This window comes from Lethenteron reissneri, chromosome 47 (assembly GCF_015708825.2).
Source record: "Lethenteron reissneri isolate LAM-NWPU_2019-01 chromosome 47, ASM1570882v1, whole genome shotgun sequence".
Lineage (NCBI taxonomy): Eukaryota > Metazoa > Chordata > Hyperoartia > Petromyzontiformes > Petromyzontidae > Lethenteron > Lethenteron reissneri.
The window spans coordinates 7050594-7338951 of record NC_083825.1 but is presented as its reverse complement, the minus strand read 5'-3'; the positions used below and the strand labels follow the sequence as shown (position 1 = coordinate 7338951).

The 288358-nt window shown below is 47.0% G+C and overlaps 3 protein-coding genes across 3 annotated transcripts; 1 reads left to right on the top strand and 2 right to left on the bottom strand.

Annotated features, from left to right (window-relative positions):
• Positions 1-88453: 88453 nt before the first annotated feature.
• On the top strand, positions 88454-197095 carry LOC133354331 (ankyrin-2-like). The gene is given in 50 exon segments (XM_061571080.1): positions 88454-88854; positions 99697-99798; positions 102733-102831; positions 102992-103090; positions 114803-114901; positions 118021-118206; positions 119541-119564; positions 121646-121744; positions 123227-123325; positions 124877-124975; positions 126362-126559; positions 129413-129511; positions 131509-131607; positions 132535-132633; positions 134307-134504; positions 135757-135855; positions 136811-136909; positions 137416-137613; positions 138766-138864; positions 140081-140179; positions 142046-142144; positions 143990-144088; positions 144757-144829; positions 145079-145141; positions 147958-148108; positions 149760-149865; positions 150072-150190; positions 151151-151375; positions 152802-152900; positions 153775-153929; positions 154653-154864; positions 156113-156314; positions 157349-157445; positions 157916-158144; positions 159589-159714; positions 159933-160055; positions 161580-161612; positions 164120-164210; positions 168505-169637; positions 169639-174643; positions 176485-176544; positions 178306-178437; positions 179386-179538; positions 185470-187889; positions 188778-189947; positions 190628-190774; positions 191772-191855; positions 193111-193185; positions 193799-193949; positions 194434-197095. Coding segments are annotated over 50 exon segments (15204 nt in total). The 5' UTR covers positions 88454-88683; the 3' UTR covers positions 194442-197095.
• Positions 197096-209230: 12135 nt separating this feature from the next.
• UGT8 (UDP glycosyltransferase 8) lies at positions 209231-254481 on the bottom strand. The gene is made up of 7 exons (XM_061571081.1): positions 254327-254481; positions 227678-228021; positions 222201-222800; positions 221225-221367; positions 219588-219664; positions 216568-216787; positions 209231-215415 (listed from the first exon to the last, which is right to left on the bottom strand). Exons 2-7 carry the CDS (start codon positions 228005-228007, stop codon positions 215010-215012), a joined length of 1776 nt encoding a protein of 591 aa, XP_061427065.1. The 5' UTR covers positions 228008-228021; positions 254327-254481; the 3' UTR covers positions 209231-215009.
• A 5758-nt stretch (positions 254482-260239) lies between these two features.
• On the bottom strand, positions 260240-283151 carry LOC133354328 (annexin A4-like). The gene is made up of 13 exons (XM_061571071.1): positions 282993-283151; positions 282256-282293; positions 275297-275378; positions 272357-272451; positions 270712-270825; positions 267473-267563; positions 266516-266595; positions 265275-265331; positions 264617-264710; positions 263185-263280; positions 262232-262290; positions 261483-261605; positions 260240-260976 (listed from the first exon to the last, which is right to left on the bottom strand). The coding sequence occupies exons 2-13, from the start codon at positions 282259-282261 to the stop codon at positions 260917-260919; spliced, it is 957 nt and encodes a 318-aa protein (XP_061427055.1). The 5' UTR covers positions 282262-282293; positions 282993-283151; the 3' UTR covers positions 260240-260916.
• Positions 283152-288358: the final 5207 nt, after the last annotated feature.

The following is a 288358-nucleotide window of genomic DNA, read 5'->3' as shown; positions in this document are numbered from 1 at the left end:
ATGTAGTGGTTAAAGCACTGCACTACAAACTGGGCGACTCGAGTTCAATTTTCGCTTCCAGCCAACACCGGTAACAATTATCTGAACCGGTCCTGGGCCTCCTCTAGGTCGACTCAACCTCGAAATGAGTACCTGGTGTGGTGTGTAAACATCGCCACTGGGGAGACAAAGGCGGCCAGGCGTGGTGCTGGCCACCCACCCCTCGTGTGCCAAGTCGGCCTCCATCAGTGCTCGCTAACAGCAATTGTCTCAAAAGTCTCAACAGTCTCTTGAGGTTTTAGGAGGATCTTTGTATTTAATAATGTAGTGTCGTGGTTTCGCGTTTTGCAACGAACCTGGCGGCCCGGGTTCAATTCACACTCACAGTCAACACCAGCTACGATTTTCGGAACCGGTCCTGGGTCTCCCCTAGGTCGACTCGGTCTCAAATGAGCAAATGATGCGGTGTTTCAACATCACCACTGGGGAGACAGTAGGCTGGGCAAGTGGTGCTGGACCACCCACCCACTCCGTGTGCCGTGCCTGCCTGCAGAGGTGCTCGCTAACAGCACTTTCCCCAAAAGTCTGTTAAAGGCTACATGGGCGAGATTGCATTAATACAGTCCTTCTAACGGACAGCAGATTGTCCTTTTTTCTAATAACAACACACACCACGGAGGGCAGTTACTTGGCTCATGATGATAGCATATAGTTGGCAGTACTTAGCACAGTCAGACTTAACATTATGTAGAACATTAAAGTGACCCTGCCCCATGAGTTAATTCAGCCAACCTCTACGCTACAATATTTGGGGTCCAAATTAACCAATATTGTTTATGGGATGTTTCTCGTTACCGCACATGCACGCGGTTAGCCTTCGAATTATTGCAATAAAGCGTGCGATTCGATTCAAGAATTTGTTATTTTCATGAAAACAACAGATTGGCTGCAGGGTCCACATGAACCCAAAACATACAATGTATACGAATGGAAAACAACGATTCTTACAAATGTGAATCGATGCATGTGTGGTGAGCTTATAGTAGATATGAATCGGTGAATCAATACATCATTACGCTTCTTATATCTCCACTCTTTGCACTCCTTCTGATTAAACATTGATTTGTGTACCCTGAATAGCTATTAAGTAACACGTACAATATAAGTGTATACACGTGCATGGTAAGACAACATATCTCCCACGCCGTTTTAAACTCAAGGGGCAATTGTTGTTTGCGAGTACCTATTTATACGAGCGCGACACATCAGGGAATGGGTCCAGCCAGTACGACACACACCTGGCCACCTTCATCTCTACACTACTGATTCATCTTCGCCTACCAGACAGGGACGCATTACTCTTTGTTTTTTTCGGTAAAGTCACGTAGGTGAAAATAAAATAAAAATGAAAACAACTAAATTAAATCACGACGTTTCGGAAGCAACACAAGCCTCCGTCATCAGGTGGGAACTGCTACAGCAAAATTACCATAGTGAATAAAGAGAGAAAAAAAGTATAACCCGTAAAAGCAAAGTTTTTCACTATAAATCCTTTATATGCGTGGCGGCTAGAGTCCTCTCGTCCTCTGGCTTTAGATGGCTGCCACCTATGGGTCAGATGATTGCATGGCAGCATTAAGCAATTGGTAATTAAATATAATATTTTTGTCCTAAAAAGTGTAACATTTTGGAAAAAAAAATTTCACGAACATTCATTGTCACGCACAACGAGTCTGTGTGGAAAATGTCAGCTCGATTGGATCACGGGAAGTGGGTTAAAAAACGACCGAAAGATTTGCACGGTCCTAAGCAAGCAAGCAAGTGAACTTAATATAAAGGATTTAAAAACTAAAAGTATGGATCCTTGCAGTCACGAAAACTTCAAATCTAGGGATGCATTAACATGTGGGCTGTAGGGGCTGCCACTTGGGGCCTTGGACTTTAGGAATCCACCCGGTCCCATCAAAAAAACATATCCTACTTTCTCATGGTTGAAATGCAATACTATACTGTACTGTTGAAGCACTATGATAAAGTCTATGGTGTCATTTGCTAATTAAAGTCACTGTATCACTATGTATACTACTATCAGTTGTGCGCCAAAATGAAAAGTTTTGTTCCTGATAACTTTGATTTAGCTTTGCAGTTCGTATATGGCGTTAAAAAAACATGAGAACCACAATGTGTTTGGCATCGTCAGGCATGGGTGGTGGTAAAACAGTCAAGGGGACCAAATGAATGAACAGAGAGGGCTCCCAGCTCCGGGTTTCCCCATCAAACCGACACCTCCGATTAGCACGGTTGGCTACGTACGGTGCGAAAGAAGTTCTACATACATACAGCTACAAAGACTAAAGTCCCCCGTATAGTGTTAACATCAAGGCCGTATAGACTGAGGCTACTGAACAGACCATGCTTTCCCACCTGATGACGGACGCTTGTGTTGCGCACGAAACGTCGTGATTTATTTTATTTTATACCTACGTGACTTTACCGAAAGAACCAAAGAGTATGGATTGTGGTTATGGTTGTACTTTATTAATCCCGAATCTCTGCCATTACATACAATGAAACAAGAAAAGGTAAAAAAGAAAAACAGAGCAATGTAATACAATCCACTATTAACATTATTGTAAAAAAATAAAATAAAAAGTCCATCCCATGTGTTAGTGAATTTTTTAATATTTTAGGCAGGAAATGGCAGAAATAGAGTTTCTTCTAGATTTGAAGCTTTCGTGACTGCAAGGATTCATATTCTTAGTTTTTTTTTTCGGTAAAGTCACGTAGGTAAAAAATTTAAATTAATAAAAGTAAAATTAAATAAAATTAAAATCACGACGTTTCGGAGGCAACACAAGCTTCCGTCTTCAGGTGGAACCGTCACAGCACGATTGCTGTATCAAGTAAGAGTTTTCAAATTTAGATTTTTTTTTTCTGGGGGAGGACCCCAGACCGCCTGGAAGATTTGTTCCCCCCAATGTTGACTCCATGGCTACGGCCTTGGTTAGCATGATGTTGGGGCAAGTGCTGTTAGCCTGGCGAGCTGTAGAATCGTCTCCACACCACTCTGTGCTCTATACGATGTGCGTCACTCCGCAGCTATGAAGACAGGTACGGCACACGAGGAGATAGTGGGTGGCCAGCGCCACGCCCGGCCGCCTTTGTCTCCCGAGTGGATATACACGTCGCACCAAGAGCTATTTTTAGGCTGAGTCGACCTATATAGGAGGGGGAGGTCCAGGGCAGGTTCAGATATACCAATTTCGGACGATGTTGTGCATGGCCACTGGCTGGAATGAAGGCCAGTATTGTGGGATCGGAGTGCAGTGCAAAGCTCGGTCACATGGCGCTTAGAAAAATGAATATGTATGCTCACGTGCGGTGAAGCTAAGCCCCAGCAAAGAGCTGGCGTCCCCTGGGGAGAAGTGATCCATCGGGTATTATCGAAACGTGACAGAGCACGTAAATGACAAATGCGACACTTAAAACAAGAATGCATCGGACGTGCATGTACACACGGACAACCCTCACTGACCAGCGTGGTGAAGTATGGTCAAACAACCCCCATGACCGACGCGGCGTCCAGACGCATTCGTCCAGCAGTGATGCGGACGGCAGGCTGTGGATAATTATTGATTTTAAACAGAGCCACGGTAGCGCGCGCGTGTGTGTGTGTAGTGAGTGGAGCGGGGAGCGATATGCGTCGTGGTTAGCGCACTGCGCTATGAACTCAGCGACCAAAGTTGAATTCCCGCTCACGACCATTATTAGTGGCGGCTATCCGAACCGGTCCTGGACTTCTCCCTAGGTCGACTCGGCCTCAAATGAGTACTTGATGCACTGTGGAAACATCACGACTCGGGAGACAAAGGCGGTCAGGCGTGGTGCCGGCCACCCCACCCCTCGTGTGCCGTTCCGGCCTTCATAGGTGCTCGCTAACAGCACTTGCCCCAACAGTCTGTTTAAGGCTAAACGTGGATCTCTGCAAATACACGAATGAAGCGAGGCATCCCGCATGCTGACTCGGACATCGACGATAGCGACAACACATTCTAATGAATCTCTGTGCCCCCTCTCATGTGGTTAAGTAAACGGCAACTGCTGATTGATGGGCATGTGTGTCCACATCACCCGCCCTCGTTCCTCCAATTATCCACTCGGCGAACAGATCCACGGTTATTGATCCTTCCTCCTTTATTTGCGGGGTTGCATTTGAGTTAGGGGGTGGGGGGGGGCATGCACATGGGGGTGATTGTTTATCGGATCGAACGCAGAACCTCCCAGCCTGGCCCGCGACCACCCCAAATGGTCCTGCACTGCAGGCAAGAGCAGCAGCTGTGAGCATGGCGTGATGTGTGTCAGTAGGTGACAAGGACACAGACACTCCCTAAACCCGCCACCACCCAATGACACGTTTATATTTACGCGATCTAACCCAAAACAAATCTATGTTATGGATGTATGTGTTTAGTTTTGTTGTTCTTCCCCGCAACTCCGACTAGTACGGTTGGCTACGTACGGTGCGAAAGAAGTGCAACACACGTACACACACAGAGTGTCTGTGTCCCTGCCACCTACTGACGCAGCCTTCAGATCACAGCAGCTGTGACAACGGTGACGATTTTGCAGCAATAAGTTCCAATAGGAGTCAGCAAATTGGCCGATAACCTCATTTATGCCGTGCCTGCGGTGGGGCTTTTTTGACCATACTTCTCCACGCTGGGAAGGTGCAGGTTGATGAAGACGGGGAACATAGACGTGGTGGTTTCGGTAAAGTCACGTAGGTAAAAAATTAAAATTAATAAAAGTTAAATGAAAAGTATATACGGAGTGGTATCTCTTGTAATCTCTCATTTACTTGATACAGCTGTCGTGGCTGTGACGGTTCCACCTGAAGACGGAAGCTTGTGTTGCCTCCGAAACGTCGTGATTTTTAGTTGACTTTTATTAATTTTAATTTTTTACCTACGTGACTTTACCGAAAAAACCTAAGAATATGAATCCTTGCAGTCACGATAGCTTCAAATCTAGAACAAGGATAGTACCACACTGATTGTTGCTGTACTCCCTACTATCGGAGTCCAGCGACATTGTATCATCATGGTGTGCATGGTGGACACCCATCCACGGACTATCCAGTATCAGTTTTGTTTTGCCCGTGTGATCTGATGAGATCGGGCACATTCCGGCTGATTTAGCATTAGCGTGTATGTGTGACTACATGTGTGTGTGACCTATGTATGGGGAGTGGTAGTGTAGCGATTAGCAAGCTGCGTTACGAACCTGGCGACCAACATTTGATTCCCGCTCACAGCCAACACCAGTGACGATTATCTGAACCGGTCCTGGGCCTCCCCTAGGTCGACTCAGCCTCAGGTGAGCACCTGGTGTGGTGTACAAACATCGCCACGAGGGAGACAAAGGCGGCCGGGCGTGGTATGTACCACCCACACCCTCGTGTGTCGTGCTGGCCTTGATAGGGGCTCGCCAAACAACACTTGCTCTAACGGCCTATTGAAGGCTATGCGGGGGATCTTTGTCTTTGTATGTGTATGCAATACTCTGTATGTGGATGCGTCATGTTCAGGTGTCACGTTGACTTTGTTGAACCAGGTGAGAACTAGAGAGACCAGGATAGGAGTCTCATTTGAAACATTGGCCCGGATCACCAAAATGATAAATCCAAGACAAATAATGTTCGGCAATGGAGTGAACGGAAATCAGCACAAAAACAACCACACGAGAAATCTAAAATATCGCACAAACGTAAATCAGTGTTAAATCATAACACTCTCTATATAGCGTAAGTCAGCTCGGGCAAGTTATTTTTTTCTATATTGACAGATTATTATTATATTGACCGGAGTACAATAAAAACAATTAAGTCGCGGAAACATTCATCAAGATTTACGGTGACGCATTGACGAATATGCAAACAAACATGCAAAAGCATCTGTATGTATGTATGCAGTACTGTGTGCATCATGTCTGTGACTATACATGTCATTAATGTGTGTGTATATATACGACACAGATTACATGTATGTGTATACCTGTAGGCATGTAATAATGTGTGTGTGTATATAGTATATAGTGGGGAGCGGTAGTGTAGCTGTTAGCGCTACGCTGCGCTATGAACCCGGCGACACGGATTCGATTCCCGCTCACGTCCAACACCCAGTGACGATTATCTGAACCGGTCCCGGGCCTCCCTTAGGTCGACTCAGCCTCAAATGAGTACCTGGTGCGGTGTGTAAACATCGCCACTAGGGAGACAAAGGCGGCCGGGCGTGGTGTTGGCTACCCACCCCCTCGTGTGCCGTCCCGGCCTTCATAGGTGCTAGCTAACAGCACTTGCCCCTACAGTTATGTTAAGGCTATACGGGGGATCTTTATCTTTGTGTGTATACCATGCATGTGCCTTCTGAGCGGTTGACTTCCTACGCATCCCAGACCAATCACTGGAGGGCTGATGGCCGTTGCTAGGACAACGGGGCAGGAATCCTCCCTGATTCCAGCAACCCTGGGTAGGAGAGAGAGGAGGAGGAGGAGGGTGGCGGTGGGGGGGGATGGAGAGAGGGGGGGGGGGGATGGAGAGGGGGTGGGGGCAGTCAGAGATTGCACAGCGAAGCTTCGCAGCGCTGTGGCTTGTGCACCGGTGCGTGCACGCCGAGGTCAACAATTCCATTGCTGCTACTGCTGCTAATGCTACTGCTGCTGCTGTTGCGTCCGTAGCTGTAGCTCCTGAATAAAAGGTGCCGTGACAACCCTTTTTTTTTAAAAGAGAAAAGGGCTGGGATGAGCGAAGAGAGGCAACCCAACGGGCAGAAGCCGGGCAACGGCGCAAAGAAGAAGCGCATTAGAAAGGTACAAAGTGAGAGGCGTGCGATCTTGTGTGGTGCGTGGTGACGGTGGTGGTGGTGGTGGTGGCGGTGGAGGGGAGTGGTGGCGCAGTGGTTGACGCGCTGTGCTACTGTACCCGGAGACCCGAGTTCGATTCCCGCTCATGGTCAATAGCAGTGACAATTATCTGAATCGGTTCTGGGTCCTGCCATCATCAAATGAGTACCTGGTGCAGTGTGTTAACGTCGCCACTGGGGAGACAAAGGCGGCCAGGCGTTGTGCTGGCCACTCACCCCCTCGTGTGCCGTGCCAGCCTTCATAGGTGCGTGATAACAACAATTGCCCCCACAGTTTGTTGTGGCTATACGGGTGATTGTTGTCTTCATGTACGAGAAGTAGTGGCGCAGTGATGTGATCACTGTGCTACGAACAAAGCATCAGATGTTCAATTCCTAGCCATGGTGGTGTTGATGTGGGGATGGTGGTGGGATTGGTGGTCGTGATGATCGTGGTTGTGGTGTGGTGCTGTTCAAGGAGGTGGTGGTGACGGCGGTGGAGGAGATGGTGGTCGTGGTGGTGGTGGTGGTGTTCAGCATGATTGTGGCAAAGCGTTTATTTTCAACGAGTGCCCGAATACAATTACCGTGCATATGTGTGTAGTTTGTCGTAAATATTTTGACTAATAATTTTATCAAAGGGTCGTATGTAGATTTAGCGATTGTTAATATGTTGTTACCGATATCAGGCGTTTTCGCCTTTTCTGTCGGAATTGGCATCTCACTCACCTCCATTGGAGGCGCGTTACTTGGTTCACTGATGATAGACACGGTGATGTACACGGTGATAGACACGGTGATAGACACGGTGATAGACACGGTGATCGACACGGTGGTGGACACGGTGGTGGACATGGTGATGGACGCGGTGATGGACACAGTGATGGACACGGTGTCCCCCTGTGAGTGCTCGGCACGACACGTAAAACTTCATATTGAGGGTGCCCTGTGAGTGAAACTGTTCAACTTTCAAACCGTGATTTTGCGTGGTCCAAAATGTTGTGTATAATAATGTATGCTGTACGCATGTTGAACTTTTTTCGCAACGTATGTAGCCAAACGTGCTAACGGGGGGTGCGGGGGGAGGATACCAAAACATAGTAATTGAAAAAGCAGTGGTCTGAAAAAATAATGTGTTAACTGACTGTTGTGTTTTTTGTGAAAATGTGTGTGTGTGTGAATGCGCTCATTTGGTGCAGTGACGGTAATATACGTGTCCACCTATTGTGTGTAAATTACATTATCGTACTATTTTTGCACAGGTATAAATGTAATTACATTAAAGGTTGTTATGTCTACATCAGCACCAAAACGTCTAACATCATATGTTTCGGATATAAACATCGGTCCTGCTAAATCACCCCTTGTGTTTGTATGAGTGTCTTTTATTTGGTCGTGCATAAGACCATGTAAATTATGTACTTTTAAATTCTTATGTGCGATACACTTTGGTCTTGTTTGCCCATCCATCGTACACGGTAATGAAGATGAACGTTTGGTGCCACGGACGAGGGCAGAGTTGCGTCGTCCTCCGATGCTGTTGCAGTATTGTGGCTAAAGCAGCAGCAGCAGCAGAGGCTGCAACAAACATCCGCACAATGTGTACACTCTCACTTTAACCATCACCATGGTTAGCGAGACACGGATCGTGCGAGAACTGCTGGTTCTAGGGGCACTCTTGCTGCCGCTCTGCGGGTTCGGCTCTCGCGAACGCAAGGGGCAATTTTAATGTTGCCGCCCGTGCCTACGTTTCTGTCTGGGTCAAGGGATCGAACTCAGAATGCAAATAATAATAATGCAATGATAATTGGTTTTTTACCCTTTTATCTGGCAACAAAACTGACACCTTTTTTTACAAGGAGTCATGTTTGCATAGACCACAATACCTGCAGTCATAATGCAAAAAAAAAACATAACTCTGATAATGTATGCACTGTCCTTGAAGTTGATTGGTCCACACCCGAGACAGCTTTCCTTAGAGCCTAGTCTCACATGGTGTTGGACCAGATGACGCCAAAAGGCGCACTGAGGTTCCAATGGAATAATAATGCAATTCTTGATTTGAAGCTTTCGTGACTGCAGGAATCCATACTCTTTGGTTCTTTCGGTAAAGTCACGTAGGTAGAAAATAAAATACCTACGTGACTTTACCGAAAGAACCAAAGAGTAATAATGCAATTTGATAACGTGCACAATATTTCACGGATATAAATGACCGTGACTCGAAGGTGCCGCTCAAAGCTCACTGTCGCTCAAATGCCAGGTGAGAATGGTGGTGGAGCCTTTAAGTGGCTCTTAAAAAGTCGCTGCAAACTGAATGCTGTTGCTGATAATATGAAGCGGGAGTGGCATTTCAGACAGCAGGGGTTGCCACGGAGAAACGACGCCCAGCAGTGGCCATGGTACTGGTCCTTGGTGTGGAGAGAAGGGGGAGTTTGTGAGTCGCACTGCTGCTGATGCTGCGGCGGAGGAGGAGAGATCCACCGTGAGCTGTAGTGCAGGAAGGCAGGAGAGGGGACAGAAGAGGAGACAGGAGAGCCGAGGGTGCTACGGTTGGCGACTAAACGAAGAGGCTGCGTTGGCACCGGCAGACGATCTTGTAGCTGACCCTGCTGGTGATGGGAAGCCAGTGGAGGGGGGTGAAGCATCTAGCCGAGTGCTTGTGCTGGGGCCGTGGCTGTCCAGTGGCACTCGGGTCGCTGGTGCTTGTGCAAGGGATAGTACTGGTAGGAACCACCTGATTCCACCAGCCCACAGGGGATTATTGTGTCCGTCCGTCCGTTGTGCATCCAAAAATGGGAGGGGTGGGGCTGGGTGGAGAGGGGAGGGTGGGGAGGGAAAGGCTGGGTGGGGAGGGTGGGGAGGGGCTGGGTGGGGAGGGAGGGGCTGGTGGGGAGGGTGGGGCCGGTCACCCCGTGGTGTCCTGATAAAACTCAACGTTTAACCTACTCACGCCGGCTTGTGCCCGCCCTCACAGTCGGGCATATTTGCGGAATACACCACGCCGCCGTTGACCCTGGCCATTGACCGAGCAACCCAACGTTCCTACCAGCTCCCTCCGCAGGAATGTGTTAATGATGTTGCTGTTGTAAATGGCCAGTGCTCGGGTTTGGTTGCTGGTACAGAGGTTGCTATTGCTATGGTTGCAGGTACAGCTTGTGCAAAGGTTGCTGCTAGGGTTGCCGGTGCAAGAGCTGGTGCTAGGGTTGCTGGTGCTGAAGTTGCTGCTACAGTTGCTGCTCTTGGTTGTGAAATGTTTGCTAAGGTTGCTGGTGCTGGTAATTGGTGCCAGGTAGCGGGCTGGCGCTGTCGATTCTGCTCTTGATACTGGAGTTGGGGCCGATACTTTGGCTGCGTTTGACGCTGGTGCTCAAGTCGGTGCTGGAGTTAAGTGCAATGCTTGCGGCTCTTCCTGATGGTGGCTATGGCTCCGGAGTAATTTACGGCGCTGGTTCTGCGTTGGGGTTGACTCTCGATGATGCTGGGACCGGTGCTTGCGTTGCTGCTGGTGGCAGTGTAAGGGCAACGTGACGAGACCATGACCATCGTATTTAGTTTCAGTGTCGTCTGTGTGTCAGTGAGTGTGCCCACTTTGAAATGCAAACAAATAATTTTCAGCATTCTCAGTGTTACTACTTTTGCTTTCAATAAAATAAAATATTGCTTTCCAAAATAATGTTATCTTTTGTTCAATTGTTTGAATTTACGGATGCATATTTGTATTCAAAAGTGTCGTGTGTGTATATAATTCCGTTTTCAAATATCACCCTAAAAGTCCAACTACATTGTGCACATTTGTATTCTTATTTGCATTATTTTATTTATGTATGTGTGTGTGTAAAATCACATATCAAAGGATTCTTTGGGCGATTGTATAAATTATTGGACACATTGCTTGCTTAATAAACGTGACTTTGAAGCCAGTTTTGATGCAGCTCATTCAATGTTAAATTTCGATTTAAAGCTTTCGTGACTGCAGGGATTCATCTTCTTGGTTCTTTCGGTAAAGTCACGTAGAAGGGAAGTAATAAAATAATAAAAATAAAACATAATAAAACAATTCTCACGACGTTTCGGCCACAACGCAAGCAGCCGTCCTCAGGTGAAAACCAGGTCCGTCGAGGCGACAGAGTCTGAATGAAACAGCACACGGGCTTAGAGCATATATATAAGCTGGGCGCATTGACAAAGGAATTTGCATATCAACAGGAATTTAGCATATTTATGGGAAATGCAGGAATGTAATTAGTAATATAATGTAATTAATTAATGCATATGCAGTACTAATTACATTCCTGCATTTCCCATAAATATGCTAAATTCCTGTTGATATGCAAATTCCTTTGTCAATGCGCCCAGCTTATATATATGCTCTAAGCCCGTGTGCTGTTTCATTCAGACTCTGTCGCCTCGACGGACCTGGTTTTCACCTGAGGACGGCTGCTTGCGTTGTGGCCGAAACGTCGTGAGAATTGTTTTATTATGTTTTATTTTTATTATTTTATTACTTCCCTTCTACGTGACTTTACCGAAAGAACCAAGAAGACTCATTCAATGTGTCTATCCTTAGAAACTGGATTGGTTATTTGAACCCCAGCATCTCTGCTCAAAATAAAATGAAAACATCCGAGAATATCTGGTTTAACTTCAAATCTAGAATAGACGGTACAACGTCTAACGACGCAATGCCCGATCCACAAATACGATGGAGACATCACAGCAATGATACAGTTTAACACGTAGCAGGCTTTCGCGACCAATATTATTCATAAACAACGTGTTTGGGTTAGATCGCGTTACTTATAAATGTGTCGTAACCCTCCACCACCCGACACGGCCAAACGTTGACAAAAGACAAATTAGTTCACTGCTTTAGCCCACCGGTGTGTTGAAGCGCGCATTTTTAGACCGGGAGCAAGAGCAGAGCCGCGCCATTCTGGCGAATTGCCCGATGATGCTGGATGCAATTATCAGCGAAACGTCGTACTCAATTTTTTTTGTAAATGTTGTGGTTTCACGCTTCAACACACCGGTGGGCTAAAGCAGTGAACTATTTGTCTTTTGTCAACGTGACACCTTTTTACTGATTGGCCGTGTCGGGTGGTGGAGGGTTACGACACATTTATAAATAACGCGATCTAACCCAAAAACGTTGATTATGAATATCTGGTTGTTTACAAGAAAGTCTGATACAAGACCAATACTTATTAGATCAAATTCTTGTCTGCAGTCTGTCAAGCAGCCAGTAAACTGGTGAGTCGGCAAGTCAGAGGCTCGGCTAGTGACTGAGTTAGTTTCCACTTCGCTCAGTTGAGACATCATCGCTGAGACATCGTTTTGTGAGATGAACGTAATGCGCCTTGAAAGCAAGCAATAAAAACTTTTAGGCAACATGGAAAAAAAAGCGTTTATATTCTTGTGGCAAGGGAGGGGGGAAAGGGTGGGGGGAGAGAGGGGGGGTGGGGGGAGAGTTATCAATCTAAATTTGTATGTCTCCAAATTGAATGTGAAAATGAATAATTATATTGTAAATAATATATGAAAACAATGACAGAAATTTAAATTTTTGAAATGAATTACCATTTTAAATTGTTGAATAAAATAATAAAAATGAGCAATTCATTTGCTTATCCACTGCTGCGTCATTCGTGCAGGCATGTTGTTGTGTAAACACGCCGGCAAGTGCTGGTTGTTGTTGTTGTTGTTGTGTTAACACGCCGGCCAGTGCGGGTTGTTGTTGTTGTTGTGTTAACACGCCGGCCATTCGTGCGAGTTGTTGTTGTTGTTGAGTAAACAACCTGGCCGTTGTTGTTGTTGTGTAAACACACCGGCCAGTGCTGGTTGTTGTTGTTGTGTAAACAAGCTGGCCATTCGTGCGGGTTGTTGTTGTTGTGTAAACAAGCTGGCCGTTGTTGTTGTTGTGTAAACAAGCTGGCCGTTGTTGTTGTTGTTGTTGTGTAAACACGCCGGCCAGTGCGGGTTGTTGTTGTTGTTGTGTAAACATGCCGGCCAGTGCGGATTGTTGTTGTTGTGTAAACACGCGTGCCATTCGTACGAGTTGTTGTTGTTGTTGTGTAAACAAGCCGGCCAGTGCGGGTTGTTGTTGTGTAAACACGCCGGCCAGTGCTGGGTGTTGTTGTTGTGTAAACAAGCTGGCCGTTGTTGTTGTTGTTGTGTAAACAAGCTGGCCAGTGCGGTTTGGTGAATGGGGAGGGCCCCAGGATCGGTTCAGATGTCAATCTCCAGCGATGTGAGCTGTGGCCAGGAATCAAACTCGGCTTGCTGGGTTCGGAGCGCAGTGAATGGACCATTCTGCCACCAATTTTGTTTGTGGGTCCAATTCAGCGTATCCCTTGATTTGCTCCAGACCGTCAACTCGAGGGTGAATGACGCGTGTAATGTAAGGCCACGTTTCTTTCAAAACTAAAGCAGGGACTATGTTGGCGGTGTTGACACGGGGTTATGATGCTAATGGCTCGGATGACCTCTTGGGTCATCGATGAACATGTTGTTGATTAGCAGGGCCAGATGGGGACATTTGCGATCTCCTAACACACACATTGCTGTCTGTTTGTGCCTCTGGCCGTACGTCCATCCATTCGTCTATCTGACCGTATGTCTTTAAATCTCTTCGTCCATCTGTCCACGTGACTTTCGTCTGTTTTCATATGTCTGTGTCTGTTCTGTATAGCGTAAATGTAACCAGAGTTGTGGAGTCACAGCTTGTGTATATGTGACTGGCATTGTGGCAAGCTTTATGAAATCGCTCAGAGCTCAGGTTGGTGGATGGCTCAGGAAAGCGAGATCTTAATTGCGTAAGGACCATGACGATGAATGTCACGTGTCATTGGCACCCATCTTGTGTGGGCAGTGTTGTTGGTAAATGTAGCGGGCAGTATAGCAAGTGGGTACATTGGCGTTAAAACGTTCTAATCTTAAATGCACGATGTTTCCCCGTAAGCCCCAAACCCTAACCACACAACACACTTAAACAAATATAACTCGTATAGAAACTGGCCAAACAGGCCAAGCGAGCACCCTCCTGCAAAATGTGTCTTGAGGCTCAGTGAGTTCTCCCTGACGAAATATTTAAAATGATTTGCATGTGCACACAGGCACACGCATGCACGCACGTTCGCGCGTGTGTCTGCGCGCACACAAACACAAAGCCACATTTGTTGCTTCGAGCTATGCTAATAATGTCGCTGGCATTTATTAATCCCATTTGCATTAACATTCAAAATTCGCGCGAATTTATTTATTTATATTCCCTCTTCGGCTATTGACAACAGAAGAGAGGCCTCAACACGATGCATGAAGACGAGCAACACTTATCTAGCATGTGACGATCAGATTCCAGCCCCCCTCTGCCCCCCCCCCCCATTGTTAATCAGCCCTTTCACTCACGCCGTCATTTACCAGCAGCCCACTTCTTAATTGACTTCATACAAATTAAATCTTGGCACGGGACACTGGTCTGTCATATTAAATAAATAACACGACTGCAATAATACAACAGAAAGGGCTACATGTCAAAAATAACCCAACTAGAACTGTCGAAATAACTTAGAATCAAAAGACCCCTTTTCACAACAAGAACCCGTTTGTTGTGAGCCATTGGTGGAAGTTCCATATTACTATGGCACGGGCCACGGTTAAATAAACAAATCGAGATTCGAGGGTAAATAAGAAACCGTATGGGAGTGCCTTTGGACAACTGGATTTGGTCATGAAATGGGGCATAACACCAATGTGTCTGGGAAAGGAAATGTTTTCAATCGATGCATAAATTGTCACGTAGATGATCAGAAACACGGAGGGTAAAAAACATGGGACAAAAAGCTAAAAACTGTGAAAAAGAATATTGGAGAGATGCATGACTTACCCTGACAGACAGGAGGAGGAGGAGGAGTGCATGGATCAGGAAACAATAGCAAATCGGAAACATCGTATTGGCTGTTGAGAAAAATAAGTGGGGCTTGGCACGTCACGAGAAGGGAGAGATGGACAATACTGGTGAAAGAATTGTAGCAGTGATATGGATTGTGGTTTTTCGTGAGACCGTGAGGGTTAGCGAATGTGCAGAGGCCTTCATCCAGCAGTGGCTAAAACATGACCGATTATGATCGTAATGGCGAATGCCTCGTCTGTTTATAGGTCAACTGCGGTTTGATTTTTAGGCCGAGTAATTGCAGCTTCACCCGGTGTTGCTCATTTTAATTATCCCCGAGTGATGGTGACGATGACCCATGATTATCTGCATGTCTGTTTCTAACGGTTCAATAGGAAATACATGCTTTGTGATGTGCCAGCAAGTTTACCTACGGCAACTTTAACTTAGTGCAAACACATGCAAGAGTTTAATTAAATATTGAATGAAGGGAAGACATTTTTTTGCTTGCCTAAGAGCCTTTAAAACACCGCTCGCTCGCCGATGTGAATTTTACACCGAGTTTTCACTCCCTTTTTGGTGCCAATCCAAGGCATCCGAAGAGGGCATGGGGGTAAAGATTTGGAGGAAAGTTTGGGTGGTGGTGGACGGGAGGGTGTGGTTTGGGGGAAGGGGGGAGCCGTGGTGGGCGGTGTATGTACTGTACGTTGAACTTCTTTCGCTACCGTACGTAGCCAACCGTGCTAATCGGAGCTGCGGATGCTTTAAAGGCGGGCGGGCGGAGAGGGAGGAGGGAAGGAAGGGCATAAGCAGAAAAATAAGGAAATGTCTCGGGGCTTCAAGAGGCTCAAAGGACATCGAATTCATGAAAAGACAATTGTGGAATGAACTACATATCAACTCGCATTCAATTCGAATGAATAGAAAATGCGACTTAACATTAAGAGGGAATTAACTTCTAATGCATATCTTGTCTGTGTCTCAGTTCTCTGATCTCAATCCATTTACATCGCTTTCGTTTCGCTTCATCTCAGGTTTCTTCGGTATGTCGCTTCTCTCATCTCATTACAGCCGGATCTTTCGTCTCCATTTTTCTCATCTACACGCCATCTTTGTCTCTCGTGGCATCGCTCATTTCGCCAACATATCCCGCATCATCTCTAACTCTCTTTAGTTGCCTCGCCACACCTCTTATCTCTTGTCTACATCTCTTCTTCTTCTTGGTTCTTTCGGTAAAGTCACGTAGAAGGGAAGTAATAAAATAATAAAAATTAAACATAATAAAATAATTCTCACGACGTTTCGGCCACAACGCAAGCAGCCGTCCTCAGGTGAAGACCAGGTCTGTCGGGGAGACAGCGTCTGAATGACTTTACCGAAAGAACCAAGAAGATGAATCCCTGCAGTCACGAATGCTTTAAATCGAAATTTTACATATCTTCTGTCAACCCCGCTAGGATGTTCACAAATCGAAAGTGGGGGGGGGGGGCCTTCCCCCTAAAATAATTTCTGCTTCGCTGCCGCCACCAGAAAGGCTGTAACATATTCAGCAGAGAGCGTTGGTTTTCGTATCGACTGAACTGCCACGCTGAATGAGGACGCCTTATCTCGCGAGCGACGAGGGCGCTTAGGAGCGCGATCAGACACGGGAGGAGACAGAGAGCGACCACCATCCACAACCGTGAAGAATCTGCGGTCCGTGCAAATGCAGCGATGCCATCAGTTTGGCACCGGGTTTCCCGTGCTGCGCGTTTGCCTGAGCGCATTATTAGACCAGGAGCAAGAGCAGAGCCTCGCCATTCTGGCGAATTGCCCGATGATGCTGGATGCAATTACCAGCGAAACGTCGTACTCAAAAAAAAAATGTTGTGGTTTCACGCTTCAACAGACCGGTGGGCTAAAGCAGTGAACTATTTGTCTTTTGTCAACGTGACACTTTTTTTGCTGATTGGCCGTGTCGGGTGGTGGAGGGTTACGACATATTTATAAATAACGCGATCTAAACCCAAAAACGTTGATTATTAATAATATTGGTCGCGAAAGCCAAACGTGTTAAACAGAACAACATTTATTTTCCCAGGAAATATTCGCTGGGTATCAAGCCGGGTCCTGTAACGTTTTTTTCAGGAGGCGGCGATTGCTATATTTATTTTGCAGTTGAGTAATTTGCGACTAATTTTAAAACATTTGGATCGAGACGCCAACGCATGTGGGCCTATGTCGTGACGAGATCTTGAGCGTCTGCTGTGAAGCAGGCGGTGTGTGTGCTGCATTGATGGTGAATGTCCATGAAGCAAGCGGAAAATGCACTACAGTCTTAATTTTTGGAGCTTTCGTGACTGCAGGAATTATTCTTTGTTTTTTTTGGTAAAGTCACGTATAAAGATAAAAGAATAAATTAAATAATAGCATACTGCTATTATGCTATTATTTATTCTTTTATTCTTTTATCTTTATACGTGACTTTACCGAAAAAACCAAAGAATGCACTACAGCTTGGCAATGCCTAATGATGAAGATGAAACTTGGTGGTGTTCATTCAGACGCTGTCTTTCCGACAGCCCTGTTCTTCACCTGAGGACGGCTGCTTGCTTTGTGGCCGAAACGTCGTGAGAATTGTATTTTATTATGTTTTATTTTTATTATTTTATTATTTCCCTTCTACGTGACTTTACCGAAAGAACCAAGAAGATGAATCCCTGCAGTCACGAAAGCTTTAAATCGAAAAATGATTCTAATTATTCTCCCCTCTACCGACAATTTGAAAACATCTATACACACACGATTCAGCATCATGTACCGTTTCAATCGCATTGCCTGTCCTGTCTCTCATTCACTCACGCGCGCCATGCATTACCCTGAATGCAAAACATTCGGCCGTCAATTGAATTTATACACACTCCACGATGCTGATGCTGCTGCTGATGCTGCTGATGCTGCTGCTGATGCTGCTGATGATGACGACGACGATGGCGGATTTATTGTCGCATAACAGCACGGGACAAATGTTGACCGTCGCGACTGCGGCGATGGCTGCGAGTTTGTTCCGCTGCTCGTTGCGCGGACGCCCCGACAAGAATCGGCCGTGACCTTTAACGCGACGACATCAGAAGCTCGGTGGCCACACGCAGCGTCGGTGCCCTTCACTCGCGCCGCATGGGGAACGAAGTCATCCAGCGGTCGTCGTCGTCGTCAACATCGTCATTATCGTCAACAGCATCATTTTCTAGTAGTAGGTTTTTACCCTTTAAACTGGTACAAAACCGACACCTTTATGCAAGGCATCATGTTTGCAATAACCGCAACACAAGCAGTCAAAATGCAAACAAAAAGAAAAAATAAACAACTTTGATAATGGTAATGATATGCACTGTCCTTGAAGTTGATTGGTCCACACCCGAGACAGCTTTCCTTAGAGCCTAGTCTCCATTGGTGTTGGACCAGATGACGCCAAAAGGCGTACAACTCAAAAACAGCGCACTATCAGAGTATTGAGAGCTCGGGGTAAGCCTTTAGACTATGAGACCTCCTTTATCAGTGGCAAAATATAGTAGTAGGTTTTTACCCTTTAAACTGGTACAAAACTGACACCTTGTGTAAATGCTTACCCCGAGCTCTCAATACTCTGATAGTGCACTGTTTTTGAGTTGTACGCCTTTTGGCGTCATCTGGTCCAACACCAGTGGAGATTAGGCTCTAAGGAAAGCTGTCTCGGGTGTGGACCAATCAACTTCAAGGACCGTGCATACCATTACCATTATCAGAGTTGTTTATTTTTGTTTGCATTTTGACTGCTTGTGTTGTGGTTATTGCAAACATGATGCCTTGCATAAAGGTGTCAGTTTTGTACCAGTTTAAAGGGTAAAAACCTACTACTATATTTTGCCACTGGTAAAGGAGGTCTCATAGCATCATTTTCATTGTGATTGTCATGATCATCATTACCATCGTCATCATCGTTACCATCATCAGCATCATCATCATCATCGTCTTCATCGCTGTCGTCATTGATACAATGAATGTGCGCTAGCTAGTTTGGCCTCCTTATTGCAGATGATGTCCATATAACGCAAGGGAATGATGACGGTTATGGAAATGTTTTCATAAATCAGTGGACTCGTATATGATGATGATAATCAAGAAGATAGTGATGTCATCTTTGTTAAGTAGTGGATGGAAAGTAGATAGTGATGGTGGTGATTTTGATGGTGTTGACAGCAATTAAGATGTCGGGTGACAGAAGGAGGAGGAGGAGGTAGGAGCACGTTTGTAAATTCGCTGAGGCTGCGTCGCGTTGCGGTGTCCATTTTCCCCGGGCTTGCGCGATTGATTTTTGAGGAAATAAAAAATTAATGACCCCCTCCTATTCCTCCTTCTTAAGCCTCAAACTCAGCTCCCTCTTCCCCTCTCCCCATGCACCCCCTCTCCCATGAGACATGAGCCCTCGTACTTTGTAGGTGATTTTATTTCTATTGCACGTTCACAAATGTTTTTGCGAGGAAGAATGTCTTAAATGTTGAATTCTGATGCCAACACATTGGTGTGCCCTTCAACCTACTCGTGCTGATTGTGGCTAATCTTGTCAGATCTTTGACACTAAGCAAGGTTGAACTTGGTTCTTACTGGTATGGGAAGACTGCCTGGGATAGAATACCTGGGGACAGAGGCTTAAGCTGCGAGGTGACGAGAAGACAGCAGAAAAATAGCTTGATAGCTAATCGGATTCCTCCAGTATATATACATATTTTGATTCTAATTAAATCTGTCTGGGTGGATTTTTTAGCACGACCCCCTCGTGTCTGTAACCGTGGGATTTCTCCAGGCACTCTGGTTTAATCCCACACGAAGCCATGACTCTCATAAAAGGAATTGGTCAAACGTTCCCAGGCATGTCAATCAGAGTTTTGAGAATCGATGCGAATTTTCAGGGCAAATGAAGGGTACACAATCAGAATATACGCATCTACTGTACAACAAATGGCACATTTGGTTGACAATATTGATAACGCACCACTCAAATCACTAATCCTTGTTATCAGATTTAGTGGATCGCATCCCGGACCAATCGGGCATCGTGCCGAGCCTCGGTTACCCATTTCAGCGCTGGGGCCCGAAGGGAGTTTTTCCCGCCCAGTCAATTGGCTTTTCCCCCTCGCCAACCATTCTGATCGTCACCACCGTCGTAGTTATTACCGGTATTGAAAATTTTAATTCCATGATGCATCTTCCATCCACTTAGTAGCAGGTCTGCCCGGTGCCAGTTTTCATGCAGCGTCTCGTCGCCTCCGAAGTTGGAATCATAAATCAGGACACACACATAACGACTTTGCGGCAGGATACACGATGTGAAGAGAATGTATCGCAAAACGAAGACCCGATCGTAGCTACGATAGACCTGCGTAATGGTCCATCGGTTCATTGACTTAATATCGATTCTTTAGCGTACAATACTTTTGGCAAATCGCCAGCGTAAGAATTTATATTTTTACGCAAACATATTATTCACATATATGTGTTTATATGCAGGGCTTCGTTTCAGCCGGGTGGGTCTGCCTGGGTGGACAGGCAAAGCACGGCACACAACATCCAGGATACCTGCCTCTGGCTACGAAGTCACGTGTCTATTCCGGTCTCCCAGTTGAAATTTTCAATGGAGACATTAACAGGGCTTCATCTTCTTGGTTCTTTCGGTAAAGTCACGTAGAAAAGAAATCATAAAATAATAAAAATTAAACATAATAAAATACAATTCTCACGACGTTTCGGCCACAACGCAAGCAGCCGTCCTCAGGTGAAGAACAGGGCTGTCGGAAAGACAGCCGTCACCTGAGGACGGCTGCTTGCATTGTGGCCGAAACGACGTGAAAATTGTATTTTATTATGTTTTATTATTTTATTATTTCCCTTCTACGTGACTTTACCGAAAGAACCAAGAAGATGAATCCCTGCAGTCACGAAAGCTTTAAATCGAAATTTAACCAGGGCTTACTTTCTCCAGTGAGAAATTAAGCCCTGGTTATAAATAATGGGTTCACGTGACCCCAGCAGCCACTCGAGGTGTTGCCATTCAAGAATCGATTTTTTTTATCGAATCGCAAAGCCGGTACGTGTCCTATTCAAATTACTCGCGCACGATAGAGATCGAACCGGCGGCTGTGCAAGCATCGAACAAAGACGGTCACCACATCGCGCGCTTTAAGATGCGCTTCTGCGGCCGTCTAGAACGTTCTTCCTTCTGATATTAAGAAGTCAATTTAAAGCTTTCGTGACTGCAGGGATTCATATTCTTGCTTCTTTCGGTAAAGTCACGTGACTTTACCGAAAGAACCAAGAAGAGTAAGAAGTCACTGGAGCTATACACTTTATTTTAGTTTACATACATGCCGGCCGCTCGACTATTCAGCCGCTGCAGCTACTGCTGTGCATTTCCCTTTAGTTTTAAATATTTTTTTATTGAAGACAAACTGAGTTATTGGCTAGTCCTTTGCGTGTTGACTAATCTTCCTTTCCATCCAAATGCGTTTGGCAAAACGGCGCCAGCGATGACAACGATGACGGGGTTGGGGGGGGGGCAAATCGCCAACGTGCCGTACGTTTGACACTTTGTCTGGCCCCCTAGTCTGTGAATTTGGCCCGATAGACTAAGACCCACGCCTCGTGGCCCAATATATTAGACGCAACAGTGAATGCGGGAGCGTAAGAGAGAGACGAGACAGAGAGGCAAGGCTGTCGTGCGATGTACAGTCTCTTCAGAATGCCTACAATTCCCATTGTGCGTTCACGCGGTGACGCAAATGTTCCATAACGCCAGGGATCAGTCGAAATTGGCCATTTAAAAGCCGGTTACCTAATTGGTGCATTCTCATTAAGACTCACGTTTTTGTGACGCTTTCAGAGCCGTAAAGAACAATAAATGGATGCGTTAATGATAAGAGAAATACACGCGCCAGATGTCACCGTCAATTACCCCCAGGTTCGCCGAGAATGAAAACAAATATAACCCTGGCAGCATCCTCTTAGTTCGTCTGGCAGGAATTGTTAGCGAGCACCTATTAAGGACAAGTCCCACGTGCCGTCCACATGTGCATTATAGTGCGAATAATTAATTAATTGGCACAATACTGAGCCTAACTGAAACACGACTGAGGTTGGAGCATAGCGCGGTACATTACAACAACGGATCTGTCTGCATTGCCCTCTGCTGACAAAGTGGTTCAGCAGCAGCCTATAACACCTGTGTCGTGCACGGTGGTTGCCCATCCAATCACTATACGGGCTCAAGGCTTGCTTAGCTTTCGAGGTCTGATGAAATTGGGTGCATTTAGCGTGATCTCGTCGTAGGCGTTCATCTCTCAGCACTGTCAATTGCTGCTATTCACACGTGCAGAAGGTGCTACATTTAAAGGCAGTGTTGAGCTCGGGGATGCCTGCTCGAGGTGTGATTGTGGTGCACGTGTGCATGAGGTGCTGCTTTGTGTGCGACTCGATGTGTTTGTGTGTGTCTACGTGTGTGTGTGCGTCTAGGGGAGCGGTAGTGTAGCGGTTAGCGCGCTTGCGCTATGAACCTGGCGACCCGGGTTCGATTCCCACTCATAGCCAACACCAGTGACGATTATCTGAACCGGTCCTGGGCCTCCCCTAGGTCGACTCAGCCTCAAATGAGTACCTGGTGCGATGTGTAAACATCGTCACTAGGGAGACAAAGGCGGCCAGGCGTGGTGTTGGCACACCCACCCCCCTCGTGTGCCGTGCCGGCCTTCATAGGTGCTCGCTAACAGCACTTGCCCCTACAGTCTGTTAAGGCTAAATGGGAAATTTTGTCTTTTTGTGCGTGTCTGCACGCCTGGTCAGCAGAATTCAGAATGCATTCCCAGCCATAGCTAATATCAGTGGTGAGTGATATACGAACTGGTCCTCACCTAGGTCGACTCAGCCTTAAATTGGTACTTGGTACAGTGTATACACATCAGCACTTGAAAGACCAAGGCTGCAGGGCGAGATGTTCGCTGCATGAAACTCATGAATAGTGTGCTGACCGAAATCGGTGCTCTTTAATAGCACTTTCCCTAATTCGTCTTTGTGTGTCTCTGTGTGTATGTCTTATGTTTATATATGTGTCCTAAGTGTGCGGAGCAGTGGTGTAGCGGTGAGCGCGCTGTGCTACGAACCCAGCGACCCGAGTTCAATTCCTGCTCACGGTCAACACCAGCGACGATTATTTGAACTGGTCCTGGGCCTCCCCTAGGTCGACTCAGCCTCAAATGAGTACTGGGTGTAATATGTAAACATTGGCACAAAGGAGACAAAGGCGGCCGGGCGCATTGCTTTCCACCCACCTCCGAGTGTGTCATGCAAGCCTTCATAGGTGCTCGCGAACAGCACTTGCCCCAAAAGCCTGTCCAAACTATTCGGGGATCTTTGTCTTTACGTGTCCCATGCATGCCGACACAAAATTATCAACACTCAGCGTTTGTAGCCGAGATTGCTTGGGGAGCGTAGGGCCTGTCCAATTGATAGTTGGACGGCAAAAGACAGCGACCATAACTCGTTTAGAAGGGGGATGTGCATTGCTCTTCGATGGAGTCGTCACCCCCCACGAGGGAACATTCGGAATGGGATGACCTCTCCCCCCCCGGCCGATGAGAGACAATCCTCGGATGAACTTCGTTTTACTTAATTAACAGGGTCACCTTAGCTAATGAGTAGTTAATCAAAGTCTAATTGCTTCATTTGCGTGAGTGCCAACAATATTTAGCGGTGCGTTCGTGGGTGCGTAAACGATAAGCGTCTATGACGACGCTTCCATTCATCAGTGAGAATAGCTTCTGACACTCGCCGTGCGTGTATCGGGTCATGGTTTATGAAAACGAGGTACTTGCAATGTATGCAAATGCTATGCTAATTTCTTTATTAGACTAATGGAGCGACTATAACTGTACAAATAAGGTGAGTAAAAAAATAATACAAATGAGATTATAAAAATTGCCTAGTAAACAGCGGTGGTTCTATGAAACTAATTTAAATGTTTTACTTTTATTTGACCAGGTAAGAGCCCCACTGAGCTATATAGCTCTTTTTTTAAGGCGACCTGGCCACAAATGATAACTCAACCAAGTGGCTTATCACGTGGAAATTTCTAGCAACCAAATACTCTCAACGCGTGTTTCTTAATGTGGAAGAACAAACCGGAGGGCTTGGAGAAAAATCCACGTGACCACGGGAAGAACATGCAAACTCCAAATTTACAGGCGTCAAGGTTGGAACTAAACCCACGACGTCCTTCATACCAGGCGAGGTAGCTAACGGCTCGCCACCGTGGCGCCCCTATGGACTTATTCATGGTAATGCAATTTTTGCGAGGTTCCCAAATTAAGAAATACAACGAGCGGCCGATGTAGCGAGAGGATGGGCACAGAGTAGAAGCATCCTGAGATAAATAAATTAACCCGTAAAAACAAAGTTTTTCACTATAAATCCTTTATATGCGTGGCGGCTAGAGTCCTCTCGTCCTCTGGCTTGAGATGGCTGTCATCTATGGGTCAGATGAATGCCTGCCACCATTAAGCAATTGGTAATTAAATATAAAAAATAAAATTCTAAAAAGTGTAAAATTTTGGAATTATTTTTTTCACGAAAATACATTGTCACGCACAACGAGCCTGTGTGCAAAATGTCAGCTCGATTGAATCACGGGAAGTGGGTTAAAAAACGACCGAAATATTTGCACGGTCGTAAGCAAGCAAGCAAGTGAACTTAATATAAAGGATTTTAAAAAATACGAGCAGCCGCCCTCCTCGCAAGAGTAGGTAGGACTCCTGGCGTGGAAGAAGACACTTAAAGAATATATGTTTTGTCACGGATAAACTGGTCACTTATGCTTATTCATTTTTTTTATTAAGGTACAGCCTTATGGGATGCAATTCGAATGAATGACGCTTTATAAAATGAACGTATTATTATTGTACAACATTTTACATCGAATTCCAGATATCGTTACGCACACACAAAAAACTGGGCTGTGACAATTTGCCCCTCCCAAACGCCGCCCCCCCACCAACCCCCCCCCCCCACCAGCCTCCCCCCACCAACCCCCCACCAACCCCCCCCCCCACCAAATCCCGCTGGGCATAAACGCCCACACAGTCACGGACGTACGCCCTTGGCAAGGATCACACGATGCGGGCTCTCGCAAAATGGGCGGATTGTTGGTGTTTTATTTATTCATTATTTGCTCTTCCGGCTGATGCAGCAGGGTCATCAGTCCTGACAACGCCTGTGTCTTGGAGGGAGGGGAGGGGGGTGGTGGAGGGAGGGGAGTGGTGATGGGGGGAGAACCAAGCAAAAGCTTACGGCCCCATAGAGCTCAAGGGCCGGATTAATGTAGAATGCGGGTGCATCACGTACCAACTCAAATTCTTATAAACACAGCGAGCGTATTCATATTAACAAAGCCAATTAATCTCGCTTTTTTATCTTGTCTGCATCTCTATTTTTGTCTCCGTTCCTCTCATCTCACTCCATCTCTATCTCTTGTCTTTATTCTGTCGTGTATATTAAAGGGGGCAGCTCCTCCCCTCGGCGGGTAAGGATGTAGGAGGGTACGGGTGAGCAGACAGGGGCAGATGATTCAGTGCAGGTGAGGCCTCCTGCCGTCATCCTCGACCGCACCAACGACCGCTTAGACGCGGCGTGGCCTCTCGTGTGGAACTGCCGAGCCCCCCCCCGCCCCCCCAAAAAAGTTAACTCTGTTAAGAACAAAATCCTCGCCATTAAAACGACGTGGTTATTGAACCAAGCCCCCCCCCCCTCATTGATAACACTGGTCAACACATTTTTTTTTCTGGCCTGGACTTTTGCAGCTGTTTTAGACTAATTTCAGGGTGCTGATTCCAAATCTGATCTCAGATTTGCTCTATCACATCTCGTTGTTATGCTATCGGCATACCCCATTTTCATAGATTTTACCCGAAATTAACTCTGTCACTTATGATTGCAAGTTGTTGCGAGTCAGTGACTGCTTTAGTGTTAAAATATGGTGCTGTATTTTTAGGATAGTGTGTTTATAATATAATTTTATGTAGATATCCACATTTATTTATAATTTTTCTTGTGCAGTTTTTATTGAAAATGCAATATTTGATATCTAAAAACCCTGATGTGATAGACAAAAACCGATGCCAGATTTGGAATCAGCACCCCAAAAGTACATTAAAACCGTTGGAATACCTTATGCCAGAAAAAGTGTGTTTACCAGTGTTATCCATCTTGCGGTGACATTACATCGCGCACCGTCACCATCATCGCCATCTCAGTATTTTCCTTTCGCCCTCCTTATCGCCCCATCTCTCCAGCCCCTGCAGGGTGACGCATCGCTGCAAACAGACAATAAAAGCCAAAGCCACCAAGAGGCACGGCGCATTTTACGAATTGTTATGCCACCACCGACGGTTTTTCGCGCTTGTGCTGCGTGGCTCTCCGTTGGACTTTGTCTTTGCCGCCGCGCGTTGGGTCGGCAGGACCGCTGACGTTTCGCTCCTGAAAAGGCTCCCAGTGCAATGCGGCGAAACGTCGGACGTTGCGGACCAAGACTCAGCAAACACCAGAAATAAATGGCCCAGCGAGCGAGACCGTAATGCGTTTTTTTTTAATCACAGAGTCATCGTGGCTCGCCGGCTTTGCTCAGAACGCTCGGCTCCACGCTTGGTTTGCAGATCACGTGTCACACTGCTTGTCATTAACGTAGACGGCTTTAAGGGGTGATGATGGCACACGACCGTGATGCAATACGGTCAATTCATTTCGTTAAGGCACGATAAGAACCTGTTGAGAGCGGAAGTCTATTCTTCAAGGGAGATATGGGTAAAGCATTATTGCGTTATATAATCGCTTAAATGGTCGAGTGCAATAAATGAGAATGCATGATTACACACCATGAATAACACATCGTGTCAACAATGACTTGAGAACATGTGAAGGTTTGTCTACGATGGTGAATCGTTCTACGCTTGCTTCTACAATTTATATATTTTACTCCAAGGTCGTAATTATAATGTTTTTGGGGGGACGCATCCCCCCCCCCAATATTCAAATATGCTCAAAATGCCCCCCCCCCCCCAATATATTTATATAAAATAGATTTCTATTTATATGATTGTGGTTATGGTTGTACTTAATAAATCCCTAATCTCTGCCATTACACACAATGAAACAAGAAAAGGTCAAGAAGAAAAAAACAGAGCAATGTAATACAATACACTATTAGACATTATTGTTAAAAATAAATAAAAAGTCAATCCCATGTGTTAGTGATTTTTTTTTATTTTAGGCAGGAAATTCTTTTCAAATTTATATTTTTTCTGGGGGGCGACCCCAAGACCCCGTGGAAGATTTGGTCCCCCCCAATGTTGACTCCATGGCTACGGCCTTGTTTTACTCATAGAATTGTTTGCGTTCTGCGTTCAACCCGTACACTCTTTCACGGCGTTTTCCTTGTAACCAACCGAGGTTGCCCTCGCAAAAGACCACTCGGTGACCTACTGGGTGGGCTTCCGCCTGCTTGTGTAGGGGCAGTGCAGTACAATGTTGCATATCCAACTCGCGGATATGTGAACACCTATAGAAAATGACAGTTACAGGATGTTTAACACGTAAGGCTTTCGCGACCAATATTATTCATAACAAAGGTTTTTGGGTTAGATCGCGTTATTTATAAATGTTGTCGTAACCCTCCACCACCCGACACAGCCAAACAGTAAAAATGTGTCACGTTTACAAAGGACAAAATCATTCACTTCTTTAGCCCACCGGTGTGTTGAAGAGCGAATCAACATCATTTAAAACTTGAGTACGACGTTTATTATAAATTATGAAGTTACAGGATGCACTGATAATGATGCACACTGTGCGTGCTTAATTGGTCAGGGCGATTATGTGACAGTCGGACATGCGATGCTGCACTGTACTCCGGTACTATATCACAGTGCACATACAGGGTGTCTATAAAGTCCCTATATATACACTCACCATTGGTTCAATAAAATATATGGGTGACTTTATGGACACCCTATATATTATATATATTATTTTTATTTTATTTTACTTTTATTGATTTTAATTTTAATGTTTTACCTACGTGACTTTACCGAAAAAACCTAAGAATATGAATCCTTGCAGTCACGAAAGCTTCAAATCTAGAATTGAACCCTATATATTTTTTCTGCTAAGGTGCTGATTGAACTGAGCATAAGATGTCCAATGTTGGAGGATACCTGGCGGAAGAAGAGCACCTCTGTTAATTATTTTCAAGGTCTCCGTGTGTCCTTGTCGTGCTTACAAGGCCGACTCCAGAAAGCATTGATCATGTCTTGCAAACTACAGCTCCATTGGGTCTCGTTTTAAAGAATGACCCTTGCCTGGTTGTAGATATTTCCACCAAGCAAACATAAAAACGGAGGAATTAAAAAATATAGACACATAGCAGAGCGATGGCGCAGTGTGGCTAGCGCAATGCGGTGCATCTGCTGACTTGGATTCACTTGATTCTGGACCACGGCAAACGTCAGCGGCGAGTAATATCAGAAACGGTTCTGGGGCTCCCCTAGGTTGACCTAACCTTAAATGAGTATCCAGAGTGATGTGCACATAGCTGGACCGATATGTACATTACAAAGAGGGCCTGAATAAACAAGTAGACAAAACAAACATAACTTAAAGGGGAATCCCATGCCTGTAAAAATCTCCCCGCTGCATCTATGATTCTATGAACTCAGCTCCATGAGTTAGGTACCTGGCCACGGCTGACATCGGCGGTGAGCGATATCCCAACCGCTTTTGGGTCACCAACCAACTCTGACCAGCGTAGTGAAGTATGGTGAAACAACCCCCAATAACGGACAAGATAAGGCGTGGGGAGGCTTTCACCCAGCAGTGGATTGGCAAGGGGTTGAGATTCATACTCTTAGTTCTTTCGGTAAAGTCACGTAGGTAAAAAATGAAATTAAAATTAATAAAAATAAAACAATAAAAATTCTTAATTTTAATTTCATTTTTTACCTACGTGACTTTACCGAAAGAACTAAGAGTATGAATCCTTGCAGTCACGAAAGCTTCAAATCTAGAATTAAGGGGTTGAGAATTGTTCTTTTTATTGTTCATTTTTTCCACATTCTGCCAGGGATAGTACACACTGACCTTAAAGCACACCTATAGCAGCTACATCCGTGAGTCAGCAACACTATATCGTGCTGTCTGAAGGACGGCGCCCTCTGTTTACATAATTCTTGTTTTCTCAGCAGCAAAACAGGAATACTGGTGACATAACTCAGAAAAAAAGGTCAGAATATTTGATGTGAAAAAAAGAAGACAAAGCCATTTATTCACGCCGAGCTTTTTTTCCATTAGTGACAACACAGCCATTGCCTGTTTGGGCCAACAATCCAGCTCTTCTGAAATCCAGACAAAAATAAATGAAACATTTAAATGACTCGTTTAAATGGGAAACTATGCGCTGTGAAATTAAATCACCACTCAGATATTTAAACAAAAATCTCATCTATTTTGTCTATTTCTGGGTGCTTGGTGGAAGATGTTGACAACAAATTGCACTTGCATCCTTCAGCGTGTTCGGTGAAGCAGACTAAGCAAGGAGCGGCATCTTAAAATAAAAATAAATTTAAAATCCATATTCATCCGTTCCTCGTGCGGCCGTGTTTCATGAGCCGCTGTAAACTGACACATCAACATATTTTTTATTTGGGATCCGCAGATTTCTATTTTGGTATTTACCAAGCGATGGGTGTTCTCCTGATCCAATTTGACAAGAATGTTGTGCTCATGACCAGTGGCACCCCCCTTGCTAGATTCTGCATTCCTATGAAGAGAAATGGCTGTTAGCGAGCACCTATTAAGGCTGCCACACTGCACGAGGACGTGGCGTGGTCAACACCACTCCCTTCGATTTTCCCGAGTGTTAATGATTCTACACATCGCCCCAGGCATTAATTTAAGGCTGAGTCGACCTAGAAGTGATTTATGACCGGATCGTATATAATTCTGCAAGCATGCACCCCCCCATGATTGTCCAGCTTCAGCCCCATTTTATTTATCAATGTCCGATTTGCATATAATTTGCATACATTAGAAATAATTGATTCTTACACAGATTGGATGCGTGTATAATGAACATGAGAATGGATTTTGCTCAACGAATCAATTAGTCGTCACGTGTTTAAAACACACGCTACTCTAAATATTTACACACGTTTTGCACATGCTTATCATGTATGTATTTGACATATATTTGACATGGATTCGTACTATACTTTTGTGCTTTGCATCTTGCATTATTGACTGTCTATATCCATTCAATGTGGGTCGCGGTAGAAAGTGGCGCATTGGTTATAGTGCAAATGCACTTTGAACCTGGCGACCTGAGTTCCATTCCTGGCCATGAAACACATTCCTGCGGAGGGAGCTGGTAGGAACGTTGGGTTGCTCGGTCAATGGCCAGGGTCAACGGCGGCGTGGTGTATTCCGCAAATATGCCCGACTGTGAGGGCGGGCACAAGCCGGCGTGAGTAGGTTAAACGTTGAGTTTTATAAGGGCACCACGGGGTGACCAGCCCCTCCCCACTCAGCCCCACCCCCCCACCCCCCACCCAGCTCCACCCTCCCCACCCAGCCCCTCCCCACCCAGCCCCTCCCCACACTCCCCTCCCCACCCAGCCCCTCCCTCCCCACCTAGCTCCTCCCTGCACGACGGACACAATAATCCCCTGTGGGCTGGTGTAACCAGGAGGTTCCTACCAGCAAAGAGTATTACCATTTATTGACTGTACATAAACACTCCGGCGTAAAATATAAAGCGAAACACGATTTCTCTCTTGGCTAAATAAGGTGTGCCGTTAAATTAGTATACGTATATAGAGCTTCTATTTCCTCTCCTGGCCCAGATGATGAGCGTGAAGGTATTTCATTGGCTCCAAACGATTCTCATTGTTACATAATGAGACGCGATTATGCAAATTTGAAAATGGCAACGCATTTCATTTGCTGCGAATTGACACAATTAGCTTATTGGACTCACACACGCAGCATTATTATACTATATAGAGTACTAGCTGTACTACCCGGCTTCGCCCGGGACTTGTATCTACCACGGCCGGCCGCCTTTGTCTCCCCAGTGGCGATGTTAATACGCTACAGCAGTTACTCGTTTGAGGCAGAGTCGACCTAGGGGAGGTTCAAATAATCGTCACCGGTGGTGGCCGTGAGCGGGAATCGAACTGGGATCGCCGGGTTGGTAGCGCAGCGTAGCGTTAAGCACTACACCCACCGCTCCTCACACACCACACACGCACAGACACACACACAGACACACACACAGACACACGCAGACACACACAGACAGAGACACACACACACAGACAGCACGCTAACCACTACACTACCGCTCCCCACACACCACACACGCACACACACAGACACACACACAGACACACACACAGACACACACACACAGACACACACACACAGACACACACACACAGACACAGGCAGCACGCTAAGCACTACACTACCGTTCCCCCTACACAACACACGCGCGCGCGTCCATAGGTACACATACACGCGCTTGCTGCAGACACACACGACTTTCAGGGTGCGTACGGCAGTAAACGACTGAAATAATAAAGCGGCAATGCTGTGTAAGGAACGCCTTAGACCCGCATTACACATTTGTGTAATGCGAGCGTAAACACACAAACACACACAAACACATACACAATATACACACACACATACATGCAGACACACAGACAGACACATAACACACATACATACACACACATACAAACACAGAAAGACATACACACACATACATAGACACACACATACATACACACAAACACATCCACAGACGTACATACACACATACATACAGGCACGCAGACATACACATAAACACATAAAAAAAAACCCACATACATACACACACACATACATACACACAAACACATGCACACACATACATACACACATGCATACAGACACACAGACATACACATAAACACATACACACATACACATGACCCGGCTTCGCCCGGGACTTGGATCCACCACGCCCGGCCGCCGTTGTCTCCCCAGTGCCGATGTTAATACGCAACACCAGTTACTCGTTTGAGGCTGAGTCGACCTAGGGGAGGTTCAAATAATCGTCACCAGTGGTGGCCGTGAGCGGGAATGGAACTCGGTTCGCCGGGTTGGTAGCGCAGCGTAGCGTTAAGCACTACACCCACCGCTCCTCACACACCACACACGCACAGACACACACACAGACACACACACAGACACACGCAGACACACACAGACAGACACAGACAGACACACACACAGACACACAGACAGCACGCTAAGCACTACACTATCGCTCCCCACACACCACACACGCACACACACAGACACACACACAGACACACACACAGACACAGACAGCACGCTAAGCACTACACTACCGTTCCCCCTACACAACACACGCGCGCGCGTCCATAGGAACACATACACGCGCTTGCTGCAGACACACACGACTTTCAGGGTGCGCACGGCAGTAAACGACTGCAATAATAAAGCGGCAATGCTGTGCGAGGAACGCCTTAGACCAGCAACACATTTGTGTAATGCGAGCGTAAACACACAAACACATACAAACACATACATACACACACATACACACACATACACACACGTACATACACACATACATACACATACACACAAACACACACATACATACACACAAACACATACACAATACACACACACATACATGCAGACACACAGAGACACACATAACACACATACATACACACACATACATACACAGAAACACATACACACATACATACACACACACATACATACACACAAACACATACACACACGTACATACACACATACAGACACACAGACATAGACATAAACACATAAAAAAAACCCACATACATACACACACAGACATACACACAAACACATACACACACATACATACACACATGCATACAGACACACAGACATACACATAAACACATACACATGACCCGGTTTCGCCCGGGACTTGGATCCACCACGGCCGGCCGCCTTTGTCTCCCCAGTGGCGATGTTAATACGCTACAGCAGTTACTCGTTTGAGGCAGAGTCGACCTAGGGGAGGTTCAAATAATCGTCACCGGTGGTGGCCGTGAGCGGGAATCGAACTGGGATCGCCGGGTTGGTAGCGCAGCGTAGCGTTAAGCACTACACCCACCGCTCCTCACACACCACACACGCACAGACACACACACAGACACACGCAGACACACACAGACAGACAGACACACACACACACATAGACACACAGACAGCACGCTAAGCACTACACTACCGCTCCCCACACACCACACACGCACACACACAGACACACACACAGACACACACACAGACACAGACAGCACGCTAAGCACTACACTACCGTTCCCCCTACACAACACACGCGCGCGCGTCCATAGGTACACATACACGCGCTTGCTGCAGACACACACGACTTTCAGGGTGCGTAAGGCAGTAAACGACTGAAATAATATAGCGGCAATGCTGTGCGAGGAACGCCTTAGACCAGCAACACATTTGTGTAATGCGAGCGTAAACACACAAACACATACAAACACATACACACACATACATACACATACACACAAACACATACACACAGACATACACATACACACAAACACACACATACATGCACACAAACACATACACAATACACACACACATACATGCAGACACAGACAGACACATAACACACATACATACACACACATACACACACATACATAGACACACACATACATACACACACACATACATACACACAAACACATGCACACACGTACATACACACATACATAGAGACACGCAGACATACACATAAAGACATAAAAAAACCCACATACATACACACACATACACACAAACACATACATACACATACATACACACATACATAGAGACACACAGACATACACATAAACACAAACACACATACACATGACCCGGCTTCGCCCGGGACTTGGATCCACGATGCCCCGCCGCCTTTGTCTCCCCAGTGACGATGTTCACACACGACAGCAGTTACGCTTTTGAGGCTGAGTGGACCTAGGGGAGGGCCACGTCCGTTTCAAATAATCGTCAGCGGTGGTGGGCGTGAGTTGGAATCGAACTGGGGTCGCTCAAGCAGCTTAATGACTGTTTGTACAAAGAACATATAAAGAATCGATTATAATAACCAGGCAAGAGTCCACATTATAGACTGCCAGTACACGCACTCAGCTTCATAAGCAGGCTAGAGTGTACATGATAGAGTGGCAGTACGCTCACCGAGCTTAATAAGCAGGCTACAGTGTACATGATAGACTGGCAGTACGCTCACCCAGCTTAATGAGTATTTGTACAGTGAACATTAAAGTAATCGATTGTTGGCGCGTTGGGTTTAAAATTAATATTAATAGCACACATTGTGGTGGGGGTGTAGTGAAGAGTAGGAAAAACTTTGATGAATTTACCTCAGAGTGGCGTGGTGGGTGTCGAGGCCTAGTAGCGTGCAAAGCCTGCGGCCTCGCCTAAAATTGTCGGCTTGGAAGAGGCAGGGTACGGGTGGCGTTCCTCCCCCCCTAGCGCTCCAACAATACTGTGTAATGGCTATTATTTAATTAAATACGGAGCTTATGAAAGTGGCGAAGGCGTGGCTAGCCGTTGGCAGGGGCAACCGCCGTCCAATGAAACTGCAGCCCTTGGCGAAGGCGTGGCTAGCCGTTGCCAGGTCCAATGAAAGCGGCGAAGGCGTGGCTAGCCGTTGCCAGGGGCAACCGCCGTCCAATGAAAGTGCGTATGGGCCAAAGTCCACACACACACACACAGACAGACAGACATGAACGATTTTATATATATAGATAATCATACACACTGTGCCCTTATGAGTAACAAGATGTGGGGCTGTGGCGGAGTGGATTGCGCACTGCGCTATGAACCCGCCCACCTGATTTCGATTCTCAGCCAAGACTAACGTTAGTCTGTGCGTGATATCAGAACCTGTCCTGGGCCTCCCCTAAGTGGACTCAGCCTTAATTCACCGCCTGGCATACAGTTTAAATGTTGGGGAGACATACAGCTGGCAGGGTCTGGTCCTGGCCATATGTCCTTCATGCGCAAGACTTGCCTTCAATAGATGTTCGTTTACAGCAAGTACGGGGCCATCCATTTAGTACGTACGCATGGAGAGGGGAGGGGGGGTTAACCCAAATGCGTACGCTTGCGTATGGGGGGGTCTACTGACAATGTAAGTACGCATAGGAAACGGGGGGGGGGGGGTGATGAAGCCTCGATAATAATTTGTCTACATGTCAGACAAGTACTATCGGGAGAGGTGTCACTCGTGTGCCACCGTGCCCCTGACTGCAGCTGTCACGCAACTCAGCAACATAAGTGACCAAGGTACGCAACGTAATTCTTTAATGCAGCCGGCGGTGGACTATCTGTTTGCTTAAGCAAGTTAATCTTAATAATCCTTCATCGTTATTGCGTGGATTAAATATCGACCGTTCTATAGGATTTTGGGGGGGGGGGGGGGGGTGCGTCAGGCGTACGTACGCAGGTGTGGTTGGGTAAAAAGTCCGCGTGCTTACAGGGAAGGGGGGATCAAGTTTTGACAGATTTTTACCTTCGTACTAAACGGATGGCCCCCACCCTAACATCTCACGTGGGCCCTTTGTCGTCGTGTATTTGTCTGTTGCGTGTGTGATTACAGACATCTGAACTGGTCCCGAATTCGAATCTCCGTGCGCCGCTCACATAATTGGAGATTTATGTTTTTTAACCAGTCCTAGCTCGATCCCCCAAGCGTGGTGGAAGTATAGTCAAAGGATCATCATCATCCTTCACCCCAGCAGTGGATTGTCAAAGGGCTGTATCATTACCGATATTATTGTAGGATTCTCAGTGAGTTGCGGTGGGGGTTAGGAGCAGAATTTGCCAGAAATCTGCACGTGTCGTTCAGACAAATGGTATTTTTCAAACGCACGAGAACAGGAACGCTGGATTCACGTAATCAACCACAGGCTCGAGACAAACGCGCAGCAAATACATTTACGCGTAATTGCGTTCGTACAGGGTGGACAGCTGTATCCCAATGAAGTGTGCAGTCAAATAAAGACACGGGTACGTCCCATAGCCGTTGAGCGAGCACATTCGAAGGCCCGCACGGCACACGAGTGGGTGGGTGGGTGGCCAACACCACGCCAACACCACGCATACGCATTCATGCATTCTTGCGGAGATAAGTATATGTACTGTATATGCCCTCCCGTATAGCCCACATAAAGCTGTTGGGGCAAGTGCGTGCTGTTCGCGACTACCTATTAAGGGTTCGCAGGTCACACGAGGGAGTGGTCTGGACAGCATCACGCCCGGCCGTGTTTGTCTCCCACATGCTGAATTTTTGTTACACACCACACGAGGTGTTCGTGCAAAGACAAAGCTCCTCCGTATATCCATGAGTTGCCTGACTGAGATGATTGATAGATGCACCACCTGTACTCCCCACCTTGCCAACTCAGTGTATTGTATCTGCCCCGCACTCCGCTCATTGGTGGGAGCATCGCTCCTATGCCCTCTGTTGTTGGAGGCCCGTTACAAAGACACACACACACAAAGACAAAGATCCCCCCGTGTAACCTTAACAGACGATTGGCGCAAGTGCTATGAGCGAGCACTTATGAAGGTCGGCACAGAACACGAGGGGGTAGGTGGCCAGCACCACGCGCGCCCGTCTTTGTCTCCCCCAGTGGTCTCACACACAGAGACACATTGTTGCAGACACACACACACAAGGTCTCAACACACACACACACAGACACGCATTGACAGACACTCACATGCACGTAGTGTAATTTTGACCTCTCCAGGACACCGCGCAGGAAATGTGAGTTGTGCGAGATTCTCTCACTGAGAGCCCGCGGCGTGATACCAACGAAGACATTACGCCGATAAAACAATCGCCACATCCTTTTAATGCAGGAGGTCCACTTGACGTCGACAAACTGCATCGGGCCGCGTGTTCCTCCACTGGCGGTTCGCTAATAGTCCGCGCGTTATTGCCGCACAATTCGCTCTCCTTGGCAATAAACGGGATTTGATGGTTGAGTGTGATTACTAAGTGCGTCTGCGGTTGAGTTTCATGATCTGTTCCTGGTCTCTGTGTGTGTGTCATATATATGCCTACATGTGTGTACGTTCGTTTGTGTGGTGCATACACTTTATGTACGATGATGATCTGGTAACTGCAGCTCATATTCTTAGGTTTTTTCGGTAAAGTCACGTAGGTAAAACATTAAAATTAATACAAGTAAAATAAAATAAAAATCACGTGACTTTACCGAAAAAACCTAAGAATATGAATCCTTGCAGTCACTAAAGCTTCAAATCTAGAACTGCAGCTCAATCTCAGAAGGAGCTCCAGACTCTGCTGTGACACCTGGAACATGCCACTTAAAGAGGTGGGGCCTTACCATGTGGCACAGCAAAACAAAGCACCTGTCTGGGCATGTTATGCCATCAAACACTCCACCCCCTCAACTCCCCATGATGAATGGGGCAGTTGTGGGGAGAGTAGGGGAGTTCCCATACCTGGCCAGTGTGCTTATGACTAGTTCCGGTTTGGCAGCAGAGGTCTCACTGCGAATTAGTCGAGAGGGATTATTTTCATGAGCTGCGTAACGCTGTGTGAAGGCTACCTCGCATGTCGCTCCATACGAAACTCCAGGTCTTCTTTGCCACAGTTATACCATCCCTTCTCTTTGCTTGAGAAAGTGGAACCCTTCTGAAGGAACAATTTCGCTGGATTTAAACATTCAGGTTGGCCTGAATGAGTCTTTATCGACACAGTAGTCAGTAATTAAATAATTATTTATATTAATCGACTTACATCTTAAGTCAATATTAACGACCATTTACAGCGTGGTCCAGATCTCTTGTGACCCGTCATTTAATTATTAAAACTTTATATTTTAATGTAAGGTTTATTTAAAACAGGCATAAATTTGCAAAGGTAAAACACCCTTCGTGGTCAATTAATCTGGGGTCACAACTGGACCATCACGCTGTATATCCGCTTGTACCCAATTGTTGCAGCATTCGCTTCACATGATGTAACTCGCTGACCTGCCCCTACAGGGCATCTGTGCAAAAGAGCTTGATAGTTCATCGTATTCCTCCAATATAAAATATGAATAAAGATTCTGAATTCTGACATCTCCAGCTGCTCTAACTCCAGTTCCCAGTTTTTCTGAGTTCACTAAACAGCGTCTTGTCCCTTTCGTGGTCTCCACCCAACACTAACACTTATACTTTTAAGGCATAACATTCCTGCTTTCACCCCTTCTGTCCATCCTTCCCATGTGATTCATTCATTCTTAATTAAGAAACCGCTCTCAGGTTTTTTAATCAATTTAAATTGATTACTGCCTCATTGCTGGTCCGTCCAGTTTATCAGACATCGTAGGAGACTTTAACCACCCTTTGGCTCCCTACCTGCCTTTACTATTCTGATTAATCGAGTTTGTATTCAACTCTGTGTGTTACACAATGTGTGTTTATATCTTTGATTAAAAAAAAAACATCCATACAATTGAATAATCCAATTAAAATCGGTTCCCTACAATTTCATCCCAGGTGTCCCTCGCCAAAGAGACTTGTCTCAAAAGACCTTCTGCCAGGAATTACATGAGCGGTGTGTAATTGAATGATTTGACTGATTACATCTTGCGAGATGAATATTAAATGTACAAATGGATGGCCTCGTGTCTTTTGCTCCGTTTTTTAACGACAGGGCCATGTCACCCTCTGACATCAATGCACTTATTGTATTATGCGATTTGCGCGTAAATATCACTGCTGGTATACAGTTCAGTTGGGAGTGCAAAAGGGACTCTCTGTCATAAGTGATGGTATCCATTCGAACATAAGTGGGATTGTTATGGAATTCAGCCACACATTGCTCTGAGAGATGAATCACCACAACGGATCTTTATCCCACTCTGAGCTGATGACGGAGACGATGGAATGCATTTAAAACAGGGGACTAAGACGGCATGGTTATGATTCCTTCGTGACAAGCAATACAAACGCAATATAAGAGCAAGATAGGAAGGTAAACAAGCCCCTAAAAAGAAATAAATATACGTAAATTTTCGACGTATAAATTGCACAGGTACATACATTCCTGGTGATCGTTTTAGAAGTTGTGCTGTAGAGTGAGATGGGTACATTTGAGATGTGGGGTTAGACATTACCTGGGTAGAGCTCGTGAAAAGGCAGTCGTTGTACAGATGTTGCGCTATTGGGTAGTGTGAAACAACTGGGGATAGAGATTATGTGTAGAGGCAGTGGTTGTAAATGTGGAGCTGGAGAGTATAGTCTTTGAACACTTGGATACTTTTTTTATTGGGTGCAATTGTGAACAACAGCCATATCAGACACGAGTACATCGAATCGGTATAATCATTGGTTCACTCCAGCTCAAAAACTCAGTCCTACAAGGTGTGTGGTGAAGTTAAGAGATGTCCATGTTGTTGGATACACGTGAATGGAGGCTGAGACGGCAGCCATGGCAAGAGTTTTAATATGATCACAAAGTGGTGCAACGTCATCCATTCGTCAAACGCAGTTGGAATTTATACGGTGCAGTGTCGGTTGACACTTGAAACGTTGCAAAATAAGCGAAGACAAATCCATCAGTTCTCTCGTGCGCATCGCGTATCGCTACTGCGAGTTAAACTAAATAAGAGCAAATTAAATTTGCCACTGAGTGCATATATCCCGAACTACTGATATTAAATAACTGTTGACAGTCGCTGCTTCGATTCAGGCCCATCACAGTAAAACGTAAGCGGCAGAGGTGCAAGATCTGACAAACATCATCATCATGGTTTAAAACACACGCACGTGCTTTTACATTCAAGGTCCCCACAATGGTGTGTGGCGTGCTTGGCACAGGGCACGGTGCAATTCAATAAATGGACCCCAGCACCCCCCACCCCCCAATTTACAATATTAACTATTTTTTATTTTACTAGGTAAGGCCCATATAGATCTTTTTTTGAAGCGACCTGGCAACATATGATAGCTCAACGAAGTGGCTTATACTTTTAGTTTTTTTCGGTAAAGTCACGTAGGTAAAAATAATAATAAAATAAATAAACATGAAATCAACTAAATCACGACGTTTCCGAAAAAAAAATATGGATCCTTGCAGTCACGAAAACTTCAAATCTAGAAGTGGCTTATCATGTGGAAATTCACAGAAGCAAAATACTCTACACGCGTGTTTCTGTATGTGGAGGGTAAAACGGAATATTTGGAGAAAAATCCACGCGACCACGGGGAGAACACGGGATCGGACCCACGACCTCCTGCATACAAGGCGAGGGAGTTAACATCTCGCCACCGTGGTGCCGAGTCAAATTAACCCCGCCTCTTCAGAGCGCTGCGCCTGGCAGGACGCGTCTCGCCCAGGAGCCCCGGTGCAGTTGCACCGCCTGCACACTAGACAGTTACATCCCTGGGCAGAATAAGCTGCTTCTATTTTGGCATTTGGCTAACCATCGAACACAGACAGTCACCACGTCACGCACCTTCAAGGTTCGTTTCTGTGGCCGTTTGGACCGCTCTTGCATCCGATATTAGGAAGCCACTGAAGCTATGCACTTTTTAATAAATCTAGATTGAAATCTAATTTCTGTAGAACTGTTGTCTTTAGTTTGGTGTCCTCCCCCCGCACCTCGACTTAGCACGGTTGGCTACGTACGGTGTGAAATAAATTCCACATACATGCACCCATCCCCACTGTCGAGTGAAACTCAAATGTCAACCGAGAGAGTTATAATTTAATAGTTTTTTTTTAAACCTGCAACAGACGATTATGTGGAGCCTTTCATTGAGAGTGGACGCGGGTAGCGTGACTGCCTCCTGCCAGGTGCTGATGGGGTGTGGTAGAATAGGGCTGTGTGTTCGTCTTTTGTGTGGTCGTGTCTCGTGTCTGAATGTTCGCTTGGTGTTTGTGGTTTGCCATAGGGAGTGGTGGCACAGTGGTTGACGCAGAGCAATATCTGAACCGGTAGTGAGACTCGCATAGATCGACTACGTCTTACACATTCCTGCGGAGGGAGCTGGTAGGAACGTTGGATTGCTCGGTCAATGGCCAGGGTCAACGGCGGCGTGGTGTATTCCGCAAATATGCCCGACTGTGAGGGCGGGCACAAGCCGGCGTGAGTAGGTTAAACGTTGAGTTTTATAAGGGCACCACGGGGTGACCAGCCCCTCCCCACCCAGCCCCACCCCCCACCCAGCCCTTCCCTTCCCACCCCCTCCCTGCACGACGGACACAATCATCCCTTGTGGGCTGGTGTAACCAGGAGGTTCCTACCAGTATGAGTACCTGATGTGGTGTTTAAACAATAGCATGAGGGAGACAATGATTTCCGGGCACGGTGTTGATCACAACACCCTGTCATGTACTTCGCCGGCCTTAATCATAGGTGCTCACTAGCAGCGCTTGTCCCTATAGTCTATTCAAGCTAGACGGGGGATCTTTGTCTTTGTGTACATGTGTAAGGGTATATCTGCTCCATAGAGATGACAAGCCCTTGCCACATTTGCACCGGCTTGCAATGGTGCTCTGCTGATGTAAATGTAATGGCTCGGAGGTAGAGTTGCATGGTGGGGTATGTTTGTATTGTGAGATGCGTATTCTTAGGTGTTTTCGGTAAAGTCACGTAGGTAAAACATCAAAATTAATAAAAATAATAAAATAAAGATCACGACGTTTCGGAGGCATTTGTGAGATGCGGTATAATCTTTTTTTCTGTGGCATGCCGCGGTTTTTTTGAAACTCAGTGGCGGTAACGCGTGGGCACACTTTGGCCAACAAAACCCAACCTCCCGATGTAACATGCTGCGGTGGGCCCAATTATAATGATGGGTGGACAAAGGCGATGTGGTGCGGGTGGTGTATTTAAGCCGAGAGACTTGCTGAACCGGTAATCGATTTATGAAACTGACTATCGGAGTGGTACCTGCCTTGTCGTGTTTAACAACCCGATTCTGTGCGTTGCACTTCTTTCGTACCGTACGTAGCCAACCGTGCTAATAGAATGTGCGGGGATCATAACTCCTCCAGCGGGAGTTATCTCGCCATAACAACGCGGCAGGCAGCCTCCTCAACGCCCATTTGTCGTCGATCGAGAGGCGAAGGAAATTACCTCGCGAAAAAACCCTCTAGGAGGGCGTTCAGAGCCTCGGGCTTCATCCCATAACGTGTGATGGCACATCTGCACCATCAGTTTGATGGAGAGGAGAAAGGGTGGGGGAGAGAAAAAAGAGTCCATTGAACACAAATAGATGAGCCAACGGAGCATTCCTCTGATGTAAAGCCACGCCGTGATGTAACAACTGAACGATTTATACCTAGTTTTTGTAACAACAACAACATGTATTTGTCACAGCTCCTTATTGTGTTACACTAGACGCAAAGACACTGCTGTTGAGACGCGCATGTAATCATTAGTGGGGATGGTTTATGCTGCAGAAACAACTATAATCTATAGATTTATTATTTTATTTCTATTATTATTATTTCTATTATCATTTATTATTTATTTTTTACCTACGTGACTTTACCGAAAAAAACCTAAGAGTATGAATCCTTGCAGTCACGAAAGCTTCAAATCTAGAAATAATCTATAGCCCTTTCTCAATCCACTACTGATAGTTAAAAGCGTCCTCCATGCCGTGCCGGTCATGGGACCCGTTTGACCATACTTCACACCACGCTTGTCGGTGTGGGTTGGTAAAGTGTGTGGGGGCTGGGGGTGGGGAAGCAGTGCAGGTTCACTCACCATTGATGTTAGCTGTGGCCAGGAATCAAACTCAGGGTGCCGAGTTCGTAGGGTCATATTCTATAGGGAAGTGAGAAATTTACGTAAGTTTTACAAGGCATATGATCCCCCACTAATTTGTCTGATTTCCTGTAGTGTATGCATGATGTACATTGATTCCCGTCTGTGTAATGCCTTCACTATAGGCAGCTGGGAGTGGGCTTCGTTGGTTTGCTATCGGCTTTAGGTTTTATATTCTTTAAAAAAAAAGGATCAAAAAATAGGGTGAGTCAGAAAAGTGTCACATTTGATTTTGCAGCATTGAAACCCTACAGCTGCCAGATCGTGTGTGCCCCCTTCCCCCATCGGTTATGGGGGTGCAAAATCATAAAATGACTCTCAGATCTTAAAATCCGACGTCAAAACTTGATTTAACGTCATTAAAAATCTACAAATGCATACCTTTTATCGGGCTAGATTGGAAACCGTAATTATTTAACACATCCCCACACCCTTTCAAATCTTGAAAAGGCACAACATTGCATGTTTAACTTATTCATTTTAAAATGTAATATTTGGATTTGACACTCTTAAAATTGTCCAATTACAAATGATTCTAAATTGAAAACTAATTTCTTTAGAACTGCTTTTTGTGTTTAGTTCGTTAACCCAGGCTGATGATGTATATCATCAGCCTGGGTTAAAAAATTATATGAATGTCAAAAGTTCTGCCCCCAAATTTTGTGGGGCTACAATATTTTAAATAAAGCTTTTTTTTCTTTACTTTTCTAGCTATACGCATGGACTCAACTCCACCCGGGCCAAATTCCAACTTTGTAGTTCGTCTGGAATATTATTAGCACCATTACTGGAGTCACGCCCGGCCGGTTACATATATATTTCATATCTACTAATGTGTTTATGTTTCTGTGAGCATAGAGATCCGTTAATATTTTATGCTCCTTATAGTAGTCTGGATATCTGGTCATCCATCTTATCGTTCCCCTGTGCATTGAATAGTCATTTGTCTGTGCCCCGTCTACTACAGGTTTTTTAAAAATACAGTATTGTATATATAAACAGCCTACTGATTCATTGGAAAATGACATTTTACTTACGAAAAACGTTCGATTATCGGAAAATGTCTGTACAAAATTTGTTTCTACAACACGCATGTCATGCATCAGAAATATTAGTGAATTGCATTTTTTTGTTTTCGTTGCATTCAAATAGATTGATAATACTGTACCTCTTTGACGGTTATTCTTCTCGTTGACATGCACTTAAATAATAAATGCTCATCATGAAATGGAACCATAGTCTGTGGTTGGACACAATCAAGAGAGATCCTTTTAGCACAATTTGTGTTTCTCAAAAGACCATTTACATTCACAAGAACACACAACTATAATGGAATTGGCCGAACATCTACATTTGCATCACAACGAATCCAAAAGAGCCTTAAGACTCAATGTAGCAGTCTTGAGTAAATGCAAGGCAAAGGTGTCAATATAAACAAGTATAACCCGTAAAAACAAAGTTTTTCACTATAAATCCTTTATATGCGTGGCGGCTAGAGTCCTCTCGTCCTCTGGCTTGAGATGGCTGCCACCTATGGGTCAGATGATTGCATTGCACCATTAAGCAATTGGTAATTAAATATAATATTTTTGTCCTAAAAAGTGTAAAATTTTGAAAAAAACATTTCACGAACATTAATTGTCACGCACAACGAGTCTGTGTGGAAAATGTCAGCTCGATTGGATCACGGGAAGTGGGTTAAAAAACGACCGAAAGATTTGCACGGTCCTAAGCAAGCAAGCAAGTGAACTTAATATAAAGGATTTAAAAAAGTGTCATCATCATTAGCCATGGGAAATTCAGTGCTGGATGAACTCCTGCACGTAAGTTGATATATTATTGCTCCATCTCCACAAATGTATTCCATCCTCGAATGGATAACAATCACCGGCCATTATCAAAACGATCAATAATGACTGCCACAGCGGAGGTGATCAGGGGAAGATTGGCCAAATATCTTTGACGTGTTGGTATGTCTCATTGATGTTCGTTGTTTGGTGATGGGAAAAAAAAACTGAATTTCTGGATAGCGATGCTGAGGTCGAAAGAAAAAAATGTGCATTGCCCGTGGCTCGCTGAACTGCTCACCCAGGCTGTGGCTCAAACTGGGTTTTCCTGTATATACAGTAGCACCCCAGGTCGTGCATCTACCATTAAGTGGCCAACGAGCACACATGTTTCCGAACAAAAAAATACACAACCTACGTATCTATCTGGTTGTGTGTGTGCTTGCGTGTGTGCGTGTGCATCGTTCCGTGGGTGGTTGGGGACGAGAGGATGTATCAATTGCACAATTTGGGCAATGCGTTTTTGGAGACTTAACCTAAGGGGATGGATTGTAGACCGAAGGAGAGTAGCGTCACCGTGTGGTGAAAGAGATTAAACACGCTCACACAAGTATGCTCAGGCGAAAGGGGTGAATCTTTGACGCACGCACGCACGTACACGCGCACAGACATTCCCATTCAAACAATGACATCTGCGCGCGTGTATGTATTGGAAGGGTCGTTTTTACCCATTTCTACAAACTCACAAAACGTGGTTTCTTGAGCACGTTGTGTGAGGAGCCGTATGCCGAGTTACATAATGAACATCTCTCACTGCTGGATGAAGGCCTCCCTAAGCCGTATCCGTCATGGAAGTTGCTTAGCCTATTTCACCGGGTTGGTCAATGAGGTTTTCACTCACCACTGTTGGCTACGTACAGTGCAAAAGAAGTTCAACATACCTACATGTTAGCCATGGCCAGGAATCGAACTCAAGAACCGGGTTTGTAGAAGAATAAGCCAACGCACGGCTGCTTTGCTCTGTGCGATGAGCCCAGTGACCCAGGGTTGATTCCTAACCATGACGGGTCTCACAACGCATCGATTAATTGAATCTTGAATGTAAGTATAGGTGTTATTTAAAATCATATTTGCTGTATGTTTTGGTTACTTGTGACCCTTCCAGCTACTAGAGGCCGCTACATTTAGCACAGTTATATACAAACATAATCCACTCCTGAATTGTGACAATTCATTTTCCATCCTGTATTTGAAGCTGGCCTGGGCCTTCCCTAGGTTAACTTGGCCTTAAATAAAGGTGACCAAATATGCCCGTCACCTTTATCAAGCAGGCACGGCGCATCAAGGAGTGGACAAACCACTTCTTGATGTACTCTTAGTTTTTTTCGGTAAAGTCACATAGGTAAAATAAGTAATAATAATCTTCTTGTTTCTTTCTTTTTATTACTTCCCTTCTACGTGACTTTACCGAAAGAAACAAGAAGATGAATCCCTGCAGTCACGAAAGCTTTAAATCGAAAAGTAATAATAAATAAATAATAATAAATAATAATTGAAATAAAATAATAAATAACGACGTTTCGGAGGCAACACAAGTCTCCGTCATCAGGTGGGACCGTCACAGCTAAAATTTACTGATGACGGAGACTTGTGTTGCCTCCGAAACGTCGTGATTTATTATTTTATTTCTATTATTGCTATTACTTTTACTATGTATTATTATTTATTTTTACCTACGTGACTTTACCGAAAAAACCTAAGAGTATGAATCCTTGCAGTCACGAAAGCTTCAAATCTAGAATCACTCCTTGATGTGCCCTGCCAACGCAGTGCCTGTGTGCTGTGCAGGACTTAATAGGTGCTCGCTAACAGCAAATGCATCTAGCGTCTGTGTGATGAAGTGGAAAATCTGTTTCTCAGTGTGTTTCCATGGACATGTATGAAATCGGCACTGCAAATTATTACGGGTCATAATTACCGCAATAACTTAGTTTTGCTAATTGAACACAATGCATACGTTTGTGTACACAAATAAATAGACCAAGGGGGTATGTTATAGGAAGCACACATCTTACCGTTTTACTTCCTTCAACAGACGCATTCTCTCTGGTGTTTCGTGGTTAGAATTGGTTTGAACATGACAATATTTGACCAGTTTAGCTTTTATTCAAGTCTTAGCAGCAAGGTTCGGAATCGTAATGTATGTATTTTATAAAAAAAAAAACACTTGCATACATTTTTGTTGCTGGCCATATCGATAACAACAATAAATAACCACACCACGCCATTAGGGCCGGCAACAGCCATGCTCTTAACATTGCATCCAGCCAATTTAGATTCACACCAATTAGTTTTTTGTACAAATGGGAGTGGGTTGGTGAGGGTCCATGTGTATATGTGTGTGTGTGCTTGTGCGTGTGTGTGTGTGCTTGTGTGTGTGTGTGTGCTTGTGTGTGTGTGTGCTTGTGTGTGTGCGTGTTTGTGTGTGCGTGTGCTTATGTGTGTGTGTGCTTGTGCGTGTGTGCTTGTGCGTGTGTGCTTGTGCGTGTGTGTGTGCTTGTGTGTGTTATGGGGATCGGTCGTGCAGCGGTTAGCGCGCTGCGCTATGAACCCGGCAACCCGAGTTCGATTCCCGCTCACGGCCAACACCAGTGACGATTATCTGAACCGGTCCCGGGCCTCCCCTAGGTCGACTCAGTCTCAAATGAGTACCTGGTGCGGTGTGCAAACATCGCTACTGGGGAGACAAAGGCGGTCGGGCGTGGTGCTGGCCACCCACCCCCTCGTGTACCGTGCCGACCTTCATAGGTGCTCGCTTACAGCACTTGCCCCTACAGTCTGTTAGGTCACCCCTTTACATTGACCTTAAATGAGAACCCGTTGCAATTCGTGAACATCAGCACTGGACGAAGGTGACCGGGTGTGGTACTGACCACAACACTCCTTGATGCTCTGTGCCCGCTTGTTTAATAGGGGGCTCGCTAACAGCATGGCTATACAGGGGTGGGAGTAGGTGGGGGGGGGGGGGTCTTTGTGTGTGTGTGTTTGGGAGTGTGTGAGTGGTAGAGATATGTTGATGTCAGGGTGGTTGAGTGATGGTGAGGTGCGGAGACCAGTGTCTTCATAGGTGCTCACTAACAGCACGATACTTGCCTCAATCTCTCTATAGCAGCGGTCGGGAACCTATGGCTCGCGAGCCATATATGGCTCTTCCAGTGACGGCATATGGCTCCCAGACAATTTTGAGTTGAAAAAAAAAATTAAGAAAAAATCAGTTTGGAACTGATTTTAAAATACTTGTGATATTGCTTAATAATACCGTGTCATTTTAAAGTAAACAGAAATTAGTTTTGAAGATAAAATTTCTCGGGTCACGGATCCCGTGACCAGAAGTCGCATTAAAAGTAAGACATATTTAATTTATTATACGTTAAAAATACTATATGGCTCTCAATTAAATATATTAAGAAACATTTGGCTTTTATGGCTCTCCCAGTCAAAAAGGTTCCCGACCCCTGCTCTATAGACTATATGGTGGTGGCGGAGGGTGTGAGCTTTGTCTTTGTATGTGTGTGATGTGTGGGTGTGTGATGTGTGGGTGTGTGATGTGTGGGTGTGTGATGTGTGGGTGTGTGATGTGTGGGTGTGTGATTGTGAGAAGCAAAAAAAAGGGGGCGGTTCCTTCCCCCCCACCTCCGGATTTGATTGACATGCTCACCAGCCAATCCGATGGCGCGGGTGGTACGAAGTGGGCGGAGCTTTGCTAGCGACAGCCCCCCTCCCCATGAGTGTGCCCTGCCCGCCCTGCGTGCTCCGGGTAAAGTGCAAGATCGATCTGTCGAGAGGGAGACGCTCTTTCTCTCTCGCCTCTCTCTCTCTCTCTGCTAAGCTCTATCGCTTTGCTCTCTCTCTCTCTCGTCCACACACACACACGCTCGAACTCACTTGCCGGCGTGTGCTCCGTGCATTCGCCCAAGGGTACAGCAAGATTTGGTGTCTTGGTCCGGCCAGCAATGCCCTGCACTTGACAGACAGCATGGTGAGTGTTGTGTGTGTGAGTACATGCGAGAGGGCTTTAGAGAAGGCGAGGAGGGTACAATGAGGGAGAGGCTTGGTGGCGTGTGAGCGTGACTCCCTCCTCCCAGGCTGTTTACTTCCACACAACAGAGGTGGGGGGTTTGTTTGACAGGTGGCATGCGACGCGAGTTGTTGGTTCACCTGTAAGTGCTGAATTGTTGACTATTGTTGTGATGGTGGATGGCGTTGTTGTTGTGGACTGATTTGTTCAATGTTCGTTGATATCTTCATCACTTTTCCGTTAATAATCAGAGTTATTTAATACGTGGTTGTTTTCCTTATTCTGCAATCTGCACTGCGTTGCCCCATGTGGGGTTTTGGTGCTGGGTGAGGCGGCTGAGTCGTCTGGGAATAAACAGTAAGCTCGTTAGCTAATTAGGTTGATGGCTATGTGGCTGGCTGACAAGGTGGCCATTGAGTTAGTGGCTCGCTGGCTTGAGTTGGACAAAGCTGTCACGGCTATCTTCCTAAATGCTTCCATCAGCTATCGCTCCCTACTCTGAATTCCTCCTTCACTCTACCCCCCCCCCCCCGTTCCCTCCCGCCTCTCATTTTTCTGGTACCTCTGTTGGCTCAAAGTGGCCTGGCTGTCGGGTGTGTAGGCGGTGCAACTGCGCTGGCTTAAATGAGCCAGAGAAATGGGGGGGAAGAATTGGATAGGGCCCCCCATATAATTTCTTGCAACAGAGCCCATGCCAAACATTCTACACCACTGCTCCCCCCTTGCCCCTTGCCCCCCACACATTCTCTCTTTCTCTATACAATCCTTCTTACGTAACCTTAAATACAGAGGCCCTTCCTTAAAATAGCTGAGCCAATGGCCAGTGTCTGTAGCAGCGTTCACAGGTTGCGGTAGAATTGGTTTAAAGTAGCATCCGCACATCTGCTCGTGGCCCGTGGCTTTCCCATGGTTGGCAGTGTCCACTGATTGCGTTTGGTCCATCGCGAACCGTGATGTATATTTCAGTGAGAAAATGTTGGTTAACACGGAACGATGGCGCAGTGGGGAGAGATAGTAGACGCTTCAGAGTGAAGCTCTAGTCGCGGGCTTAATTTATCACGGATTATTCTCTGGGTCGAAAACGTGACGAGTTGCAGACGCAGTCAGTCATAGCGAGAGGTTTACAAGATGTGGTGTGCCGGGTGCGCCAATATATACAGGTTGCCAACCAGAGAATCTCGGCTGAAAATGCACCCCGAATTCAGTAAATCTGCGCGTCCGCGTGTGTAAAATCTATACATACTGTACTGTAATCAAACTGTTGCTGCTTTAGTAGCAGTAACACACAGGTATTGATATAGAATATATAAATTGTGTCCACAGCATGGCATTGTCTTTATTCGGAATAATGTAGCCCGCAATATATTTTAGCTCAAAGGGTTTTGCTATACTAGCTCGGAGCACACACACACATAATAGTGAATGTTTTAAAATATATATTTTTTTATTACCACATAGGATCAGTGGCCTGGTTTTAAATGGCACCTATTGTTATCGGCAGTGAGAATAACAGCCCAGGCCCCAGCCTCTGTCCAATTTCATCCGATCTTCTCCCCATCACGTCACCTCAATTTACTCTCTCTGGCCCCTAAAATTCCGCCCATCATTCCCTGTTGTAACAAAAAAAAACTTGTTCAAACTCTCTCTCTACACCTGCCAATTCCCACGATTTGAACAGAAGCATGACATTCAGTCGCAGCGTTGTACATTTAAATTTTGTTGTGTTTCGTATTTACTCACCGTTCTCTCCTTTTGTTGCTCCTGCAAATGAGACGGAGCCCAAGGCTTCTGCGTGACCCTCCTCCATTCTGCCGCTGCTCGGCCGACACCCCCAGAGACAGCGGAGGTCATTAGTGTCAGAGCTGACATTATCAATCTCCACTGCGCTCATGCCACCCACATCCGGGCTCCACGGTGTACGGTTTCATTACTAATGGAGGCGTTCGACGAAGCCGTCAATTAGTCGATGAACTTCGATTCCTACGCTCGCGTTACACGCATTGGATCACACGCACGAGGGCCAATTGCGTTCGCACGACATCCGCAAATCGCGTGACGATGTCGCGCATCGGATAATGGAGAAAAGAGAATGGCGAATGAGACAGAACAACCAATAAACAATGCTACCAATCGGTGTTTGATGCATGAAATAGGTTCACGTGACCGCTTGCAACCACGAGTACAGAGGTTCTTGACCCGGCGCTCGCACCTCTGTAGCCCTTTCAGCGAGGTGCGGGAGGCATAAGGCTGCGACATGGATACCGTGCAGGAGAAGTATTGAATGTGCACAGGGAATGTCGGCGAAACACTGTGCCAACAAAACATGCTCATATGTAGCAAATGGACACTACAATAAGCAAATGCCGTATTAGCACCCTGCTGGACATGCGTTTCCCATGCGTATTGTGGCCTTTGTGTAACATGGTTTAGTAAATTTTGATTTAAAGCTTTCGTGACTGCCGGGATTCATATTCTTGGTTCTTTCGGTAAAGTCACGTAGAAGGGAAATAATAATAAAGCAATATTTTTAATATTTTATTATTATTTTAATATTTCCCTTCTACGTGACTTTACTGAAAGAACCAAGAATAGGGTTTAGTAAGTTTGGTGGGATGGGTCCCGGGTCCGAGAGGTCTTAATTGGGGGACACCACTGCATGAGTGGCTACAATATTTTCCGCAGAAATCCGGATATCAAATTGAGACCTTGATGCTCAGCAATTCATCAAACCACCTCGGAGGAGAAGTGTTGTGAATAGTTATACCTCTAAAGAGATCATGTGCAAACGTGCATCGGAAATCATAAATAAAGGCAGTAATGTTATCAAATTTAAGACAAAATCGAAAATAGTTAATGCTTGGAGGGAGAGATGGACTATAAACCCCCATACATACGACTTGAAGTTAGGTTTAAGTCAGATCTCCAATGTAAATGAACCCGCCCCGACACTGATAACTTTAAAGTTATATCTACGTGGCTTTACCCACGTTTTATTAACCTTGGTGTCACACTCCAAGAAAGGAGAATGACTTGGTTCACTAATGATGGGTACTGTACATGGTTAAGTTTTTTGTGTGACAATTAAAGCATCGAAGAACTTTAAGTTGAAGCCTGCCCTATGATTAAAACCAAACTCTGGACCATGATATCTGGAAACCCATATTCAACTATGATTTTTTTCCAAATTTCTTAAGTATGAGCTTAGACTAGACATATTTCACTTCTGTAGTCCCTCTCGAACATCTCCAGAATTTACATCACTCACTCGGTTAATTCAATGTCAAAATGTATTATATGTTACAGTAACTTAGTGAAAAGGTTAATCGGCGTTACTGAACGTTGATGCACTTTGTTTCTTAAATGCAATGTCAATAGCCGTATCAGTTGTGCAGGACAGAGCCCTGGGAATGACGTAAGCCAACTCGGCGACATCAAGTCCCCTTGAAGCAGGATTTTTGTTTTCAAGAGCCCCCTTCCCTATGCTGCCCTTTGCATGGCCCTTGAGCTCATTGGCAAGGCACCCTCCGACTTTTCTCCAACTTCAAACCCAGCGATGCTCAGGGTGAGATCTTGCCCCTTGCGTTTCCCATCCTCCATCCTGACGTCCCTGTGACTTGTTTTCCAGCCCGTTCCTATTCCTGCCCAAGACACACCACTTCATATCCGCATCCTGCCCTGGGTGGCTGAGTGGTTGGTGCTCTTGTGACACTTGAGTCGGTTTGATTGGGGTCAATGGGCTCAGTTGCTTTGGTCACCAAGCAATGTTTTCACTTGGAAAATTAGCACTGCAGGTGTGCTAAATACTGAACATGAAATACCGGGCATGGGTTGATTTACCTATCCATTGCGGACAAGATGCTTGAGGCAAGGCTTCGGTGGTACGGCCATGTGATGCGAAGTGAAGAGTCATCAGTGGCCAAGACTGCCATGCGTATTGAGCCAGAGGGCCGCCGTCCACGCGGACGTCCGAAGAAGCGATGGATGGATCGAATAAAGGAAGACATGAAGACGGTCAACGCATCCCCCGAAGATGCCCTGGACCGAGCCAAATGGAGAAGACAATGCCGAAAAGCGGACCCTGTGCCACAGCGGGAACAACGCTAGGAAGAAGAAGGGTTGATTTACCTACCGTGCAATGCAATCAGTTGTTAGAATTCAGCCATTAATTGATTCAAGAATTGATGGGGTTTTTGTCTCGCTGGTACCTTCACGTTTGTATTCTCTCTTTCACGTTCCATCTTCTTGTTCCGTCATATTCATTAAATGTAAGTAATGGTAAAATTCGCATTTTAACGTCACATCTAGGCTAATAGTGGAAACAAAAAAACTGCACAAACGATGCAGAGAAGACAAGAAACAATACAAATGAGTTTGTAAAAACTAGACAAGCAATTGATTCTAAAATCAAATCCGGGATGCCAATTTGTGACAGACGAATTGCTGGCGTGGGGTAGGGGTGTGTATGATTCGTTGCATGGCTAATGCACTATGAGTGTTTCCAGGCTGCAGTGGCTGCTTTGCGAAAGGGATAAACACTTTCATTGGACTGTAATTTTGTTAAGTAAAGGACATTGCACAGTTTAGTAAGAGTACACATATCTCGTGTATAATAGACAGGAGTCGGGGGTGGGGGCAGTTCCAGTAATTTAAACCGAATCGTATTTCATTGAAAATATGACACAGTTATTTCCTTGGTGTACAACACACTCTGATCTTATAAAAGCATCAAAATACGAACTGGAACTGCAGTTTACAAACACGGATGTTTTTTTTACTGTTGCGTAAAGATAGGTTATCCGGTAAGCTGATGCTATGCCTCATCAAGCCAGATTAGTGTCAACTCTGCGCTGTTATCAGTGTTGGCATTCCTACTGCCATGGCGTTTGCAATGTTCTAATGTTTGCTGTTGTCATAAACATTCTCCAGCAATTAGTGAATATGAAGCACTTATCCTCCAGATTGACTGGGAGGGCGTTTACCCTTGAGCTGAAACATGTCCCCCTCTGTTCAGTTCAGCCACCATAGCATACGCATGCCAACGAAAGAAAAACATCGCAATCCATATGACGTTTTACAACGTTTACGAGCAAATTGTAAATCCCTGCTATACGGATATATTCATTTTTTAAGTGCAGTAAATTCCGGAGGGATTGTTTTTTTTATTGCAGTCGTAATGGTCATGATTTGTAGGTCTTACTGCAAGCGTGCCCCTTATCTCGAACAGTATCCACCCCTACTTGTTCAGGCTGCTGTGTTGTTCACATAAATCAATCCATTACTTAGAACGTCCTTTATTTATCAAGGTGAGTGCCCATTGAGATTCGTTATCTCTCTCATGCGGAATGACAGTGATGCCACTAGAATGATTATGTCATGACGATTATAATAAGCTGATGGCAATTATTCATTCTGATATCGTCACTGTTGTGATCATTTACGTGCTGATTGATGTTCCGTTTTAGTTGTAATAGTGGTTTATTCTCGTGTATCACGTCAAAGCGTATTTAATGATGCTATAATAATTATCCCCTCTTAATAGTTTTAGTTTTGTTTTACATTTGAGTTTGTTGTAGCGCCTCTAGTGGCTGCAGGGGTCACATGAACATTTGACGACGTCCATAGAAACAACACATTTGTTAATAACAATGCCTTCAGAGATAGAATACAATAGCGACGTTTCGGGCAATGGCTCTTCTTTACCGCGCATAGAGAAGCCAGAGAGGGAGATTCTAAAACTTTGTCAAGGCGCTCTCCTCCTCTAACCCAGCTTAAATATACGCTGCCAAGCTTGGTGGTGTTCATTCGGACGCTGTCTTTCCGATAGCCCTGTTCTTCACCTGAGGACGGCTGCTTGCGTTGTGGCCGAAACGTCGTGAAAATTTAATTTATTATGTTGAATATTTTATTCCTTTATTATTTCCCTTCTACGTGACTTTACCGAAAGAATCAAGAAAATGTATGAGTTTTTTTGTGTGCTTGTGCATCTTCTGCCAACGTCAGTATCACCAAAAATGTAATTACATAGAACATAAATTAATAATAATGTATCATCAATCCACTGCCAGACGAGGCTTCCCCAGTGGGTTGTTTGGACCATACTTCACTGTACTCGCCACTGTGGGTTGGTCAGGTCCCAGGACCCGTTCAGTTATCACCCACCACCGATGTTAGCCATTGGAGGGGCATCGAACTAAGTCCATCCTTCCCATATATATGTCATTTTCGAAATATATTACAAAATAATTGCGTAAAAAATTACTTAATTTGAAAAATATTTTTTTTAATGCAATATTACAATAATGATTTCTATTATTTGAGTTTGGCATTTCAATGTAACTAAGAACCCAATTTGAAATAAATCCACTCCCTACTGCTACTCGTGATAAATAAGCAAATGAACAAATCAAGGTTGAAATTGTAATGTACGGTAATCGAGCGACTCAGAAAGGCTTTGGGCATGACGAGACATGTGCTGGGAGGTTTATTACTGGCACCTACCTAGTAAACACGGAACGTTGGGCCAACGTTGAGCCAACGGTTCCAGCTACATGCGAACGTTGGGCCAACGGTTCCAGCTACATGTGAACGTTGGGCCAACGGTTCCAGCTACATGCGAACGTTGGGCCAACGGTTCCAGCTACATGCGAACGTTGGGCCAACGGTTCCAGCTACATGCGAACGTTGGGCCAACGGTTCCAGCTACATGTGAACGTTGGGCCAACATTGGGCCAACGGTTCCTGCTACATGTGAACGTCGGGCCAACGGTTCCAGCTACATGTGAACGTTGGGCCAACATTGGGCCAACGGTTCCTGCTACATGTGAACGTCGGGCCAACGGTTCCAGCTACATGCGAACGTTGGGCCAACGTTGAGCCAACGGTTCCAGCTACATGCGAACGTTGGGCCAACGGTTCCAGCTACATGCGAACGTTGGGCCAACGGTTCCAGCTACATGTGAACGTCGGGCCAACATTGGGCCAACGGTTCCTGCTACATGTGAACGTCGGGCCAACATTGGGCCAACGGTTCCAGCTACATGCGAACGTTGGGCCAACATTGGGCCAACGGTTCCTGCTACATGTGAACGTTGAGCCAACGGTTCCAGCTACATGTGAACGTTGGGCCAACGGTTCCAGCTACATGTGAACGTTGGGCCAACATTGGGCCAACGGTTCCTGCTACATGTGAACGTTGGGCCAACGGTTCCAGCTACATGTGAACGTCGGGCCAACGGTTCCAGCTACATGTGAACGTTGGGCCAACGGTTCCAGCTACATGTGAACGTCGGGCCAACGGTTCCAGCTACATGTGAACGTTGGGCCAACGGTTCCAGCTACATGTGAACGTCGGGCCAACGGTTCCAGCTACATGTGAACGTTGGGCCAACGGTTCCAGCTACATGTGAACGTTGGGCCAACATTGGGCCAACGGTTCCAGCTACATGTGAACGTTGGGCCAACGGTTTCAGCTACATGCGAACGTTGGGCCAACGGTTTCAGCTACATGTGAACGTTGGGCCAACGGTTCCAGCTACATGTGAACGTTGGGCCAACGGTTCCAGCTACATGCGAACGTTGAGCCAACGGTTCCAGCTACATGTGAACGCTGGGCCAACGGTTCCAGCTACATGCGAACGTCGGGCCAACGGTTCCAGCTACATGCGAACGTCGGGCCAACGGTTCCAGCTACATGCGAAAGGTGGACTAACGTTGCATATTTAGTGGTTAAGAGGCCACCTCCTCTTGTGCTGAGGACGCAAGGCATTTTCATAATCTGTGCTGCACTGTCAAGTTAAACTCATTATTTGGTGATGCTGTTTTACGAAGAAGGGCCATTGCCATGAAACGTCGCCAATTATATCGTTTTCTTTGAAGGCCACAGTGTTATTGACGGATGTGTTGAGTGATTTTGTACTGAAGGATAGCACCGTACTTCTATTTGCGTACTGGGTGGGAATGTGATTGTGATTAGCGACACGGCGTTGGAATTGGGTGCCAGAATTTTTAGAGAAAGCTCGTGCGTGCGGCTGCATTGGGGCGAATAATACTATTGTAGCGTCATTATCACTGTATTTGTATGAATATTGTATGGCTCGACTGTGCAGACCAGTTGGCATGACGACCAATCATGTGTCACTGCGATGGAGAGGTTGTTGGAGGGAACGCCGCACTGGGGACCCCATCTGTTTGCCACTGGGAATAGAGGATTTAAATAAAAATAAATAAGGAAATAATAACTAAATTCTTATTATTACTGGATGCAACGAAAACAAAAGGAAGGTACAACTAACTGACTTTGGGCACATTGTAAACGCGTCCTCAAATTGTCACATTCGCCATCGTTTAGAGAGGCTGGGCGTGGCAGCCGTGCACACAAAAACGCAGCTCCCTAAATGTTGAATCCGTTCGAAAATTGTCATTTTTGTTGTTTTAGTTCATTGTTCGCGTGACGGACATTGTGGGCGAGTGCGTGACAGTGTAAGTGGTTAGCGTACAGCGCTATGGGCCCCGATTCCCGCACACGACCAATAATAACAGTGGAGAATATAACACGTAAGGCTTTCGCGAACAATATTATTCATAATAAACGTTTTTGGGTTTAGATCGCGTTGTTTATAAATGTGTCGTAACTCTCCACCACCCGACACGGCCAATCAGTACAAAAGTGTCACGTTGACAAGAGACAAATCGTTCACTACTTTATCAAATTGCCCGATGATGCTGGATGTAATTACCAGCGAAACGTCGTACTCAAAAATTAAAATGTTGTGGATTCACTCTTCAACACACCGGTGGGCTAAAGTAGTGAACTATTTGTCTTTTGTCGACGTGACACTTTTTTACTGATTGGCCGTGTCGGGTGGTGGAGGGTTACGACACATTTATAAATAACGCGATCTAACCCAAAAACCTTTTATTATGAGTAGGTCGCCTCAGCTCTAAGAGAGTATACAGTAATAACTGGTGCAGTGTGTAAAACATAAGCACTGTGGAGACAAAGGCGGCCGGGCGTGGTGTTGGCCACCCACCCCCTCGTGTGCCGTGCCAGCCTTCGTAGGTGGCTGCTCACTGATAGCACTTGCCGCAACAGACTGCTAAAGGCTATACCGGGAATCTTTATCTTTGGTTTTGTCGCAAACACCACAGGCGGGAGAGACAAGTGCGGCCGCGTGCGAGTGTTGTCTGGCCACACCACCATCGCCTCAACAACAACAACAACCGCCATTCGCCACTAAGTGGCATTGACGTCACCACGACGCTTATGCCAGGCTATGTGCACCTTGAGGCCACGTGAAGCAGAGGTCGCAACCGGGTACCCGATACCCGTACCCTACCCGATACCCGGCTACCCGTACCTGGCCGGGTACGGGTACGGGTACCCGTTTGCGACCCTGGTGCGGCCGGGTACGGGTAGACCGTGAGACACTGGTGAGTAACCGTTTGTCACTCATTTCCCAACGTCTTGTCTCTTCTCACAATTCAAGTTCCTAGAATCAACCCACCCGCGCCTGCAACATGGCTTCATCCCAGAGGTCGCAATCAGGTACTCGATACCCGTACCCTACCCGTACCCGGCTGGGTACGGGTAAGGGTACCCGTTTGCGACCCTGGTGCGGCCGGGTACGGGTAAGGAATCAAAACCCATTTGCGACCTCTGACGTGAAGTGTCGAACGCCCACTGGCAGGAGGTCACGGGGCAAACTCAGGTGCCACGGGTCAATTGACCATCGCCTCACATTCCATGCCAGCCTCAATGTTGTAATTAATATGTAAAGCCCTTTGCCAATCCACGGATCGTTTGGGGGGTGGGGAGGTTATCTGGTAAGGGGCTATCATCCATTTAGTAGGTACGCAAAAATCTGGCAAAACTTGACCCCTACTCCCCTCCTTGTAGGCACGCGGACTTTTTACACCCCACCCCGACCGAATCCTATAGAACGGCCGATATTTAATCCACGCAGAAACGATCAAGGATGAATAATATTCACGTGTTTAAGCAAACAGTCCACCGCCGGACTATCTAACTAATTTGAAGGCAAATGTAGACAAATTATTATGGATGATGCTTCACCCCCCCCCCCCGTTTCCTATACGTACATTGTCAGTAGACCCCCCCATACTCAAGCGAACACATTTGGGTTACCCCCCCTCCTCCTCCCTCCATGCGTACGTGCTAAATGGATGGGCCCCTAAGTGTGGATTGGTTAAAGGTAGCAGGGCCCAGGCACTGACTCCGAAATTCTGCTCCGCTGATGGTGCGCAACATCTGAATGGTCTGGAATTGAACTCAGGTCACTGGGTTCAGAGGTCAGTGCGCTGCCACTCTGCCTGCTGAGCAGAGATAGGTGTTTGCTAAGAGGACTTTATTGACAGACCAGACTGAACGGGGATTCCGGGCTTTGCGAATGTGATTTTGTATGTATGTGTGTGTGTATGTGTTGGACTTATTTCGCACCGTACGTGCTAATCGGAAGAGCGGACTTTCAATGATGACCCGAATCTTTTTCGGTGTCATACTCGGACCACTGTGTAGACCACTGACATGAATATTGCACGTGATATGAATTCTATCAATACAAATTTCGACAAGTGCTTTGAGATTACCATCAGATTACGAACCGTTCTTTAGAACGAGTTTTTTTTTCTTCAAACATATACATTCAATATTTTGGTTAACAACATTTTTACAATTATGAACATTTTTTTTTATTTAAAGCTTTCGTGACTGCAGGGATTAATATTCTTTGTTCTTTCGGTAAAGTCACGTAGCAGGGAAATAATAAAATAATAAAAATATTTTTTATATTTATATTTTTTATTTATTATTATTATTATTTTATTCTTTCCCTTCTACGTGACTTTACCGAAAGAACCAAGAATATGAACATTTTGTCAGATATGTTGCTTAAACGATATTTAGTCGGCCAACGCCCAAATCCCCCCCCCCTGCTCCACCCGCCGCCTCCACCACTCCCATTGGTGCTCACAAGGGACTCAAGGCTGCTAACATTTCAACTGTTGCTAGGCAACGCTGCGGTTGCCATGGCGAGGCCAGGATTACGGCCAATCCGCATTAGACATCTGGGAGCCGCTCCTTATCGGTTGCTGAGTGCAGCCCCCCACCCATCCCTCCACCCTCCCCCCATCCCTCCACCCCCCCATCCCTCCCATCCCTCCCCCATCCCTCTCCCTCCCCCCATCCCTCCCCCCTCCCCCCATCCCTCTCCCTCCCCCCATCCCTCCCCCATCCCTCCACCCTCCCCCCCATCCCCCCCATCCCTCCCCCATCCCTCTCCCTCCCCCCATCCCTCCCCCATCCCTCCACCCTCCCCCCCATCCCCCCCCATCCCTCTACCCCCCCCCCCATCCCTCTACCCCCCCTCCCACCATTCTACATCCTCTACCCCCCAATGTTCTCCCCCTCCTGTGTGCATCCCCCCTACCCACTCCTGCCTCCCACCGTGACCTCCCCTACCTCCACTTTCCCCGACGCATTTCGTATGTGCGCACACACACACACGTGCACACACGTGAGGACGCACACACGCACACGTGCACACCCCCACACACACATGTGCGCACACACGCACACACACACACACGTGCGCACACACACACGCACACACGTGCGCACACACGCACACGTGCACATACACACACGCGCACACACACACGTGCGCACACCCACACACACACCCACGCACACATACGCACACGCGCACACACACGCACACACGTGCGCACACACACCCCCACGCTCACACACGCGTGCGCACCGACACACGCACGCACACACACGTGCGGACACACACACGCGCACACCCACGCACAGCATAACACGAACACACACACACGGGGGGGACCCTTTGTGTTCCATTGTGAGAGCTGATAACGGTAATGGCAGGTGCACTCGGAATGAAAGAACGCGTGCGAACAGTGGGCGTCGTGAAAACAAAAGACAAAGATGCCCCGTTTAGCCTTAACAGACTGTTGAGGCAAGTGCTGTTAGCGAGCACCTATAAAGGTCCGGCACGGCACACGAGGGGGTGGGTGGCCAGCACCACGCCCGGCCGCCTTTGTCTCCCAAGTGGCGATGTTTACACATCGCACTAGGTACTCATTTGAGTCTGAGTCGACCTAGGGGAGGCCCAGGATCAGTTCAGGTAATCCGTCACCGGTGTTGGCCGTGAGCGGAAATCGAACTCTGTTCACCGGGTTTGTAGCGCAGCGCGTTAACCGCTACGCTACCGCTCCCCACAATAACAAAGAGGCCACCAACCCTCTTAACTCCCCCGACAAACCATTTAGCCTTCGAGAAACGGGAGTCGATGCTGTTGAATGGCGTTAGCGAGCACCTATTAAGGCCACGTGGCACAAGAGGGTGTGGGGTGGAAATGGCGTAGTGCGTGTTCAGCAGCGGTCGTGTTATTCTCACAACACGGGATTATTATACTGGTAGGAACCCACTGGTTCCACCAGCCCACAGGGGATTTTTTGTGTCCGTCCGTCCGTCGTGCAGGGAGGCGCTGGGTGGGGAGGGGTGGGTGGGGATGGAGGGGCTGGGTGGGGAGGGTGGGGCTGGGTGGGGAGGGTGGGGCTGGGTGGGGGATGGGAAGGGTGGTGCTGGGTGGGGAGGTTTCTGGTCACCCCGTGGTGCCCTTATAAAACTCAACGTTTAACCTACTCACGCCGGCTTGTGCCCACCCTAACAGTCGGGCATATTTGCGGAATACACCACGCCGCCGTTGACCCTGGCCATTGACCGTGCAAGCCAACGTTCCTACCAGCTCCCTCCGCAGGAATGTGTTAACATCACTAGCCTTTTGCCCGTCCAAGGACTGGGTGTATTTCAGTGAATCTGAAACTTGCAAGCGAAAAGCAAACCGCCACGTGACATTCATTGCATCAATTCGTGTGCAATTTGTAAGGCCGTGGTGACACAGACTTATTTCGTTTAAAGGTTATAATCCCTTGTTCATCATGATGTCCTTTTTACTTCTATATCTCAACTAGCGTGTTTGCCCGTCCTAGGACGGAAGCTGTAATATTTACGAAAAAATTGAGCAGAGTATCATTGTAGCTTATGTAAATTTAATGGCAGTGAATCTTGCACGAAAGTATGTCATCAAACACTTCACTATATAGGGCTGTATTAATGGCAGTGAATCTGGCACAAAACGAAGTCATAAAACACCTGACTTGATGTAACTGTAGCACTGTATATAACTGACCTTCAATTTGTTAAAATTCACTGCTCTGATACTTTATTCTCTTCTGCTTTCAGTCGCTGGGGTTGAAATAAATTGGAATTCGATACAATATCTGGAAAATCACAAATGTCTTTAACCATAATTTAGAAGCATACATTAGACTTACCTCTTGTCTGAAGTGCTGAAGAAATCAATAAAGACACCAAATCCACTTTGTTGCTGTGTAGAATTATTTATTAGATTCACTTTCAATAAAGAAACGTCAAACTTAAAGCGAATTTGCGAAAAAAATTATTTCCGCTCGACCTTCTTCTGCGTGAGTGTAAAAATCAACCCGCTCATGAATATTAATGACGGGGGGGGGGGGGGGTGCGGCATGTGGAGTGACGTCACGCGCGTTACACACAAACATTCTTGGCTCATTATCGTCGTAATAATACCGGGTCCTCGCTTTAGGCTGAGTTGCCCGAGGAGGAGGAGGTCCAAACTGGTTCCAATTGCGGGTGACCTGCATGTTTGTTCTCGGAATTGAACACGTATTGGTATAATTTCAGCACTGCAAGTATAACAATACAAAGCTCCCCCCCCACTCCAGTATAACCCTACAGACTGCTGGGGCAAGTGTTGTCAAAGACTATCTATTAATACTCACACGGCGCACGAGGATGTGTTGTGAGCAAGCAACACATCCAGCCGCCTTTGTGTTCCCAGTGCTGATATTTACACACGATACCAGGAACTCATTTAAGGCTGAGTTGACACAGGGGATGTCCAGAACCGGTTGAGATATCACTCGTCACTGCTTTCGGCCATGGGCAGGAATTTAACTCAAGTTATTGGGATCGTGGTGCAATGCAATACTAACTGCTATGCTATCACTCCCCACACAGTAAACACTTAAATATGTGCACAAAGACAAATATCCCCCATGTAGCTTTTACAGACTTTTGCGGCAAGTACTGGAAACTAGCACCTATAGAGGCCAGCAAAGCGCACACGAGGGGGTGGGTGGCCAGCACTACACCCGGCCGCCTTTGTCTTCCAAGTGGTGATGTTTACACATCGCACCAGGTACTCATTTTAGGCTGAGTTGACCTCGGGGAAGCCCAGGACCGGTTCGGATAATCTTCACTGGTGTTGGCCGTGAGCATGAATCGAACTCGGGTCGCCAGACTTGTGGCACAGCGCGCTAACCGCTACACATGTGCGTGCACACAATATGACAACAACCATCATTTTCTACTATCAGGATCAAAATTTGCAAAATTACAAAGTTAAAGTGCCGTACACCGCAAATTATAGCAATGATCGCCCTCTACTGGCAGACTAATGCCCGTTTCGAGGCCAAGTGCTGATTTACACTGCCCACAGGGAGAGCTGCTACTGGGGGTGCCCTTTTAAAATGCTCTCAGGTTAATTGTAATGTAAAGTGCTCTGAAATGCCCCGGTGTGCAAGGGCGCTAGGTGAAAAAAAAAACAATCAATAGGTGTCCAGTACATTCATGCCATGTTATAGTGGCAAAGCCGTACTGGCTGTAGATCATGGTACAGCACCAGATGCAGTGGCTTAAATTTTCTGTCCACACATACATACGCACGCACCACGCACCCACGCACACAACACCGAAAGAACGAGAGAGTAACACGCATATACACGAGGGCAAATTGACACAGAGGTGTTGCCTTCTCACCCTAGCAAGCTCAGACAGCGCTGTACGTGCTTACCGTTTGCAGATTATAATAAAATAAAAGTCTCATTATATGCACGGGTAAGTTACCGGGCACGCGTGCACATGATCCCAATTAAAAGAGATAAAGCGAACAGGACATGACAAACAAAGCGAAACGCAAACAGAGCCTTGACTGGTCTCGGAGCGACGTCTTTTCGGGCTTCCGCACTATGTGCGACGGTTTAAACAAAAATGTCTTTAATTGGCATCCAAGAACCCAGAATACAAAGTATATTTCAAAAAGAGGGAGGGAAAAAAAACCCCACCAGGTAACGTGGAATAAACTTGGGGCAATGCACCCTCAAGATTCGGGTTTCGATAAGAGGCGTCCGGGCTCGCAGCTCAGCCGCGGTCGGGGTGACGCTCGGGAGCAGTCGATTTAAAGGGGAGGGGAAATGTCCGACGTTTTTTTCCGAATGCACTTCAGGAACTTAAATCGCTTCCTGAAGAAGCTCCCAGCACGTGGAGCGAAACGTCGGATATCGTACTACCAGAAAACAAGCTGTCTGGAGGACCGTACACTATAACCTCACAAACCTTTGGAACAAACAAAACTAGATGTTCCATGTATTTCCGAGCATCTCGCTTGTATTTATTCCTAGAATGCAATTGCTAGCTTTAGGACATTAATAAGCATTGTGGCTATTTATGCGTGCACGGTTGAAGTCACAAATTATGATTTTTACGATGCGTTGCAAACTACGGACACAAAATTTGTGGTCAAGGCCACGGAACGACTTCACGCGTCCTATTTGACCTTTAATCGCGTTTCGTATGTGCAGTCTCTAAGCTAGTGGTGGCAGTGATGTTCTCATAACTCAGGGTCAGAAGAATACCAAGAATAAATATCCTAATTAAAGATTCATGGAAATCCTTTTACAAAAAAAGAAGAAGAGAAGATTGCACATTGTATGTGCATCGGGGATGGGTGCTCTGGGCTTCCCAGCTGTGGGTAATACGGCACTCGAACATTCATTATCTAGCTTACATAAATGGTTTGAATTTATATATTGTTTTGTTTGCATGTGCGATATTTTAAAGTCGAGCGTATTGTAAAAATGGCCATTAAAAAGCAGACTGTAGTGTTTGTATATGATTGAATAAACTGGTATGACTATCCCACTCAATGAGCATGTGACAACATTCATCCCAATGTTTTCGCAGTCCCGAATCCGTGATGGAAATTCCACTTTCCTATGGTGTGACCAAGTATTTCAATACAGTAACAACCACTATTGACTTCCCCACAAAAGTGGTACAGTAGTCGATATGTTTACTGACCCCAAAGATGGAGGGGATTGACTCTATCCTCAACTGGGATTTGAACCCGTGACCGTTCCGATTTGCAAACCACTGTGCCATCCAGCCCGTATATTGACACGCGCAGTAATCATACTGTTTGACGTGAATTGTATTCACAGCTACCTGTCAGGCATGTTCATCCCTTCCCATCACGTCTAATCTCTAGGAATGCATGCTAATGCTCATCTTCTGATGTCTGTGCACTCTTATGTTGTAGGGGCGCTACGGTGACGAGGTATTAACTACCTCGCCTGGTATACACGAGGTCGTGGGTTCGATCTCGACCCTGACAACTGCTGTATATTTGGAGTTTGCGTGTCTCTCTCCCCGTGGTTGTGTGGCTGTTTCTTCGGGTCCTCCGGTTTTTCCCTCCACATTTAGCTATCATTTGTGGTCAGGTCGCTTCTGAAAAAGAGCTGTATAGCTGGGTGGGCCTTAGCTGGTAAAATAAAACAAGTTGAATGGTTTTAGCTTTAATCTCCAGGAATGCATGCTAGTGCTTGTCTTCTGATGCTCGTGTCCTCTTGCGATGTAAATCTTGTGTTAACCACACGCCCTTCCCTTCGTACCTTGTCCATTTCTTTCTCTGTTGCATTTCATTAGACTATGGTTAAACACATTTGAAAGTTAGATGCTTACAGAGGACAGCCTCATTGTATCTTTAGATATATATATTTTTAAATATCCTAAATGGTTGTAAGACCAAATTTTGTTTTAAGAAATAAAAGATATATAAATGCTATAATAATGTAGATAAATAATGAGATCATGTGCAGGAGCTGGGTGGATGAGTACATTGCATGATTGTGGGAGGGGGCTGCAGCTTGCGGAGGCCTTCATCCAGCAGTGGATTAACCCTGGCTGATGATGTCGATGATGATTTAATGTTGTAAATGAACACAAAATGTTGCACATTTCCATGATACGAGAAAAAACCAACAGGCATCTAATTCACTTGTTGCATTAAACAAGTGAAATATATATTTGACTGCACTGCAGGGTTTAAATTGTATTTGATTAAATCGAGTTTGATAAGTTAATGAATTTTAACAGAAGAGCAATACAGTCTTGTTTTTGTAACTAGGAACCAATCAATACGAGCGGCCGACATGCACGCTTCAATATTCCTAAATAATTAATCACGCGGATGACCTTTGCAATCTAATGTATTCGTAGTGCGGCATGGAGATGGGGAGCGGATGTCAGAAGCGCATCTTCGTTTGAGCGATGATAAATGGACCTGTAATCTGGTTTTCCGTCGCACGGTCGATTAAAATGCAATGCTCGGAACGGTAGCAAGGATCTTTGGAAGCGGGGAGTGGCAGGGGTGGTGTGCGGGGTTCGTGTATGGGGCTAGCAGGCGGTGCGTGTGGGTGGTGTGCAGGGCAAGTAGGTGGTGTGTGTGGGTGGTGTGCAGGGCAAGTAGGTGGTGTGTGTGGGTGGTGTGGTGGTTTAGACCTCCTGCCAGCGGGCGTTCGACACTTCACGTGGCCTCAAGGTGCACATGGCCTGGCACAAGAGTCGTGGTGACGTCACCGCCGCTTAGTGGCGAATGCCGGTTGTTGTTGTTGTTGTTGGTTTAGTAGGTGGTGTGTATGGTTTAGTCGGTGGGGTGTGTGGGTTAGTCGACGGTGTGTGTGGGTGGAGATTTGGGTTAGTAGGCGGTATGTGTGGGTGGTCTGCAGGGCTAGTCGGTGCTGTGTGTGAGTGGTGTGCTGGGTTCGTAGTTGGTGTGTGTGGGTGGAGGTGTGGGTTTTTAGGTGGTGTGTGTGTGGGTGATGTTGGTGTGTTAGTAGGCGGTGTGTGTGGATGGTGTGCAGAGTTAGTGTGCGGTGTGTGTGGCTGCTATGTGGGGTCAATGTGAGACAAGCGAGGTTAGTGTATGTGTTTAGCGTGTGGGGTGAGTGTGGTTGCAGTGGAGGGTGAGTGTGTGGTATGCGTGGGTGGTGCGCGAGTTTAGTGTGTAGTGAGCTGGAATATTGTACAGGGTTAGCATGCGGTACACTCGGTTGTGGATGTGGTTCGTGTATGGGAATAGTATTTGATGTGCATGGAACGAGTGTAAGGTGTGTGGGGTTGGTGTGTCGGGTTAGTTGATGTTAGTGTCAGATATGCATAGGAAGTTGTGCCAGTTTAGTGTGGGTTGTGTTTGGGTCACATCAGATGGAGATGCAGTGGATTGGGTGTCTGGCTTTCGAGTCTGCCCTGAAATGCCCCTTGTGATTAGAGGTAATCTCAGGTTTCCTTGGGACTTGGACACAACATACCTACAGTAAATACAAACTCAGAACTCCACTCTCTAACCGTGTACACTGGAAGGACATATTCAGAAGTAATGATTTATTCCCGTTGAATTTCCACGATTTAGGGCAACTATTCAGTGCTAAAATTATATTATTTTTGTTTCTTTATTACCACCTCCTTTGTATTTTAAAACGTTTTTTCTGTCTTGATTGTACAGTTATGTTCTCTTCAATATGCCTACCTATTTAATTATGTAGGAATCAAACTAGTTCTGTCAGGATTGTAGGCCAGTGTGCGAACCGATGCACATACAGAGTATATACAGTCGTGTGTTAAAATAGAAGCATTGTCTTGTCCACTTGCTTGGTAAGACATTAGCGTATGGCGTGACATCTGATTCACTGTTGAATCCCGCTGCCCTGCTTGGTAAAGTATGGTCATGATCGATGTCGCATGGGGAAGAGCTGTGTATTGTTATTTTTTTCGTGTCCTCATTGAGTGGGTAAATTAGGAGCGAAATTAACCAGAAATCGAAATTATTATTATTTAATTGGTACGATAAATATTAACTAGTTTCAATAATCGATAGGCAAGTCGAAGGTTTAAAGAGCCAAGCCATGGTGTAATTTACTTGTAAGAATTCATATTTACAGCTTACTGTTTTGTTATTTTAACTTTGACACAGGCCAGAGTTTTAAGGGGCGGGGTGGGAGGAGGGGGTGGGAGGGGTGTGGATGGGGGGTGAGAGGGGGGGGATGGAGAGGGAGGGGGTGGGGGCGGGGGAGGGGGCGGGGGTTCTATCAGCGGTCTGAGTGCAAGGGACATGGGTCACTGAGTCTGAAACACCAAGAGTCCTTTTACAACCGCACATCCTGAACACTCGAAGCGCTTCCCGCCCACCCTCTCAATTGCAGTGTCTCCATGAGTGAGAGGACGCTCTACAGATATTACCTCTAACATCTGAATTTCGGGAGGTAGCTTCGATGGCAAAGAGCGGAGCTAGCACTGCCGGGATTCTGCGTTCAAATCCAGGCAATTTAGCTGCTGTCCGTGATAGAAACAAGTTCTTAATTGAGTGTGATGAGTTAATGATCTCAGCCCAATCACCAACGACTGCGCCACCAAATCCATTTGCTTCTGCTTCTAGTTTGGTATTCCAGTTCTGTGGATAAAAAAAACATTTGGCTGACTGTGACCCATGAACAGGGGTCGGCATCCCCAAAATAACAAGAAGAGCAACTTTCTTTTCGAATTATGTAAATCAAAAACTCAGTATTTCAAGAGACACAATGCATGGCGAATACGGGATGATCCTTAATAAATGTCGTCACGAAGCAGTCCTTGAAGAGCCGCATGCGGCTCCGTTGTCGGAGGTTGCCGACCCCTGCCCGTGAACAAAACTCTCAGTGGCTAAGTGGATGGGAAAGTGCTGCCCTCTGCTGCATAGACCAGAGGTCATTTGAAGGATTCACCACGGAATCCACTTTCGTGGGCCGTTCCCTGCCGCAGAGGGTCGCTCTGCAAGAGCTCCAGTTGGGTATTTTGTTTCATGACAGGTCGCCAGGAACACAATTGAGATAAACCTGGAGGGAAATATACATATATGTCAGATAAAAAAAATCTGTATATCAAGATGCGGCTGCTAGAATTATTGTATTTCCTGTTTACAGTCAGGATTGTTGTATTCGATGACAGATCTGGAGAAAGGAGAAACCCATTTGTAAATTGCATTGGGTGTCAGAGCAGGCATCTCAGAGTGCCTGCTATGTATCAAATAGTTAAAACGTTCATGACTAATACCTCACAGCCATATCTGCTGTATGGTTTTCAGAGATTTTACTGGTAGGAACCTCCTGGTTACACCAACCCACAGGGGATTATTGTGTCTATCGTGCAGGGAAGGGCTGGGAGGGGAGGGTGGAGAGGGGCTGGGTGGGGAGGGTGGAGAGGGGCTGGGTGGGGAGGGTGGGGCTGGGTGCGGAGGGTGGGAAGGGGCTGGGTGGGGAGGGGCTGGGTGGGGAGGGTAGGGAGGGGCTGGGTGGGGAGGGTGGGGCTAGGTGGGGGGTGGGAGGGGTGGGGCTGGTCACCCCGTGGTGCCCTTATAAAACTCAACGTTTAACCTACTCACGCCGGCTTGTGCCCGCCCTCACAGTCGGGCATATTTGCGGAATACACCACGCCGCCGTTGACCCTGGCCATTGACCGAGCAACCCAACGTTCCTACCAGCTCCCTCCGCAGGAATGTGTTTCTAATTTCAGGGCCGTCTAAATAAAACTTTTCAGAACAACAACAGCTCTGCCTGCAGTCTCGTAGGCAAATCACTCGTCTTGAAGTGGCCATAAGATGGTAGTATGAAAATGTATTCTTGAATCTGTGCGGAGCTTTAAGTGTACCTCCTCATGTGTGTGTGACGTCTCTGCGCATTCCAGTTTCCTCCCACATTAAACCACAGACTCAGCCAAATGTTTGGTCAAACATCCCAATGCAGGACCCTCCTGAAAAGGAATATTGAGACTCTTGTGAGGCCTTCCTGGATAAAGGGAGTAACTATATATATATTGATTTGTTTATTACTTCACTGAGGCTGCGGAGCGGAAACTCTCGAATGAAAACATTTACCTTCGTACAGATTAAAAAGAAGTGTTTTCAATTCTTCCCTCAACATTTCCCAGGCAGGACGTGAAAAAACGCATTCTTGTTATATCTACAGCATGAAATCATCTAGGAAGATAAGTAAAAGGGAGGGTGGAATAAGAGCTGAGAGCTCCGATTGCAAGGGATGATCTAAAGAACAGATATGGATATTAGCAAGACTGCCTACTGCTCCATGACATCGCAAGAAGTCCAGTGTGTAAGCCTCTAAAAACGAAGCTGTGTGAAGCATCTGGAGTCATGAGTGTCCTGGAGAAAGGGGCAACCCATTTGTAAATTGCTTTGGGTGTCAGAGCCCGCATCTCACAGTGGCTGCTGTGTATTAAAGAGAGTTGTGCCCTACTCGGAACAATGTCTCACAGAGGGGGGGTCTTCATAAACATCTAGCATCTTCTTGGTTCTTTCGCTAAAGTCACGTAGAATGGAAATAATAAAATAAAACATAATAAAATAATTCTCACGACGTTTCGGCCACAACGCAATCAGCCGTCCGCAGGTGAAGACCAGGTCTGTCAGGGAGACAGCGTCTGAATGACGCTGTCTCCCTTGCGTTGTGGCCGAAACGTCGTGAGAATAATTTTATAATGTTTTATTTTATTATTTTATTATTTCCATTCTACGTGATTTTACCGAAAGAACCAAGAAGATGGATCCCTGCAGTCACGAAAGCTTTAAATCGAAACATCTAGCAGTTCGACAGTGTTGGTTGCAGCAAGCCTGGCTCTGCTGACGAGACACTGATTGTGGATACCAGCCCAGAGTTTGCTCGAATTAAACCAATGCTTCGAAAAACGAATATTTCCTAGGTCATGTGGCTGATAGGATGTGTAAAAAAATAAGTGGAGACAGGTATGGGATGGAGGCGTGTAGTATTGCCTGCTTATATGGGATGGAGGCCTATAGTATTGTCTGCTTATTGATATTTGATGAAGGCCTATAGTATTGTCTGTTTATTTATATGGGATGAAGGCGTGTAGTATTGTCTGCTTATATGGGATGGAGGCCTATAGTATTGTCTGCTTATTGATATTTGATGAAGGCGTGTAGTATTGACTGCTTATTTATATGGGATGAAGGCGTGTAGTATTGTCTGCTTATTTGTATGGGATTGAGGCCTATAGTATTGTCTGCTTATTTATATGGGATGGAGGCGTGTAGTATTGTCTGCTTATTTATATTTGATGAAGGCGTGTTGTATTGCCTGTTCATGTATGTGGGGTGGAGGCGTGGAGTATTTATTGCTTGCGTGGCTGAAAGAGAAATTCATACGGCAGGTGGCGCTCTAACACCATTGAAATCGTGGTGCTGAACTGAGCCGAGACAGGGGGGGGAGGGGGGGACCCCCCTCACTCGTGGGTCTCGGCTGCTGCAAACGTGCAGAGCATCGCATCCGAGCCAGCTCTGCCTCTATCGGACAGATATCTCGAGCGTTTTACACCACGGAGGAACATTCATCTTCAGAATATTTATACTGGAGGAATTCGATGAAGCACAGGTGTCCATTAACCAGCCCGATGTCACGGTTCCATACCATAGCTTCTTGTTCGACCCATTCGCCTTGAATGAGATCTGATCTCATTCATATCCATATTCAGCACCTTCACTCAAGGCGGTCGATGACACAGCTTACACAACGGTGACACAATGATTTCGATGGCAGGGGTGTACTACACGGATTGAGTGACAGCGATAGAGGGGTGCTTAGGGATCACGAGAGGGTAGGGGGGGGTGCGAGGGGAGGGAAGAGGCAGTGGAGAATAGGGTGTGGCGTTAAGGGAGGAGCAGAAGGGGGTTAAGGTGCTGGACTGCTTACTCTACAAATGATTTAGCTATTTTGAAATACCACAAAAGCATCGAGCGACTTTGGCCAGGCAAAAAAAATCACTTCACATCAATAACACTCCCCAGAAAGAAAAACAAATAAATACAATCACAGGTTACATTTCAGGCAATTTCATTTCTTCGTGAGAGGACTCTGCTGTGATGTAAGGCCATGTCCATAAACGTGTCCGATGATATTTTGTTCCTTTTAGCACAGCGCTACGGATGATCGTGTCTTGCGTGTGCTCTGTGCACCGCTGCCAATGCGGTTTCACAATTTGTGTTGCGGATTTATTCTTTTTCGATTTAAATCTTTCGTGACTGCAGGGATTCATCTTCTTGGTTCTTTCGGTAAAGTCACGTAGAAGGGAAATAATAAAATAAAATAATAAAAATAAAACATAATAAAATAATTTTCACGACGTTTCGGCCACAACGCAAGCAGCCGTCCTCAGGTGAAGACCAGGTCTGTCGGGGAGACAGCGTCTGTGTTTCATTCAGACGCTGTCTCCCCGACAGACCTGGTCTTCACCTGAGGACGGCTGCTTGCGTTGTGGCCGAAACGTCGTGAGAAAAAATGTATTTTATTATTTATTATTTCCCTTCTACGTGACTTTACTGAAAGAAGCAAGAAGATGGATTTATTCTTGATAAGTCAACGCATTTGAGCACACATGTTGTGGGGCAGAACGGATGCATGCAATGTGCGATGAGACCTCTCTAATGGTATATTCATATATAAATTAACGTTGCTATTAATAATGCATAGTGCAATTCTAACAGGCTTGTGAGCCGTACAAAATTATTGCTGAATTTAAATTTTCTTCCCCTTGAACGATAATTGTTTTTCAGTGAGCACTCTGAACAATCTATATCAATGCTACCTACCTTGTACACATGCAGTCTTACACACCGATTAAGCAAGGTTGGCTATGTACGGAAGAAAAAAAGTTAAATAGACATGCATACTGATCAACTTCAAGGACAGTGCATACATTATCAGAGTTATGTTTTTTGTTTGCATTACGACTGCAGGTATTGTGGTCTATGCAAACATGACTCCTTGTAAAAAAGGTGTCAGTTTTGTTTCCAGATGAAAGGGTAAAAAAACAATTATCATATTTTTCTACTGGAAAATGAGGTTCCAATGGTACATACATACTGCCTACCTGCCTACCTTCCTTCCTATAATCTAGATTTGAAGCTTTTTTCCCTTACACAAACAAACTTGGCTACCTACACACCCATTTACCTACCTACATTGCAACTTACCTGCATCCTTTTCTACACACATATCGATCAGCTTACCCACACCCTCTACCTACATATTCTTGGTTCTTTCGGTAAAGTCACGTAGAAGGGAAACAATAAATTAATAAAAATATAAAACAATACAATTCTCACGACGTTTCGACTGCAACACAAGCAATCATCATCAGGTGTGAAAAACACAAAGTCGAAACGTCGTGAGAATTTTATTATTTTATATTTTTATTATTTTATTGTTTCCTTTCTACGTGACTTTACCGAAAGAATCAAGAATATGAATCCCTGCAGTCACAAAAGCTTTAAATCAAAATCTACCTACATCCTTACATACCTATTTACCTGCTTACCTTCCTACACACATACCAGGCGACCTGCCTACCGACCTACATATCTACCTGCTTACCGTTCTACTCACCTACATACCTGGCTATCTTCCTACACTTATATCTACCTATGCTGACAAAGAAAACAGAAGCGCTGGATGGTGTGCAAAAAAGCACGCAGTGTTGTATGCTTGAAATCCCACTGAGACAGAAAATGGAACACATGGGATCAAGCAGGAAACACAAATCAAGAGACATTTATATTGACTGTTCAGAAAATTCAGTGGGATTCGACGCATCACTTGAAAGGCTGATAGACAAGATTGGTAATGGTGATGGCAGCGAGAGGTGAAAATGCACTCAAGGATAGACCTCCACGGAGATGGAGCATTGAAATTGGTTCAGGAGCGAGATGGATTATGCAGGAGTGATGTGGGATGTTGGCAGTGTGGGACTGTGAGGGATGGTAACGGCATGGGGCTGGCGGCTTTCATTCAGCAGTGGATGGACAAAATATGATGATGACAATTATGATTATGGTTCTTTCGGTAAAGTCACGTGACTTTACCGAAATAACCAATAATATGAATCCCTGCAGTCACGAAAGCTTTAAATCGAAATTAGGATTATGGTTCATTATTTAATTTCATCAAAACAAATCAAAGACTCAAAAGGGAAGCCATCGGATGCGCTTGGTGGATTGTATCGCGTGTTGTTTGGCAAGATGTCCAAAGCTTCGGTCGAGTGCTATTCAACTCACGAGAAAAGCTCCTGGCACGTGGCACGAAACGTCAGACGTCGTGCCGGACAGTGCGCGGTACAAACCGACAAGTTCATTGGAGAGCCGTATGGCACAACCGCGAACACCTACACAGTGCTAAATCAATAGGACCTTCCAGTTGAATTCGGGGCAGCCCATTCCATCATGTAGCGTAAGGGGTGGAATCTACGAAACTGCATCTCGATTATTCTCAACATGACAAGGGGGCAGTCGTGGCGGGCAGGTGGGACAGTGCCTCTGCGAATTGGAGAGCAGTAGCATAGCGGTGACCCGAGTTCGATTCCTGCTCACGGCCACCAACGCCAGTGACGATTATCTGAATCTGTACTGGGCCTCCGCTAGGTCGACTCAGCCTCAAGTGAGTAGTACCTGGTGCGGTGTGCAATCGTAGCCACTGGGGAAACGAAGGCAGCCGGACATGGTACTGGCCACCCACCCCCTCGTGTGCCGTTTCGGCCTTCATACGTGTTACTCGCTAACAGCACTTGCCCCAACATTCTGTTAAGGCTGCACGGGGGATCTTTGTCTTCTGTGCTAATTGGAGCGTGGCGTGAGTCGTTGCGCGTGCATTGCTCCCTCGCTGATTCACCTCGCCAGCTCCCACCCCACCAACCGCGCACCTCCCACCCCCTCACACCTTCCCACCCTGCCACTGTGAGAGCCCCCCCCCCCCCGTTTTGAAATAGTTAGCACTGTATTAATTGCTCCTTGAGAAATGTGCTCATGCCGCAGGTGAAAATACAGCTGGTGCGAGGCCTTTTTAGCTATGACGATGAATGTAGTAGAGTGATAACTAGCCATGTTACAATCCCACTCACCTGTCTGCTGATTTGATGGATTGTCACGATTTGTCGGTCTTGCGACCCTTGAGTCCGACCCTCGGTCGGGTTTCCCCAACGAGCTGAACAAAAAAAAAGAAACTAGGACACATCATGGGATGAAGAATTCCTCGCAATTCCAGAAGGGTTGGTGAGCTGCACGTAAAAGCGTCGTATTAAGTGGCGTATTATTGTATTAGCAAATCGCAAAAAATCGGGACTTACATGCTTACTCATACTCTTAGTTCTTTCGGTAAAGTCACGTAGGTAAAAAATGAAATTAAAATTAATAAAATAATAAAAAACACGTTTCGGAGGCAACACAAGTCTCCATCATCAGGTGGGACCGTCACAGCCAGATTTGCTGCATCAAGTGTGTTGCCTCCGAAACGTCGTGATTTTTATTATTTTATAAATTTTAATTTCATTTTTTACCTACGTGACTTTACCGAAAGAACTAAGAGTATGAATCCTTGCAGTCACGAAAGCTTCAAATCTAGGACTTACATGCTTCCCAGGATAGCTGCCTCAAAATGAGATCGATTCTGGGAAAATCGGGACAGCTGGAAAACCTGCTCGGCGCAAGGAAAGTGCCGTGATTTAACACGTCGGCTTTTGTGACCAATATTATCCACAATAAAGGATTTTTGGGCGAGGCTAGTCGCCAATTCTGGCGAATCGCTTGATGAAGCTGGTTGTAATTACCAGCGAAACGTCATACTCGAATTGTAAATATTGTGGGATTACTCTCCCAACACACCGATGTGCTGAAATAAGAAATAATTAGCACGTTTTGTTTAAGTAACAAACCTTATTGGCCGTGTTGGGTGGTGGCGGTTTTAACGACACATTTCAATTTACCCGATGATCTAACCCAAAAAAAGACCTTTATTATAAATTGCCTCAGCTCTGGTTGTTGGGCTTGGCCACGGGAGTGCGGCCTCACTCCGAGGACTTGGCTCAGAGGCAACGACCTCAGCCCAAAAACTCTGACCTCGGCCTACAGCCTTCCTGGCCTTGGCTTCAGTTTGGCCGTGCGGTTTACCGTCTGGCTCGGCTTGCCACCTGTCCCCGTTTTCCCCAGGACATCCTGTTGTTGAGGTATCTGTCCTGGTTCTGTATGCTCACGCATCAAATTGTGCGTGTAAGATTTGATTACCGTTTGATTATTGTGTTGTAAGTAATGGCACCGCGTGACCCCTGCAGCCACTCGAGGCACTACATTTACCACAACATTTACCACAATATAAAACAAAAAAACCCATGGAACATAATCGTTGACAATTCTCTCGTGCTGAGCACAGCCACAAAGGCCGAAAGCGCCAAGGGGCCAGTAACAAACAGCACTACTGAAGGTGTCATACATTTGGGACGGGGTGAATCGTGAATTGCTTTGTGTAGACGCAGCTGCGAGTTAAGAGGCTGTACGATCAGGGAAATGGATGCCGGATTTAAAGATGGCCGTTGAAGGGAATGGTTGGCGTTTGTTTCGCAATGGCGTGAGGTAAAGTGCGGCATTACGTCCAGCGCGTGGTCAATGTGCAATACGCTACTTCACATTGAGGAAACACCAAGCACATTGGGGAATATTATGGGTGGAAAGAAAAGAACGGACGTTTATAAAAATACCTTTTCAAGGTCAATTAATGTCTATGCTTGGTAAAGCTGCATGGTAAAGCTGTTCAAGATGTCTCCTCATGGTGGACTCTCACGTGAGGTTTAATAAGGGACAGCTACTTCAAAACAGCAATGATTCCGCCCTGCTCAGATCCTGCCTTCGAATCATGGGTCTCAACCACCCGTGGTAAATATGGGTCTTGCTTTCTCTGGTTCCTAATTGTGGCCCAAAATATGAAAGTAATCTTTTTCCACGAAATTTGGTGAATTTTTTTTTTTAAGGATTCATTGCCATGCACTGAACTCTTTTAGAGGGGGCACATACAATGTGCGGTCCGAGTGGAGGTAGACCTTTTGAGGTGCCGTCGGAAGTTATTCTCTGAGCCCATCATCTTCCGGGGCCCCGTTCTACGATACAGGGAGGTGCACTGTTATCTGCAAGAGTTTTGAATGGAAATTTCGACTTGAGACGCGACGTGGATTTCGCAATGGCAATATGACCAAAATAAACTAAAACACATTAACTTAAATGAGGTTCCCATAGTGTAGATGCTGGCCCCGAGCTCTCATACTCTGATGGTGCATTGTCTTTGAGTTGTGCGCCTTTTGGCGTCATCTGGTCCAACCCATGTGAGACTAGGCTCTAAGGAAAGCTGTCTCGGGTGTGGACCAATCAACTTCAAGGACAGTGCACATTATCAAGTTATGTCTTTTATTTGTATTATGACTGCAGGTATTGCGGTCTATGCAAACATGACTCCTTGTAAAAAGGTGTCAGTTTTGTTGCCAGATAGAAGGGTAAAAAACCAATTATTAAATATATCTGTCCTGCATCAGTCTCGTAGTGTCTTGTAATTTGTTGTCGTTGGAAAGGGGCAGTTGCCATTTCAACCGATGGAATGTAGCGAATTGTATACAGACAGCACGCACGTTTGATGCGTAGACACCGCGTCTGTATTTCTCGCCCCCCCCCCCCCCCCCCCCGTGATGGATGAGCCTCCGGGTCCTTGGCGACCCTGTAACCTTGTGCACATTTCGGGCTTGGGCGTCCGACGAGGTCTCTCTGTGTGTCTGCCTGTTCCACCGCTCACTTACCCGTGTACAATTGTGAGTTCAAGAAAGCCACAAACGTGAACCGTGGCCTGACCCTTGCAGAAAAACGTTAAATGCCTGAGCGAATGCCTCCATATTTTACTAACGGCACATGAGAGAATACCATGCTGGTCAATATATGGATTGGAAAAAATGGAGCCAGATGCCTGCTTGAATGTAACAATTCGCTGTGTGTGTGTGTGTGTATTTATAAAACGGCATCATTTTAATTCCTTCACATTTTTTTGCTCGTTGATTGTTGGGAAAAATCTGGCGTACAAGGAAGCAACTCAATTTTAGAGGAGGTGTTTTTTTTTTTTACGAATTGTAGCACACGCGGATTTTTCGGACGGTTGCAAAACCAGGCGCATGCACCCTACGCACGCACCCTACGCACGCACTCACAGATGCACTCACGCGGCTTTAATGGGTCCTCATTTTGACTGCTAATCAGAAAAGTATTCCTGACCGTTCTCAATATTTCATGAGCGACCGTGATTGGATGAGTGCTTGCCAAGGAGAGAGCCCGACCGCTCGGTCAGACGGCGGTTGGCAGCGAGGGCTACCGCACGTATTCCTAGGATGTCTGAAACAGGGCATTTTGTGGAAAATCATAAGCTAAAATAACTATTGCATTTATTTTTATTGGTTTGAAATCTAAAAGCCACTTTCCAATTTTTTTGTTTGTAAATAGAGTCCCGGGGGAGTTTTTAAAAAATAAGGTTTTATTTTTATTTTCCATCAACCACTTAACTGCCATCTTTAAATCTATTATATATATCCTCGCTCTGTTGCTTGCCACAGCAATCACGACTGAGCCACTTATTGGCAAGATAACGTGCAATGAATGCTGCAAAAGGATATAACCGTTGGGCAATTGTACAAGAGCATGGCGGAAAGACTTCCCCGAGTCGTTTTACAGATGTCTCTAAAAGCAATTGCAGCTGTATCTGCCAAATTGGGTGGGGTGGTGGGGGGGGCACCGCTGATGCGTCTGCATGTCTCGTGTACACGTGCAAGTGCGCGGCACTTTCGTCAATCCACTGCTGTGAAAGAGAACTCCTCCCCAAGCTGGGCAGGTCACAGGGGTTATTTGGCCACACTTTACGATGCTGGTCAGTGCGGATTTGGTTGAGGCTGTTTGCCTTGAGTGATCATCGTGCAAAGCAGATGAACCAGGGAGCAATCACCTAACATGGCAGCAGTTCACCTGCACATGCCTGCGTCATTCACAGGACCAGACAGGCCTGCAAGTGAACATCTGTGTGTGTGTGTGCATAGGTGCTCGCTAACAGCACTTTCCCCAACAGCCTGTTAAAGATTTTGATTTAAAGCTTTCGTGACTGCAGGGATTCATATTCTTGGTTATTTCGGTAAAGTCACGTAGAAGGAAAATAATAAAATAATATTAATATAAAACAATAAAAATTCTCACGACGTTTCGACTGCAACACAAGCAATCATCATCAGGTGTGAAATCCACAGCAAGAAATTTTTCTTGCTGTGGATTTCACCGAAAGAACCAAGAATATGAAAGCCTGTTAAAGCTATATGGGGGATCTTTGTCTTTTTTGTTATAGGGCTTTCAGGGTTGACTATATGGAGTAGTAGATCGTAGCACAGAACGTTGTATCGTACTTCTATGCTTTCACATCTACACTCCCTGCCTTCATCAAGCCACACTAACAAGAGTGGTGAAGTATGCTGTGCATTGACAAAGAGGCTGCGCATGCAGATGCACAACCTGGATATAATAAAATTGGCGATTTAAAATGTAAGGTGGTTTAAAAACAGCTGCTCATATATTCCAAATAGGTTGCGGTGAAGGCGTCGGCGTCGTTGTTGAGTGCGCAGGCGGTGCACAGGCAACGTAGGTCAGAGGGGCTCAGATGCCGGACAAGAAAGGAGGAACATTATGACAACGAGGGGCCCCCCTTTTCATTCCTTGCACCAGGGCCCTTACCCATCCCGCTGCGCCAATTAATGCAGGTTTTTCTTTCACACGATGGAGACAAGAGTGCCACTAAAAATCATAATAGGTTTTTTTTTTTGGGTCGGATTGCATGAAGGGAAATGTGTGTCGTGCATAAAGCTGTCACGTGGAACACACGTGGCCAATGTATTACCGCTTCAGTGCACCGGCACATTGGAGAGGAATCCACAGAACGTGACGATTGGCTACGACGTTTCGCAGGTGGTTACAGCAAGCAGCATCGCCAGGCGGTTGCTCTCGTTGTGCTCCGTGGCAGCTCTGATGTGCAGGCGGATTGTACCGGCAAGAGGCTGGGGAATTTGTTTCAGGGTCAGACCAGGAGAGGGGGGTTGGGGGGATGCAGGGAGACCTGGGCTCGGGGCATCGCGACCATCGGGGACTAAAACCCAGACGGCGGAGTGTTGCCACCTTTCAAATCGCTCTGCATTATTAAAGCAACTCCACTCACAGCTGGGACCCCCACTCACGATAATTCCAGCTCCCTGCACGCCGACCCCCACCAGCCGCCCCACGCCGACCCCACAGTCGTTTTTGCAGTGCGTAATTAAACGAGCGTCGTACAACGCAGACAAACCACGGGGAAATCACCTGGCAATCACCTGGCGTGGCAGCGGTCTACCTGCACATTCCTGCCTCACTCATCCACAGGACAAACGTTCCTGCTGTGCATGTGTCTCTTTGTGTCTGCACTCGTGTGCCGTGCTGACATTCACGGGTGATCTGTCAGCACTTGCCCCAAAAGTCTGTTAAGGCTGTACGGGTGGTGTTGGTTTTGTGTCTGTGCTATGATCCCGGCGAGCTGAGTTCGATAATTATCTGAATCGGTCCTGGGCCTCTCCTAGATTGATTCAGCCTCCAATGAGCACCTGGTGTGGTATGTAAACATTGCGACTAGCGAGACAAAGGCGGCCGGCGGCTGGCCACCCACCCACTCGTGTGCTATGCCGGCCTTCGTAGGTGCTCGCTAACAGCATTCATCCCAAAAGTCTATTAAAGGCTATACGGGCGATCTTTGTCTTTGCCTGGGAGAGAGATTGCTCATTCATTCATTTAGTCATTTGTTCGGTCATTTGCTCGATCGTTTGTTCGATGTTTTGTGCAAGCAAAGGCGCGTGCATCTATCTTGACAATCTAAATGCTCACTAATTCAATTACTATTTGTTTTCTTGCCCTCACACGTATTTATTTATATTAGTTGTTTGTGGATGTGTGTGTTGCCTATGTGGGTGCGGCGAGTGGTTCGCTCACTGTGCTACGAACCCGGTAGACTGTGTTCAATTCTCTGTGGTCATGCCAAACATCTGAACCAGTTCTGGGGGCATGCTCTAGGTCGGCTCAGCCTTAAATTAATTAGTACTGAGGAGACAAAGTCAGCCAGGCATGGCCTCAGCCACACCACCCGCTCGTGTGCTGTCAAGTCCTTAATAGGTGCTCGCTAACAGCACTTGCCCCAACGGTATAATACCATATGTGGAATTTTATTTTTGCCCTATGTTTATCTCGTGAGAAGTGGTGGTGCAGTGGCTAGCGCAATGCGCTACAAACCTTGTGACCTGAGTTCTGATTCCTGGCCATGGCTAAAATCATAAGCAAGTGGTAGCTGAACGTGGACTCAGCCTCTGTGCTGTGTGAATACCAGGGCTGGGAAACAGAGGCGACTGATTGTACATAGTGCTAACCACACAACTCTCTCAGCCTTTATCGATGCTCAATAACAGGACTTGTCTTCCGCTCTGTATGGTTACACAGGTCATCTTTATCTTTGTGTGTGTGTGTGCACATTTCGCCCATTTGAAACCATAAAAAATCCACTTATGAAATGTACGACTTTACCTTAATTATTCATGATAATTTTTTACGTTTTAATTATCCACAAGAATATGGATTTATATTATTCATTGATATTGTTCAAGGTAGAATCCAATGTCATTTTAAAGAGGCAACATTGAGTGCTCTCAGGTTGTACAGTGCTTTGGGGTTGTACTGCGGGTTGTCTGCCGTCATGTCCGATGTTTTACTCCAAGTGCCAGGAGCTACTTCAGGAACCGAATTCAGTTTATTAACATCCTTCCCTTTATTAATGCTACCCCTATCCCCTCCCTTTGATGCTGCTAATCCTGCATAATGCACGGGCATAATATGACTTTGAAACCCCCCGCCCACCTCCTATGCATTTCACAAGTAGTGACTAATCCCATATCTGCATTTCCCATAAATATGCTAAATTCCTCTTGATATGCAAATTATTTTGTCAAGGCGCTCTTCTCCCTCCAACCCAGCTTAAATAGACGCTCCAAGCCTGGGGTGTTTCATTCAGACTCTGTCTTCCCGACAGACCTGGTCTTCACCTGAGGACGGCTGCTTGCGTTGTGGCCGAAACGTCGTGAGAATTATTTTATAATGTTTTAGTTTTATTATTTTATTATTTCCATTCTACGTGACTTTACCGAAAGAACCAAGAAGATGAATCCCTGCAGTCACGAAAGCTTTAAATCAAAATCAGTTTGGAGAGTTATACGGCGCACTCGTGTGTCCGTCCATCGGTCTGTCACTTACAATAGCAACTTGTTATTTCACGTGAGTATTTTTTTCTCTAAACAGCGATAAGTAAAGGCTATTTCTACCTGTCGAAGCCGCCACCCGTGTTTATAATTACAGGAAACCAGGGACCTACGCTATTGAAGATGAGCTAATCTGACAGGCTTTTAGACGTATAAAAGCTCTCTTCTCATTCATATATATATTTTAGTTGAGAGTTGAATATTTTTTTTGGAAAAATCTGGCTAACATGTGGAGTCTCTTGGGAAGGACGGGGGCGAGGGGAGGACTTAAAACTGTGAAATATTCTTTCGATGGCCCACTCACCCTGCATGTACCCAATCTTGTCAGATCTCAGAAGCTAAGCAGGCTTTGAGCCTGGTTCGCATGTGGATGTGTGATAACAAGTGCATGTGTGGTACGGCTGCGAAGGATGCGGGGTGGCAGTAGATGGCAGTACGGCAATTGGTGCAGTCCAGCGACAGATTTGGTCCACTAACTGTGGATCCTTCGTATGCGTGGGTTTTCAGTGGTTACTCAAGTTTCCCACACACACGAAGCCAAGCCCTCGTTCAATAGAATTGGTGAAACATCCCAATGCAGTCGGGCCCTCCTGAAAAAGGGTCTTGATAATCATAATACTAATAATAGGTTGTTTACCCTTTTATCTGGCACAAAACGGACCCCTTTTTACAAGGGATCATGTTTGCATTAACCACAATATCTGTGGTCAAAATGCAAAAAAAAACAGCACTCTGATAATGTATGCATTGTCCTTGAAATTGATTGGTCCACACCAGAGACAGCTTTTTTTTTTAGAGCCCAGTCTCATATGGTGTTCGATCAGATGACGCCAAAAGGCGAGGCTTCGCTGGATAAAGGCTTTGCTGGCTAAAGGACATTATCCTCATCACCAGCCATAAGCTAGACACTGCAGTTCCACTAATTGACGTCGCTCCTTGCGTAGGTGAGAGATGCTACAGAGCTACACAACAATGCGAGCGAATGCGTCGACATGCATAGGGTGTCCATCCACCAGTGGAACGTGTGCAGATGCTTGGGTAGATTATACTGGTAGGAACCTCCTGGTTACACCAGCCCACAGGGGATTATTGTGTCCGTCGTGCAGGGAGGGGCTGGGTGTGGAGGGGAGGGTGGGGAGGGGCTGGGTGGGGAGGGTGGGGCTAGGTGGGGAGGGGCTGGTCACCCTGTTTAACCTACTCACGCCGGCTTGTGCCCGCCCTCACAGTCGGGCATATTTGCGGAATACACCACGCCGCCGTTGACCCTGGCCATTGACCGAGCAACCCAACGTTCCTACCAGCTCCCTCCGCGGCAGGAATGTGTTTACATCGCAGGAGCATGAGATATTGCGGCGGCTTTGGGAGGCCTTCATCCACCAGTGGACTGATCATGGGTGATGACGATGAAGATGATGCAGGAGTGGATAGAGTATGACTGATGCCCACTGGCTTTATATTGATTGGTAGCGGCCTTGCTGCGGTGCTGCTGTTGTAATCGGATTCCCTGTGATTTAAGCGACGGCTGCCGCTGCTGCCACTTGTGATGTCCAAGCACTCACGTGCCGAGTCTCCATCGCTCTCTCTCTCATGTAGGATGCATGAACGTCGCATGAACGTCGCATGAACGTCGCATGCGCCGCCAGTGACGAGGAAGGGTGGCTCTTGCACCGCCGTCCATAAATGACATCATGCACCTGGGGGGGGGGGGGGGGGTGAGAAATGTGACGTCACATAAAAATGCGCAACTTTAAATAAATATAGAATTGTTATAACACTAATTGTTATAACACTCCTACAACATCAGAGTGCAGCGCCACATTAAATACACACTACAATGGCAATATAGTTTAAAGCATGTGTTATGTTCAAAATGAAAATATGGTTTGGGGGGGGGGGCAGAGCTTTGTGACGTCATATTTGAGGGGGGGTCTGACTTTTTGTAACGCCGTGTGACGAGGGGGGGGGGGGTCAAAAATCGTCCAAAATCGCGTGACGTCATTTATGGACGGCCCCTAACGCAGCGTTAGACCATGGTGGTGCCAGACCGAGGAAGATCCAGGCTGTTAAGACAAATATCCCCCGTGTAGCCTTAACAGACTGTTGGGGCAAGTGCTGTTAGCGAGCACCTATGAAGGCCGGCACGGCACACGAGGGGGTGGGTGGCCAGCACCACGCCCAGCCACCTTTGCCTCCCATGTGTCGATGTTTACACACCGCACCAGATACTGATTTGAGGCTTAGTCGATCTAGGGGAGGCCCAGCGCCGGTTCAGATAATCGTCACTGGTGGTGGCCGTGAGCGGGAATCGAACCCGGGCTCTTAGCATACTACGCCCACCGCTCCCCATGAACCACGCTGCACCACGCGTCATACAAACATCCTGCAACTCACACGTGGAACATTGCACATCTGCTGTCATTGCATGGCAATAGCAAGCAGGCGTGGCCAACACACTCGGACCACCGCCATCACATCAAGCACTCTCTCGCGCGCTCTCCTCACTCTCTCTCTCTTTCCATTTATTTTTAAGCCATTAGCGGCTAGCCCTGGGTTTTGAAAAAAAAAGAATCTGTTTCATTCGCCTCCCCACCCTCCCCCACCATTGACCACCCTCCTTCCCCGACAAGACAAGATCCCCCGTATAGCCTAAACAGACTTGCGGGGCAAGTGCTGTTAGCGATTAGCACCTATGAAGGCCGGCACGGCACACGGAGGGGGTGGGTGGCCAGCACCACGCCCGGCCGCATTTGTCTATCCCAGTGGCGATGTTTACACACCGCACCAGCTACTCATTTGAGGCTGAGTCGACCTAGTTGAGGCCCAGGATCGGTTCATACCATCGTCACTGGCGTCGGTGGCCGTGAGCGGGTTTCGAACCCGGGGCGGCCAGAATTGTAGCGCAGCGCGCTAACCGCTACAACTACCGCCCCCCCACACACAGACACACGTACACACACGCATGCACGCAGATGCAGACTTATAGCCTTTCACAGATTGCTGCGACAATTGCTGTTTGCGAGCACCTATTGTGGCAGGAACGACACACCTATGATGTGGTGGGTGGTCAGCACCACACCCGGCCCCCTTTGTCTACACGGGAGTTGGTGTCAAAGTTTTAAGTTTGTTTTTTCTCTCTCTCTCTGGATTTTTGTTGTCTCTCTCTGCTTGTGTATCGGTCTTCGTGTCTGTGTCTTACAAATTTCACACTTAACTTCTAATTTAGCAATCTTTGGAAGAACGTAATCAACCAGGCTATATGCGTTAATTGTATGTTGACCGACCCTCTGTGTTGCATTGCATTACATTTCGAAATTTTGCTAGATTTATTTGATTTAGTGTACTTTCTCTGTCTCCACTCGTTTTGTCGTTCTTATATTCTGCTCTCGCTGTGTGTCTCGGCTGTTGTCCCTCTCCCTCTCTGCTTTTGTCTGTTCTTCGTGTTTGCGTCTTGTCTCTCTTTAAAATTTCACACTTAACTTCTAACTTAGCAATCTTTGAAAAACGTAATCAACCAGTCTATGCGTTAATTGTGTGTTGACCGACTCTCTGTGTTGCATTACATTACATTTCGAAAATTTGCTAGGTTAATTAATTCAGTGTGTCTCTCTTCTTTTTCCCTTCATTTTTCCAAGCTTCTGCAGCGTGCCACTCATTGACATGCTAATTTCTCTACCCCCTCCCTCTCTCTCCCACCCCCTCTCTCTTTTAAGGCCTCGACACAGAGGCGTGGTTTCTCTGTGTGCCTATGTACGTCTCTCTCTATGTATCTCTGTGATATCTGTCTCTACTTATATGTCTGTCTATATGTCTCTGGTTCTGTGTTTTGTCTCTCTCTCAAATTTAGCATTCTCAGGAAGAACGTAATCAACCAGGTAGGGTGTTGACTGTTATGTAATCCGACTCTCTTGTTGTATTACATTACATTTCTAAGTGTACTAGATTTGTGTTTCTATTTCATTTATACCTGATGATGATTGCTTGTATTGCAATCGAAACGTCGTATGCTAGTATTTAATTTATTACTTTCTCTTTACACGTGACTTTACCGAAACAACCAAAGAGTAGGGTGTGTTGGTGTGTTCGGCACCGCAACGGGGGTGTTCATTTCAGGCTGAGTCAGCCTAGGCGGAAGCCCAGGACCTGGTGAGAAAGAAAACAAATCGTCACTCCTGATTGTTCGTGAGCGGGGAATCCAACTGGTTCGTGATCACCGGGTTCGTAGCGCAGTGGTGCTGAACGATGCCCCCATTCGCACACAGACGCACGCAGCCCGCTTGGCGCAGTACGCAAGTCCAATGCAGACGCGCAATGCCCATTACTCACTTGCACACTGCGCTCCAAAGAAAAAAAACAGCCTCACACACTCCTCCTCCCTTGTATATTGACTCCACCAAGCACATAGCCATGCACTCATACGTACAAAGACCACCACGCCCCCTCCCCCCGCCCGCAGCTCCTAAAAGCCGAAGAGACTTGGGGGGGCATGTGTGTGTGCGTTAGCGAGCACGTTTTTGAGGCATGGAACGCACACGAGGGGGTGGGGTGGCCAGCACCACGCCCAGCCGCCTGCCTTAGACGATGTTTTCAGCAAAAATGTACTCATTTGAGGCTGGGTCGACCTAGGGAAGACCCAGGACCAGGTTTGGTGTTGGTTCGTGAGCGGGAATCGAACTCGCGTCGCCGGGTTCGTAGCGAGGTGCGCTCACCGCTGCAGCTGCCGCTCCCCACTCGTATCTACACACGCGCGCACTCACAAACACATTATATATGCACGCGTTCCTCGATGATGATGATGATTATCAGCCATGAGCAAACGACGCATCCACTACGAGATGAAGAATTTCCCCCAAATTCCCACGTTGCAACAATGCACCTGCGCACGAGATCAATTCACGCACTCCATCTCCCCCTGTGGTGGTCCCCCATAGGCACGTTCAGTAATTTCTTTGTCTCCTATGCACACGTGCTTATTATATACAGCGTGCTGCATTACACGTTGTCATTACTCTCTTTGCACGCAGATACACACACCATAGATGGATGTCTGTACAAATAACACGTATGATACATTGCATCGCCTATGCATTCTCACATAGCATATAGAGTATAGGATGTGTTTTGCAGAAACTGTACCCCGTTCAGTATATTTGCAAGAGCATATGTACTGTAGCAATACGCATAAATACATCAATACAATCACTCAGCATGTACTGTATAGTGCAATAGGAATGCATACTGTAGCAGATATACTGTTATGAAGTATATATGTACACAGCATAAGTACACGACTGCGAAACGTAGCATATATGCATATCACATATAAAAGCATGCACGTACACATGGCATTGTACCTAGCAAATGTACAATATAAGCTGTAATTCATAGCATATATGTACCGGCACAATTGGTATACACACGTACAGTATAGGGACATATGCACATCATATACACGCGTGCAGTATTTCAAATGGTGTATTTGCATAATTGATGCATTTTGAAAGTGTTGTTTTAATTATCAGATGTCATTTGTTATAAGCAATGGTTTGTGCGTGCAATGAATTGTCATCGTTATCAGCAGCAAATCGTCAGCAGCAACTCAGCTGAGTGTATGGTCGTCATTGTCATCATCAGCAGGAGTTTTCATCGATATGGCATGATTATTGATGAACGTCATAATCCTCAGGATATAATAAATAGCATTAATATTATCGTATGCGTCATAACAGCAATATCACATGTTTCGTCATTGCCGTTAACATGAACATCATCATTATCAGCGCACCATCAGCAATACATGTTCATGAACCTTATCATCATCAATGAATATAGGAATCATTATTAATTTAATAATATATCTTGATGATGAACGTAATTCTGAGTCGACGTTTTATTCATAGTTAAATCCATAATCATCATCATTAAATAATGCATTATCATGGACATCATTACGACGATCATTACAATCATTAAAAAACTTTGTCACGGTTAATATTACGAACATTATCATATATACTGTGTATATGGTCAATGCTGTCATATAAGTATTATTATCAATACAATACAGTGATTATGATCATAATAATCTGAATTACAGTAGCATTAGGATGCTATGATATAAATATCATCAGCAGCAGCGGCGGCGGCGGTGAGCTGCATAATTTTCTGCGTGATGTCATGCATCTCATCTTTTCAAAATGAAAAAAAAATACACATTAGGCGGAGCAACTCAACGAGCGAGAAAGGAAGAGGAGAGAGGGGTGGGGAGGGAGTGAGTGAGGATGGGAGGGAAGGGGATGTGGGGAGACTGGTAGAGAGGGGAGGACCAGGAGGGAGGGAGGAGAGGACCAGGGGAGAGAGGAGGCATCCGTGGACTCTGCAAACGGGGCAGGGCTACCAAGGCAGAGGCCACACGTCCACTGCAAAGCAATTAAACACCATCCCTGCACGGGGATTTGTTTCTGTGCATGCTCGGACGAAGCCTGCTTTTGCAAAAAAAAAGGATCGTAGGAATATCACAACAACAGCGACGGCGTAACGCAAAGAGTAGTGATACGAATTAATAGTTACGGTGGAGGAGGAGGAGGCGGTCCAGGAATGGCGCACGCCGCCTCGAAGCTGAAGAAGGCTCGTGACCAGATCCAGGAGGTGTCGGTGCCGACACCGAAGGACAAAGAGAAGGAGCAGGCGGACAGGGAGAGGGAGGAGAAGGAGCAGAGGAGGGAGCAGAGGAGGCTGTCGCGAGAGAAGACTGAGCGGAGGCGTAAGGTCAGGGCTGCTGGCCACACTCGCCACCAATTAATTAGAACGGACCGCGACAATTACAGCACGTGCGTGTACACGTGTGTGCGTGCGTGCGTGTGCACGCGCGTGTGTGTGTGCGTTAATGGATGGTGATGTGGGGTGGAGCGGTAGCGTCGTGGTTTGCGCAATGCGCGCTGTGAATCTGTTAACCCTGGGTTTGATTCCCAGACACGGCTAACATCAGTGGCGGGTGAAATCTGAACCGGTCTCAGTCCTCCGGCCTCGTGTGCAGTGTGTAAACATCAGCATTGGGGAGACAAAGACGGCTGGGCGTGGTTCCGACCACACCACCTCGTCCTCTTGCCGTGCACTGCCTTGATAGGTTTTTGCTCACGGCGCGAGGCTACGAGAGGGATCGACAACGTTGTGTTCGTGGAGCGGAGTAAATATCAGTCCTGGGGATGAAAAAAAAGAGTCCGAGGGTGTTGGTGGTGCTGGTGGTGGCTACCTTTTGATGTGCGCCGTGATGGCAATAACAGGTGCTCGCGAACAGCGATTGCACCAGATGAGTCGTTTGATCCAAATGTTTGTCTTCTATCGAATTACCGAATACATTGTGTGTTTAGAATGATTGCACTGTGTTCTACGTATAAATAAATGCAGCATATTAATATTTTAATCTATTGTGAAAACAGGTCATGCAGTGTATTTTTACAGGCAGGAGTGGTCTGGGAGTTCTCGAAGCAATATATTATTTAAAAATGTATATTTAATTCCCGGATTTTTTTCGTTGTAATGCTTACATTTTTACAATATTCAGCGCGGGACAAAATTACAGATTAATTGTGTTGATGGACATGCGTGAGATCGCAAAAACATAAATTGTTGGTTTCAGTTATTACAGAATACAGATTTACGATATAAATAATACCGTTGTAGAATTTACCGCAACGATGCAGCAAATGTATATAGGGGCATAAATGTTTAAAATTGCCCTTTTTCAACTCAGCCGTTGGGTGACTTAAGTCCGACTTCGTGGAACAGATCACTGTTTACGTAAACGCCGCAGTGAATTTCACGTGAAAACTTTGTAAACACAGCAAGTTGATGTTCCTGAGCAATAATTGTTAGGGTTCACATTTCTGCCACAGGTGTAGACTTGGTGCTTGAGAGATTGAACAATATAATATTATAAATATAGTCTGTGGTTTTAACAGGGATAACAATTATGGAGATAATACAATGAAAACATCAAAAAAAATTTGATTTAAATGTGTGTATTGTCACAAGCTGAGAATATGGCGATGACTTGGAGAGGCCTTCATCCAGCAGTGCATCGATTATGGCTGAGGACGATGATGATGGCATAAAAAAATAATCAGCCTGACAAAATGTAGATTTGAGAAAATATTCACACGCTGAGGACGATGATGATGGACATAAAAAATAATCAGCCTGACAAAATGTAGATTTGAGAAAATATTCACACGTTTACGGCAAGCCACATAATTCGCTCATTAAAAAAAAAGCTCTCTTTGAAATATATTTATTAAAATCATGTCTTGATTCAATATTCGAGAACATGTGCATGTGTAGGCGTATTTCTGCGTTGGCGTCTCCATGTGCCTCGCACACTGACTGCGCTAGAAGCCAGCCATCTGGGTTCGATTCCCGATGGTGGCCAATGTCGGTGCCGAGTCGTATTTAAACCTGGTCTGGGCATCTTCTAGGTCGACTCAGCATTAAACTAATGCAATCTTTTGTACGGTGTGGTGCAAAGAGATCAGCAGAGAACTCAAAGGCAGCCCCGGACATGTCACTGGCCACACGATACCCCTGGTGTGCTGTGCTGGGCCCAATAGGTGCTTGCTAACAGCACTTGCTCTACACGTATATTCAGGCTATACAGGGGATTTTTGCCCCATACACCATCTATCTTTTCGTCTGTGTGCGTCACTGTGGCGTTGATAATGATATCACCGCTCTACCATCCTAGTATCGTAAACGTAAGTTCGATACCCAGTGCAATGATACTATTTCACACTTGTGTTGATGCAGACCGATAGCACCTTGTTCTATTTACTCCCAGACGAGGTGTGGAGAAACATCGGTCGTCGGAAGGGTGTAGGTGTGTGGTCTCCCCTAGGTTGACTCAGCCTCAAATGAGTACCTGGTGCGATGTGTAAACATCACCACTAGTGGGACAAAGGCGGCCGGGTGTGGTTCTAGTCATCCACATCCTCGTGTGCCCTACCAGCCTTAATAGGTTCTCGCTAACAGCACTTACCTCAATAGTCTCTTAAGGCAATTGTGGGGGGGGGTCTTTTTGTACAGAATATCCGTGCCTTTAAAACTGAGCAAAGTCTGTTCATACATAAATAATATGCTATGGTAAAGTGCATATGTTGTTGTACTCAATATATGGGATAGTATGTACGACTTTGATCAAGAGCGCTTAAGACACTTAATTGTAGCCAACTTTCGTGTGAATCGCATCAAGGCGGGCCGCCATTGAACCAAATGAGAGCCCATTGAAACCGATTGCCTCATTGCCAAGATGTGCACCTGGGCAGCATATGCAATTAAAATCATATGCAATTAAAATCATATGTAATTCTAATCAAATGTAATTCTAATCATATGTAATTATGATCATATGTCATTGTAATCATGTAATTATAATGGAATCTAAGTATAATCATGTAATTATAATCTAATGTCATTATAATCACGTCATTATAATTAAATGTCATTATAATCATGTAAGTATAATAATGTAATTATAATCTAAGGTAATTATAATCAAAGCTATTAATGAGAAGCCCCCATCATAAAACGGAACGACAGTGCAGCCTGGAACACCCTGAGTTTCAAATAAGACGTGGACATGTTTAATGTAATTCTAGATTTGAAGCTTTCGTGATTGCAAGGATTCATATTCTTAGGTTTTTTCGGTAAAGTCACGTAGGTAAAAAATTAAAATTAATAAAAGTAAAATAAAATAAAAATCACGACGTTTCGGAGGCAACACAAGCTTCCGTCTTCAGGTGGAACCGTCACAGCACGATTGCTGTATCAAGTATAATGTATACTCTCTCTGTGCATATGCAACAACCATTAGCATTTCCTGAAGTGCATTGTGCTCCTCTTGTCTTTGGCCATCATCAAAATGAAGTTGAGCAAATGTGAGCAAGTGACAGCAGCAGTGACGATGTAATAGACAACTGTGGGTCGGTTTTGTGTTCATTCAGGCCTCGTCAGCACAGTCCAGTCACCAATACTCACTGCTGACAGTTCTGCCTCAGCCTGAACCATTATAGAAGATTGTATCGATGGGGTTGTTTTTTGCCATCATTTGCAGATTTGATTATTGTTGGCATTAGCCAAGCAAATGACCCCAATAGTGTGGAAGTGGAGACTCCACATCTATGGCTCCCAGAGGCATTAAGAGGACCACAATGCAGTTCAACAGGATATGGTTGTTGCATAATGCACAAAGTCTGCTGTGCTTTTTACATGTTGTTTGTGTTGTTTAAAACACATGGTTATGTAAGAGAACTTAATAAGCAAATACATAGCTCTTGTTTATACTGTGTAGTGTTATACATACTGCAGTGACCAATTTTGAGTGATATTGTTGAATCTCAGGACTAGGGCTTGAGTAAAGGTTAGGTAAATGTTACATCCTATAGTGCGGAGTTTGATTGATTCCCATTCACGATCTAACATCAGCGGTGAGTGAAATATAAACTGGTCCCAAGTCTCACCTTCAGCAACATGCACTGACCAGCGTGGTGAATTATGGTTTAAACAACCCGCCCCTTTGACCGAAACGGAGTGGGGGAGGCATCCAGCAGTGAACTGACATTGGATGTATATTATATTAATAGTGTGTGTTTCCATACGTTTGTACGAGCAAATGGGAAATAAATGTTTGGTCAAATGTGCATTGTTTTGTAATTAACACAATGCCCTTGACTCGTCAGGGTAATTATACCTTCAGTTTAACTTATACGCTCAAAGCTATTGCTGTTCACACGTTTCACATATATACAGTATATACATCAAATATCAAATGTAATTAGATTCCAGATGTTATTCACCTTTAAACATAGCTGCACTTTGGGCTATACCCGGCTGCCTATGTTCTGGAGATATTCGCCTGTACTGTGTTCCCACTTCTCTGCTCTCCACTGTTGATGTATTACCAAGTGGTAGTTGGACTGACATTGACGTCCTGATGGTGCTAATGATGATAGCGATGACGGTGATGGACTCTGGTTAGGCAGGTAAAAGACATTTGCACATAATCTGTGCCTCCCCTCGTTCGCCTTAAATTCCTAGGGACACTATTTGGCGCAGTGTTTAGTCCACTGGGCTTCGACCCTGATCACCTTGGGTTAAATTGCAATTGATATCTGAAACTGTACTGGGCCTTCCCTTAGATTGACTCAGTCATAAATGAGCACTTGCTACATTTTTTAGCAGGTACGGGATACAAACAGGAATAAAAAGGCTGTAGGGCCGTGATGGTCAGTGACCTAATCGTGCGTTGCGCAGGCCTTAAATAGGTTCTCGCAAACAGCCCTTGGCCGAGGGGATGATGATGGAGATGGAAGGATGGTTGAGTGAGCTTCCTTCCGTTCCACCCCATCGCTCTGGTTTGTGTTCGCTCGCACGCTCTCGCTAGCACACACGCACAAACATGCACACGCACAAAGACACAACGATCCCCTCTATAGCCTTCACAGACTGTTGAGGCAAGAGCACCTATGAAGGTCGGCACTGTGGCACACGAGGGGGTGGGTGGCCAGCACCACGCCCGACCGCCTTTGTCCCCCCAGTGGCGATGTTTGCACCCCGCACCAGGTACCTCATCTTAACTCTACCCCATCTTAACTCTAGCCCAAACCCATAATATTAATTATATCAATATTCCTAACTAAAACATTACCCCTTGTACCCACACATTTTAATATTAACGTTTAACTACATCGCTAAGCTTAACAATATTATTATACGATTAACTCGATGATGACCATTAACCATAGCATAACCTTTTACATCCCAAGTGATATCCCTAACATTAACCCTATCACTACCCAAAAACCCTATATCCATTCTTTACCACTATAACCCTGGTAGTACCTCTAACAAGGCCGTAATTATAATATAAATTGGGGGGGGGGGGGGGGACACATCCTCTAAAAATCTTGGCCACAATAACTGGACTTGCCTTCATATAACAACGCATAGATTTCTGTTTATATGATTGTGGTTATGGTTGTACTTTATTAATCCCTAAGCTCTGCCATTACATACAATGAAACAAGAAAAGGTAAAAAAGTAAAAACAGAGCAGTGTAATTCAATACACTCTTAGACATTGTAAAAAATAAATAAAAAGTCCATCCCATGTGCTAGTCAATAAAAAAAATATTTTAGGCAGGAAATGGCAGGAAATTAGTTTTAAAATTTTGATATTTTTCTGGGTTGGGACCCCCAGACACCCTGGAAGATTTGCCCCCCCCCCCCCCCCCCAATGTTGACTCCATGGCTACGGCCTTGACCTCTAAAACTAACCACAGCACAATCCCTCACACTAACTCTCGGTGTCTACACCATATAACATTAACCAGGCTAACCCTGAACTTAAATGCATAGCTTACGCTGCAGAAAGAAATCCCATAATAATCCAACCTCTGGGTCTGCCTGTTATCCCGGGTTCTGGGAAAACACAACCGCGTGTTTCCCACCAGCAGCAGCAGCAGCAGCTATTGCGCGGTTCTTCTCAGTTGTCGGAAGGACAAGTGGGGGGCCGCTCCTCCTGTGTTCGTGCAATTACTGGGCTCTCACACGGACGGCCAGGACGATCGATATCGCACCCAGCCTTCGGGAACACAGGGCCCGCCAGGCACACACCATGTCTTCGTATCGTCCGCGCGGCTGGGCGCGTGTTTACATCGGACGCAGGCCCAGCTTGTGATCTCAAACAGCCAATTGTTTGACTTCTGCTGCGTCCGTAGAGTTAGCCAACGTTTTTGTGTGGGGAATCAAGCCAAGCGTGCCATTGTCTGCGACGTGGATGTTTAAAGGCCCTGTGATGTTGTTCGGCAAAAGTACCTAGGTCCTGATAATTGGTTTTTTACCCTTCTATCTGGCAACAAAACTGACACCTTTTGGCGTCATCTGGTCCAACCCATGTGAGACTAGGCTCTAAGGAAAGCTGTCTCGGGTGTGGACCAATCAACTTCAAGGACAGTGCACATTATCAGAGTTATGTTTTTTGTTTGCATTACGACTGCAGGTATTGTGGTCTATGCAAACATGACTCCTTGTAAAAAGGTGTCAGTTTTGTTGCCAGATAGAAGGGTAATAAACCAATTATCATATTTTTACTGGCAAATGAGGTTCCAATGGTGTAAATACCTAGGTCCTCTTTATGTTGACATCAGTGGGAGGCATCACCTGGTTGGCACGGGCCCTGGTTTGAGGAATAAAATGGGAACCCCTCCTCATCCGTGACCAGATTCCCTCTCTTCAGAGCCCGGCTCATCGGCCGCCCTTTGAGCCATAGGCCGCTGGTGCAGTTACACCACCTGCACACTCGGTGGCTACGCCACCGGTTGAAATCATAATGCGTAGTGCAAATGGTGTCATTATTTTTTCAGTGATTGTATTCTCATGCATTCACTCGCTGGTTTGACCAGCTTCTTGCAGAGCCTTTGGAAGCATCAAGCGACCGTGCCTGTGTGGCCAGGCAGACTGCTACAACTACTACAATACATGGGCTTGCATATATCTTTTGGTTCTCAAGTTAGAAGCTAAATGATTGACAAACATCTTTCAGTACGTTCTAGATTTGAAGTTTTCCATACTCTTTGGTTCTTTCGGTAAAGTCACGTAGGTGAAAAAATAAAAATAAAAATAAGAATAAAAATTGTAAAAATAAAACAGTAATTTGTAGTTGTTTGCTGTGGTTGTCCCACCTGATGACGGAAGCTTGTGTTGCTTCCGAAACGTCGTGATATCATTTGATTATTTCTATTTTTATTCTTATTTTTTTTCACCTATGTGACTTTACCGAAAGAACCAAAGAGTATATTTCAGTACGACATGGGTTAAGCTGTCTACTGGGTTTTCGGGTTGTACCGTGTGTTGTTGGGCATGATGTCCGCACAGGACGGCATGATGTCTGTTCAACACCTCATCATGTCCGTACAGCACCTCATCATGTCTGCACAGCACGCGATGTAACCCAGAAACACGTTGAAGAGATGTACAACACAACACTTACACGAACACCTACTCATTATGTGGGAGAGTCCTTGTGATGGGTGATTGGGACATTAAGAGAATTCAGTCAACTGCAGTGGGTGTCTCTAACTCGTAATCGGAAACAATCACTCCATGAAATATTTTTGTCTGCTCAGGACACATTTTTATTCTCTCATGCTTTCGGTTCCCTGCATTAGCTTCTATTGATCTTCATTTTCCCTGCAGCAATTGGGCAAGAATTTATTTATTTATTAGGTGATGCCCTATGAAGAAAAAAACTTGCATTTTTCGGAAGATTTACATTTGTTATCGTTGCTTGTCCTTGTAGTTTGTTAATTTCTTAAGTTATAAGCAGAATGACATCTTAGAGTAAATCAATAGTCGTGTGATAAAGGCCTTTTAAGTGCTAAAGCCGTGTCGACGTGCAGTGTGTGCACAAAATTACTATACTCTCGTCAGCTATAACCATGAGAATCATCCTGAGATACTTGCTATTGGCTTGAAGACTGTGGGCTCAGATAGCAGTCGTGTTTAAAGGCGTGGTGGTATGTGTGTAGTACACACATAATTCTTTCATGCAGGATTATGAACTAAAATATATAAGCTAGTTATTATTTGTATTTGAAGCTTTCGTGACTGCAGGAATCCATACTCTTTGGTTCTTTCGGTAAAGTCACGTAGGTAGAAAATAAAATAGATCACGACGTTTCGGGCACAACACAAGCGTCCATCATAAGGTGGGAAAGCATGGCCTGCTGCTTTCCTCCTACCTGATGACGGACGCTTCTGTTGTTGCGCCCGAAACGTCGTGATTTGTTGTATCTTATACCTACGTGACTTTACCGAAAGAACCAAAGAGTATGGCTATTATTTACAGCTCTTTATCAATCCACTGCTGGATGAAGGCCTCCCAATGCCGTGCAGGTCATGGGGAGTTTATCGACCGCACATCACCGCGCTGGCCAGTGTGCGTCGTTGAATTCGGGGGCTCAGGACCTGTTCAAATATCCATGGCCACCGAGGTTGGCCATTCCTGGGAAGCAAATTCAGGTCACCGCTGTTCGTAACCGGTGCTCGAACCAGCGTCACGCAAACTTCTGTTATATGTGTCTTTTATTTGACTTATGCCTTCCGGACGCTGACCACTGGCCCCCGTGTTAAAGCTCTTGAAGCTCTAATCATTTAGAAACCGCTTCAAAAGAATGATAAGAATTCCCAAGTGTAGGTCCGACACACGCGGACGATAAGAGTGGTTAAAAATAGAGCCCCAATGCTCTTGACACACAGGCTGGACTGCATTGCAGTATGAAGTGGACACACGTGGATATACAGTTCTCAGGATCCTGTGAATGTTTGCTGTAGAGAAACTGTAGAATGTCCTCATATCAGGTTCTCATTGAGTGAGTTTTTATTGAAACAAGCTCCTCTTTGATGTAGGTCTCTGGTGACGACCGTTTTCCCCTCATGCAAAGTAACTCACGAATTGAATTTGCCAAACATCCCAGAACTCGGTTTAATCACCAGTGGCCGCCCAGATTAAAACCCCGGTTTTTATCATTGTTGGTGCCAACTGGAGTCTTGAATGATTCACATTCGCGAGTTTACGGCAGACACGGGCACCCATGGACACGGGCAACAACTGCGAAGACTTTGGAAGATGCGTGACTCAGCCACTCCACCTTCCTCTTAGAAGAGCTCATCTCCCACAAAGCACTTCTCCACACGATACTGCCACCTAAAACCCCCATATGAAAATTGTATATTTCTATTAATTTCATGTTTTTTCTTACGGGTACTTCTTACACGTGAGCAGTGCTGGCGCATTGCCTCCTATCCACTTTAAATAAAGTCAATTATTCCTTGCTTGCTAAAGTATATTCCACTTTCAAGGTCCGTGTCAAGACATTATGGCCAGTGCCGATGATTTCGCCACATCTCAGCATGACTTCCTTCTGCAAGGTCAAATAGTCATTGCAGATTGACACATTCTTCAAGGGCCACTCTTAAGAATCTCATCACCATCATCTGCCTTTAGATCTTTCCCTTGGTTGCCCATCTCTGGGTGCCACTCCAAAGCCTGTCTCATTGATCTGCCCTCCTCCATCCTGCACACGTGTCCCACCTATCACAACCTCCTCATCCTGATTGAATCTGCGACGCTTCATTGCCAAGTTCCATTCCGAACTTCCAAAGGCCAGAACTTAACAGAGCAACATCGGTATCATGAAAGAGTTGTAACCTTTCTGTTGTGAAAGTCATTGCGCGCGGCTCGTATTGTGCCTGTCCTATGAGCACACTGTAACAACAGCCGTGAATCACAAGCAGACAGTGATATCATCCACAGCACTTGTACCAAGCTAGTTATTCTGGTCACCTTCGCAGCTCAGTCATACAATAAAGGAGGTCATGGGACAGAGCCAGATATAAATGAAGGGTTAATAGACCAAGGTGAATGGCAGATGCACCACCTGCGCTCCCTGCCATGCCAGCTTGCTTTTAGCCAGCCAGCACTCTGCTCATTGATAGTGTCGCCCCGGTAGCTGGTGTTGATGCTGCAGGGCGACTTTCCTTACTTTGTTATGTATTGTGGAGACTGGCAAAATAACCCACCACCTCTTCGCTGGGTTGGATTGTGGCATCACTACCTCCACACAATGTTGGGTAGCGGTTGTTTTTGTCGTGCGGAACATTGGCGCAGTCGTTCGCACTCTGTGCTACGAACCCAACGAACTGCACGGCTGGTTACGTACGGTGCGAAAGAAGTTCAACATACATACGACCGAGTTTAATTCCAAGCCGTGGCTAACAGTGGTGGATAGTGTCTTAACTGGTTCTGGGCCTATCCTAAGTAAACTCGGTCTTGAATGAGGACTGTGTCGTTGTGCTTGCTTAAACAAATGCTGCTGGATAATATTGGTCTTGGAAAACAAAGAAGCTGGTAGACTAAAACAATGTGTTACTTGTATGTGGAGATACAGAACAATGTTCTGCTTATGCATGCTGTTCAATGAGTACCTGGTGGGGCTTGTTAACATCAGCCCTGGGTAGACTAATTAAGCAGACCACGTCTCCACATACAGTACTAGTACTCATTTCGATATTGAATACAAAAAATGCGTCCTCCACAACCCACCAGACAAACTCTGGACAAGTTTCAACATAACATTGCTTGACCCAACATTCTGGCGAAAGGGGAGATCTTTGCCTCAGTGTGTGTATAGTTGAGCGTGGGTACTCACAGTCGGTGTAATGACGTCCTTGTATCCATCGCTTGAATGTGTGTGAGCATGATAGCCGGCGCTCGTATAATGTCCAAATGCCATGTGTGTGCGCGTGTGTGCGTGATGACTATCTGAACCGATCCTGAGCCTTCCCAAGGTCGACTCATCCTCAAATGAGTACCTGGTGTGGTGTGTAAACATTGCCACTCGGTGGATAAAGGCCGCCGGGTGTGGTGGTGGCCACCCACTCCTTCGTGTGCCGTTCCGGCCTTTCTAAGTGGTCGCTAACAGAAATTGCTCAAACAGTCTGTTGAAAGCTTAACGGGGGGTCTTTGTCTCTGTGTGTGTGTGCGTGCCAATCGCTGCAGGCGGACAGCAGCGCGAGCTTCCTTCGCGCCGCGAGGGCTGGGAATCTGGACAAGGTCCTCGACTGTCTGAACAATGGCATCGACATCAACACCAGCAACCAGGTGATGCTGAGACCTCACTTCGTCTACTCTTAGCCTGGTTAAGATGTCATGCTGGCTGAGCAAGAGGTCAAACCGGTGAGATGTCAACCAGGTGAAGTGTAGAATTAGTCAGATGTCAACCAGATGAGGTGTAGAATTAGTCAGATGTCAACCAGATGAGGTGTAGAATTAGTCAGATGTCAACCAGATGACGTGTAGAATTAGTCAGATGTCAACCAGATGAGGTGTAGCATTAGTCAGATGTCAACCAGATGAGGTGTAGAATTAGTCAGATGTCAACCAGATGAGGTGTAGCATTAGTCAGATGTCAACCAGATGAGGTGTAGAATTAGTCAGATGTCAACCAGATGAAGTATAGAATTAGTCAGATGTCAACCAGATGAGGTGTAGAATTAGTCAGATGTCAACCAGATGAAGTGTAGAGTTAGTCAGATGTCAACCAGATGAGTATGTTGACCACCTGAGACCTCATTGAGTGACGCACTGAGCCAGGTAAAGAATTGATCAGGTGGGATATGAAGTGGATGATATGTCGACCGGATGAGATGTCTACCAAGTCAGATGTTCAACAGGTAAAATCAGATAAGACATTGACCAGGGGAAACATTGCATACCACTAAATAACCCTGCATATACCCGATCTCACCAGGGATCAAAAGCTCAGAAGGTTTAGATAATACTTACATTAGAGCCTTCCTGGGATATGCGGGCAGTTTAGGATTTAGCTGTGAGATGGCCAGTTGATTTCAGTACAGCAATTAATCATTTAATGTCTGCGGAGTTTTGAGTGTCCCCTTCCCCCTATTGTAGTTGTGGGTTTTCCCTCGAGTGCCCTGGTTCCCGCGCACATGCTAAGCAATCCTTGATGGAATAGCGAACATCATAAATGCAACATTGTCCTTCAAAAGAGCCTTGAGACTCCACGAGGCTTCCCTGGGTAAACGCAGGTAATTGTTACTCGTAGTATAAAATGTGGACTGAGAGGAATTGACCAGGTGAGATGCCAACGAGGTGAGACGTTGATGAAGCAGAAGTTGACCTCGACGACAGCAAAAGAACCTCCTTCCTTAAACCATACGTCCATGACACCTCCTTTGCCCCACTGTCAATTCTGAGCCGGACGAGCCATCAGTTCGATGGACAATCAAAAACGATTCGCTCCTGCGGGAACGACTTTGCCGTCCTCGCACCAGGCAACGATTAGACATTGACGGAATCGCTCTGCTCAACGGGAAATGATTGCCGACAGCAAAGAGAGCGGACACGAGCAGCAAGCAGCAGCAGCAGGAGCAGGAGCACCTCCGATTGGCACAGTTGGCTCCATACAGTGTGAAAGAAGTGCATACATACAGTAACGCAGTGGCGAGATGTTAACTCCCTCGCCTGGTATGGAGGAAGTCGTGGCTCCGATCCCCATGGTTGCGTGGATTTTTCTCCGGGTCCTCCGGTTTTTCCCTCCACACTTAGAAACATGCATTTAGATAATTTCGCTGCTATAAATGTCCACGTCATAAGCCATTTCGTTGAGCTATCATTTGTGGCCAGGTCGATTAAAAAAAAAATAGCTATATAGCTCAGTGGGCTACACTTGGTAAAATAAAAAAAGAATATAATTGTTCGCGACCACTAGGGCACTCATCAGGCACCGCGCCCATAATGCCAGAGGCACTCCTTTCCAATGGTCAGCGGATGGAGCGAGCAGCCAATGCTGCGGCCAAATCAGCCAAGAAATGCCCGGCCGTCTGCTTCACAGTGGACATTAAATATCCCGTCAGCTTTCGCGACCGATATTATCTATTAGACGTTTTGTGGGTTAGATGGCATAAATATATTGTGGGTTTACTCTCCAACACATCAGTGTGCTGAACTAGTCACTAATTGGCACGTTTTGTTTAAGTGACAAACCTTACTAATTGGCTGCCGGGTGGATGCAGGTTTAACGACACATTTATATTCTAGATTTTCCTCAATTAATACAGTAAATTCAGCTGTGACGGTCCCACCTGATGATGGAGACTTGTGTTGCCTCCGAAACGTCTTGATTTATTATTTTATTTCTATTATTATTTCTATTATTTTTACTATTTTTTTTTACCTACGTGAATTTGCTGAAAAAAACCTAAGAGTATAGACACATTTATATTTACGCCATCTTACCCAAAAACCTATTTTATGGATTAAAGATCCCGTGAGAGTATATTGAAAGATGGCAACAGGGCTCCCTGCAGGCGAACTATAACTGTCTGTGAAACACAGCACCCTCATGATAGCCCTGTTGTACAAATGATGCGAATACCACATGTACTGGATTATTATAATTGTTATGAATTTAAAATTTGGCCCCGGGAATGCCTTGCGGCCAGGGCAGTGTAGGTGAGGTCACCTTGTGCTCATTACGACCGTGGTTGACGGAGTGTGTTGTGATTAATTGGGTCCAACATGTTGATTCTAAACAAAAATTATAACTACATTTATATTGTACTCTCTGTTTTTGTCTGTCTATTTATCTGGTCATCTGTCTACCTACTGGTCTCGCTATCTGTATTCCCGTTTACATGCCCGCCTGCCCGCCCCCACCTACTTACCTTCCTACGTATTGTTCTGCCTGCTTGCTTTCCTGCCTGTCATGTCTGTCTTCCTGCCCCCTCTCTGTCCTTCTGTCTGTGCATCCACTTTTCCACCCACCATATCTGCTTACCTGTCTGTTTACCTTGCTACCTCTTTGTCCATCCATCCATTATTTTGTTCATCCATCTATCCATCCATTCGCCTTCCATGCCTCTCTGCCTGTTCATCCATCTGTCTGTTTCTCTGCGTGTGTGTCCATTCATCCTTCCATCCACCTATCCATCCATCCATTCATCTGCCTGTATGCGTGTCCATTAATCTCCATCCATCTATCTGTTTCTGTGTCCATCCATCGTTCCACTGCAGAACGGTCTCAATGCGCTGCACCTGGCATCTAAGGAAGGCCACGTGGGCGTGGTCAAGGAGCTGCTGTCCCGAGGGGCTAGCGTCGACGCAGCTACCAAGGTCCAAAACCCGGCACAACTAAATTACATTCCTTAAATTAAAAATGTCATCGTGATTCTCTCGTCTTAAGTCGGTTATGCTTTGCGGTTTGTCGGTGTAATGAGGGTCGGCGTCCGCTCGGCGTGAACTCCGCATTTGTTGTGACCCCTCGGCGGTGCAGAAGGGCAACACGGCGCTGCATATCGCGTCGCTCGCGGGGCAGGCCAGCACCGTGGCTATCCTCGTGCTGCACAGCGCCGACGTGAATGCGCAGTCGCAGGTGAGCTCGCACTTGCGCGCGCACGTACGCACACACGCGCACATGTACACACGCGCACGTACACGCGCGCACGTACACACGCACACACGTACACACACACATGTACACACGCGCGCACGTACATACACACACACACACGTACACACGCGCGCACGTACACACGCACGTACGCACACACACGCACATTTACACACGCGCGCACGTACACACGCGTGCACGTACACACGCGTGTGCACGTACGCACACACGCGCGCATGTACACACGCGTGCACGTACACGCGCGCACGTACACACGCGCGCACGCTCACTACGAACGCACGTGAGTACGTGCAGTACAACAACAGCAACCGGCCACCGTTCGTCACTTAGTGGTGACAGTGACGTAGCCACAGAGTTCGTACCAGGCTAGGTGCACTTTGGGGTAGTGGGAAAGCATCCAATGAGGCTCCGCTGGCAGGAGCTCACAGACACAGGTGTTATGGGCTCGATGGCTGGCAGATGTGCGCAACCCGTGCTGCCCACTACGCCACCTTGCTGCGTTGTAGCGCTCTGTTCATTGTTGTGAGCGCCCTCCGTTTTTGCCAGAGCGTGATGGTCTGAAGTTGTCCACTCGCATCCTTCATGAGCTTCCTCCACACACACACACACATGAACACTTACTGTACTGTGTGTGTATGCTTGCACTCATGCAGATGTCCTGCACCACATGCGTACACACACACACACATACAAATTCGCTACACACTGGACATGTGCAAATGCATCAATTGATCAATTAAAATTGATTATTAAGCTCGTGATATATGCATCAAATCACAGGTTTAGAAACCGTTATCTACAACTTGTGCAAATTACATGCGCTTGCCTGTAATCCCCCATTACTGTGGAGGTGGTGCGGGTTGGTGAATCACGTGAATGTTGTGAAATTCCCTTCCTGGGGCGTCGAGGTGCCGTAACCTTGCCCACCAGAAGGCATTACGACAAATGTGGACTGCCAATTTTATAAACGTTTACTTAATTGGCCTTTTGGCGTCCTCTGGTCTAACACCGTTTGAGACGAGGCTCAATAAAGGATTTAAAAACAAAGTTTTTAAATCCTTTATATGCGTGGCGGCGAACTTAATATAAAGGATTTAAAAATATATTCGCCTGTGGAGGACGCGGGGATCGATCCCGCGACCTTTGGCATGGGAAGCGAGGGCGCTACCAACTGCGCTACTCCGCCACGGCCTGTGGAGGGGTTACGCTCTGGGCTCTTATACTGTGATGTTCAGCCAAAGCCAAGAATGAGTTCTATTTGAATATATGTAAAATAATTTTTTTTTGCCTAAAAAGTGTAAAATTTTGGGAATTTTTTTTCACGAACAATAATTGTCTGGCACAACGAGTCTGTGTGGAAAATGTCAGCTCGATTGGATCACGGGAAGTGGGTTAAAAAACGACCGAAAAATTTGCACGATCCTAAGCAAGCAAGCACGCAAGCAAGTGAACTTAATATAAAGGATTTAAAAAGAAAGCTGCCTCTGGTGTGGACCAATCAGTTTCAAGGACAATGCATGTGTTACCAGAGTTTGTTTTTTGTTTGCATTCTGACCACAAGCATTGTGGTTAATGCAGACATAATTCCTTGTAAAAGGTTTCAGTTTGGTGTTTTAACAACTTAACACCTGTTTCGTTGCCAGAAAAAAGGGGAAAACCCTATTCTCATATTTTGCTACTGGCAAAGGAGGTCCCATGATGCAGATCACAGATTTGTTTAATTCGGTGGTGGTGAAGATCATGGCATATCCCAGGGACAGCAATAAGAACCAAGCGATTGGTGGAAAGGTTAGACTGCGGACCATGACAGAAAGACGAAAACTAAAGCATTTGGAATGTCATCATTAGACCTCCTTTACAGTACCAAAATATAATAATAGGGGTTTTTCCCCTTCTTTTTCTGGCAACAAAACTGAAACCTTTTTACAAGGATTCATGTCTGCATTAATCACAATACTTGCAGTCAAAATGCAAACAAAACACTGATAATATATGCATTGTCCTTGAAACTGATTGGTCCACACCAAGGGACGACTTTCTTTTGAGCACCAATTGGGTCGAGGCTTCAGTTTTGTTGCCAGAAAAAAGGGGTAAAAACCCTATTATTACATTTGGAACGTGTTGCCATAGGCGTGACGAGGTACATCTGTACACACTGCTGATGTTTGATGAAGTGGCGTGAATGTAAAAAAAAGGAAAAGCGGTAGATGGAGACCATTAGAGACGTATAGTATTGTAAATGTCATCAGGAGGATAGCGTACCCAATGTTATAGCAAAGCCCCAAATTGCAGAGGGGTTTGATTATCGGGGCGACACAATTTTAGTAACGAGTAGGGCAGAGAGAAACATGTTCACACACACACCCAGTCACCGCAACAGATTGCATGACAAATATGGGCGATATACCATCAAGCATACGGTACAGTATGCAGAAACTAACATGTTTGGGGGGACACAAAGACAAATATCCCCCGTATAGGCATAACAGGCTCTAGGAGCAAGTGCTGTTAGCAAGCACCGATGAAGGCCAGCACGGCACTGGAGGGGATGGGTGGCCAGTGCCACACTTGGCTGCCTTTGCCTCCCTATTGGTGATGTTAACACACCACACCAAGTACATGTTTGAGGCTGAGTCGACCTAGGGGAGGCCCAGGACCGGTTCAGATAATCCTCACAGCTAGAGGTGCGACAGGAAAAATATGGACAAACTGGGGGGGGTGATTTGGTAAAGTTGATTGATGCAAATAGGAGCAGAGGTAGTCAGAGACTAAGACGGACAGATAATATCGTAAATCTAACCAGAAGGCTGGTATACCAAGGTCATGAATGCTCCGCAATAAGTGGTAATGGCTAACAGAGAGAAGAGCGAGTGAGCGAATGGATGGGTTAGTAGTGAGATAATGAGCGAGTGTGAGTGAGCGAACGAATGGATGAAGATGCGGCGAGCGTGTGTGGACGTGTGCGCGTGTACCAGGCAACGCCTCTAGTAGCCGTTGGAGTTTGTGGAGGCGCAAGGTGGCAAAAGGTCTGAAGTTTTCGTGATTGCAATGAACAGTGCTCTCTGGTTTTTTCGGTAAAGTCACGTAGGTATAAAATAAAATACAAAAATAATAAAATAATAAAATTTATTTTTTTAGGTATATAATAAAATACTAAAAATACTACAAATAATAAAGTTATTTTCTGGTATAAAATAAAATACTACAAATAATTAAAGTTATTTTTTGGTATAAAATAAAATACAAAAATACTACAAATAATAAAAGTTATTTTTTTAGGTATAAAATAAAATGCAAAATAATAAAAATAATACAATTAATTTTTTAGGTATAAAAGAATACGTTTTTATTTTATTTTTTGTATTTTATTTTATACCTACGTGACTTTACCGAAATAACCATAGAGTGTGGGAAAAGGTATTGAAGATTTTACCCAGGAGGGCAGTATACACTATCAATGTTTAGTATCAGTGGCGTCTGCTGGGTTATGGGAGCTTGCAGAGGTGGAGGAAGTAGCTGGGACGGGGCGGGAATGTCGATTATTGATGAACGTGTTGAGTTCGTGTTGTTTTCGTGCTTGTACACCATTGCCAATGCTGCAGCATCAGCAGCAAACATCACAGAATAATTTGATGAGCGGAAAAAAATGATTTCGGGTTTTCTTTTTATCATGAGTCGGGCCCCACCACCCTCGCCCCAGCAGACCTACCGACACTTTCCTCGCCCCATCGGCCCCACCAGTCGTGACGGCCAAACCAGCCACGGGACATTATAGAGAAGCCCCGAATCGTGGAGTCTATTGTATTCGTTATCGAGGTCACAAATCTTCGGCAGCGAGTCAAACGGCGCGCGCGCAGAGAGATGAGTGCGCGTACGTGTCTTGCACGCACAAGACTAAGACCCCCCGTATAGCCTCAACAGACTGTAGGGGCAAGTGCTGTTAGCGAGCACCTATGAAGGCCGGCACGGCACACGAGCGGGTGGGTAGCCAACACCACGCCCGGCCGCCTTTGTCTCCCTAGCGGCGGCAATGTTTACACATCGCACTAGGTACTCATTTTAGGCTGAGTCGATCTAGGGGAGGCCCGGGACCGGTTCAGATAATCGTCACTGGTGTTGGCTGTGAGCGGGAATCGAACTCGGGTCGCCGGGTTCATAGCGCAGCGCGCTAACCGCTACACCACCGCTCCCCACGCACGCACATGCACGGACACGCACGCACATGTGCACGCACATGCACGTGCGTGCATTGTACAAGGCTCGCTCCCTCGAGCAAGACCCCACCACGTACGCAGCAGCAGCAGCAGCCACTCGCTCCGCATGCCGCAGAGCCCACGCCCCAGTGTAGATCTGCTCCACAATCCCCCTCCCCTCCCCCACCCCTCTCTCATTCCCCACCCCGGCCTTGAAAGTGGCCGAGCGCTCGCTGCTCCCATCTGTCGAGCATTTTCCACCAACCCCGCTGCGCGGATGTGGCTTTGCGGCTTTTATTGTGGAGCGCGCACGTCAGGGTCGTGGGTGGTGGGCGCAAAGGGGGAGCGGTGGTGCAGCGGTTAGCGCACTGCGCTACGAACCCAGCGGACCGAGTTCGATTCCCGCTCACGGTCAATACCAATGACGATTATTTGAACCCGTCCTGGGCATCCCCTAGGTCGACTCAGCCTCAAATGAGTACCTGGTGCGGTGTGTAAACATCGCCACTGGGGGAGACAAAGGCGGTCGGGTGTGGTGCTGGCTACACCACCCCCTCGTGTACCTCGCAAACAGCACTTGCCCCAACAGTCTGTTAAAGGCTATACGGGGGATCTTTGTCTTTGCTTTGTTGGTGGGCGGAAATGTTTTTCTGCGGCGGCGTATCCTTTTGGACCTCTGGCTCGGCGTGCCGAGCTCATATTGGAATGAAACGACGACTCACTCGGTCGATCAGTCAGTCCATTAGTCGTGTCAGTGATGTTTGTTCAGAAGCAGGGGGAAGCATCGAAAGTCACTTTCGAGGGTTGGGCTGGCCTACTCTTCCATGCTGAACAGATGTCTTGAATGGGTGGAAAACCCCACACTTTGCCCCAAGACCAAGATCTCCCGTTTAGCCTTAACAGACTGTTGGGGCAAGTGCTGTTAGCGAGCATCTATGAAGGCCGGCACGGCACACGAAGGGTTTAGTAGCCAGCACCACGCCCGGCCGCCTTTGTCTCCCCAGTAGCGATGTTTACACACCGCACCAGGTACTCATTTGAGGCTGAGTCGACCTAGGGGAGGCCCAGTACCGGTTCAGATAATCGTCACTGGTGTTGGCCAGTGACGATTACACAATCGCTCCCCACACTTTACCCCACCAACACCGCGACCTACATACCGATCGGCTAACTGAATCGATGGCTCAATTTATCAGTTATTAAATCAACGAGTCATTCATTCAGTGATGTATATATCATAGGCAGGTGAGAGCCCCTTGAGGTTAAAGTATTTTGTTTGCAAGGGAAACCTGCAGTGATGTTTTACAGAGGAAAACGAACAAAATCAATTTACGGAAATCAATTGCAGAGAACTTGACAAACGTAAACAAACTAATTGATGAGCAGAAACGATCGGCAGTAATCAGACAGTGCGACGCGGCCAAATAAACATAATAACGTACCAAGACAAGAAATCAAAGTCATTAAACATCGATGCAGTTAACTCGTAACTATTGTATTCAGTCATACAACAAATGGAAAGACATGGAAATTGTACTCGAGGACTGTTGGACAAAATGTTCCTTTAGTTTTAGGTAATGAAACAATCCCTCGTGTCTATGCCATCGACTATACTCCTGCAACAGCACTTTTCTTTCACTGTTACATGATCGTTACTTATTGTGATATTGCTTTGGCAGTGGTGCAAAAGCACACATTGCAAGTGAAAAATCAGCACATCAATAACACTTTCCTTGAAAGGAAAATAATGCTTTGTAGATGAGGGTTATTTGAGTGTTTGTACCGGTTGAATGTCGCACGTTGCTTGCACACAGATCCAAATAGAGCACTACTGAGACCATGTTGAGCCTGGTTAGTACTCCAAATCAGTACTTCTGTTGTGTGACTGCTGAGGAATACCATGTGTTGTAGGCTTGGGCTGTGAGAGCAATGCATAACTGTAACCAACAGTGTGGGCCCTCTCCAGTGACTCGGACTTTCTCCCCCATGAAGCCAAAACCCTCGTTCATGAATCGACTCAACGTCCTGACGTAGCAGCAGCAGCAGGACCCTCTTGACAGGAAGCCTTCGGACTCATCGAGTCTTTGCCGAGCAAATGGAGGCCGTACTTAATTTGGAGCTTTCGTGACTGCAGGAATTACTCTTTGGTTCTTTCTGTGAAGTCACGTATAAAGAGAAAATAATCAATTAAATACTAGCATACGACGTTTCGATTGCAACACAAGCAATCGTCATCAGGTATAAATGAAATAGAAACACAAATCTAGTATACTTAGAAATGTAATGTAATACAACAGAGAATCGGATAACATAACAGTCAACACCCTACCCGGTTGATTACGTTCTTCCTGAGAATGCTAAATTTGAGAGAGAGATAAAACACAGAACCAGAGACATTTAGACAGACATATAAGTAGAGACAGATCACAGAGATACATAGAGAGAGAGACGTACATAGGCACATAGAGAAACCACGCCTCTGTGCCGAGGCCTTAAAGAGAGAGAGGAAGGGGTTAGAGAAATTAGCATGTCAATGAGTGACTATGCAATCGAAAACGTCGTATGCTCGTATTTAATTTATTACTTCCTCTTTATACGTGACTTTACCGAAAGAACCAATGAGTAAATGGAGGCCGTTTTTACTATCACAGGGGATGCTACCGCCGGGCAATGCTTAGCACGCTCTGGACTTGCAATATAAAAAAAATCATTTTACCGCAGTTAGTCAATCAGCAGGTCGCAACGTGTTGCGGAAGAGTGTGTTGACTGCCCATGTCTTCTCGTGCTGCCCCTTTGCAAGTACCTTTAATTATTTTTGTAGCTTGTTATCCGTAATGGCGTAAGGGACGACACGATATCTGAGCTTCTGGGCGGGCGCCAGGTTTTGCACGAGCAAGTCGTCCGAAATACCTTAGCGTCATCTCCTATCCATTCCACGAGATTAACATTCTCCTTTGTGTCAGTGGGGATAAGGTGGGAGGTGAGTGGTGGAGGTGGGAGAGGGATGGGAGAGGGATGTGCCGGGGCTGGCCTCCTGCCGAATCCGGGACAGAAAATTGATTTAACCCTTGAACGCCACACCGCCATCCTCCGAAATTTAAACTTAAGTGCGACTCGTCGGTGGAGTCACAGGCCGTCGTATCTCACCACATTTCAATATTTATGATCGGCTGACACAGTATGACTTGTAGTTGGTTGTGAGGTTTTTTTTTTAGATTTTTCCCACCCAGTCTAAATTCCAATTGGCTTGCCAAGGTAGGGCTGGCTCATGAGAAAATGACGCAGTAAATTTGTCAAGAGGAAGGCCCCACTCTCCCCCTCCCCCGTCTGGCGTTCCCCTGGAAGGAATCGGCTCCTTCGTGTGAGGATTGGATTTACGGTCGTGTGCGCCAGAGAGCGTGTGTGTATCTGTGCGACACCGCTGTCACCTAACGGAGTGCGCGCCCAGATCCTATTAGATCTTGGTAGCCTAAAGCAGGGATTGAGCCTGGATAGTGCTTGGATGGGTGACTATCACGAACTATTGTTGGGAGGGGAGTAGAGCGGAACATATTGTACTGTACGTTTGTTATACCGAGTCTATGGACCCCCCGCTTACACAAACCCGGTCTGGACCAGTATCCGCATCTATATTGGGAACAAATTTCTTTAGAACAGTTTTTGTGTGTGTAGCTTGTTGTCCTTCCCCCGCACCTCCGATTCGCACGGTTGGCTACGTAGGATGCAAACTCAGTTCTACATGCATGCGTTTTTATCCAGCAGTGGATTGACAAAACGACTTGTACGTACATGGCAAGAGTGCACGCTGGCCGCGTTCAAGCCCTGAGAGCCAGCATCGCTGAGTTCTGGGGTTTTAATTCTTCTCGCCGCCGGTTATTAAGCCATTAAACCAATGAGTTGGTGGTAGCAGTCTGGTCGATAATTCATGGGCAAAAAAAACATCCGTTGTGTAATGAATGCGATTACTTTAATTTAAGGAAAGTCGTTACTGAGGCCTAACCTTTTAAAATAATGAAAATTATTTATATGCAGCAAGGTACCTCCGATTTGCACGGTTGGCTACGTACGGTGCGAAAGAAGTTCAACAAACACACATGTATACTGTGTACAGACACATTGTGTTGTTATTTACAGCTGGGACGATCATTGGAAGAGTCGATCAATTGTCTCAACTGTATAATCAACTATTTTTGCTCGTTGCTCATGAGCTATAAATGCCAACATTCATATTCCCCCAAAAAAACTGTTCATCGGAAAACATTTAAAACAATATAATTCATATGGCCCCATGGTATAAAGTTCAGTATCCAACTATAATTATCCACTCTCAACAGGCCTCAATGTGCCATGAATAAGGGCCCATTGCCCAACACATTGCCTATAATATCTATTTTTCGTTTAAGGCCACAGCATTATTGACCAATGTGTTGATCCTTACCCTTGGAGTTTGCCTGTTATCTCCTCGTGGTCGTGTGGATTTTTATCCGGGTCCTCCGGTTTTTCCCTCCACATTTAGAATCAACATCACGCGTTTAGAGTGTTTGGCTGCTACACATTTGCACGTGACAAGCCACTTCGTTGAGCTGTCATTTTGATGTGGCCAGGTCGCTTCTGAAAGAGAGCTATACAGCTCAGTGGGCCTTACCTGGTAAAATAAAAATAGTTTAGTTTGTATAGTTTCAGTTGACGTTTTTCTGTTGTTGCTATTTTTGTGGTTGATTACTCGGCCTCTTTAAAAAAAAAATCGACGATGCCCTCACAATGCCCAGCGTGACGCGTGTGGATGACGCCACTAACATCACCGAGCCATTTGTTCCCAGCGAGCGGCACGCGTGGGGACGCGACACTTTATCCCTCCAAACGATTTTAGTGCTATTCCTATTGGCTGATAACCAGTGTGTTAATCGATTACGTAAAGAATTGGAGAGCCCAGCTTCTAACCGTAGGCTCGTCTATGATTTGATTGGCCGATTGAAGTGACTTCGAACACATTTCACTGACACGGGAAAATGGTCTGCATTCATAAAAGCACATTTCATACTTTCATACTCCAAAAGGTATGCTATAGGCTGAGATGATCGTTGAGAGAATTAGCCCAAGTGCACATATATATACAGACAAAGATCCCCCTATAGCCTTAACAGACTGTGAGGGCAAGTGCTGTTAGCGAGTACCTTTGAAGGCCAGCACGGCACACGAGGGTATGAGTGGCCAACATATAGGCAGAGATCGCATACGCATACACAAAGGTAAAGATTCTCCATATAGCAAAACAGACTGTTGGGGAAAGTGCTGTTAGTGAAGACCTATTAAGGCCAGGGTGGTGTAATAAAGGGTGGTATGGCCAGTAATATGCCCAGCTGCATTTGTCTCCCGAGTGCTGATGTTTAAAAACCACACCAGGTACTCGTTTAAGGCTGAATTGACCTAGGGAATGCCCAGAACCAGTTCAGATATTTTCCACCGATGTTTGCCACAGCCAGGGCTCAAACTTTGGAAGTGAAGTTTGAAGCATTGCGCGTTAACTACTATTACACCATTTCCCATAACACCCATGTATTCATGCACAGCCCACATTTCAAAATGAAAGACATATCCTCCCATATGACCTTAAACTGTTGTTGGTCAGAATCTATTAAGGCACACATTTACACACAAGCGTATTCACATGCACCAAGGCAAACGGACAAGGGCGCAAACGTGCACACACACCCCTGTATATTTGACAGCACATTAGACGATAATAAACTATGGCAGTGGTGACGGTGGTGTGGAAACACAATAACGAACATAATCATGATGTAGGCGACGTTACCGGCCGGCCCCACGGTGCTGTTTTTAGATAATCGCCTTCCAAACCCCCGGCCCCCATCCATCGATTTCCCCACTTGCCGTTGTCTCACAGTCCCCGTGTCCCGCATGATGTGAGCGCGAGGCCTGGTAATGAGGACGCTGGGGGTCGAGGGGGGCAATGTTTTAAAATAGCTCGTGGCTCATGCCCCATATCAGAAGCGCGATTTACGGCCCATTTCGATTCGTAAAGACGGACCGACGATGGCAACGACCGCCGTGAGCGGTGCTCATCATCGTCATCAGGTGTTGCCGCAAGCCGGTGGGGTCGTGGTTTTGTGATTTTTTTTGGGGTTTTATCTTCTAGGTATGTAAGAATAGCTTTCGCATCGACCTCCCCTGTAAATCGCTTTTATTGACGTCATTTCAATATTCGTCGCAGCTTTCAGGAACGCATCCCCGACGTACACTGAGGTATTGCTGTATATATTTACGTGATGCAGTACCCTTGGCTGAGTTGCTTGACTCTGCCTCCGTGTTTGATCCTCGCTGGTGAGGCCGGCCAACTCCGCTACGAACCCGGCGCCCTGACTTGGATTCTCGGCTCTCTGGCTAATATCGCTTCCGAGTGATAACCGGTCTTGGTCACCCGCCTCTCCTCTCCCCCCCCCCCCCTTTCACCAACCCGCACCAACAAAATGTGGTGAAGTATGGTCAAGCAACCCTCGTGACTGACACGGGGTGGGGTGGCGTTAATCCAGTGGATTTATAAAGGGCAGTGTAACTTCGCCAGTAATCTTCACGAAGAGTTAATTTGAAGTTTGCCATCAGCTTCGGAGTCGTTAAAAATTGTGTGACATCGAAATGGCCAGGTGGCTCAGGGAGATAATGCTCTGTGTAGGCACTGAGCTAACAACACTGACATCCTGCACTCGGCAAGCCCATCTTCATTAAATTGGGTTTTCGAGGGTTGATGGTCTCGGCCGAACTATCAATAATTTCATTTTAAAAAGTTTCACTCAACTAGCAGCCCTCCCTCCAGCTATCCAGCCAGTCAGCAAAACTTTTTTTAATATAATACAGCATGATTATTTTGAAATTTCCAGTTTTGAAAAAAAGCACCACATAGTGTGGGTAGGAGGCAATCGAAGGGGCAGCTGGGATGCCATCTTATGTGACATGAGGGGGTGCACTGCACGGTGTGAACAGAAATGGGATAATAAAAATAATAAAGATCCGACAACACGATGAGTAAGAGTGTGTCGATGTGTATCGCTATCGAGGTGTGTGTGTGTATGTGCCAGCTAAAAATATAAGATTGACTATCTGTAGGCCGTAGTTATATCTGTGGAATGGTATTTACCACGTGAGAGTCCATTGGGAGAGCATGACTATTACCTCCGACATGGAGCGACGGACGACATGAGCTCTTGTGCAGCAGCTCGGGGGATGAGTGCATCGCAGAACCGCGAGGGCTGGCGGCAGTTTATGGAGGCCTTCATCCCACAGTGAATGGATCATGCTGTGATAAAAAATGATCATGTAGGGCTGCAAATAGAAATGAGAACTAACCAAACGCCTGTTTAAACCTGGAGACAGTTTGACTTGTGTCATGCTTAATGTGTCCACACGTGCGTGTTTGTGTGCGGTGCGTGTGTGTGTGTGTACGCGATGTTGCGTGCGCTTACAGAATGGTTTCACTCCGCTGTACATGGCGGCGCAAGAGAATCACTTGGACGTCGTCAAATATCTGCTGGAGAACACAGCCAACCAGGGCATCGCCACCGAGGTGAGACGCGATAGATTAGGCCTACTGGGGGCTGGATGTATGTAGAACTTCATAAGCACCGTACATAGCCAACCATGCTCACCGGAGGTGGTGGATGATGGTGATAGAGGATGGCTGTGTAATGTGAGGATATATCCGGGTCGCTGACGGATTACAACTCGTCACGATGATTGGCTCTGCCGGTCCTGGTCCATAGCCAATGGGGGGAAGCCTAGGGGCGTGGCCCTGACGTAATGGAAAGGTGACAGCTGTAAGTAGAGGATTGGTTCTGCTGGCTTTAGCCGCAGCCAATGGGGAGACGAGTCAGGGGCGTGGTCCCGGGAGCCTACGATGGAGTCTGGAAGATTCCATAGAGGCTTACCAGGATTGGTGGAAACGTACCACGTGACCCGGGTATTAAATAGGGGTTGAGACGAACAACACGTGGTCAGAACTTGAACGAACGGAGGGAGAGGCCACGCGAGAGCGGGGGTCCAGGCTGCCACGTGGTCCATGCTGCCACGTGGTCCAGGCTGCCACGTGGCTGCGCGCGTCTTTTTCTATCCCTCTCACGCTGTCTGTCAGCAGCGTGAAGGAGTGTTGTAATGAAAGACGAATAAAGACCGGATTCCAGAAGTCGCTTCAACGACCTTTATTACAGCTGCATGGATGATGGTGATTCACACGTAGGGCCAATTCACCCTGATCGTGGCCATTGTCAACCAGGTGAGATGTCAACCGGGTGAAGATCTGAGCAGATAATATGTTCACCAGGGGAGAGAGACCTCATCAATTCAGGCGCAGACCAGGTGAAGAATCACCCAAAGTGAGTCATTGACCACATGTGACATTGATTGGGTAAGGCGTTGATCAGACCGTGAATGAGGTGAAATATTGAGCACAAGGCGAGATGTCAACCGAGGAGGTAACACCACGTACCAAGTGGACTTGCACTTAATTTGCTTGCACAGGTACACGTACAGCTCTGTTGTCAACACTGCTGGGTGAGGGCTTCCCACCATCTACGGGTCATGGAGGTATATTTGACCTTACATCACCAATGCTGGGGAAGGCAGGGAGCATAGCCCCGGGAGCATAGAAATATAGTACAACTGTAAAGGAGAGCCGACACAAGGTTGCAGGGGGTTCGTCTTTTAATCCTTTTCTCACATCCACACCTGTCCCCAGCCGTCTCAATCTCGTTCCCGACAAAAGCCCCTTCTTCCCGCCCGTTCTCCCCTTATATCTCCTCGATTTCCCCTCCCCCTTCTCCTGTCACCGTCCCACGAACCCTCCTATTGGTGGGTTCCCTTCCCCTGACACCCCTACACAACCATTGATTTTGCTCCACTACCCTCAGCTCGCACACCTTGGTAGCTCACGCAGTCCTGTGACAGCTATTTTTGCGCCTAGTATTCACCCACTTATTTTCTTCCTTGTCTCTCTTTTCCTGCTACTGGCCCAGTCGTTGCAACCCAGTAACATCTGAACCTTCGTCAAGGTCTCATACTGGATTAACTCGCTCACCCACAGAGTCAATTTCGATTTAAAGGTTTCGTGACTGTAGGGATTCATCTTCTTGGTTCTTTCGGTAAAGTCACGTAGAAGGGAAATAATAAAATAATGAAATGTATTCTATTATTTTATAATGTTTTATTTTTGTTATTTTATTATTTCTCTTCTACGTGACTTCACCCACAGAGTGTTCAGCTGCATAGAACTCAACGATTATATTCCTCCCTTCCTCACTCTGCTCAGCTTTGCAACTCTCATTTTATCGTGTCTCTTCCCCAAGCTCCGATAAATAACCTTGTTCATTTCAAGAAACCAGGGCCAGATTTAGGTATCTTTGCCCCTGGGAAGCCAGAGCGGAATTGACCCCCTCACCCTACCCCGACCCCTGCTCCCACCCCGGTTCCTCTCCCCCTCCCCACCGCCCACTCGGTTTATCACCACTCGGGAGGATTAATCTCCGTCAAGTGGGGGAAAAAACGTGAGGGCGAAATGAAAACAACCCAATGAAAACAACAAGATTAAGGGTAGCATCTTTTATTTGTTCATATTTAAATAAACTTAACACGTGAATAAATATTTCGAACGTTTCTAGATGAAACAAACTGTAATGTATTTTTCATGAGGCCACTCCAGAGATTTTTAGACCATGAACACAATTCCCAATGCCCCCCCCCCCCCAATTCCCCCTTCCCCCCCAATTCCTTTCCCCCCCTCATCCCCAACTGAACCTGCAATTAACATTGCGTTGCTATCTGCTGAACTGTGGTTGCTACTCACAGCTGCTGGCTACTTTGCATTAAGAGGCCTGCGGAGGTCTGTGTTCAAACACTGTGATTATAATGAATGGTACATTATAGACAAACCAAAGTAATTGTGGCCATGCAACGGAAACCGTGGACCACATACTAAACGCATTGAGACACAGACTTGTATAATCATCGAGAGCCATAGAGATTCATAGAGATGAATACAGAGACACATGGAGGATACAGCAAACACAAGCCACAGGAGTGGGACTATGTCCATGACTGTGTCCATGCAACTCCACACTGTGGACCGTATCGCAAACCCCCGTGGTCTGCGATCCTTCAACGGACGAGGAGGGGAGCAGAACAACGACACGAACTCTCTCTCTCTCTCTTTCCTGAAGCCCTCTCGTCTTGGCCAGGAGACCGCGACAGTGGCATTTAGCTCCATCATGTGCAAGCATAGAAAGAATTTAAAAAAGCACGAACTTGCGTTGACTTTGGTGACGTTGCCGGACCGAATGATGTCGCGACTGCTGCTGCTGCCGGAGCCGGTCGTGCTGGCACTGATTGAGGCTGTGGGTTCGTGGCTAGTGAAATTGCCGCAGCTCGAATACAGCAGCGTGTTTCGTATTGATAGCGTGCTCCCCCCCCCCCCCCCACACACCACAGTCAATTTACATGCAAATCAGAATTTTCTTTAAATTCTTTGCAAGGCAAATTTCACAGAAAATGTTTACGTGTTATCTTTAATTGCGGTGCGAATTAAGTCTTGCCTCGGCGAATAAACAACGGCTGGGAAGTGTGTCGTGCACTTGAGAGAGTTGACGTCTCCAGAAGGATGACGATGATGATGATGGTGGGATTGGCGCGGTGCAGGATGGCTTCACGCCGCTGGCCGTGGCGCTGCAGCAAGGCCACGACCAGGTGGTGGCCGTGCTGCTTGAGAATGACACCAAGGGCAAGGTGCGGCTGCCGGCGCTGCACATTGCCGCGCGCAAGGATGACACCAAGGCGGCCGCGCTGCTGCTGCACAACGACCACAACGCAGACGTGCAGTCCAAGGTGCCGCCCGCACTGCCTGCATGTGTGCGTGTACGCGTGTGTGTACGCGTGTGTGTGTGCGCATGGGTGGGGAGCGGTAGTGTAGCGGTTAGCGCGCTGCGCTATGAACCCGGCGACCCGAGTTCGATTCCCGCTCACGGCCAACACCAGTGAGGATTATCTGAACCGGTCCTGGGCCTCCCCTAGGTCGACTCAGACTCAAATGAGTACCTGGTGCGATGTGTAAACATCGCCACTAGGGAGACAAAGGCGGTCGGGCGTGGTGCTGACCACACACCCCCTCGTGTACCGTTGCGGCCTTCATAGGTGCTCGCTAACAGCACTTGCCCCTACAGTCTGTTAAGGCTATACGGGAGATCTTTGTCTTTGTGTGCGCATGTGGGGAGCGGTAGGTCGACTTGGACTCAAATAAGTACCTGATGTGGTGTGTAGTAAACATCGTCACTGGGGAGAAAAAGGCATCTGGGTGCCGTGCCAGCCTTCATAGGTGCTCGCTAACGGCACTTTCTCCTACAATCTGTAAGGGCTATACGGGGGATCTTTGGGGAGCGTTTGGTCGACTCAACCTAAAATGAGTACCTGATGTGGTGTGTAGTTAACATTTCCCTTACTATATGTTAACGCTATATGGGGGATCTTTGTCTTGTGTGTCTGTATTGACCATGTTTTATCGGGAGCGGTAGTGAAAGGGTTTAGCGGACTCCGCTACTAACCTGCGACCCGAGTTTGACAGGTCCGCTCGCGACGAATAACAGTGGCAAATATTTTAACCTGTCTTGGGCCTCTCCTTAAATGAGTACCCAGCTGGTGCAGTGTGTAAACATCAGGCAGGGGTGAGACAAAGGCGGCCAGACGTGGTGTTGGCCACCCCACCACCCATCCTGTGCCGTGCTGACCTTCCTTCTGTCCATGCAACCTTGTCGCTGATGTAAACGTGCGACGCATCTAACCGCTTGAGGCAGGAACAATTGCAGCGTTCAAAATATTCGAGATTATTTCTACGTTATTTGAAACAGGCCGCGACCTGACAGCCACGTCACATTGCCTTAATGAGTGTACGCACGCTCGCACGCACGCTGTGCCTGCTTGGGATTTCATGGATTATGGAGGATCTAGTGCCTGGTGATGCACTTTATGGAGATTGTAAATAATGGATTGCACTGTTGTGCAGGAACCTATTTTTGATGCCCGCAACAGCTATTGCGTGTTTGACCCGATATATACAATCATGATATATAAATGTGCAAAATGCATCGCAATGATTTTGTCTTTGAAAAAGGATAAAGACTGTTGTGTTTTCTGTCCTGAATTTTTTTGGCAACGCAAACCCCCAGATGATGGTGAACAGAACTACGGAGGTAACGTTTCGCGCTTTGGCGTTTCTCGTGAAACGTAGCTGGCTTTCCAGTTTGTATCGTGACGCCCGCCCGCACGCTCTGCACCGCCAGTGCACCGCGTGACTGCAGAGTTTCGTTAGATCTTTGTGCACACGTACGAGAACACTTTGTTTAATCCTACATGCGTCTTATTCCATTGCGACAGGGACATTTTTATTTTGCTGACTGTGAATATCAGCTGTTTGGCAGTGATGCGCCAACTGCATTAAGCAAAATTAATATTGCTTTTGCTGATGAACCATTGTTGTGCGATCTTAAGAATGATTGTTGAAGCGTGTATTATTTCCCTTCTACGTGACTTTACCGAAAGAACCAAGAATATAAGATTATGTTTATTTTATTTCAGTTTTGCAGTGGTGTATTTTTTATTTCCCCCCTCTTTTCATTTGCCAACTACCTACATACCCACCCACCCTTCTACCTACTCGAACACCCACCTACCTACCTCTACATACCTACATACCCACGAACCTACTCACCCACCTATCTACTCATGTACCTACCTACTAACCCATTTACCTACCTACATACCTACTCACCCACAACCAAAGCACCCATCTTCCTACTCATCCACATACATAACTACCCATCCAACTACCTAACCACCCCCATACCTACCTACCCATCCACATTACTACTCACCCACATACCTATCTACTCACCCACATACCCAACTACCCACATACCTACTCACCAAACGAATTACTTACCTATTCACCTATCGACATACCTACTAACCAAATCACCTACTTACCCACTGACCCACCCACATGCCTGTTCACCATATCAACTACCTGCCGACTCACCCATCCACATGCCTACTCAACAAATTGCCTACCTACCTTTTCACTTACCACCCCACCAACTCACCACACACCATCAATGTTTAACATTGTACGAATGAATGTGACTTAGCAGATCGAATGACCCGTTTAGAGGCTATGGCTAATGAAGACATGCACACACGTTAGTCTGGCACATGAGTGAGCTCGCGCATGATTATTTACGGCTTTGAGCTCCATAAAAAATTAAATGCCTTGCTTGATTAGTTCGGCAATTAATGTTTTTCAGCATTTTGTGATTTCTAGGGCTGTGATTTGGTGTAATGGATTATTGCTGCGAACTGTACTTATTACAAAACGATAGCATGTAAATAAAACGCATATACAATCAACCTCACGCATCAATATACCTAGAATGTTTATGTTTGTTAAATCAAATATACTTCAAACAACATTCAAATTGTATACAAACCAATGTTTTTATTCAAATATAGGCTGAATTATATATATTTTAATGAAAAACCTAGTTACTGAGAGAGAGGAACAGAGAAATGTATAAATACTCTTTGGTTTTTTCGGTAAAGTCACGTAGGTAAAACATTTAAATAAATTAAATCACGACGTTTCGGGCGCAACACAAGCATCCTCCTTCAGGTGGGGAAAACTTAGCGAAAGCACAACCGCTTAAGTGTGTTTTATTTTTATTATTTTATTATTTCTCTTCTACGTGACTTTACCGAAAGAACCAAGACGATTTGTGATGTGCTTTTGCTAAGTTGTCCCCACCTGAGGAAGGACGCTTGTGTTGCGCCCGAAACGTCGTGATTTAATTTAGTTTAATTTTTTACCGACGTGACTTTACTGAAAAACCAAAGAGTATGAATCCTTGCAGTCACGAAAACTTCAAATCTAGAAATGTCCACACACGTGGGCCCAATCCACACATACAGAAAAAAAAGAGACAGAGAGGCAAATACGTACAGACGGACTCGAAAACCAGACACCACCACTAACACCATCACTAACACCATCACTAACACCATCACTAACACCATCACTAACACCACCACTAACACCACCACCACCACCACCTTCACCAAGGTTGCTGACATGTTTTCTTCGTCAAAGGGAGCAATGTTTACCTATGCGAGAAAGTCCCTGGCACCGGCGCAGCTGCCCGAGGAGTGTAGCAGTGCGGCGCTCCTCGCGCCCAGAGGCTGACGGACGATGCGCGCGCGTGCGCCCGCGTTTGTGTTCCAGAGCGGATTCACGCCCCTTCACATCGCCGCGCACTACGGGAACATCAACGTGGCCACGCTGCTGCTGAATCGCGGAGCCGCCGTCAACTTCGCTGCCAACGTGAGGAGCTGCTCGGTCTCGTGGGGGGGGTGGGGGGGGGGGGCCTTTCGTCAACAGGATCCTGCATTGGGATGTTTGGCCGACTGCATTCGAAATTCGTTCTCAGTGCTGCTGTTGATGATGATGATGATGATTTTGTTCCTGTTATCAGCTTCAAGAGTCATTGATGTTTCACTTGCTGGATAAAGGGCCTTGTCATGGTTGTATGTTTAACACGTAGGCTTTCGCGACCAATATTAATAATGATAAAGGTTTTTTGGGTTGGATCGCGTCAATATAAATGTATTGTTAACCCGCCACCACCCGACATAGCCAATTAGTAAGGTTCGTCATGTAAACAAAACGTGCCAGTTACTACTTCAGCACACCGGTGTGTTGGAGATTTACCCACATTATTTACAAGACGTTTCGCTTGTAATTACAACCAGCTTCATCATGCAATAGCCAGAATTGTGAAGAAGTCTCCCTGTTTTGGTCTAAAATAGAGTAAAGGTGATGTCGTCACTGTGAGTCTATCAGGTTGTATGTGTGTCAAACTTTTTTCGCACCGCACGTAGCCAACCTTGGCAATTCCTTCACCATGAAGGAATCATCAGCAGAGATGACAATGACAGTAATTCCTTTATTGATTGAGGATGATGAATTTTAACTAAGCAGTTTATGGAGACAGGAGGAGGATGATGGTGGCGGTGGTGGTGGTGGTGATGATGGCGGTGGTGATGATGATTGATGACGATGTCTATTATCTTTATACCTTGGCTCGGTGTAAGTTTCGCACGGATGCCATCGCATTGGAAGAGGTGGAGCAGTGAGATAGCGGTTGCCTTTGGAAGGCGCTCACGTCGCTCGTGCGTGCGTGACCATGCGTGCGTGACCGTGCGTGCGTGACCGTGTGTGTGTGACCGTGTGTGTGTGACTGTGTGTGTGTGACCGTGTGTGTGTGACCGTGCGTGCGTGACTGTGTGTGCGTGACCGTGCGTGCATGACCGTGTGTGTGTGACCGTGCGTGACTGTGTGTGACCATGTGTGACCGTGTGTGACCGTGTGTGACCGTGCGTGACCGTATGTGCGTGACCGTGCGTGCATGACCGTGCGTGCGTGACCGTGCGTGACCGTGTGTGACCGTGTGTGACCGTGTGTGACCGTGTGTGACCGTGCGTGACCGTGCGTGCATGACCGTGCGTGCGTGACCGTGTGTGACCGTGTGTGACCGTGTGTGACCGTGCGTGACCGTATGTGCGTGACCGTGCGTGCATGACCGTGCGTGCGTGACCGTGCGTGACCGTGTGTGACCGTGTGTGACCGTGTGTGACCGTGCGTGACTGTGTGTGCGTGACTGTGAGTGCTTGACTGTGTGTGCGTGACTGTGTGTGCATGACTGCGTGCGTGACTGTGTGTGCGTGACTCTGTGTGCGTGACCGTGCGTGACTGTGTGTGACCGTGCGTGACCGTGCGTGCGTGACTGTGTTCGTGACCGTGCAGAACGGAATCACCCCTCTGCACGTGTCGTCCAAGAGAGGCAACGGGAACGTGGTTCGCCTGCTTCTCGAGCATGGAGCGAACATCGACGGCAAGACCCGGGTGAGAGTCACACTGCCCCCCCCCCCCCACCAACACAACCACTCATTACACCCAAAGTGCTTTCCACAATTGAACCACAGTACTTCGCCGATCTCGTGTCAATGAGCACAAACCATCACGTGAACTCCGGTCATCCTCGCGGCAGCGGCTTTTGGCCAACTGTCGGACAAAGACAGTCACCGCAGCGCGCACTTTCAGATGCACCTCTGCGGCCCTTTGGAACGCTCTTACTGCTCTTACTGCAGATATTCGGAAGCCACTGGACTTTTAAATCTAAACTGAAAACTGATTTCTTTCAAACTACTTTTTGTCTTTAGTTTGTTGTCCTTCTCCCGCACCTCTGATTAGCACGGTTGGCTACGTACGGTGCGACAGAAGTTCAACATGCATACAACATAAGCCTCTGGCATGGGCCATGACTAAGGCTGTAAGCTGGATGTGGTCGAGGTGCAGGAAATCAACTGTAATTCAGATAATTATCATCAGAAATGTCACAGAGTTGGGTGGGGTAGCCCCAACATGGATCATAACCCCACTGCCGCCAACCCCCCCAGTGTACCGCATTTTTGAAAGGATCCAAAGGGAGAGCCCCATCTCGTTTGTCTCTCCAACCACGTCCAAGATTTCACTTTGGACTTCATTCCAATTCGTAATGGCCATGACCAGTGATGACCTCCCTGACAAAATCGCAGCCTTCGCCGATGAACAATGATAGCCTTCGCCTATGGCTCAACTTATTCTCACGGATATAAAGTACGTGAACATGTCGGGTACATTTCGCAACATGAAAGTAATTTCATTCTTTTTCCTGTACATTTTTGCGCCAAAGCCAACGCAGTCCCCCAATGTTTCTTGGAATCTCCTATATATATAAATGATGGTACCGGTTTTCAGGGAAGCATTGATGAGTGAACAAGGCAAAAATAATCCGAATATTTATGCACCTTTGCTTGGCCACCAGGTGGCTGAGTGGTAGAGTGAAGCGGCTCACAATTTGAAGTTTGGAAGTTCAAATCCTGCTTGAGGGTTGACTCAGCCCATCATCCCACTTGGGTGGATTGAAACAACTATGACGTTTTGGGTGAAGTCAACAGTGGTTGTCCTACATAAAGACTCACTTCTGCCATAGGAATGTGGAATTTCCTCCACCGGCTCAGAGCTGGAGAGCGCCATGGTAACGAGATGTTATCTCCCTTGCCTGGTGTGCAGGAGGTCATGGGTTCGGTCCCGAGCCTGAGGCCTGTATATTTGGCGTTTGCGTATCTCTCTCCCCGTGGTCACGTGGATTTTTCTCCGGGTCCTCCGGTTTTTCCCTTCCGCATTCATAAACATGCGTTTAGATGATTTGACTGCTGTAAATTTCCACAAAACGATAATCCACATTTGTGGCCAGGTCGCTTCTGAAAAAGAGCCATATAGCTCAGTGGGCTTCATCTGCTAAGATAAAAAAAAATAGTTCAGTTTCATTTCAGCAGCAAATCACTTGGGACTTCACCCTTGGGGACTCATGTTCTATACACTCCACCCCCCCACATCTCCGCACACCGCCAGGACGGACTGACCCCGCTGCATTGCGCGGCCCGGAGCGGCCACGAGCAGGTGGTGGAGATTCTGCTGGAGCAGGGCGCCCCGATACTCGCCAAGACCAAGGTAAGAGAGTTTACGACCTCTCGCGGAGGTCACGCCGCTTGGATTCAAAACCCCCTGTCCAACCAGCGGTTAGGAGATCGGTCGGTCACGTGTGGTGGGTTAAAATGTGTGGTTCAACCACCTCTTCTAAGATGGTCGGGCCAGTGTAGAAGAGTAGGCCAAATACTCTCACTCTCGATTTAAAGCTTTCGTGACTGCAGGGATTAATCTTCTTGGTTCTTTCGGTAAAGTCACGTAGAATGGAAACAGACTCTGTCTTCTCGACAGACCTGTTCTTCACTTGAGGACGGCTGCTTGCGTTGTGGCCAAAACGTCGTGAGAATTATTTTATTATGTTTTATTTTTATTATTTTATTATTATTTCCATTCTACGTGACTTTACCGAAAGAACCAAGAAGATACTCTCACTCTCTCGAGGGGTGCCTTTCCACCGGCAGTGCCATGAGCAAGAAAATGCAGACCTGCACCTTCAGCTTTTCCCAGCAGCAAAGCCACTGAACACTTGGCTACATTTGAATCCCGACATTTGTTCCTGTGCTGCACACTCAATTTTGGCTTTCACGTTCTACTGTCAGCCTTGTGGTGTGTAACGATTCACCTCCCCCAATGATTTGATGGATTGTCACAATAAGGGGGTTCAGATTTGATAAACATTTAAAAAAAATATTTTTCAGTTCCGTTCATATTGTTTCACATACAGTTTTGTTCACCACATGAGCCCTAAGCGTAAACTGAGCTAATCCTTTGCATGTAATTTTCATACACCATAAATAATTAATTATTGCTGTACACGCATCGTTTGATGCATGTCATGGGAACGCAATAATAGATTATAGTCACCCAATTGATGTACCATTACATGCCTCTGCTGTAAGCTGTTTGTTCAGCGAACAAAGCATATTGATTCCAGACTTTATTTTTTTAAATGATTGATGATTTGTGGTGCTCTCGCTAACAGCCCTTGCCACCAACAATATTCATGGCTACCTGGAGGATCTTTGTGTGTGTACGCGTACGTGCGCGTCCTAAAGAAGCAGTAGTGCAGCGGTTAGCGCACTGCAGTATAAACCCGGTAACCCGAGTTCGATTTCTGTTTTGCTGTTATAGAGTGCGGTTGTGTCGCTATAGTATTCTGCGGTGAGTACAATTTCTTGAAAAACAATGGCGCTACTACGCCTTTCTAAATAAAATAAACCCACAGCCGCTTGTGTCTTCCAAGCTTCAGAGGCGAACGGGACACCCACCATGCAACTTGCAGATGTCTCGGAACGGGAAAGGGTGAATAGTGCGCTCGCACACAGCTCTCGCTACCAACGGTGTGCACGGCTACACGGGTAACCCCTGCCTCCGTGTGTGCGCGCCCGCCGCCTCCCCACCCCCCCACAGAACGGGCTCTCCCCGCTGCACATGGCGACGCAGGGCGACCACGTGGAGTGCGTGCAGGTGCTCATGCAGTACCGCGCCCCCGTCGACGACATCACCCTGGACTACCTGACGGCGCTGCACGTGGCGGCGCACTGCGGCCACTACCGCACCGCCAAGGTGCTCCTGGACAAGGGCGCCAACCCCAACGTCCGAGCGCTGGTGCGTCAGCTTCTCGTGTCGCACGCACACACGCACACACGCACACACACACACACACGCGTGCACGCACTGGTGGCGCAAGGAATGAAACGCGGGAGGCCTCCACTCTGTCCGATTCTCCCTCCTCTCCGCCCCTCCCCCCCCCCTTCTTTGTAGCCTGGCACCCGGGCCCCTCAAGGCCATGGGGTTCCGGTGCAGTTACACCACCTGCACACTCGATTGCTCTTTACCCGCACGCACGTGCATGCGCGCGCGCATACGCGTGTGTGTGTGTGTCTCACCTTACCTCTCGTGTGCACGAGTCGTGTTTGAACTATCGTGCTCCTGTCCGTGTTCCCCACATTGCAGGAAGATGCAACCAATAGGAAATGAATTGCTCTTATTCTGTAGACCGCCGTCGACTAACTCAACCTAAATGCAGCACCCGTCTTGTCAGATCTCAGAAGCTAAGCAAGCTTCGAGCGTGGTTAGTTCTTCCGCGGATGTCGGCCTGGGACCCACCAGGCGACGCAGGCTTGGGTTGCGGAATGGCCAGGAAACGGTAGTACAGAAAAGCATTCTTGTATCCATCTATATGGAGCTTTTGAGTATTACCTCCTTGTATGTGCGAGTTGTTTCCAATTACTCGTGTTTTCTCCTGACATCTATACATCTCGATGCAAGACCCTCTTTAACAAAAAAGTCTTGAAACTCAGTGTGGCACAACTTAGATAAATAGAGGACGATATGATGAAGGGCATTATTTAAGTTTAGAAATTATTGCACTTCAGCGGTGTGACTACAATGGAACTTAGAACTCATGCACTTGGGCTGTGCCGTGCTAATAAACACAATGGGCACCCCAGTGCCTCCGTTTGTCACAGTTTTGGAGCACAAGTCGAAAGCTCTTCCCACAAAACACCTCCAGATGCGACAGTCTTATGTACGCGCGTACCCTACTTTCTGCTTTATATAAACCGTGAAAACATCACGACAGAGCTACAATGGAGTGGGTGACCTGAACTTTCAACGTTTTTTTGCACGAATAAACCTTTACGCTAAAGTCAGACAGCCTGGAAAACAATCCTGGGTACGGTTCGCAAAATAAGAGCCGATCATTTTTGTTCGCGTTGCGTCTTCATATCAGCCACAGTTTCTCAAACTCCAGAACTCGCGACTACCCCCAGTGACAACGCCTTCCCGTAATTTTTTTCCTACAAATTCTCGCCGCTGTGTGTATGCGGGTCACGCCATCGCCATGCGTACGTGGGCCATGCCACCACCGTGCTTATGTGGGTCACTCCACCGCCGTGTGTACCGGACTGGCGGAGAGTGCGGTCACAACGACTGGAGTTTGAGAAGCGCGCCGCTTTTACACCACCGTGTCGGTCCATCCCATCCTCATACTTAATTTGAAGCTTTCGTGACTGCAGGAATTACTCTTTGGTTCTTTCGGTAAAGTCACGTATGAAGAGAAAGTAATAAATTAAATACTAGCATACGACGTTTCGATTGTAACACAAGCAATCATCATCAGGTATAAATGAAATAGAAACACAAATCTAGTATACTTAGAAATGTAATGTAATACAACAGAGAGTCGGATAACATAACAGTCAACACCCTACCTGGTTGATTACGTTCTTCCTGAGAATGCTACTTATATGTCTGTCTATATGTCTCTGGTTTTGTGTTTTATCTCTATCTCAAATTTAGCATTCTCAGGAAGAACGTAATCAACCAGGTAGGGTGTTGACTGTTATGTTATCCGACTTTCTGTTGTATTACATTACATTTCTAAGTATACTAGATTTGTGTTTCTATTTCATTTATACCTGATGATGATTGCTTGTGTTACAATCGAAACGTCGTATGCTAGTATTTAATTTATTACTTTCTCTTTATACGTGACTTTACCGAAAGAACCAAAGAGTCATCCCATCTTCCACACAGCATTGCTTCACAACGGGTGTGCCACAACACGCCGAGCGGTTGTGCTGTGGCGGTATTTTCGGAAGAATAGGAAAAGGAAAGAACCTCGTTGGCAAGCTGGGACAGACGAACTCTCCTACTCCTCCTGTTTAGCCGTTTAGTGGCCAATCCAGCACCCCCCCCCCTCCCCCGCCTCCTCCCGCCCTCCCCTCTCCACTGGTCGCGACGCAGTATGGTAGCAGCAAGGCGGCCGTCGGCCCCCCACCCCCTCGGCCCTCCTCAACTCCCTCGGTCGGGCACGCGCAGTTGGGCAAACCGTGTTTCGCGAAGATCGAGCGAGCTTCGGGAGTGTGAGAGAACGGTTGAGAAGCACTGCTCTACGATGTGTTGCGTGCTGGGCTTTGTTTACCGTTTGTTCTCGATGGACTTGATGTTCCAAGTGTGCGTACAGTCTCTTCCGGGTTGGGCCACGTGTTGTCGAGTGTTTTTTCTCACGAGCTTTCTCGACGCACGGCTGCGGCGGCATCTTCAGCTCCCGAGCTCCTGGAGGTGCCCGCAGTAGTGCGTGGTGAAAGCTTGATAGGGGAAATGCTCAACGCACAGCCTGACGGGGAAGACCATGCCTGGATTACGAGCGGCTGCGTGAGCCTCCGTGCCGAATCGCCTTGACGTTTCCGTTTTCCATCCAGCTTGATATTATTTGCGTACAAGCCTTCTTCACTGTTGCGTCTTCCCAATTACGTTTCACCCGTGTGTTTATTAAACTGCGCATCTCATCTGTCGGATGTCACGCTCTCCCTGTCGTCTTTTCCGTCTTCCCCAGCCGTGCAATCATGTCTGACATTGCCTCTCTCATTGAATCTCCTTCTGTGTCTCTTCCCCGTGTGTCTCCTCTCCCCTCTGCCCCGTGGTTTTGTCATCCGGCTCGCACACCCGGGACAGAACGGCTTCACGCCGCTGCACATCGCCTGCAAGAAGAACCGGATTCGCGTCATGGAGCTTCTGCTCAAATACGGGGCGTCCATCGAGGCCGTGACCGAGGTTCGCCGCTCTCCAACATCCCCCCCTACCCCCCCCCTCCCCCAAATACGACCCCTGCCCCCTGAGTCCTTATCCGTGACCTCTGAACTCATTTACTGTGACCCTGCCATCACCGTAACCGCACCTCCCACCCATGCCTCTGTGTGCTGATTCGAGCTTCATCCGTGTTGTGTTTGCGTTCGTTGAATCCCGCGTGCAGAGCGAGAGGGAAGGTGCTACCCCTCACTGTGTGGGCTAGAGGTCACTCACTGTGTGAACCAGAGATCACTTGAAGGATTGTCAGAGATATCCACTCCATGTGCGAAGGGTTTGCATTGCTCTGCGACAACAAAATCGGGATAGAATTCCAGTGGAAATTATCAATATTGAAATAAAAAAACGAACGTTCCTTGTTGTGAGCGTCGTTAAATTGCCGACAGCGAACGATTGCGTTCATGTTTGCTATTTGGTGCAAATTGACGAATGTTGAGAGCTCAGCTTAAGCAGCCTAATTAGAAAATCCGTGCAGAGTTTGCGGCAAGACGGTACGTTGAGCGACGCTCAGTGAAAGCCTACAAAGTCACGTTTAGCACGTTGTGTGCAGCTCTGGTGTCTGCAGGGAGTTTCAGAAAGCGACTTCGGCCCTCACTTAGCTGCATGCTAATAGCACGATTGGGAAATAAATGGTGAAAAACACATTAAAGAATGTTGTTTTTTTCTTCTCTCCAGATTAGCATGTCTGTGTTCATGCTAATACGAGTGTGTCTACGCATATGCTTGTGTAAGAGAGGATGTATTCCACCAAATAATGCACGTAATTCCCATGGGCCAATTATAGCAGCTGATGCAGCGATAATTAATACAATTGATTTTCACGAAACTAGAAAGGATCTCACGACACGGGGGTGCGGGAACACACGGCCCCCCCTGTGGGAACGCCACACTTTGAAGCGAGCTGGCGGTCGCATCGCGCGCCCATCGGGGTACACAGTTCGCACGGAGGCTGACATGTCGGCGTGTGTGAATACACGCGCGTGTGTGCAGGTGTACATGTGTTGAGGTGCAACAGACGATGCAGTTCTTTAGTAGGGCCGGAATGCCAGGATTTATTAAGGGATAATGCCGGGAACTCATAAGGGCTTACGCCTAACAGTTGGCAACGTGCATTGTCTTTGAGTTGTGCGCCTTTTGGCGTCATCTGGTCCAACACCATGTGAGACTAGGCTCTAAAGAAAGCTGTCTCGGGTGTGAACCAATCAATTTCAAGGACAGTGCATATCATTATCAGAGTTATGTTTTTTGTTTGCATTCCGACCGCAGGTATTGTGGTCAATGCAAACATGACTCCTTGTAAAAAAGGTGTCAGTTTTGTTGCCAGATAAAAGGGTTAAAAACCAATTATCATATTTTGCTACTGGCAAATGAGGTTCCAATGGTATAACGTAAAATCTCCCCAGGGGAAATGGTACTGGGAGGTCCCTAGCGCTTCCCAGGCTATTCGTGCTCTTCCCTCAGCACCGACCGAGGGGTCATCCATCTCGGTCGGTCGGGTGAAGTAGCCCCCCTAGCTTGGTACTAATTATTCCTTCCCCGGGTCCCGACTCTCTCAACTCCCTTCGATCCTAGCCCCTCTCGACGACCCCCCTTACGTCACGGGTACCCCCTTATATCCCCGCGTAACATGACGTCATCCACTCTCTCTCCCAGAGTGACATCCCGTCATCCACTACTCGTCTTAACATGTATACATGTGTGTGTGTGTGCATGTGTACATGTATACGTGTGTGTGTGCGCGGAAGTGAAGTGGTTAGCGCGCTGGGCTATGAACCCGGAGACCCCACATTCAATTCCTGCTCATGGCCAACATCGGTGACATATCTGAAACAATCCTGGGCCTCCCCTAGGTCGTGTAAACGTCGCCATTGGGGAGACAAAGGCGGTCGGGCGTGGTGGTGGCCACCCACCCCCTTGTCCCAACAGTCTTTCAAGGATATTTGTTTTTGTGTGTGTGCACGCAGTCCGGGTTGACGCCCATGCACGTGTCTGCCTTCATGGGAAACCTCAACATCGTGCTGATTCTTCTGCAAGGGGGGGCCTCTCCCAACGCCACCAACGTGGTGAGTCCAGCCTTCCCTCTCGACACCTCCGCTCTCATCCTGCCACGGTGGCGAGTTCATAACTACCTCGCCTGGTATGAACGAGGTCATAGGTTCGATCACGACCCTGACGCCAGTATATTTGGAGTTTACATGTTCTCTCTCCCCATGATCGCGTAGATTTTTCTCCGGGTACTCTGGTTTTTCCTCCAAATTTAGAAACAACATCATGCATTTAGAGTAGTATTTGGCTGCTATAAATGTCCACGTGATGATAAGCCACTTCGTTAAGCTATCATTTGTGGCCAGGTGACTTCTGAAAAACAGCTGGTACAGCTCAGTGGGCCTTACCTGGAAAAAGATAAATAGTTTAGTTTGCTACGTCCGGCTCGACGGGGTATGGATAATCTCGGGGAGTGGTTGCTGCTTGCTCTGTGTTGGAGCTGACCAGCCTGGAACAGGAGGCCAACATATCCTCTATCGCAGCGATGGGCAAACTCGGCGAGTTGGCGGGCCTTACGAGCGGTCCTCCTTCACGCGTGGGCACTAATTTTGGCCCCCATGCATCACCCCTAGACACACTGACACTAGGCCACCACTAGGGGCCTTGTGGGAGCCTCTATACCGATAAAGTGGCTTTATTTATTTATTTTTCGATTCCGTTTCGGTGCCGAACTGAATCAGAAGGAAAACTGATGACGTACAGCAAACGTCATCGGAACGGGAAAGGGTTCAAATTGCTCGTAGTGCATTCCCCCCCGCCGCCAACCGCTCGTACTTTCGCGACCAATGCAAGATGGCGTGTGCCGAGCGTCGGCACGCGCATGGGAAAATGTCCCCTGGGAAGTGTGCGAGTTTGCAACGTGGCGGCGTCCCCCGTGAACGGCAACGGCGAGCGGTGACGAGCGTCTGCTCCGTGTCGCCGTGCGTGCGTGCGTGCGTGCACAGCGCGGGGAGACTGCTCTGCACATGGCCGCGCGCGCCGGGCAGACGGAGGTTGTGCGCAGCCTCCTTCGGAACGGCGCTCAAGTGGACGCCAAGGCCAGGGTAAGGGCATGCCGTGACACATTCAGTCGTCAATCAGAAACATAGGTGTGTATGTTGAACTTCTTTCGCACCGTACTTAGCCAACCGTGCAAATCAGAGGTGCGGGGGAAGGACGACAAACTAAACACAAAAAGCAGTGCTCAAGAAATGAGTTACAATCTAGATTTAAAAGTGCATTGCTCCATTGGCTTCCTCATATTGGAAGGAAGAACGTTCCAGATGGCCGCAGAAGCGCATGTGAAAGCGCGCGATGTGGTTACCGTCTTTGTTCAATGGCTCGCCGAAAGCCACTGCTGACCGGAGTTTACGTGAAGGTACCGCTGAGATCCTGGATTCAAAAATGGATCATCGGTTGATGATCCTGCTTTGCGATGTTTGGGCCAATTCTTATTCGTGAAATGTGTGTTGCGTTTGACCACGGACAGTGAATTCACTCGGTTGTAGTGAGGCCTCAATGGATATTTTCCGGGTCGCTGGTAGACAGGCTTTTTGTGCTTCGTTTGTTGTCCTTCCCCCGCACCTCCGTTTAGCGCGGTTGGCTACGTACGGTGCAAAAGAAGTTTCAACATAGACATGCACGTTAAGGGTGACAACAGCCATAGTGAGACGCAAACTGGATGTGGTGTGCTGGGTGCGAAAATTATTTCCGGGTTGTCGACCCCGGACAGAGCCGGCAACAAACGGAGCCCTGCATTGGACCGTCTGGTTGCTTGCGCTACCGTGGCTGACAGTTGCTTGGAAGGCTTCCTCCTCCTGCCACAATCAATAACCTGGCAGAGTGAAGAGGAAATTGGGTTATATTTAAAATTGAATTTATATGAATACACACACACACACACGCAAACACAGCCTTGCTCAATTCCCCTGCTTTGATTAGAGATGCAGGCAGCCCACGTGGTGGTCCGTGTTTGCTTATTATTTTGTGATTTAAAATTGGTTTACATTGACATTGATTGCTCCGCTGTGCCGCGTTGCCACTGATTTACATAAAATCCCCATCCACCCTTCACCCCCCCTGCCCCCCCACGTCCACCACAACTCCAACCGAATCCCTTCTACGATATTTAACCTCTGCCTTTTTTACACTTATAGGGGTTACTTACAATCAGATCAGCTCATTTACTGTCTTCCAAACGCAGGTGCCTATGAAGCCCTGTCAGAGCAAGTGAGCACAGTATGAAGACGCGACAATATAGCTTCGCAGTACGAAGATGTGACCGAGCGTGGTTGCTAGAAACTATCAACGCAGCAGTCGTAGTTTGCCAGCTCTAAAATATTCCCCTCTAGTACCCGATTAGTGCGGCTGAGATGCTTGAAGCGGTGGATAAATATTTTTGACGTGCTGTTTGGAAGCGGCAGGCGTCGAGGTGGCCGTGGGCCGTATGATATGAGGAGCCGTGCGAAATGAAGTTCACTTAGCCTAAAATAATTAACTGCCACGGCACGGTCAACAACGGCCGGCTTAAGCCCCTCCCCGCGTGCCGTGGCTGCATAGACAGGAATTCCTCGTAGCGTGTGACCCGAGAGAGAATTCATTCTTGCGAGGCTTCTCGCGTGGCCACGGGGCGAAGTGAAGTCTCGCGGGGGCCCGACATCGTCCAGCGATTTACTCTCAGCCACTTTTTAACGATCGCAAAACACCCGTGCGACGCGCGTTGTTGCGCGACGCTCAGGAGGAGCAGACGCCGCTGCACATCGCGGCACGGCTGGGGAAACTGGAGATCGTGCAGCTGCTGCTGCAGCACATGGCCTCGCCCGACGCGGCCACCTCCAACGGGTACACGCCACTGCACGTGGCGGCACGCGAGGGCCACGAGGACGTCACCGCCATCCTGCTGGAGCACGGCGCCTCGCTCGCCGTCACCACCAAGGTCAGGCCTTCGCTCGAGGATCGCGCCGCACCGTGCATGCCACTGCCGCCACCAACACCACCACCACGTTGGGGCTTTCTGCGGGTGTCGCTGTATTTGCTGTTCATCGTTGGCAGGGTTCAGAGTCGCTCTTTCGTAGTCGCCAGCAAAGTTAGTTTGTGTTTTGGTTGTCACCACCGCCAGGGTCATCGCCGCAAGGTCAAATCCTTTGTTAATCACTGTTATTGTCAACTAAAACTAAACTATAAACTATTTTTTTTATTTACCAGGTAAGGCCCGTTGAGGTATAGAACTCTTTTTCAGAAGCGACTGGGCCACAAATGATAGCTCGACGAAGTGGCTTACCACGTAGAAATTTGTAGCAGCCAAATACTCTGAATACGTGATGTTGATTCTAAATGTGGATGGGAAACTGGGGAACACTGGAGAAAAATCCACGTGACCACGGGGAGAGAGACATGCAAACTCCAAATATACAGGCATCAGGGTCGGGTTTTAAACCCACAACCTCTTGCGTACCAGACGAGGTAGTTAACATATCGCTACCGTATGGTAAGGTCTGCTCTGGTCACCACCAGGGTTGTGACCATCGCCACCAAGGTCATGTCTGCTCTGGTTACCACCTATGTCAGGTTATTGCTGGTAGTTGCCACTACCTATGTCAGATCCTTTGCTAGTCACCAACAAAGTTGGAATTTCTCTAGTAGTCATCACCAAGGTGAGATCCTGTCTTGGTAGTCGCCACAGGGGTTACGTCTTCTCCAGTACTCATTGCCAAGATCAGGGACTCTCTGGTTATTTCAAGTCTTTTTTGCCTCTTCAACCAAGGTCAGATACCTTGACCCATGTTTCCTTGCTACCTCTACCAAAAGGTCAGACCATCCCCGCCCAAAACCTCCGAATCCACCACCCTCATTTTTCGATTTAAAGCTTTCGTGACTGCAGGGATTCATCTTCTTGGTTCTTTCGGTAAAGTCACGTAGAAGGAAGTAAAAAAAACAAAAACAAAAAACATAATAAAATTATTCTCACGACGTTTCGGCCACAACGCAAGCAGCCGTCCTCAGGTGAAAACCAAGTCTGTCGAGGCGACAGACTTGTTTTTTTTATTACTTCCCTTCTACGTGACTTTACCGAAAGAACCAAGAAGATCCACCACCCTCGTTGACTTCTCCGACCTCATGCAGTCACCGTGACCCCCCAGTTCCTTGAACGCGCTGCTGCCGTCTCTCTCTCTCTCTCCCCACCACAGAAGGGATTCACACCGCTCCATGTCGCATCCAAGTACGGCAAGATGGAGGTGGCCAGCCTCCTGCTGCAGCGTTTCGCTTCCCCGGACGCTGCCGGAAAGGTAGCGCGCCCTGCCCATCCTTCGGTGTCTCGCGCAGGGAAGATAAACTTCCTGTTGTCCGTTACGACCTTGTTTGCCTCCCTTTGCATCGTAAATCTTCCTCGAAAAAAGAATCCCGAAGCAGAACATTGGTGCCAGATACAAGCAGCCACGTTCGCAAACTTGATTTGTAACTTTGACAACAAAATGTAACTGCGACCGATATATTTCATAACTGTACCTAACTTCAAGTTGCCCAATTAACACCAGACTGCTCTTAGGATTATTATTATGATTTAGTGTAAATACAAAACGAAAATAACTTATCGAGGATATCTAAGGGAGGTGGGAGACACATCCCAAGCCGATGTGCGTGGCTGTGCTGTTTACAATCCCGTGTCTCTAAGGGCTTCTGCCTGGGTGTGAAGGCACAGATGTTGGTGTCACGATGCTCCGAGACATTTGAGATCTCCAGTGGGATCATACCTGATTCTACGTGCGGAAATTCACTCGTTAACCCTTAAGTGTTTGCTGTGTGCAATCATCAAAAAAGCAGTTATTCATTTATCCATGGGAGCCTCCCATTAGCCTCCCTGTGGTTGTAAATATTTGGTTCTCCCGCGTACAATTCCATGCATACGTTATGAGCGTAAGAATGGATTGTAATCAGTGAATCAGTGCGTACTTCCGTATCTGATCAATTGTTGGCACCTCAAAGCACCTTGAATTGTGCTCCAAAATCAGCGGCGTAGCGAGTCGCTGTCGAGTGTGCGGGCGGTGAAACTGAACCGGAGCTCGCGGGCAGGAGGGGGGAGGGCCCAGGGTACCAGACTATGAAAAGGGGGGGAAATTAGACACAGGGGGGGTGCCCCTTTAACCAGTTGCACCGTAGTCCATGCCAGCCACACTGTGCCTCTACCCTTATTTCACTGCATCCACTTTAAAAGTCCTTCGTTGTCTTTCCCACCCAACACAGAATGGGCTGACACCACTGCACGTGGCTTCACACTATGACAATCAGAAAGTGGCTCTTCTACTGCTGGACCAGGGGGCTTCTCCCCACGCAACAGCCAAGGTAAGTACCCGATTACTCGCACAATTCTGGGCCATGCACATATCTAAACTAAAACGAAACTATTTAAATTTTTTATCTTACCAGGTAAGGCTCACTGAGTTATGTAGCTTTTTTTTAGAAGCGACCTGGCCACAAATTATAGCTCAACGAAGTGGCTTATATCATGTGGACATTTATAGCAGCCAAATAATCCAAACGCTTGTTGATTCGAAATCTGGAGGGAAAAACCGGAGGACTCGTAGAAAAATCCCTGCCACCATGCAAACTACAAATATGCAGGCATCGTCAGGATCGGGATTGAACCCACGATCTTCTGTGTACCAGGCGAGGTAGTTACCATATAGCCACCATGGCATCCCTATCTACTCACCCCTTCCCCCTGCTGTTGGGGCAGGGAACCAACATCTTAGGTGGGTGCGCCACTTGTATAACCGGGTGGTAAAAACTGCACAAGTCCCATTCGCCGTGTCCACCCGTCTGTCTGCACGTCACACTTGCGTGATCAGAACGGCTACACGCCGCTGCACATCGCCGCCAAGAAGGACCAGCTGGAGATCGCGACGACGCTGCTGGAGTACGGTGCCGAGACCAACGCCATCACGCGGCAGGGAGTGGCGCCGCTGCACCTGGGGGCCCAGGAGGGCCACGCCGATATCGCGTCGCTGCTGCTGGCGCGGTACGCCGACGTCAACCATGCCACCAAGGTGAGCATGCGCTCGCTCGCACCGAATCGCCAAGGTGAGCATGCGCTCGCTTGCACCGAATCGCCAAGGTGAGCATGCGTTCGCTCGCACCGAATCGCCAAGGTGAGCATGCGCTCGCTCGCACCAAATCGCCAAGGCGAGCATGCGCTCGCTCGCACCGAATCGCCAAAGTGAGCATGCGCTCGCTCACACCGAATCGCCAAGGTGAGCATGCGCTCGCTCGCACCGAATCGCCAAGGTGAGCATGCGCTAGCTTGCACCGAATCGCCAAGGCGAGCATGCGTTCGCTCGCACCGAATCGCCAAGGCGAGCATGCGCTCGCTCACACCGAATCGCCAAGGTGAGCATGCGCTCGCTCGCACCGAATCGCCAAGGTGAGCATGCGCTCGCTCGCACCGAATCGCCAAGGTGAGCATGCGCTCGCTCGCACCGAATCGCCAAGGCGAGCATGTGCTCGCTCACACCGAATCGCCAAGGCGAGCATGTGCTCGCTCACACCGAATCGCCAAGGTGAGCATGAGCTCGCTCGCACCGAATCGCCAAGGCGAGCATGCGCTCGCTTGCACCGAATCGCCAAGGCGAGCGCGCGCTCGCACCACATCACCAGGGTGAGTTCGGTCAACCTATGGCACTTGGGTCTGTCCCTTGACCCTTGTCAGCGAGCTTTCAAGACTTCACGTGGCCTCAATGCGCACTTAGCCTGGCACAATGTCTGTGGTGACGCCACTTAGTAATGAATGGCAGTCGTTGTTAATGTTGCTGCTACAACTGGGCAGATGGGGAGACAACCTGCCTCCAGCAAGAATAAAAAAGGGTGGATGACCGATGCTCACAACGATGAGTCGAGCATCGGGCGGCTAAAACACAGCAAGTTGGCACACTGGTAAGTGCAGGTGGTGTATCTGACGCCAGTCATCTCGTGCATCATTTCCGTTGTACCACTGTGCCGCGCTGGGGTCGTACTGAGCCAACCTGGATCGGACCCACTGAAGTGTCGCACGCAACGAGCGGATACGCATTTACGCTGCGTCCTCACGGCGCGCTGATTAACGTCGCGTGCAACAAGTGCGTCGTTCGCGCTGGCCCCAGGAGATCTCTACGTGAGCATGGTGCTTGACATGGGTGCTCCTGCGGTTCTGTGTGCGTGTGCAGAGTGGCCTCTCTCCCCTGCACCTCGCAGCTCAGGAGGACAAAGTGAATGTGGCTGAGATCCTGGTGAAACACGGGGCCCACGTCAACGCCACCACCAAGGTGAGGCATCGCGTCCCAACGGCACCCAAGCTCTACGGAAAAGCAACCCCTTCGATTTGTGAATAAATATCTATATATTTTTAACCAAATAGTTTAAATTTACATTGGACGTTGTATATCAGAATTTTATTTGTGTTTTGTTATGGTGCCACAGTAGCAAGATAGTACTACCTCGCCTGGTAAGTAGGAGATCGTGGGTTTGATCCTGACCCTGATGCCTGTATAATTGCAGTTTGCATGTTCTCCCCGTGGTCCACGTAGATTTTTCTCTGGGTCCCCCAGTTTTTCGCTCCACATTTAGAAACATGCGTTTAGAGTATTTGGCTGCTACAAATTTACACATGATAATCCACTTTGTCGACCTGTCATTTGTGGCCAGGTAGTTCTGAAAAAGCCCTATATAGCTAGTGGGTCTTACCTGGTAAAATAAAAATATGAATTCTGCAGCAGCAACTTCCCTGCTAGTCCATGAGCCCAGATACATGGTGAATTACAGAAAAATGTGTGCTAACCATGTGGATTGAGTGGGGTTATTGAGTAATTCACTCGTATTAAACCACGTAATTCGGTGAAACTAAAAACGTGCTACTTTAAGTGGGTACCAGCATCGGTTCTGGCCCTTGGACTCTTCCCTTTTAACTTGAGATGTGAGGCTTGCGTATGACGAAATGGCTCCTTTCCATCAAAGCTGTTCAATCGATGGAGCCTTTAAAGTTGAGTGTCTTCACTCATGCTGAGAGTTCACATACCATTTAACGCGATGAAATAAACCGATATATGGTGTCCCGATTGTGAAGCGAAAATAAGAAAAAATTGCTCTTCAGCCACAAATTAAATAAAAAACGTCAACATGTATTTGATATGCATGTCAATTTAATACCGTACTCCCAAGATCGCTTTTGTTTAATAATCATCATCATTGAAGTAAATCTGCCCTTCACAGTGTGGAAAGGCGAGAATCCCTGGCCCAGCTGGTATAACCATGGACATCGCTAAAGTAAAGAGGAGCCAACAGATGGGGAAAGATTATCAGAGTCGTTCGCAAACTGTTTACATAGAAATGGAATGTAGAATAGGGATGCCTCAATTATTCTCACATCGAAAACAATCTGATAAAACTGACGTGAAGAACTACGGACCCCCATTAGCTTCTGATCACGGTGGTGTATATATTTGTATTCTCCCCCCCCCCAATCCCCATTCTCTCTCTTGGCAGTTGTGCTACACGCCCCTGATCGTGGCCTGCCACTATGGAAACATCAAAATGGTGAATTTCCTGCTTCAGCACGGCGCAGATGTGAACAGCAAGACCAAGGTGATGGACGTGTTCATCGCAGGATTTGTACAGTCCTGTGACTGTGGTCACGTGGATTTTTTTTCCCGTGTCCTCCATAATTTTCAAAATGATAAGCCACTTCGTTGAGCTGTCATTTGTGGCGAGCTGTTACCGTGTGGTACCAAGCTACTTTTGCACACGGCCCGCAAACGGGCCGTTAGTGTGCCAGTCGGGGGCGATGATTTACCACGATGTTAAAAATTCACCAATGCTTGATTGGTTACCCTGAACTGTGACTACTGATTCAATCGCGAGGGACAAAGTTTCTTACTCTTAGTTCTTTCGGTAAAGTCACGTAGGTAAAAAAATGAAATTCAAATTAATAAAAATAAAACAATAAAAATCACGACGTTTCGGAGGCAACACAAGCTTCCGTCTTCAGGTGAAACTGTCACCTGAAGACGGAAGCTTGTGTTGCCTCCGAAACGTCGTGATTTTTATTGTTTTATTTTTATTAATTTTAATTTCATTTTTTACCTACGTGACTTTACCGAAAGAACTAAGAGTATGAATCCTTGCAGTCACGAAAGCTTCAAATCTAAAGTTTCTTACATTACCCGGTATTTACAAGACGGAAGCTCTTTATACTTTGGGTTGCACCTTTAAGCGCTGCCGCGATAAAGCTCACAATGGCGTGCGCGATGGTTTTCACCGAGTGTCCTGCAACAATTAGCGCCATTGCGCTTAGCGACTACCTGCTTTCAAGGTCGTGCACACACACCTGTGCACGGTCAACTGTATAGCACGAAATTCTTGTCATGTTCCACCTAATTTATTTTTTAAATGCCCACGATTTGTGGAAGGTGGTTGTGTATCTTTTGTGAAGCCAGGCCAATGTCACACCACAGTGCCAGCAGTTTCGAAGCCCTATGTTCGAGTCCCAGATGGGACGCGCTTAAAGCTGGCTCAGTATTAAGTGGGTCAAAGCTGCTTTAATGAGAGCGTGGGCTGTGCGGTATGCTGGACGCTACGCGGGAGCCAGGCTGTGTTGTCGCGGGAGTGGCTCTGACGCATAAACCCAGGAATGGTTTTGTGGGTTTTTATCAAACGCGTCATGAGTAACGGTGGAACAGCGCATCAATCCATCGGTTATTATTGTTATTGATGCATCGAACCGTGCATGTTTTCGTCAAAGCTTTTGGATTTACGCCGTGGTGAAATGGTGAGCACCTTCGGACTTGCAATACAGAGGTCGCAATTAAATTTTAATAATGGGGTAAGCTTCTTAAATCCCTCCCGCTTTTGTACTCCAAGCAGTCTAAATGGGGACGCCACAGTTAATGAGGCAGGTCACGTACAGTGGGTTAAATTGTGGGGACTTCCACCTCTTCCAAGATGTCTCGTCAGCGTGGAAGAGTAGGCCAAATACCCTCTACTAGACGGTCTCTCTAAAGCTCCTGCCCCTAGTGGAGGCCCTTCTGCCAGCGGTGGCGTGAGCAAGCAATCGCAGGGCTGCACCTTGACCTTTTTTTAAAGATTCCTCTAGTCTTTATGTACATACATGAATGCCAGAGGGCATCACTTAATGGTAGAAAACTAACCTCTGGACAGTGAGCGATGCTGTACGTAATGGGTTCTCCTAACCCCTCCGAATACTGGAGACACCACCGTTCACCACAACGCAAAACAGAATTGATTAATGAATCAAATCGGTTCCTGAAATGAGGATAATTAATTGAATTGCTGATGGGTCAATCATTGCTCACCCAGTCGCGAATAAGAAAAATAAAAATAATCCTCGCAGCAAATGATTGAATGAACTAAGCGGTCAACAAGGGAATGTGTAATGAGGTTGTAGATCCATGTATTTAATTTCCGTTCTCTCCCCCTCTGGCGACGCTGCAGAATGGATACACCCCACTGCACCAAGCTGCACAGCAGGGACACACGCACATCGTAAATCTGCTGCTCAAGTGTGGTGCGCGCCCCAATGACGTCACCGTGGTGCGTGACGCGGCGATGCTCCCACCCACCCACCCACGCACACAGACAAAGATCCCCCATGCAGCCTTCACATTGATTGTTATTTAGAACCTATTAAGCGCAGACAGGTTGCACAGGAAGGCGGAATAGCCAAGGACCATGCCCGGTTGCCTCTTGTTGATGTGAAAAAGACAGCAACCAGGTACTCATTTAGGGCCGAGTGTACGTGTAGGGAGACCACTGATGTTAGCTGTGGCTGACATCACATGCATGCTACCAGATTGGGTAAGTCCAGTGTGATTTGTTTTGGCTGAAGGCACAAGCATGAGCAGCACAGCATAGGAAGACCTTCATCCAACAATGGCTTGACAATGGGCTGTAATTTTTTATTGTTACATTGCGATGCTAATTGTGAATGTGGAAAGTATTGTTTTGGCCTGTTCTTTATTCACCAATGGCACCGTCAGCAAACATCAAAGAAACGGATATGTCAAAATTGTTGTTTGTGCCGGAGTAAATTGTATCACCCAATTTTCAAATTAATCTGCATAGTGGGCTAAATGTGCATTATAATAGCATTACAGTGACCTAAGAACCTTGGGCATGTATAGTCTGTGCTTATTACCGCTTTAGAGGCATGGGTTATCAATCATGCCCTCATTTAAGCTCGACGGATCGCCCATGACTCATGAGCAACGTCGTGATTGAACGTGTGTTTACATCGCTTCCTGGCCACTCTGTCGCGTTGGTCAGTCGGGTTTGGCTCAAAGGTCAGCCGGCAAGCATGACGCAAAGCCCATTAGCACGGGGTCGAAGGTCCCAAGCCCGCGACATGTGCCAAACTATTTCTTGAAAGGAATTGCTGGAAGTGCTCCATCTGCTGCAAGGTACGTGTGCAGGGCTATGAAATGTAATTGAAATCAGTAAACCTCCGTGCAACAATGTCATAGTTCAAAGCTGAACGGCATGAACTCTCTCCTGAATCCCTTGCGTGGCGAGCAGACCTCGTGGACATATTGCTGAACGTAGTTCAACATCTCATGTGTTAAATACTATCTGCAAACAATATTTGCTTGAGTTGTAAAACTGATGGTGAATCTCAAAAATCCCTCCCTTAAGCCTTCCCCCCATACATCATCGTGCACTGCAACACTGCATTTTAAATCTACCCCCAAGAATATGTTAACCTACAAATAGCAGGGACTATTTTTGCTGTGATTGTTACCTTAATCTGGCAGCCGATCTTAATGCGCTGTCATCTATTTAAATAAATAACATACGTCGATATTTGGAGTTGACGCACAATAATTGTGCATTCATCTCACTGGCTGGGGGTGGTTGCGAAATGGGCGCTGTCCGTGGTGCTGGATTTGCCTTTGGTCGCAGTGGGTAGCGCCTCCTGGTGGCTGGCAGTAGTTCGGTATTTTTTTCTAATTTTTGTTTTCCTAGGGAAGGCCCACTGAGCTACATAGCTCTTTTTAAGAAATGACCTGGCCACAAATGATAGCTCCAACGAAGTGGCTTATCACATGGAAATTGATAGCAGCCAAATACTCTAAATGCGTGTTGATAAATGTGGACGGAAAAACCGGAGGTCCCGGAGAAAAATCCACGTGACCACAGGGAGAGAGACATGCAAACTCCAAATATACAGGCATCAATACATTGTTACGTGGATAAACAGCGTAATACCGCACAAACGCACAAGTGGTGATGCAAGGTGATGCGCTGGTTCGAAATCGCCTCCGTCCTGCCGCGTGACGCCAGCGGCACGACCGCAACACAGCGAATCGCGAACGTCGACACGAACATAATGTGACGGAGTCGTGCGTCGTCCGTTCCGATTTTTCCCCCTTCGCTGCCCAGAACGGGAACACAGCCCTGGCCATCGCCCGTCGCCTGGGCTACATCTCGGTGGTGGACACCCTCAAAGTCGTGACAGAGGAGACCATCACCTCCACAACTGTGAGCATCCTCTCCAGTCGGGGCGATTGCGTGTGCCCTGCCCCTGCGGCGTCACGGGGAGGGAAAGTGGGGGTGGTGGGGGTGGAGGGGGGGGAGCTGGAATTTAGCAGGTGGACTGAGTACCCTCCCCCCCCTCCCACCACAGTTGAAGGCTCAGCCGGCCTGCTACATTCATACAGTGATGTAATCAAATGTAGCATGCAAGAAAGACATAATCAGGTCGTATAATTACTCTTTCTTATGCTGAGGGTTTAACGTTTAACACTTCGTGTGTCGTGCATTCCTCCCCTGTGTATGTATGCATCTGTGTGTATATCTGTGTATCTGTGCGTGTCTGTGTACGTGTCTGTGTGCGTGTGTGTGCGTCTGTGTGTATATCTGTGTATCTGTGTGTGTACGTATGTGCGTGTCTGTGTGCGTGCGTCTGTGTGCGTGCGTCTGTGTGTGTGTGCGTCTGTGTGTATATCTGTGTATCTGTGTGTGTGCGTGTCTGTGTGCGTGTCTGTGTGCGTGCGTGCGTCTGTGTGTGTGCGTCTTTGTGTTTGTGTGTGTGCGTCTGTGTATGTGTGTGTGCGTCTGTATTTATATCTGTGTATCTGTGTGTGTACGTATGTGCGTGTTTGTGTGCGTGTGTCTGTGTGTGTGCGTCTGTGTATGTGTGCGTATAGACAATCACAGAGAAACACAAACTGAACGTGCCAGAGACGATGACAGAAGTCCTGGAGGTGTCCGACGATGAAGGTACCGCATTCACGCACTACGACTGATCCATAAGTGTGCGCACACACACACACACGTACAGCCGCGTTCTTTTCAGTTCACATGAATTTTGTTGCACTCATTTTTATTTGATGCCTTTTGAGTGAACGTGAAACTTGATTTGCTTCAGTTTTCAACGATAATTTTTTTGTAAGTCATATTCTTGATTATTATTATTTAAACAATGTCATTCATTTGTGGTGGTGACGTCCTGTTCTTGTTGCTGTTTAGAGCGTAAAATCTCTGTGCCAGAGAGGGTCAGTGATGGGGAGTATATTTCAGAGCCGGAAGAAGGTACTTGGTTGTTGTGGGGTTTGGCGCGGGGTCTCTCTTTCTCTCTCTCTCTTCAGCAGTGGTGTTGTAACCTGCGGCGTCTCATAACTCTCAGTTTCACAATGCCACAAAATTCCACACTAGGACTCGCCATTTTCCAGAAACGCATGCAAGGTAGCAGCTGGCTTATTGTCTGGAAGGCTATGGCCAAAATGGCACTGGGCTTTATTATTGAGCAATAATTTCCGTGGGAAAGGCTACCCTTCCTGGCGGTGATCTCAGAGCGTCGGCTGTGAATTCAATTTAAGACGCAACCCACACACACGAACAGCTCTGATATTGTAGTTGAGCGCCTAGGCCGTGTGTCCCAGGCTGTGCGGCAAAATAATGAAGTGCCATTGCTATCACTCCTATAATGTTTCTAACAATACCGTTGGTATTTACTCAGAAAGGCCTCACAGAGTCTCGCGTCTTTTCGTAGGTTTCCTGCACGAGCATATGTGGCCATTTTCATTTTAAATTTGATTGTCAATTCAGAATATAAATTCCGATTCTGATGATTACAAGAAATAATAATGCCATTACCATGCGCCGAACACACGTTTAGCAGGGCAGTGTCAACAATTGCAGCAGTTACCGTGTACGAGCGGTATTTAAAGTGATGGAGTGACAAAAGAATGGAGTGACATTGCTATCACTCCTGTTTGGTTCTTTCGGTAAAGTCACGTGGGTAGAAAAATAAAACAAAATATATAACCTCTTGTTGTAACAGCTCTCTCGCTGGTTCAGCAGTTTCACTGCTGGATTATTATTTTTTCCGCCTGAGGACGACCGCTTGTGTTGCATTCAAAACGTCGTGATGTATTATTTTTATTTTTTTTATTTTTCTACCTGCGTGACTTTACCGAAAGAACCAAAGAGTATGCCCTCCTGTAATGTTTATAACAATACCGCTGGCCGTTATGAAATGGTCGATGACGCAGTTATTTCAGCGAGAGTCCTGAATGGGATTTTCTTTGTGTCGTATGATGCCGTCTGGAAGCGAAGTTGACGTTTGGAGCGCTACGCCACCACTGCTGCACGGTTTCTCGCTCCGGCTTGCAAAGGTTTTTCTTGGCTCTCTCTGCTCCTGAGCTGCTCCTAAGACCGCGACGCACAAGGGCAACTTTAGGGAAATTGTTTGCCGGCAACAGTTGCGCCCAACAGGGGGCGAGATGTTAACTGCCTCGCCTAGTATACAGGAGGTTGTGGGTTCGATCCCGATCCTGACGTCTGCTATATATATGGAGTCTATGTCTCTACCCCCGTGGTTACGTGGATTTTTCTCCGGGCCCTCCGGTTTTTACCTCCACATTTAGAAACATCTGTTTAGAGTATTTGGCTGCTATAAATTTGCATGTGAATAGCCACTTTATTGAGCTTTCATTTATGGCCAGGTCGCTTCTGAGAAAAGAGCTATATAGCTCAGTGGGTTTTACCTGGTAAAATAATTAAGGTTTAGTTTAATAGTTTTAGCATCATTTTCTGTCGTAAAAAAACTTCGTCGCCCAAATCTGGACACATCTGGTCCACTGCCCCTTTGAGTGGGCAACTGGGATATGCAACTTCCAATCAAATGACACACAGAGGTCATGTGACTTACTCCACTTGTGTGCTCTGGTGACCAATCGGTGTTCATCAGACACATTTTCCAACAAACACTTTGCATTGGTTATTCATAAATTTGCAGTCTGCAGGCCGCAAGGCTCTCGGAGCAATCGGGCCTAGCGATGGCTCTCCAAGAGACGTGGCTCGTCGAGACGTGAAGAGATACAGATGAGTGAGCTTAAAGCAAAATTAAGGAGAGAAATGTAGATAAGGGGCACAGATAAGTGGTCACACCTACAGACTTTATGATGTCACAATGCCGTGTGACATCATAACGCGTGTACGCGTGACGTGACGACACATGGCACTCGTTCATTTAACTGCATGTCCCACCGGAATATTATATCTGAAGAATCCGTGTTCTTTAAACGGTTTCCACACGAAGTTGCCGTAGTTGCACACTGTTTGACAGTTGCCGGCAATGATTAACAATTGCCATAAAATTGCCCTGGTCTATCGCGGCGTGAGCCGGTTGTGCTTCTCTCGGGGCCAATGCTTCACGAACTTGCTTGGCGGAGGGGATGCGAGAACAACAAGCAGTGATCAACTAACCATCACTAAAACGACAAAGCAGAGCGTCCAACAGAAAATCGTCAGGACATCCTCAAAATCCTCAGCAGTGAAATCAGCTGCTCATGATTATACAACATCGTCACAATCGTACATAATGAGCTTTTCAGCAATTCATGAATCACCCCCCCCCCTCCCCGCTCCCATCCTCATATCCTCACGTGAGGATGGGAGCACTCCATGCCATACTTCTTTGCTTCCAGCCCACCAGACCAACCAAACTGGCTCCGATCCATTGTTAGAGACTTGCTAGTGCACACAGCTGCAGGCATCATACCATAAATTTAACATCATTAGATTTGGCGCTGTTGCATTCTGACATTGAAACATCTTGCACTGAAAACCCGTATTCTACGTGGTGATGGTGTTGCCATGGCCATGACGTTGCTGTCGAGGTGGTGATGTTGCCATGGCAATGGTGGTGTTTTCCATGGCAATGTTGATGTTGCCATCAAGGTATAACGTTGCTATGGTGAGGGTACTTTTGCCCTGGCAACGGTGACTGTCGCCCCGGCAGTGGTGGCGTTGCACTGACAATGTTGCCGTGGCGACGTTATTGCCTCGGCGATAATGATGGTTTTGCCGCGGCAATCGTGTTTCTGCGTCTCCCTGGTTGCTAGGTGAGGACACGATGACGGGCGATGGCATGGAGTACCTGAGGGCCGAGGACTTGCGCGAGCTGGGAGACGATTCCCTGCCTTCGAGCCACTTCTTGGAGGGCAGCACGGGCTACAGCATGGGCTTCGGCAACTGGCCCACACGCTCCGGAAGGTACGGCTGCCACCCCTCTCGCTGCTTACAAACTCCGCCAACGTCACCGCCGTCCCCATACACCGTACGAGACTTCTGTTTCAGCGTTGCTTGTGAGCATTGCACAATTGTCTTTCAGGCTGCACTTGATGTCTTGTCGTACTTTCACTGCTATTGCCACTATTATTTCACCTGTCGATTTAAAATGTTTGTACACGTTGTTACGCGCTTGCTGCAGCGAGTGTCAATCGGCGAGATGTTGCATCTTAAGGGATTGTCCAGGTGAAGTATATTAATTAATAAAATTATCGATCATCACTCACTCCTACCGCCGACGCATACAATGCAGCCACCACCGCTAATTATTTCTATTGTCGCTGTCATGTGACCAGAACCACGTTGCGCCAGTCATCCTGACTGCGTGGCCAATCACATTGGGGCCTGTGACGTAAATTAGCTGCCCTCCACATTGCCGCGAGTAAAATAAGGCATGCGCAAGGTCAAAACAATAAGAAAGGAGCGGGCATCACCAAAGCGCTTTTGTATCTGTAACTTAAATATCTAAAAGTAATTTATGACGATAATTGTGGCTCCCCGCGATTGGCCATTGTAGGCAATAATAGCTCACCGCAGTGAGGCTAACAAGAAATCCAGTGCTGGATGAAGGCCTTCCCCACTGCTGTGATGCCATGGGTGATGTTTGGCCATACTTGACCCCACTGGGCAGTGCATGCGAACGAACCTAAGAGACCCCCTCCGCCCCCCCGATGGAGGCTGTGTAAGCATTTATTCTGCAGCCAGGCAGTTGAAGCATCTGTGAAAAGAACGTTACAGCGTCTGAGACGGCACTTTGCGCTTTTGTTCGTGGCCAGCCCCGGTAACAGCTTTCCCAGAAAACAATTTGCGCCAAAATCAATGAGCGGAAAATTCACTCTCACGCTGCAAAGCCCTCTGTTCACGTGCGCCATTTATCTCCTACGTTTTCCATTCCCTTGCCTCATGCAGCACCATCACCAGGTAAGCCAGCGCTCGCTGCACCATTCTGCTCGCTCCTCCTCCTGCACCGCACCAGCCATACCACAGCTTCCCCTACCGCTTGCCCCGGCCTCCCCTCGACATGACGTGCCATGCCTTGATTTCATTTTGTCGAGTTTTGTTGAGAGGCGGCAATGTTGTTTGTGCCATTTGCCATGCCCATTTTTTTTGCTAACGCTATCATTTTTTGTTTGTTTGTTTGTTTTTGTTTATCCATCCCCCAGTGACCGTGCTCGTTCCATCGTCTTGCCGGTGCCGCCCCACCTGCTTGGTTTCCATGGAAACGCCAACATTCCCGCTTCTTCCTCCGTGCACCCGGTTGCTGTGGAAACGACCCCTGTCCTCACATCCCTCGCCCCGGCCCACCACGGAAACCTCCTGGTCCTTCCTGCACCCTCCATCCTCATCCCGGTTACCATGACAACATCTCCTCTCATCTCCATCCCATGTCTCCATTTCCCTACCCTGACCCATGGATACAAAAAAAAACCCTTTGCTCCTCCACTCCTGCAATCCGCTCCATCCATCTCCACAATGGTGACCAACGCTCACTTGCTTTATGGGTTTAATTTATTTTTTCCTCCCGGCCGGTGTCGGTGGATGGGCGGTCACACGCACAAAAATACAAACCGCTCAGCCTCCGCTCGTTCAGTTCCGACAGGTCGTACTCGCTCGGACGGGGCCCCTACTCGCGCGAGGCCACGCTCATCGAAGAGTTCACCGCAGCCGCCACCATCACCCAGGTGAGGAGCGTGCAGTGGAGTGTGCGGGGGAGCGTGCGGTGGAGCGTGCGGTGGAGCGTGCGGGGGAGCGGGATGGACAGCGTTGGGGGGTGGGGGGGGGGGAGTGGTTTGCGGAGACGAACGGTGTCGCCGCACCGTGACGCGAGCGGGAGGTCGGGTCGAGCGGCCTCGCCGATTCGGGACATGCGCTGTGCCGCTTCGTCTAGCTGGCCGCACCCAAGGAGGAGGAGGAGGAGGAAAAAGGCGTGGGAGGGATGCCCACCAGTTGGGCACCCATCGAAATCCTGGACAACGTGGCGCTGTCGTCCAGCCCCATCCACTCCGGGTGGGTCACGTTGTTCCTCGGAGCCCAACGCATACCACACGCACGCGCCCACACGTATCATAATCATAATGATGCAGGGCCTCCCGCCCTACTGCCGTGTTGGCTTGGGCGATTTCTTCACTGTACTGCAACACGCTGAGCAGTGCATGTTGATGAAGGGGAGTTGCCCGGTGCCAGTGAAGATGTCGCACGCCATAAATGTTACCTGTGTTGAGGAATCAAACGGTAGAAGATATCTATCAGAGGTACACGACAAGAGTAGCAAGGAGTTCCATAATTAATTTAATTAATAAATAGAATGGCAGGTGAATAATAATGGGTTTGGGGCACCTTGGGAAGAACGTCTTAAATCCGTGTATATCACCTGCTTTGACATGGATCAGAAATGTAGCCATTGACAAAGAAAGTCAAACAAAATCTGGAATTACATAAAGAAGCACGCGCAAATGAATGCTTGGGAAAACGATGGAGAGACCGGGTTCTATTCTAAGCTAGAAGGGATGATATCGGGTGGGAGAGACTTAACTACCGAGTGGCAGCCAAAGGAGGCAACGTGCCCAAGAAGACATCGATCACAGAGCGTGTATGATGAAATCCGGCTTGCGTGCAAGAGCTAGATGAATCATTGCATCACCATGCCATGAAATATAGCTACGGCTTAGTGAAGCCTTCATCCAGCGGTGGATAAAATAGCGTCATTTATAGATATCGCACCTCATGGCAAGTCTAAAACAAGCTGTGAATACAACGATGATAACGATGACGCAAACGCGACCGGCCCGCAGCTTGATGAATCATTGCATCACCATGCCATGAAAAATAGCGACGACTTCGTGAAGCCTTCATCCAGCGGTGGATAAAATATCGTCAGTTATAGATATCGCACCTCATGTCAAGTCTAAAACAAGCTGTGAATGCAACGATGATAACGACGATGACGCAAACGCGACCGGCCTGCAGCTTCTTGGTGAGCTTCATGGTGGACGCGCGAGGAGGGTCGATGCGCGGCTGCCGCCACCACGGCCTTCGCATCGTCATCCCGCCGCGCAAGTGCATGGCTCCCACGCGCGTCACCTGCCGTCTCGTCAAGCGCCACCGGCTGGCCGCGCTGCCGCCCGTGCTGGAGGGCGAGGGCCTGGCGAGCCGCGTGGTCGAGGTCGGCCCGTCTGGAGGGCAGTTCCTCGGGTGAGTGACGCCACTCGGTGCCAGATATGAGCTTTGTTTGCATGACTAAACTAAACTTTCTATTTTACCAGGTTAATGCCCACAGTAGCAGCCTGGCCACAAATAAAAGCTCAACGAAGTGGTTTATCATCATGTGGACATTTATAGTAGCAGGCAAAAATCTAATCTTTATTTCATTATTTCGTTTTTATTTATTTATTTTCTCCTACGCGACTTTACCGAAAAAACCTAAGAGTATATAGCAGCCAAATAATCTCAGCACACGTTGATTCTAAATGTGGAGAGAAAAACCAGAGGACCCCGAGAAAAACACACACGACCACGGGACAGAGACACGCAAACTCCAAATACACAGGCGTCAGTCAGGATCGAAACCACAACCTCCTGTATACCAGGCGAGGCATTTAACACCTCGCCACCGTGGTGCATTGTGGGATGCTGAGATTATAGATGGGTTTGTTGTGTCTTAAAGAGGGTCAGGTCTTGTTTTACGTGGCTGGAAATTAACGTTGAAACTATATATTTTTCAGGCTGCCGATTATTGAATACTTATTTGTTATTAAACTCTGATTTAGTTTGCCTGTGTACCCACTAAATGTAGATACTTCAAAAATTATTAATTTGTATTTTATCCATTGGTGGAGGTTTTAATAACTCAGATCTGGTAAAATTGCTTCTTGGCCATCCTAAACAATTTTCACATAGAGCCTGCTGCCTGTCTAATTTCCGCATTTCGCTACTCAACGCTTTCAAACGCTTCCGCGGCTTTAGAGCAAAGTTCAACGCGAGTCATGCTTTTCGCGTGAACCTTTCTAACATTTCTCTCCTGTGTCATGTGCTAACTAACGGATGTTGGATCACGGTGTCTCTTTTTATTTTTATTCCCCACGTGCCTGTCCTTCTCCCTCCACCTGTGTTTGAATCTCTACTTTCTTCTCCACCCACCTCTACTATTTTCTCTCCCACTTTCGTCTTCCCTCTACCCTCACCTATACAATTCCTTCCCAATCGACCTCTCCATCGATGTCACACCCTGTAACTTTGCATTTCCTTCCTTCTCCCCATCCTTGCTGATCTCTCTCCATCTCATCTTCTCCCCCGTCCCCTGCCCTTCGTCTTCCATCCATTTCTGTCTCCCTCCCCGCTATGTTTTAATCTCTACTCCCCACCCATCTATACCATTCCTCTACCTTCCCAACATCTCCCCCTTTCTCTGCCTATACCCCACTCGTCGTCTGCCTCCTACCTCCTTTCCTATGACCCTTGCCTCTTTCCCCTTCAACGCCTCTCCTCCACCCTTTGTTCTCGCCCTCTCTCTGCCCCCCTCTTTCCCTCCTCTCTCCCTGTGTCCACCTACCCCGCCGTCTTCTTTTTGTCTCCCACTGCACGCGTGCGGCGGGGGGGGGGCCACTTGGGCTGTGCTCAGTAAACTGCACTTGCCTAACACCCCTCCCCCGCTCAATGACGGGGAGAGCCTCGTTAGTCGAATCCTGCAACTGGGCCCACCCGGCACCACCTTTCTCGGGTAGGAAACCCGTTCCCACTGACCCCCCCTCCTCCCGCGAACATCACAACACGATACCTCGCTGGTCTCGCCAAGGAGCGTAAACCATCACGCGAACTCGGGTCATCCTTGCAGCAGCGGTTTTGGCTAGCTATCGGATTCACATGCGCTTCTGCGATCGTTTGGAACGCTCTTCAGATGTTAGGAAGGCACTGGAGCTATGCACTTTTAAGTCTAGATTGAAAACGAATTTCTTTAGAACTGCTTTTTGTGTTTAGTTTGTCTTTCCCCGCGCCTCTGATTAACACGTTGACTACGTACGGTTGCGAAAGAAGTTCAACATTCATACGTCATCCTTTCTCCCACATCCCCTTCCCTCATCGGTGTTGCTAGTAGAAGTCATCACCTGCGAGATATACAAAGGGACATGTCGTGGGAAGGAGAGGAGTAGCTCTCATTACTGGGCGGCGAGGGGGGGGGACTATACGTGCATTAGTTGTCTTGACTGGGATATTATTAGGCAAGTGCCAATAAACGAGTTTAAATTTACCGGAGAGACCCACCAGGTATTCCCAGGCCAGCTACTCTAAAAAATATACTTGGTAATTAAAATAAACATGAAGTAAAGAAAGCGTTTTTTTATGTTTACATTTTCTGGGGAGTTGTACGTTCTGGTCGCGATGCTGCTGCTGCATGTTAACTAATGTGTGTCTTTAAAAACAAGCAGTACAGAAAGTAGATTGTTGACAGAAGTAGATGCGATTATGGATTTGTATTATTACAGTAAATCTGGTTGGGCTGCATCCGGGTAGGGATTTGGCTTCTACTCACCCATTCCTCTCCATAACCGCTGCTGCTCTGCAACCCCCTCCCCGTTCCCTTACCGATTCCCCAGACCGGTGATCGTGGAGATCCCTCACTTTGCATCGCTGCGTGGGAAGGAGCGCGAGCTGGTGGTGCTGCGCAGCGAGAACGGAGAGACGTGGCGCGAGCACCAGTCAGAGTGCTCCGAGGAGGAGCTCAACCAGATCATCAACGGCATGGACGAGGGTGCGCACTCGCGTGCGGGCAGCGGTAGCGAGCGTGGTTAGCGCGCTGCACTAGGAACCTGGCGAACCCTGCGTGAATTGCACTCAACCTGCGTCGGTGACGATTATCTTAACGCGCCGTGTGCCTCCCCAAGGTCTACTCGGCCTCGAACGAATACCTGGTGTGATGTGTAAACGTCGCCACTGGGGAGACAAAGGCGGTCGGGTGTGGTGCTGGCCAGCCTTCGTAGGTGCTCGCTAACAGCACTTGCCTCCAACAGTCTGTATGGCTATAGGGGCGGTGTTAGTTTTTGTAGGTGTCTCTGGCTGTATACAGATGCGTGTGTATTGTAGTCTTTGTAATCTATTTCTAGATTTGAAGCTTTCGTGACTGCAAGGATTCATACTCTTAGTTTTTTCGGTAAAGTCACGTAGGTAAATTTATTTTTTACCTACGTGACTTTACCGAAAAAACTAAGAGTATGAATTTTTGTAATCTAAGTGAATTTTTCTCGAGGTTCCTTCCATTTTTCCTTCACATTTACAATCAACATCACGCGATTAGATTATCTGGCTGCTATACATTTCCACACGATAAGCCACTTCGTTGAGCTATCATTTGGGAGAGCCAGGTCACTTCTGACAAAGGAGCGATATAGCTCAGTGGCCCGTACTTGGTTTAAAAAAATATATATATATTTGTTTAAAACAGTCCTCACGCCCGGTCTCCCCATGCTCCACTCAGAGCTGGACACGGCCGACGAGCTGGAGCGCAAGCGCATCTGCCGCATCGTGACGCGCGACTTCCCGCAGTACTTTGCGGTGGTGTCGCGCGTGCGTCAGGAGAGTAGCCTCGTGGGGCCCGAGGGCGGCGTCCTGAGCAGCACCATCACGCCCCAGGTGCAGGCCGTCTTCCCCGAGGGCTCCCTCACCAAGCGCATCAAGGTCGGCCTGCAGGTGAGAGGTCGCAGGTCGAGTTCAAGTTCATTGATTGAATCGGGTGCAACCGCAACAAACAACAAACAAAAACATGAACAAGAAAACATCTTAAAGTGAATATGTGACTAAGTGCAAACAGAAAATCCAAGAAAAGACAGAAAAATATTGCAGAAAAAGCAGCGTACACCAACGCTGTGTGCAAAAATTCCAGTGGGATGCAAGTCAAACAACAACAACAACCACAAGACAACTTAGATTAAGGCCATCAGTCTTACACCGTACTACAACAAACAAACATGGCCAAACCAGTAAACTTTTCGAAATCACCAAAATAAAGCAATGAAACAGTGATCATTAGAACTGTGACGGAATTTTCACAATAAATGACATAAACAACATGTACTACCAAAAACCCTGCAGCCATAGCTGGCTGCATGAGTCACTCCACAACAGCAGGAGCATCAGTCGGAGTTGCTTCCGTAAAGAACGCTGGTCCACGCTCTCCGCACTCTCGCTCTGTGGGTTGTCACCTCGTCGCCCTATCGAGTCCAGGACTACCCCCAATGTTGCTGGGTCTACGTAAAGTGGAGACGCAGATAACAAGTCGGCTCTGAAACGTTTAATTTTTTTTACTTGGAGTGCGCCCTTATTAGGTCGAGGCTCGCTGTACTTTACACGGCACCACTGAGCTTGATTATGCACCTTCGTTTAGCGTGGTTGGCTACATACAGTGCAAAAGAAGTTCAACGTACATGCACGCATGCTGCTATAGTGTAACGGTTAGCACTTTGGACTTGCAAGCCAACGGTCATTCTAGATTTGAAGTTTTCTTAACTGCAAGGATCCATACTCTTTGGTTCTTTCGGGAAAGTCACGTAGGTGAAAATAAAAAGAATAATACAAATAAAATAAAAATGAAAATCACTTCTTTTTTTTCACCTACGTGACTTTCCGGAAAGAACCAAAGAGTATCCAACGGTCATCTTCTTCTGTCTGTTAGTGGGACAGTCGAATACAATTTCGGGGTAGATCATCGTTAGTCGATCGGCAGGTTGCGCGTGGTGAAATGTGAGCATTCCCAACTCGTCCAAGACAGCTGGCCAGCGTGGCGGAGTAGGCCAAATACAATCGACAGGGCCTCCATCTCTTTAGGCGAGGTCCATACGCCAGCAGTAGCATTAGCGAATCGCTGCAGGGCGGCACCTTTACACTTAGCTTCGCCTTCTCGGGTCCTCACGCGCTCTTCGCTCGCTTGTGCGCGTGCAGTCGCAGCCGATCCCCGAGGCGCTGGTCCAGAAGGTGCTGGGGAACAAGGCGACGTTCAGCCCCATCGTGACGCTGGAGCCGCGCCGACGCAAGTTCCACAAGCCCATCACCATGACGATCCCCGTGCCACGCTCCGCCGGCGACGGCTTGGGCACCGCGGGAGGAGAGATGCCCACGCTGCGCCTCTTGTGCAGCATCACAGGTGCGCGACGGGTGCTCTCGACATGCTTTGCTGTAATCGTCGTCATCCTGCTCATCGCCGCCATCATCGCCATCGTAATCAGTATCGTCAGTTATAATTAACGTCATCATTACCAACATGATCAACGTCGATAATTGTTTTTTTACCCTTCTATCTGGTAACAAAACTGACACCTTTTTTACGAGGAGTCATGTTTGCATAGACCACAATACCTGCAGTCATAATGCAAACAAAAAACACAGCTCTGATAATGTATGCACTGTCCTTGAAGTTGATTGGTCCACACCCGAGACAGCTTTCCTTAGAGCCTAGTCTCACATGGGTTGGACCAGATGACGCCAAAAGGCGCACAACTCAAAGACAATGCACCATCAGAGAATGAGAGCTCGGGGTAAGCATTTACACCATTGGTACCTCATTTGCTAGTAAAAAATATAATAATTGATTTTTTACCCTTTTATCTGGCAACAAAACTGACACCTTTTTTACGAGGAGTCATGTTTGCATAGACCACAATACCTGCAGTCATAATGCAAACAAAAAACATAACTCTGATAATGTATGCACTGTCCTTGAAGTTGAGGTACCAATGATGATCAACGTCATTATCGTTAAAATGAATATCACCATGCTTGTCAATATCAATATCCTTGTAATCGATGTTACCATCATTGCCTTTCGTTATCAATATCATAACAGCTATCAATGTTATCATTGCCATTTTTATCAATATTATCATCAATATTACCATACCCATCATTATAAAGTCATCATCTTCACATCTGTGTTTTAAGACTTTCATAATTGGTATGTTGAACCTCCTTTAAACCGTACGTAGCCAACCGTGCTAAATCGAAGGTACGGGTGAAGGATAACAAACTTCACACAAAAAGCAGTTCCCCTTGTCAACAAATCAGGATTAAAAATATCATCACCATTGTCTAAACAGGGCGATGCACGGGCATCCTTAAATACTTTCTATGAACTTGCACAACTCGTCGTGGAGATAATGCCGACATTGCTGACGCTCACAGGTGGCACGGCGCCCGCGCAGTGGGAAGACATCACAGGGACCACGCCGCTCACCTTCACCAAGCAGTGCGTCTCCTTCACCACCAACGTTTCTGCCAGGTAAGTTGCTCAGACTGAACCAGGAGAGGCACCGACTGACTTGGTCCCTTCTGGAGTTGTCATTGGATGTGTGTGCATGTTGTGGAGCGGTTAGCGCTGCGCTGCGCTGCGCTACGAACCTGGTGACCCAAGTTCGATTCCTGCTCACGGCCAACACCAGTGACGATTATCTGAACCGGTCCTGGGCCTCTCCTCCTAGGTCAACTCGGCCTCAAATGAGTAGCTGATGTGTAAACATCACCACTAGGGAGATAAATGCAGTCAGGTGTGGTACTGGTCACCCACACCCTGGTGTGCCGTGGCAGCCTTCATAGGTGCTACCAGCTAACAGCACTTGTCCCAACAGTGTATTAAGGCTGTATGGAGGATCTTTGTCTTGTGTGCATGTTTTAATTGTACACGTGACCACACGCGAATGTGTACGTGCGCGCGTGCACGCGTGCGCATGACTGTGCACGTGTGTCCGACAGGTTCTGGCTCATCGACTGCCGGCAGACGCACGAGGCGGTGAACTTCACGACGCAGATGTACCGCGAGCTCGTGTGCGTGCCGTACATGGCCAAGTTTGTGGTGTTCGCCAAGACGCACGACCCTGTGGAGGCGCGGCTGCGCTGCTTCTGCATGACGGACGACAAAGTGGACAAGACTCTGGAGCAACAGGAGAACTTCAGCGAGATGGCGCGCAGCCGCGATGTCGAGGTGCGTAAAACTATTAAAGAATTAACTATAACCTATTTGATAATTGTTTTTTTACCCTTCTATCTGGCGACAAAACTGACATGACTCCTTGTAAAAAAAGGTGTCAGTTTTGTCGCCAGATAGAAGGGTAAAAAACCTAATTATCATATATTTTACTGGCAAATGAGGTTCCAATGGTATAAACTATTTTTTTATTTTACCAGGTTAAGGCCCACTGAGCTTGGTAGCTACTTTCAAAAGTGACCTGGCCACAAATGATAGGTCAACGAAGTGGCTTATCATTTGGAAATTTATAGCAGCCAAATACTTCTAAAGGCATGTTTTTAAATGTGGAGCGAAAATCCGGAGGGCGCGGAGAAAACTCCACACCACCATGGGGAGAGAGACACGCAAACTCCAATATACAGGTGTCAGGGTCGAGATCGAATCCACGACCTCCTGTACATCAGGCGAGGTAGTTAACATCTCGCCACCGTAGCACGTAACACTGCTGAACACTGGCCTGTCGCTCCACACGAAGCTCCAGGTCTTCCTTGGCCATAATCACGGCTTTCCTTCCCTTTGTTTGCGAAACGTGGAACCTCTTTTTTTAATGGGAAAACCTGTGGCAGCCAAAAATATTCAGGCTGTCCTGTCCACGGTCAATCCTGGGTTTAACCAGGATGGATTAAGCAAGGAGCTCACAAATGTTCGATTTAAAGCTTTCGTGACTGCAGGGATTCATCTTCTTGGTTCTTTCGGTAAAGTCACGTAGAAGGAAAAAGGAAAAAAAAAGGGAAAAAAAAAACATAATTAAATAATTCTCACGACGTTTTGGCCACAATTATTTTAGTATGTTTTATTTTTATTCTTTAAATATTTCCCTTCTACGTGACTTTAGCGAAAGAACCAAGAAGATGAGCTCACAAATTCTTGAAAGATCTGAATGTCGACCTATCTGAGATTCTCGAGCAGGGAAGGTTGCATTGGCAGCGTGCATGCCAAGGGAGCTCCTGTCTGACTGGTTATCAGCAGCGACTTGAGCACAGCACAGGATAGAGAAGAGATGGGCTGATGTGCTATGGAAGGATTTGGAGTGCAGTGGACTTTCCCAATGATTGGTACCTGTGGTGTCAAGATCAATTTCTGTGGAGGAGGCTCACAAAGGACGCTACTGGTAAGTTGGGGACAATCGCCCTCCAGACGCGTTTGCTGTCGGTGGAGCGATATTCCCAACAATGTGCAGAGCACTCGAAGTTTGTGCAGCGGGGTGTAAAGGCAGTGCATCTTCCTATCATCTCAGTCGGTCAACTCATAATTTGGTCCAGCCCCATGTCCTCCTGCAAATCTTCGGCACTTCACAGTGCGCAGCCTGGCACAAACGTCGCGGTGACATCACCGCCGAACGGCCAACGACATTCGCTTTCGTCTGTGTCGGCACGCATGAATGTTTTTTTGTTTGTAGGTGCTGGAGGGTAAACCCATCTACGTGGAGTGCTTCGGCAACCTGGTCCCTCTCACCAAGGCCGGGCAGCAGCACGCCCTCTCCTTCTACGCATTCCGCGAGAACAGGCTGCCCTTCATGGTCAAGGTGCACCAACACACACCAGCCTGGCTACAAGCCATCAGCTTACGGAATGGCATATGCACGTACAAAGTGATACGAGTAATACTCTGATGCGAGCTCCCTCTTGTGGAAGCTCTTCTGGCAGCAGCAGCGGTGGTACCAAGTGACTACAAGGCTGCACACACCTTGGTCGTTGTTGTTACGAGTCAGTGCTGCTTGAATGAATGCTTGCCCGCGACCAGGTACGAGACAGCAACCAGGAGGCTTGCGGACGCCTCTGCTTCATGAAGGACGCCAAGACGGCACGGGGCCTCCCGCAGGCGGCCGTGTGCAACCTCAACATCACGCTGCCACCGTACAAGAAGGTGCGTGTCCGTCTGTTCAATGTATGGAGCTTAAGAAAAAAACATTGCATTGTAAAAATGGTTGTTCGTCGTAACACTTGGCTCTGAGAATAAAAATGATTTTAGCGATTATTTTTTGTCAATCTTAATTTTGGAGCTTTCGTGACTGCAGGAATTATTCTTTGGTTCTTTCGGTAAAGTCACGTATAAAGATAAAATGATAAATTAAATAATAGCATACGACGTTTCGATTGCAACACAACAATCATCATCAGGTATAATGAAATAGCGACACAAAATCTAACCAGAAAACCACAGACAGACATATAAGCAGACAGATATCACCAAGATACATAGAGAGAGCAACACAGGTACAGAGAGGGGTGATCGTCTCTGTGGGGTGGCCTTAAATAGACAGAGGGGGGGCGGAAGCAGAGAGAGGGAGGGGTTAGAGAAAAAATGTACATGTCAATGAGTATGAAGAGACGCGTAGTAAAGTACGCAGGCTTAGAGGGAGAAAGAACACACTAAGTTAAATAACCTAGCAAAGTATCTAAATGTTATGTAAAACGACACAGAGAGTCGGTCAACACACAATTAACGCATAGCCTGGTCGATTACGTATTTCAAAGATTGCTACGTTATACGTGACTTTACCGAAAGAACCAAAGAATATTTTTTGTCACTTAAAATTGTAGGTTTTCACAATTGTGCCATTGGTGTTACATCAAATTGGTATAGTGTCCACTTGGAGCTCCCACACCTATTGGTGCAGCAGCAGCCTGTGTGAGAGAGTGACGTCGCAGAACTGCTTCCGATGTCACTCGAGATTTTTTTGTCTACACTAGGGGCACACCTTTTATTTGTCCTGCGGAGAGCTGGAGTTTAGCCAAATTAAGTGAAACCCAGATTTTAAACGTATGTAGAACGTCTTCCGCACCGTAGGTAGCCAACTGTGCGGGGGAAGGACAAACTAAAGACAAAAAGCAGTTCTAAACAAATTAGTTTTCAATATAACAATGATGGGTTTGTGCCATTATTGAAAATATGGTTTAATCGCTGGTGACTGAAACCTAGATTCAAGCCCTGGAATTCAGCGGTGCAGGCTTGTTGTTCTGATCTCTGAGCCACTTAAACATATCCCGAGGCCTGCAGTTTGATTTCAGACTCATAAATGAAAAGATGTGTGGTGCAGTGCTGTACACAATATGAAGCTCGCAACCTAAAGACCGCCCTCATCTGAAACCTGTGTCACAATGGTGGGCACGACGAGACTGTAACGATCGTTAATATTTGACGATGAGAGATCGTCCGAGCAAGTAAGCGTCAGGTTACCGGAAGCAAACATTGAATACGTTTTTTTCCGTGTAGCCATTAGCCCGCACCATCATCTCATTTGCCTCGAGGCCTTGTTGGCGAAGCCTGTGTGTAGGGGTTCTGTAACTGGTGATTGCTGCACAGTGAGCTTTCCTCCGTGTATTCCTCGCTCCTCAACTCCACCCACCCTGTCCCCGTCACCCAAACCCCTGCCGACACGGACTTCAGGAAACTGACTCGGACCCAGAGCCAGAGGAAGAGGTAACAAAGCAGGATCTTTTCTTGAGTAACTACCGCCAGACTGACACGTATACTGGATTTAGTGTGCCAAGTGCAGATATATTCTGTAGGTTGCTGGTAGATTGGAGTGCTTGAGCATCCTTAACTAGAGGTATACTGGATGTGGTTTGGCTGGGTCTGTAAATATTTTAGCAGTCGCCAGAAAACCCAGATGGACCCAGCTGAATTTAAACCTTGCTTGTTAGGAGGTGTGAAAGTGTTGTGTTTGAATCAGATTCAGGACACATCCAGAGAACGTTTGGCAGCAGTGGGAGAAATAACTTTGAATACATTTGGATTACACATTTGGATTACTATAATCTTGAATAACTCGACGTTTTACAATACGGCATTGTTGCTATTTAAGAGCCACTATACTTGGTGTCATTTACTCCGATTAAATGCATGACAGTAGCGTGGTGATAACGACTGCCTGTAATTGGATAAAGTCCGTCAAGTGCAGCTTATTTGGAATTTTTATTCTGTTAATGAGTAGGATGTATGTCCTTACAAAAACACTCGTATAGCTATAGGTTTGTTTGGGGTTAAATTGCGTAATTATAAATGTGTTTTTAAATTTGCCACCACTCGACAGAGCCAATGTTTAAGGTTTGTCACGTAACCAAACATGCCAATTCGTTACTAGTTCAACACACCGGTGTGTTGGAGAATAAACCCACAACATTTATAATTCGAGTATGACGTTTCGCCGGTAATTACAACCAGCCTTATTAGGCGACAGCCAGAATTATGGATAAATCCTGTCTTAAACTTAGGGATAAACGTGATGTCGCCACTTGAGCCAATTAGGTGAAGGCCAGAGGGGGGTTAATGTAGTCGATATAAATTACAATGGATATCTAGTATTAGTTGGGTTATTCACAGTTAATCAACAAACATAATGCACATTATGTATGTACAAGACCAATTCTTGGGCCTAAAAATCGTCCCAAATGGGCCTTTATTACCAGCTCATTCATGTGGATTCCCAACGATGTATGCGATCTAAAACAACAAAAAACGTTACGGATAAAATTGTTTGCAAAAGCCTACGTGTAAAATATTCGTACATATATCCTATAGATTTTACAATTTTCGAAAATGTACAATGGACGACGTCTAAAACTCAAACGTGAATTGGATAACCTGTGACTGTGACCAGATTTCTACATTTTCACATGATGACCAAACAATTTCATTTCCCATTACCAAGCTGCTGCCTACATTGGCAGCCCCAAGGCATATCACATTCTAACCCTTGCATGCCACGGTGTTAATAATTTTAAATTTGGCAATATCAGAATACCATTCCATATACAATACTGTGTATCAAGGTACAATACTACCTTGCCTGGTATACGAGGTTGTGGGTTCGATCCCGACCCTGGCGTCTTTATATTTGGAGTTTGCACGTTCTCTCCGTGGTCGCATGATTTTTATCCGGGGTCTGCGATTTTTCCCTTCACATGAAAAAACATGCATTTAGAGCATTTGGCTGCTATACAATTCCACGTGATAAGCCATTTCACTTAGCTATCATCTGTGGCCAGGTCGCTTCTGAAAAAAGAGCTATAGAGCTCAATGGGCCGTACCTGGTAAAAAATTGTAGTAAATAAAACAACATAAAAATTACATTGATATTTCACAATATGCATTACAATCATATTCTTGGGTCTTTCGGTAAAGTAACGTAGATAGGTACTTTACCAAAAGACCCAAGAATATGAATTCCTGCAGTCACGAAAGCTTTAAGTCAAGATGCATTACAATCAGTAATCAGGATTATAGATTGACCATAATTCACCACGCTCATCAGTGCGGGGGGATAGATGTGGGAGCATAGAAGTACAGTACAACTGTATTTTGTCATACTTCCCCCTCCTGCCCACCACCTAGCCCCTCAGCCACCTATGATAACCTATTTGTACTTGGTGGGTCACCCATCCAAGCACAATCCAGGCTCAACTCGGCTAGGATTTCGATGTTTGACGAGATCGGGTACATTCTGGGTCATTTGGCCATAGGTGGTGCGTGAAGACGCAGCTCCATAAAAATACTCACCACAGCTCTCATATTGCAGCTAATACACCTAGACGGAGAGTCCCCTTGATGCCCAAAATGAGTTTCAAAATCGTCAATGAAAACAGTTTGGGTTGGTGAATGTGGGGAACATCGGTATGGGAGCATAGAAGTAGTGTATAGTACAACAAAAGGCGTTTTGCACCACCCTCTGCTGCCCACTGGTGCAGCCCAATGGGCCTTTTCCTGGCCTTAAATAACAGTAATGAATGAATGTGTGCATGTTGGTCATCTCAGACAGTTAACCCACAACACCTGAGCCTGTCCAGTGACTTTCAGCGAGCCTCGGACACTTCACGTGGTCCGAGGGTACGCCTAGCCTGGCGCGAACGGCTGTGGCGATGTCACCGGCAGTTATTGGCAAATTGCGGCTTGTTGTTGTTGTTGTGTGCGCACGCTTGGCACCACAGGCGGACGTGGAAAGCGAGAAGCCGCAGCAGCAACAACAGACGTACTCCACGCTGGGTGTCCAGATGCGCAAGCGTCCGCGCGACGGTACAGGTGAGTCCCTCGCTAAAGCCCTCTCGCGGGCGGCGTGGCAAGGCTCACCCAGGCGACGTGACCTCGCCAACGTCAACGGCGGGCTGCGGGCGCCGGTGACATGCGGCACTCGCGGTGAACACTGCGCCCGCCTCACTGTGCCGTACCGCCGCATCCGAGAGATAACCGTGGCCAGCCGGAAGATGCGACGATCGCTGGGTTTCCGTTAGCAATGGAATGGTGATTTTATCGTTTGGTTTATGATACACCGCATTGAGCAGTGCTCAATGCGTGTAACAATTGATGTGTTTTTCCAATTTGTATTTGTTGGATGTCATTGGTTCACATGACCGTTTTGAGTCACCAGAGGCAGTGTCATGCACCAGCGTTATAAATCTAAATATTCTTAAATCACCGCAATGTCAGATTGCCAAGATTCGATATGACAATCATTCCATCCCGAGTTTCGATTATGTTGGCGAAATAATCCAATTAATATGAATTAAGATTGGCAAGTTGCAAAAATATATTGAGTAAATTACCGTTAAGCCTACGTGTTAAACTACCGTTACTGCCATCAGAGGATGTAAAGGCAAGTGAAATCTATCAAATAATTAAGCGTCACTTGGTAGCAACATTTTCTGCACAATAAAGCACTCCTACACCGACCACATGCAATCATGGAACGCTTGGAAAAGCTGAGATGGGGTCCCATGGCACATTCGGTTAACAGTGCAGACCTAGGACCCTGTAGACTTGGCATCTGCTGGGACCTCTGGAATAACAGTGTAACCTGGGAGGCAGAGGTCGCAACCGGGTACCCGATACCCGTACCCTACCCGATACCCGGCTACCCATACCCGACTGGGTACGGACGGGTACCCGTTAGCGACCCTGGTGCGGCCGGGTACGGGCACGGGTAGGCCGTGAGTCACTGGTGAGTAACCGTTTGTCACTCATTTCCCAACGTCTTGTCTCTTCTCACAATTCAAGTTCCTAGAATCAACTCACCCGCGCCTGCAACATGGCTTCATCCCAGAGGTCGCAATCGGGTACCCGTACCCATACCCTACCCGATACCCGGCCGGGTACGGGTAGCCGAGTATCGGGTAGGGTACGTGTACGGGTACCCGTTTGCGACCCTGGTGCGGCCGGGTACGGGTACGGGTAAAGAATCAAAACCCGTTTGCGACCTCTGCTGGGAGGTAGTTGGTGCAGCCACGGCATAGAAACCACAACCGCAAGACTCCAGTACCACTGCTTGTGGGACACTGGCACAGGTGCCAATCTATAGAGGGTGATCACGTGGAGAAAATGGCGATCTGGTTCATGTGCACAACAATTCACCTGTGAGTGTCATAAACCACCTGTGCATACATATCATTAGTAAAACTCGTGGCGGATTCGATTACCCTCCCCACAATAATCGGAGTTGGGCGCCGTCATCTAAAAACTAACAAGCCGAGATCATGCCATGTAGTTATCTCATGAACTAGGCCAAATGCTAATACATGAAGGGCTTTCTAAAAATATAACTGAACATTTTACTTGGAATGAAAAAACCCAGAATAGGCCACCTAAAAAGAAGCAATATCAGCTGCAAATGGTAAACAATATCCTTGCTTAACATCCACTAAACGATCATGCATATCAGTACGCTAGGACGCTGACATAAGTGTATTTAAAATTCTGCACTCAAGATTTTATGCCAGGAGGTGCGTGAAATTTGGCTTTGTGAATCCATGAGCTTGAGGTTATCGCGGTCTTTGAAAACTCTTCCAGTGGGAAGAAAAACACCAACAAGAAATGTGTTAAATGTTGTAGTGATTTTCCGATGGTTTCTGTTCTATATCGTGTTACAGAGCTGAGTATCTGCCAAGGATTTGCGTTTAGTGTTTAAAAACGCCACTTTTTTGTTTTATCCCTAATTCATAATTTTCAATTTGGGAGGGGAAAGAAAAGAGTTCCCCATGGCATCACAGAAGCTGCTGACACAAGGCGTGGGAAGAAAGAGACGCGCAATCCATCAAAATGCCAAACCCCGCAGTCCACCCACAGGCTCTCGCCTTGACCCATTTACCAATCTCCTCCAGTCGTTCACAGCGGCGCTGGCCACGGTTGATAATGGAATGGATCTGTTCAGGTGCAAGCAGCTTCATGCAGCTGCGAACGCATGAAATTGAGAGTTTATAAAGATACAACTATGTATTCATATGTAATCCATAAAATCTGTGCAGTAATGAAAGAGAACAACTTCCAACGGTTCAAATGGGCCTCAATTATAGAACTGTTTTTTTTTTTTATAAATGTATCTTAAATAATGCACAGTGATATAGACAGGGTGATCATACAGTGCCCTCCCCATGTTTAAAGTAATCCATCTTCACAATGCTGCTACAGATTTGCAATACGCCTTAAAATTTTGGAATTTATACTCGTGCTATCCAGCCTCTTCCACTTCAACTTGTAGTCCATTTTGAAAGCTTCGTCAAACGTTTCGTGACAAATGCAGCCGGTTGATTTAATCGTAATCATCCATGGCTCAGTGGCTTCTCAGACAGTGTCTCCGCTCCGTAAACCTGAGCTCCACTGCCCTCTACTACTCGTAGCCCAGATGACCTTAACCCGCCATGTCACCCACAGTCAAACTGGTAGACAGAGCCCTTGATATTAGTGGAGGTCTCATGGCATTAAGTTCACGAGAATAATTCCATTGCTATTAACGATAATAGTAACATGAGAGTGATTGACTGTGAGCGTGCCTGGAGTGCATTAACGAGCTACAGGGCTACTGCTACAAGGAGTAAACAATTCGGCTCCAACCAGCTAACAAATAAGTTAACGTTTTAGAATGTTTTGATTTAAAGCTTTCGTGACTGCAGGGATTCATATTCTTGGTTCTTTCGGTAAAGACACGTAGAAGGGAAATAATAAAATAATACTAACATAAAACAATCAAATTCTCACGACGTTTCGACTGCAACACAAGCAATCATCATCAGGTGTGAAATCCACAGCAAGAAAATGTGGTTTTCACACCTGATGATGGTTGCTTGTGTTGCAGTCGAAACGTCGTGACAATGTTATTGTTTTATATTTTTATTCTTTAAATATTTCCCTTCTACGTGACTTTACCGAAAGAACCAAGAATATGTTTTAGAATTTATTATAACTTTTGCATTGACATAAAGGACAGTACAAACGTAAGCATTTGTTTGCAAATAATAGAACATCACAACTTGCGAGGAACTTTATGATCGCCCGGTCTATTGAATATTGATCAAAAGCGGATACAGAAAAGTATTCTGTGGGGAAAAAATAGCATGACGTTTGTTCTTAAACCTCATGGATTTGTCATAATTTGTTCCATGACAATCCAATTCAGATTTTCCCCCCTCTTGCTTTTCGTCACCACCTGGCCTCGAATTGCTGGCTGGAAAAAGCCATTTCACTTGGTCGGAGCTCACCCTGCTCGTGTGCCTGCATGCTGCCGTCTTGTGCCGCCACTCATGTCCCGGAACTTATTTTCTTCTGTTCTCCATCCATTCTTGAAAGTTTTTGTCACGCACGAGTATTTTGATGATGCTACTGCCACTGCATGAATGGTTTATTACATTTGTTTTTAATAACAGCAAATTTTTGATCTTGCTGTTTTAAATTTCGATTTGAAGCTTTCGTGACTGCAGGGATTCATCTTCTTGGTTCTTTCGGTAAAGTGACTTTACCGAAAGAACCAAGAAGACTTGCTGTTTTAGTTCGATATATATGTATAACTATATATATTATCGTGGGGTTGGACATTTGATGTCAGGCTTGGCCCGCTAGTGCTGCCAATTTACAATCAGGAGGAGAATCAGTGAGTTAAAGGACAATGCTTGTAGTGTAGCGTACATTTAATTGAGCGCGCACGTATGTGTTTGAAAGCACATGGGTGTCAGAAGTGTAGTTAGTGTTTGTGTCTGCATGTTCTGCGACTGGAGGCTCATGCTGCATGATGCCAGTGTGACGCTTCACACACACACGTGTTATTTACGTTAGCCATGCGTCCCTCACCTCGTCACCACCTCCTCATTCTCAGGTCATGAATGTTTCACTTTGTAGTGTGCCTTTATTTTGTTCACTTGTTGACAAAAGCTGCCCTTGTGCTCTGTGCTTACCCTAACCCAAAAAAAACAACTTCTCAAATTTCTTTCTTTGTCATCTTTTTTTTCTTTACCTTCCTCGTTCTGTTTGTTTCTTCTCCCGTTCGTATTTATTTCCCGTTCTTGCTTTGCAAATTTTTCCGTTAATTTGCTCTCTGCTGGAAAACACAAAGCTGGGGCGCCAGGAGGAGAAAGGGAGGTAAAGTCTCCACAGAGGCACGCTCTCCTCCTCGAAGTGGCCGAGATGAAGGAAGACCTCCTCAAGGTCACGGCCCTCCTCGGCACTGACTCGGACACCCTCGGCAAGGTGACCTCCTCCAGGCTGCACCACCAAGGAAGGGTGCGGGGCCTCCACGATGAGGAGGAGCCCATGGAGCTGGTGGGGATGGTCAAGGAGGACCTGGAGCGGGTCAGCGTCATCCTTCAGCGGGGCCACGACGGAGTGCATGCAAACAAGCGGGCGGCCGTGGCGTTGGCGCGCGAGGAGGAGGAGAAGGAAGACGAAGAAGACTGGTCCGTCATCGACGAAGAAGAGGTCGAGGAGGCCGCGAGGGGCGTGGCTCTGGACGAGGAAGATGTTTGGGAGGAAGAGGAGGTCGTGCTGCAAACGGTGCGCCCCGTGGAGACATTCGCCGCTCGTGCGAAGGATGATGCCGGCATCGTGGAGCTGCTCGCATGGGATACGGAAGCGGTGCAAGAGCAGAGCCAGAAACGTGAAGAGGAGAAGGGGGACGAGATTCAGGGCCGCGAAATCGTTAGCGAGGACATCGTGCAGGTGTTCGTCGCCCGGGAGTCTGCGACCGAAGTATTATCAGATACGGATTACGATGAGGTCGACGTGCCAGTGGAAAAAACGGCAGGCGGAGATTCTCAGCCAGCCAAGAGAACGAGTTCTTCAGAAATGGAGGCACCACAAAGAAACGACATGCCGATTGTGACCCCCCCAATCCCTCCTGTCAGAGTACGAACCCTTTCGAAAACAATCAAACAATCGACCCAGGAGCTGAGCTACTTACATCAACCTGAGGAGCAAGTATCAGCAGAGGCATCATCTCAACCGCAGCAGTCCATCTCGTTTTTGTCGACTGCAGATTCAGAGCCAGCGCCCAAGTCTCCAGGTGTGGAGGAAACTCCAATCGGATCCATCAAAGATCGGGTCAGGGCGATCCAGATGAAGGTGGAGGCGGAGAAGGGGCAACAACACAAACGTGCATCCATCACCAAAGAGGTGCACACGTTCGAGGAACACGGAACGGCCAAAACGACCGTGACCTCCACGACAGTGAACAAGGTGACGAAAATCGTGCATGCTCGAAGACAAAGGCAGGGAGAGTTCAGAGAGCCTGGAGGAGACAATGTCAGTAAAAGACCTGATGAGAGCATTCCAGTCTGGCAAAGATCCTTCAAAAGTCGCCATGGGACTCTTTGAGTTCAAATCTGTGTCCGGCGAGGAAAAAGGCAAGCAGGCGATGACAAAGGTCGAGACAGAGTCAAACACGGGCAGCTGGGAAGCATCGACCGAACTGAAACACGATGACATCGAGCACGAGCGTGAACACCGCGAGGTGCTCGCGAAAGAGGACGGTGAACCAGACGTAGAAGCCCCCACTATCATCTCAGAAGCAACCACAGATGATGCAACTAAAGCCACCACGAGCTTCACAGAAGAAGAGGCAGACAGCGCTGACATCGACAACTTTAGCGAAGTCAGCATCATCGCTCAGTGCTCCCAGGTCATCATCAACGAAGCTCGCGATGCTTTACCCGAGAAGCTGGGGAAGCAGACGATCGAGGAGGGGTCCGACGTCACCGAGTCCGGGTTCAAGGAGCCGGGGAGCAGCCTGTCGGCAAACGTGGTCTCGGATGACCGGCGCTTCTCGGACTGCCAGATCAGCCCCGACCGGCGGACATCGACGGATTTCTCAGAGGACCTGCGCAATGAACTGGAGGAGAGCGACCGCTACCAGCAGTACAAGAAGAGCACAGACCGACAGACGCTGAGCGAGTTCCACTTTGACGACATGATATCCAGCCCGTTCCCAACCGAGCGGGAGCGGGAGCGGGAGCGGGAGCAGGAGCGGGAGCAGGAGCGGGAGCAGGAGCGGGAGCAGGAGCGGGAGCAGGAGCGGGAGAGCGCCACTCAACAGGAGGCAGACACACCGGAAGAGCCGTCCCAAAAAGAAGTTGTCGTGCCGGCACTTGAAAATGGCAGCTCCGACAGCCAAAAGCATGAGGGGATCGCAGAATTGTCGAGCGTCAGCCTGGGAGATGGAACGTCGCACATCAGCTCCGAGGAAAGCCTCAAGCATGAGGGGCTGGCTGAGACCCTGGAGACGAGTCCCGAGGATGCCAGCCTCTCCACATCCCCGCAGAAAGGCACCCAAAAGGACACGGAGGTGTCCGTGGGACAAACCGTCGTCGACTCAAAGACATCTTCCAAGACCATCGTGAAGTCAACCCACATCTCGCACGACGCTTTTGTGGAGGAAGAAGAGGAGGAGGAGAAAGAGTACAGACACAGAGGAGTTATGGAGGTTGGTGTCGCAGGCAGTGATGAGATGCCACCTCTTGAAGAAGACGAAGTTGGAGCTGCAGCTGCAGCAGTCCCACACCCTGCGGCGGCGGACGGTTACGACACACTAGAGGACCGACACCTCTCCGAGAGGCTGCAACAGCAGGAGGAGGAGGAGGATGAGGAGCCGCTTATGGTGGGTGGTAGTGAGTACACCTGGCAGAAGATGACACGGATGGAGCAGCTGAGCGAAACGGAGCACGCCGTGTCCCCAACGGAGGCCGAGCACAAGATCGAGCGCGAGCTGTACTCGTCGTACCCGAAGGAGGGCGCCGTGACCGATGATGAGAGCCCCCCATCACTGGCAAGGAATGTTATGGCGTCCGAAACGGAACTCATGAGCGACCTCCTGGGACCTGTGGACCCTGACGCCATCACATCCCCTACCGGATCAGACCAGGACACGGAGCGCGACCTCTCGGTCAAAGAGAGCTCCTTTGTTGAAGAAAAAGAAGCCCTGTCTCCCATCGAAGCCGAGGACCTGGTGGAGTCTGAGGAGAAGCTGGCTCAAGACGTGGTGGACACCCACGAGATGGACTCTCAGTGGACGCAACTTGAAGAGGACGGCAAAACGGAGACGGGGCGACCCAGCATGGACCTCTCCGGCTTGGTGTCACCCAACGCAAACAGCCCGTCACTCGACGATTCCATGATTGCGCAGAAAGACTCCCTGGAGGGCAGCCCCGACCAGGAGGAGGCCGGAGCGTCTTCGCAGGAGTCTCCCGACTCGCTGGAGCCGAGCCCGCTGAAGGAATACCCGCTGCCCGACTCCCTCGAGACAAGTCCCGTCAAACTCAGAGCGTCCGAGCAGCTGCCGGAGATTGCAGGTGTGCACGGGACGTCGAGACGCGGGACCTCCCAAGAGCTGCCGGACAAACTGAAGAGGGCGATCGACTCAAAGGGCAAAGCTGAATCGGCCATCGGACGATCGCTCAGAGCCATGATGTCGCCGCAGGGAAGCCCGGATGAAGACAGCCTGGAGCAAACGTCGCTCATGGAGAGTTCGGGGAAGAGTCCAGCCACTCCTGAGACACCCAGCTCGGAGGAGGTGAGTTACGAGGTGACCCCAGGTGCTGTCATCGACCTCAAGGCACCTCCGCAAAAGCCCACTGTTATTCTGGAAGAGCAAGAGGATGAAGATACCTCGGGGATTGAGAACGCACAAGTTGAAAATGCAACCGACGAGTTCCTCTCAATGATGACAGCGAGTGAAGAGGAGCAGCAGCAAGAACCGAATGTCGCAAAACCCCCAACGCCAGAGGAATACATGTTCAAGATGGCAGCTAAGATAAAAACATTTGGCGTTCTTGAGGAGGAAGCCAAGGCCAGAAAGAAGCCCGAAACGTACTACTATGATGACAACATACATGATGACGATGACGATAACATGAATGTTAGCAGGGGATTCAAGACGATTGTCACTCACGAAACTAAGACCGGAGTCACTGGGTCGACCTTTTCATACGAATATTCATCCCACCAGAGCTTTTCACGACATGACTCTTCTGCTGATCATCATGAGACGATGCCAAAGGGCGCAGAACGAGAACAAGAAGAATTTGGAGCGACTTCCTCTCCAGAAAGTGAGCCAGAGCTCGGGGAGCTGCGGCAGAGCCACGAGAGCGGACTTCTGGACGAACCGGCGATTCGCGTGGAGCCACCGTCACCTCTCCCGCCTGGAGCCAAAGACGACGACAGCCCATCGAGCCCTGAGGAAGAGGACAGCCTCAAGGATACGCCGGGTGATCGCCGCTCCTTTGCAACATCTGCAGCAGAGCACCAACGACCGGATGGCAAGTCAGAGTTGACACGCGAGCAAGTGAGTGACGCTGCAGGCCACGGAGAGGAAACGTTCGCGTGGACCGAGCAGCAAAGGACATCGACGGAGACCTCCACGATGAGCAGCACCAAAGTAATGACGTCCATGCGGGAGATGGTCGAGACCTCCTCCGCCTACCAGGCTGATGGACATTACTCCACAGAAAGGTCCATGATGACTACGGCCAACGTAAGTGAGGCCACCCACTTCTCCCAGGCTCAGACGTCAGTTATGTTCAGCTCAACTGGCATGACGACAGCAGAGGAAGAGGAGGAGGGGGCAGCGGCAGCTGACTTTAGGTCGTGGGCGAGCGTCAGAGATGACGACTTGGCCTTCGAGGAACGGCTCAGTGAAGAGGAGCAGAAAGTTGTACGGCTGATGGAGGAATCTGCCACCGCTTCACGGAGTGACCACAAGGAGGGATCGCCGGCTAGAACCCCAACCGGCATCGAGGTGTCCCCCACCGAGGAAATCGTCCCCTTCCCGTTCTGCGAAGGGAAGATGTTCGAGATGACGCGCGGCGGTGCCATCGACATGAGCAAGCGGGAGTTTGGAGAGGAGGGCGTGCAGTTCTTCCAGCTGGGCGAGCAGGATGGAGGAAACAGGAGGAAGTCGGACGAGGAATCGGCCGCCGACGGTGGACATCTGGAGCTGTGCCAGGTTGACCGCAACAAACCCGTGCTGGAGTTCGGAGGAGAGTCGGCGGCAGAGCAGGCGGACGATCTGTCGCCCGTACGGGACACTCACCACGGAATGTTCTCGGAGTCGCTCGATGACAATGGATCTGGGGCCACGGTGGCCAAGACGGAGCCCAAGTCCAGAATCCCCATCAAGATGGGCGTCTCTGCATCAGCGAAGACCACACGCAAGGAGGCGCCAGCTCCCGAAGTTGCCGAGGTGAAGCCGTTTGTGCGAGAATCCTGGGCGGAGCTCCAGGAGATCGCTTCGCAACAACAAGACGTCCTCTCTTTGTCGCCAAGGCACAGAGAGGCGGCAGTAGCGGGGTCTGTTTATCACGACGACCACGAAGTTGATTCTCAGCTCATCGTGGAAATCCCAACGGCGGAGGCCGCTCCCAGCGACCACCGCTCCAAGATCCCTGTGCGCAGCACCGCCGTGGTGAGTGCCATGCCGAGGGACGCGCACGACGAATGGGCTGACAAGCAGAAAGGTGAGCCACAGCAACAACAGCAGCGAGTGACGAGGACGTTGAAATTTCCAAAGAAACACGAAGACAGCGCAGTGTCCAGGGACCAAGAGATATTTGAACAGCAGCAGCAGCAGCAGCAACTCGGCCACAGCAGGCCGACACAGCCAGTGGTTCCTGAGCAGCGAGGATACGCGGAGGAGCAGGATCTCCTCGGGGAGTTAACAGAACAGGAGTTGAACTTTGAGTTGACGGAGAGTGCGTCCAAGGTGACCAAACCGCAATCGAGGATCCCAGTGAAAGCAGCGGCAGGGACGACGAGGGGAGCGCCGGCATCCCAGCAGCCGGGAGGAGGAGTGGGAGCGGCCGCAGGAGGATTTATGTTTGGCGGCGGAGATCCCCGCTTCCACGACCTGTACCAGCACTCGCTCGAGTACTTTGAGGAGATCAGCGACGAAGCGCAGAAGCTCGCCGAGCGGCTCACGGAAGACGACGGCTGCGAGGACGACTCGGCCGCCACCGACGACGATGACGACGATGACGATGACGACGACGACCGCACAGTGAGGGAAGAGATCCCGGCAGTGGGAGGAGGAGGGGGCGCTGCCTTCCCACCACCACCACCAGTGGTCACTCAGGCCCACGAGGCCGGGGAGCGAGCAGAAACGCGACCCGTGTGGGAGGAGGCCGTCGAGACGCAGATGCAGAGGATTTATGGAGCCGGGGAGCCTGGGGATACCCAGTCCATCGCTCCCGTCACCACACATGAGCCTAGTTTGTACAGCTCTCTCTCTCTCTCCATCGGCAGCGGCGAATTGTTGTGTGTCAGGGCAGCGCATCCAGTGCTGGCAGATAGCAGCAGTTGCCACCTCCACAGGGTGCTGCTTGTGTCTGCCTATAGTATGTATTTATAATGAGCAGGTGACAGCCACAAGAACTCGATTAAGTTCCGTTACTGGAGCCCATTGCAGATGGGGAGGGGGGGTACGTGGCCTTTTTGAGATAACAGGCGGAACGGCATAATGAAAACAAATCTTTGCCATGAGATCAATTCTGATCTATGCTGACCTGCCATGCCTTAGACAGGCATTTAAGTCTCCTTACTGGGGGAATAAATAAATATTTGAAATAATAAACAATGTCACTCGCCTATTTATATATTCTTAAAATAATCAGCACTTGAGCAGAATTCCTTTTTAGACAGTGATATGTAAATGAAACAAGCTGCTAATCATTTCACAAGAAACTAAAGGTTAATTAAATTAGCTCGATTTCAATTCCCTTTTGGCCATGGAACGGCCCTTTGCTTAATTTACTTCATGAATGCAATCACGAGCACTGTGCTGTTAAATTATCCCGCTCTCGAAACGGCAACATTAATCAAGATAACCGCGTTAAGTTTGCCACGGGCACATCTGCACACTGCATTTACCTTAAAAAAAACGACCCTCGGCACAATTAGGCACCTCCCCTTGGGGTTATGGCACCAAATGTGGGTACGCAAGTGCCCCCAAACCCCCCCAAACCCCTCCCCCTCCCCCAATTACACGCCTTAGGATGTCTTCTCATTATTGGAAGTGGCTTTCAAATGCTTGACTCTCGACATTGAATTTGAGAAGCACGTTTCTAAAACGGAAGTCCCGGATGCTCTGTTCTCGAAACGCAATCATTCGCCCCCTCTGTGCCGTGCCGTCTTGTCCTGCCAATGACGTAGTCGTACTGTGCTCATTCCTTGATGTCCTGCCCTATCCCAACCTCACACCTGATCATGCCCTCTCTGGCACCATGTTGTGCCTTGATTGGCTTTCATACAACATCCAGTGGCGTCCTCTTGTTCATATCCTGTGTGTGCGTGTACGTGATGTGTGACGTCGTCACGACGTGTGCCTTGCCCCTACTGCTCTACCCGTGCCTGTCATGTCGTTGTTGTTGTTGTCACGAGCGGTTGTCCTGTGCCCGACCGGACCGACTTGTCCCGTCACGTGCAACTTGGTGGTACGGTGGGTGAAAAAGAACGAGGTTTTTCGATTATGCACAGAAACCCCAGAGCTAAAAAAAACCGCAATAACGAATATAATTAGATGCATTGGAACTATTTTCATCAAATTTTTTTTTTTAAATACACAGAACTTTAATGTAGGCTTTGGAAAGCTTACTTGTGGTAGGCCGTAGCAGATGTGTTGTGTGCTTCCCACTGCATTCCCATGCCTCCGTGGTCCTTGTGCGTCTTGTGCCGTGTTTTCCTGCCTTCAAATTGACCCCCATGTGTACCCGTATCTCACGTCCCATGTGCTGCATGCGTCATTCCATTGTTGTTAATGATGACGACGATCATCATGATGTTTGGTGGTGTTTGCTGCTGGTTGATCACTTTTGCAATAATGATGGCAGTGGTGGTTGCTGCTGCTGATGATGCTGTTTGTGAATGTTGCTGATGTGGTGGCGCTCATAATATTGCTTACAATTATGACTAGAATAAGAATGATGTCGATGCTGGTGCTGCTGCTGCTGTTTATGGATTTGGCAATGGTGCTGCCGTTTAGTGCCCAGTGAAATGACGATGACGGTGGCGGCAGTGGTGTTAATGCCGCTGACGATGGTCGCTGGTCGTGCAGGTCCAAGCGGTGATGGCGGAGTTCCAGCGCTCGCCAAGAGCCTTGGCCTCAGCTGGCAAGGTCAGTGCTGAATTTTCCTACGAGGGGCCACTGGCACCATCCCGCACATTGGCGGCGGTGATGGTCAGGGGGGGGGGGGTCAGATGGTGAGGGTGAGAGGGTAAGTTGTTTTGGGATGAAGTGAGGAGGTAATGAGGATTACGTGTTGAGGTACAAGCTGATAGTACCTCATGGTCATCGTCATAGTGCGACGGATTTTTTGAAATATACATTTTCTTTTTTCACGTATAACTGGAAAACGAAAATTCGTTGAAAAAATGGTGAGCAATCAGAATCAGAAAGGGTTTAATTCGCCATGAAAGTTCGCACAAACAAGGAATTTACTATGGCAGGAAGGTGCATACATTCAACATGTAGGAATCTTAAAACTTAAATAAGTCTAACTATACTAAAATTACAAAGTCTAGCTAATACTCAGGGGCTAAAGTATGTAAAATTTTGAATAAGTATACAATATAAAATGTAAACTAGCCGTAATATACAATCTTAAAATACAAAAATACAAATAGGGTAACATGTTGTAAATATGGCAAGGTGTAATTTTGCACCAACAATCCGCAAATGAATTCAGTACAATGTGGAAGTCGCGCCATGCTTGTGGCACAAATTCGATGAAGGAACAATGATTGTCTTGGAAATTTTACAGGACATTTTGCAACTTAAGTCTACTGCAGAGAAGGCATTACCGGACCTGGAGAGGGAGTACAAACATTTCATGGAGTGACTGTTTGGTAATTGCTTTGCTAGGGACACCTGATTATCATACATACCCTCTGGTGGCCACCTCGTAGCTCTCCCAGTAAACATGGAACAATGGGCTAAGCAATACGCCAACGTGAACCCAGCATTGGCATGTTTACTTGAACAGGTCTATAGCCTACCCTGGAACGCCAAGCTGGTAAATCCACCGGTAGAGCCCACGGCAGTTGAGGTAATAACAAATTACTTAGGTTCACGCTAAAACAGCAAAAGAATACAATTAACAGATCAACGTATCTGACCACCAAACTAGATATGCAACCCAGCAACATTTAACACAACTCGACTCTGTTGAGGAGACCCAGAACATTGAGACCGATCCAGAGTTTACTTGCGTAAACAAATATTGCTTGATAATATTGGTCTGGATAGCCAAATAAATAGGCCGATGGGCTAAAAACATGTATTTACGTGTGGGAGGCATACAACAGTGTACTTGCTTATACTGGTAGGAACCTCCTGGTTACATCAGCCCACAGGGGATAATTGTGTCCGTCCGTCGTGCATCCAAAAATGGGCGGGGCTGGGTGGAGAGGGGAGGGTGGGGAGGGGGAGGGTGGGGAGGGTGGGGCTGGGTAGGGGGTGGGGCTGGGTGGGGAGGGGCTGGTCACCCCGTGGTGCCCTTATAAAACTCAACGTTTAACCTACTCACGCCGGCTTGAGACCGCCCTCACAGTCGGCCATATTTACGGAATACACCACGCCACCGTTGACCCTGGCCATTGATCGAGCAACCCAACGTTCCTACCAGCTCCCTCCGCAGGAATGTGTTATCCGATTTTTTTACGCATTACACAAAAGTATCGTGAAAAAAAAGAGGACTCGCTAATCATATGACCTGCAAAACACTGGCCTGAGTTGGAACTCGCCGACCCGCCCCTACTGGACATCCGTGAAAAAGAGTTTCATAGTCCAATGGATTCCTCCAGAATAAATAACGAGATTCTGATCGCAGATGAAATAACCACAGCAAACAAACATTACATCCACTGTGCCAAGCAGAGCTGGCGAGGGAGCTGGGCTTCTCGGCCGAGCAGATCCGACAGCTTCGTGAGGACAACCCCGAGTCTCTGGTGGACCAGGCGGCGAGCCTCCTCAAGCTGTGGGCCGAGAGGGAGGGCACCACCGCCACACGTACGTCCGCCCTCTCCCGCGCGACTAAACCCCCTCCACGTGCACCATTGGTACCTCATTTGCCAGTAAAAAATATAATTGGTTTTTTACACTTTTATCTGGCAACAAAACTGACACCTTTTTTTTTACGAGGAGTCATGTTTGCATAGACCACAATACCTGCAGTCATAATGCGAACAAAAAACATAACTCTAATGTATGCACTGTCCTTGAAGTTGATTGGTCCATACCCGAGACAGCTTTCCTTAGAGCCAAGTCTCACATGGGTTTTTTTGCATTATGACTGCAGATATTGTGGTCTATGCAAACATGACTCCTCGTAAAAAAGATGTCAGTTTTGTTGCCAGATAAAAGGGTAAAAACCCCCTCCACGTGATCGACTAATGTGCACAACCGTCCTGGTCACATCTTGGCGATAGGGGCTGTTTATTATAATAGGGGGGAGAGGTTGATTGGTAACACCTGGTGAGGCAAATGCTGTGAGCAGTATCCACCATCTACAGAAGGCTTAATATATACACGCACACCAGTATTTTTCATGTTCTGTAGATGTTTAATTTCAGGGGGTTTTTCTCTACCAAATGCACCTATGCCATAATTTAATGCCATTTTTCTCAAAATGCTATTACGCTGACCTTGCTATCATACATATTTGTAATCGAGAAAAATGTTCCTTAAAAGAAAATCAGTGGCAGCATTAGCCACCCTGGGTCGTACCAATAAGATATTTTTGGACCAACAAGCTCACCGCAACTATAAACACAAATAAACTTCTTACACCAGGACCCATGCCAGCCATCCTATGCCACTGGTCCATATGATTGCGCCTGGACCCCCCCCCCCCCCCCACAACCCATGGGCCCTGGCACATTTGCACTGCCTACGCACTACTGGGTAAGCTGCAAGACCGTACCAACGCGCGTATCCCCGTGTGCTTTGTTTACTCAGCGGGGAGACTCATCCCGGCGCTGGTGCGCGTCAACCGCGCTGATCTCGTGGGGCTGGTGCAGAGCGGACAGAGCGGGCAGCGAGAGAGCGCCGCCGAGGCATCCTTCTCCTACAGCGAGCTCGAGCAGACCATGCAGCTCGACACATCCGCCGGTGGGAGCACAGAGCCACACGCGCACAGGGTCGTAACACGGATGACTCGACTGTAGAAACCACACAACCACGCAGAAAACAAGACTCCGTCCTACAGAGCACACAACTCGGAACAACGCAAAGTGTAACACGGATGACTCGACTGTAGAAACCACACAACCACGCAGAAAACAAGACTCCGTCCTACAGAGCACACAACTCGGAACAACGCAAAGTGTAACACGGATGACTCGACTGTAGAAACCACACAACCACACAGAAAACAAGACTCCGTCGTACAGAGCACACAACTCGGAACAACGCAAAGTGTGACACGGATGACTCGAATATACAGACGACACATCTCGGAGGGCGACACAAATAGCTGATCATACATAGCATAACATAAAAACACACTAAATCAACCACACCACACAACTCTGCGTAACACATTACATTGCACTATACAGACCACAACAAACAGATCATGCCATACACACTGCATCACTCCACACCATCCAATCTACACGACATTAAAAGCACCGAGCAAAAACACACACACACACACTAGCACTAACGACCACAGACAGTGAAAACGTCTTTAAATAATTAGTGGTAATAATGTCACAGTGATGTCTCTGCGTACTCTAGGTGCACTTTGACAATATTTTCTATTTTTTATTCAAGGCCAAGATGATTTTGGGAAGCTTGCTTGAGTGATGGAACAATGTTATTAGCGGAGCTTCTCTGTATCCTCACAGACCCCCTTGTACAACCACTTTACACTGCCCTTCTATTGTGAATGTCACTCTCATGTTGCTGTTGAAGGGAGCGCTGCTATCAGCTGCCCAGTCGCGTCGTTCACGAGCCACTTCCACACACAGGCTGATGCTGACTTTGCTGGTATGACCTGGCGCAAGTTCGCTCAGCTCCGGGTTGGCATCAGGAGAGCCCTGATTTGGAGTGGTTGGATCCATGTTTTTGTAGTATGGTATTTTTATTTGGGAGTAATATGGATCATCATCCGTGTATGAACCACCAACCTGATTTGACATCACTGCCAAGTTATAAAACTAATTGTTTTATATAGTGAGAAAGGTACGTGTTACTTGATAACAAATATAACTCCGCATTTCAACTAACAGGCCTTCTGAAACGGTGTTAACAGTTTTGAATGTTGGAGGTGCTGAACGTTTTACCCTCCTAATGGTTCATCAGCCCAGCTACTGACTTCCAAATATATAATATATTCGTATTATTGATCCTGGGTACCGTCACTTCTTCAGCAGAATTTAGATAAGTGGCCAATTGGTATTTATGGCTAATTCCTTTTGAAATCACATTTTGCATGTGAGAAAAAAACCTGAAAACCCAAAGAAAAGCCAGTAGGCATATCAAAAGGAGTCGCACAGATGTGTTCATGAACCGACATTCTGAACCGGTGTCTCCTGGCCATCTAGCAGCCCCCAGCGTGTTTGGGAGTTTCACGTAATCCACCTACCCAACCCTCGCCTTCAAAGCTGTGGATCACGAAGCAACTCGTCATCAACACTCGGGTCTAAACCAGTGAACCGTGGTCGGCTATGGGACTGCCATCGAGTGAGCATCGCTCTCCCAACGCGATTTCTAATTGTACGGTGCGTTTGTTTAGCACGATGTCCCACGTCGCTCCACGTGCCGGGAGCTTTTTCACGTGGGAGTGCAATGTGGGACAACAGGCAAAACACCGCTTAGAGTTATGGAGCCGTGCCACATGGGCGAGGAGGTCACAGATAAATACTGAAATGGTAGCAATGCAGACGACGGTAATAATTCTAATCATACAACACCGACGACCACTGCCTCACCTGGCAATTCGTTATTTTTGGCGGAAGCATCAAAGGAAAGGTTACGGTACAAAAAAAGACCCTTGGTCAGAAAAAGCCTTCTCTCACTTGTTCACTTTGTTTATTAACCTTCCTGTTGTTTGTTTTCTTTTCTGTTTTCCTTCCTGCTTCCTTCCTTCCGACGGGAACCGTCAGTCGGGCCACATTAACAGCGCACGCCATCCTGCACCGCATCGATGTTGCTTCTCTCATGTTTCACGCCCGGCGCCATGCCAATGTCTCCACCCTCGGTGTCCGTTTTGTGTTTGAGTCGCCTTCTCTTCGGTTTCTTTGGCTTCCGTGAATTATGACAAATTTTTACGACTAATATTTCGTTTCCCAAATGTTTTTTTTGCTTAACTATGACGAGAACAAATGATTTGCGTTTGCTATTTAACGGCTTGGCAAATGTAAAGGTGGCATTTATTTTTTAAAGTATTTTTTCTTTTAAGAGCGCAGTGCATGCAAAGCAAAATGTAAGTCGGTTGCTTTGAACTTATATTCCCTACGAATCACTTTTATTTTTAATAATAATTTTACGCTATATTTTTTTTTAAACATTCTTTCTATGGCAACGTAGCATTCACTAATCTTCTATTGATTTAAAACATAACACCGTACTGTAATAGTAATAATGTGTTTTAAATTCAAATATGCAAAATTAGGGCCGTGCGTCTTTTGATGTACGGCTCGGTCCCTCGTTGCGAGTTTCGTGCCTCCTAGACATTGCAGGGATTCCGGTTTCCATAGAAAGCTCACCCCAGGAAACTTGACAACATTAACCCATCCCCCCCTTCCCCCAAAGCAAACCATAGATATACATAAATAAAAACAAAATATGCGAATATGCAAAAGTGTAGATAACTGCTCCAAGACACTGGGGTTACATTTCTGGTTGCCGGGAAACCTGGTAATGATCTAGGAGCGTGCGGGTATGTGTGTGTGTGGGTGTGTGTGTAGTGCGTGTTCACACCAGACCCCTATCACTGGTATAAGTCACTGCCCCACACATTGTGCAGTGCGGTGTAGAGCTTACCGTGGCACACTGCACGGGGAGAGGAAGTTGCGTTTCATAAGGAGGGCGGCTCCCAGGCCTCCCTCCCGCCTTTCCCGACACCAGTGTGCCACATCCCCCCCCCCTCCTCCCTTTATCTCCTTCCCTCATTCCCTTCCTATCCTCTCTTCATCATCCAACAACACCTCCCCTAGGCCTCCTGCAAACTCGGTCACCCTTTGCTCGCTTCGGCCTCTTGTAAAGCAGACCCCATCGAAAACCACACGCGCTCATGGGACAGGAGTGGGTGAGGCTAGAGGAAAGCTGCCATGAGAACGTGTGACAAGCACAATTCATGAGGCAGTGCAATAATAATTCATAGGTGAAGGTGCAGCCCTGCAATTGCATGTCTGGTGGAAGGGCCTCGACTAGAGGGAGTACGCGAGCACTCTACAGAGGATTTTTGGGATACTCTTTCACACCTGGCAGCATCTTTCAAGTGGCGGGTGTACCCACAGAAGCACCCCGCATCAGAACATTACTATTGTAGTCTAAATACCTTCGCTTTTATCAACAAGGAAAATAATGTTTTACAAGTTCAAATTAGGTGTTAAATTCCTCAAAATATAAATTCCTATAATTCAAATATCACTTTAATCATGATCAATGATTAATATTCTGACAAACAGGTAACATTTTAAGAAAAAAATTACGGTCATGACAAACGTGATTTATGAAAATAAGAATTGTTAATAACATTGAAATACATATATTAAAATTACAAGTTAATTTATGGCTAAATATTCTATCCCATGGAAATAAGAATCAATGTATTTAAGTGATTAGCTGGTTCAGCACCATAGACAACCAGCCTTTCCTGAAATGCAGGGTGCATCATTGGGCCAACACAAAAACTTAGCTCATGCATGACATGGGACCGCACACTCAGCCATGAGTGTGCGGTCTGATAGCAGACCATCACTACAGGTGTACGGGAAGATTAGCACACTCAGCCATGAGTGTGCGGTCTGATAGCAGACCATCACTACAGGTGTACGGGAAGATTAGCACACTCAGCCATGAGTGTGCGGTCTGATAGCAGACCATCACTACAGGTGTACGGGAAGATTAGCACACTCAGCCATGAGTGTGCGGTCTGATAGCAGACCATCACTACAGGTGTACGGGAAGATTAGCACACTCAGCCATGAGTGTGCGGTCTGATAGCAGACCATCACTACAGGTGTACTGGGAAGATTAGCACACTCAGCCATGAGTGTGCGGTCTGATAGCAGACCATCACTACAGGTGTACGGGAAGATTAGCACACTCAGCCATGAGTGTGCGGTCTGATAGCAGACCATCACTACAGGTGTACGGGAAGATTAGCACACTCAGCCATGAGTGTGCGGTCTGATAGCAGACCATCACTACAGGTGTACGGGAAGATTAGCACACTCAGCCATGAGTGTGCGGTCTGATAGCAGACCATCACTACAGGTGTACGGGAAGATTAGCACACTCAGCCATGAGTGTGCGGTCTGATAGCAGACCATCACTACAGGTGTACGGGAAGATTAGCAAACTCAGCCATGAGTGTGCGGTCTGATAGCAGACCATCACTACAGGTGTACGGGAAGATTAGCACACTCAGCCATGAGTGTGCGGTCTGATAGCAGACCATCACTACAGGTGTACGGGAAGATTAGCACACTCAGCCATGAGTGTGCGGTCTGATAGCAGACCATCACTACAGGTGTACGGGAAGATTAGCACACTCAGCCATGAGTGTGCGGTCTGATAGCAGACCATCACTACAGGTGTACGGGAAGATTAGCAAACTCTTTCACGTGGCAGTGCAAGTGACTTATCCACATTTCACCCACTGATTGACATTGCACGTTGCAACTAGAATGTTAATTAATTCCAGGCAACTTCTTGATTCTTTCGGTAAAGTCACGTAGAAGGGAAATAATAAAGTAATAAAAATAAAACATAATAAAATAAAATTCTCACGACGTTTTGGCCACAACACAAGCAGCCGTCCTCAGGCGAAGACAGAGCTGTCTGAAAGACAGTGCTCCACTTCGTGAGAATTTTATTTTATTGCTTTATTTTTATTATTTTATTATTTCCCTTCTACATGACTTTACCGAAAGAACCAAGAAGATTAATCCCTGCAGTCACGAAAGCTTTAAATCGAAATTTAATTGCAGGCAAGTTTATATATATATATATATATACACACACACCTGATAATTACCTTCATTTACTCAAGAAAAACCTCATTGAATCTCAATACTTCATTTTCCAGATGGGCCCTCTGCATTGTCATTTTTGTCCAGTTCCAAAAACATACCAGGGGGCAACACTCAAAAGCTTCCTTGCATAGATTCAGGAATCCATTGCTGTACTGCCATCTCCTGGTCAAATCGCAGCTTGCGCATTTCCACAGTCTCCCATCCAATTACTCACCAGGCTGAACTCTGCTTTAGCGTCCACAATCTGATGAGATTGAGCAAATTCACGTGAATTGGTCGTACATGCCAACCAGTACCTCTAAGACTTCCCACGTCACTGGGGTGATACTTTTAAAAGACCCGTCAGCAGCTACTGTGCTCCAGTGAAGGGGTACAACACGGTGTGGTGGTGGTGGTGTCAAGTGGTGGTGGTGTCGTATCACCGGCGTTGTCTCGCTTGACCCTGAACCTCTGTCTCCACGGCGTCCATCCCGTGCAGTAGTGATCGTATAAGTGTCAGTGCTGTGCCTCGTATTTGCTCCTTGGTGCTGGTGCCACGGTGGTTACATTCCCGAGAAGGTTTCTGAAAAAGAATGACCCTCCCCCGATTTACAAATGTGGAATCTTGCAACAAGCCGTACGAATGGCGCGCACGGCTCTCATCGCTGGCGTTCAGTTAAACTGACGTACCTCGGGGAGGGGATTATCGACTTCCAGAAACGCTCTCAGCCCCACCTGTCCGTGCAGTAGTTGTTCCAACGCCCACACATGTCTCGCCGCATCCCTCCCACCCCAACCCCCCACCGTGCTCCCTTCCGCCCGGAAACACACGCTGGCCCCCGCTCCGCCACAGGTTTCACCGAATTCCTGGAGGAAATCTCCCCGATGTCACCGGGCGGCGGCGATGACGATGACGATGTTGGGGGCCGTGAGAGCCCTATGCCCTCTGGCCACACCCCACCGTCACTCGTTCAGTGCGCCGCCATGGCCCAGGCGGAGACACCCTTCCGGTCGAGTCGTCCCGACTCTGCAGACCTGGGCTCCCCTGTGGACATTAGCCCACGTGGCCGCTCGCTCAATGTCGATGGTGCTGCTGGCGACGAGGCGGAGCGAGATGCGGTTACTCCTGACCCGGACGATAGCTTGGATGCCGAGTCGCCCGTGTTCGACGAGGACGAAGACGAGGACAATCCAGCCGAGGAGTCGCCCGTCTCGGACCGGCAACACTCGCCCATTTCGCCGGCATCGCTGGACGATTCGCAGCAACATCGCGACATCACGAGCGAGACCGATGCAGTATCGCCAACCTCGGAGGTGAGGTCAGTGGAGGTCATCATCCAAGACGAATCGGTGGCGGCGACGTCACGGGAGCGCGCGGCAAGCGAGGGCGATGACGGCGCGCAGCAGGTCGCCTTCGGTACGTCGGAGACGTCCGAGGAGTGGCTGTCGAGCAGCAGCGTCCAGCGAGACGAGTGCGAGACCGGCTCGGACCTGGCGGATGTGGAGGAACCACGGGAGAGCGTAGATCTGGACAGTCTCGTGCACGGGCGGCCGCACCTCGGCGAGGCGGCCCACGCGCTCGTCGCCCAGCACCAACGCTTTGAGCACCATGAGCAACGGAGCCGCACGGAGGCCACGTTCTACAGCGAGCTGAGCCACGAGCAGGGTCTCCACGGTAACGGTTTCCAGGCCAGCAGCGACGAAGGCGAGGATGAGGAACCCGAGCTGATGAGGGGCGGAGGCGGCTTCGTGCTGCGGCAGCAGCAGCAGCAGCATCGCCGCCAAGAGGTGACGGAGGGGGTTGCGATCGAATCGTCTTCGTCCTCTCGCACTTTCGAGGAGCTGTGGACCGCTCCACCACGGCACGGGCGGGAAGCCGAGACGGCCGCTGCTTCAGCGCATGAGGAGGAAGCGGAGTCTCCGCTGGAGGCGCCTGGCTTCATGAGCCCCACGCCCAGCGACGGAGCCGCAGAGGGGAAACTGTCGCCACAGTTCGACCGAGCGACCGAGTCTCCAGTCGAGGACAAATCGCCACGGCTGGAGGAGACTCTATCATCGCCGCAGCTGGAGGTGGCTGCATCACCGCAGTTCGAGAAGATTGCATCACCACAGCTGGAGGAGGTTGCGTCACCACAGCTGGAGGAGGTTGCGTCACCACAGCTGGAGGAGGTTGCGTCACCACAGCTGGAGGAGGTTGCGTCACCACAGCTGGAGGAGGTTGCGTCACCACAGCTGGAGGAGGTTGCGTCACCACAGCTGGAGGAGGTTGCGTCACCACAGCTGGAGGAGGTTGCGTCACCACAGCTGGAGGAAGTTGCGTCACCACAGCTGGAGGAAGTTGCATCACCACAGCTGGAGGAGGTTGCATCACCACAGCTGGAGGAAGTTGCGTCACCACAGCTGGAGGAAGTTGCGTCACCACAGCTGGAGGAAGTTGCGTCACCACAGCTGGAGGAAGTTGCGTCACCGCAGCTGGAGGAGGTTGCATCACCACAGCTGGAGGAAGTTGCGTCACCACAGCTGGAGGAAGTTGCGTCACCACAGCTGGAGGAAGTTGCGTCACCACAGCTGGAGGAAGTTGCGTCACCACAGCTGGAGGAAGTTGCATCACCACAGCTGGAGGAGGTTGCGTCACCGCAGCTGGAGGAAGTTGCATCACCGCAGCTGGAGGAAGTTGCGTCACCACAGCTGGAGGAAGTTGCGTCACCACAGCTGGAGGAGGTTGCGTCACCACAGCTGGAGGAGGTTGCGTCACCACAGCTGGAGGAAGTTGCGTCACCACAGCTGGAGGAAGTTGCGTCACCACAGCTGGAGGAAGTTGCGTCACCACAGCTGGAGGAAGTTGCATCACCACAGCTGGAGGAAGTTGCATCACCACAGCTGGAGGAAGTTGCGTCACCACAGCTGGAGGAAGTTGCGTCACCACAGCTGGAGGAAGTTGCATCACCACAGCTGGAGGAAGTTGCGTCACCACAGCTGGAGGAGGTTGCGTCACCACAGCTGGAGGAAGTTGCGTCACCACAGCTGGAGGAAGTTGCGTCACCACAGCTGGAGGAGGTTGCATCACCACAGCTGGAGGAAGTTGCATCACCACAGCTGGAGGAAGTTGCATCACCACAGCTGGAGGAAGTTGCGTCACCACAGCTGGAGGAAGTTGCGTCACCACAGCTGGAGGAAGTTGCATCACCACAGCTGGAGGAGGTTGCGTCACCACAGCTGGAGGAGGTTGCGTCACCACAGCTGGAGGAAGTTGCGTCACCACAGCTGGAGAAAGTTGCGTCACCACAGCTGGAGGAGGTTGCATCACCACAGCTGGAGGAAGTTGCGTCACCACAGCTGGAGGAAGTTGCATCACCACAGCTGGAGGAAGTTGCGTCACCACAGCTGGAGGAAGTTGCATCACCACAGCTGGAGGAGGTTGCGTCACCACAGCTGGAGGAGGTTGCGTCACCACAGCTGGAGGAGGTTGCGTCACCACAGCTGGAGGAAGTTGCGTCACCACAGCTGGAGGAAGTTGCATCACCACAGCTGGAGGAAGTTGCGTCACCACAGCTGGAGAAGGTTGCGTCACCGCAGCTGGAGGAAGTTGCGTCACCACAGCTGGAGGAAGTTGCGTCACCACAGCTGGAGGAAGTTGCATCACCACAGCTGGAGGAAGTTGCGTCACCGCAGCTGGAGGAGGTTGCGTCACCACAGCTGGAGGAAGTTGCGTCACCACAGCTGGAGGAAGTTGCATCACCACAGCTGGAGGAAGTTGCATCACCACAGCTGGAGGAGGTTGCGTCACCGCAGCTGGAGGAGGTTGCGTCACCACAGCTGGAGGAAGTTGCGTCACCACAGCTGGAGGAGGTTGCGTCACCGCAGCTGGAGGAAGTTGCGTCACCACAGCTGGAGGAAGTTGCGTCACCACAGCTGGAGGAAGTTGCATCACCACAGCTGGAGGAAGTTGCGTCACCACATCTGGAGGAGGTTGCGTCACCGCAGCTGGAGGAAGTTGCGTCACCACAGCTGGAGGAAGTTGCGTCACCACAGCTGGAGGAAGTTGCGTCACCACAGCTGGAGGAGGTTGCGTCACCACATCTGGAGGAGGTTGCGTCACCACAGCTGGAGGAAGTTGCGTCACCACAGCTGGAGGAGGTTGCGTCACCACATCTGGAGGAGGTTGCGTCACCACAGCTGGAGGAAGTTGCATCACCTGACAAGCATCGACCTGAAGTCGACACTTTGGCCTTGCACTCGGAATATTCTCTAACACGCGAGATGCAACCTCAACCTGAAGCGACGGAGCAAGCACCGGACTTCTCATCCATCGGCCACTCTGAGGAATCTCCTTCTACGGAGCGACTGCCTTCCCCACACTCGTATGCATCTCCACTACAGGTTGCCTCCTCACCCGAATCCACGCCCGAGGAGGAGGTGGTAATAGCCGGCGATGATGAAGGAGAGCTCGTGGAAGACGACATCCTCGCGCAGGAGGTCATCCGCCAGCACCGTTCTCCACCCACGGTGGACGCGGAGAAGCTTGAGGAAGATGCCGTTGCGCTGGTGGGAATCCCAAAGTCGTCCCCCACTTTGAAGTCACCGGATAAGCAGCTGCTGCCGCCACAAGGTGACGATTCGCAAGCAAAGACCGAGACTCCGGACGGCGCTGCTGGGGAACTTGAGGTTGAACGCCATGCCTCGTCATCTCACGGACAGGAGACACCACCGCCATACGATGTCAATTCATCAGTGGAATCGGATGGTCGTGGACAGCCAGCGTTGTCAGATGTGGGAAGGGAAGTGCAGTCGCCCATGTCTCCGAAGGAACGCTCCCAGGCAGCTGATGGCGACAATGGATTTTCAGCTGCAGGAAGGGAGGAGGAATGTGGTCGAGAGGAGGCAGCAAGCCTGGACAAAGAGCGCCGTGGACACTCGGACGATGACGAAGGTTGGCTCGTCCTGGAAAATCGCTACTTCCACAGCAAGTCAGAGAGCAGGATGGAGAGGCGGCAGCATACCACCACCACCACCAAGCACCATAGCTCCACCACCAGCACAGAGATGGAACAGACATTCCTGCTTCTCGATGGCTCTCATGATGCAACAGTCACTGCCACTGGCGACGAGCTGATGCAGCAAAGTTCTCACAGCACTGCCACCGAAAACGGACGACTCGAGACAGAACGACGTGAAGTCACGCGCGAGGTCGGATTCGCGCGGTGGGGACTGTCAGATGTGCAAACTGAATTCGAGAGGATGATGCCAGATGAGGAGGAGAGGGAGGAGGAGCTGGTGGTGGAGGAAGAGGACGTAGCAAAGGCAAAGAGTGAAACTGACCGCGCTGAAGAGGTGAGCCAAAGTAATTATTACGTGCAAGCACTTTTGAGTGAATGTGGTTAACTCAGAGCTATAAGTGCCACTCTGGTCTAATTTCAAACTGAAGCACATACAGCTGACTGTATACAATCATTTTGGCTATAATAAATCAATTTAAGTTATGGGGCAAAAAGTTACTTTTAAGTTGTTTTTGGAAGCGGTGGCAGGAGCAGTGACTTGTGCAATGCGCTATTAACCCCGTGACCCGAGTTTGATTCCTGGCTAGGCCTAACGTCGGTGCCGAGTGATATCCGCTACTGACTGGCAAGTGATACCCACACAGAGCTAAACTGATCAGCTTGGGAAAGTATTGTGAAACAAACCCCCTTGACCACAAGGCATGGGGAGACCATTCGATAAAAGGCTTGACAACAAAGGTGGTTTATGCAATCGGCCACTGGTTTTGAGATTATAAAAAAATATTCAGAAGTTACATTTTTAAAGACAGCCAATAGGCAATGTTTTGCTGTGCCTAGGAAATATTACATCCTTACATTTTTTGTTGTCCAACAACAGTAAAACGAAAGTCTATAACTAGCGTGTTTCTGTTTATACTACATTGCTGTGCAAATTGATCGATCACGTGAATTACTATTACGGAGAATTGTGGCGTCTTAAATGTTTGTTAAATAGTGTTATAATTCTACTTACAGGTCTTCAAAGAAAAAGATGAATTGGGCAGTGCTGTTGATGAAGAGGATGTTGGTGATGATAGTGATGATGATGATGAATATGATGATGACGATGAAGGGGGGGAGAAGGTGACTACACGAGTGATTCGTCGCAGAGTCATAATACAGGTAAAGAAAAACAAATACCCTCCAGTAGGGCTCTCAAGAGCTGCCTCTAGTGGAGACCCTTCAACTGGCAGCTAACCCAAGCCAGAAGTTGCAGGACCTGCCATTAAACCGTGTGTGGGTGTTGTGTGTGCGTGTACATGCTTGCCCCTATGCTCACTGGATTCCCTTCAGCAGCCTGTAAATGTCGTCTATAATATTGCCTTTGCGATGAATTATGAGCAAATGTGGCACTTGCCAATTCCTCGTAAATTCAAAGTCGTTTTTGCAGCCACGTGCCGATCTACTTCTGGATGAAGGCCTCCCCATACAGTTCACCCAACAAGCCCACCATACGCTTTTTTCTAATCCTTACGAATTACATTTTGTAATGCTTATGAAGCACATGCTGTCAAGTACACACAAACAAATGATTACACGCACTCCACAAATTAGGATGTCATATAACCACCACCATGCCATCAGTTACTCCAGAGAACATTTTGCAAAGCACCAATTTTAAAACGGGTTCTAGCTGTTTATCTAGAACATAAATTATTGTGCTTTAGTTTTTTTAATGTTTTTGGCAAGAAAAAAACCCACCAATGAATATAATATAAGCGATGCTAATCAAGACATTACCATATACAGTAAAACCTTGGATTGCGAGCATAATTCGCTCCGGAAACGTGCTTGTAATCCAAAGCACTCGTATATCAAAGCACTCGTATATCAGTTGTGATCACGTGACGCTCGGCAGACAAAGCGTATACACGTACTACTCGTATTGCAAGACCTCGCTCATTTTATCAAATTAATATTCATTTAAATTTTTTGCTCGTCTTGCAAAACACTCGCAGACCAAGTTACTCGCAATCCAAGGTTTTACTGTATTTCCAAAAGAGACAATACACAATCATCGTGGATATATTGTGCAACTTTCGTGGATCTTATGACGTATTATTGCCATGTGACTGCCTACCCTAGCGCTAGCTAACAGCACCCTTGCGTGCGGTTGCAGGGAGGAGACCTGCAGCAGGTGGGCGGGGAGACTGTGCATGAGGACCAGTACACGGACGAGTTCGGAAACCTCGTCACTAGAAAGGTAAGGCCCGGTGGTCGTGGCGAGCCGCATCTGCCGCAGGAATTACGTTCGTGTTCGAGTTTCACGCAGTGTCGTAGAGGACTGAGAATTTATCTGCCGGCAGTAGTCGCGATATTTTGGACTTGCAGGTCGGGTGAATGGTTAAAAAAAATTTTATATATAGAAGGTGTAATTTACTACAATGTGAGAAATTAAAATTAGGACTGGTGAATTAAAAAGAGCAGGTGTTTTCGTTTTTACAGTCGAACATAAAGGAAGATCTTGATGTTTTGTCCGTCTGGTGATCTTCAGGAAAGAGGTTAAATAGTCAGTGAGGTTTGGTGGCGAGTGATGTTAGATGTTGCACTCATTACGGTGCAGTCATTCGCGTTAAAACGTAATAGAGCGCATTCCAGAAATTAGAATGTGTATGGACTGATTGAAGTTTACTTAAGTATCAATAACTTAATTAAAAATAAGGTCTCGTTGAATGAAATTATTGATGTGGGCCAGTACTTTTAAAACCCCAATTTACTGGGGTTTTTTTCACTTCACACAGCCTTCTCCGATTACCACATTTTCACACGTAAGAGTTGCCAGGACTAGAGAATGAGGGATGCTCAGGTAGTCAGGTGCTACGGGGACATTTCTTACTTTCCATTCTGTCTGCCTCACAAGTCGCACTGGATGAGCCCTTTTCAGTGGCATCGTCACGATACTTACATTTCACAAGTAGTACTAATCGCATATCTGCATTTTCCATAAATATGCTAAGTTCCTCTGGATATGCAAATTCTTTTGTCAAGGCGCCCTTCCCCCCTCCATCCCAGCTTAAATAGTCACTCCAAACCTGGAGTGTGTCATTCAGACTCTGTCTACTCGACAGACCTGCTCTCCACCTGAGGACGGCTGCTTGCGTTGTGGCCGAAACGTCATGAGAATTATATTTTATTATGTTTTATTATTATTTTATTATTTCCATTCTACGTGACTTTACCGAAAGAACTAAGAAGACTTACAATGTCATCAATGTTATGAGTTCATCATCATTATGACATCACCTCCCTTCTTCTGTCATTCACATGGCAGCTAATTATGCGGTTTGATGAACTTCTTTTAATTATAATGGCATGGCATGTACTAATGATGTCTTGTAAAAGAAGTACATTTTTTTTTTACCTCAAATTTGCGATGAATGTTTAAGTCTGTAAAAAAAACGGCGAGATCAATAAACACGGCAACGTGGTTTTAAAAACGATTTCTCTTGTCGTTTCAGGTGACACGCAAAATCATCCACCGCGTACTGTCACCTGAAGAGGTGGACCAGGCACGGGCGGGCCAGGGCGATGAGGTAACCCCCCCCCCTCACCCCGACCCTTCTGACAGCGGAGCACGCTGCCATTGCAAATGGCCACTTGGCAACACAACTCGCAGACATGAGCTGTTTATATGACACCAACAATGCTTCTACAAATTTAAGACAATTATTATTTTAAATAACTCAAAATGAGCATATAAATACCAAAATAAGCAGATATATATCATCATTAGACCGCCTTTGCCAGTACCAAAGTATAATAATAGGGTTTTTCCCCTTTTTTTCTGGCAACAAAACTGAAATGTTACGAAATCAGGTACATTTTAGGGTCATCTGATCACAGGCTAAATCCATAATGGATTTAAATTTACCAGAGCCGCATACCAGGGGAAATCACTCCGCTTTATAGATAATCTGTAGAAATTCACTTGCTATACACCCGAGGCTTAATTTCAGCTGGGTTCGAGTTTGTTCCCTGGAAATTATTTCAGCACCTGGCACACCACCTCCAGTATACCCCTCTACGTGGCTACTATTTGAGTGCCTTGCTTCATTGTACAAGTGACCTGGAAGATAGTGATAGAAAAAACGTAGTCCTTTGTGCAAGAGCTAAAATAAACAGCTGTGCCATCTCTGGTGTGAGCAGGACAAAGTGGAGGAGTGGATTGGCTCGGGATGGAGCCGGGTGGAGGATCGGCCTGCGGAGTCGCCCTCGGAGCCAGCAGGGGCAAGCGGTGGCTCTCGCAGTGGATCCCACGATGGCTCCCACGGGGCGCAGGGAGGTGCGATGCCTTTCGGTGATTTACGAGTGGCACGGACGTGAGCTGTGTGTTCTTAGTTTGACCAGGGCAATTGCGAAACGAAAATATATTATTAAGTCCACACCTGAGCAATCAGTTATGCAATCAATTCTCCCTCGAATTCGCAAAACTTAAAAAAAAAATTCGCCTGCAACTGCTTTGCCTACATCCGAGTTCGTAGTTGCACAGCAAGGAAATAGAACAGCATATTCAGGATTGTAAGAACAAACTGTATTTCGCAAGTGTCCAGCACGCAATGAGAAAGGCATTGCTACAAAACGTCGAGGAAATCGATTGAGTTGGTCTCTACTGCGAGAAACCGGATGTGCAACTGCTCAACTGGTTGCAGAGACCACCAACATCTTAGCAATTCAGTCAGGTACAACCAAGTCACATGCATCTTAATTACTTTGGTTGTGAACTTGGCTTAAATGCACACGTTCAGGGACAGACATTTAACGAAGGACATGTCTGTGTACAGGGATGTGATCGCCACACCCGGGTCGAGGCACGCAGGGAGCAACGCTGACCTTCAACTCCACTACCACCGTCACCACAACCTCAACATGAACTTCCAAAACAAAGGCCAACAACTCCCCGATGCTACCAATATACTACCCCACCAATTCCAGTGTAACCATGTGTCTTCACCTTATCCAACCCACGCATTACCCAACTCAACCCTACCTGATCCCACGTTGTGCTCATGTCCACACTAACCCTACTAACCCTAGCACAGCCTTGCAAAACCCCTAGCTGACCTATATTGGCCTGACTGACCTAATCCAACTCAACCAGACCATAGCTTACCTAAACTCAAAGTGTGCTGCATCACCCAGCACATCCTTGTCTGGCCTTACCTAGGCCTGATCCAATGCAAACCAACTTTGACCTTAATCCATTCTATGGAAAATTACTCTACATAAGACTCTTACCCAAGTCAATCAGAACTGACAAACGATGCACAACTGAACCCGACTCTACTCTACACACGCGTGCGCGTGGGTGCCCGTGTCAGAGAAAGGGGACATTAAACATTGACTACGCCACCTTTACCTACCAGGGGGGCGCATTGTGAAATCACGTGGCCCCACCATTCTTGACCAAGAACTGTTTTTGGAAGTCACCCTGTGTGTGTGCCCACGTCTGAACACTGTGAGGCCAGCCTATGGTGCACCGCTAACACGAGCCTACCAACCCATCTGTCTCGTAAGTCTTTTGGCTGCCACGGCGTTCGAACATACTTTACTACGAGATGTACGTTGCTGTTGTTGTTGTCATCGACACCCTATTACGTGTGCATGCACGCAGTCTCATAACTTATCACGTTTACTTTTCTGCCTATATATTTTCTTTGCGCAGTTGACACACGTCCGGGTGGGCTGCGGTTACAAGCAAGGCTTGCGATTCATTCACTCTAGCCACCAAAGACAAACGCGCGGCCCCAATTGCTAGCGTGAGCTGTTACTAAAATCGCTGAAACCCTCAAAATAGCCAGGTCTCACACGATTGAACGATGGATGACCATGGCCAGGGGTGGCCACCTGTCCCAAGTTTTCCTACCGACCATCCTGTTTTGTTTGTTTAAAAAATCGGCCATTCCCGGAATGAAGCTTATTCCTGTGAAATGGTTCTTGCTTTCACAAAAAAAAAGAATCGCATTACTGTTAATTTATTTGTGCGATTTGCGGCTCTAATTTGTGATAAGCAAATGATGCCACCTAAATCTTTCTCAGCTCCAGGTGACGTGCAGGGGATTGAGTGGAATTATGTGACCATGTGTCAATAGTGCAGGAAATGCATTATGAATGCATCAGTGCTGCATGGACTACAATTTTGTCGTCTGGCAAAGGATGCTCTGATGGAGCCACTGCCTCCACATTCCAGTTACTCAATCCACCTGCACATATGACCCGAGGCTGATGAAAACAAAAAAACTTACGGTGGAATTATTGCTCCAAAAAAACTTGAACCGCAAAACTGACAGCTGTGTCCGTATGCTTTGTGGAGTTTTTATGATGCCGATTACCTGTCCAGAATTTTGTTTTGTTCCTCAGGTGGTAGCCACAATTACAGCAGAAAATGCCAACAGTCACTCGAGCAAAGAATAGAGCGAGAGCAGGAGAAATGACAAGACGTAGCCTTCGTGTAGTGTGTGTAAGCTAAGGTACTAATGTATGGAATGTTCAAAAGGCACTAATATATATTAAGACTACTGATGTAACTGTTATTAACTATTATATGTATGCGAACAAATGTGCTAATCATGTATATGCCACAAGTGGCTGACTGCTTCGACGGAATAATTTAATGACGTGAACAACGCTGTTTGTGGTTTTGAAACAAAGTAAACAAAAATGAAACTTCGGATAACACAAACAAGTCAAGACACTGAGTAAAACATTTTATAGGATTGATGTGTGACCACATTTTAAAGGATTTCGTGGCGTGGTACGATTCCTAATGTTTCTGCTCCCATACACTGCTCATTTAAAAAAATATAAACCACACGCAGACCCAAGGACATTTTATCGCGAGGGGGCATAAAGGAAACGGACTTCACTAGCGTACCTTCTAAGACTTAAACTTAAAAAAAACGTATGCAGATTGAGTATGTAGTTGTAGTGCACATTATCTCAGCATGTCATGATCTCTTTTGTAAAATATTAAATGTCCTTCCTGCATTCACTCATTAAGTGCTTGAAAACGTCAATAAAGTTCCATGTCACGCGATCCATCCAGAGGAAGTGTCGGGCGGGGGGGGAAGGATATCAGTCCATTGATGGCAATTACGATGATAATTTTAATTTGGGTTTGGGGGGGGGATCATTAACATCATCCAATTCGTTCATTGAGCTGCAGGTTGGTGGTTTGCATGAAAATTGTGTCCGGGAATCCGATTTTCCCAGGAGTGCGATGATGCAAAGAGTCGCACACACCACCTTATGTGTGCGCGTGTGTATGTGTGTGTATGTGTGCGTGTACGTGCCATGAGTTTGACTGCACGAGGCGCATCAGGTGTTAGGTATAAAAACTAAGACCCCCCCCCACCCCACCATGCTGTGCAGTGAGCGTCGGCACTGAATGTTATTAAAGCCAGTGTACGCAAACAAATAAAACGTGATGGAAAAAAAACCCCACAAGGGCTCAGTACGTGTCATTACTTGATCGCGTTATTACACAGGACACTATTTCTGGGTTAAAAACCATGAAATTGAATAACTCAAGGGGGTTCAGTGTCCGTCATTAAGTGACGACATTCACATTGCTCAGGGAATGTCACGGTTCAGTCCTCCCAGAGCCAAGATGCTACCCTTAAAATAATAAAAGTAATATTTTAAAAAAACTTTTTTAAAAACACGCTTTAATGAAATGTACTGTACTCGTAATAGCAGAACTCCACGACTCCAGGAAGTGGCCCCAAAGTTTGCCATCACGTAAGGGGGGCCGTGGTGATTTACAGCCAACGTCAGTTGAACGTGGACAATTAGACCCACAAGCCGAAACATAACATATAAAAAAGAATGTTTAAAAATATATAATTAGTATTTTTATGATATAATATAGTATTGTCATCAGTATCACATAAGTATACCAAGTTTGCAGTCGATACCACATTGGGAAGTGGGTTAAAATTGAGTTACACGATTTGAGCATACAACAAGACAGTGTGAGTTAATAAAAAGCGTGTAATAATAAGAAACCGTTTTAATAACTACGGTAGCAGTGAACTCGTTGCTCTGCAACGCAAAACGAGGCAGCTGTAATTGTCACCCTCTTCTGACAACAAAATTCTGGCAAAATAATTCCAACGGCACAAATTGAAATGTTAGCAATTTGAAATTAACCTCGTCAGTTTTCATTCGTTACTCCCACCCCCTCCTCTTCAGGTGTCGCTATCAAAGTACAGTAATGTATTGCGAATTTCTTCTGCCGTCTCAATTCAATGCATGTTCATTGCACGGAAAATCTCGTGTAGCCAGTTATGCAGCAAGTTGCAGTGGCAACGGTTCGCAGCCACGAATAACAGAGTTCCACTGTTGGGGCGGAGAGGAGCCCAGCCAGCAGCCAGGAAATCCGAGGCATTAATTCTTACTTATATAGGTTACAGATCTGTTAAAAGATCAAATCAAGAATCGTCCGCTGCAAAAAACGGATTGCTGCCTCCCTCTCATGGATCTACTGGGTGGCAGTTGCTGTGCTCCAGCCTGGTATGGGAGCTTGTAGACCAAACCGCAAGATGCGCAAATAACACAAAATATATTTTTTGTTCCTGGGTAGTAAGTGTTATTTCCTAATTGCGTATGCCTTAAAAGTCGAAAAATGGCTATGATTCCCCACAAACTTCGCTTTCGTGACCAGGACAGTGATATTTAGAAATTTACCTATTTTCCAGAACATTCCAGATAGATTCAGTGCCGAGTAAACTTGGAGTAACTTCTAGAACATTCTATAACTTTCCAGTATTATAAATAGTATAAATACAGGGGCCTTAAGCCCACCAGTTCAGTTTAGTTCCAGCTGACGCATTGTGCGTCATAACCTAAACAGACACCAATCCCCCTGGCTCGCTGTTCTGGCGAATATTTTGCCACCATCTGCAGAGACATCCAAACTGTAAGGGAGTTGACACGTTTTCCTGCCTACAACAACCTACAAACCATCAACCAAAACCTCAAGTCCCGACCCCCTTTCTGGGATCGTGCTCTCGCCATCCTAGAATCTCACCCAGATCTGACAGACCGCTGGTGAACAGAGTGGCTCAACATGGGACTTCCCAGAATACAAACGCCTCATCATTCGAGACCCAAACATCGCACCGCCTGGCTTTGGCATTCCTCGACGACACTGGTGGAGCCATTGACTGCATCAAAACATCCACAGATTGCTGCTTCGCCACATCTACTTCATAAAACACATTATCCTGCGGAGGGAGCTGGTAGGAACGTTGGGTTGCTCGGTCAATGGCCAGGGTCAACGGCGGCGTGGTGTATTCCGCAAATATGCCCGACTGTGAGGGCGGGCACAAGCCGGCGTGAGTAGGTTAAACGTTGAGTATTATAAGGGCACCACGGGGTGACCAGCCCCTCCCCACCCATTCCCACCCCTCCCACCCCCCACCCAGCCCCACCCTCCCCACCCAGCCCCTCCCCACCCTGCCCCTCCCCACCCTCCCCACCCAGCCCCTCCCCACCCTGCCCCTCCCCACCCTCCCCACCCAGCTCCTCCCCACCCAGCCCCTCCCTGCACGACGGACGGACGGACACAATAATCCCCTGTGGGCTGGTGTAACCAGGAAATTCCTACCAGTAAAAACATACTGCGTGTAAACCTCTGCATAGGACGTGACCATATGTATGCATGTTCAACTTCTTTCGCACCCTACGTAGCCAGCCGTGCTGATCGGAGGTGAGAATATGATGATAGACGAGGGCAGAAACGCGTGGTCAAGCGGAGCTCAGGGATTGGACAGGATGTCGCCGAGTGGGAGCTCAGTGCCAACTAAAGTTCACGATCGGAGTGTTGTCAATAAATGACTAAACATTTTCAGAATATTGTGGAGCGTTGTTTTGACCAAAGTCGCATGAAAGAATGCTTGTTATAAAAAAAGTGAATACTTACAGAGGGGTGTACATTATATAAACAATTCCTGCACACAGGCATTCGGACAATACAGTACAATATTTAGCGATCCTGACTCAAGTGCTGATATTGCATCAATGTCCACGCCATCATAGTGGGGCTCATTTGGTCCGAACACATTAATTAAGTTTGCGTTGAAATGTTTGTTTAAAATCCAGCACAGTATTCAAATAATTTTGGTAAAATTTTTACCAAGGTGAGTTTGTCAGCAGAGGGCAGTGCAGCGAAAACCATTGTTCAATATACGATGCAACAACATGTTTACCGCTAAAAGCTCCGTGGCACAGTCCGTGGCCTCTATTTAAAATTGGAATCATCTCGAGTATTCTCCTATGAATAAAGCACTCTAGCTAGCATTTACCTGTTATAAACATTTTTCATGTGTAGTAATACCCCAGTAATTACCCTGTAAGCAGTAATTTGCATGGGGTGAGGATAAAGGGTAGGGTAAAGGTAGGCTCGTTGTTTTTACCTTGCGTTGCTAAAGGGTAAAAAGGTAAGGGTATAGTGGTTGTATTGTGGTAAGGTAAAAAGTAGGGTAAAGGTAGGCTCGTTTTTACCTTTTACCTTACCTGTTAAAGGGTAAAAGGTAGGGGTAGAGTGATTGTATTGTGGTAAGGTAAAAGGTAGGGTAAAGGTAGGCTCGTTGTTTTTACCTTGCCTTGCCGAGGCTTACAAGTTTCGTCTCACCGCCAAGTTTTGTTGGAGTCGTCTCATCTCACGACATTTAAACGGGCAACGACGTTTCGCTGGCGGATACCTCCAGCATGGTGATATTGTTTACAGGAGCTCGGATCTCGAGTGAAGCCGCTTCCTGATCTGAGTCAGGTCGATATAATAACGTCAGCGGCACAATAATTAGTTGATTACGAGTTGATTGGTCGTGATTGACAGGTCCGATGAATATATTTCACGTTTGGGGGAAACTAGGCTGTCCTGAATTTTGTTCAGGTGTATTGTGTTAGGATTGAAGGAATGTTAATTCCACTGTTTCTCGTTCAGCGTTAACATGCAGATTTTAATCACAGGAGTTGATTGAATAAGTTGGTGGTTATTTAATACAGTACAATCAAAAGATAGCATCATTAAAAATCATTCTTTATTAATCGTTTCCAAGTCGCACTCATTTTATAGATGTCGGCTCGGTTGATGTTATTTTGGATTTTCTCAATGTCGCTTGATTTTCCTTCCTAACGCGCGTGTTATGCCACCGCAGATAATTGTTTGTATTAAACATTTCTTTACTCTACTTTAAGTCGTGTACATAAATTTGCAACATGTTTGGCAAATGTAACATTTACCGCATGTACACAATGTGATATACACCTTCTGATCATAAGTTCGGTCATTTGTGTTTCGTTGAAGTTAACGCAAAGTATATTTTATTTAGTTCCAAATCTCGCCTTAATGTATTGCGTTTCTAAGAACTGAGCTATTTTAGCAGTAATTTCTGACGATATACGGAAGTTTGTTTTAACCGTGTTAGTATTTTCTGAGTTTATTTAATTTATTGTATTTTTAATATTGCTTGCTACATTTGTAATTTACTGTACCCGTTCCAACACAGGGCTTACGAAGCGTTTAATCTCATCATCGATTGTTCGTTAAGAGTCAGAATATTTATGCTGGAGGAATCCGATGAGCTCTAAAGTTATTTTTCACAGCTGTCCCAGTAGACGCCGTTCATTTGCTTTGAGGGTTTCGTCCACCCAAGAAATCCCTCGACCAATGATGCCATTGATGGTGAACTCAGTGGTTGGAGGTTAATTTAGTCGTCTCTGCTATCGAGACTTTAAGGATTACCAAATAAATCGCATTGCCCAGAGGATAATGATTATATGCAGACAACTGTTATTTACGCTGAATGTTTAAAAGGGAAATTGTTAAAGATCAATAGTTAATGTAATTGAAAAAAGCAGTACAGAAGTTGGATTAAATAAAGTAACAAAGTAAAATTGATGTAATTGTTCAATAAAAAGCCAAAACAATTGTTAAACACGGGTTGACTAAAATGGTATTGTCGCGTTTATATTGTTTAACGAGATGATAACTCAAGAAACGTGGATAAGTATCGTTTGTAAGAGTGGCTTAGAGCATTAAACAATTATTCTTTGGTTCTTTCGGTAAAGTCACATTAAACAAGCAAAATTTAGTTTTTTATTGATTCAAAATCCACACTCTTAACGAGCAATTCCAATTCACTCGTGAACTTCCGAATACGAAAAAGAAACCTCAAAGTAAACAGCAGCAGTAACAAACAGAAAAAATCATAAATAACATTAACTCCAGCACTGCACAACAATGACACAAAAAACAATGGCACATGGCCCCATGAAACTCTTATTTACGGCACCTCGGCATCGACGGCACTGTCGTAAATGTGAAGATGGCACAAATGTCGTAAAACCAACCATAATCCCTGGCGCATATTAATGTCACGGCTTAAAATGTTACATTTGGGGACAACTTTTAACAATGAATTGCCATAAAGATCAGTGATGAAATGGTATAGCTACGTAATATTCCTTGGGTCTTTCGGTAAAGTCACTTAGATAGGTTCAAATTAATAAAAAATAAAATAAACATAAAACTACGTTTCGATCTTCTTGGTTCTTTCGGTAAAGTCACGTAGAAGGGAAGTAATAAAATAATAAAAATAAAACATAATAAAATAATTCTCACGACGTTTCGGCCACAACGCAAGCAACCGTCCTCAGGTGAAGAATGAAACCCCACCAAGCTTGGAGCGTATATTTAAGCTGGGTTGGAGAGCTCTCATACTCTGATGGTGCATTGTCCTTGAGTTGTGCGCCTTTTGGCGTCATCTGGTCCAACACCATGTGAGACTAGGCTCTAAGGCAGGGGTCGGGAACCTTTTTGACTGGGAGAGCCATAAAAGCCAAATATTTCTAAATATATTTCATTGAGAGCCATATAGTATTTTTAACGTATAATAAATTAAATATGTCTTACTTTTAATGCGAATTCTGGTCACGGGACCCGTGACCCGATACATTTTATCTTCAAAACTAATTTCTGTTTACTTGTAAATGACACGGTGTTATTAAGCAATATCACAAGTATTTTTAAATCAGTTCCAAACTGATTTTCATTTTTTTTTTTCAACTCTAAATTGTCTGGGAGCCATATGCCGTCACCGGAAGAGCCATATATGGCTCGCGAGCCATAGGTTCCCGACCGCTGCTCTAAGGAAAGCTGTCTCGGGTGTGGACCAATCAACTTCAAGGACAGTGCATACATTATCAGAGTTGTGTTTTTTGTTTGCATTATGACTGCAGGTATTGTGGTCTATGCACAGGCATGACTCCTTGTAAAAAAAAGTGTCAGTTTTGTTGCCAGATAAAAGGGTAAAAAACCAATTATCATATTACGTTTCGATCGTCATCAGGCGGAGTGAAAAGGGGGCTGGCCTCTAATATGCAAATGACCACTCTTATGTTTTTTTCGGTAAAGCCACGTAGGGTAAAATAAATCAATAATAAAACATAATATAAATACTAGAGTTATTATTTTATTTCTATTACTTATATAATTTTATTAGTATTATTAATTGTATTTATTTATTTTTACCTACGTGACTTTACCGAAAAAACCTAAGAGTATGAATCCTTGCAGTCACGAAATCTTCAAATGTAAATATGCAAATGCCTGTAAAGGTTTAAAAGTGGACGTGGTCCCCAAGTGTCAGAACGTAGTGGGCGGGGCACAAGAGTCTAGGTCAGCAGTGGATAGAGCATCTCTGATTCTAGATTTGAAGCTTTCGTGACTGCAAGTATTCATTCATATTCTTAGGTTGTTTTCGGTAAAGTCACGTAGGTATTAATTATTTATTAATAAATATTTATTATTTTATTTTACTTTTATTAATTTTAATTTTTTACCTGCGTGACTTTACCGAAAAAACCTAAGAATAGAGCATCTTTGCCCCGCCCATTCCGTTCTCTATAGGAAAATAGAAGCAAGGGGAGGATGGGAGGATTAATGTAACCCTATAATGACGTCACGCGATTTTGGACGATTTTGCCCCCCCCCCCCCTCGTCACACGACGTCACAAAAAGTCAGACCCCCCCCCCTCAAATATGACGTCACAAAGCTCTGCCCCCCCCCCCCCAAACCATATTTACATAATTGAAAATAAAACATGCTTCAAATCGCTTTAAACTATTGTCATTGTAGTGCGTATTGAATGTGGCGCTGCACTCTGATGTTGTAGGAGAAAACATTTATTAAAACGTCTATTTAATTAAGTAGAACGTGTTGTCTATATTTATTTAAAGTTGCGCATTTTGATGTGACGTCACATTTCTCCCCACCCCCTCCTCGTCACACATCGTCACAAATATCTGACCCCCCCCCCCCCAGGTGCGTGACGTCATTTATGGACGGCCCTTTAGTCCAGTGTGCCAACCATGACGTCACAAGACGACAGCATCCAGTGGTGGCATTAATGGCCTCTGGTATAAATGGTCATGAGCCTACAATTGTTTAGTTCCTCCGTATCCCATAAACGTCGCTATAAGTTAAAGGGACACCATCACTCAAGGTGTGTTTTTCGTAAGCTTCTCTATATCTCAGGGCTGAAATTGCAACTTCCATCGCAACAGATGACATGAATTATGCACGGGCATATCACACGCATGCTGCTTGTTCGATTTAAACTTGCAATGCCTTCCCAGAGCTCGGGTTACCAGGGCTGACTGGCGGGGTTTTTTGTGTTGCCGGGGGGGGGCGGATTTCTTGATTACACTCGCACACAGGCAGAGAGTCGGGGCAAGGATCCTCTTTCATTGAACACGAAAAAGCTCGGAGTGCATGCACACACGTCTTGCTTAGACAGCTGCACAATGAACTGCTTAAACCTGCTATGCTAGGAATGTGCATGCCACGTATGCATTAGGGTTCCCACTTCGTGGTACAAAAAACTGGAACATATAATGGGGAGAAGAATATTACTGGTCGGAACCGCCAGGTTACACCAGCCCACAAGGGATTATTGTGTCCGTCCGTCGTGCAGGGAGGGGCTGGGTGGGGAGGTGAGGGGCTGGGTGGGGAGGGTGGGGAGAGGCTGGGTGGGGAGGGTGGTGAGGGGCTGGGTAGGGAAGAGCTGGTCACCCCGTGGTGCCCTTATAAAACTAAACGTTTAACCTACTCACGCCGGCTTGTGCCCGCCCTCACAGTCGGGCATATTTGCGGAATACACCACGACGCCATTGACCCCGGCCATTGACCGAGCAACCCAACGTTCCTACCAGCTCCCTCCGCAGGAATGTGTTTCACAATACTAGAGAGGAGAGAACAACCATGGAAATGCATGGTCTTGAGTGGGCTATTACTGCACAACTAACAATAACTTGGAATGGAAGACTTACACATTTCCAAGGACAATTACATCATAAAGAGGTTGACTGGGAAAACGAGGACAGGTGGTAAATGGTAAGCATTATGTATGCAAGTGGCCCTGCATGAATGATACGTGTATTCATGTATATCAAACGAGCTGTTGCCATAGGTAACGTGGAATTTTTGCGACTGAGGACCACCAATGAATATGAGCTCGGCCTTCATGCTCATTTCAGCGGAGACATTTTATCATCGATGTTGGCTTTGGTACAAAAATTATAAAGTACTCACATTCACAAGTTAATCAATTGGGAAAAGACATGGCAATATTGCCCCCATGCTGGCAGACAGATGACAATTTTCAGGAAGGTGCCGAGTTCACCTCGTGTCACACAAGGACTGCTGCCACTCGGCATCTCCTCAGCTCGACTACAGCAGGGCATTAACGTGGTTAGGATGATATGTGATGTAATGCGATTTTAGTTGTCGAGGATTTTAAGCACCCTAGAAGCGCAAGCCCTTAGCATTTGGCTGATGTTGATAAAACACAAAGTACTTGGCGATGCTGCGTTGGCAGTTGTGCACAAGAAAAACTCGCAATTAACCCTTAACCTTTTTTTGAATGAAAGTTCATTGGCCGATTCAGTTTTCGCCTGTTATTTATTTGGCGACAATCTTGTCGATGCATGTCTTGAGTTGTAATGTTAGGAAAGTCCTGCGGGTTGGTCTGTTGCTGCGAGGAGTAGGAGGCATTGACGTGGAGAGTGAGAATTGAGTTCATCCATTATGCACACGTGACTGCGACAAGTTCAGCTGCTCGTCCTCGGCCAAAGGAACTGTGAGAGCCACTGCAGCCGAGCGCTGAGAGACGAGACGCTTCAAGGGATCAACAGATCCCGTTTCACCGGATCGGCAGCAAACGCAAACACCCAACCACACAATGACACACCCGACCACAAAAAAAAAGAACAAAGAACCCCCGTATAGCCTTTAACAGACTGTTGGGGCAAGTGCTGTTAGCGAGCACCTATGAAGGCCGGAACGGTACACGAGGGGGTGGGTGGCCAGCACCACCCCCGACCGCCTTTGTCTCCCTAGTGACAATATTTACACACCGCACCAGGTACTCATTTGAGGCTGAGTCGACCTAGGGGAGGCCCGGGACCGGTTCAGATAATCGTCACTGGTGTTGGCCGTGAGCGGGAATCGAACTCGTGTCGCCGGGTTCATAGCGCAGCGCGCTAACCGCTGCACCACCGCTCCCCACTCACACACACATACATACAAACACACAATCGCGCTAGATATGCGCCCACGTACCTCGTACACGCACAATGATGCAGTGTGCAGGTACTGTATTCACTTGATGGTTATGATATGACATTTAATATTATGTAGATGTATGATTATGTGATATCGCTGTTGTTTACAAATTCTTGAGTAGCCAGATTAAACTGAAACAATCCAAAGCCATTACAATTATTAAATTAAACACCAGTGCGACAGTGTGCATTGTGAACGTACTTTAATGTGTTTCTATACCATTGCGTAGATTATAACTGAACAAAGTATTTAAATGGCTTTAATTGACCTCTAATTTTGGATACTGGTGTGCTTATTAAAGCATACCCTATTCGGACCACGTAATAATCTCCCTCTTCACAATAAAACGTGTCTTAGTGCTCTTCAACTGTGCTTAAAATAGTGAAACTTTAAAATAAAACACATCTTTTTGCATGCACGTGACGTCTAATCTTCTTAACAATAGAAATAAATCTCCTGCGTCGACTTTTTTTCTTTCTCTAGAAACAAACCCAACTAGATTTCCTATTGTTTAAAGTTTAACAAAACACACAAAGCCAACCTTCAAACTGTCTAAAATATTAAGCGAGCCCCAATCAAAACTCATGACGTGCGCACGATTTGAGAACGTTTCAAAGATCTCAACACGAAAGTCCACACTTTGTAATTCTTACCAAAGCGCACGCGCACACACGTGGCGACTTGGGTCAAAATATAAACCTTTTTTATACTCTTAGGTTTTTCGGTAAAGTCACGTAGGTAAAAAATAAATGATAAAGTAATAATTGAAATAATAATAGAAATAAAATAATAAATGACGTTTCGGAGGCAACACAAGTCTCCGTCATCAGGTGGGACCGTCAGCTAGATTTACGTGACTTTACCGAAAAACCTAAGAGTATGAATCCTTGCAGTCACGAAAGCTTCAAATCTAGAATAAACCCTTTTACTGGTAGGAACCTCCTGGTTACACCAGCCCACAGGGGATTATTGTGTCCGTCCGTCCGTCGTGGAGGGAGGGGCTGGGTGGGGAGGGTGGGGAGGGGCTGGGTGCGGAGGGTGGGGCTGGGAGGGGAGGGTGGGGAGGGGCTGGGTGGGGAGGGAGGGGAGGGGTGGGGCTGGGTGGGGAGGGGCTGGTCACCCCGTGGTGCCCTTATATAACTCAACGTTTAACCTACTCACGCCGGCTTGTGCCCGCCCTCACAGTCGGGCATATTTGCGGAATACACCACGCCGCCGTTGACCCTGGCCATTGACCGAGCAACCCAACGTTCCTACCAGCTCCCTCCGCAGGAATGTGTTGCCCGTGCGAATAAACTGGGAGCGTCTACGGCTGCAGAACTGGTTGCGTGTGAGAGGCAAGCCGTGAACACGAACCGACAAGTCGTTGACGGACGCTTGTGTTGCGACAGAAACGTCGTGTTCTTTTGATTATTGTTTTTTTTCTACCCACGTGACTTTACCGAAAAGAACCAGCGAGTATGGATTGCTGCAGTCACGAAAGCTTCAAAATCAAGATCGACACCGGTAGGTGACACGCGTAGATGGGTCGGACACTGCCAACATGCGGAGGCCGCGCCTTGATGCGGTGCACGAGACGACCAGGTCACCGTGCCGGTGCTGTCAGCAAGCAATGACGCAACAGCGGAGCTGTGTCTGACAAGCTACAAAGGGAGCATTGCAGGAAGATCATCGCCTGACACGCCAGTTTACTGCTGCAGTGCAGCCGCTTGCGGCTCTCCAAAGAGCCCCTCCGTGACGCTATTTAATCAGGAGCGCCGTCTCGTGCTCGGGTTCATTGCGGCTCGAAAAATATTGAGTCTTGGTTTACGGAATTCGAAACAAATGGCTCTTCTTGTTAATTTGGGCGCCCCTGTCCTCGGGCAATGATGAACGTTTTTATTTATTTATTTACAAATTAATTTGAATTCACCCCCAAAAGAAGACGGAATCCATTCGAAATCACAGGTGGCTTTTCACAGCCGTCTGATGACCAACACAGTATGCGTCCATGCACGTAGCACGCTTTTAACGTTGATTCGCAAATACATCGTCACCTTATCAATGCCACGACCCGCTTGCCGTTGCCTCAACCCACACGGACGTCGCCGACAGCATCCGTCCATTCTTGTATCCGTCGAATCAGCCCTCGCTTCCATCTACCCTGTCAATCGTCTTGATTTGCGTCGTGTCGATATACGTCCAGGAACGCATTTCCTCCCCCCTGCTACTCTCCACAACCCTTCTTCCCTTTATACTGGTAGGAACCTCCTTGTTCCACCAGCCCACAGGGGATTCTTGTGTCCGTCCGTCCGTCGTGCATCCAAAAATGGGAGGGGTGGGGCTGGGTGGGTGGGGAGGGCTGGGTGGGGAGGGGCTGGTCACCCCGTGGTGCCCTTATAAAACTCAACGTTTAACCTACTCACGCCGGCTTGTGCCCGCCCTCACAGTCGGGAATATTTGCGGAATACACCACGCCGTCGTTGACCCTGGCCATTGACCGAGCAACCCAACGTTTCTCCCAGCTCCCTCCGCAGGAATGTGTTACAAAGATCCCCCGTGTAGCCTCAGACTGTGGGGCAAGTGCTGTTAGCGAGCGCCTTTGAAGGTCGGCACGAGGGGGTGGGTGGCCAGCACCACGCCCGGCCGCCTTTGTCTCCCCAGTGGCAATGTTTACACATCGCACCAGGTACTCATTTGAGGCCGAGTCGACCTAGGGGAAGCCCAGGACCGGTTCAGATAATCGTCACCTGGTGTTGGTGGCCCCGAACAGAAATCGAACTCGGGTTGCCGGGTTTGTAGCGCAGCACGCTAACCGCTACACTACCGCTCCCCCACTTAATACAGAAAAAACCACAAACCACAATCCCCAACCCTCACTGCTGGTAATATGGTCTCACTCTTTTAATGTATTTCTTTTCCCGTGGACTATCCAAAGTAAATTACTGCGCGATTCCAACAAAGCACCGTCTTTGACATTCCGTATCCGACTTTATTTATTTCGAGTCACATTTTGTACAATTTGCAAAAGCACTTTTTGTAAAAACAGCACAGCAGCATCTGCCTTCAACGTCCGCGGTGAGGCCGAGAAGGATTCTGTGCCACAAGTGGCGACAAAATGTGTGGCGGTACCAATTTCCGTACAGGGCTCACAACAAAGACGATTATGTGATTACGTGCTTATTAAATAAGATTCACGCAATTTACTTTAGTGGCAATTTAAAGGTATCGGTATAACTCAAACTTTGCCATTTCAGGTAATACCAATATGTAAAACATTTCATCTGGGTTCATGGATGCAATATTTTGGACTGGAAAAAAATGTCTTTACATTTAAACATGAAATGAGGCCTCAACTGGTGAAACGCAGTCCTCTTCAATGACAAAGCGCAATGCTTCGATTCGTACACCACTCGGAAATCACCGATGCATTGCTATACAGCGTGATCCAGATGTCTTGTGACCCCCCCCCCCCCCCCCCCAAAATTAATTGGCCCCTAACTTTTTTTCCCCTTCACTCATTCATTTCTTTGTTTCCACACCCATTGGTCATACAGCAATGGCGCTTTAGAGAATAAAATAACAAGACACCTGGACCACCCTGTAGAGTAGTGGGGACATTTAAAGACTCCGTGGCATGGTTTCACAGGTGTAGGCTTTGCAGTGCCAGTGGCACGAGCTGATAAAAGCCCTGCACTGTGACCTTGTTTAAGGGGTGGGGGGGCACAACACAGTCAATGCAAAACAAAAACGTCAACAAATGTTAAACGCTCAACCAAGATGAACAACATAGATTTGACTTGAATTTGTCTATCGTCCATTCTGCTTGAGTTCTTACCCTCAAAATGTATGTACTGTATTGTAACAACAGCGCCTTCTCGCCACAGCGATATGGAGCTGACACATAACACCACATTTACAACAGGCCACAGCTAAAAACCAGAAATGTGTCTTCGTAAATGTGTACTCAGGCATGGTTAGGTTTTACCGACCGACCGAAATAGTTTGTCAGCCATCATTGCACACTTTAAAAGCAAAGTATGTTTGAGGAATTAAGGAAAAAGTGGAAAAAACTCAAAAGATAAAATGTGGCATTTTTAACCTGATCGTCATCTTCACGGTGAGAGAGCGAGCGCTTTTGTTGTATTCAATTGGTAAAAGAGGATAAAAAATGTGAACACATCTAGCCAATATTGGAACATTTTACAATCACTTTAAAATAGCATCAGATTGAAACGTTGTTTGCTTTACATTTCTTAAATACATTTTTAAAAAACATATATACTTTATTGTTTTAAACACAGCTATCACTAAATAGAAACCCCCACCACACACCTGAAACAAATTCTAACATGACCTTAAAACATTTGCATCAACGCGAGACAACGCTCTGGGAGTTAAATTCTCTTGTGGTGTTTGCTTTGTGCTATCAACTGACATGAATAACAAACACTTATTAAACTCGAGGATGGTTACCATAGACCAAGGGGGAGATGTGTATGGCCTGCAGATAGAGTAGCAACCCCGGTTAACATCGGGGATGCGTTCCTGAAAGGTGCGACAACGAATATCGAAACATCAATCAAAGAAGCGACTTACAGGATAGTAGTGGGGTGGTGGAGGCGATGGCTGGGAGGCGACGGGCAAGACACAGGACGGATGATTCTGTCAGCGACGTGAGTGTGGGTTCAAATCAGGTAGTGCTATTAATACAAAGACAACGTATTTGCGAAACGACATTAACGGTAAATCTGGGTATCACTGTAATATAGAGCCTGACGTTTCATTTCATATGGCTAGTGTCTAAATCAGGCGTACCACTGCAGAACTGCTAGCAAACACTTATCCATCCACTGCAACCGTCTTAGACACCACCCTAAAGCGGGTATTAGAGAGAGGGTGGTGGAGGGGGAGATTGAAATATCGTTCGACCTGGCAATTTAAATTTGGTAGTTTTACGTGTGCAGTCCCCGTCTGTAGCTGCGAGGGCCTCTTGCAAGTGTCCGCGTGTATTTGTCGTATTTAGCGAGTTCAGTTGAGGATGAGGGTTTTCCACCCTCGTCCTAAAAGCGGACCTCTCTATTTCACGTTCCAGTTACAAAGCGTTGCTTATTGTTAAATGGACAGTGACGGCGGTGGCAAAGTGATATTTAACTTGCGATGATTGTAAATCGGGTTTTTTTTGTTGCAGACTGACAGAGGATTTGTCTTCACGAACGGAGGAAATCATCCAGGTTTGTTGTGAGGCTTGGGGAAAATTTCCCCTTTTACTGCCCCACCCACCACCTCGCCCCCCCCGCCCCCCATTCTGGGAAACTGCCCCAGTTCACCAATGCTGCAGTACAGGTTCGGTGGCGTTTCCAGTGATAAATGCATTCGGTATGCAGGTCTACAATGTGCGATACAAGTACAAAAAACCCACGAGATAATTCCACACTGTGCTTTATAACCGACCCATGCAATACTCAAGAAATTCAGGAGTGTGGCTAAAACGATCATTGCTTTTTGTGCATTCAAACCAAGGGTGGCACAGTTAATTGTCTTTTATATTAAACCAGATAATCTGAGATTGGGAGAAATTCGGTTTAATTGGTTCTATTAAAAAAAACCCGATGCCTGCTGCTGTAAAAATCGGGTTTTTTCCACCCATGATTCAAACGCACAGTATTCGAGCGAGAGAGTTGCATGGGAGACGGGCGACTCCATATCATGCCGACGTGTGCGGCAGGCACATCCGGCATTCATGACGGAGCGACGATAATCCAAGGGGGGGGGGCCATAACACTTGGGAACATTCACAGTGGTCGAGAGCCATTTGGAGTTACAGCTGGAGGCATCACACGAAGCATCGATTTACACCGATGCTTAAAACACGCACCTGTATCGAATCACTCTCGCGAGTAATCCGTGTTGTTCTAGCCCTCGAGATGCGTTTGGGAGCTTCTCTCAGCACGTGGGGCGAAGCGTCGTGGGTTCGTGCTGAACAACGCGCGGTCGCACAACCGGCGAATGCATCGGAGTGCCGTACAGCAGGAGGGCGCAAAACCTAGGCGACAGCACGAATCGTTGGGGGCCGTCCATAAATGACGTCACGCGATTTTGGACGATTTTTTACCCTCCCCCCCCTCGTCACAAAAAGTCAGACACCCCCCCCCTCAAATATGATGTCAATACTCTGCCCCCTTCCCCCCCCCCAAAAAAAAAATAAAACATGATTCAAATAGCTTTAAACTTATGTCATTGTAGTGCGTATTTAATGTGGCGCTGCACTCTGATGTTGTAGGAGAAAACATTTATTAAAAAGTCTATTTAATTAGGTAGAACGTGTTGTCTATATTTGTTTAAAGTTGCGCATTTTGATGTGACGTCACATTTCTCAAACCACCCCCCCCTCGTCACACACCGTCACAAATGTCTGACCCCCCCCCCCCCCCAGGTGCGTGACGTCATTTAAGGACGGCCCCTTGGCTGTCGACGCGTATACGATCACAACACGAGTTGACGCGGCTCCTGCAGCCACGGACGGCTGCGACATTCACCACGATGTTGAAAAAGAGAGAGAATAGATTGCTGAAGAGATACCCCGAATCGTCAAATTCCCAGGACTGGAGTGGGTAGTGAATCGTTACATTCCTAGATCAAGTCGGCGTGCAATAGAATGCATGTCACATCCGTACACCAATTTTGGGAACGTTACATTGACAGCTATAATTAAGTAATTAATTCGTTGTCCTTTCGACCACACCTTCCAATTAGCACGGTTGGCTACGTGCGGTGCGAAAGAAGTTCAAAATACATAGTTGAATCACGATATACAGTAATTGTTTAAAAATCAATATCACACCAAAGTTTAAAATGTTAAATGTTTTTCAGTACAATTCACATGCTTCATCAGGTGACGGGAAGAACCTGCAATACCCTAAGAAATGCCGTGTATAACAAGGGTGGCACAGTCGGGTTTTTGACAATCGGGTTTAATTGTCTTTTATATTAAACCCGATCTGAAATTGGGAGAAATCCGGTTTAACTGGTTCTAAAAAAACCGATGCCTGCCGCTGGAAAAAATCGGGTTTTTTCCACCCATCGTGTATAATGACTAATTAGTGAGTCAACATATAAAAAAACCCTCCTCTCTACAAACCTCATCCTGTCAAAACATACTTGATGTGCTCCTCCTACAGGCACCACCTCATTCTCCTAGGAGGTGGGTGACTGGCACACACACACTTAATGATCTATGCTTGTTCCAGCAACCCCCCCAAGTCACTGGATCACAGGTGTATACTATCACCATGCAGTAAACAAGGTGTGAAAGGCGATCGAACCAACACTGTAAGGCGTCACGTTTAGATGTCACATGGTTTTGATGTTAATACTGTCAGTTGATCAGTCTTTGATGACGAACTTTACACGGTTTGCATAGGTGATATTTTTGTAAAGTATTGTGGTAAGAATCTGAAATAGAAGTTCGTTTTCCACACCACGTCTCTTGGAAATGTTGCATTCGAGCAGTACATGCACCCGAATGTGACACGTTTAAAAAAAACCAATTCAAATAATTATGTAAATTTATAATACAAATTGCTCATCTGTCCCTGCCGGGTGCCTTGAGTGATTCCACACAACAAAGTCAAATGAATGCTAAACGCTGAATGATGAAATTGGCCAAACATCCTAAAGTAGGACCCAGCTGAAAAAGAGACTGAGCAAGACTTTCCTCGTTCATTAAAGGGCATTCAAACCGTATCTTCTAGATCAGGGGTGGGGAACGTCCGACCCGCGGGCCGTATGAGGCCCGCAAAATCATTTGCTCTGGCCCTGCCAAGGCAACCGCAGGCGGGACTCGAAATTCAATAAATCTCGGAGCAAACCTGGAAAAGCAGTTGCGAGTAGCAACATCATCAATACCGGCTAACATCACACGCCTCACCAAAGAGAAGCAGTTTCAGCCATCGCATTAGGGGTGAATTAATTAAATGTTTGACCAAATATAACAGGCTAAGTTGATAATTTTGTGTGACCAGCAAATGATGTTATGAATATCCAAATGGCCCTTGTAAGAAAAAAAGGTTCGCCACCCCTGCTCTAGGTTATAAGATGCGTGCATTTCACCCGAATATTAAAAACAAGAGTTGGGTGTGCGTCTTACAATACGAAGAATACGACATTATTATTACTGGAGAAATGCTTTCGCACTCGCTGGCAGGAGGAGTTGTAGATGATAATAGTTACCTATAATTTACCCCACAAAAAGTGGTATCGTTGCGTGCTCATGACTACTGCTGGGTGGAAGAGGGCCTGCGGTGGAAGAATGAAATTGCCACCAACATTTCAAGTGCGCTCATTCTGAATTGAAGTCTGCCTAGTTAAAAAAAAAGCCAACTTAATGCCCATCACGCTCCGATAACCTAACTTTAATTCACTGCTCGGTCTCCACAACCCTCGGTCAGTCCAGAGCGAACGACGTTCGTTCCGACACCCGCCCTTCAATTTCATTTACCACATCGTTCCGACTCTGGTGACAGAGGGCTCGCACAGCCCCAGGGCTTCATTTCAGCCGGGTCCGTCCAAGTCCATCGGTGACCTGGAAAATATTTCCGCGGCCGGCACGACAACATCCAGTAACACCTCTCGCCACGGCCGTGGCTACACTGCGTATAGCCATGCGCCGCCTGCTCGACAACAAGAGTGGGAAGAAATTAAGCCCTTTGCCGGGACGCAAAGCCCCGCCCGGCGGGCCTTCCACTGCCTTAGTCCGCCTTCTTGCACCGCGACGAGGAGGAGGAGGAGGAGGCCGACCCACAGACCCCGTTGGCCGGGACTCCGTTGGTGTAGGCGACGCCGTTGGTGTGACGCGCCCCGTTGGCCGCGCTTTGTCCAGGCGCCGCGTGCGAACGCTGTGCCCGCTGCCGCCGCCGCCGGCAAACGGAGAGGGCCCACGAGCCGAGACGGTAGCAGGCGTAGAGGGCGACGGCAAACAGCAGCGCGACGTCCAGCAGCCAGTAGGTGGGCGTCGAGAACGCGTAGAGGCGCGCGCGCAGGTGCGGGGCCCCACCGTGCCGGATCACGTACTCCACCCAGTAGACGGTGCGGTTCACCGGGTGCTCCGGGTAGTCGCGGTGGATGTGGGAGAGCACCTGTGCACGCTCACGGTAACTGCGGCGGTGTGGGAGAGAAAGACAGATGTAAGTGACATCATCATCGCTGCTTAATGTTGATACCGCACTAGCCATGTTAGTGTATTTCGTGGCGCTGTCCTGGTGACACACAAGGCAAATTCAGCACCGGCCTGTGAGTGGGCATCGCTCTGCCAGAAGAAGGCGACGTTGTACTCTTAGGTTTTTTCGGTAAAGTCACGTAGGTAAAAAAATAAAATTTAAATTAATAACTTCTTGTCTCGTCTGTTAAACACTCTAACAGACATTAGAGTTTTTAACAAACAACGAGACAAGAAGTTTTTAATTTTATTTTTTACCTACGTGACTTTACCGAAAAAAACTAAGAGTATGAATCCTTGCAGTCACGAAAGCTTCAAATCTAGAATTGAGGCGACGTTGCTCTATGGGCTTCACGATTAAGTAATAGGCCAAATTTGGACCGCGACACGGCAGACATGGCTTACACATCTTCGAACAATGGAACACGATTTTAACGTCCTTACTCTGAAGCAGACAGCACCCATTGTAAGGTTAATACAACGGCAGTATTACATCAGGGCAGCTGCTGTGCTCAAACTGTGTTACGATGATGTCCATATGTCCGTTATCGAGTCTGTGTTTTTGTTTGAATGAGAAAATCACTCGGAATTCAAAACACAAAGCCGAAACAAATTGCAACCATTCTCAAAATGCACCGATTATAAACCTCCTGGCCAATCTGGTGGTTCTCAAGATCTTTGGTACAGGGAGCCACGAATCGAGACACCTTCCCATTCAAAGACAACTGCAAGTTGCAGGGTGGGTGTCCCATTCATCGCCAAATCTCGGAACACGCAAATCGGTTCAACGTTAATTTTATTTAGAGAGGCGTAGTAGCACCGTTGTTTTAAAAGGCAATGTACTTACCGCAGAGAACTATAGCAACATGGCTGTACGCTGATAGCTGGCGCCATGCTGTGCCACACGCCTCAGTACCGATACGAACACTTTAAAATTTTAGTTTTTCTTCCGGCACGGTATCAAAAGCCACAGCTTGCACCCCCCCCTGAAAGGCAACCCATGGGTTGGCCACAGTTGAGCCAACTTGCCCCAGTCGTCAACGTCTCTCCTGTCCCTCCTTCCCTCCTACCTCCTGCCCCACACCCCTCACCTGGGCACCGAGGTGACGTCAACGATGGCGTTGTAGAGGTCGTCCTGCGTCATGCGGTCCCAGTGCATCTTGAGTCCCATTCCCTTGGCATGCACACGTGTCATGGTGTCGTAGTGGTCGCCGAACAGCGGCATGCCGACGACGGGCACGCCGTGGTACACCGCCTCGTACACGCCGTTCAGGCCGCCATGGGTCACGAAGGCTCGCACGCCCGCGTGGCCTGGAAGCGAGAGCGAGTGAGCAAGCGAGCGGGGAACAGCGACGAGACGCTAGTCAGAGTCAGACGGCGCAAGCAAAGATGCCGTGCGAGTGCTTGCAGGGTTTCGTGATGGCGTTCGGGCCCACGAGAACTTCTTTCGCACCATACATAGTCAAACATTCATAATAAAGTTTTTGGGTTAGATCGCGTTATTTATAAACGTGTCGTAACCCTCCACCACCCGAAACGGCCAATCAGCAAAAAAGTGTCACGTTGACAAAAGACAAATAGTTCACTACTTTAGCCCACCGGTGTGTTGAAGAGTGAATCCCCAACATTTTCAATTTTTGAGTACGACGTTTCGCTGGTAATTACATCCAGCATCATCGGGCAATTTGCTAAAGTAATGAACTATTTGTCTTTTGTCAACGTGACACTTTTTGCTGATTGGCCGTGTCGGGTGGTGGAGGGTTACGACACATTTATAAATAACGCGATCTAACCCAAAATCGTTTATTATGAATAATATTGGTCGCGAAAGCCTTACGTGTTAAATAGTCAACCATGCTTATGAGAGGTGCATGGGAAGGACAAACTAAACACAATTAAAAAAACTACGCACGATCCTCTTTTCCCCCACCCACCCCCCCCCCAAAATCGCACGTTTATTTTAAGAAAAGAATGGCCAACCCAGAAAAATCCCAACAATAGGCTTGTTAAATAAGGACGTGCATGACCTGGAACGCCGGACCGCATGCTTATTGTCGGAATTTTCAACGTACGTTGTAAATGTGAGTGAAGAAAATGTTTGAAAATGTATATCCCTTGCAGTAACGGTCAACAAGTGGTGATGCATGGTTTGCTAGGTGACATAACTCCCAGCTTTTTGTGCTGCCTATTTGTGCAGCGTTGTTGCACAAGGGCACGCACAAACATGGCTGTGTGGTGAGCGTGTGGAGTTGAATACGGACAAACAAAACGTAAGCCCGTAAACACCCATTTGTCACAGTGCTGCTCGGTTGCAACACTCATGCGTTTACTGCATTATGCCTAAAAACAACCTGGGTACACACACACACACACGTACTGCACACGAGAGCTGTATACTCACACACGGATGGGCACACATGCCACACCACACTCTGCTGAGATACAATGGGAAAGGCAGCAGCTAATGCCATCTTACTCCTAAAACATAAATATTGGCTGTGGTGTTTGTTTATAGGAATGCAGTGCCAGGGTAACAGATGGCAGATTACATGGAATGACTTTAGCAGGGTTACCCAAACTCCAGTCCCAGCGACCCACCACGCTATGCACTTTCAAATCTAGATTGAAAACTTGTTTATTTAGAACTGCTCGTTGTGTTTAGTTCATTGTCCTACGTACAGTGACCGTCGCAAAGTTTTTAGAACCCTCGCTCAATGCAAGACACCTATCAACTACTATTATTACTTCTTCAAATGGTGCCGTTTGGTGTTGGCCAATTGGCATTCTGGGCCTCTGGGTCTGGGCTTGGCAACTCTGATATATAAAAAAAAAACAGGACTCTAGCATTCAAAACGTCCAACCAGTTTTCTGACGGCCACAAGATTTATGGTGTTGTGTACCGAATGCGGATTCAAACAAATTGTAAAGCCACAAATAGTTCTGTTAGTAAAAAATAAATCTATATTTTAAACACGTGTATAGACCATCTTCCTGCAATGAGATGTGTAAATGTTTGCATCAGATCAAAGATGGTAATGCCACTTCACCGTCACCGACCGTAACAGCATCCGGGGTTAACTGAAGACCGCTGGTAAACTCTACCATAGAGTTCTGCCAAGGCTCCTAGTCAAAGCCTCATTGAGGCCCCCACCACTGCTTTGCATGGCTCCGTTCTACCAAGAAAACTGACCAATTTTTTATTTATTTTACCAGGTAAAGCCCACTAAACTATACAGCTCTTTTTCAGAAACGACCCGACCACAAATGATAGCTTAGTGAAGTGGCTTATCAGGTGGACATTTATATATCAGCCAAATACTCTAAACGCTTGTTTATAAATGGAGGGGAAAACCGGAAGAGCCAGTGGAAAAATCCACACGATCACAGAGAGAACATGCCATCTCCAAATATACCGGATAGAACCCACGACATTCTGTATACCAGGCAATGCAGTTAACACATCTCGCCACTGTGGCGGCTCCTCCGTTGACCGCTCGCTATAGGGTGCGCAAGCACCCTATAGAAATGGGAGACCCACAGAGCAGCGACTGCGGCCACCCGAACCACGCGATGGGCCACATCGTTCTGCTCGGCCTGCCCAAAGCCATCGTCGCATGGCTCACAAAATTAAACCTGGACATAAAATCACACGTAGCTGCCACGCGCCAGAGCAGAGGTTGGCGAGCTGCGGCTCTGGAGCCGCGCGCGGTGCCCTCTTTGGCTGCCCTCTTGCGGGCAGCCGTTTAGTTTTTTTAAAGAAACCTTAAATAATCTTAAACATTATTTTAAACGCAAAGATAATTAGCAATTTATTAAATATGGCAGGAAATGGGTTACTAAAGCATGCCTTGGTGATGACAAACTATAAAACAGTCAAACAGCATTGTTGAAGAATAACTAAGGGGGACAAAAACGAAAGACGCAGTTTATTCCATCAACTATTTTGTTCATCTATGTCAGAAAATGTAATCTGTTGTATACCTGCTGTGACTGCCGACCCCTGCGCTTGAAGGATAAGAAGAAGCGTGCAGAGCAACGTAAAACACGTTGGGTTTTTAAATGTGAACCGTCTCCAGCCAGGCCACAAACACAGCCTCGACACGCAACTCACCGAGTAAGTCGTTCTGCGGCAGCCACTCCACAAGGCGCGTGTTGTTGCCCAGGTTGTGTGGCTTCTCCCCAAAATATCTGCACAAACATTCACACATGCGCCCACCGCGTTGACACATTGCATCCTTAAAAAACACAATAAAACTGCATCGGTTTCGAATTCGCAACATTTATTTTGAACGGTGTTTGGCCACGCAGTCAATTTAATGGCTCTTCATCAACACCAGCAGCCATGGTCAATCCACTGCTGGATAAATGCTTCTCTAGGCTGATGCCACCTCTCACGATCCTGTGATGTAATAATCCACCAAGCACCTGCACACGCGAGCCAATTCCATTGCGCCATTTCCTCGGTCGACATCCTCCCTAACGCATTCCATTCCTTGGCTTCCACTTGGTCATTATTCCTGACTTGATTATTACTGCGGGAGTAATAACCATCATAATGCCGCACAGTCTGCTTCAGTGGCCATTAAAGATTTCCTGATGTCTTTGGCAAGAGTGGGGAATTTTGCATGCTGGCGTCAGAGGCCAATTTGAACAAATACGATAATTACAGTAACATCGCAAATTACTCCATTGGGAATATACACGTAGCAACATCGACTCCGACTAACAGACAAATGCAAGTTACTCTCCTGGTCTCTTGAGTTCTCACCCGGTTCAACTAAATGAACTTGACCACTTGTCATCGTTCCTTCTAAGGATGTGTACTGCCAAGTACACTTTACTTCTCTTAACGGTTTGAATAAAATTTAGATTTAAAGCTTTCGTGACTGCAGGGATTCATCTTCTTGGTTCTTTCGGTAAAGTCACGTAGAATGGAAATAATAAAATAATAAAAAATTTACATAATTAAATAATTCTCACGACGTTTCGGCCACAACGCAAGCAGCCGTCCTCAGGTGAAGAACAGGTCTGTCGAGAAGACAGTCTGAATGACACACTCCAGGCTTGGAGCGACTATTTAAGCTGGGATGGAGGGGGGAAGGGCGCCTTTTATTATTTCCATTCTACGTGACTTTACCGAAAGAACCAAGAAGGTTGAATCAAGTCTTCCCGTCTCTCAAATGCAAGGCCAAGCATGCAATTTGCCATCCTCCATTGATCACTTTTCAATGTTGTTGTCAATAACCGGGTTTTCTGATCCATGTCATGGCAGGGAGTACACATTGATAATAAAATTTGGCTTTAGGCACATTGACAAGTTGCTCTTCAATATTAAATTCAGATTTCCAAAAACACTCCAACCTACTTTCGTCCGCATCTTTATCTTACGATTTTTATTCTGGTCGACCTTCAGTCGCTTCGCTTAGACACACACACACACTCACACACAGTTGGGTCCAGTATATGCAATAAAATATCACTCTACGAATGCATGAATAATTAACTAAGCCACGTATTCATGTAGCACACAGCAGTACATATTCATAAAACAAATACAGCGATGTTAGTGTTGGTAGTTGCGCTGGTTGTGGTGGTGACAGTATTAGTGACATTGGTAGAAACAAAAGTAGCATCGATGGTGATACTGGTGGTGGTGATGATGATAGCAGTCGTGATACTGGAGGTAGTGACGGTGATAGCGGTAGAGATGTTGGGAGTGGTCTCGGTGGGGGAGGGGATGGAATTTACCTCCAGAGCACCTTGTGGGGCAGACGAGCGAAGGCTCCGGCGAGCTTGAGTGAGAGCTCCTCCGACAGGTACTTGACTCCCGCTCCGAACGAGACGATCACGAATCCCACCTCACCTGCGGCGTCTGCCCAGCTCGCCAGGTCCTGAATGCGCACACACACACACACAGATATAAGCACATGTTTGCAAGACACGTGCACATAGGCACATGTGTGCACACAGACACATGTGTCCACATGTGTGCACACATGCACAAAGACATATCAAATATCCCCTTCCTGTAGTCTTAACAGACTGTTGGGGCAAGTGCTGTTAGCGAGCACCTATGAAGGCTGGCATGGTACATGAGGGGGTGGGTGGCCAGCACCACGCCATGTCACCTTTGTCTACCGAGTGGTGATGTCTACACACCATATCAGGTACCCGTTTGAGGCCGAGTCAACTTAGGGGAGGCCCAGGACCGGTTCAGATGATCGTCACCATTGTTGACCATGACGGGGAAACAACCGCAGGTCACCGGGTTTGTAGCGGAGCGTGCTATCCGCTGCACCACCGCTCCCCAAAAACAATCAGACACACAATAACATGCACACAAACGTGCGACGACTCTGAAACTTCTTGGTTCTTTCGGTAAAGTCACGTAGAAGGGAAATAATGAACTAATAACAATAAAACATAATAAAATAATTCTCACGACGTTTCGGCCACAACGCAAGCAGCCGTCCTCCTTGCGTCCTCCTTGCATTGTGGCCGAAACGTCGTGAGAATTATTTTATTATGTGTAATTTTTATTATTTTATTATTTCCCTTCTACGTGACTTTACCGAAAGAACCAAGAAGATGAATCCCTGCAGTCACGAAAGCTTTAAATCGAGACTCTCAAACTCACCGATCAGCTTCCTCCCCTTGCACACAAAAAAATCGACAACGCCTCTCAAAATCGCCAGTCACCCATAAAGTCAAACCGAGGGCTCACCGTGGGCAGCGGCGCCGCAGGTTTCGTGAGCACTCCCCCGACATAGGCCACGTGCGGGAGCGTGGGCCTCGGGAACTCCAGCGCCGCGTCCGTGCACAGCATCCAGAAGTCCGTCCCGGCGATAATCTGCGCCATCGGCATCGGCGCCACCGCCGCCGCCGTCTCCCCCTTCTCCGTCCTCCGCTCACCGCCGCTTTGCCAGTGCTTGCGGATGACGGCGTCGAAGCGCGGCAGGATGAGCCAGTGCGTGCCCAGGCGGCTCATGGCGTAAACGACGGCGTTGCGAGCGCGCTCCAGCGTGCCCATGTCGTCGGTGAGCTCCGAGTTGAACTCGGGGACGTACGCGAGCGGGGCAGGCGCTCCGATCTCGGCCGGGAACCAGAGTCCCGTGGAGAGGACGGCGTAGCGCACGCCCAGCAGGTGGGCCCACACGAAGCCGCACATCTCGTTGGGGTCAATGAGCAGCAGGTCGAAGCGCTCGGCCTCGAGACGTCGCCGCAGGTCACGGTCGCCCACCATGACGTCGCAGTTGCGCTCGTACTGCTCCAGGATGGAGAGCAGCTGCAGCGACGTCAGCCGGCCGGAGAAGATGTTTTGCACCTGCGCAGCAAACCGGGCCGGTCGGCGTCATCGTTTTTTGTTTATTTCCCGTGTTGTGTCGGTTGTACGCACGCATGTATGTATGTATGTATGCACGTAGAATTTATTTCGCATAGTTTGTTGCTGACCGTGCTAATCGGAGGTGCGGGAGGGGGGCAAACTAAACAGAAAAAGTGGTTCAAGAAATTCGTTTTCAATCTAGACGATTTAGAAGTGCACAGCTCCAGTGGCATCATAATGTCGGAAGGAAGAGCGTTCCAGACGGCAACAAAAGTGCATCTTTGTTCGATGGTTAGCCAAAAACCGCTACTGCAAGGATGGCTGGAGTTCACATAGTGATGATGGTTTACGCTCTTTGACGAGATCAGCAAGGTATTGTGGTTCATTTGCGGCAAGCACTTTGTGTGTGTGTAAGGAATGAGACCGGTTCTCGTTTGACTTGCCGATTTGCATTGCGCCGGACTGGAGAAATATACGAGTGGGACAGATTATGGTCCACGTTACGGTCGATTAACAATGTAAACAATATAAACGATGGGCAAATTAAACAATGCCCTCATCACAACACCATCACCGCCGATCCAGGTCAGATCTCAGAAACTCGGCAGGCTTGGAGCATGGATGGTGCCTTGATAGGTGACCACCATGAATACAGGAAGTGCAGAAAGATGCAATCGTACCGTACTCTCCACGCTCGCACGTTTAAGCTCCCCGTCATCGCTAACCCGGACTAAGCAGCAAGGTGAAGTATGGTAAAATAACCGCGCTCGGCCCGTGCGGTGTGGGGAGGCCCTCATCCAGCAGCGGATTGTACGTGTACAGTACATTACTCAGGAATTAATGTATTGTACAGAGTGCCTGGAGAAAACCATGGGGAGTGTAAGTCCCAAAAGCGTCATGCAGATAGATTCAAGAATCCATCACAGTACTGGCATCTCACAGCCCAAGTCGACAACATCGAGTACTCCACAGTCTGATCGCCCCTAGGACATAAAATGTGGAATTACCAGCAGTGGCTCACGGCTGTAAAACACAAGGCAAGGCACTGCCACGTGACCCAGTGGGAAACTATGCTGGCTTTAAAATGATCATTGTAGTGGCAATATTATTACAACATACCACCGGTGATAGTGAGAATTGACACGGTTGTATTTCGAAACGGCCTCATTAAAATAACCAGCTCATCGCAGCGGAATGACAGGGGCCACCCACGCCTCGTAACTGTTGATTTCTTCAGCCGCGGGCAACACACCCTCCCAAGATCTGCACTTGGCAGTTTCACGTCCATCACCTGGTGGCTTTCGGCCCTCCCCCCTTGGTGGCTGACCTCTGGATCCCCACCCGTTATGGCCCTTTGCAATTACGGGCACGAGGGTTCATCGTCAAGTGTGTGGGTGGGGGTGGCGACACCGGCGGTTTACACCTCTGAATAGCACGCTTGGCTACGTATGGAGCGAAAAGAAGTCCAACGTACAAACGTGCGTACACTACGGGCCAGGTGTTTTGACTAATCACAGATTGTATTAGATACTCCATTGTTCTTAATGATTCAAGATAAACAAATAAACTAAAAAGTATGCAAAACTACGCAGCAGTGAGAACAAGATATATCACACATCACGAGTGCTTGCACACACCCCAAGTGAGCTTTTACGCATACACGAACACATCCTGTTAAGTATCTGAGATTCCATCTCTGAAGATATGGAGTCCCAGTTCTAGGTTATATACAATAGCCGTGGGTGCAATGTTTAGCGATGTATTCAAGCAGCCAGTGACTGGCTTGCTTAGGAATGCAGGTAAATACTTTGTCAATAGATACATTTGAATGCCTTGGCGGTACACCGGTTCTCAAACGGCAACTGCGTCCGTGCAGTTGCCGTTGATTGAACTGCCGACTCTCCTGCTGATGATGAAGCCCTAACAGACGCCGTAGCCATTGCTGACGCTCCACCAGAAGAAAATGCCTGAGCCATCGCTGTTGCCGCCGACCGAGGCGCTGCTGTAGACCCACCAGGTAAAGATGAGACCCGAACTGACAATGTCGCTGTTACCCCTTGAGTGAGCTGCAGACTCTCCATCGCAAGTTGCCTTAGGTTCAAACATGCGACGCGAGTCATAATCTTCTGATGCCACTGTCTGCCAAAAAAAAAACTGGACGTATCTGACTGAAAATTAATCGAGGAACCGTCCGACCAAGTCTAGCGCACAAGGAGTCAAATCCGTCTTTGGAACACGGAGCAGCCGATCGTCATCGGGCTGGGTGCTGCTATACGGCAACAGACTGTGAAGCTTCTTCTTGTTCAGCCGCTCGTAACGTTCGTCTTCCGACTGCTTCGACATCACGAGAACCGATTTTGACGCACCCCACAATATTTTCTGACACGGGGTTGCGAATCGTAGGGAAATAAATTATCGTGAAAAATGTGCTTTTTTTATACCGCGCACCGCCGGTGTACCACCGATACGTTAATTTGTTATTGACAGCCCCTGTGCAAATAACCCAGTTATCAACCCAAATACCTCCACAATGTCATACTTGAGAGGCATTGATAACACTGGTAAAAAAAAAAAAATTCTGGCCTGGACTTTTGCAGCTGTTTTAGACAAATTTTAGGGTGCTGATTCCAAATCTGATCTCATATTTGCTCTATCACATCTCATTTTTATGCTATCGGCATACCCAATTTTCATTGATTTTACCCGAAATTAACTCTGTCACCTTATGATTGCAAGTTGTTGCGAGTCAGTGACTGATTTAGTGTTAAAATATGGTGCTGTATTTTTAGGATAGTGTTTATAATACTATTTTATGTAGATATCCACATTTATTTAATATTTTTCTTCTGCAGTTTTAATTGAAAATGCAATATTTGATATATCAAAAACCTGATGTGAGACAAAAACTGATGCCAGATTTGGAATCAGCTCCCCAAAATTACCTTAAAACCGTTGGAATACCTTATGCCAGAAAAAGTGTGTTGACCAGTGTAATATCTCTCTAGCCTTGGCACTGCATCATTCCATTCAAAGTCCTCACTTTCCCTCGCCCAACAAAGCTATTGTGTTGGACAAACGCAAGACCACACACCGCATCTTAACACTGCTGCTCGGCTCGAGTTAAGGGATCGTACTGCCAACACTAACGACCACCTCAGGCTCGATTCAAACCCACAAAAGACTGTGATCCCCAGTTGGTATTTTGTGACACATTTCTTTAGAGAAATATCTCTATAAAAGATTGATATGAACATCTTGACCAATGGTTGCCCTGTTTTATTGTAGCAATGCCTGGGAACAGTGGTTCATGAAGAACCACGACGCATTTAGAGATGCCACGGTGGCGAGATGTTAACTATCTCGCCTGATATGCAGGAGGTCGTAGGTTTGATCCCAAGCCTGATGCCTTTATATTTGGAGTTTGCATCTCTCTCTCCCCATAGTAGTGTGGATTTTTCACAGGGTCCTGCAGTTTTTCCCTCTACATTTTAAAAACATGTGTTTAGGGTATTTGGCTACTATACATTTCCACGTGATAAGCCACTTCGTTGAGCAATCATTTGTGGCCACGTCTCATCTGAAAAAGAGCTACATAGCTCAGTGGGCCGACCTTAGCTGGTAAAATAAAATAGTTTAGTTTATCAGCGGTAGACTTGATCAAACCACTCCTGGATGAAGGCCTCCCAAAACCGTCACCATCTCTCGTGGTATTGCGATGTCGGTCTTCAAGGGCGTGTTCCCTGCTTTGCCTGCCATTCCGCTGTGCGTCTCAACCACGAGCCATGATCAGCCCTCGTTGAAAAATCCGTGGTGGAGAGTTACAAATAGATTTTAACTCAAACCTAAAAAGGTCGCCAGTTTTAACTGTTTGTATGTACGTATGCATGTTGGGCTTCTCTGTACATAGCGAACCATGTTCATCGGAGGTGTGGGGGGAAGGACAAACTAAACACAAAAAGCAGTTCTGAAGAAATGGGTTTTCAATCTATGATTTAAAAGTACATAGCTACAGTGGCTTCCTAATATCGGAAGGAAGAGCATTCCAGACAGCTGCCAAAAGCCACTGCAATTGATTCTCCCAACATGACAGTGAAAAGAATGAACAACTGCCTTGATTCCTCCACCTCTGTTCACCTAGCAGCATAACATTGATCGATCCGTCCGATATGACGGGGTAAAGTGTGGGCACTCCAACCTCTTGCAAGGCATCCAGCCAGCGTGGAAGAGTAGACCAAAGTACCATCTGGGGAGGAGCTCTCTAGAACTTCCTCCACCAGCTGTTGCCTGCAATTACAAGGTAGCCCCTGAACGTTTTACCTTGAACTTAAATCTTTTGACTCTCTGATGTCTCATGTTCAGGTGACCCAGTGATAGAGCGAGCGGCTCACAATGGCAAGGTTACGAGAGTTCAAATCCTGGTTGGGGTAGGGGGTTCGACTAAGCCAATCATCCCTCCCCCCCCATGGGTCGATATAACCAGGACCACTTTAACAGCGGCTATCCTATGACTGTAAGCAAGCGGAACATGGCACCACTTGAAAACCCATAGCCTTGATGTCCCGACGCTCCAAGAAACCCACGTCTTGGATGCCCTACATGCCAGTCGCTACCACATCCATGGGTAGAACCGCACAGACGAGCCTTCAACACCCGAATTATGGCTTGGCCATATACGTGCGACTCGGCAACACTGGCTCAGGGCTGTGAAACGGAGATGAGCAAATGCCTCGATGCACATTTGAGAAGCAGGAAATTACCCTGAAAGACGTTAACACGGGAGGGAGAGGGAGGGAGGTGGGAGGAAGAGGGAGAGTTGGTGAGGGTGGCCAGGGGTTATTGCTAGGGTGGAGCAGAGGGCAGCGAGGGCAGAAGCCGACCTTCTCCTGGAGGAATTCGTCGGCTTGGCGCGACGAGAAGAGGCCCCGGTAGCGGTGGAGCCGCACGTGCGGGGAGGGCGGCAGCTCGCGGCCCTCCGAGACCACAAAGACGACGTCGTGGCCGCGCGCGTGCAGCTCGCCTGCCAGCCGCTGGAAGATGTACAGGTGGCTCTCGAACATGATGGGCGGGATGACGGCAACCTTCGCCGCCGTCGCGACGCCCCCCGGTCCCGGTGACAGCGGCAGCAGCAGCAGCAGCAGCGCGGGCAGCAGGAGCGACAGCGGAGGAAAGCGGACGGCTCCCGCGGCGTGCTTCGTCATCGTCGTCATCGTCGCTGTCGTTCCTGCGCGGGTTGGGAAGGGCAGCAGAGCGGACGATGGAGATGGTTAGTGCTCAGATCAAGAAGACCCGGATTTATGAGACGAATGTATACAGGCCTCCCTGGCTAGATGGGAGTTCATCTTATGCGATTTCGCGCTGTATACGCGGCTAAACGATTTCTACCCAAAATTCGCTCTACGAGGTGGTTTGAATTCAGTCTACATGCAGCTATGCGGTCGGACGTGGGACAACGTTGTGTGTGTGTACCGTGTATGTGCGAGCTACTTGGCAGGTAGCCGTCTCCTCATGCGGTTTTGCTTTGTGTGCTCCTTATGTATGAATGCATCTACTATTACTATCGCATTAAGCAAGGGAAATATACACAGTAAATACTATGTGCAGAGATGCATTGCATGTGTAACTTCTTTTGCACTCTACGTATCTGACCATGCTCATCAGGTGTGGAGGAAGGACAAACTAAACACAAAAAGCAGTTCTAAAGAAATTAGTTTTGAAATCGAGATTTGAAAGTGTATAGCTCCAGCGGCTTCCTAATGTCGAAAAGAAGAGCGTTCCAGACGGCCACAGAAGCGTAGCTGAAAGTGCACGATGCTTCTTTGTGCGATGGTTAGCCAAATGCTGCAATGATGACCAGAGTTTAAATAAGGTATCCACTAATTATCGGTTCATATTTCAGATTCTGATATACTGTACATTGCAAACCAATCGTTATGGAAGGCAATTAATCCGTCTCATCTCCATATTGTCTACGGCACTCATGCCTCATTGTCTCCCTTTATACATCCATAACTACTAAACTTAACTTTTTTTTCACCAGGTAAGGCCCACTGAGATATGAAGCTCTTTTTAAATCCTTTATATTAAGTTCACTTGCTTGCGTGCTTGCGTGCTTGCTTACGACCGTGCAAATCTTTCGGTCGTTTTTTAACCCACTTCCCGTGATCCAATCGAGCTGACATTTTCCACACAGACTCGTTGTGCGTGACAATTAATGTTCGTTTTTTCCAAAATGTTACACTTTTTAGGACAAAAAATTATATTTAATTACCAATTGCTTAATGGTGCAATGCAATCATCTGACCCATAAGTTGCAGCCATCTCAAGCCAGAGGACGAAAGGACTCTAACCGCCACGCATATAAAGGATTTATAGTGAAAAACTTTGTTTTTACGGGTTATACTTGTTCAGAAGCGATCTGGTCACAAGCGATAGCCCAACAAAGTGGCTTGTAAACGTGGAAATTTATGGCAGCCAAATATTCTAAGCGCATCTTTTTCAATGTGGAGTGATAAACCGGAGGGTCCGGATAAAAATCCATACGACCACAGGGAGAGAGAGAGAGATGTGCAAATTCCAAATATACAGTCGTCACGGTCAGAATCAAACCCACGACCTCCTGCATGCCAGGCGAGGGAGTTAACATCTCGCCAGCGTTGTCCGTCGTCTCGCCATGAGTTCATATACCACAAGTGGGTGGGGCATTGGCTTCAGCGTTCATGTCACCCCCCCCCCCCCCCGTCGTCAATGCCCCCCACCTCCCATCATGAGCCAATGGTCCAAATTGGGCGACTGAATGAGCTATAACTCAAATCCCAGTCTCAAATGAAAACGCCAAATACCACTGATGGTAGTTGTTACGGTTTCGTGTGTCATTTGTACATTCGTTTCGCGTCTAATCCTTGTATTTATGATATTTGTGTTTTTTATTTTCCAATGAAATATGTCTGTATGGTATATCCTTTAATTGCACTCCAAGTTTCTCTGAGAAACAGAGACCTTGACTGCAGTGAACGCTCACCTTGTTATAATGCTCACGGTGTGTAAACATGTACTACACGTAAATCTCTTATGTGCACATGTTCTGGATGTACTAATAGGGGTTTTCCCCTTTTTTCTGGCAACAAAACCGACACCTTTTGCAAGGAATCATGTTTACATTAACCACAATGCTTGCAGTCAAATGCAAACAAAAAACAATACTCTGATAATGTATGCATTGTACTTGAAACTGATTGGTCCACACCAGAGACAGCTTTTCTTAGAGCCTAGTCTCATATGGTGTTCGACTAGGCCAGGGGTCGGCAACCAAAATAACAAGAAGAGCCATTTCTTTCCAATTCGGTACAAAATTCAGTATTTCAAGAGCCGCAATGCATCTGAGTACATACTGTACATACGTACATAGCGTCAAGAAGCAGCCCGTAAAGAGCCGCATGCGGCTCCAGAGCCGTAGGTTGCCGACCCCTGGACTAGGCTCTAAATAAGTATAACCCGTAAAAACAAAGTTTTTCACTATAAATCCTTTATATGCGTGGCGGCTAGAGTCCTCTCGTCCTCTGGCTTGAGATGGCTGCCACCTATGGGTCAGATGATTGCCTGCCAGTATTAAGCAATTGGTAATTAAATATTTAATTAGTTTTCCCTAAACAGTGTAAAATTTAGGAAAAAAATTTTCACGAACATTAATTGTCTCGCACAACGAGTCTGTGTGCAAAATGTCAGCTCAATTGGATCACGGGAAGTGGGTTAAAAAACGACCGAAAGATTTGCACGGTCGTAAGCAAGCAAGCAAGCACGCAAGCACGCAAGTGTAATAGCGTTGAAGACTCTTGACACCGAGGTTGGAGGCACACGTATTTATTTCACAGCACAACAGTGGGCATATAACACTCGAGGGGGTATCGGCCCCCTCACCCGTCTAACTGGGGATACACTCCCTAGCTATACCTAGCCTACCTCTGGGTCCTCCACTAACGGGCTAGAGGAGGCTAACTAGCCCGACACTGGTAAGTCGGGCTTACGGCACCCGGAGTCCCAGACCAGCTCTGACAAGAGCGCCAGCTCTGGCTCTCGGGACCACGCCACTGGCTCGACCCTGATCCCGTGTGGCCCTGATAAGGGCGGCGATCCAGGGGAGTCCAGGGCTCTAACTATGATGATCTTCTGTCTTCACTTGTTAGCTTAACATTTCTCCCCGAGCCCTCTGACACATCCCCTTTTATACTCAACCCCCGCTGAGGGGTGGGGCCCCGGGCTGCCCGGTGCGGACGTCGTTGAGAGCACCCCCCCGTGCACTCACGTAGCCCCGCCCACTGTGTTTGTTTCCCATAAGCTGCCATGCATAACGGCTCTCTCTCTAACACCCCTACATCACTGTGTTTGTTTCCCATAAGCTGCCATGCATAACGGCTCTCTCTCTAACACCCCTACACAAGCAAGCAAGCGAACTTAATATAAAGGATTTAAAAAAAAAGCTGTCTCTGTCAATTATCCAAGGCAATGGAGGGTGGCCCGCATAAAACACGACTGAGGGTACGGTAACGCAAAACATAGAGACTAGGCGATAAACATCCATTTGTTGTTTACCTACATAGAATGGGGGTGCAGACGTTGAATGCATGGGCTTTTAGCGAGCACCGTCGCACCCACTCACACCTCGCATCGGGTATTTGATTAGGGGCCGTCCATAAATGACGTCACGCGATTTTGGCCGATTTATGACCCCCCCCCCCCCCCACTCGTCACACGGCGTCACAAAAAGTCAGACCCCCCCCCTCAAATATGACGTCACAAAGCTCTGCCTCCCCCCCCCCCAAAACCATATTTCCATTTTGAAAATAAAAAATGCTTCAAATCGATTTAAACTACTGTCATTGTAATGCGTATTTAGAGTGGAACTGCACTCTGATGTTGTAGGAGAAAACATGTATTAAAACGTCTATTTAATTAAGTAGAACGTATTGTCTATATTTATTTAAAGTTGCGCATTTTGATGTGACGTCACATTTCTCAAACCCCCCACCCCGTCACACATCATCACAAATCTCTGACCCCCCCCCCCCAGGTGCGTGACGTCATTTATGGACGGCCCCTTAGTGCCGTATAAATCTAGCGATGGCCCAGGACCGGTTCTCCATATCGCTCGCCACTGATGTTAGAGCCGTGGCCGGAAATCGAGCTCGAGTTTCCAGGCTTGGCAGTGCGTGTGGAGCTGTAATGACGGTGCCAACCACAATATATTTTACACACACACACAAACACACAGGTAGACAGACGGATGAACATACACGTGCTTCGTCAAATAGACTTACAGTATTTAAATCTTGTTCAAACATGCTGTCCTCTCGTCATCTTTGTAGGCAAACTAGGAGCGTGTATATGCACGCCTTCAACGGATAAATGGAAACGAGACAAAATGCTTTTACCACGGACATTTCGTGATATTGTGGTTTACACTGTAGGCAATTAATGAGGGCGGCTGCCCACAAAAGATGTTGTCCGTCACTGCTAACCATCGTAGCTGCACTAATCATGTACTAGAGAGAGGGGGGGGGTATTTTAACCTGGGAATAATGCGGTGTTTGATGTTAGCACGCCAATTCTCAAACTACTTTTACAATTATTTCTAATTTTAAACAGGAAAGCTCAACGAAGTGGCTTATCGTGTGCACATGTATCGGAGCCAAATACAGTACTCGAAAACGCATGTTTCTAAAGGTAGAGGGAAAATTCGGAGGACATACAGAACAATCTACACGAACATGGGGAGAGAGACGAAAACTCCAAATGTACAGACATCAGGCTCGGGATTGAACCCATGGCCTCCTGTATACCAGACAAGGTATTTAACATCTCACCACCAAGGCGCCCAAGTCACTGCTGTCACTGCATGGGCCCCTCTATACTTTGGTCGACACGTAAAGTATGTTTTAGCCTCATAGTTGGGTAACGCCAAGGCGTGTTAACGTGTGGCTCACCACCAAAAGGTATTTTTCAAATTCGCTACAGACACTGGCTGAGTTCAATAACCGTGCAATGTGTGCGCTAATTCTGGCCAGACATCTTCGTCTCATTCACTCCACGATTCTCTTGCCCTACAACTCTTTCCTCCCTCCAAAAAAAAACCACAAATCCAATTCCTTCTTTCTCCCGCAGCACAAGACGTCGTGCTCTGTACCTTCTACGTACGGGGGTGGTAGGCGCGGTACGAGTTGAACAAAAATATCCCAAACGCCCAAATTGCCCTCGCCCGCCAGCAAAGCTGCATTTCAAGAAAGGGAGCGAGCGAAACAAATATGTGCCGTGATAGCCAGAGGCGCTCCGCGTGTCGCGATCTCGAGAATGTTTTTCTCAGTGAGGAACGCGCGGTGGTGAGATGGGGTTAAACACAAGGTCGCGAGAGCCCAGTGCTTCTCTCTGCAGGTGGCCATTGCTAGTGCCTCCGTTGTGGAGACTCCTCTTGGGCCTGGCCATGGCACCAACTTAAAAAAATTAACCCGTAAAAACAAAGTTTTTCACTATAAATCCTTTATATGCGTGGTGGCTAGAGTCCTCTCGTCCTCTGGCTTGAGATGGCTGCCACCTATGGGTCAGATGATTGCCTGCCACCATTAAGCAATTGGTAATTAAATATCATTTTTTTTCCTAAAATGTTGAAAATTTTGGAAATGTTTTTTCACGAAAATAAATTGTCACGCACAACGAGTCTGTGTGCAAAATGTCAGCTCGATTGGATCACGGGAAGTGGGTTAAAGAACGACCGAAAGATTTGCACGGTCTTAAGCGCGCAAGCAAGCAAGTGAACTTAATATAAAGGATTTAAAAAGACAAACAAAATGAATAGGGATGCTAATAAGGGAGGCAGTTAAAGCCCTTTGTTAGGCCACCCATCTTGTGAAGGTTGTTTGACCAAACGTCTCTCCGCTGGCCCAGTGTGGGCTGGTGAAGGAGTGGGGGGGGAGTTTAAAGTGTTCAGTTGATTGTTTAAAACTTAAATATTTCTATTTCACCGCGTAAGGCCCACCGAGCTTAATAGCTCATTTTCAGAATTGACCTGGCCACCAATTATAGCTCAACGAAGTGGCTTATCGTCATGATGTGGAAATGTATAGCGGCCAAATACTCTAAACGCATGTTTCTAAATGTGGGGGGGCTGGAGGACCTGAAGAAAAATCCACGCGACCACGGGGAGAGAGAGACACGCAGACTCCAAATATACAGCAGCAGGCGTCAGGGTCGGTATCTAACTCACAACCTCCTGTAGACCAGGCGAGGGAGTTAACATCTTGTCACCGTGGCACCCTCTCACCACTCCAAAAAAATAGTCTCATTTGCTAGAGTGACCTTGGGAATTAGCCTGTGTGGGGGGGCGATTGCTGCTGTGTGCAATCCAAATTGGGTCATTTGCGGTGTAATTTTTTTTGCAGATTTGGACCCTGACGCCGGTACACAATGGCCTACTCTTGCGAAGTACGTCACGGGGATCTTTAACCTCCACCGTGATAATTATGTCACTGTTTTTACACCCGTCGTGCAGAAATCCCCCGCTATACGCGAGAGATGCGTTCCTGGGAAATGCTACTTAACTCGAAATTACAAAAAAGCAAACTCTGATTTTCCATCAGGGGTTGCGTTCTTAGTTGACACTTCTGGAAAAAAGCGTGACTAAACGTCATGAAGTGTATAAATGTAATAAATAAATAGTTGTTTTTTACTTGCTAGAGATAGTTGAAGAGCTATGCGGATTTTTAACTTTAAAAATTAACCCGTAAAAACAAAGTTTTTCACTATTAATCCTTTATATGCATGGCATCGGTTTTATTTTATTATTCATTTCAGTTTTTCTTGAGTAAGAGTTTCATTTTTATCACATTGGTATTTTAAATGAAATATGAATTTTTTTTTTCCTAAGAAGTGGAAAATTTTGGAAAAATATTTTCACGAAAATAAATTGTCACGCACAACGAGTCTGTGTGCAAAATGTCAGCTCGATTGGATCACGGGAAGTGGGTTAAAAAACGACCAAAAGATTTGCACGGTCGTAAGCGCGCAAGCAAGCAAGCAAGTGAACTTAATATAAAGGATTTAAAAATATATAATCTTTCCATATTTTCTATAATCCCACTACTACTCCACGTTATTTTAGTGGACGTTAAGGGTTCCACACTTTGAGCACATTGTAGAATTTATTCCGCATTGACTAAAATGGTTGTTACCCAGGTCGTCGGTAAACCATGCATTCTGGAAATAATCGACTGCCTTATTACCGACTTCAAACCTTTTCAAAACCTCGAATTTAAACCTCTTGATCAGGGGTCAGAAACCTGCGGCTACAGAGCCGCACACAGCTCAAATTCAAGGACCGCTTCGTGACGTCATTTATACTGGTAGGAACCTCCTGGTTACACCAGCCCACAGAGGATTATTGTGTCCGTCCGTCGTGCAGGGAGGGGTGGGGCTGGGTGGGGCGTGGGAGGGGTGGGGCTGGGTAGGGAGGGGCTGGTCACTCCGTGGTGCCCTTATAAAACTCAACGTTTAACCTACTCACGCCGGCTTGTGCCCACCCTCAAAGTCGGGCATATTTGCGGAATACACCACGCCACCGTTGACCCTAGAAACATGGATAATACTGGTAGGAACCTCCTAGTTATACCAGGCCACAGGGGATTATTGTGCCCGTCCGTCGTGCAGGGAGGGGCTGGGTGGGGAGGGAGGGGAGGGGCTGGGTGGGAAGGGGAGGGTGGGGAGGGGCTGGGTGGGGAGGGGCTGAGTAGGGAGGGGCTGGTCACTCCGTGGTGCCCTTATAAAACTCAACGTTTAACCTACTCACGCCGGCTTGTGCCCACCCTCAAAGTCGGGCATATTTGCGGAATACACCACGCCGCCGTTGACCCTGGCCATTGACTGAGCAACCCAACGTTCCTACCAGCTCCCTCCGCAGGAATGTGTTTAAGAACCACCATCTCGTATTCACGTGCATTGTGATTCTTGAAATATTGAGTTGATTTTACCAAAATGTTGATTGTTTTGGTTGCCGACCCCTGTACTAGAGTCATACTTTTCTTGGCAGAAGCATAATCACCATTCACTATGGATTTTGTACGCCTCTTTCTAAGCCCTTTGTACGCTTTCGTTTTTAAACCATCACCGAATGTGATGTTTCCACCGAACATGTGTGCAACGACCACAAGAGACTGCGGGCTGGCCGATGGAGGCTGGTCGCGTGGTGGAGCGATTTTCGCCGGCACTCGCCATGCATGCACAGTACCGTATTTGATATATTGAAAAAATTAACCCGTAAAAACAAAGTTTTTCACTATAAATCCTTTATATGCGTGGCGGCTAGAGTCCTCTCGTCCTCTGGCTTGAGATGGCTGCCACCTATGGGTCAGATGATTGTCTGTCACCATTAAGCAATTGGTAATTAAATATTTTTAAAAAAATTCCCTAAACAATGTAAAATTTTGGAAAAAAATTCACGAAAATTAATTGTCACGCACAACGAGTCTGTGTGGAAAATGTCAGCTCGATTGGATCACGGGAAGTGGGTTAAAAAATGACCGAAATATTTGTACGGTCGTAAGCAAGCAAGCAAGCACGCAAGCAAGCGAACTTAATATAAAGGATTTTAAAAAGTCCGTTTTAACCGTGTGTGTTCCGAATTTAAAAAAAAGGTTGCGCAAACATTTTTTTTGCCGCAATTTGCTATAATAAAAAACGCACATGTCAAAATATTACACTTACGAAGGAAATATGTTCTCAGATTAATCAGCAACGTATATGCCAAACAACGACATACAATCTTCTTGTTTCTTTCGGTAAAGTCACGTAGAAGGGAAGTAATAAAATAATATTACTTCCCTTCTACGTGACTTTACCGAAAGAAACAAGAAGATGAATCCCTGCAGTCACGAAAGCTTTAAATCGAAACGACATACAATGCCGCTACTTATAGCGGGGGGGGGGGGCGAATTCCTGTACTAACCAGAGCGGACGCTCGGATGAAACCGTGAACCTCTGCAACGAGCGGGGATCGCTCCCGCTCGAGACCAGGCGAGCGAGCGCTGCCTGCGACCGGTTCACAGGACACGGAGCGAGTACAGGCAGCCAGAAAAACCTCTAGAAACATGGATAATACTGGTAGGAACCTCCTGGTTACACCAGCCCACAGGGGATTATTGTGTCTGTCCATCGTGCAGGGAGGGGCTGGGTGGGGAGGGTGGGGCTGGGTGGGAGGTGGGAGGGGTGGGGAGGGGTTGGTCACCCCGTGGTGCCCTTATAAAACTCAACGTTTAACCTACTCACGCCGGCTTGTGCCTGCCCTCAAAGTCGGGCATATTTGCGGAATACACAACGCCGCCGTTGACCCTGGCCATTGACCGAGCAACCCAACGTTCCTACCAGCTCCCTCCGCAGGAATGTGTTCTTGGTCGCGAAAGCCTCCGTGTTAAACCGACGGCCATGCAGCCAAATAACCGTGGCATCGCCTTCTCCACTACAAGTCCGAAACGAAAGGGAGGGGGGGGGGGTTACGTCATTTTATTTAGAGGAGGCGCAGTTATAAAATAACCCTTAAATGACTACCGCTTTAATAATAACAACCCACAGTTACATGTGAGCAAGTTAGATATCACCTCAGCTGACGATCACGTGTAACAGCGTTTACTTATTCACACACACACCATCCCGGGAAATTTCACGAAATCGCCTACATGCAGGATTGCGTGTCCACTTAAGGCCACAGATTCTGAATTTAACACTGGAGTGAATGTAGCAAAACGTGGACTTTATAATGTAGTTGATTTACAATCGGGGCTTTACAGTTCATCTGTGGAAGTACAAGCTCAGAGTATGTCAACTTTTTTGGGGTTAAAGGTTGCGTTTTGTAAAAGTAAGAGATCTTATCAGTGTATTTTTCCACGGATATTGATTATAAACAGGGAAGGGTGGTGGCACGGGGGGGTAGCAGCGGTGAACATTAACCTACCCTGCCTGGGTTTGACTCCTGACGATGTCTAACACCAGCGGGAGGTAAAAAACTTAAAATCTAGGGTTGGCACCTGTCTTGTATATTTTAAATCGTGAAGTTCACTTGTTAAGGCAACTTGCCTGGGATATCTGCAAGTCTTCCAGAGACATTCATTTCCCCGGTTTGTGTCTGTTGTGAGACAAAAACAATATATATTCTGATAAGCCCCCCCCCCCCCTCCTCCCCCTTAACTTGTATTTAAGAACTTGCATCTTGAATCCCTGCCTCACTTGATGCAGCAAATCTGGCTGTGACGGTCCCACCTGATGACGGAGACTTGTGTTGCCTCCGAATCGTCGTGATTTTTATTATTTTATTTTTATTAATTTTAATTTTTATTTTTTGCCTACGTGACTTTACCGAAAGAACTAAGAGTATGAATCTTTGCAGTCACGAACGCTTCAAATCTAGAAACAATATATACATCGTATTATTTGGGTCTTTCGGTAAAGTCGTTGAACCTATCTACGTGACTTTCCCGAAAGACCCAAAGAATATGAATTCCTGCAGGCACGAAAGCTTTAAGTTAAGATGTAATACCACACAATCGCTCAAGACGATGCATTTAGGATGCCGACTTTGTAGTCTCGTGAGAAAAAAATTCTTCTTCTCACAATTCGTCCCGATTTTTTGTCCATCAGAGATGGCATCCCCATGCTAAACGAGTTTTATTCATGCCAAGTAAGGCCCCCACTGAGCTATATTAGCTCTTTTTTAAGAAGCGACCTGGCCAAAAGTGATAGCCCAATGAAATGGCTTAACATATGGAAATGTATAGCAGCCAAATACTCTTAACGAATGTTTCTACGTCGAGGCAAAAATCTGAGGAACCGGAGAAAAATCCATGCGACCACGGGGAGAGACACAGCAGGTGTCAGCGTCAGAATTGAATCCACGACCTCCTGTATACTAGGCGAGGTAGTTAACAGTTAACATCTCACTACCGCGGCACCCACACGGTCCTGGGCCCCCTTCTTCAACAACCAGCGTGGTGAAGTATGGGCACCCCCCTCCCCACCCCTTGACCGATGTGACATGGGAAGGACTTCATCTAGCACTGCGTTGACAAAAGGCTGAACATGATAATTGTGTTTTAAGTAAACACACGCTATGTGTATTTTAACAACTGCAATTCGTGTTGCCAGTCTAATGAACGGCGAAGGAAAAACAAACAGGTGACCAGCCGTGGGACGTTTGAACCCAAACGGCCGTACAATCCTGTTTATTGACAAAATAACGGAAAATTATTTGAGTTGCATTCTTAACATCAAGGTGGTTCCTTTGTTAAGTGGCATGTTGTTGGCCAAACACACACGCTTGCCACACACACCCGGATAAGTGTGACCAAGACAAAGATCCCCCGTATAGTCTTAAGGACTGTTGGGGCAAGTGCTGCTTTGGAGCAGCAATACCTGTGAAGGACGTCACGGCACACGAGTGGGTGGGTGGGTGGATGGCCGGCACGGCACACGAGTGGGTGGGTGGGTGGCCAGCACCACGCCCAACTCGTGGCGATGTTTTACACTTCGCACCAGTAACTCATTCGAGACCCGAGTCGACCAAGGACCGTTTCAAATAATCATCACTGGTGTTGCTGGCTGTGAGCGGGAATCAAACTCGGGCAGCTCGGTTGGTAGCGCAGCGTGCTAACACGCTGCATTACCAATCCTCTTCGGTGCAACCAAAGCATAAACAAAAATATGACATGGGTCGTAAAAAAATATACAACCGGCAATCTACGTCTCCTCCTTGCACCACCACCACCACCGCCGCCACATTAACAGAGCAACCTCTGCTATTTTGCTCTCGTTTATGACAGCACACGATCAATAAAACATGCTCAGAGTTCTTTGACCTTCACACACACACACAACCTGGGCTCGCCAGAAGTCTCCGTGACAGCACTAAGTCACCTCTCGCTTGCCGAAAAAAGGTCAAAGTGCAAGAGCTGGGGATGTTGTTTATCACGAGCTTGTTTGCCCGTCCGAGGACGGGTGTATATTGCAGTACATCCGAAATATTCAATAGAAAAAGTGTTCAGTTCATGATTAATGAGCGGTGGGGGGGGTTGCCCCATGTGGAGTGACGTCACCCGCTCATGGTTATTGTGGAGGGGTGCAGCATGTGGTGACGTCACCCGCTAATGGTTATTGTGGAGGGGTACAGCATGTGGTAACGTCACCCGCTCATGGTTATTGTGGAGGGGTGCAGCATGTGGTGACGTCACCCGCTCGTGGTTATTGTGGAGGGGTGCAGCATGTGGTAACGTCACCCGCTCGTGGTTATTGTGGAGGGGTGCAGCATGTGGTGACGTCACCCGCTCGTGGTTATTGTGGAGGGGTGCAGCATGTGGTGACGTCACCCGCTCGTGGTTATTGTGGAGGGGTGCAACATGTGGTAACGTCACTCGCTCATGGTTATTGTGGAGGGGTGCAGCATGTGGTGACGTCACCCGCTCGTGGTTATTGTGGAGGGGTGCAGCATGTGGTGACGTCACCCGCTCGTGGTTATTGTGGAGGGGTGCAGCATGTGGTAACGTCACCCGCTCGTGGTTATTGTGGAGGGGTGCAGCATGTGGTGACGTCACCCGCTCGTGGTTATTGTGGAGGGGTGCAGCATGTGGTGACGTCACCCGCTCGTGGTTATTGTGGAGGGGTGCAGCATGTGGTGACGTCACCCCTCATGGTTATTGTGGAGGGGTGCGGCATGTGGTGACGTCACCCCTCATGGTTATTGTGGAGGGGTGCGGCATGTGGAGTGACGTCACCCGCTCATGGTTATTGTGGAGGGGTGCAGCATGTGGTGACGTCACCCGCTCATGGTTATTGTGGAGGGGTGCGGCATGTGGAGTGACGTCACCCACTCATGAATATTAATGAGGGGGGTGTGGATAGAGTGAGGTCACGTGGGGGGGGGGGGGGCTCATGTGGAGTGTCGTCACGCGCGACACACGCACATTCTTAGCTCATAGTAATATTTTATTAGTAATATATTAGTAATTCCTCCCCCCTTCCACCCGTGATCTTGGCTATCGCTGTCGTGTCAAGAGACCAAGAGACCGTTCGAAACTCTCGCAGAGGCAGTGCATCACGTGTGTGTGTGTACGTATGTTGAACTTCTTTCACACCATACGTAGCTAACCGTCCTAAATCAGGGAAGCAGGCGGGGGGGGGGGGGACACACCAAACTAAACACAAGAAGCAGTTCTAAAGAAATTCGTTTTACTGGTAGGAACCTCCTGGTTACACCAGCCCACAGCGGATTATTGTGTCCGTCCGTCGTGCAGAGGGGAGGGTGGGGCTGGGTGGGAAGTGGCTGGTTTACCCCGTGGTGCCCTTATAAAACTCAACGTTTAACCTACTCACGCCGGCTTGTGCCCGCCCTCACAGTCGGGCATATTTGCGGAATACACCACGCCGCCGTTGACCTTGCAGGCCATTGACCGAGCAACCCAACGTTCCTACCAGCTCCCTCCGCAGGAATGTGTTCAATTTAGATGAGAACTGGTCCGCAAACAAAACAATGTTGCCGGATAATTTAGTTGTTGAAAGCCAAGAGACTGACGAGCTACAACATGTTTGTTACTCGTGCGTGGAGACAGGATAAAAAGGGGTTCTATTTGGTTTCGCCATGAAAGGTGTGCCAGTGTAATTTCCCTGCAGCCACATCTGGTCATGCTCCACACTCTTTCACGCATGCCCCAGTAAAATCTCTCAAGGGTTCAGAAAAAACGATCTCCAGTTTTCGCCTCCCCTCCCCTTGCCAATTAAGTTTCTGGAGGCCAATGGAAAAAAACTAAATGTTAATGAGACAGGGGGGTGTACGTTTTCAAAGTGACTTGATATGGGCCGTTATGCAAGTGTTTCGGGGAAGTCGGCTCCGGCTTGAAATGCTTTGCGAGTGCGTTGACGTGCGTGCAGTTAGCGCTGCGCTAACACCAGCAACGATGATCTGAACCTGTCCTGGGCTTTCCCTAGGTTGACTCGGCCTCAAATGAATACCCGGTGCGGTGTGTAAACATCGCCACTGGGGAGACAAAGGCACCCAGGCGTGGTTCTGGCCACCCACCCCGTCCCTCGTGTGCCGCGCCTACCTTCATTAGGTGCTCGCGAACAGCACTTGCCCCAACAGTCTGTTAAGGCTTTACCGTGGACCTTTGTCTTTGTTACACGAGTGAGTGCGATGGAAGAGGTGGAAGTACCCACACTTCGCCCCACCTTACGCCGCCACCTGCCAATCAAACCAAACGTGGTGCACTGTAATAGTACTTCTGGCTGATTTGCGAAACCCACCCCATTGTTTCAACTGCCATGCGTGGAGATAAGCCCGGCAACCACAAGGAGATTACGCGTCCAGTGTAAACAAAGCACCACAGCAGCTCGTGATGATGGGGAGTAAACAGGGGTAGTGAGATAGAATTGAATAAAAACTGTAAACCAACCAAATTTTTTTGTTTTACCAGGTAAGGCCCACTGAGCTGTACAGCTCTTTTTTCAGAAGCGACCTGGCCACAAATGATAGCTCAACGAAGTGACTTATTGTCGTGTGGAAATGTATCGCAGCCAAATACTCTAAACGCGTGTTTCTAAATGGGCGGGGGGGGGGGGTGGGAAACCGGAGGACCTGAAGAAAAATCCACGAGACTATGGGGAGAGCATGCAAACTCCATATACACAGGCGGGTCGGGATCGAACCCACGACCTCCTGTATACCAGGTGAGATAGTTAACATCTCACCACCGTGGCATCGAGTTTGAGAGCCAGGGACCTGCCCTTGGGCAAATGAAATCCAGCGGAAGAACAGGACTTAATCTGCCAGTCTAATTGCGCTAATCGGTGAGTTTCTTTTTTTTACTTTCTCTGTGCAGAGCGTTTACGTACGCGACAATGGGTGGGCGATTCTTTCGCAGTGTCAATGGTCACAGCACACTCGAGGTCGCAGCCTCGGTTCACTTTCCTCGCGCGGCAATTGAAGCAATGGGGCAAGTTTCTTTAAATCCTTCCACCTGTGCCTACAGAGCTGCATAAATGGGTACGGTACATTTTGTGGATCGACATATCCGCCACACACGTGTGGTGGGATAAAGTGTGGGTACTCGCATAGGATACGTCTGGCCAGCATGCAAGAGTCGACCCAAAAATACCATCGAGAGAAGAAGTAGCCCCTTCTTTCTAGATTTGAAGCTTTCGTGGCTGCAAGGATTCATATTCTTAGGTTTTTTCGGTAAAGTCACGTAGGTAAAACATCAAAATTAATAAAAGTAAAATAAAATAAAAATCACGACGTTTCGGAGGCAACACAAGTCTCCGTCATCAGGTGGGACCGTCACAGCCAGATTTGCTGCATCAAGTGAGGCAAGGATTCAAGATGTAATCCCCCCCTCAACTTGCATTTAAGGGATTACATCTTGAATTATTGCCTCACTTGATGCAGCTAATCTGGCTGTGACGGTCCCACCTGATGACGGAGACTTGTGTTGCCTCCGAAACGTCGTGATTTTTATTTTATTTTACTTTTATTAATTTTAATGTTTTACCTACGTGACTTTACCGAAAAAAACCTAAGAATAAGTAGCCCCTTCTGCCAGCAGTGGCGTAGGAAAGAAATTGCGTGGCTGCACCTTTATGCACGCCTGCTCTTTTGCGGCCGCTTTAAATCGCGGTGCGGAAAAGAAAATGTTGTTTTAAAAGCAAGAACAGGCCCGACTTTGCCACTGAATGGCGCTGCCAAGTTAATATTTAACAAGCATTATGCAAATATGAATCTTGGTTCTCTTTTTAAAAGCCTTACGCGGCGCACCCGATTTTGGTGGCTATGGGGGAGATGGTGGAGCAGAGGGGGGCACAGAAGGGAAGTCCAACAAAATTGTCAAGATGACATGACGCTTCCATCTCCTCAAAATGTTCTCTCCAAAAGAAATCATTTATATGTTTTTTAAATCCTTTATATTAAGTTCACTTGCTTGCACGCTTACGACCGTGCAAATCTTTCGGTCGTTTTTTTAACCCACTTCCCGTGATCCAATCGAGCTGACATTTTGCACAGATTCGTTGTGCGTGACAATTTATTTTCGTGAAAAAAAATATATCATATTTAATTTAAAATGCCAATGTGATAAAAATGAAACTCTTACTCAAGAAAAACAGAAATGAATAATAAAATAAAACCGATGCCACGCATATAAAGGATTTATAGTGAAAAACTATGTTTTTACGGGTTAATTTTTTACACATCCAATCAGCCTCACGCGAGATTCCTGGCAGTGCATATTTTCGGTTCCCCATCTTCAATTTGTCATAAGCAGTCAAGCTTGTTTAAAGCAATGCTGATGAACTGCTTAATCTTAAAAGGACAAGGACACTTTCTATTAAAAAAATTGTCGCAGTTTGACACGAAATTTTCAAATACGTACATGACACGTGACAATAATTGAAACGCCGCTATTGGGAATATAAGAAGTTGAATCAATGAGCAGACAATGCATCCTTCCCATATTTCTCTCTCCAGAAGGCCAACACATGCTTCACCGATTCACTTTAGGTCACTCACTCAAAACGATGGTCACCTCGCCTCCACATCACTCGTCTATCATGACCACCATGGTTTCTGTCCCGGTGACCTTCACTCTTTGGTTCCTCTTCACATGTCGAGGACTGTCTACCACCGGACACTGGCTATTTCATCACACCCATCATCACACCGTGTTCGAAAACCACACTTGCATGTCACAACACACCCAGTCACCCACTCATTCGCTCACAAACTTCGCCAACTCACTCACCGCAAGTCACAATACACTCACCTATTCATCCATTCGCTCACCTCACCGACTCAGTCGTCCACTCATCCACTCAACCACACTAGAGGTCACACCACTTCTCATTCTACTGCTCCACTTTGGAATTCCCTCCTCCCATCATTGTCATCATCATTTCTTCCCCTTCAAGCTCTCTACAATGACCTTGCTCAATCAAGAAACGTGTTCGCACTTGTCCTTTACAAACTTGTGGTGGTGCTGTTTGTTGCTGGCAGTTTGATATTTTGGGCCCCGGGGCGGGCCGTTGGAGCTGTGCTCGGCAGCTGTTTAAAAAATATTTTTTTGCAACTGGTACCAGGCCCAGGTCGGTTGTGCACACATCACGAGTGTTTGCAATATTTGTTTGTCGACAAATTACCAGGCGCCCTGTGTATTGCGCGCATAAATGAGTCATGCAAAATGAAGGCATGGCCTCAAAGTCCATCGTTTCTTGTGGAAAAAACACACCGATTATTCATGCGTTACTAGCGAGCGCTAAGATGACAAAGAAGCCATTAGGTGATGGGCCGGTGAGCTGCCCTTTGAAAAAAAAAGATGCGGCTATAACCACAAATAAAGTGCTTGGGGAAAAGCCAGCACAAACGGTGGTCAGAACAAAACTCCCATATACACCTCTTGGGAGAGCACTACATTGTGCAGACTGCGTGCAGGGGTAGGACTACCTCGTGGATATTTTCAGCAGGATTGCTTCAGTTAAAGCAAAACTCTCCGAACCAGTTGCTACTGAAATGATGCATTCCAAGGGCGGCCGTGGAGAGGATACTTTTTGTACAACATGGACGCGTGTGCAAACTTATTCTGTAGAGAGTTAGGGGGGTGTGTGGGGAATTATTTCAGAAACTTGCCCCACGTTTCCAACTGCCCCTCTGGATGGCAAGTCCATCGGGCCGACCGTTACACAGCAGCACCATCGACTGTGCTCGTGTTGTGAACATCTTGCGAGGTGTTAACTACCTCGCCTGGTATGCAGGAGGTCGTAGGTTCAACCCTGACCCTGACGCCTGCTGTATATTTGGAGTTTACGTGTCTCTCTCCCCGTGGCCGCGTGGATTTATTTTTATTTAGCAAAATTGCGTTTCGAGTATTTTGCTGCTATAAATGTCCACGTGATAAGCCACTTTGTTGAGCTATCGTGTGGCCAGTTCGCTTCTGAAAAAGAGCTATATAGCTCAGTGGGCCTTACCGGGTAAAATACATTTTTTTATAGTTTAGTTTAATTGCCGGAATAACCATGACGGCTAATATGCATTTCGATTTAACATTGACATGATGATGAGCAACGAATGGGTCACGTGACCAGGATTGCTGGCAAATGCACCACCTGCACCCCTCACCTGTGACAGCTGGCTGTGTTTTAGCCACCGAGCACTCGGCCGGTTGTGATGAGTGTCGCCACTCTACTTCCCTTTGTTCTTGGTAGCTTAAGCCGCCTCTACCTGGCCATGTGTTCAGATATCCTTGCAAATATTTGTATATCTATTTACACACACACACTCACACAAACAAACTCTGAAGAATGCCTCTGTATAATATACAAAACATTTGGCATTTTGGCAAAGGGCATAACTGTTGCTTCTAGATATTACCGATTTCCCTCTAAAGGTAAAGGAGCAGCCCTGCAACTGATGACAGAAGGACCTCCACCAGAGAGATTTCTTGAGCCATTCTTGAGAACGTTTTGACCCACTCTTCCATGCTCGCCACTCGTCTTGGACGAGGTGGGAGTTGCCCTCGCTTTACTCTGCCGCGCGTCACCTGCCGATCAGCCAACTCCATTTATACTAGACGGCTGAGTCGACCTAGGGGAGGACCAGGACAGGTTCAGATAATTCAAACTCATAATCTAATCATGGTGGCCAAGAGCGCGAATCGAATTCGGGTTGCCGGGTTTCGTAGCGCGGGACGCTAACCGCCGCACCACCACTCCCCACGCTCACGTAAGCAAACAAAGAAGATCCCCATATAGCCGTAACATACTGTTGGGGCAAGTGCTGTTAGCGAGCACCTATGAAGGCTGGGACGGCATACGAGAGGTTGGTTGGCCAGCACCACGCCCAGACGCCTTTATCTCCCGAGTGGCAATGTTTACGCACCGCGGCAGGTACTCATTTCAGGCGGAGTCGACCTAGGTGAGGCTCGGGGACTGGTTCAGATAATAGTTACTGGTGTTGGTGGCCGTGAGCGGGAAACTAACTCGGGTGGCGAGGTTCGTAGTACGGCGCGCTAACTTCTACGCTACCGCTACATGCCGTTGTTTTAACTGCCGCGCTGGAAAGTGGATTGAACCGGTGACCTCTTGAAGTCCAGTGGTGCCGTTTTCCGTCACACCACTGCTGTTAACCATTACACCACAAGCGGCTAAAGTATCCCCTCCCTCCCCTGGCTGAGAAGAAAATTAAATATGACAATATAGAGAGGGGCTTTAATAAACTGTGATCTATGAGATCCTAACAGTGAATCTTCATTTGCATCCCTCATTACTGAGTGGCGCAGATAGCGATGCTCCGGTTGGATTATAATATATTCGTGTGTGTGCGTACAAATGCACCCCCTGACCATGTTGACAATACCGACATGGGCGAGCTACGGTTGGTCATTTACAGCGATACAACTTAGCTGCTCCCGAGGACGGTTGTCTGGCTTGACCATCTGTACGTGAGATTATCCTCGTTGCTCTGCATCTATATCATCAGATGTATAAAATCCGAAGTCATTTATCGCGTTGCGCCAAGTCATCGCCCTTCAGAGTTGGGTTTTTTTGTTGTTTACTTCACGGGAATGAGGAAGGGGGCAAGAGAGAGCCTTGTGATGGCACAGGTTGCATTACACGCCCGACTCGTTGGGCTACAAAGCAGAGGCGTGAAACGCTCGGATAAATGCAACTGCAGATGACGACACTTACGCCATGCACAAATGTACGTATATGAATGTTGAACTTCTACATAGACAACCATGGTAATATCGGAGGTGCGAGGGAAAGACAGGAAACAGTTCGAAAGAAATTCGTTTTCAATCCAGATTTAAAAGTGCAGTGGCTTCCTAACACAGCAATGGGCATGGGCTCCGACTTTTCTTTCCACGTTGCAATTTGGCCAAAGCCATTTCGACATGACGCACAGGGCAAACTAAGCGCAGAGTCAAGGAGGTCAAGGTGGGCAAACAGTCGGTGCCCGCACGTAATCATCACGTGACGGACGCTGCGGTGAAATACCAAAGGGCATGGGGCGGTTTTGTCCCCCCCTCCATTTTGCGAATGATCAATATTTAAAAAGGTGTGAATGTTGGATTTAGATTACTTTGAAAATAAGTCTGGTTTTTGGGTTAATGGTTAAAATTTGTTTGTCGCTGGGAAACACCGAGCAGAAATTACACCTGAAAAGGAGAATCGTACTTCAGTAATTGAAAGTGTGCACATTAAAAATGGCCAAACAATTGATGGAAAATCTAAACTCATAAAAAATTGCTCTTTCACCCCCCCCCACGCACCACCCCACACAAAATGCGATGGATTTGTGTGCAAATTTTTAACGATAGAAAAATTATGCTACAAAGAGTTTCATAATGGCCCCACTTAAGGACATTACACGCTCGGATAATTAAGGGAGAATATTGTGGAACATTAACCGTGCTCGCGGCAAGGTCACCTACCTCTTGCAAAGGCGGCCAAATAAAATATACACCAAATACGCACGTCCCCACAACCTTATCTCGCGCACACACACACAGCACCCAATCAAAAATGTGCAATCCACCCAACTCGGCTCAAAACAATATTACAGAAGTAAACTTACAACAACTCTGCACTCGTAAAATGGGGAACAAGGTTTTGTTAAAAATGTATTACTTTTCAACAGTCCTCCTCCTCTTGCTGATAACCCAACTCAATTGGCCACTAAGCCACAACTTGATTTGATTGGCTCTGTCACTGGGTGGTGGAGGGCTCTAGTTAAAAAGTCACAATACACTGTACGACGAAACGTAATATTTGCTGTGAAAGCATACGTAGAAAAATTGTACAATTTGGATTAACCGCATACGTTTTTCACGGTTGTGCCATACAGCTCTTCTTTTAGCATTGTTGTTTTCGGGTGCCACGGTGGTGAGATGTTAACTACCTCGCCTGGTCTACAAGAGTTCGTGGGTTCGATCCCAATACCTTGACAATTGGAGTTTGCATGTTCTCCCTGTGGTCGCGTGGATTTTCTCCAGGTCCTCCGGTTTTCCCCCCTCCACAATTAGAATCACGCTGCTATTAATTTCCACATGAAACGCCACTTTGTTGAGCTATCATTTGTGGCCAGGTCACTTCTGAAAAAAACTAATATAGCTCTCAACGGGCCTTACCTGGTAAAATAAATATCGTATTAGTTTGAATTGCATAGTCGTTATTCGGGTCGTACCAACGCATGTTGTTCGGCAAAATGATGTCAGACGTTCCACTCCGTGGCTGGCAGCTTCTTATGGAAACTGAATCGAGAAGCTGAAATACGCACTTTTGTGTACAAAATACTTGTATGATTATTTGTTATTTATCTGGGATGGGCAGATATGTGAAGGAGAGTCTCCTTCATATATTTACGAAACAAGTTGATGCTTATGATGATCTCAAGGTGTTCCTCACCGCTGGTATAAACACGGCTGCCAAAAACACCCTCAAGCTGTCTCCAAAGCCACTCAACGTGCGTGTGTTTATGGAACAGAAAAAAAAAGCTTGTCATGTCTGTTTCTGTAAACAACGAAGGTTCAACTCTGCACTATTAACTATTTACAGGTGAAGGTTAAAGTTGCAGCCCTGAATTTTTATTTTTTAGTGTAACCAGGTTTCTGTAACTAGGGCCCTATCGAAAATTTGAATTTAAAATCGCCCAGTGGGTTTCTTCTTTGCCACATCACACATCGAACACTGCACGGGATGGAAGCCTTCTCAGCTGGCAGATGCAGTGACGTACAGAGGAGAGAGAGAGAGAGATAAAAGTGGAGAGGGGTCACTGCGAGGAGATATTGGTGAAGGCAAAGGTCATGCTGCAGTGGCCCAAAAGCCCAGAGGACGAGGCATGCCACGGCTCACATGAGAGTGGTTGATATTCAAACTGGTCCTGGCCCTCGCCTTTGACCAGTGTGGTGAAGTATGGTTAAAGAACCCGCACATCTGACACTTCGTTCGGCAGTGTATTAACAAAGAGGTCGTAATGCCAATTATTATCGATCACTGTACAAGCAGGGCTGAATATCTCCCCTGATATTTTCTGGAACGTTTTTCTAGGCCGCCTTTGAGTGGAATTATCGGTGCAAGGCACTACCACTCGAGTGCAAAGTACACCTGTCCATAATAAACCTATGTTATTGGACCCAAAATTCTTATGAAGAGGCTTTTATATGTATGTAAAATCAGGACGAAACACGGCAAGATGGATGTGATGTGCCATAATAATGATCTGGAACAGCTTTCCGGACTGTTCCGGCTGAATTGAAGCCCTCTGTGGCGGGCAACCGCTCGAGGGACTTCCTCCCAACATCGTCCGAGTCACGGGACCTACGATGCGGAGCAGTTCAGGTTGTCAGCGAGCAGTTGAGGCTTCCTCGGATTGCACAACGTTGAGAGTGGTGACCACCACGTGACTTGTTTTGATGCGAGAGTTAATCATTGGATGTAACAATTGACCACGTGCGCTTTGTTCGGCCCGTCACGACACGGGTTCGCCGACTGCAGAATCGTTTCGTCGCCTCATTCAGTAATGGACTGGGCGTGCAAATCAGCCTCGTGGTGAGAATTTCACATTCCCATGGCAGGGTCAGTCTGTCCACAGGGCAAAGCCCGTTGTACATTTTTTGTCACAGAACCCAGGAAAATGAGTGGCCCGGTGAATCCTCCCAACGGGAATTGAGTCTCACTGCTTTCGAATTGAGGGCCGAGTCCTCCAAGCGCGGTGAGACGATTCAGCCGAATATTTACACAACAACCCGATAAGTGGTGGCACAGCAACGGCGAGTGTGCAGGGAGTGCAGCTGCACCAGGACCCACGGGCCGCAGGAGTGGAGGGGGGGTGCAAGCACCGCAGTATGAAGAGGGAGGAAAACTGGACAGGGGGGAAGGGGGGGGGGCTCCCATAATTCCCTGTACCAGTGTCCGTGTCGACCATGGTACACCACTGCCTTTGTGTATTAAAAAAATGGCAATAACTAATTGTTTTAAGCATTACGCTTGTCCTTCCACCGCACCTCCGATTAGTACGGTTGGCTACGTATAGTGCGAAATAATGTAAACATACATACATACATAGTGCAACTTAAAATGTTTAAGTATGTAATGGAATTTAAAAATCAATGCGTGCCAACAAGAGGCAGGGGCTGAAATGGCCTCGTTAATGGATCACGTGTGCGGCACCCAACCTGTTCTGTAAGAACATTTACAAAGTTAGAAAAGGCTGAAAGAGCTGCACACACGCTTGGTAGCATGAACATTTCATCGTTCCCATCTCACCCCCGCGCAACCGTAACGTGTTCACCGTGGCATCGCCTCGTTTCGGGATACACGAGGGTCAGTTGCGTAACGAGCGTGGAGCACAAATGGGGTGCCTTGTGGCTAAAGTTAAGAGTTGGGGACCCCTTGACAACCACAATGAGATTTGTTTTCAACAAGAGTTTGAAAAGAACAAAAAATTGTTTAAAACAGAGCACCCATACAGCATTAAATATTCGAGACCGCGAGCGTAACGATTACACAATGCAGCCGAGGTGCGGCCGTTGGAGACAAATCGCATATTGGGACTCCACCTGACGGATTGCCGCACCCCCTGAGCTGATAATGTCGTGTTACTACGCCACTGACGAGGCTCCAGCGAGGGTTCATAGTGCTGGGCAACTTCTCCTCTGTGACTATTCCTCCGGCTCTCAGTTTAGGTGAAGGTGAAGACGACTCGAGATTTTTTGCTTCAAAAAAGGAAACCTCGCTATACAAGGGATACGTTTGCCAAACATTTCAAGCACGCAGTTCACACTGCCGTTTTGTGCTGTTAATGTGCGTGGTGGCGGCAATGTGCAGGAACTAAACGTCACAAGCGCTTCAGGAGAGAGATTGTGTGGTTTTCCTGTTCCTCTGTTGAAAGAGCGCAGATTTGCACGATAGTGGGTTTCGTTCTAAGTATTTTATTTATTTAATGGTTGATACCTTTATTTACGCCAAGTATGTTTTGCTAATGATCAATGACTTATATTCCGTAGCAGGATCATTTCACAAAATGTATGCTAAATCAAGATTAAAATGTATGTTACTTAAAACAAAAATCAGAAACATTTTACAGATTTCAGTTTTAAAATCATTGACCTGTTCACAATGCTGCTTGTTGAAAAAATACAGAGTGTAAGCGACAGTGTTGACAGTATTGCTCAAGCGAAACCACAAACGCACCCACTTCATTTTTGCATTGGGCACGTCGGTGGAGAGATGTTAACAACCTCGCCTAGTACGCAGGAGGTCACGGGTTCGATTCCGACCCCGACGCCTGCTGTATATTTGGAGATTGCATGTTCTCCCCGTGGTCGGGTCGATTTTTCTCCGGGTCCTCCGGTTTTTCCCTCCACATTTATAATCATACATTTCCACGTTATAAGCCACTTCGTTAAGGGACCATTTGTGGCCAGGTCGCTTTGAAAGAGAGCTAGATAGCTCAATGAGCCTTACCTGCTAAAATAAAAAGTTTAAAAGTTATCGGAGTATACGTAGTTACAAATAATTAATATACGAAATGGATGTAGAGAAGCCAAAATTGTGAAATTAAAGAACATTTACTTGATTATAAATGTTTACAAAAACAATAAATGCCTCAATCTTTCGTACATTAAAACAGGGGAAAAAACGACAGATCCGTGAGCCCATCTTGGCTCAAATATAATATAACTTGTTAACAAGGATCATTGGGAATATAATTTGTATACAATTAGAGGCTGGCCAAGGTTTTTCTACGACATTTATACGATGATTCAGGTGCTGGAAAGGACCCATTATACTCGATTAACATTGTGCCTGGCCTTTGTGGAGTGTGAAAAGCTATTCTAGACTCGATGGAAGTTAATGCAGTCATCCAAGCTCCCACAAATTGGGAGGTGTAACTGAAGTATATTTACAAGTAATACAATATATGTACAAAAATGAAACGGGTGGAAATAAGCTCACATGAAGGTGCCAACCTACGTGGCGGACATACTTTGGCCAAGGTTATTCGCAGGAAAACTGTAAGTTTTTTCCGAAAATATAATCGGATACACATCACCGTTTTGATGACGTCTAATGAACATGTGATCTGCGGGGGAGGTTAGGAGAATTGAATCAAGGAAGGCTGCAAAGCTGGGCTCAGGATAACCACGAGCAAAACAACTGTCACGCACAACACGTCCGCTTAACAATCGAAGACGTCCGTCCGATGTGAAAATGCATTAGATCGGCATCGCCTTATACAACATCCTGTGAACCAAGTAGAAAATTAAGGCGGGCAATGCAGAAGTCAGAACGAGAATTGGATGAGACACAGTCGGCCGTTTAAATCAGGAAGAACAAGATGAAGAGCCTGCGATGGGCTTTGACATCGACGAAAGGATGTAAACCGCAAAGGGGTTATCCACACAAAAAACTGATGCATTGGAAACCGACAAATGGAAAACGAAAAAGAGAACAACCTCGGAATAGATGTGAAGGTGGGGAGGCATAGTTGCACGATGCGGCGGAAAAAAGTTCGTAAGGGGTAGACGGAATAAGCGTAGACAACATCAATTACGCTGACAAACAGGCTGGGTTAGTTGCCTGGCGGCAAAACGAGCCAGTCGATTTTTTTTAACACTCGCTCAAGAACTGGGTCGCCGAGATTCACACAGTGTGTCATAATCGTCCTCTTCTCTGTGAGAATGTGCCCATCACGTATCACCAAAGGAGCACATTGCAACAACCCCCATACGTTCGTTTGAATCCCACGCGTTAAAAGCTTTTGAATGCCTTCAAGACAACATTGCAGGAAGGCACAAAGACAACGATCTCCCGTCGAGGCTACACGGATTGTTGATGGAAGCGTTGTGAAGCCCTTTACGCCACACGGTAGGGGGGGGGGGGGGGAAGTGGTTAAAGACGCCACTGCGCTCGTGGCAAGATGTTAACTACCTCGCCGAGTTTACAGGAGGTCGTCGGTTCGATTCGCCACCCTGATGCTATGTATATTTGGAGTTTGCGTGTTCTTTCTCTCCACGTGGACGAGTGGATTTTTCTCCGAGTCCTCATTTAGAATCAACATCACGCGTTCAGATTATTTGGCGACCGCTATAAATCTCCACACTCCAAGCCACTTCGTTGAGTTATCTTTTGTGGCCAGATTGAGTTATAAAAAGAGCTTTATAGCCCAGTTGCACCTTACCTGGTAAAAGAAAAAAATATATTCTGACCAGCGCTGACGTTCTCATAGTGCATCATTGACGGTACTCGTTTAAGGCTGAGCCGACCTAGGTGGCCGCGCAGGACCGGTTCAGATACCACTCGGCACTCAACAGAACTCACCGTTGCCGGGTACGCGGCGCGCACCGCACGAAATACCGCGCACACAAACGCCGGGACACAAAACGGATCTCTCACCGACAACAACAACATGCAACACGAACCCATCTTCTCACACAAGGGCGTGTTCTGCGTGTGCTGCCTACCTGGTGAGAATTCCCTTCGAGCCTTGCAACAGTCGTCCCGTTTAAGGTCCGGGACGAAGTCGATTTCAGTGGATGTGAAGACGACTCCACGTAGAGAACAACTCACTTCAACTTCCACCCGCCCTCGCTTATGTACGTGGCAACCCACCCACCTGGTCCTCTGGACGGCCTTCCTTCAACCACACCTTCATATCCTACCTGCCCTACACCCCCACCTCCCTCTCCTCCCTCTCTCCTCCCTCCATATCCCGTCCTGTCACCCCCCCCTCCCTCCTCCATCCATCTGTGGCAGAGCCGCTTACCCCCCACCCCACGTCCCCCCCACCCCACGTCTCCCCCACCCCACGTCTCCCCCCCCTCTCACGTCTCCCCCCACCCACGTCTCCCCCCCACCCCACGTCCCCCCCTCCCACGTCTCCCCCCCCCCACGTGTCCCCCCCCCTCCCACGTCTCCCCCCCCCACGTCTCCCCCCCACCCCACGTCCCCCCCTCCCACGTCTCCCCCCCACCCCACGTCCCCCCCTCCCACGTCTCCCCCCCCACGTGTCCCCCCCTCCCACGTCTCCCCCCCCCACGTGTCCCCCCCCTCCCACGTCTCCCCCCCCCCACGTCTCCCCCCCACCCCACGTCCCCCCCTCCCACGTCTCCCCCCCACCCCACGCCCCCCCCTCCCACGTCTCCCCCCCCACGTGTCCCCCCCTCCCACGTCTCCCCCCCCCCCACGTGCCCCCCCCTCCCACGTCTCCCCCCCTCCCACGTCTCCCCCCTCCCACGTCTCCCCCCACCCCACGCCCCCCCTCCCATGTCTCCCCCCCACCCCACGCCCCCCCCACCTCCACGTCCCCCCCCACCCCACGCCCCCCCTCCCATGTCTCCCCCCCACCCCACGCCCCCCCCACCCCCACGTCCCCCCCCACCCCACGCCCCCCCTCCCATGTCTACCCCCCACCCCACGTCTCTCCACTCCCTTTGTCGTCTCTCTCTCACTTCCACCTCGCCGTCAATCCTTTACTGGATGGATTATTAAATCCATCTGTGCGGCGTTTCGTGTGTCTACAACTGCCACTCCCTCGCTCTCCCTTCTTTCTCCTAACCGCCGCTCATCCACCTCCATCCATTCTTGAATTAATTCTTAAATCCATCTGTGCGGAGTATTTTGACATTCTTATGCGTGGTGGGGTTTCTCCGGTTCCTGCGTTTTACAACCACACCGATTAAGAATTCATAATTTTAAAACCATTTAAATTGTATACAAATGTATGTTTTTCATATAACCAAATCACTATATTGTAATGTTTGTACGGTATGTGTCTGGAACTTCTTTCGTACGTAGCCAACCGCTCTCATGGGGGGTGCGGGAACTGCATCTTAGGAGCCGTCCATAAATGACGTCACGCGATTTTGGACGATTTTTGACCCCCCTCCCCCCCCTTCGTCACACGGCGTCACAAAAAGTCAGACCCCCCCTCAAATATGACGTCACAAAGCTCTGCCCCCCCAAAAAATAAAACATGCTTCAAATCGCTTTAAACTATTGTCATTGTAGTGCGTATTTAATGTGGCGCTGCACTCTGATGTTGTAGGAGAAAACTTGTATTAAAAGTCTATTTAATTAAGTAGAACGTGTTGTCTATATTTATTTAAAGTTGCGCATTTTGATGTGACGTCACATTTCTCAACCCCCCCCCCCCCCCTCGTCACACTACGTCACAAATGTCTGACCTCTAAAACATGCGGCGCGAGTTCTCGGAGCAATCTCGTCCTCCAGCCATAGTAACGTGGAATTTCCAACACTTTTTCATGGCCGGTCGTCTGACCCCCCCCCCCCCCCAGCTTCCACTGAAGAGGCGACAGACGTTCCGGCTGAGCTCTTTTTGAGTAAACAGCGACATCAGCTGGACGGGAAAAAATTAACCCGTAAAAACAAAGTTTTTCACTATAAATCCTTTATATGCGTGTTCAATGGGCTACAACCCAGCCCACATTGGTCTTTGAAACGGGCGGCTAGAGTCCTCTCCTCCTCTGGCTTGAGATGGCTGCCACCTATGGGTCAGATGATTGCCTGCCACCATTAAGCAATTGGTAATTAAATATAAAAAAAAATCCTAAAAAGTGTACAATTTTGGAAAAAAATTTCACGGAAATAAATTGTCACGCACAACGAGTCTGTGTGCAAAATGTCAGCTCGATTGGATCACGGGAAGTGGGTTAAAAAACGACCGAAAGATTTGCACGGTCGTAAGCGCGCAAGCAAGCAAGTGAACTTAATATAAAGGATTTAAAAATATGAAGCGTTCTATTACGCATGGGCGACTTGCACGGGGATTCCTTTATCTTCTAGAAGTTGTGAGGGCGATGGCTGCCGCTGCAGATAAGTTAACCGTCACCAATCAGGGTTTATAGTCGGTTCAAGAATCGATTTTTTTAAAATACGGTATTCCGTTTTGCGACGCCAATTTTACGGACACTTTCGCCGGCGTTGGGGCCGTCCATAAATGACGTCACGCACCTGGGGGGGGGGGGGTCAGACATTTGTGACGATGTGTGACGAGGGGGGGGGGAGTTTGAGAAATGTGACGTCACATCAAAATGCGCAACTTTAAATAATATAGACAACACGTTCTACTTAATTAAATAGACTTTTTAATAAATGTTTTCTCCTACAACATCAGAGTGCAGCGCCACATTAAATACGCACTACAATGACAATTATTGAAAGCCATTTGAAGCATGTTTTTTTTGGGGAGGGAGGGGCAGAGCTTTGTGACGTCATATTTGAGGGGGGGGGTCTGACTTTTTGTGACGCCGTGTAACAAGGGGGGGGGGGGGGTTAAAAATCGTCCAAAATCGCGTGACGTCATTTATGGACGGCCCGTTTCCCAAGCCGAGAGACCGAACTGCTGCCAGTGTTGACAACCATCATCGTACCACGCTCCAAAAAATATAAAAGTTTAACTTTTCTTGAATTCTTATATCATTTGCAATCAGCTTTACATAAGACATTAATGCTCGAATCAATGGAGCCCTACGGCCATAACGTGGCCCTAAACCATGAATGAGCCAGTGTTCAGCTCTATTCTTTACACGGTGGTACTAAAATGCTTTATTGCCCGTTACAGCGTGTGCTAATACATTCCATAAAAAATTAAATCACGTCCAATTGTTACAATGTTTTGAGAATAAAACAACGACGTCATTTTATTGGCACGATTTTAAGGACTCATTAAAGGACGTCAATAGGCGAATACTATATCAGGACGTGTACTTGATACAATGCTGCTACCACGAGCAAAACATATTCTAGTGGGGGCAAAGTCCCGATTGACACGAGGTCTACGGGATAGCCGACACGGCGTTCATAAAACCACCTCGCTTCTTCTTCTGTCGTTTGGCTGCTGATGTAGATGGAGAGCAACGATTACAATTTCACATCCAGTTGGCCAAGCCAGACAATCGCGCCAGAAGCACCGGACTGTATCGCTGTGATGTCTCCTTCGCAGAGATCGCAACCGGGTACCCGATACCCGTACCCTACCCGATACCCGGCTACCCGTACCCGGCCAGGTACGGGTACAGGTACCCGTTTGTGACCCTGGTGCGGCCGGGTACAGGTATGGGTCAGCCGTGAGTCACTGGTGAGTAACCGTTTGTCACTCATTTCGGGTAGGGTACGGGTAGGGAACGGGTACCCGTACCCGGCCAGGTATGGGTACCCGTTCCCTACCCGTACCCATTTGCGACCCTGGTCCGGCCGGGTACGGGTAAGGAATCAAAACCCGTTTGCGACCTCTGCTCCTTCGTATGTTTGTGGATCGGGCATTGATTGCGTCGTTATACATTGCTACGGTCCGTTCTGGATGATCACAGTCGCACACCAAAGTAAAGTTTTTCACTTTCCATTTGTGCATTAGGTATCCGCGTCTGCTGCCATGTTTTGTGCAGTGGATTCGGTTCATGGTGGGCCATGAGCTTCGTGGTAGATCAAAAACAATGGATTTTCTGCGTTGGGTCTTTCACAACAAGGCGGTGTTTTGTTTGCGAGTTCTTTTGAAATCATTTATATTAAGTTCACTTGCTTGCTTGCGCGCTTACGACCGTGCAAATCTTTCGGTCGTTTTTTAACCCACTTCCCGTGATCCAATCGAGCTGACATTTTGCACACAGACTCGTTGTGCGTGACAATTTATTTTCGTGAAAATTTTTTTCAAAAATTTTACACTGTTTAGGCAAAATTAATTATATTTAATTACCAATTGCTTAATGGTGGCAATCATCTGACCCATAGGTGGCAGCCATCTCAAGCCAGAGGACGAGATGACTCTAGCCGCCACGCATATAAAGGATTTATAGTGAAAAACTTTGTTTTTACGGGTTAATTTTTACACGCTTTCTTTTAACTCACTCGGGCTGTTGTTGTATCCTCAAAACTTGTAACTAAAGTTTAACCCACTTTCCAATGTGGTATCGACAGCAAACTTGGTATACTTATGTCATACTGATGACAATACTATATTCTATCATAGAAAAAAAATATTTTAAACATTATTTTTTATATGTTATGTTTCGGCTTGGGTCTAATTGTCCACGCTCAACTGACATTGGCTGTAATTGGCCATGGTCCCTTACGTTATGGCAAGCTTCGGGACCACTTCCTGGAGTCGTGGAGTTCTGCCATTATTACATTTCATAAAAGCGTGTTTTAAAACGTTTGTTTTTAATATTACTTATTAACTCCACTCAGCTCTCCAAACTTCATTGGGGTTCAACTCGCATTTTTGAAGGTTAAGTGCATAGGTCTTGCGCGACTTCAAGTGATGTTCGAATGACGTTATTGAGGTCCTGGTGAATGAGAACGAGACCCTTTTTCTGGATTTACACGACTTCTCAGAGGGTTGCAGCGATGTGGCGAATGGGTCAACAGAGATTTGTAACAGCACAGGCAGCCAGTCGACTTGAGGGTTCCAGTGATACGCCACATTGCAGTGTTCAGTTGGACATCAACAAGTCGAATGGCGACTACTTCTGGTCCATACCGGTGCACAGTACTCGGCTCCAGAGGACACATGGACCATCGCTGATGTCCGCAGCACATGTTTGTTTGTTGTAGTACAGAGTTAGACTGATGGCCTTAATCTAAGTTGTCTTGTGGTTGTTTGACTTGCATCCCACTGGGATTTTTGCAGGGTTGGTGTACGGTGCTTTTTCTGCAATATTTTGCTGTCTTTTCTTGGATTTTATTTTTGCACAGTCACTTTAAGATGTTTTCTTGTTCATGTTTTTGTTTTTTGCGGTTGCACCCGATGCAAGAGCCGAATGGCTCACAGGGCTATACCTAATAAATGAAACTTTAAACTTGAGGGTGCTGATGCTCCCCATCTTGTGATTGCCACTTTCTGGACCAGGTTCACCCGTTTGGTCCTGGCAGCTACCTTTTTCAGGTGGTCGTGAAAGGCTAGCATTCTGGCCAAACTTAGGATGTTTGGTAAGGTGGAGTGAAAGATAGCAGCCTTCACATGGCCCACGTTATGAAAAACCGCCAAATTTTCTTGCTGTGGATTTCACACCTGATGATTGCTTGCGTTGCAGTCAAAACGTCGTGAGAATTTTTATTGTTTTATGTTTGTATTATTTTATAATTTCCCTTCTACGTGACTTTACCGAAAGAACCAAGAATATAGCCCACTCTGTTAAGTCAGAAATCACGACGAAATGCCATCATGCAGAGCAACAACACAAGCCACGACAAACGGCCCCATTCAGGGCCAAACAACGCACCTGGAACCATTCTGGACAAACTAGGGCTTTTGGTGGGTTTGTGTGGGGGGTGGTGCGATGTGGTGGTTGCAGTGTTCCGAAGGTTATGGGGATGAACATGGGTGGTTTATCAAACAAATTCCAGCAAACGTTATAGTCTCCACTTGACATCATTTAATAGACCAAGGCATAACGATCATTTTACTTTACTGTTTTTTTCTTGCGGGTATAATAGAGCAGTTGAAAGAAATGTTGCAACGTACAATATAAGCACCGAGTAACACGACAATGAGATGTCAAAAGGTACGCCCCATGTTGCGCAGGTGAAGGAGATGAATCTGTACATGTTGCATTGACACTGTATAGACTTGACACCATTTCATCACAGGCTGAAAAGCTTCAGTCCAGTCCCAGTCAATGACGAGTATCATCAATGAGTGGGGGAAACCGTGCACAGGCCAAACCAAGATAGCATTGCCATGGCACAATGAGAAATGTAGAACATGGTAGAATATCGTATGCTTAAACAATGCTCTGTAGTCTAAATATTGTTGACAATTTGATTGAAAACACTCTAAAGCTCTCAATACATGTCGAATATTGAAACTCACTGTAGGTGCTAGAAAAATGTAATCTATCAGTTAATCAAACATAAAAAATCATCAACACGTGTAATTGTTACATCCCTATTATTTTAGTACTGCGAATCAAATGCAATTAATGGCTAAACAGTGACCGTGTAAGCATCACGGTAATGTCAACACGTTGCACAATACAAGGCACTCGCGAATCCTGGTCCCCTAGTTGACTCCCCGTGTCGTTTGGCGTCGTGACGCTCAGTCATCCCCTCCGCACAGCTGCAGCAGCACCTTCCTGTAGTCACCCGATGAGTCACCCTGCGTGAATAAAAGGAACCGCCAAGTTCACCAATAGAATCGTTTCAACGATTTCCCGACGAACTTCGGAAGCGTTTTTACGAGTCGGCACTTGGCTTCCACACAGCACGCAACAACTATTTTATTTTACCAGGTCAAGCTCACCGAGGCATTAGCTCTTTTTCAGAGGCGACCTGGCCACCAATGATAGCGCAACGAAGTGGCTTATATCGTGTGGAAATGTATAGCAGCCAAATACTCAATGTGCGGGGGGAAAAAACGAGGGACCCAGAATAAAAATCCATACGACCAGGGGGAGAGAGAAATGCGTAAAAAGTAAAATGTACAGGTGTCAGGGTCGGGATCGAACCCACGACCTCGTGTATATCAGGCGAGGCAGATAACCACTCGCCACCCATTCTCGCACATCATCGCACCCCCTCCTCGCACCCCTTTATGTCCCCCTCGCAGCACCCGCACTCGCACCCCCCCCCCCCTCCCACACGCACCACCTCGCTCAAGCGAACCTTGATGAAAGAGTAGAGAGACTTCCCGTAGAGGCGCTTGAACTCGGCTCGGATGTCCAGCATGTCCACCTCGCAGCGCGACACCATGATGCGCATTAGCGTCGCGTCATCCGTGCCGGCGCCCTGCATCAGAAACGGTTGCGCAAATCAACAAAGTGGCACTACTTGAATAATAATTAAAATAAAACTGCTCATCAATTATGAAGGGATAGGATTAAAAATTAAGAGGCAAGGAAAAAGACAAGAAAAAGATAAAAGACAAGAAAGTCAACTCGAATGGCTAGGACGTTGGTTGGCGTTAACGTGGAAATCCCACATTATTTTTGGCAGAGACCAGACTGATAACTTTAATCTAAATTGTCTCATGGTTGTTATTGTTTGACTTGCATCCCACTGGGATTTTTGCACACAGCGTTGATGTACGGTGCTTTTTCTGTAAGTCTTTGCTGTGTTTTCCTGGATTTTTCTGTTTGCGCGTAGTCACTTTAAGATGTTCCTTGTTCATGGTTTTGTTTGTTGCGGTTGCACCCGATTCATGAGCCGAATGGCTCACAGGGCTATACCAAATAAATGAAACTGAAACACGGTGCGACAGAAGTTCAGCAGACATACATAGTCAAAGGTGCTCGCTAACAGCACTTGCTCTACCAAATAAATGAAACTGAAAATAAAACTGAAACCAAAGGACAATGTATATGGATTGTGTGCACGAGGATAGGGAGTGAAAGGCAGCGTGGAGGACTCCTCACCTTCATAGATTTATAGAGGCTCTCGGCAAAGAAAGCAGGCTTGTTTTTCACGCACTTCACTGTGGTGGGGACAAACAAACCCATCAACGAGACACATCTACAACAACAAGAGAAGCAAGACCATGCGCATGCATGGATTATAGAACACTTTGCAACATGTGTTTGTCATTAGCAGGTATTTAATCAGCAGTTATAACAGTTGCGCTTAGCGCCAGGCATGCAGGAAGTAGTATGTCTGTAGGCCAGAGTGAGGCCTCGGGGCTCGCTTAGCAGCTGTGCCAGGAAGGCGTTCCGCAGCCGGTAAGGCCAGGTAATAGAGGAGAGCCCTTTTAGTTCTGGTTTTTGTCTTCAAATTTTAGACAAGCCTTTGATCGATTGAGTTCGTTCTATATTGGGAAAGTCCCTAATAGCAACAGAACTTTACACAAAAGTTTCATTCATATTGGATCAGTTTAACACGTAGGCTTTCGTGACCAAAATTATTCATAATCAACCCAAAAACGTTGATTATTCATTTTGGATCAATTTCACCAGAGCCATCCTGCCTCCATATGACAGTCATGAGGACGGACAGACAGAGCTCATGTGTTTACGTTATCAATCTTCGTTGGAAAGTGTTAAGTTAAGTTAAACCAGGGCATTCTATACAGTGTGACGGTGTGGCGTCGTGTGTGTGGGGTGGAAGGAAGAGCCTCAGTGACAGCGCTGGTTGGTGTTGGTATGATATGACGTGGCATAGATGATGTGGTATGGCATGGCGAGCCTTGGATATGGTGTGGTGCAGAGCACAACGTGGTTTGGGATAATGTGGTGTGGTACAAAAGAGGTGTTATGCAAGCACAACATTGTGGTGTTGCAGCTTGGTGTGGATATGTGTTGTTGACCTCGTTGTGATGTCTTGTGGTGTGACACGTACAGATGGCACAGTGTGCTGTGTGCACGGTGCGACTTACCCACAGCCAGCAGCGCATCCTCCACGCTACCAGACATCTCGCTCTTAATGCTCTGCTCAATGTCCTTGCCGGAAATTCGCTGGTATTCCTCAAACACTGTCCCGTCAACATCACAACACCGTTGATTAATCGTAATGATCATCAAATCACTCATCATAATCATCACCGGCCATGATGAATCCGCTGCTAGATGAAGGCCTCCCCCCAAGCAGTCGGTGTCTCTCATGGTCCCACGATGCAAAAAATCCACCCAGGCCCTGCACACGAGCCGATCTCATCTCTGCAGCTCCGTACCAGACACCTTCTTGTGTGCAGGGGAGACCCCTCACCCAGCAGTAGATTGTCAACGGGGCTTTACATGTACATCTCAGCCCTAGTATATCAAAGTTCTCACAGCCGGCTCCATCTATTCTCAACCAGTTACAATATTTCACGCGAGCGAATTTAGGATTTGTTTGGGATCACGCACATGATGCGTCTGCTGCCAGCAAGTGGCAACACCCGGAGACGAAATATACCGAATACAGGGAACCAGGGTCATGCTCAGAAGTCGTAACCGGGTACCTGATACCCGGCTACCCGTACCCGGCCGGGTACGGGTACCCGTTTGCGACTCTGGTGTGGCCGGGTACGGGTAGGGGTAGACGGTGAGTCACTGGTGAGTAACCGTTTGTCACTCATTTCCCAACGTCTTGTCTCTTCTCACAATTCAAGTTCCTAGAATCAACCCACCCGCGCCTGCAACATGGCTTCATCCCAGAGGTCGCAATCAGGTACCCGATACCCGTACCCTACCCGTACCCGACTGGGTACGGGTAGGGTACGGGTACGGCCGGGTACGGGTACCCGTTTGCGACCCTGGTGCGGCCGGGTACGGTAGGTAAGCAATCAAAACCCGTTTGCGACCTCTGGTCATGCTCCATTCTGAAAATTTTTGCAAAAAGTAACTCCGTTAAGCAGCCAGTTGCAATGGTCAAGAGCATTACAAAGCAATCATATGTATACATAATCTTCATGCAATTACATTGAGTCTATAATAGCGGTGTGGTATTCTTTTTCTTTACCGCGGGCCGATTTGGACTTTAACCTTGGCGGGTCACACATTAAAAACACACCCACCCACCTCAGTCACTACAAAAGGCTCATTCAGTCATGGAAGTGACCGAGCACACTAACATTAGATACAAAGTGTTGTTGTCGGGCCAAAAATATTGCCCCCTCTAGTACCCGATGAGTGCAGCAAAGATGCTTGCAACGACAGATACACGTGTGCAGGCCGATTCAAAGTGGTAGCCCTCATGTGGTCGCGGGCGGTACAAATCGAAGTTTACGGGCCTCATTACCTGGCCTGTGGGCCGTGGGGCGGCCCACCCCTGGTCTGTAAGCAGCAGGACTAAGTGTTAGTGGGCCTCACTCTCCGCGCGCGACGGACCTTTGTGAAGGTGGGGCACACTGCGGCTGCACAGGATCATCACGAACGCAGTCTCGTCCGTCCCGGTCTTCTTCTCGCCGGCCTGGAAGAGCGTCTGGAGGCCGCACGGAGCACCAGACACCGTGGTGGTAGGGGACATATAGAAGGTGGGTGACACGCAGCTGTTAGGGTGGGGGGGATGGTCTTGTTTGCATCGAAAAGAGAGGTGTTTTCCGACAATTCTACTCCGACTGTGATATCAACGTGGCGCCATGAGACTAGGTTTACCGTTTGGTTCTCTCGCAAAACCAGTCCACCCCATTTTTTGAGCAAGGTTCGCAGAAGGAGACATCACAAAACTACTTCCGAGACGCCTTCAAGTGACCTCTCAACCGCACGAGAAGAGAACTCTCCCACGTGAGCTGCTGCTGAGAAATGGTCTGCTACTGCACTAATAAATACAAACTGATATTGTTAATTTGCAGAGATGCAGTTTAGCAAAAACAAGCAAAACGTCGGTAACAAGGTCTGAAACCACAGGCGGCTTGAAACTCGTATCCCCAACCAGGGGATTCGGCGCTGCGGGCGCTGCGCTGCGAACCCCCGAGACACCCGGCCACTTCCATTGCAACAAAAACCTTGAGAGATCAAGCCCTGGCGCCGGTGCGGGACCGCTCACCTCCGCGTCCTTCTTCACAAGAGCGTCGTCAATGGACGTCCCCTCGTCACGGTTGCCCTTGGCGAGCCGAGAAAGAGAACATCCTTTGTCACCGTTCATGGAATCTCCAGATTAAGCAAAACTATGAACTCAACTATTTTAGTATTTTATCAGGTAAGGCCCACCGAGCTCTTTTTCAGGACCGAACTGGCCACAAATGATAGCTCAACAAAGTGGCTTATCATCGTGTGGACATTTATAGTGGCCAAATACCTTACACACGTGATATCGATTCTAAATGTGGAGGGAAAAACCAGAGGACCCGGGGGAAAATCCACACGACCATGGAGAGAGAGAAACGCAAACTCCAAATGTACAGACGTCAGGGTCGGGATCGAATCCACGACCTTCTGTATACCAGGCAAGGTAGTTAACATCTCACCACCGCTGATTAATAGAGGATGCGCTCCAAACTGGTGCCCAGTGTCAATAAACAAACAAATATGGTCAATCACACACACATACATGGGATTATAAGACGAATGCCCAACTTTGCTTTAAACGACAGGAAAAAGTGTGCCTTATAATCTTGAAAATATGGTACCGAGGAATGGGATTTGGATCAGACCACGTTACAACGTATCAGGACCCTCCCGATAAAATATTCTTCAAACTCAAATGAGGCGTTCCTGAGTAAATATATGTAATCAAATAAAAAAAATACTTGAAGGCTTATTAACAAGTATTAATTTATCCAGGAAAACTGGCCCAGAGTCCTAGAACTTTTTTTCAGGAGTGTCCTATATTGCTTTTTTTACATTACTTTTAAAAAGTTTTCAGTCAATTAATGAGTGGGAGGAATTTCGATTTAAAGCTTTCGTGACTGCAGGGATTCATCTTCTTGGTTCTTTCGGTAAAGTCACGTAGAAGGGAAATAATAAAATAAAACATAATAAAATACAATTCTCACGACGTTTCGGCCACAACGCAAGCAGCCGTCTCCATGTGAAGAACAGGTCTGTCGGAAACAGGTCTGTCTTCCCGACAGACCTGTTCTTCACCTGAGGACGGCTGCTTGCGTTTTGGCCGAAACGTTGTGAGAATTATTTAATTATGTTTTATTTTTATTATTTTATTATTTCCCTTCTACGTGACTTTACCGAAAGAACCAAGAAGATGAGTGGGAGGAAACCGCAGCGCCCGGAGTAAACCCATACGTGCACGAGGGGGCAACACTCCGAGTACACGTGGTGTGCACTTACTGTTGACAATGAAACGAGGACTCGCTCAAAGTATCCCGAAGTATCCGACACGAGGTCATCCTCCAGAGAGCGATGGTACTCTGCGCAGAGCACACAGAGGACGGCAAATAAACACCCACGGTGCAATCCTCACTAAGACCGTTGGGAGCGAGTGCTGTTAGCGGGCACCGATGAAGGCATGCGCTGCGGTGAGGAGGTGTTTGTGTGCCAGCACTGCTACTGTTGTCTCCCAAGTGCTCATGCTTAAAACACTGCAGAAGACACTCATTTAAGGCCAGGTCGACCCAGGACCAGTTCTAATTATGCTTGCCATCGATGTTAGCCGTGGTTGGCAATTGAACTCAAGTTGCCTTTTTCTTAGCAGAAGTCGCTGCGCGATCGCTCCCCCATAGCACGCAGTGTACACATGAACACACACACACACTACAAACATTTCCTCCATCGGCTCAAAGACTACAAAAGGAACAGAATATTTATTTTGCTGAGCGATGATTTTTTTCCCCGTGCTTGATTATTGTTGCACACTTGTTCTGTTTGTTTTCATGATCAATTGGTTTTGGCTGCACCACAGGTTTTGCTGTGGAATTCTTTTTACTCAGTGGTTAAAAAGTTTCTGTGTGTACAGTGTAACTAAGCCTTGTGCGCGGTGATTTGTGTAGAACTATCGGGAGATTCTATTATTCAAGGAAATAGCTGTTATCCGTGCGGTTATTTGTAGATAACAAAATGGATTCGGTTCCTCTTATCTGCACAAAAGACTCACACAATAGGGCGAATTTGGCACTACTGGGAAATCACTCAATGATACAAATCCGTTTGTTCATAAGAGTTTCTGGGAATAGTTTCTGCAGATCAATTGAGGTTGGTCAGGGGTCGTGGATAAGTATTTTATTGTCGAGCAACGTTTTTGCTGCCGATGGTGTTAGCGTGCTGACTGGTCGCGAGGTCGGCACTCACGGGTTTTGTAGAGCTTCACGATCTCTAGGATCTCTCGGTTTCCACGCGATGCCATGATCTCGATGATGCATCGCTCATTCGTGCCGGCACCCTGGATCGATCGTTCCAGGAAGAGGTGGGATGGGGGGAAAGGCAGGCACGGGAAGATTTGTAGATTCGGAAATCGATTGTAGCAACTGTTTGTCATTCTGCGTTGGCAGCGGTGCACAAACACAATTAACAAAAACGGATCGCGATGAAAAAAATACAAGAATAGACTTCAACCTTTCTGAAAATAAAACAAGGCATTAAGTCTGCATTAACCACACACAGTACATGTGTAGTGGTGATACGCGCTGGGATTAGGGATCGTATGCCAGCGCGTAATGATTGGCTGTATATGTGGTGACGCGCGCTGACGGTGGAGGATCAGGGGTCAGCGCGGGGTCGTGGGTTACGGGGTAATGATTGGCTGTGGGCCGGTGACGCGCTGAGAGGGAGTGACCGGGTGGCAGCGCGGTGTGATTGGTGGAGTAGTGTTAGCACGCGCTGGGGAAAACGGATCGTAGAGAGAGTGCGTCGTGATTGGTTCACTAAGGAGCGATGCTCACGTCGACGTCCGCATCAGCTCCGTCTCTCGTGAGCAGGGGCTATAAAAGGGGATGCACACAGGCGTAAGGGCAGTATGTAACCAGCGAAGAATGAAGACGGGGATCGAAGAGATAGGGCCCTGCGGTACCTAGTCCCGCTGTCCTAACGGGACCGGGACTCTGTGAGGCGAGTGTATTGTGTGTAGCCATAGGCATAGGGTCTACACGAGCCGAATGCATGGTGTGTAGCCAGAGGCATAGGGTCTACACGAGTCAAGTGTATTGTGTGTAGCCAGAGGCATAGGGTCTACACGAGTCAAGTGTATTGTGTGTAGCCAGAGGCATAGAGTCTACACGAGTTAAGTGGAGTGTATAGTCCAAAGAATAGAGACCACACGTTGTATTCTGACACGTCAAGATTTAATAAAAGTGTGTTACCCGTCAAGAAGTTCCTGCCGTCATTTCCAATACTTCACGTGTCAAAACATGCAAAGAAACCTGCTTTGATGTCAATAATTCAATGGTAGGTGACATTTCAGGCAATGGCCCTTCTTTACGCTATGACGAAGGGCTATTTCCCCGATTCATAGCCTGATGTCATTCCACTGCTGGATGAAGGCATCCCTAAGCTGTGTTTGTCATTGGGTTGGTTCAACCACACTACTCCATCTTGACTTGAAGCTTTCGTGACTGCAGGAATTCATATTCTTTGGGTCTTTCGGTAAAGTCGCGTAGATAGGTTCAAAGAAAATAACAAAAAAACAAAAACTACGACGTTTCGATCGCAACATAAGCGGTCGTCTTCATGTAATGGGAAATCCGGGTAGCCCTTTGATTGGTGGAAAACCAACCACCGTCGGATTGGCTGCCCACCACTTGCATTAACATTGGCTGCCGACTTTTGGGCGATGCCCATTTCAGACCCTTATAAATAGTTTGACTTTGGAAGCTAAACCCCCCTTTTCCTGAAGACGACCACTTGTGTTGCGATCGAAACGCTGTAGTTTTTGTTTTTTGTTATTTTCTTTGAACCTATCTACGTGACTTTACCGAAAGACCCAAAGAATATACTACTCCATGTGGGGCAGTGCGGGTTGGTGACGGGAAGGGCCAGAACAAGTTCAGATGTCAGCCGTGGCCGGGAATCGAACTCTGGTCGCTGGGTTCATAGCGAAGGGTGTGCGAACCACTGCGACACAGCATCACCCCCAAACCAGCTGTTGTCTCACCTGGTTAAACCAAAAATAAACTTGAAATGCATTTCTTTGAAAAAAATATAGAAGACAATTTTTTTTTATCTTGTTTGCATGAGGATTCGTTAATTTTAATTTACATATTTGATCTGGAAATTTTGCTATCAACTTGATTAGAAGAAAAATGGAATTTCATAGGAACAAAGTTTACTTTAAACCCAGTGCCTAATTTAAGAAAATGTTGGTAAAATGTGTTTCTGTTTTAGAAAACACCAGTACAGACAGTCCCCAACAATCTATTTCGACACACATTATCTATTACATTTTGTAAATTAAAATGTGTTCGGTTCCTTTTGTAGTGAAACAACAGTACTACATTGCCAACAGTTTGTTTACAAGGAGCTCAAGCTAGTTGTACAGAACTGCATGTTAAAAACAGAGAACGCGTTTAGTGTGATTTCCGCGATGCGCCCATTCTTAAAAAATTGTTGGTGAATGGCTCCAGGCATTCACACTGCGTGCCCTGGCGCCAGCCATCAGACCACAGTGTGGAAAACATGAACAGACGCGAGCTCCAAAACCGGCGGTTCTCACAAATGCCAGATTCAGGGTAAACAAATCTCCCAAAATATTAAACGTGTGCCACTGGATGAGAGGTCATGGGCGGGACTGAGTGTCGTCATCGGCGGCGTCACGCTGGGCGGGGCTCGTAGGAGGAGGTTTCTCGCCTTCAGGAGGGGCAGGACGCGGGGGAGGGACTGCCACTTTTGACGGTCAAGAATAAGAGACCACAAGAAAAGTAATCGCCTAGAACAGGGGGCGGCAACCAAAATAACAAGAAGAGCCATTTCTTTCCAATTCGGTACAAAATTCAGTATTTCAAGAGCCGCAATGCATCTGAGTACATACTGTACATACGTACATATCGTCAAGAAGCAGCCCGTAAAGAGCCGCATGCGGCTCCGGAGCCGTAGGTTGCCAACCCCTGGCCTAGAATAATAAGCCGACTAATCGTCCCAGCTGTAAAAGTAGAGGGTTGACTGGAGTCTTAACTATTGAACACGTAGGCTTTCGCGACCAATATATTCCATAAAGTTTTTTTTGGGTTAAATCGCATAAATATAAGCGTGCCGTTAAACCTGCCACCACGCGGCACAGCCAATTAGTAAGGTTTGTCACGTAAATAAAAAGTGTCAATTAGTTACTACTTCAGCACACCGGTGTGTTGGGAGAGTAAATCCACAACATTCACAATTCGAGTACGACGTTTCCCTGGCGATTACAACAACTAGCTTCATCAGGCGATAGCCAGAATTGTGAAGTCTTCCTGAAATAGGACTTTCTATATCTACATGATCTATCCCATAAAAAAACCCCTATATTAAGTCTGTACCATGTTCATCGGCCCGGCACAACCTCTGCACGACCCACCAACCCCAGCCTCTGGGGTCGCCCAGTCGCACCCCCGCACCCATACCTGGATGGCTTCTCTCAGCTGAGTCACGTCGTACTTGATGGGCGGCATGAGCAGACCCAGGATGACCGTCTCGAACTTTCCAGACAGCTCGGACTTGAGTTCGTCGGTCAAGTCCTGCGGAGGGGACCCGGGAGGTGCGGGTGAGTGGCGGTGTCTACACGTCGCGCATTGCACAAATTGAAGCTCGTGATGGCGAAGGGAGGCAAAGTTTCCGACGCCAAACTGGGCGAGGCCAACGTCTGACATCGCCCACCTGTCAATGCGACCACACCGACCCTGTCCAGTCGATTTGAGACTGAACAGTTCAATAACAAGCGGGGATGCTGCCGTGGTGTAACAGTGACTTCGCTGGAAGTACGATCCAGAGGTCATTGGGCTTGCTCCTTAACGATCGCCCACCCCACCGCTGTCCACTCAGCAGTGTAAATGGGTACATCACCGTTCGTATAGCGGGCAGGTTGTGTGCGGTGGGGCAGGGTGTGGGCACTCCCAGCTCTTCCAACATGTCTGGCCAGTGTGGAAGAGTAGGCCAAATACCCTCCAGTGAAGGCCCTTCTGCCAGCAGTGGCATAAGAAAGCAGGGCTGCGCGTACCATTAATTAATTGTAGCCATTTATGAATCCACTGTTTGATGAAGGACCCCCCCACGCAATGAAGGTCATAAGGGTTGTTTGACCATACTTCACCACGCTGGAAAAATGTGGGTTTGAAAGGTTTTCTGTTGTAAGGTGGCGATCATGACAAACACGGCAAATCTTTCTTGAGATGTGCTTGTGCAACCAATGACAATGCAATCCCTTAATGTATTTCTATGTAAACCCATGTGGTGTGTGACGTAAGAAGAGTGGAGAGTCTTGAGATGTGGGTGTAGCGAAAAAGAACAGAAGTCCTAGATCAGGTTAAGGTTGAGACAAGCCTCATTATAACAATGCGTCATTGGATATTAGATGTGAATTAGGAAAATGCTTAGAGGCGACTGCTTGATGAATGACGTTCTGGAAGGAAGGATTTTATAAGAGAGCCCAAAAGTAAGTTCTGGAAGGACGATGGGCAAGCGGCTAAGGGGCATAACAATTGAGATGCTGCTTGACAACTTTAGAAACATGCGTTTAAGAGTATTTGGCTGCTATAAATTTCCACACGACAGGCCACTTCGTAGAGATATCACTTGTGACCAGGTCGCTTCTGAGAAAGAGCTTTGTAGCTCAGTGGGCCTTACCTAGTAAAATAAAAAAATGGTTTCAATAGTTTTAGTTTAAATAGAAGGAATGATTTCGATTTAAAGCTTTCGTGACTGCAGGGATTCATCTTCTTGGTTCTTTCGGTAAAGTCACGTAGATTTGAAATAATACAATAATAAAAATAAAACATAATAAAATAATTCTCACGACGTTTCGGCCACAACGCAAATAGCGTTGTGGCCACCTGAGGACGGCTACTTGCGTTGTGGCCGAAACGTCGTGAGAATTGTTTTATTATGTTTTATTTTTATTATTTTATTATTTAAATTCTACGTGACTTTACCGAAAGAACCAAGAAGATAGAAGGAATGAGTGAAATGAAGAAGTAAAATTCAAGAAAATCTGGGAAGGGATAGAGGTTGTCTCCCGGTTGAGGACTAAAGGAGGTGGGGGGGGGTATGCACCTTCCCATACGCCGACTTGAAGTTGAGGGCGATCTGCTGGCGCTGAGCGTTGCTGCGACAGGCCAGCACGTCGATAACGGCCTGCTCGTCCGTGCCTGCGCTCACACGCACACAGAGAGCATCCATCGCGATTAACGCTCTCAAGAAACAAGCTCGCAACGGGCATGCAGTAAATAGAGCACAGGCTCCACCATCACAGCCCTCCGTCATCCCCCCAAGAATGCAAGTCTCCCAATGCCATGTCGGTCATGGGAGTTGTTTGACCATAAACCACCATGCTGGTGAAGTACGGTCAAACAACACAAATATATAGACACATGCGATCCGATGCCTTGTCTTCATTCATTTTAAATCAATCGATGCATTGTTATGTGCCTAAATAGCATGAATTGCCCATGATCTGGTTGTTGTTATTTCATTTCATGGATTAAACAGATACACTCATATCTGGCAGCTCAAGTTAGAATCCCATTAGTCGTGGTAATTGATTATTTTGGCCACATTTCCATCCACTCACTAGCAAACTATGTGGGTAACCACGTCCATTCCTGGCTGTATATCCAGTTGGACTCGTTGCTGAGACGAGATTCTCATGGGAGTCCCTGAGCCTGGAGGCATGATCACTCTGTGCAGGACACACCTTCACACGTAACAGTCTTGTGTGTATTTATATACACACACACACACACACGTGCAAATGCCATGAATCACGCTGGACATTAAGGAGGGGTTCTACTGTGGAGGTTCAGGGTTGTGCTGTATGACTCTCTGATGCATTTTCGAGTTGTGCTGCGTGTTGTTCTCCCTGATGTCCGACGTTTCGCGACACATGCCGGGAACTTCTCCAGGACTGGAATTCATCTCCTATACCGAATCATAAATTCACGATTTAGATTTTAACTTTTTTTTAAATCAGCTGAAAACATTTACTTGAAACATCTAGTAACGTTATCTCTATTTGCCAAGGAGGGTGTTGCAATGTGACATGGGCATTAGGGAAGATTACAAATGAAGAAGTCTGCCACTGTCAGATCCTGAATTCAGTTCCTGCAGAAGCTCCCAGCAAGTGCAGCAAATCATTGGGCATCGTGCCAAACAAACAAACAACACACAGAGCTGTACACAGCTATACAGCAAAACTGCAAAATGCCGATATTAGAAACTCCCTATGGCCAGTGGGCTTCAAGTATATGCCATGTCCATGCGTGTACAACTACGGTACACAAAATACTTTTGAAACAGAACACAGCCCTTGCTCAATTCAACCCACTGGCTGCTGCCACATCTGTCATCACTCTGCCAACCACAGCTTGCAACACTACCGCTGCCCTTCCTAGCAGCAACACAGATGTCCCACTTGTAGACTTCCCCACAGCCACTGGTGTCACATTACAACGACCTCCGCTTGCCAAATAAACACAGAGCAGCAACCCTGTTCGAAATGTTTTAAGTCAACGCTTTCATTTGGTTAAAAATAAAACCAATCACTCAGTCAAATTCCTAGCGAAGCAACCATGTTGGCGCTGATCAAAGGGTCCCGGGGATGGAACGACTGAAAAGTTAATTTGCCCAGAGAATCTTTAGGACCATATTAAGGAGACAAACACCCAAACATGAGCTGGAGATGTTTTGTAAATTAATCAACGAGCTTCTTGCACGTGAGAGGATACAATATTTCCTGAGAAAATCTGAAGCAAAGTTGGGATAACGAACAAAAATCATCGATACATGTAGGTCAGCAACATACTAGCTCTGCTTACATTTACCGAGCACTTTATAATCCTCCTCTCAGGGCTATGTGGTTGGCATCAGAGGGCAGTGCAGCAAAATCCGCTTTCAATTTGACGTCTCTTTATTTAAAATTAATCAAATAAATAATTATACGCAGCAACAAAGTGTATTTGGTGTCTTTATTTATTTCTTCAGCATTTGAAATAAAAAGGTAAGTCTAATTTTTGCTTCTAAATTATGATAAAATAGACATTGCTCTGTGATTTTCTAGACATTGTATCGAATTCAAATTAATTACAAACCTCAGCAAGCAAAATCAGGAGAAAATAAAGTATCAGAGCAGTGATTTAGAACTAATTGGAGGTGAGTTAAATGCAGTGCTACAGTGACATGAAGTGAGGTGTTTAATGACGTAGTTTTGTGCAATAATCACTGCCATTAATACAGTACAAGAGATTCACACAAAATATCGTATACCGAGGTTTCATTTTTTAAGTTAAGAAAAATGTATTTACGTGCAACAATTTTCTAAAAAAATGTACAATCACACAAGAAAACGTAAATGTACATCTTTAATAGTACAGCTTCCGTCCTCGGACGGGCAAAAGGCTAATTGAAGGTCAGTTAAATACAGTGCTACAGTGACATTAAGTGAGGTGTTTTATGACATAGTTTGTGCAAGCATCACTGCCATTAATACAGTACTGCAGTTAAGTGCAGTGTCGTGTTTGATGACGTACTTTCGTGCAAGCATCACTGCCATTAAATTTACACAAGATACAATTATACTCTGCTCAATTTTTATCGTAAATATTACAGCTTCCGTCCTAGGAGGGGCAAAAGTCTAGTTAGTAAGGTTTGTTACGTAAACAAAACGTGCCAATTATTCATTACTTCAGCCCACTGGTGTGTTGGAGAGTAAAGCCACTACATTTACGATTCGAGTACAACGTGTTGCTGGTGATTACAACAACTTGCTTCATCAGGCGATTAGCCAGAATTGTGAAGAAGTCTTTCTGTTTCAGCCTTAAATACAGTCGAGGTGATGTCATCAGTGTGAGCCTATCATAACACACGTACATCCACTTGTAGATGTACTCTACCAGCCACCAATCTCTTCTCCAAAACGCTGGCTGAAATGAGTGCACCCTCCTCTTCCACCTTGCGACAAGCATAACACTGAAGTGTGCAAGGCGTGGAGTTACTTACCAATGCCCTTCATGGCCTTGCGAAGCTTTTCCGCGTCTTGCAGGGCATTGAAGCCAGACGCCTCGCGCACAGTGCCCCTTGCCTGATCGCCACACCGTGAACACAGCTCAGAAAGGCACCGCTGAATGTACCTTTCTACCGTTATTTATGAAAACTGGGCGCATTCGTCAGGTTAAAAAACGGTCACCGGGAAAACATTTTTTATACTTTATTCTCATCCGGCTCTACGACGTAAAGTTCCGTCTCCAAATCATTCTGGATTATCCACCCTTCAGTTTTCAGTTTAATTTATTTGGAATAACCCTGCGAGCCATTCGGCTCTTGATTCGGGTGCAACCGCAACAAACAATAAAATTACAAGATACATAAAAATTTACTGTACGCAAATTTAAACATCCCCTACAAAAACAATAAATGTTCCAGAAAAAGCACCATTCGTTTATGCTGCGTACAAAAATGTGCAAAAAATCCCATTATGTGCGATGACGAAGGGCCAATGACCGAAACGTCACCCATTGTATATTTTCCCCTTTTAAGGCCAGTGTTATTGACAAATGTGTTGGGGTTTATGTTTGTTAATTGTGCACCACTAACAACGCAGCAGCACCAAATGACTTATATAGGGTGGTTCCATTTATAGACACCCCACTAAATAGGGATAAATGAGAGAAAACTACATTTTATTTCAAAGCCTCCCTACTAATCTTCACATGTAATATGCCGACGTTTCAGGCACCTCCGATTGGCACGGTGCGAAAGAAGTTCAACGTACAAACAACAGCCCTTCTTCAGAGCAGAGCCAAACAATGTTTCCCGATTTAAATTTAAAATAGCTCGTTATAAACTCGGTGACAGATGAGTTTTGCTCTCCCGAGGCTCATCAGCAAGCAGCACATGACCAGCCACGTACTACGGGGACTCATATACAAGGTCATGCCTAACCAGAAATAGGGATGGTAATTTAAATAGGGGTATAAATTATAGACAAACTAACAAATAGTCCTCACGACTTCCCAGCCATCTCAATACACGTGCATCACATGAATGAACACTTCCCTTCTCTGTAATCGATGGTTGCTATCACTTTGATGACATAAGATTCACATCACCTATTCAGTGCAAAGCAAAGGGGGCTCATTCGCTCGTTGGATATTATTTACCTGGATTACCTTGTATAATATTAACAAATGATATACTGTACAGTTAACCTTGAGTGTCTATGAGATTAGTCGGGTAGTGGATTAACCGTGCTTGTGAAATGAAGGAATAGTAAAAGTAGTAAATCCACACTCATTCCTGGCTTTTCCAGACGCTGGGCTCTAAATATCAGCTGCTTCTCTCTTGCTCCATCGCTCGAGACTCGTGACCCATTGATTATTAAAGTAATAACAACAAAATTGCATAATCTATGTCCTGGCATAAATCCTCCGCCCGCCGGCAAAAGCTTATTCTGGCTAATCGCCTGGAATGTGTGGCACAAGAAAACCCGCAAAAGAAGCCAACTCCACAAACATTAACAGCAGATGCAAAGCGCACACAGTTACGATGTAAATTTAGTTACAGTATAGCAAATAAAAGAGGAACACGTGGTTGAATATTGCACAAAACTGTCGCTTGCAACCACCATGCGGTTGCGGTGCTAAGAAAACGCAAAAAGCCAGAAAATGCAATTTGACTGCATCGCACTCACGAGGTCCAGTGTTACGGTAAACGGAGCCAGGTGCATGGTCACCTCAATTACAGTGTTCTGTGAACCCTATTTTATCACTCGGAACACCGGCACCACTGCTCACCAGATCAAATTGCCTAATGGCACACCAGCTTGTATTTACCACTCACAAAATATTTGATCAGCCCGTGCCGTAACAACCCATGTGACTGGACACAAACTCATTAGCGTTGCCTTGGAGCAGCGTTGTTAACTCATGACCATGGGTAACTCATTAACTATTTATGGTTTGACCATGGCAGCACATAATTTCCGAAGGTGAATGCATTCAATGGATTCCCATATTTTAAACGGAAGTACTTTTACCCAATAACATCTAATAATCCAGCAGCATTTGTTCAACACGGCAGACTCTGCTGACGAAACCCAAGAGGTCAAACCGGTCCTGAGTTCGCTTGCTTGAATTGACGCTTCTTGATAGTAAGGGTCTGGTGAAAGCCAACAGACGGATGGACTAAAACATATTTGTGTTGATATGTGGAGAGATAGAATGGAGTTATGTATATTTACGTTTTAATGTAGTATAACTTAAGAGAGCAACTTTAAGGTCAAAAGAAAATAGGAAACGTATACGCCAAGGATATTTGATTTCAAAGCCATTCCATAATTTTACAAAATTAGCCTCAACTCAGGGATAATGATCAAAATCCACTTGTTACCCCTCAGCATATGGTCTGTCCAGGTTTGTGTTAATATTCTATTTTTAAATCATAAACAACTGTGTTGAGAAGATTTACTGTACTGCCAAACCTAACCCGATGCCAATGCAATGGGACATGACTACAGTATTTAAAATGGGCAGTAATTTCACGGACTTTTAAAATATATTTAATATTGTGGGAGAAGCACCTAAATTGACCGATGAGCTTGCTTCAAGTAACTCATCCGGTATTGTATTTAAGAATTCAAGATGCAATTGGCCATTATGTGTAACGTCACCTATTCGATTTCCTATCAAGGCCTTGGTGTTATTGACTAACGTACCAAGATCACTCTATTTGTTAGCTATGCACCACTGATAACGCAGCAGCAGAATCACCAGATATTTTGTTTCACGATATACAGCAGATTTGTAATTATTCATCCAGGAAAACTTTACTGGATAAGCTAGTTACTTGAAAAAATCTAGGCCTTTGCTTTGCCAACAGGATAGCTATTTGTTATTTCACTTGGAATTCGCAACAAAGCCAACATCGAGAAAACAGAACCAGGACACACACACTGGTCTATATCGCCACCGTGTGCAGTGCAAGTGCGTGGATTCGGAGGAGAATCTCGTTCTGATCTAAGCCAGCAAAGGGCAGCAGAGCAAAGAGATGAAGAAAGGATGACAAGAGGAGGAGAGAACAGCCCTTGCTGCTGCCCATCAGACGGTCGAGTTAGAAACGGGTCAACAAACGGGAACCGATACCTTCCCATATACCACGCAGCGAGCATGCCAGATTTTAAAATGCGATACCAATTATTTAGTAAATGCTGTTGTTGTGAGTGGGTACACCTTTTGGCGTCATCTGGTCGAACACCATATGAGACTGGGCTCTAAGAAAAGCTGTCTCTGGTGTGGACCAATCAATTTCAAGGACAATGTATACATTATCAGAGTGCTGTTTTTTGTTTGCATTCTGACCGCAGGTATTGTGGTTAATGTAAACATGATTCCTCGTAAAAAGGTGTCAGTTTTGTTGCCAGAAAATAGGGTAAAAAAAACTATTATTATAAGATGTGTTGAGTTATGTTTAATGATATATGGTACTGTCACCGCATTTTCAAATCCACTGTATTCACAATACAAAGCTATAAAATAATTGGCTGCATTAAAAACATAACCTGCTGAATTAGTGGACTACTCAAGAAGGTAATGTGCAAATTAAGACGGACATGTCATAATGAGCCCAGGAAAAGTATAGTTAACATGCAATGGTTAATACCAACAGGTAGATATGTATTCTTGGTTCTTTCGGTAAAGTCACACAGAAGGGAAATAATAAAAAAAACAATACAATTCTCAACAAATTTGAACAAAAAATTCTTGCTGTGGTTTTCACACCTGATGATGATTGCTTGTAGTGCAATCTAAACGTCGTGAGAATTTTATGATTTCATTATTTCCCTTCTACGTGACTTTACCGAAAGAACCAAGAATATGAATCCCTGCAGTCACGAAAGCTTTAAATCTAAATTTAGGTAGATATGCAATTAAGAGTGAGTTAGTGCACTGGCCTATGAACTTAGAGGGCCCAGTTCGATACCTGAGCATGGCTAACATCATTGGCAAGAGGCATGCTGCATGCACTGGTCAACCAACCCCATGTAACAGCCACCCCATTCAGTGAAAGGCTGTAACATGTATCGGTGGTCACTGCATTCTGTATATCTTTCTATATATATAAAATCGTGAATCTGTCTGTCTGTGTGTCTCCGGAACATACGCACTTTCATTGGACGGCGGTTGCCCCTGGCAACGGCTAGCGACGCCTTCGCCGCTTTCATTGGACCTGGCAACGGCTAGCGACGCCTTCGCCAAGGGCTGCAGTTTCATTGGACGGCGGTTGCCCCTGCCAACCGCTAGCCACGCCTTCGCCACTTTCATAAGCTCCGTATTTAATTAAATAATAGCCATTACACAGTGTTGTTGGAGCGCTAGGGGGGGAGGAACGCCACCCGTACCCTGCCTCTTCCAAGTCGACAATTTTAGGCGAGGCCGCAGGCTTTGCACGCTACTAGGCCCCGACACCCACCACGCCACTCTGAGGTAAATTCATAAAAGTTTTTCCTACTCTTCACTACACCCCCACCACAATGTGTGCTATTAATATTACTTTTAAACCCAACGCGCCAACAATCGATTACTTTAATGTTCACTGTACAAATACTCATTAAGCTGGGTGAGCGTACTGACAGTCTATTATGTACACTGTAGCCTGCTTATTAAGCTCTGTCAGCGTACTGCCACTCTATCATGTACACTCTAGCCTGCTTATGAAGCTGAGTGGGTGTACTGGCAGTCTATAATGTAGACTGTAGCCTGGTTATTATAATCGATTCTTTAAATGTTCTTTGTACAAATAGTCATTAAGCTGCTTTAGCGTACTGCCCGTCTATTATGTAGACTGCTGCCTGCTTATTCAGCTGGCTGGGTGTACTGCCAGTCTATCCTGTACACATTAGCCTGGTTAGGAAGTAAAGTTAGTCAATTTGTAACACGTACGCTTTCGCAAACATTATTCATAAACAACGTTATTGCGTTTAGATCGCCTTATTTATTAAGGTGTCACCCTTATCCACCACCCGACACGCCCAATCTGCACAAAATTGTCACGTTCATAAAAGACTAAGACTTGACTGCTTTAGCCCACCGGTGTGTTTAAGCGGAAAACCACAACAATTACCATTTCTCATGAAAAAACTACTGTATAATTATGTTTAAACCACACGCGCCAATAATGGATTTGTTTAAATGTTCACTCAACAAATACTCATTAAGCTGGCTGAGCGTACTGCCACTCTAGAATGTACAGTGTAGCCTGGTTATATTTCTGGGTGGCTGTACTGACAGTCTATCATGTACACATTAGCCTGCTTCTTAAGTAAAGTGAGTCTTTTTGTAACACGTACGCTTTCGCAACCATTCTTCAAAAATAACTTTATTGCCTTTCGCTCGCCTTAATTATTAATGTGTTGTAACCCTCCACCACCCCACACGGCCAATCAGTCAAAAAGTGTCCCGTTGATAAAACACTCATAAGTCTCTGCTTTGGCCCACCGGTGTGTACAAGCGTAAAACCACAACAATTCCCATTTCAGAGTACGTCCTTTCGCTGATGCTGGATGCAATTACCAGCCAAACGTCGTACTGTTCAGTTGTCTGTCCATCTGTGTACGATCGCTTGCGAGGGATTTGCCGGGAGGCACGTCCCGTGCCCCGCGATGGGAATACGCATGTCACTGTGTATGTGTTTGTGTGTATGTATGTGTGTTTGTGTGTATGTATGTGTGTTTGTGTGTATGTGTGTGTCTGCGTGTATGTATGTGTGTGTATGTGTGTGTCTGCAGCAAGCGCGTGTATGTGTACCTATGGACGCGCGCGCGTGTGTTGTGTAGGGGGAACGGTAGTGTAGTGCTTAGCGTGCTGCCTGTGTCTGTGTGTGTGTGTCTGTGTGTGTGTCTGTGTGTGTGTGTCTGTGCCTGTGTCTGTGTGTGTGTGTGTCTGTGTGTGTGTGTCTGTGTGTCTGTGTGTGTGTCTGTGTGTGTGCGTGTGTGGTGTGTGGGGAGCGGTAGTGTAGTGGTTAGCGTGCTGTCTGTGTGTCTGTGTGTGTGTGTCTGTCTGTGTGTGTCTGCGTGTGTCTGTGTGTGTCTGTGCGTGTGTGGTGTGTGAGGAGCGGTGGGTGTAGTGGTTAACGCTACGCTGCGCTACCAACCCGGCGAACCGAGTTCGATTCCCGCTCACGGCCACCACCGGTGACGATTATTTGAACCTCCCCTAGGTCGACTCTGCCTCAAACGAGTAACTGGTGTGGCGTATTAACATCGCCACTGGGGAGACAAAGGCGGCCGGCCGTGGTGGATACAAGTCCCGGGCGAAGCCGGGTAGTACAGCTAGTTGTTTATGAATTAACAGGTTTGACTTGTCCAACTGGTTTATCATCGTCGTTGCTTTAAGGTGCTTTGAGCCCGTGAAGCCCGATGAATGAGGTGCAACAGTGAGTCCATAAAAGTTTGACTGTAAACTTTCGTGACTGCAGGAATTCACATTCAATGGTTCTATCGGGAAAATCACGTAGATAGGAAAAAATAATGACGATAAAGTAATAAAAAGAAAGTGAATAAAAATTTAAAAATATCACGTTAAGATCGCAACACAAGAGGTCTGAAACGTAGTGCTTGGCTTCCGAGATCCGATACATTCCAGGTGATTTGGTCATCGGGCAGAATGGAGAATGTGTAAAAGTAATAGTTTGTGGTTCGTCATCACATATTTATTAAAACATTGACTGTGGGTTCGTCTTATATAATTCGGCAGCTGTGTGACCACATCTGTGACAAATCACCAGGCACCACTCCGTGTTATAATCGGGAGAATACGGTACAAAATAATTCGCCTTTGTGGAAATCATCTCTCATCCCAGAATCTGTATTTACACTGGAGAAATCTGATGACCTATAAAGCTCTTTGTGCCCCCCTAACAGATCAACATGTAGACCTCGAGATGCTGGGTTTGCCTGGACTTACTGCCATGTTAGAGGCTGAGGCTGTTGTCGATGATTGATCTAAGACGAGACAATAAAAGGACACAGGTTAATATGTAACGATAGTGGCTGTTAGCGAACACCTATAAAATATAATTTAAATAAAACCCAGCTGTTCGCCACTAAGGGGGGGAGGGGTGACGTCACCGCGGTGCGTGTGCCAGGCTAGGTACACCTCGAGACAAAAAAAACACAATAAATACATCACTAAACACCGAGCACAGCATCAACTAAACCCCTGCTGGCCATAATCCAAACACAATCGTAACAAACGTCTCCATTTTGTGCGGACACGTCTTGTGTCAGTAAATACTGCGATTATTTTAAAGCCTTTTCGTTGTTACTCCACTGCTAGTTGAAGGTCTTTCCCACCACGCCAGATCGATCATAGTCCGAGTATGTTGGTCAAGTAGGGGGTGGTGGGTGACAGGAGATCAATCGCCACTGATGTGAGCCGCGTGGCTTGCAATGGAACTCCCACGAGCGGAGGAACGAGCTAACCACTGCGCCACCGCTCCCCACCCCTCCCGACAAAAACTCAATAACATAGGGAAATTAATCAACGCAATTCATTTAAATAAATAGATAAACATTCCGTGCAAGACATGCACGCAACACAAGCATGTAACATGCGCCGAACGATTAAATATTAATTATTAAAAAACACACTCGCGCGATCACACACACAACCAACACAAACAATGACGTCGCCTCTCTCACCTGCGATAAAGATAAAAAAAATCAACTTCTCGATTTGTCTTTTCACCCCGAGATTAAACCACACAGTCCGCGCTGCTTTCAAAGTCGCTTCTGTCTGTCAAAAGGTAACGAAAGCCGTGGCACAGGAAGCAGAGGGGCCCTCTCTGCCTTGTGGGTTTATATTGGCCGGGACCGGCAGGGCGTGTCCCTGAAACATTAGCAAATAAATAAATATAAAATAAGAGAACGTGTTGCTTTGTGTGTGTGACACGAGGATGTTGTTGTAGCCAGCCCAAAACGTGGAACTTTGGGCTAAGCGCAATTCCAACGTTGGATCAACGTTTGGCCAACCAACTGCATGCCAACGTTGGGTCAACGTTGGGGCAAATCCTTGTCAACGTTGGGGTCAACGTTGGGCCAAATCCTTGTCAACGTTGGGGCAAATCCTTGTCAACGTTGGGTCAACGTTGAGCCAAATCCTTGTCAACGTTGGGTCAACGTTGGGGCAAATCCTTGTCAACGTTGGGGCGACTTTGGGGCAAGTCCTTGTCAACGTTGGGGCAAATCCTTGTCAACGTTGGGTCAACGTTGGGCCAAATCCTTGTCAACGTTGGGTCAACGTTGGGGCAAGTCCTTGTCAACGTTGGATCAACGTTCGGCCAACCTCATGCCAACCTTGGGCCAACATTGGCACGTGTAATGGGTTAATGATGTGGGGATGGGGGTTACATTTCCTTGGCTCTCTCTGTTGTTTTTTATCTCACAGGACCGCACTTTAGTTTCCTTTACTGGGAGGAGGAACTTTTCTAAAAATATTATGCTCGTTTACTCAGGGAATCCTCGCTGAGTATCATAATTCTTTTGCAGTAGGGTCCTGCCAGGTTTACACAGTAGAGCGATGGTTCCTATATAATCTAAAATTTTGTGATCATTTATGTGTCATTTAAAAAATATATATATAAAACAGTATTTTGGCAAATTTGGACAAGGATACCGACACATGCTGTAGTGGCCTAGCTCTTGCAAAGGAAGTCACAGAAGACACCGCGTAGTATTTCATTAATGGTCAATACACACCACAGTATTTACGATATTTCACTGTTTTATTTACTGGGTAAAGCCCACTGAGCTATTAGCTCTTTTTCAGAAGCGATCAGGCTACAAATCATAGCTTATCGTGTGGAAAAATCCATGCCACCACGGGGAGAAATATACAGGCGTCAGAGTTGGGACCAAATCCACGACCTCCTGCATACCAGGTGAAGGAGATAACATTTAGCCACCGCAGCCACTGGGTTCTAACCATGAACCTTTACAACAAGAAGCGGCGAGTGAACTTCAATGTCACCACCCCGAAGCGTATCCCCTCTGGATAAAATATGTTAAATTGACAATGCCAGGGTTGAGCCTGGCTAATACGTGAATGGGAGACTGCTTGGGTATAGCGGATACAGTATTGTCAGGTTCAGAGGCTTGCAGGAGATGGCAGTAGAGCAGTAGATTATTGAATCTCCTTGTACAGAGCTCATCCTATGTGGGGTTTCTCTGGGTTCACTTTCCAATGGAGCAGGATCCTTGTGAAAAATACACGTCATGCCCAAGTCAGGCTTCCAAATGTAAAATGCATGAACACGGTGTTATTTAAAAGTGCATAGAAAGCATTAAGGTAACGCCTGTATCATCGGTTATGTTCAGCTATTACTGTCAGTCAGTGGCGGCTCCTGCAAAATCTCTCAGGGGGGGCAAATGTCTGGATGATTGATAAGGATAAGGTCCACCCATGCAATAGATAAATTAACAGCTTAAGCATGTAAAGGCAACTTCACTTCTTTAATATTAATGAAAAATAAAGTGACTCTTACAATACATCTTGTTTGTTTCTATACTCGCTATTAATACAATCCACTCATGTTTCTTTTATTAAAGATTCCACTAGGTGGCGACAAATAATTTTGTTGGATGAAACGTGCTTACGTATGATGACGTAAGCACGTTAGGGCGAGCCCTCCCGGAAGCCATAGAGAATGCATTGCAGCGCCCCCCATTCGAAAAAAAACATCTTTGAATGTAAGTCTATGGGACCACTCGGGGCGATTCTCAGCCGGAGGGAAATCGCCCAAAAAGAGGCGGTACTCCACAGAACGTAGCATGACGCTGATTGGACTATATCCAGAGGCACAGTGACGGCTAGCGTGACTCTGTGGTTGAATGACATTGGTGGTGCGTCGCCCAATCACCCTAATGAAGAAACCGCCCCTGCTGTCAGTGTTTTGTCAATAAATCTATGATTGGATAAGGGCCTCCTTGGACACTTTCTCCATGAATGGAAAAAGAACGAGAGTCCAGTTTGTGAGTGTGATGCTGCGACACATCTTAGACCGTGCAACATCTCGCGAACTACTGCCCGATCGGATCATTCAACGGAGATCTCAAACATCCGCGCGGCTACTCTTGGAGCAGTCGAATGGATGTCAAATCTCGATATAAATTTATAATTTGTTGCAATCCCCAAAAATGCCAAATGAAAGAAGAGCCTCCTCACATCTTGCGGGTCATGAGGATTGTTTGACCATACTTCCCCACGCTGTTTAAAGGAGGTTGGTGAACATATTTCTATCTTGATTTGAAATTTTCGTGACTGCAGGTTCTTTCAGTAAAGTCACGTAGGTAGAAACAGCTCTCTCGCTGGGTCAGCAGTTCCACTGCTGGATATTTTTGTCCGCCTGAGAACAACCGCTTGTGTTGCGATCGAAACGTCGTGATATATTATTTTCTGTTTTATTTTATTTTTCTACCTACGTGACTTTACCGAAAGAACCAAAGAGTATGAAAATATTTGTTTTCCCCCCCGACCCTTGGTGTATTAATGTAATTAGGTTTCAAATAAATGTATCCGAAGCAATACAATTGTTACTTTCTCTTTCTTGGTTCTTTCGGTAAAGTCACGTAGAAGGGAAATAATAAAATAATAAAAATAAAACATAATAACACTTGAGGACGGCTGCTTGCGTTGTGGCCGAAACGTCGTGAGAATTGTATGTTATTATGTTTTATTTTTATTATTTTATTATTTTCCTTCTATGTGACTTTACCGAAAGAACCAAGAAGATGAATCCCTGGAGTCACGAAAGCTTTAAATCGAAATTGTTACTTTGTTGAATCATTGAAATGTTATTTTTGTTTTATTCCAGTTTGAGTCGTGTCACGAGCTGCATTTTCCTGAACTAAAAAAAAGTGGATTTCTAATTGAGCGTTAAATGCGTGTAAAATTGAATGTTAAGGATTACAAAAAGCGTTTCTTAATTTAGTAAATACAGTGCTATCTGTTAATATCCAAAGTATTAAAATCAAATGACACACTAGTATGTCGCTATAGTTTCCATATATGAGGAGATTTACTCCACAAAAGCCCCGAAAAACTAGACACTAATACAATGCATTGTTGTTTGGGTCAAATAAGTAAATGTGTCGTACAGCCTCCTTCACCCGACACAGCCAAATGATAATTAATACTGGTAGGAACCTCCTGGTTACACCAGCCCACAGGGGATTATTCCGTCCATCCGTCGTGCATCCAATAATGGGAGGGGTGGGGCTGGGTGGAGAGGGGCTGGGTGTGGAGGGTGGGGAGGGGCTGGGTGGGGAGGGGAGGGGCTGGGTGGGGAGGATGGGGCTGGGTGGGGGGTGGGAGGGGTGGGGCTGGGTGGGGAGGGGCTGGTCACCCCGTGGTGCCCTTATAAAACTCAACGTTTAATCTACTCACGCCGGCTTGTGCTCGCCCTTACAGTCGGGCATATTTGCGGAATACACCACGCCGCCGTTGACCCTGGCCATTGACCGAGCAACCCAATGTTCCTACCAGCTCCCTCCTTAGGAATGTGTTACAATTGTCCTGAAGAAATCAATATTTATTTTACATGTCAATTTTGCCTTCAATAAAGTCGGCATCGGTGCACATGTTCACGTGAATTTATTTATTGGCCCTGTCGCGAAAGCCTACTAGGTGTTGAACAGAAAATGTTAAACTCTACTGTATTCTTTCTAGATTTGAAGCTTTCGTGACTGCAAGGATTCATATTCTTAGGTTTTTTCGGTAGTCACGTAGGTAAAATTTATTTATAAAAGTAAAATAAAAAATAAAATAAAAATCACGAGGTTTCGGAGGCAACACAAGCTTCCGTCTTCAGGTGGAACCGTCACAGCACGATAGCTGTATCAAGTGAGTCACTTGATACAGCTATCGTGCGTGACTCTACTGTATTCCTATTCAAGACCTTTGCAAGTCTGCACAAAAGCACCTGCAGTGATAATTATCGAATACTGTATTGACCTTATCATGATATTAGTTGCAGCATGATGACTTCGATCTGGTCATCATATCTCGGAAGCCAAGCCGGTCTGAACCTGGAGAGCAGTTGGGTGGGTGACCACCAATAGGGCTTGCCAGGTGTCGTAGGCGTGGGGCTGAGAGGGGTTTCTCCCGGGTTCTGTGGTTTCTTTTCACATGAACTCAAACACTCATTCATGGAATTGTTCACAAACCCCAATATCAGGAACCTCCTGAAAAATGGCCTTGAGACTCGGTGCATCTTTCTGGGAAAATAAAGGACATTTAACTTGCTCTCATTATACTAGTGTAATGGGTTCAATTTAGGCATACACACTTCTTGGGAGGCAACACTCATTTATTAGAACAGTATTATAACATTTCGATTTAAAGCTTTCGTGACTGCAGGGATTCATCTTCTTGGTTCTTTCGGTAAAGTCACGTAGAATGGAAATAAAAAAATATTTTTTTTTATATTATTATATTATAGTATTTTATTATATTATTTTATTATGGTTTATTATTATTTTATTATTTCCATTCTACGTGACTTTACCGAAAGAACCAAGGAGTATTATAACACTGTACATTAGGTGGTGACCACCGACCTACTCTAGCTAACACACACTTTGTATTTTTATGTTTATTATTTTATGATTTCCCTTGTGAGAATTGTATTTTATGTTTTATTTTTTATTATTTCCCTTGTGAGAATTGTATTTTATTATGTTTTATTTCATTATTTCCCTTCTACGTGACTTTACCAAAAGAACCAAGAAGATAACACACACTTCTCTAACTCTCAGCTACTCTAGCGTGACCCAGCCAGGTGGGCTACTGGCATGTCTGCTGACTGGAGGCATTGACTCTTCTTGGCGTCTTCACGATGCATCTTCATCCTTGGCACGGGCAGCCTCGAACCTCGTGAGGAAGCTGCTTATACAGGGAGGAACAATGTTCCACACTGCCCACCAGGGATTATTTAGCTGTCTGTCTGACTGTCTGTTTGTCTGTCGTACATAACATATAATACACACAGCTCTTTGATTGGTGGAGACCT

Bases quoted from the DNA above. Each gene is read 5' to 3' on its own strand.
- UGT8 (XM_061571081.1), bottom strand. From the start codon at position 228,007: ATGACGACGATGACGAAGCACGCCGCGGGAGCCGTCCGCTTTCCTCCG. The intron at 221,368-222,200 runs GTGAGCCCTCGG...GTGCGCATTCAG, and splicing joins CTGCGGCGCCGCTGCCCACG to GACCTGGCGAGCTGGGCAGA. The intron at 219,665-221,224 runs GTAAATTCCATC...ATGTTTGTGCAG, and splicing joins CCCCACAAGGTGCTCTGGAG to ATATTTTGGGGAGAAGCCAC.
- LOC133354328 (XM_061571071.1), bottom strand. The intron at 267,564-270,711 runs GTATGGGTGCGG...CGATCGATCCAG, and splicing joins AGCTGAGAGAAGCCATCCAG to GGTGCCGGCACGAATGAGCG. The intron at 261,606-262,231 runs GTGAGGAGTCCT...TTTCTGATGCAG, and splicing joins GCCTCTATAAATCTATGAAG to GGCGCCGGCACGGATGACGC.